Here is a 288358-nt window from a genome sequence, read left to right as displayed (position 1 = left end):
GCAGTCAGTGATAAAGTGGCGGTAATACCGCCAACAGGCTGGTGGTAACTACTGCCAAATTATGACCATGGTGGTGATATCTCCGATAGACAGCCAATGTACCACACCGATCGCCAGGGCGGAAACAACAGGCACCACGTCGGTAGCCACCCACAGCCAGGCGGAAGACAAAGGACCGCCCACCATATTAAGACACATCACTCTGCCACCTTTTCCGGGGCAGTATCAACGCCAACAAAAGGCCGCGGTAAACAGAACACAAAAGTCAAAGGACTCACCATTGGAGACACAGGGAAGAACCACGCCGCCATGGAACCAGAACTGCATGTCTTTCCGATGATCTTCTACATCATGCTCCACCTGGAACACCAACACCAGCGAAGACGACGACGGTGAGTACAGACAGCTAGCACACAAGGGAGGGTGGGAGGAAAACGAGAGTGACACACACACGCACAATACACACCCGACACACACCATACACATAACCAGATGCACAAGAAAAACAATTTATTCCCCGATAATCAACAGAATAATGCAAGGACAACAGGAATTGACTAAAGTGAACGTAATCAGCTCAACAAAAAAATCAATGTCGATGTGGCAATGCAACAGATATGTACAAATGTACAAAAAAGGGGCACTGCCCAATCCATAGTTCATAGGGCCCACATGGCCACATGGCAAAGTCTAAGCCCCAACTTGAATCCTGCCCCAAGACAGAGAGAACACTGCAGGGACATCAGTTGGCAAATAGGCAGGCACCTCAGGGGGAGTTGGGCACCTCAGCCGGATGCGCAAAGAAGACCACTGGTTCTGGAGGGGGCAGCATGCCCTGTGCTTGGTCCTGGGGCGCGCAAGACCACAGTCTCTGGAGTGGGTGTCTTCCTCACTGGTTCTGGAGGGGGCAGCATGCCCTGTGTTTGGTCCTGGGGAGTGCAAGGCCACAGTCTCTGCAGTGAGTGTTTTTCCCACTGGTTCTGGAGGGGCCAACATGCCCTGTGCATGGTCCTGCGGAGTGCAAGGCCACAGTCTCTGGAGTGGGTGTCTTCCCCACTGGTTCTGGAGGGGGCAACATGCCCTCTGCTTGGTCCTGGGGAGTGCAAGGCCATTGTCTATCAGGTGGGTGACTTCCCCACTGGTTCTGAAGAGGGCAACATGCCCTGTGCTTGGTCCTGGGGAGTGCAAGGCCACAGTCTCTGGAGTGGGTGTCTTCCCCACTGGTTCAGGAGGGGGCAACATGCCCTGTGCTTGGTCCTCGGGAGTACAAGGCCACAGTCTCTCGGGTGGGCGTACTCCCCACTGGTTCTGGAGGGGGCAACATGCCCTTTGCTTGGTCCTCGGGAGTGCAAGGCCACAGTCTCTCAGGTGGGTGACTTTCCCACCGGTTCTGGAGGGGGCAACATGCCCTGTGCTTGGTCCTGGGGAATGCAAGGCCACAGTCTCTGGAGTGGGTGACTTTCCCACTGGTTCTGGAGGGAGCAACATGCCCTGTGCTTGGTCCTGGGGAGTGCAAGGCCACAGTCTCTAGAGTGGGTGACTTTCCCACTGGTTCTGGAGGGAGCAACATGCCCTGTGCTTGGTCCTGGAGAGTGCAAGGCCACAGTCTCTAGAGTGGGTGTCTTTCCCACTGGTTCTGGAGGGGGCAACATGCCCTGTGCTTGGTCCTGGGGAGTCAAAGGCCACAGTCTCTCAGGTGGGTGAATATCCCATGACAAAGTCCAAGCCCCCACTTGAATCCTGCCCCAAGACAGAGAGAACACTGCAGGGACATCAGTTGGCAAATAGGCAGGCACCTCAGGGGGAGTTGGGCACCTCAGCCGGATGTGGAAACAAGACCACTGGTTCTGGAGGGGGCAGCATGCCCTGTGCTTGGTCTTGGGGAGGGCAAGGCACAGTCTCTGGAGTGGGTGTCTTCCCCACTTGTTCTGGAGGGGGCAACATGCCCTGTGCTTGGTCCTGGGGAGTCAAAGGCCACAGTCTCTCAGGTGGGTGAATATCCCACTGGTTCTGGAGGGGGCAGGCCGCACAGTAGCCCATGAAAGCTGGACTATATGGCGTCCACCGGCGGTGACGGCTACACTGTGGTGGTGAATGTGGGAGGCTCCTGCTCAGCCCCTGCACTCTCCGATGGTTGCACTATGGTGGTGGTTGTGGGAGGCTCCTGCTCAGCCCCTGCACTCTCTGATGGCTGCACTGTGGTGGTGGTTGTGGGAGGCTCCTGCTCAGCCCCTGCACTCCCCGATGGCTGCGCTGTGGTGGTGGTTGTGGGAGGCTCCTGCACCCTCTGATGGCTGCACAACCATGGCTGGAGGTGGGGGCCCTGGGACAGCTGGTGGTGGTGACAGTGTTTGGCTGCCAGCTTCCGCTGGGGTACAGTGCCTCCTCTCCTCCCGCTCGTGGGTTGGGGATCCATTACCCTTCCTGGCACTGGTAGATGGGCTCTTCCCCCCTCCGCCTGCTGGTGCATGTTCCTTCCCCTTCTTAGCAGCTGGTGCAGGCTCCTTACCCTTCTTGGCAGCTGCTGCAGGCTCCTTCCCCTTCTTAGCAGCTGCTGCAGGCTCCTTCCCCTTCAGTACTGTTGGCCTGGAATCCTTTCCACCACAAGTAGGTGGTGCAAACACTTGGACATGGACTGTTTGGCTGAGGTTCTTGGCTGGGTCCTTTCTACCCTGGCCATACGTGCAGGACAGGGGGGGGGAGAGGTCGGGAAGAGGTCAAACATGGAAAGGAAAAGCTTTTAGAGACGTTGGGATTGGAAGAGGGAGGAGTAATGGGAGTGAAGAATGAGGGAGTGGTTGTTGGAGGTGGTTGCTGGATTTGGGTGCAGGTGCATGGGCTGTATGCTGTTGTGAGATGGATGGCTGTTGGGTGTCTGAGTGCTTGCGTTTGTGTAGTCTAGGAGGGGGAGACAGACACGGTTGGAGAGGACACAGGGGACGTGTGCATGGATGTTGTGGAGGTGTCTGCCAGTGAGGTGTGTGTTCTGCTTGGTGTGGTGATGATGCTGGTAGTGGATGATGATGTAGTGCATGCAGGTGTGAGCATGGACGAAACTGGGTGGGAGGTGGAGGAGGGGGGAGGCAGTGGAAATAGTGGATGCTGTTGTGTCTGCAAATGAATGGTGTTTGTGTAAGTGCCTGTGGGATGAAGTGTGGTGCTTGTGTTTGCCTGTGACACTCTTGGGTGTTGACTTGTGTGCATGCTCCTCTGGCTGTGTGCTTGGGATGGGTTGAGGTTGAGGAGAATGGGACAGGGAAGTGGAAGATGGAGGGAGGGGGACGGTAGAAACACGGACAATGGCTGCCATAAGAGAGTAGGCCAGAGCCTCAATCGATCTCTGATGGGCCACCAATCCACCGTGAATGCCCTCCAGGAATGCATTAGATTGCTGCATCTGGGCTGCCAGCCCCTGGATGGCATTCACAATGGTTGATTGCCCTACAGAGATGGATCTCAGGAGGTCAATAGCCTCCTCACTCAGGGCAGCAGGGCTCACTGGGGCAGGGCCTGAGGTGCCTGGGGCAAAGGAGATGCACACGGGCAACTCGCTGAGGGGCTACTGGGAGGGCGGTGCTGGTAGGGGGTGGCGGCTGTACCTGCAGCTGGGGTGGTCACAGAGGTGCCTGCCACCTCTACGGAGCTCCCATTGGAGGAGGTATCAGAGTCTGTATTGTCCCTTCCAGTCTCTGCCATGGTGCTCCCCTCGTCCTCCGTCCCACTGGTGCCCTCGGCATCAGTGGACTCTGCCTCCAGGGTCCTGTGGGATGCAGCTCCCTCTGTCACCAGTGCTTCTGCTTCCCTGCAGATGATGCTAATGCACATAAGGACAGGATGACAAAACAAGAAAGGGGGGGAGGAGACAAAGGATACACAGGGTCAATGACTGCACCAAACCCACAGCTGGTGTACACAGCACCATCACACACAGGGAACAGGCCTAGGCACTATGCATTGCACTACCAGTGAATTGGCTACTCAACAAGGAATGAAGAGGGGTACACACCATCAACTGCAGCCCACCTGGGACCCATGCAGCCCTGACCAGTAGTGAATGCTAACAAGCTAGGTAAGCAGTATTTCCCCTTCAGACCCTTAGCCACCAGAGGACCTACGCTGCTATGTCTGGCCTGGCCTAGGGGCACCCACTAACAGACAACCACCACCCGTATACCACCCCTGCAGCCATGAGCATCAATGATGGCCACTGTACTCACCCCCTTGTGGCTGCTGTGATGCCCTCAAGTGCCCATCCAACTCAGGATAAGCCACCGCCAGTATGCGGGCCATCAGTGGGGTCAGGGTCCAACGGTCACCCCTTCCTCGTTAGGAGGCCATCCCCAGCTGGGCCTCCACGGGCTTCCTTGCCCAGCATCTCAGGTCCCCCCACCGTTTGCGACAGTGGGTGCTCTGCCTGCCATAGACCCCCAGGGTCTGCAGCTCCTTGGCGATGGCACACCATATACCCTTCTTTTGATGGGCACTGACCTGCAGAGGAAATGCAGACAGGAGAACACCATTAGACAAACAGTCCAGCCAGTAACACAAATGGCCCACTATACCCGTTTCCATCACCATTGGCACACACAAAGCCCAGCACACAACGTTTACCCCGCCAAGTGGACATCCTCCCTCTCCCCTTACACAATGCCTTCATACACAACTCCATGCATTCATGCCACATGCATCATGTCCAAAGTGTATTCACCTGTTGGCCTGGAGGCCATGCAGCAGTCCGTACTGGGGTAGGACCCCATCCACCAGTCACTCCAACTCCTCATAAGTGAAGGCTGGGGCCCTTCCCTGGTCACACGGGCCATGGTAGGTTCCAGACACAGGTCACAACAGCACATGCAGTATAGGTCCTCTCCTATGGAAGGTCAGAAAACAAGTGAGGAATCAGTTAGAAAATGGCGGTCAAGTCCGCGGCGGTGCATACCGTCACCGCCAGAGTAGATCACCATTGGACACTGTACCCCATAGGGCCCAATTATAACCAACGAGGAGTTGCATGGTGTTTCAGGACCGCCTACCACCAAGGCACACAACGTCAGTGGCATTACCTCACTTCCACCTGTCCCTCCACACAGGACAGGCAGACGACATTTCAGGGGAGGGAACAGGCCTAAGGATTATTGCTGCGTCACAGGATAAATAGGCACATACTTGACAAATTACACTGTCCCATAACAAGTTTGCAGATTTCGGACTGCTGTTGTAGCTCCATTGTTCAGTTTGTGACAGCCTCCTCACTCTTTTGTCCCTTAGATACCTGCCACTGCAGATGAATAGGAGATGGAGACATACCCCTGTGTACAGACCACTGGTGGACTTGGCTTCACTGGAGGACAGACACATTATCCTCACCTATAGACTGGACAAGGCCACAATCACAGAGCTGTGTGCCCAATTGGAGCCTGACCTGATATCTGCTATCCGTCACTCCACTGGGATCCCCCCTCTTGTGCAAGTGCTATCAGTTCTCCATTTCCTGGCAAGTGGTTCTTTCCAAGTGACAGCAGGAATGTCACAGCTAATGTTCTCAATAGTGCTGACAAGAGTGTTGTCTGCCCTGATAAAACACATGTGCAGCTACATTGCATTCCCCCAGGTTGAAGATTTGGCCACTGTGAAGGCCGGATTCTATGCAATGGGACATATCCCCAATATAATTAATGTGATTGACAGAACACATATTGCATTTGTTCCAACCCCCTCCCCCACCAGAATGAACATGTGTTCAGGAATCGTAAGATTTTCCACTCCATGAATGTGCAGATGGTGTGCTTGGCGGACCAGTAGATCTCCCAAGTCAATGTATCGAATCCTGTGTAGGTGCATGATGCCTTTGTCCTGAGAATAACAGCATCCCAAATGTGATGTCCCAACTACAGATGCACAGGGTGTGGCTAATAGGTGAGCCCTGGTTCCCACCCAGTATATGTTGGTGTATGCCTATGGTGTTGGCCATGTAGGATAGTGTGTGGCTAAATGTTGTCCCTCAATATTTGCAGGTGACTCTGGTTACCCAAACCTATAATGGCTGCTGATCCCTGTGAGGAATGCCAGGACGGCGACAGAAGAATGTTATAATGAGGCACATGGGCAAACCAGAAGGATCATTAAAAGGACCTTTGGCCTCCTGAGGGCCAGATTTGGGTGCCTCCATCTGACAGGTGGATCCCTGTGCAACTCACCCAAGAAGGTCTGCCAGATAGTAGCGGCATGCTGCATGTTGCACAACCTGGCCCTCAGACGCCATGTACCTTTTCTGCAGGAGGAGGAGACTAAAATGCCCCTGTGGCATCAGGGGACCCTGTGGACAGTGAGGATGAGGAGGCAGAGGATGAGGATGTGGACAACAGAACATCTGTGATCCGTCAGTACTTCCAATGACACACAGGTGAGACAGTGCAACTTTACATTTCAAGTCTTTGGTTGTATTCTGTGTGACATTGGCATGCTGGCATTTCCCACTTCTTTGCCTACTTACTGTTCCCTCTGGTCATTCATTTTGCAGATGTTGGTGATTTGACAAGTACTCCTGGTTTGATCACAACAGCCAGCTACAGGTCATTAATTCTATGCTCATTCTATGTACAGTTCATTTGCAATGGTTGTAGCTGTTTCAATCAATACATATTTGAAATACATGACATACTCAAAGTTGTTTTTTAACAAAGGGTGTTTATTGTGGTGCTAATATATACAGGGGAAAGTGCAATCTTGGCAAGTGTCTCTGGCTTTTGTCTGGATTGCAGGGAACGTTTGCGAGGTGGTTCACCTTCTGCAGGGGGAGAGATGCTGGTGGTCTGTTGGTCCTGTGGCAGAACCTCCTGGCCACTAGTGGTAGCGGAAGTGGATGGCTGTTCAGATGACTGGCTAGTGGCAGGGACCCACCGGTGTGACACTGCCTCCCTCATAATGTTGGCTATGTCTGCCTGCTATGGAAATAAGGGTGTTGTTGTTCCTCTCTGATCCCCTGATACTGTCCCTCCTGCAGCTGCCTGTTCTCCTGCACGTTGTCTAGGATCTGGCCCATCATGTCCTGGGAATGTTGATAGGGTCCCAGGATCTCGGAGAGCGCCTCCTGGAGAGTCGGTTCCCTTCTCCTGTCCTCCACCTGGCGAACAGCAGTCCTCCCAGTGTCCCTGTTGGCCTGTGCCTCTGTCCCCTGAACCGTGTGCCCAATGCCACTAACCCCAGGTCCCTGATTGTCTTGTGTGTGAGGTGTGGATTGGGGTCCCTGTACAGATGGGCACACTGCTAATTGACGTGTCCTGGGGCCAGAGGTTTGGGGATGCTGGCTGGGTGCTGTGACAAAGGTTTGGGGATGCTGGCTGGGTGCTGTGATGTTGATTCCTGATGGGGGACGCACTGTGGTGGTCTGTAACTGGGATTGGGTGACCGGCTGTCCAGAGGTCCCTGATGGGCCAGGTACATCGTCCAGATCCTGAAGACCAGAGTTACTGTCATCACTGTGGGCCTCTTCTGTTGGGGGACTGGATAGTGATGACACCTCCTCTCCAGTAACATTGGCAGGGGTACCTGTGGGGATGTAAATGATGTATTATGCTTCATGTGTAGGACATATTGTACATCCTTGGCTTTCCCTCTATGGTTAGCGTTTCCCTGCTAGCTTTTTCTTGTGTATGTTGGTGTATGGTGGGATTGTTAGTTTTCTCTATGCTGTGCATGCTTTAGTGATGAGTGTTCATGCAGGGAGGGGTGTCCATGCATTGGTACAGCATGCAGGGCTTGTCATTGGGATTAGTGCGATGTGATGGTGTGGTGTGTGGGATGGAGTAGAGAGATGGGAGTGAGGGTGAGTGTATGTGATGGAATGCAGGTATTGGGGGTGATAATTGTTGAAAGTTGACTTACCAGAGTCCAGTCCTCCTCCAGTTTGGGCCAGGCCCTCAGGATGCAGTATTGCCAAGACTTGTCCTCCCATGCTGTGAGCTGTGGGGGAGGAGGCGGGGGTCCACCGCCAGTCCTCTGTATAGCGAGCTGGTGTCTTGCTGCTGTGGAACGTACCTTCCCCCGTAGGTTGTTCCACCTCTTCCTGATGTTGTCGCTTGTTCTGGTGTGCTGTCCGATGGCGTTGACCCTGTCCACGATTCTCCGCCATAGCTCCATCTTCCTAGATATTGATATTTGCTGCACCTGTGCTCCAAATAGCTGTGGCTCCCCCCTGATGATTTCCTCCATCATGACCCTTAACTCCTCTTCAGTGAAACAAGGGTGCCTTTGTGGTGCCATGGGTGTTGTGTGATGTGTGTTGGTGAGGGTGTGTTGGGTAATGTGAATGGGGTGTGTGATGTGGAGTGCGGGAGGAGTGTATGGGTGTGAGTGGTGTGTGGCTGTAGTTGTGGCAGTGGTCTTGGTGTCAGTCTCGAGGCAATGGTTTGTATTCGTAAGGGGTTGTGGGTAATGTGGGTGTGTGCTTTATAGTGGTGTGGGTGTCAGGTGTGTGTTGTTTAAATTGGCTAATGTGGTTTTGTTTTGTATGTGGGTGTCTATTGTGAGCGCGGCGTTATGTACCACCAATGGTTTACCGCAGTTCAATGTCCGCCATGGTGATTCATGGGTCATAATGTGAGGGGCGTTGTTCTGTTGGCGTAACGGTGTGGGTTTTGGGACCGACACTTTATCACTGACCTTTGGTCTGGCGGATTTGTGTATGTGGCTGTATTCTGTCAGATTGGTGTGTGTTTGTCATAATATGGTGAACGGATATCCACCACTGCGGCAGTAAGTTGGAAGCCGTCAGGGTGGGGGTAAGCGGGAGTTAACGCCAGTGTCATAATGAGGGCCATAGTGTCAATGTACTCACAAACCAGTTTAAAATAAGTATCTGAAGAAAGATCTCTTCTACATGCATCTATGTGTAACACCTCTTCACTAAGGGATAATACCTACTGTTATCTAGGGCAGGTGAAGATGTTTCAACTTTGGATTTGCCTTCTACTGTATTTAGTGCAGGTGAATATAGCCCAACCAATAAAATGACTAAAATTATAACTTCAACTGTTAATCATGCCTATCAATATATTTCTGTGTCTGTTTGTGTTTTTGGTTTCCATGAATTTTCTGCAACCAGACAACTGGATGGAATACAGCAGCAGCAGAATTTTCTCTACTGGGTTCCACCTGTGCAAACGGCAAAACAAAGTCCGATAAATGTGATCTTTTTACTTATAGACCTTCATGAGACTTTCCTAGCCCTATTCTGTGTTCTTCTAAATGGTATACCTCGGGCCTTGGTAATCTTCTTAATTCCCTATCAAATTTCAACTAAAGTCTCTAGTATGTACACAGTTCAGAAATCATAATAATAACAAAATGAACTAAAACTTTCAGTGGCACCGTAACTTCAATACACAGTCCAGCCACAAAGTTCAGTTCAAGGAGGCTCAAGTCTATTTGCACTGATAACAGTCTAAAATCTCACTATTTCTGGCATTAGCAGAAAACTATGTCCATTCAGGTGAGGAGTATCTGCAACAGGATACCCTTACTCTTTTTGATCTCCTCAGCACAGGTCCTTCATCTTCACTGTCACTCAGTCCAGAATCTTCGGTATCCTCTGAAATAGTTTGAGGCACACGTCCTTCAGGCAGACTCAGTATTACTACAGTTCTTTTCCCTACAGCCATCTGTTGACACACAACACATCTGTGACACAATCCTTCAGCCATCAGTCTAAACCTAGGGTTAAACCAAGTCTGCTGAAAAAAACAGACCATAGTATGCCTTGCTGCATGGGCAGAACCATTAAAATGCCTAACCATAGGCGGTAACAGACTATCTGGTAACACAGGTCTTCGATCCGCTTGCCTCACTACATGGAAGGGACCATAAAAATGCCTAACCATAGGAGATAACAGGCTATCTGCCAACACAGGTCTTCCATCTCCTGAAATCCAAATGTCATCATTCCTGTTAACACAACCTATCTGCTCTGCCTCTGGCACTTATTCCTGCATTCTACTAACTTCTTCCCAAGAATCAGCTGTAATTAGGTTGTAATTGGTGTCATCTGTTGATTCATTACAGTATTCTCCATTGAAAGGACAAGCTCTATCAGCACAAATCTTAGCAACCCCGTCTGCATATCTGTTGCCCGCTGTCACAAATTCATCTCTGTTGATGTGTGCAGGGCCATTCACAACATCAATCTGCATAGCCAATTTCAAGGCTGCAAGCAAGTTATGGACACACTCTCCATTCCTGATGTGAGATCCAGAGGAGGTCGCTGTGACCATAGCTGTCCAAAGTCATAGACCACACCAAGCTGCACTGACTATCAGTGAAATCGTCACTCTTTGCTGCTCAGAAACACAGCATGCTCTAATAAGAGCAACTAGTTTAGCCACTTGTGCGGAGAGAACTCCACAAAGCCAGGAAGCTTCAACTATGCCTGAGACTGGACAAACAGCATAGGCAGCCCTCTGAATTCCTTCATGGTCTCTCAAACACGACTCATGCACAAACAATATGTAATCAGACTCAGGTAGTGGTTCATCTTGAATGGCTGGTCTTGGCTTGGTACATAGTTCAGTGACATCTAGACAGTCATGCTCAACGAATACCTCAGCTTCATGAAGGGGTAACAGTGTAGCAGGATTAATAGTGGTACAACGCGTGACTGTCACATTCCAGGCACCCAAGATCACTTGTTCATAACTTGTTGACCTTGTATTTGTCAAATGTTGGGTGCAAGTACTTGTCAACAACAATTCAACTGGATGGGGTACAAACAAAGTGATGGGATGAACAATCACAATATTCTCACTCTTCTCAGTGCTGACACCTGTCACGGTCACAGATTTAAGACATCCGGGAAGCCCTGCTGCTACTGCGTCAAGTGTAGAAGAAAAGCAGCCAACAGGCCTCCTTATATTATTGTGCAATTGTGTAAGAACTGAGGGAGCACAGCTTTCCCTTTCACTGCAAAAGAGATCAAAAGACTTGTAATCAGGCATTCCCAGTGCCGTGGCACTTTTAAATATTCTACAAGACCAAGAACAAAAGTGAGGGTTTTAATTTCAAAACCATGGCAGACGCATAAAAAACAAAAAGAATTCTGAAGGGCATGTACAGAATCACAGTGCTCACTGAGACTCTTCCGAAAAAAATCCACTGAGCACATACACGTCAACAGAATCAATTTAGGTACTGTGGGGACAATGCTAGAATCACCTTTTTAGGATTTTCTGTATTTCTCACACTACCTCGTTATACATTTTAAATATGAGATGTGTTTGTAAACAGCTTCCTGTCTCGCTAAAACTAAACAATCTACTCCGTGTCTTTAAATTAAAAAACATTTTTAATTAAATTCCTACCAATGTACTGCTGATTCAAAATTAAGATAACAATTGAGAGCATAGATGGTCTGAGGAAACAGATGTGGAAATGAGATGCTAAGCTTGATAAGTGATCGGACTCAACTATGTTTAGCCCTTTAAAATGTACTATGCTATAAATGATAAATTTATACTTTACAACACATGCTTTTGAAACAGCTGTTTTATACCTGCATTGACCACTAAATGATCACTTCAGTGTGCTACATAGGAAAGTCTTTAAATTCAATAGCTCCTTCTCTAACAAAATGGTGTTCAGGTGGACTCAGTCATTTCTTCATGAATATAGGAATGTTAGCACTTTAGTTGTTCATTTGGTGAAGCTACAGCAGAACAATAGACAGTCAACTGAGTGCTTCTGCAGTTAAAGTACTAATTTCACTCATCATGTCATGCTGTTCTGTAACATGGACAAAGATTATATTTGAGAAAACACTTACCTCTTGAAGAAAGTTCATTACATTTCTACAGGCTCAGAATGTTTCTCAGAGGGAAATCACCTCAGAACTCAACAAAATGCTATACTACTACTATGGCACCACCAGTAAATGGTGTATATTTTGATTAAAATATGTTATCACCCTTTCTAGAGGCTATTTTCTGTGATCCTCAAAAACAGCAATTTACTACTGATATAGCAGCAATTGTAGTATTGTCCCTCATGTCACATTGATCATCTAAGAGTGACAATCTAGGCATTTTACATCAAATATTACAGTGATATTATCAGTGTTGTAATCAAAAATGTCATGAGTGCTATAATTTGTGGGGTTACTAGCAGAGCATAGCAAGTTACCTTAGGGCATGAGTTATAGTTACTTCAGATAACACCAACAGGTGAATTTCTATGGTTTTGTATGTTTAAAATGTGAGTCTAACTATAATGTTCATGTAACCTTTGGTTATTTCAGTGAATTTCTTTTGTTTTTTAATTCTTTTTCCTAAATAACGCCCCTGTAACCTTCGGGTTTTTTTCAGTGCATTTCTATGTTGTTTTTTTACATATAGTAATTTTCAATACTATGGGCCTGATTACAACTTTGGAGGAAGGTGTTAATCCGTCCCAAAAGAGACGGATATACCACCAGCCGTATTGGGATATTAGAGTTTCAAAAATATAGATATCTTGGGATGGGGATCCTCGTGCTGATAGCTGATTAGCTGCAAACACTTCAACAAGGAAGTGCTGGCAGCCATCTTGGGACTAGGCATCAGCCCAGTCCCACATAAAAAAGATAAAAAAAGAAAAGGGGCCAGTGTAGGATCACCCTGAACCCTGGTTTAGGGGTCCCCCATCGATCCTGCCATAGCTAAAATGCATTTAAAAAAATAACTCTCAGGGAAATCTCCGGATGGATCCACTGATTTTTCTGAGAATGTTTTTTTTTTAATTGCTGTCTCCTGTCCTTTTTCTTTTGTTTGCCCCCAGGTGGGCCAGGACACGGGGGCATTGCGGGGTGACAAAAGGAAGGCCCCCCCTCCTTGGGCTTTTCAAGGTCCCGGAAACTGCCCCTCCGTTGGGCACATAAAAATAAGTGTGCCGGGGGGGGCTTGTAGCCCCCATTCACCAGGGACCACCACCGGCCCAGATCAAATAAGCAATGTTTAATGGGGGGTGTTCCTCCGGCCTCCCCCACAGGCCTGGGGACCGCCACCTCCCCGGAGCAAAATGCGAAATGAATGCAGGGGGCCCACATGCCTCCCTCCCCCACAGTGCCGGGACCTGCCACCTCCCTGGGGCAATTTATTCAAATTAAGGGAGAGACACACCTCACCCTCCCAACAGCCCCAGGGACTGCCACCTCCCCAGGGGTGAAAAAAAATAATGAAGGGGGTCTGTCATGGACCCCGTCCCCGGGGACCACTGACTCCCTTGTGTAAATGAAAGGTTGTGGTGCCAATAATGGCCCTGAGGACCGCCACCCCCCAGGGTTGGCTTCTACTATGTCCCATGGTGCCCACCCCAGGACATAGCTGTTGCTCTGACTTGGCAGGAGCTTTTACAGCTCCCACCAAGTCAGAGCAAACACTCCAATTCCAGCGGGCAAGAGCTGCCAAAGTGCTCTTGTCCGCTTGAAGCGGAGGTTTCAGATGGAACAATTGCTCTCATACACAGGGAACTGCATGTTTAGCAGCTCCCTGTGTGCAAGAGCAATGCCAGCTCCTGCAGGAGGTAGGGAGCCTGCTAGGACCACGGGGCCTTGAGGCTACCCCCATTGTGCCATTTCATAGTGGGTGCCCAGGAGGTGAGGGGGGGCTCCCAGGAGATATAGCTGGGCCCCAGGTGATGGGGCCCCTGAGGCCAAAATCAGCCCAGGGATGGGGGCTGCATGGCCCCCCTCACCTATTCAATGAAGACTGGGCCCCAGAGAATGGGGTCCTCAGGGCCGGGATTGACCCAGAGAGATGGGGCCGCGCAGCCCCGTTCCTCCATTTGCTTATGACTGGGCCCCAGGGATGGGGGTCCCCAAGGCCAAAAATTGGCCCAGGGAGGGGGGGGCATGCATCCCCCTCCTCTAGAGTCCTTGATGCTGAGGAATATAAGGACATCTCCACAAAACAAAGAAGCACTTAAGTCATAAATGTAAGAGATGGAACAATTACTCTCATACACAGGGAGCTGCATGTTTAGCAGCTCCCTGTGTGCAAGAGCAATGCCAGCTCCTACAGGAGGCGGGGAGCATGCTAGGACCGCTGGGGCATTGAGGCTACCCCCATATTCCCATTTCACAGTGGGTGCCCTTGGGGGGGGCTCCCAGGAGACATGGCCGTGCCCCAGGGGATGGGGTCCCCGTTGTCAAAATCAGCACAGGGAAGTGGGCTGTGTGGCCCACCTCACCTATTCAATGAAGACTGGGCCCCAGGGGATGGGGTCCTCAGGGCTGAGATAGACCCAGAGAGAGGGGGCTGCGCAGCCCCCTCCTCCATTTGTTTATGACTGGGCCCCAGGAATAGGGGTCCCCAAGGCTGAAATTGGCCCAGGGAGGGGGGGCACACATCCCTCCTCCCCTAGAGTCCTTGATGCTGAAGAATATAAGGACATCTCTACAAAACAAAGAAGCACTTAAGTCATATAGGTAGGAGGAAAGACCCTGGTTGGTGGAGATGTACGTCTTTGTGGTCTTGTTGGCATCTCTATTAGGAGGGTTCATGTTATCACAGAATTCCACAGAGAAACACAGCAGGAACAATCATGTTGCCAAAACACACACAAAGTCACTGGTGACATTTGCTTGTGCTCCATTACTCAGCTGTAGTGTAGTATACATACAGGACAATTACCCAAGGAGGCACCTAGGTAGATGTTTTTGTGCAGAGCCGTGGACTCTTGTTGGATAAAAGGGCAGGGGAGGTTCCTTTGTAGCCCAGTCACTCACACAGCTACAGACACACCCACACAAACACCCACATCCACTCACAGACACACTCAGACAATTAGGCCCATATTTATACTTTTTTAGCACCGCATTTGCGTCATTTTTTTACGCAAAAGTGGTGCAAACTTACAAAATACAATTGTATTTTGTAAGTTTGTGCTGCTTTTGCGTCAAAAAGCGGTGCAAATGCGGCGCTCAAAAAGTATAAATGTGGGCCTTAATCTGACACTTATGCACACACTCACAGACCCACTCAGAGACTCAAGAACCCACTCACAGACCCATTCAGACACTCATGCACCCACTCACAGATAAATTCAGACATTTATGCACCCACTCACAGCCCCTCTCAGACATTCATTCACCCACTCACAAACCCACTCAGACTCATGCACCCGGTCACAGACCCACTCAGAGATTCATGCAGTTACTTGCAGAAGCACTCAGAGGCTCATGTACCCACTCAGAGACCTACTTAGTCACTCTTGCACCCACTCACAGACCCACACAAAGACTCACACACTCACGAACCCACTTAGACATTCATGCACCCACTCCCAGACCCACTCAGATATTTATGTAACCTCTCACAGACCCACCCAGACTCTCACACACACACATTCACAGACCCACACAGGCACTCACTCACCCTCTCACAGAGACACTCTCACATTTAGAAATACCCTCTCACACCCAGACACTCTCACAGAGTCTCACACTGACATATACCCTCTCACACTTACTCTCACACCCAGACTGACACTCTCACACCCTGAGACACCCTCTCACACCTATTCTCACGCCCAGAGAGACAGGCCCTGTGACCAATTCCCTCTCCACACGGCGAAGGCCATGCATGGCTTGGGTGGTACCTGCGGTTATAGTGAGGACCATGTTTCCATAGAAAAAGGCCACAGTCATTTTTTTTAAACGCGAGCTAACAGCATTCCCTAACGCCAACCATGCACCATATTTGTAAAATGATGCACGATGGTGCTAAAGAATGGCTAGCGTCTAAAAAAAAAGGTGCTAGCCGGTTATGCAGGGCATTTGGGGAGATGGCGCTAGTGGGTCAAAAATGATGCTAGACTGATTAGCAGCAAAATACCTGCCTCTAGTCAGCCTAGCATCATTTATTGACACACAAGCAGCCAAAAAATTACTCCTGTCTAAGTATAAACAGGAGTTATTGCCACTACCCCAATGCCCACCACAGGGGGGCAGTGGCCCCAGGGCAAGCCCAAAATACCCAGTGCCAGCCATGGGTTCTCCATGTAAGGCACACCACACACATACACATACACTTACCTGAAACTTAAATGGGATTGGCTCCCTCCTCCTGCAGTCTCCCTGTGGTGTGGGTGGTGGTGATACTGGGGGTTGGGGTGGGCATCTTTGTGCCCATACCATGGGGTTTCCCCATGGAAATGGGCCTACCTGCACATTAACGCAATAATGGCACTAAGGGCAAAGAAGCACTTTAGAAATTGCAGTGAATTCAAGGCATTGCTGTGAATTTGTTGTTAAAAACATTTTAAAAAGCAAGCGCAGTCTCCTGTGTTCGTTTTTTTAAAGCCCCCAAGTGTGCCAGGTCCTGGTAGCATATAAAAAATAAGGAAGGGGGTGGGCAGGCCCCCCTCCTGGGACTCTTACTGCCCCAAGGGCCACCACCTCCCTGAGACTTATCATTTCTAAAATGCAGCAATGGGCTTTGTGGCCCCCCCACAGCCCGGGGACAACCACCTCCCCAGGACTTCAATGGAATATAATGTGGGTCACCTTGTGGCCCCCTGCAGCCCTGGGGACTGCCACCTCCCTGGGCTTTAATGAAATCTAGTGAGGGGGGCCGTGTGGCCCCACTTCACTGGGGCTTTAGTGAAAGAGAATTTGAAGGGGCCGCACACACACCCGCAGTCCGTGAGACCACTATGTCCCCGGGGCTCATTTTAAATCTAATACGGGGTGCTGTGTGGCATCCCCTCAGCCCCGGGGACTGCCACCTCCCTGGGGCCTTAATGAAATTGAATGCAGGGGGGTCTGGCCTCCCCACCAGTCCTGGGCACCGGCACTGCCACCTCCCCAGGGCTTCAATGACATCTAATGCAGGGGGGCCACGTGCCCCCCACTGCAGCCCCGTGACCACCATCTCCCCAGGTCATATCTTCTAAATCTAGTGCGGGGGTGCTGCCCGGCACTCCCGCATCCCTGGGGACTGTCATCTCCCGAGGCTGGTTTTGAAAAAGATACAAGTCTGTTGTAGATCACCCGGCCCTGGGGAGCACCACCTCCCCGGGACTATTTACATTGGAGGGGGGCCGCACAGCCCCATCAAGGAGTCACTGATGGCCTCGAGGACTGCCACCCCACAGGGCCGGCTCCTGCTACGTCCTGGGGTGACCACCCTCCTGCACACAGCTGTTTGCTCTGATTTGGAGGGAGCTTTGATAGCTTCCACCAAGTCAGAGCAAATACTTCGCTTTCTGCAAGTGAGAGCTATCACTGCTCTCACTTGCAGAAAGTGAAGTTTTCATCTGTTTCCCTGCACGCAAATATGCGTGTAGGACAAGAGTTTCAAACATTGCTCTTGCAAGCAGTGAGCTGTTATTCAAAGCAGCTCTCTGCTTTTGGGAGCAGTGCCGGCTCCCACAGGACGTGGGGAGTAGGCCAGGACCTTGGGGACCTTTAGGCTCCCCCCGCAATCCTGTCACTCTCTCTCTCTTTTCCATCTCATAACAGGATAGAAGAGAGAGAGATATTGTCATTGCAGTGGTCTTTCCATGCAATGACTTCAAAGCATCAAACTAGCAAGAAATTTGGTACGAATGTTATGGTTATGTTTGAAAGCAGAGCGGAACAGAGTCACTTCTGGCCTAATATCCAAGGTCTTGTGCTGTCACTCAGTAGGCTGAAGCTTCAAATCTTAGTATCACTTGGCAGTGTGTTAGTGTATTCACTAGTGTTTTGTCTGTTAAACCTTCCTAGTGAGGGAACATTTACGTTTCTTTCCTAACACGTGTGGGTTGAATGTCAGGTAATTTTGGAAGCAGCAGGGGTAGGAGTCATCTGTGGTTTAATGGTTAAGGTCACAGACCCTCACACTGAAAGGTGATCTCACTTGTTTCAAATGACAAATACAGTTTTCTTTTGAAGTTGTCCTGATATACCTCGCTGTATGTATATCATTCATTTCATCACAGCCTAAAGCACTGTTTCTCTCTCTCTCTCTGTCTCTCAGGGTTGGGTGGCTAAGGGGGTTGTCCAGAGGACCTGGCCACAGTAGCAGACAGACTCCGACTGAAGGGCCATATCCCGCAGCAGCACAGGAATGTGATGGCCACGCGGGTAGCCGGCAGGGACGGCCAGGGGTGGGCTCGCTGCACTGCCTCACAAGGAGGGACTCACCTGGTGGGACTGGACACCCCCCCTGGCAGTGGTCTATACCAACAGCAGCAACACGGCTCTCCCCAGCACAGCGAAAGAGCTGCTCATAAATATTCACGCTCCAGCGAGGAGGGCCCCATGATGCCCTGTGGGCCTGGCCCCAATTTCACCACAAAAGCTGCCCGTTTTGAGCCTGTGGTGGCCCCAGGGAGATGTGGTCACAATCAACATGTCACCAAAGGATGGGGGCTACCGGAGGAGGGCAACCTCCCCCCAAGGAGTTGCCCAACATCCTCACCCTAGGTTAGGTGGGACTTGAACATGATAACCCCACCTAAAGGCTCCTATGTGTTTTGAACCAACTCCCAGCTAGAGCTTTTGTTTCAGCATGGTGGGATTGCGCCCGCTATGGGTGAAAATCACAGCTGCAGTCCTTGTGGCCTGACTAGTGATAACAAGATTGTTATAATGGTGAACACTCTCTAGGGGTGAAAGGCTGTAATTACAGGTGTTTTTTTACAGTAATGAAGTCTCTTAGGGACTATCGCTAAAATGATAGCATGGTATGCCAAATGTGTTTTAAAAATATACAGACATCCTCTAGGGGTGAAGGATGGTGTTACATCATGATTAACAACCATGTGATGTCCTTTAGAGACTGTGCCAACTGTGCATAATTTTTATGTTGAATAATTCAATGTGGATTATGATAAACCTTGGTTCGCACGCTTTAGGGGTGTGGGTAGACTGCGTAGATCATACTGAGGGTATTTCTAGGAATGGCAACCACTCCAGCCTGTTTAGACATGTTCCTTGTTAACGCTTATTTGCGTAATGAGTCTGACAGCCACCAGTGATCAAAGTAGATGTACTTTATTGCCAGTATCAGGTGCTCTCACTACCAAGTTTCAGTCAAATATTCATTAGCCTACAAGTGAATGTTCTGCCATGTAGGTTGTTGGTTTATATCTCCCCATGGGAGAGACAAAAATGATTACACAATGTCATCAAAAAGTAATCCCATCAGCTTGTGTATATTGTAAATTGGTGCATAGTATTGAGTAGTGTATGGGTAATAAATGTATTTTTACTTTATCAAAAGAAAAAGCACAGACTGGACAATCATTTATTAGGTGGTAGTCTTGTGTGCTTGTGACATTGATTACAAGCCCACACCACCTCCCTTGACTAAGCTTTGGACTGCCCTGCAACGCTACCCTATGAGAGTCAAGTGCTACAGTGGGGTGTTTGGTTTCCTGTGGCGGTCGAGTGTGGACCCATTACTTGTGCAGGCCACACAACTAATGACCCACCCTCCCACTATATAAGATATATATATATATATATATATATATAGATAGATATAAAGTGCTTTCCATTGAAAAGCAGCAGACTAAAAAAGTATGTTTTAATTTCCAAGGGACATATAAAGGTCAAACGCAGCGTGAAACATCTGTAAAAAGATCAGATGCTGATATGAGTCTGCTCAGCAAAGCCCAGTCCAATACCAGCCCTCTAAGAGTACACACTGCTCTCCTTCAGACATCGGTTTCTCAGAGTGTAAGAACAAGACGTCTGGCCTGGCGGGGGATGTAGGGACTACCACACCGCTCATAAAACAGTCCACATCACATGCAACAGCACGACTAATAAACCTTTGAGAAACTCAACTTTCCTTCTCTTGAATGTTTGGAAAGGGAAAAAACAAGGAGCATGTTATGCTAGGCAGCTGCCCACTGTGAAGGTTATGGGTGTATAAAGGAGGGAGATGAAGGAAATGAATTTACTGGCAGAAAACATAGCATGAATAAGTAGAGCAAATAAAAACTGAACCACAACTTCCTGGCTTGAGAAAAAGGTTTTTTCTTGATTCTTAGATTTTTCACATACCGGGCATTTCTGAAACACTATCAATCTAAAGGCGAACCAGTATACTAAAACATTTATAGTACACTTAACAGTGAAGGTTTTCAGAACATTTGATTTTTTTCTAATTTGACTTTACACGTAGTGTGTTTATTTTAATCTTTATTAGGTAGACTGGAACCATTATTGAGCAAGGCATCTAGCACAAGCAAGGCTATAGTGGTGCCAGTGGCAGGAAAATGAGCAAGTCATTGTGGCAAAGGTAGGAACATTCACCTCAAACAAGAAATACCAGCCCGACTCTGGCCCACGAACATTACATACTGTGAAAGGTACATCAGTACCGTCGAGAGCATAACCCAGTTAGCCATGAAAGAGAGATCACCTTCCTTACCTAGTCCTAGGCTAAAAGCAGCCTGTGCTGCTTCAAAAGGGATTAGTATTAGCATAGGACTCTGCCTATTAGGCCCCACTTTAAAGGGAGTTTAAGGTCCAGGAAGCCTCACAGTGCATGGCCTTGTCACAGCTGCCCGCAGCCAAGGACCGATTTTTGACAATTTCCCTGTTTATAGGTACGTTTTCTGCCAGAGTGCACTTGTTTTCACACCCTTTCCCCTAAATGCAAGTGCAGGGGAATGTCAAGAGGCAACAAAGTTGTAGTCTACCTCAGCTTTCCCTTCTCATAGAAAGCATCATAGGGATCTCAGCTACTCCTCCTTGCGGTCCTGCACTCTCCTTCACCTGTGTCGAGGAGACACCTCTTCTGTGGATGATATTTTCCAGTATCTCATCATCCTTCCTGACTACAGCATTTGGGCATCACAACTGTCTAGCATCTTCCGAAGTAGGCCAGGAAAAAGGCTAATGAACCACCAAAAGGGAAATGTGTATCTTTGGATTGCTTCCACCTTTAAGCTACAATAAACAATGTTTTCTCTCTAAGCATTTTCTGTAGTCTATCATTAGGGTCACAACTTCCTTCCAGATCACTGTGAACATGGTTTCCAGTCCGGAACTTTCTAAAGCATTCTCGGTGTTGCGGTCTTGCTTGGCTTCCATTCAACTAATTAGACTAACACAACTGGAATATATGATTTGTAGGTGAAAAGCCGTGGAATGCAGAAAGAGTTATAAATGACATGAAGTGAGTAGGGCTCCCTGAGATTAATTATTCTGTCAGATGGAAAAATCTTGGCAGGCTGATGACTGAGATCTTCTACATTTTATACGTGAATTCCGTGATCCATTACAAATAAAGCCTCTTAGGCCTCTAAAGGATGCGTATGCCGGGACTCCGTGAAAAAAGGCAGAAGGGACATTCAAAAGGGTGTAAATTGGCATGTAGATGTTTAAGACAGCAAGAAACCACATAGCATATTCTGCATATCCACTTTTCAAGTACTTTGACGTCTTCCTTAAAGCTCCACAGAGGGACTTATTTAAAGTTTCGTAGACGGGATGCTACATCACAAACGAGGCAAATGCCCCATCTGCTTTATTACAAGTGCATTATAGCCTATCGCACTTGTAATACTGTGTACGGGAACTGCCACATTTTGACAGATTATTCAGTGTGTTAAACTCTAAATCAGGTCAGAGGGTTTTAGGTTGTTTGGAGCTGATCCAGCTATGATGCACTATCAAGGGTTCCATTTAGATGCAGCCCTGACTTCAATACAGAGGCACTCTGATCTGAGGTGACTAAAGTTGTAAATTACAAAATTAGGTATACTGAAAAAATGTAGTGACCAAGTTCCCATAGGAAGGACACATGGTAACTTAGCTGGGGGATTTGCAGACAAAGTCATTTGTGGGCAAGAAGTATTTTATGGTATTTAAAGACTGACAGAAGCCACCTTATCTGATTTCCATCCACCTCACTTGCAACATTTTGGCCCAAGACATTTATGTCTACTGAGTCGAGGAAGATGACGGATAATAGGTTTAGACTCTGCAAGCACTGGACGTATTCATCAGCAACGGGCTACAGCCTACAGCATCTTCTCTTTGCATTCTTGCCTACGCTGCAAGTCCATGATACCAGTGAAGAACTGCTGATGATTAGTAGCCATATGTCAATGATCACTGGGGTCTAGGCTTTGCCTGTCTTGTGGACAGGATGCAATGATACTGACTTGCCTCCTAATAGGTCGAGAAGGTTCTGTAATGCTTTTCTCTTGCATATTAATAGTGGGGGTTCTAGTAAAATCAGGAGAGAGCGTGTTCACGCTGTGTCAGGAATCCCTTATTGGGCTAGGGAAGAGATTTCCTTTGTAACTTCTATGGTCCGTGAGCAGAGAATGGGAGCCCTCACCTCTCAAGAAGCCTTTCCAGTGTGGGATCTATCCATCCATTCCGAATCTTGGTTTAGAAGTAAGCGGTTAGGTATTTAGCTTCATGAACTTCTACGATACAGAAAAATAAATGTTTCTCTTTGACGACAATTCCACCGTTTGCAAGTTAAAATATTCATTCCCTCAGAAGGCACCTGAACATTTAGCAATAAAAGCACGGACTCTAAAGAGCATAATTACTCGGACGGAAGTCAGGCCTATAATTTTAGCTCTTATGCAGCTTTATATTCAAATGTTTCAGCAATTGGAAAAAATAGTCCAAGCTTAAGCAAGTGACACAACTTTATAAACATCTGGGCAGTTTGCAGAGAGAGCGCAATAGTATGCGATGCTATATGTAATCAGCAGAGTTAATTAGTGTGAATGGAATCACATATGTCAACATATAATGTAGTATTTTACGTTCATAGCTGTCTTAGTGTAAAACAATGTAAAGCTCCTACCGATGATATCTGTCAAGGAATTCACAATGGGAAAGTGTTTCTGTTGTAGTCGTCATAGAGTTCAAAAAGGAAAAAAATGGTCTTTTTATACTTGTCACAGAGTCCTCAAGGTCAAACCCTTCCTTCTTATATTTGTCCGAGAGTTTGCAATGTAAACCCCCATTCCTATTGCATTTGTCAAAGAGTTCAAACCAAACTCGTAAGGTAATCACGCAGTGCAGTCCAAGGGTGACTCAGGGAGTTGTGAGTTAGGAACCTCTGTTCTGAGCAACAAACAACAATAACTCCATGTCCAACCAGTGCTTTAATGCACACACAACAAAGTACGGGACACATAATTACACAAATCTATAAGATTTCTGGGAGAATTAAGAAATTTGAATCCTTCTGAAAGGACATCCCAGGTAACCATGGTGCATATCCCCTACGCTAAAGAAATATTACAGGAAGCAATTAACACTGCAAATTTAGTCTGTTCCCATTATGTTTGATACACAGGGAGACGATGTGCACACAAGCAGGCCCTAACCCTAAAACCAATAAAACACCTACCTGGGCAAAATGCAATGCATAAGATTTTTTACAATCAACAGCGTTAAGCCTACAGACATTGTCAAGTCATTCACAATGTAAAATCAGATGCTTACTCCCTTTGTCACAAAATTTAACAATAAATAAGCAATCCGATTTTCTTTACCATGAACACAAATGTACATGAACATGTGGTATTTGCCTAGAGAAACTCATAAAATGGCTTAGGAAAACCCAAAGTATATTTTGTCATGAGCCTGAAATCTCTGTTTGGAGACATCAACCATCTTCTGGAGCCTAACCAAAAAAAGGGACATATGCATTTAACCCTTTACTATTGCATTTGTCAGAGAGTTTCGAATGTGAAAACTATTTCTCTAATATTTGCAATAGAGTTCCCCATGTAAAGCACTTTCTGCTTCATGTGCAAGGGTCACAATATAACACTCATTCCTATTTGTCAGAGCTGACAACATATAATCCCTTCTTACTACATGTGTCACAGTTCACAATATGAAGTTGGTTCCTAATATTTATCTGAAAGTTCTCAATATAAAAATGAAGTTTATATTTTATTGAAATATCTGGTTCAAGAGATCTCGGGGCAGTTGGAGGTTAGTGGGCTCCAAATATCTCAGTTGGTGCATTTCTTAGATAGAATCCTAGGACCTCCATGCCTTAGTTCCACAAATTATGGATCAAGTACCCCTTGATTACTTGATTCTCAGAGTATTGGGTTCAGGCAATCCAAGGGTGACCTGGGCTAGAAAGTCAGCAGTGCATAAAAAATAACAGCTTTATCAATGACTCGCCAATCCTTCTCTAAAAGGTAAAGTACTGTCATGAAAATGCAACTAAATACCATGCATACAAATTATACATATTTACAAGATTTCAGGTGGACTTACAAATCGAACCCCTCCCAAAGTGGTCCTGGATAATCACAGGATGCAAATCACACATCACAGAAATTATCACTAGGTGCAACAAACCAGGTAAATCCATTATGTTCCAGTTTTCTGTGTGTTATCACATGGTAATGTGAGCAACAAAAAACTTTACCTTAAAAAACAGAATGCCACAAACGGACCTATTACCACACAAGGCTTTTCACACTCAACAGGGTGAGGCCCACAAGCTTTGTCAAAGCAATTAAAATATAATATGAGAGGCGCACTGCCTTTATCACCACATGTAAAAATCAATAAAGAAAGTCTATTGGCTTTAACATGAACATAAACCTGCATATGTGGTTTCTGCAGACGGAGATCCATCTAACAGTGTTAGCCAACCCAAGGAATACATTGATGTAAACATAAGGTCATCTACTATAGACAATAGGCAATTACTGTGGTGCGACCTGAAAAGGGATATATATGCACTGAACTCCTTCCTACTGAATTTGTGAGAGAATTCACAAAATAATACCCTTGCTACTGCGTCTGTCAGAAAGTTGATAATTTAGATACATTTCTATGCCATTTGGCAAGGAGTTTACAATATAAAGCCCCATTCTATTGCATTTCCCAGAGGGATCACAACGTAAAGTCCTGCTTATGGTATTTGGCAAAGAGTTCACAATGTAAACATCCTTCCTTTTGTGTTTGTCACACAGTTCACAATGTAAAGTTACTTCATATGGTGCTTGGCAAGGAGGTTAATACAAAATCCACTGCTATAATATTTGTCATAGAGCTTGAATGTGAGATCACTTCCTACTGTAATAGTCAAATGGTTGTTCCGTGCAATATCCCTCCACACTGTCTTTGATCTGGGGTCTGTGTTAACAATGTCCCAGTGTGTCTGGGGCCAGGCCTGGGCAAGGCAGGATCTTGTGAACAACAGAGACTTTCCTTTGAAGTATGCCTACTTCAAAGGCAGAAAGAGGTATAAGTAGTGGACCCAAAACCCCAGACTTTTAGAATCTTTCTGGATCAAGAGGAACGTCTGCCAAGAAGAGCTGAAGAGCTGGAGGAAGAGTGCAGTCCCTTTGCTTCTATTGCTTTGCTGGGTTGGCCTGCAGTTGCTGCATCTGTTTTAAAAGAGAGCAAAGGGTGAACTTTGCTATGTATCCTGCTTGAGAAAGTTCTCCAAGGGCTTGGAGTAGAGCTTGCCTCCAGTTGGAAGTCTAAGGGACACCAAAGACTTCAGTTTCATTTGCCTAAAGCACTGGGAACTGTGTGTTTTGTGTTGTTCAGGAAGAAAACCACTGCAACGCCATAACGATGCCACTGGCCTGCACCGTGACCTGCTGATGCAGCTCACAGGCACAACGCTCCACTTCACACCGCAACCCTGGTCTCACTGATGCCACCATCTGATGCCGCCACTGAGCCGCTGCTTGCACCATGGCCTGTGGGCCCTGTACTCTGGCATCGCCTTACTCACACCGCAGCCCAAGCATCCCAGACAATGATGCTCCTGCTGACACCGGAGCCACTGCCTGCACCGTGGCCTGTGGACACCGCTTGTGAGGAACACGAAGCACTAATCCGACCCGACACCAGCCCGGGCCACCGACGCCAGTATCATCGTCTCCAGTGACGTCAACAGACGTCTCTGTCTGCACCGCGACCCGTGGACGCCGCACGGAGCCAGTCCCGTGCCTCTCCACCGACTTGGGCGTACCGACAACAGCGCTTCAGCAGTGATGACGGCGCTACCAGCACCGTGACTTGTGGGCACCGCACGTCGTCCCACTTCGCCCCCATGCCATCCACACCAGATCTCCTGACTTCATCAGCCTGGAGTTCGATCTGCAACATGTGTGACTTCAAGGGCCCGATGACCCCCGCACTGACCTCCGGAACCAACGCCTGCGATGCCACTCTCCGGACCTGAGTGCGAGGATCACGATGCCCTGAATTTCCAAGGTACTGTTTGCAGGTCTTCCCAACACAATAGCTGGCCCGCGATGCCGCTGCCTGCCTGGATTTGTTGTTCATGACGCTGAGATAGCACCAGATGGAGCTATCGACTTCAAGGAATGGTATTTTTATGTTAATTCTTGCAAGTTTCATATCTTTAGTATTGTATGTTGGATTTTCATTGTATCTGGTCTTGTCTTATATAGATAAATATTCGCTATTTTTCTAAAACTGGTGTGGTCTCCTTTTGTAGTGTTTTCACTGTATTTCTGTGTGTTATGTGCAAATGCTTTACACATTGCTTCTGAGATAAGCTTGACTGCTCATGACATGCTACAAAGGTAGTGAGCAGGGGTTATCTGAGCGGGTACCTCCCTTATCCTGACTAGAGTGAGGCTCCCTACTTGGCAGGGTGGAAACCGACTGCCAACTAGAGACCCAATTTCAAACAGTATCAGTGTCTGCGAATGCAGGGGCCTGTGGCAAGATCTGCCATATCTCATGTACTGTGGATGATATCTTTGCATATTTTATGTATTTTCCAGTACCAAGTTCAAATGTCTCCATGGCTTCTTGTCTAGTAAGAAATCATAATTCAGGGAAGAGATCTCCCAGGTTGTTGCAGCTACCTCTCAATCATCATTCCACTGACATGGCCTTGGCCATTTTCAAGAATAGCTGCAGCAACCACAGTGGCATACCTGGGGCCTATGGGGCATGTCTGATAACCCTCTTCACTACCCATTCCCAAAGTCGGCATACTTGTTGCACCACATATGGATTATCGGTTCGCATCCCCACCCACTCATTAATAATGCTGGGAGCCGTTCCAAATCATAGGAGCCCTTCAGCAGTCTCTTTTCTCAGTTATTATTAGGGTCAAGCCACTGTATGGCCTCTTGTAAGTGGGCCGCCATATGGCGCAATTCTATGTTGGGCAGCTCTACTTGTCGGCCCCCCCTCCGCTGCTTAATTGTGTTGAACCCAATTTGTCTGAGCTTATCTGCCAAAATAAGCTCCACTATAAGCCTATCTATTTCTTTGAAGTAGTGTGGTGGAATTTCAAATAGCGAGTTCTGCAGTCCATGTAGGCATTGCAGAAGCAACACCATGTAACCAGAGCCACTCTTCCCATCAATGACGTCAGGAGGGTTTTCCTGAACCCAACCGCCGACCAAGGCACTTCCACCACCAGTCCAATATTAAGATTTGAAAAAGTCCCGGTTCTTGTAGGCTATCTTCATTTTTAAATATCTTACAGAGGCTATCTCTCATGGCGTGTCTGTCGCCAGCAGCAAATCCTGTGGGACAGAGGTTAGCATCCTGAGAGGGAAGAACTTAGGGCCATATTTATAATTTTTTACGCAAATCAGCGCGAGCGCTGATTTACATCAAAAAGTTTACTGCTGGCTAACGCCATTTCAAAGCACCAGCCGGGTGCCTTATTTATGGAATGACGATAGCCGGCGCTGCGGCCTGGTTAGCGTCAAAATAAATTACTCTAACCGGGCAGCGGAGGCGTAGGGAAGAATAGGGGTTGAGCGTCAAAGAATGGTGCAAGTCTGGTTAGAGTCAAAAATATTGACTCAAACCTGACTAGCGTCATTTTTTGACGCACAACCCCCATGGAAATGACTCATTCTTAGTAAAGACAGGAGTCCTGCCCCCCTGCCCAATGACATGTAGGGGGGCCCAAGTTAGGCCCCCCATGCCACTTTAGAAAATAAATAAAAAATACTTACCTATACTTACCATAGATGGGTCCCCCATCCATGGGTGTCCTCCAGGGGTGGGCGAGGGTTGCAGGGGGGTGTCCCTGGGGGAAGGGAAGGGCACATGTGGACTGCTTCCATGGTCTCTCATCATGGAAATGAGCACACAGGCCCCTTAATGCCTGTCCTGACCCAGGCATTAAAAAACGACTCTAGACAGGGTTAGAGCCATTTTTAAGGCCTTTCCCCTCCCGTACGTCATTTTTGCACAGGAGTATAAATAAGGCGCAAAGGCCTTCGAGATCTTTTTTGCCCTGGAATGCCTACCTTGCATCTCATTAATGCAAGGTAGGTTTCCACGGTAAAAAAATGACTCAAAACATTTGGCGCTACAGGGGTCTAGCACCAAAGTATAACTATGGAGCTAGGTTTGCGCCGGATTTGCACAAAAAAAATTATGCAAAGCCGGCGCAAACAGAGTATAAATATGCCCCTTAGACTTGGTGCTATTGACCAGAAGTCCTGAGATTTCCCTGAACTCCTGCATCGTCCATAATAAAAAGAGCACTACGCATTCTGGGTGACGCAGACAAACCAGGGCATCATCAGCATAGAGGGACACTACATGTTGCGTCTCCCCCACCTTAATACACCACAGCTCCAGCACACGCCAGAGCACACACGGAATCAGCTTCATGGTGAATGCAAACAACAACGGCAAAATGTGGCATCCCTGTCATGTACCTCTCTGGAGGGCAAATGTCTCCACTAATGTTCCCACAGTCCAGACCCTTGACCGTGAATCTGTATAATAGAGTTGCACCCATTGGCTGTATCAGGCACCCCTGCCCACCTTGCCAAGACCCCCGCCACAGGAAGGGGCCAGTGCCCAATGTTCTCTCTCAATGGTGAAAAATGTGGACAGCCGTTTGGAGTGCATTGTATTAACAATACGGTCCTCCAAGACAAGCTCAGCAGATTCTACCTCTGCCCACTCCGGGAACCTCACAAAGCTTAAATTATTTCTTTGTGACCTTCCCTCTGCATCTTCTGCTCTGTCTTCTAAGTGGGATGTTGTTTTGCGCAGCATTAACACTGTCTCTTTGAGCTCACGCACCTCCTGTTATAATTCAGCTGCTGTTCCTTCAGTCAAGGCCACCTGTCTGCTACTTTACGGCGGTCGGCCCTCAAACGTTGACATCAATCGCCACAGAGTCTATTTTTCTTACCAGTGTGGGGAACCATGTATCACTGACAACAAGTCTGCCATAGTAAGAGCCCCATCTGCAATCTCTCTGCCTGTTCCCCCTTTGCCCTCCGCCATCTCCTTGGAATGGAGATCGGGTGTAGTTTACAATCTTATTCATTTTGGGTGTTTTAGCACTTTTGTCTTTACTAATTGTGACTTTCCAATCAAACAGCTGGTGCCCTGATAGGACCCCAATATGTCCAGATGGGCCACCAGTTTCAGGACACTGCGCACAGCATGTCACCCCACTCTGCACTGTCTGACAGGACAGTCCACCGGCCTCCAGGGAGAGGGAGTGCCCCTAGCAGTCACACCCCCACAGGGCCTCAGGGACTAATGGTCGCCAGCACAGGGCCTCTACCTCTGGCCTCCTTCTTCCTCTTAGCAGGACCATTCTAGGCCAAAAACAAAGGGTGCCTACCTGCTTACGGTTCTTCTGGGGCCAAATGCTTCGCTCAATCCTCCTGCCTGATGCACAGAGCAACTCAAATGTACCCTTGGGTTCCGCAGCCCATTAGATCCCCCTTTGCCTTCAGCACTGCTCTCTGGCTGCTGTCCCCTCCTAGTTTCCAGCCAATCCACACTGCCAGGCAGGCCCTGTACCTCACCTGGGGAATAACTGCTGTAGCTGGCCACAAGATGAAATGAGCAGCACTGCCTCCACTAACTCGATTAAGCCATTAAAATGAACGCTGTGGCTCCCCCTCGCTGCTGTTCTCACTGTCTTAGGTGTAGGGGGTATTGCAGTTCTTCTTCAGAAGGGGCCTACTTGGTCACCACGCCTCTAATTCTTAAGTGGCCCAGCTGATGCCTGGCCTTACACCTCCAACTCCCCGGGAACCCCAGCAGCCTCATCTTATGTCCAGACACTTGAAAATGCATCCGGTCCTGGTACTCACCACCACCAGTGGGGTCCCTTGTGGGGTTTCAGCATGGTCTCTGGTATGCAGCCTCTTCAGAAGGTCTCGACCCAACCACAACACCCCATGGGCTGCCCCACATCAGCCTCCCACAGCGGCCCAGGAGTCCGACTGGCAGCAACAGTCCACGATCAGTGCTCCCTTCTTTCTACTGGCTGCCCAATTCACCTGGGTAGTACTTCTTGTCATCCGAGGAGTGTGCATTGAGTCTTTTTTGGCTCAGAGTACTTCCGATGCATCAGGATGGCCTCAGGATTCAGTTTCGGCAGCCAAAGCTCCGAGAGGAGCGTCTTAGCAGCCATCTTGTCTGGCTATGACCTCTCTTGCCACATGTAGTCAAAATGACAAAGGAGTGCAAAATTACAGTTGGTGTAACAATATACACCTCCCCTTTAGATGACCAAACAAGGATTATCACTGTGCAAACCTTTTCCCTCAGGGTTTATCAGAGGAGGATCCAACACCAAAAACTTTGCCTGTGGGAACCCATGTCAGATAGTAACTTTCTGCAGACTTTAACAAAGTATAATAACAATACACTGTTTGAGGCTTATTGGCTTTAACATGCTTTTTACAATAAAATTATCCAGGCTTGCTGATTTTATCACAACTCTTCATGACAAACAAGTTAGACCTACGGCAGCTCCTATAGAATTTCCTACGAAACCAGTCAGGCCTACAGCCTTGATCACTGAGTTCTCTCAGGCTTACTGTAATATGCATATTCTGTGCAATACAAGCAATCTTTTTCAGCGGAAGTATCACAAAACGTATGTCAAACAAATCATATATGGAGGAAGATACAAATGTGGGTGAGGCCAAAGCCCCTCATTATTGCCTTAAATGCTTTTTTTCTGTTCATCACATAAGGAATAGCAACAGCCATGGTGTTAAGCCAGGCCTAAACAATTTTTCATAGGCAAATTGATGAAGAACCCATCTGTTTGCCCATATTTCCTGCAGCGATAAAATAAATTGCATTATTTCATGGTTAGTTCTGCATAATTCATTCCTATAAGCTACCTGGGACAGCCTGGAGTTGGAACGTAAGCACTCAAGAACTGCTTCTGCGAAATGACGGTTACATTTACAAACTGCTACTAGCACACAGTGTTGGGGCTAATGCACATCAACTTCTTTCGTGCTGTGGGAAGGCCTCGGTGCCTCTTTGACACTGTGACATCACAAGTCACTTGTAATAACTTAATACAAGTAACTGAGTGCATCATTTTCATAATGCTGGTGCCTTCTGAGGTCAGATAAAAATAAACTAAAATACTTTACAAGGGGATTACAGTCTCCCATATATTATAGAATTCATATTTCATGGAAATATTTTTGGGAGTATTATCTGTGGCTCACCATCAATGCTTTCAATACTTTAAATCGGAGGTGCTTTTGTTAGGGTTGAGCATGCAAAGTGCTCTGTCCTGGTGTAATCTCTCTATGTGCTTTTAACCACGCCCATCAGTTTGGTTGGTTTGTGTGCTTGCCTTTTAAAATTCACTTGATTTCATTAGTGAAAGACATGCATACGTCATGCCTTTTCCAGTGAAAAAACAACACAAGAAACCCCACACCAATTGTGAAAATAGAGGATTTTTTTGTAAATAAATCAAAACATAAACAACAAAAATCCAATCAGTAGAACCAGAGATATACCATTTTAACGATTTAAAGATTTTAGTGAATATAGCGCCAAAAAGCACAAAGCGCCAACTGTGGTATCTGGTCGTGCTGGACTGGGACAAAGTCACAAGTTCAGGCTAACCACGATGGAGCGCGGGATGGCTACAGGGACCCACTAAGGCCTACTGAATACAGTACCTTGTTCCTGGTTACAAAGAGATGCAAAGCCCCGTGCAGATGATACATTGAGCAGCAGAGGGGATGTGAAGTCCGGGCAAGGAGATGCGTGGCGCAGCAGCAGTACCAGGGATCTGCGAAGTGCAAGGCAGTGTCCTTGTATGAAGATGAGTTGCAAAGCAGCGGTTCCGATGGGCTGCATTGGACAACGAGAAGCCCTTGCTTTAGGAAAGTCAGTGCAGCAGGTGATGCATCAGTTCTGTGGGAGATGCATCAGTTCTGCTGGATCCACAGATGGGCTGGCAGAGCACCTGGATGCCCACTTCCGAGAGTCCACGACTGAGTAGCACCACTTGGGAGAGCAGGGCTCACAGATGGCAGAGTCCAAGTGCTGAGTTCAGGTTTTTTTTTTTTTAATCCTGTTAGGACCCTTGGAGTCACTCTGTGGTCCTGGGTTTAGAGACATAGTTCCAGTCCTTTTTACCCAGGCAAGAGGGCAGCAGGGCTGCAGTCCAGCAGAGTGCAGTCCTTTTAGCAGGGCGGCACTCCTTTCAGCAGCACAACAGTCATGCTTGCTGGCAGTGGCCACTGGTCCTAAAGTGTACTGAAGAGGTGGGTCTAAGGGTCCAGTATTTATACCTGGTGCCCACTTTGAAGTAGAGGAAGCTTCTAGAGCTTTCCACCCCACTGTGGTATCCCCTTTCCCCGCTGTCCTGGCCCCAGCTGTCTGGGTTCACAAAAGACTAGTGACAAACCCTTTGTGAGAGTGCTCAGGCAGAGCCTTTGTGTTGTGCAAGTGTGGTAGGGGACGTTCCTTCCCCTTGTTAACTCAGAGTGGCCCATCCTGCCAACACCTATATTCCCTTTGTCTCACTGTCCGTAAGCAATACACAAAGACAAACTGCCAGCTACACCTAGTCATGTGACCCAGAATCAGGTTGCAGGCACCAAATGGTTCGGACAAGAAAATGCCAACTTTCTAAAAGTGTCATTTTCCGAATTGTGATTAAAAATTGACATTAAAGAGGGATTTTAATTACAATTACTTAGACATCAAAGTCAGACTGTCCACTTGCTCCCAAATGGAGGTTACAGCTGATTAAATGTAATAAGATAACTCCAGTGTTATCCTATGAGAGAGATGTGAGTTTTTCAGCAGTGAAAAAAAGAATTTAGGAGTTTTTCTCTACCAGGACATGTAAAACTTACAAGTACATGTCCTACGTCTTAAATACACGGCACCCTGACTTTGGGTTGTCCAGGGCCTCCCCTAGTGGTGACTTACATGTATTAAAGAAGGTTTGGTCCTGGAAAAATGTTTATATTGCCAGGACGAAGAGGCATTTTAAAGCTGCTCACACAGACTGCAGTGGCAGGCCTGAGACATTTTTCTGGGGCTACTTACATGGGTGTCACAATCAGTGCTGCAGGCCCACTAGTAGCATTTAATTTACAGGCCTCTGCACATATGGAGCCACCATGCTAGGAACTTAGAAGTAAATTAAATAGGATAATTGAGTGTAAGCCATTTCTACTATGTTTTGAAGAGACAGCTCAAGCACTTTAGCACTGGTTGGCAGTGGTAAAGTGTGTACAGTACTAAGGCCAGCAAAAACAAAGTCAGCAAAACAGAAAGAGTGAAGATAAAAAGAGAACCACACCAAGGATGTCATGTCAAACAATGTGGTGCACTTAGAACCTTGAAACAATGAACTTCATACAAAACAAGCATTTGCAATGGAACGGGTCTCACGTTTGCTCGCGTTAGAGCTATTAGCGTTGCAAACTCCTAACAGGACTTTTCTTGCCACATAAACTAATATTGAAAAAGTAAAATAGTTTCACATATGCAAGCCTATGGTCGCAATGAGTTTGAAGGAAACATAGAAAAGGAAACAGAAGTTCGCTCGCAGTGAAACTTATTGGCAAAAGTGCAATTATCCATGTAACCAACAAAAGTGCAATAACAGGGTTGATGTCATGCAAAGCACTCGACTTCTGTGCAGCGAGATTGCGCTGTGCAGGAAGTGAAAAGATAAGGTAGTCCAGAAACCAGCTGAAAACACTGAGCCTCGTATCTTTTCAGTAGTTTACCGGTGCATTCGAGGAGGGAAGGCATGACGTATGCATGCCTTTCACAAATGCAATCAATCGATTTTTAAAAGGCAAGCTCATGAACTAATGAAAGTGACAGGCGTAACATGGGCGTGGTTAGAAGCCCACATAGGTATTACAACATGGTCCAGAGCACTTGCACGCACTCAACCCTAAAAAGTATAAGCTGACTACACACAAAAACAGATAGGTCTGAAACCTACATAGTGAATTGCACAGAAAAACAGCTAAACTGCTGGATAACTCATCTCTCTTGAGTGGGAGTAGCACAACTTTCAGTGGAGTAAGCGCATGGTGTTCTAGAGATTGGATAACTCTCCACATTGAAACAGCCTTCATCTGAAGCAAAGCCAAGTTAAAGAAACAGAAGAACTCGAAAAAGACGTACTATGAAATGTCAATAATAATATTGATATGGCTTTGATAGAGCATAGAGAATAGACAGTACCATGGCAGACCTACAATTTCCAAAAATATTCAACCTTGTTTTTAGGCATGAGCAACACAGGGGTAAGAAAAAGAGGAAGAGGCCTTTTGAACCCACCCAGAAATGGAGCAGGAATCCTCAAACATACTGCACATGACACCACAGAATATCACACTATGAAATATTTCTTCTCACACTCTAGGAGACATTGATGTATCCCTAACCAGTAACGGTCATTGCTCTTTGCCCCAGAGATTTTATTTACACAAAAAGGGAAATCTTACAATTGCTCAGACAGGTTAAATGTAAAACATTTTTTCTTGTAAATACAGTGACCACTATAGACAGTACCACTGGTTTGAGCATTCAAGGCTAAGTTATATGCCAATTCCACATTGCGCCAGAGATTCTAATATTTGACAATGTAATTTTGAAAGATCTCGAAAAAAATACCAAAAGGAAGGCACATACCAAACCCACCTTCACCAAGGAAGAGTCTGAAATCACCGATTCAGTATCCACTAATTAACCTCTCACAATAGTGCCAGGTGATAAAGGCGGGGAGATAGTATTGAGGAATGCTAAAGTTTATAAAGATGAAGAGATGAGACAACTTAATCCTAATCTCGTAGAACATTATAGGAGGCTATAATTAGATTTGAGTAATGAAAAGAAGGAACACAATACAAAAAACGACCAAAGACGGTTAGGAGAATGGATAGATTTCTCTTTAAGACTTTGAATTTTTAAACAAAAAGGTGTGCAGGTCTCCAGCCCAATTCATACATTCATACTATCTACAGTTCACAAGAACTCCAAGAGGCCTCCGTGAAAACCTAAACTATTTGATAGTGGTTCATCATTCAAATGCCTATCTTTTTCTGGCAACAATTTGCAAAAATCACCATTTCTTTTGTAAGGGATTCTATGTATTTCATCAACTTAGTGTAAAATGTGCTACTTAATCCCTTAACTGACTGTGGGGTCACTTACAGCGCAGTATTCTTGTACACCATCATATCGCAGGGGAAATACCCTCAACAAAAACACTGAAAAGATCCCAAATTATTTCAGTCAGATTAGCAGAAATTTCTCTCTGAAGGAGATCACATTAGACTGTGCATTCCACCCCCCCCGGAAAGCAAATCTATGACTGTCTTCTTATTTCGAAGTAAAATTCATTTACAGTGATTCAGTCCCCATCAAGAATGCATCTCTGCTTGCGCTAAGGTGCACAGATAGCATATTTGCGATTTGGAGAGGTCCTGAATCCAGATTGCAGATATTCATGGGCTGGCTCAACAACGAATCCCAAGACTTGAGTTTCACTATGTGTAGAAGACAGGAACATATTCACTTCTAGACTTATCAGTAATCATCGAGGATTGCATGGCAAGTTTATACAACAAGCCTACAGACGCTACACTCTTCTACAGTGTCAAAGGTTTCAATCCTACACACTAAAGAAAAACCTTTAGTTTTTTTAGCATTAAAAGAAACTGTTGCAGAATACAAGATTATATTGAAAATGGGCAAAAACGTTTTCCCAAACTTCTAGAAAGGAACCGTCCCAAAATAAGTCGGACAGGTCCTCAGCATGGCGCGGTAAAGTCCAAAGAAGACTTTTAACATCAGAAAAATGGTCGAAACGTATCCTCTCTCTTCATCTAGGATTGAATGCAGCAGGTGAAATGCTTAATTTGAATGGCATTTGATGACTCATTATCACGCCTTTGTCACTAATCAGCCTCACATGCTCCATAGTCTATGAACTATAAGATGTTTAAGTCCCATTAGCACACGTTCACTGCATATGAGTTAACCTACACAGTGTTGATTTGTAGAATATGATGGATGTTCTCACGACTGACCATTTGAAACTGTCCTGTCTATTAAATGAACTTATTATCATAATTTAATCGTTCTATGTCATCTGCATTCCAGATATCGTTATTTTATTATTGTGCATGGCATTCCATAACATTATAGCAACCTTCTGTTAGAACATTAATTTGTAAACACAATGCACGGAAAGCCGAGTTCTTGTTATTCTGCTCACATGGGTTCATCTTTCTCACCTAGTCGTTGCGGTTTGCACACCTCCAGGCATTTTTGATCATACATGCACTTGGCTCTTCTACTTCAATGGGACGTCTTAAAAGAAGATACTCAATCAAGTACTGGAGTAACTTTATTATTACCAGTGACGCCATGCTCCAGGCACTAACTGCTGTTCTGGACCCCAGCACCAACATTCCACTCATCCCAATATTCTATCCCACATTATAGTAAAACCCAGCAGACACACATCCCCCTACAAAATAACCAATAACAATACTATAGAGATACTAGAGTAATACAAAAATGTATTTAAATTCAGACACCAAATTTGCATAAACTAAATCAATAACATGCAACAGCAAATATAATTTACAAAGAGCAGTTACACATGTAATGTTTGGGCAAATAAGAATTCTTCTAGCACAATGGTAACAAGCTTACAGTGCCATAACATTTAACTAGTCTATAAAATTACTCAAAAATACTATCATGATCAAACTAGTTCATTGTCCATTTATTACATAATCTTTAAACTTAGAAGGTAAAACATTAGCCTGTAGTGCTTTAGAACATTTCACTGGATCTGTCATCACTTCCCCTTCCTGGTCGTTACTTGTACCTAAATTCTTCTGCACATAATCAGTCAGGGCATCAGGAACAATGGCAATCATAATTTTGTTCTATTTCTTACAGTTCTCTAGCACCACAACATGATCTTTGACCTCTTTCACTTCGACTGGTGCCAATAACTTGGGATGGCCTTTAGTTACAAACTGGGGTTTCTCACCTCTCATCCTGTCCCCTTCTTTGACCGACACTGCTCTCCTCGAACCATCAACTGGACTGTATTCCCTTTGCCCCACACTTCTTATGCCCTCCACCCGCTCTAATTTACTCAAATCCGTCACTTTTCTACCCATCCACTCCTTATTCAAACTGGAACCCGCTATCTTCCTCCTTAGCAATGAAAAAGGTTACATTCCAGTACTTACTTTCTAATTGTCCAAAGCATGTTTTGAATAACTTCTCTCCAATCCATTCCGTTAACTAGTGCCAACTGTAACTAATATTCAATGGTTCGATTAAGTCAGCCCACTAATCCATTGCTACAAGGATAATAAAGAGAGGATGTGATGTGCTTGATTCAAGCTGAACTCAAAAGTTTCCTCATATCCCTAGATCCAACCAGGGTTCCACTTTCTTGCCACATTTAAAACATGACTCCCTGATAGCAGGACAATTCTTGCTATTACTTAATTGATTTTGCTCCGACAACGAAAACCAGTTTGTTAGCTCTTTCCCCAAATACATTTCTCATGCACACCAACACTCAGGGGTGACCAATTTTCAACATGTTCTTTCTCTCATGGTTTTCCAGGTTGCTTCACTAATAATTTCACTAGCATTTATATTTATCTCGTTGACACAGTATTCAGAATATTATCTCTTTGACACAGTATTCAGAATGTTCAGTACTTCTGGCAAATGTTAGCGCTTTCTCTAAATCTGGGTCTTCAGTAGATAACAATTTCCCCTGAATTTTACTGCTATTGGCTTTTCAATAAGCTGATCATGTCTGATTTTGTCTTTAAATACCTGGTAATTACAGGTCATTGCAAGTGTTCGCTATGCTGCCACAAAGTCATCGATTGGTTCACCGAGAAGTTACAAATGTTGTAAGAACTTGAGTCTTTCCAAAACTGTGTTATTCTTTGGGGTAAACCTTTTGACCAAGGTTTTCATCACAGAAAGATACTCATCGACCCTTTCATTAGCACCATCATCCCCATCGCCAACCTCTGTATGTATTTTCACAACCTCTAAGGGAAGAGTTTTTAACACATTTCTGCCCTCGGGCCTTACGTTATGGATTAATAGTTATATGAGATTATTTAAAGTGAAAGTGTCACAGTCATTGGCCTCTAATATGACTCAAAGTCCCCCCCTCCATTGTTCCCAACAACGAAGAGGGGTATAAGACGATGCTAGAAATGCAGCCACTTTGACTATGGTTAACCGAAAAATTACTGTAGAGATCAATGTGGGTGAGTTGCTACCTCCAAAAAAACTGGTGTGTCTATCACTGTTAATGCAGGCACATATGCAAAATTCTAAATAGGGGTGGTTGTTGCCGGACTATGTAGATACTTAATAAACTTCGTACAATAATTGTGGTGTGCCTATCACCGTCAATGCAGGCACAATAATAAGCACAAAGGGTCATTTAGTATTTTTATCTGTTGTATACTCTCTCCTTTGTCTTCTAGTAAATGCAAAAGAAATGGTTGTTCACAAATTTCTCCAGTTAAAAAAACTGCCAAACTTCAATGAACATGTAACACACCACAACCTGGCTGCCAAGCGCAACATCAGTTCTAAGAATTATGTGTGCTAGCTCTCCACCTGCCAGAAACAGACATCTGCCAGAGACTTGCCACTGCACACGGCATACCGTGATGTGGGAATTGAACCGACTGCCCAGCAATGCTGAACACACCCAGGGAAACAGGCCAACTGGCGAGCATGCTGAATGGACTCAACCCTGCACAGAAAATTCAGGAGTATCCTAGCTGGATCGGCCGAAGTGGGGTCCGGCTGCTGCGGCCACTGCTATCCTGGAACTCTGCACCAACATTCTACTAATTCCAAGATTTTTTCCCACATAATAGTAAAACCCATCAAAGTCCAAATAGCTACTCTAATTTTCCTCAAACCTAGGCCCGGCCCTATCCTTTCTGGGATGGACCCCAAGTACCCACACTGCCACACCCCCAACGCCTCGACATCAGCATGTACAACCAGCACGCTTGGCTGTAGCTATCCTCACCCACAGCATATTTCCAACTTACTGCAGAACCTTTTGAGGACCTCCTTGATTTTAATTCCACAAACCAGTGGGTGCAGTTACTTGCTCTCACCAGTCCCAAAGAGAACCCTTTCCTATATATGGCGGTCTTCTGCTTTCCACAGATCCTGGCCTGGACTGCTTTGACCAACTCCCCAGACACCTGCGGAGCTGTTAGCTTCAATTTGTTTGTGTGTGAGGACCACCACATAAGGAATTTGTTTACCCTTTATGGAAAAGCCAGCCTCTTCTGTATAACAGGTAAGTGCTCCACACAGAAATCTATTTTCTTGCTACTTTTTGAGTAATGATGGGCCTTATTTTCAAAACTATTCTGCTGTTGCAAAGGCCCTGATCCGTAAAATCTATGTTGTGGCTTTAGACAGCACAAGGATTGTAATGGCCAAAGGACGTCATCGTCTCTGACGTACTGATTTGCTCTACACATTCTAGTCACACAATTTGTTGATGGTACAGTATAAATCAAATAGAGTGCTGTAGTAATGAATTTCTGTATGGATAATTATACACCTGTAACTGTAACACCGCTACCAACCCATTCTGACCATTCTTTGGCTTTGACATCTAAATTATTGTCAACAGTTATTACCAACAATACATGTAGGGTACAGATCAAATGCATAGAGGCTAATCTTCAAAAACTGATAAAGGGATGCATTAATGAAGTTGTCTTTAGGGCCTTTCCTTTTCAGAAGAAGCAATTCAGAGTCTTTCAATGTTCATAACTTAATTTCCTGTTTGATTTTTAAACAGGTTAGACTCTCCCTTTGCCGTACCTTGTAGAATTGTTGTAGCCCACTGGAAGGAGACAATTTTTATTTAGCCAGGTGTTCCCATTTACTGCTGGTATCAAATACATGCATTATGTTGTGTGATACTTTGCAAATAGATCACAACAGTTTTAACTTATATTTCTTTAAAAAAAAAAAAAAACTGAGGTTTTTACATTTAAACAAACATTGCCAAACCATTTCCACTTATCAGTAGTGCAGTAGGTTTTCCTAAGAAAAGCCCCAAAAAGTGCTTAAGCTTTAAAAGAACAACTTGAGGAACGTGAAGTCATGCCAGGGTTCTGTATTAAAAATAAATTCAGAGAATATAATTTTTGCCAGATTACAGCTCCATGCCAAGTGGTATTGATAGATTGTCCTAGTTGTAGACATGTTTACATACACAGTATTTCAACAGTATAAAGAATTCAGGTGACAAATGCTTGACATAATGCTAGTCCAGGTCACTGCTTCTTTCATTTTAATTGTTGCCCAAATTTGTTTTATTTTCTTCTATTACAGGCATTGCTAATTATGCGTATCTAGCACAATGGCAATACTTCTTAAAAAAATAATTAATTTTGCTTCCCCTTGCTAACAGTGAATTTGATATTTGTCCTGATAAGTTGACACTGTTATGATGTATGACTTCATATCAAAGGCTATTGGTGAAACAGAACAAGCCAGTTACAATGTGTAGGAAATCCACCTTTTCTGTGCGGTCTGCATGCTCATCTTAGATTTGTTATGGAACCTAATTTTGCTTGTTTTTTTAGTTCTGAAACACTGTGGAACTGTGCCTGAGTGTATTTGTATTTTATTTATCACGTGTTCAGTCAATTAAAACCATTACATGAACAGAAGAGGAAAAAAAAAAGAAAAAAGGAAAAAAAGGAAACCAAGGAATCATAAAATACAGTAATAAAATAGGTTTAAGTTAAAATGTTCAGCTGAATTACGGAGTACTACAAAGTTGCAGGCTGGCTGTGTGCACTTGTCTTGCTTGTTCAATCTCTTGAAGAAGGCGCCCTAATTTACCCAAGAATTTAGCCAGTCTGCAGCTGAGCTGCACGTCGTTCCCTTTAAAGCCTGCCAATATTGCGGGTCTCCACCTGCGCAGCCCCCTTTGAAGTCAAACTGGTCGTTGGAGCCTATTACAATCTGTGGTAGTGCTTTTGCGTAGGCATATCTGACGGATCACTGTTTCCGGAGACAGCCCACATAGGTGACAGGTGTCCGTCATATTGACTCTCGTTCACCTAAGGAGGTGGGCATATGTTGGAAGGCAGCCCATTCGGTATTTCATAAAGGCTGCTTTAATCCATGGTTGAACTGCTGCTCCCAGATAGAGTTGTGGGGTTAGAGAGCCATATGATGACAGAACCAGCCAGGCATGGCTTTGTTTTGATAAAGCTTCTTTATCCGGAAGATGTGAGAGAGACTTGACGCTTACTTTTGTTGCACGTTTCACAAGCTGGTGTGAGCTGAGTTGGGGTAGTTGATCTACCAGGCTCAATGTTTTCAAGGAGGACTCGAGGTAGAGATGGAAGCCGGAGGTTGGGTCCAAAGTCATTTCCACCCAGATAAGAGAGCTTAGGGAGCCTTCTCCTGCTCTTTATGGCTTAGAATGATAAATGCCTCTTTCCTTGCTAGAGACTGCCTAACCAGGCCAAATTCTAGGCGGACATGGGCGGTTGAAACATGATTTGGTAAGCTGAACAACCTCTTGAAAAGCTTGGTGATCATTTTGTCCAAGTGCTAGTCACCACGGCCTCTTAGAACTTCACTGCCATTTGTGATTGTTGGTATTAATTTGGCTTGGATGACCTTTAATAGTGGCAGATAAGTTGAAGAACCAGTTGCTTTTTTGACCCAGGTTGAACGCGAATGCAAGCGAGATGGATTTCCGAATAATGGACTCCAGATGGGGTTTGAAGGAGCCATTGCTGTCAAGAAGAACCGCCAGGTTTTTATATTTGCGCACTGTTTCAACCTTGTTCCTACCCAAGTACCTCTGATATTGCAGCCGCCCATTCATCTTAAAGGGCATGATTTTTTATTTACTCAAATTAATGAAGAGAGCATTTTTTCCAGAGAATTCAGCTGTTGCTTTAAGTAGCCTCTGCAGGCCTAGTCTAGTGTGACTGAAAAGGACATCAAGCTTGTCATAGCAGTTTGCCCCAGCCTTGGTGGATGCAAGTTCACCTTGTCCAGCTCTGCTGGTAAGTCAGACAAAAATAGATTAAAAAGAAGGGGTGCAAGTACACATCCCTGGCACAGCCCCTAAAGAGTGGGAATTTTCCTGGAGAGGTGCATCCTGCCACCCAATTTGACCCTCACCCAGGTATCTGTTTGGAGATGGACTATTGCTTTCAACAACTGGGAGGGAATGCCCCAACTTGCAAGTTTAAATCAGAGTTTCCCTCTTTTTACTCTATCAAATGCAGCTTTGTAGTCTATAAATGAAAGAAAGAGGGACTTCTTGGCACGTTGGCATTGGTCAAGTAATAGTGCGACGGCCATAATATTGGCATTCGTGCTCACCCCTTTTGAGAATCCAATTTTATTAAACAGGATCAGGTTATTGACATTAGCCCATGTTTCAACCTCCTCCAAGAGAATTCCTGCAAAGATTTTTTATTCAACATCGAGAAGTGCAATTAATCTGTAATTTGCTGGGTTGTTAGTCGCACCACTTTTGAAGATGGGGTGATGGTTGAGCCTCTCCCTGCTTGCGGGATGATATTGGTAGCAAGAATGCAATTGTACAGTGTCTCGAGATATTTTGCCCAACAATCTGGGTCCTCTTTGTTCAGGGCGGCAGGGATACCATTGGGTTCTGGTGCTCCCTCATTCCGGCACTTAATAATTCTCATCCTCGCTGTTTCTGAAAGAACTGAAAAGCAGCTGCATTGCTGTTTTGGAGAGTCAGTGGAGGTGCAGGCTGATGCTTTTGCCTGGGGGTGGGCTCCCTCACCTACGGGGCTCTTAGTTGAAAGGCCAAAATGGCATGAGAGATACGGATACCAGATGGGCTCAGAGATATTAATCATTGGGGGGGGGGGGTTGCAGAGCTTAGGCTGTTTATAAGCCTCTAAAATGGCGCATGCCGATTTGTCTTTCATGCTTGCAGTAGGTTTACTGCTAGCTGGGCTGCCTTGTCTCTTTGCTGTGTCCATAGGTGGCCTCTATAGGCCAGTCTGGAGGTAGATACCAGCGCTCTCCGGGCCTCATTTCTGGGTTCTTTCTGAAGACGGCAAAGGGCGGAATTTAAGTTCCGTTTAAGTGTCTTTGTATACATTCTGGGTGAAGGGCTTTGTAAGCTGTGGGATCTTGTTCCTTGAAACTGCTGCAGAAGCTCTACTACAAACTCATCCCAGGCTGTCTGTGGCATTTCCTCAGGGTCTGAGAGGTTCAATATAAGGGACCATATTCGCTTGGCTGTCTCTGCCAGGGCAGGAGCGGTCTTGGAGGACCACTTAATTCGCCTCCTGTTAGTTATATATGTGGCTCGCTGCAACGCGTCCGAAGGTTCATGATGTTCAATTGGGTGAGTAAAGTGCAGCTCTTGTGGTAAGTGGTCGCTCTCCCCTCTGATTGTTACCTGAAATTTCAAAATTCGTCCAAACAGGGGTAGGGATAAGATTGTATAGTCTGTTATTGATTGTGCCTTTTGATTAAAAAAATTTAATGAGAGGGGCTGATCCGTACTGTAGTGGCCGTTGACAGATCGGAGTCCCATTGCTTCAAGATCTTTTATGAGTTGTTTCCCTAGTTTGTCCCCTTTGCAAGTTCCATGTAGAACTTGGTCCGGTATCTGCCAGAGAAAGTTCTGCGCTGAAATGGCTTCGTCAGAAAGCTCAGATCCCAGCAGGTTCATGGTGAAATCACCGCTTAGGATCAGTTGGGGGCATGGAACGTTATTGACTAGTTCTTCAATATTCTCTTTCAGCAGACGTGCAGCTTCTAGTTTGTATGTTTTTCACAGTGAGATGTAGATGTTCATTAGGGCTAGATGGAGGGGCCTTGTGTCACAGTAAGAAGAACTGTCAACAGATTTCTGCACGTAACTGGGGACTTGTGGTGGTGCCCCTTCATTGTTGAACTGAGATATGTAATGCGTCCATCACTCAAGCGCCCAAAACGAGCCCTCCTTGTTTCCGGGACATGATAACTTACAAATCCTGCGATTGTAGGTGGTGATTCTGTCCAAGTCTCTTGCAAAATTATTATCTGGAATGATGTGAGATAGTTGAGTAGGCACTTATCCTTCAATTCGTCCAGTAGCCCATTAATATTCCAGGAACATATTGCAAAATTAGACCTGTCCTCTTCGTTGCTGGTATTTAACCTGTCCCATCATGATTGCCTTGATCATGTGCTCAGTGTGCTGGATAACCAGCTCCTGTCGTTAGAGAAGGATAATGCCCCAGAGCTGAGCTGGGTTGCTGTACTAGGCCGTGCCATGAGAGTTCCTTGAATTCCTTGAGGTCTTGTTGGAAGCACTGGGTGATGGTTGAGACCCTCTACCACCTTGTCGATTTAATAGAGGATGTGGATAAGCAGGGTGTATTGCGGGTGTTATATGTACCCCCCAGCTCCTGAGTGTAGTACCTACTCCAAGCACTTGCTCTGCTACCTCTACCGAGGTCCAGGTTACTTTGGTTACTGCATTCGTCTGGGGTGCCAAGGGTGGAATAAATGCCACTGAGACCATAGCCGCTGAGATAAGATTTGCGGTTTTGAGAAGCTATCCTAACAACCATAGAATGTTCCAGCAGTTCAGCAGGTCAAATGTGCCTCTTGATCTATATTCTGGGCGCAGCAAAGTTACTGTAGAGCTTGGATCACTGTTGCGCAGGATCAACGAAGGCTCGTAGGGGCTACTTGCGACTGGATCGTCATATGGCTAGTCCTACTTTGAGGTCTGGTAGCCTCAAAAGCTGTTTCCTATGTCGATATGAAGTCGCTTTCCTGCGCCCTCTCCCTGAGTATTTCTTGACTTACTAAGCTCTGGGACAGTAGGACCTGGCAAGAACATTTGTCAAAGTTTGCTGTAACAAGAAGGGGCGTATTTGATGAAGTGCATTTTTCGGTGCATTTGATGGTTCCCGGAGAGATAGTCCGGGACATGCCTTCTTTGGCAATGGTGTTAGTACTAGAATCACCAACGGAGGTGCCTCCTCGAATTGGCTTGGTGACTGTGAGGAGGCGGGTCGCCAGTTTGGGAACGCTAGATGACCCACCCTTAGTTTCCGATGAAGATGTATGTACTTTAATCTGAAGCCCTAAAGGAGTGTAGGACGATATTTTGGGAACTTCTGCCTGGCTACGGAAGAAGGAATTAATATTCTTCTTATTGTGTGCTCTTAGCCTGTGCTTACTCCCTTCCCGTTGGTATTTCTTCCGGAGATGGGGTGGCAAATGATTTTTAGCTTTGCTGGCAATTGTGGCAGGAGGAAGAGGGGCCCCAAGGCTGGGAGGAGGCCCCAAGTTTTGGCTCCCAGGGAGGATGCTCGGTGAGTCGAGGTTTTGTAAGGAAGTTCCAGGGAGCCATGCTGCATGATTGTTCACTGGTGTTCGATGTCCATGTGTGGGTTCCTGTAAATAAGACTTGGAAGGTTCCAAGGATGTATCCTGCAGACGCGTTATTGAAGGCTGCAGTGGGTTGTCACTCATGGGGTTAGAGGCGAGTCTGAGAGCAAGTGCTCTTTTCAAGTCCTCAAAGACGCTGCTTAAAGCTCCTGGTAAAGAGCTTAGTTTATCCAAGATTGAAGAGCATATACAGGGACAGGCGGGTAACCAGGAATCTGCAGAGTTCTGGGCTCTGACTATCAAATTATTGAGATCTGCAATTTTTGAATCAATTCCTGAAGTGAAGACTGCTAATGTATTTAGCAATTTAATTTGGGTGTCCATTTTTGTGTACTGAAGGTTTAAGGCTTCAGCAGTGAGCTGAAGGATGCCCTGTATGATGTTCAAGACTGTTGGTATGTCTGGGGCTGTGACAATCTCAAAAGGCATATCGGTCCCCAATTGGGGCCTAGTGTTAAAGCAAATCCCTGCAGATGAATGCGGGGTGGAGCAAGATTGACTCTGCCCCAATGCGCCATCTCCATCTCCGTATACTGCCACCATTGCCTCCCATTCCAGAGAGGTAAGTGATGACGGATTCAGCTGTAAGCAGTTTGCTGGTTTATCCCGGGGAGCAGAGCAGCCAAGGGGTAGGTCGAGGCAGGGTCCGTCCATTGGGTGCTTTGGGTGCTTTAATGAGTACTGGCCCAATTTTGGGTCTGCTTGCACTGTGCTGGGAAGACTGTCACAGGAACAGACTTTTGGTAGATAGGTCGGGCTTAAGCCTGGTGAGTCCAAAGGGCATGATTGAACTAAGCTTGTATGCTGGGATGGCTGCCTTAGTGGCAATGGCAGCAGACAGGGCAAGGACAAATGGTTAGGGTCCTCTAAGTTAAGTTTGTCTGTGCAGCCGTCGCAGGTGGCAATTTCATCTGTGGATGGAGACTCCATCCCAGTGCCATGCGATTGGACCTGAGCCACTGTAAAGGGTTTAGCCTTCATTTGTAAGAAGGATGACCCCCGAGGCAGGGAGACTGGTGGAGTAGATGGATGCTCAGCAGTTTTGTGGATTTTGGGGGTGCACACTGAGTTTGGAGCTAAATCAAGAGCTACTACTTGGCTGATAATATTTGTTTCCAAGGGAATGGTAAACTTGAAATACATAGATTTGCCACGTAGATAGATGAAGCTGGGTCCTTAAGAAGAAGACATTTTTTATCAATTTTAGGCCAGCACTTTTCAGCTGTAAGAATGTCTTGCACAGTCCTTGAGCTTCTTAAACTAATCCCGCCATGGGACGCTGTCTGGTCAACTGAGTTGATCAAGTTAAAGCTGCTGTTCTGTAGAGGTAGTAACTGATCAATTGTATCAGTAATGTCGGTGACACGGACCAGAGTCTCAGATGCGTCCGTCCTCCCTCTCCGGCTTGGCTTCTTTCTTCAGCTAGAGGTAGGGGGAGGCCTAGTTCTCCCGGAGTGCTTTTTGAAACTGCAACTCTCACGCTCTCTTGTTCGCCTTCTACACTCCTGCTGCACTCCTACTGCACTCTTGTTACACCTTTCGTCTTGACACAGGGTGATGACAGGTGGCAGCTTGGTTCTCAGCAACCTCTTTTTTCCTTAGCGTATGGCCTGAGGAGGGGTTCTGGATGATGATGCAGGATGATGGTGCAGGCCGTCAGCAGGGGGAAGGTGGCTAAAGAGGATGGGCTACGATTGGGTCTCACCGGGGTCTCACAGGCCGCACCCAGCACAGCTGGGCCGCTTCCATGGGAACCCTGTGGCGCATAGTCAACGGTGGCCTGCTCCGGCCACCGCGCTCGTAGACCTCCTTGCGATACAGCAGCTTTGTCCTAGGAATCTTCCAGGAGCAGAGCAGGACAAAGCGAAGAGACACATGATGAGGAGAGGAACTAGGACCGGCAGGGGCTAGTGGGGGCTAGCAAAGATCCGTAGGAGCATGAGGGGAGGGATGGGGTGGACCTGGGGGCAGTCGAAGCCAGCAGATGACAGCTGGACAATGGTGGCAGCATCAGTGAGGGGGGCAACTGGGTGGAGTGGGCGGGAGGGGTGGGGGGCCAGAACCAGGGCTGGGGAGTGCAGAGTCAACAGCAGAGATGAGGCAAGGAGGGAGAGAATGTAAGCTGCGCAAATGGCCCTGCGCTCACACTCACGGGCTCCTCGTCGCTCACCATGACTCCTCCGCCCAACCTCCCTGACCTCGACCCTCAACCCGATTCCAAACTCAACCCGACCATGCTAAACCCAACCCAACCGCCCCCGGTACCCTTGCAGCCCGCAGTCTCTCCACCTCGGCGTCCCCATGCCGCCTTCAGCTCCAGCCCAGCACTCACCGCCCTCGCCAGATCTCCACAGCTAGTCTCCACTGCCAACCGCCCAGACTCGCCTCCTCGAGAACACGCGGTTTCGGATTGAGCTGATCGTGCTCGACTGCTCTTGTCTGTTTGACACAGTGAGTGTGCTCTGTCATTAAAACATAGATTGCATTGTGTACTTACACCAGTGGCACATTTAACAAACATATATGGCTTCAGGACACATCAGTGGTTCTCAGTCTGGACTACAGTTTAAAAGCAATGCAGCAACACATAAAAGGAAATAGTGCATGTAGCATATAGAAACAAAACTATTTTTATATATATTGGCTTAGTCATTCCATATAAGCGCACTGTAACAGGTGTTTTATATATATATAAAATAGTGGCACACTACACATTGAGGATAGTATGCCATCACAGTGAATAATTGTCCAAAATCAGTTTTTTCTGTGTAGGTAAAGCTACATTTTCCAGGAACCAGGCCTAGACCTGACTACAATTAATATTTTATATCTCTTCCTTGGAGTATACCACACAAATGTGATGATTAAAAGACATTTTTCATCCAGTTCGAAAAATCTGCTTCCATTGTGAACAAACGTTTTGGATAACTTTTGTGGAAACTTAAATTTAAAGAAAGGTACTTTGTGCTGCCAGCAAACACTTGAGAATGCCTAATTCGATTTTCAGGAATTGCTGTCACTGATTCCTAAAGCTGCCACAGAGTTTTTGGCTCCATCTCTAGCAGGAGAGATCCAGTTCCAACACAGAGAAAAGGGAGTGAACTAAGAGTGGAAAGTAGGTGGGGCTTCCACAGAAAATGCTGCGAATTATCCAGTCACAGGCTAGTGCTTTGGGTGAGTCTTGCCATCACCACTTGAGACCATGGAAAGAAACTGTACAAAAGAAAGATCTGCCTAAAAGTAGGATGAAAGAAGACCCAATGCTCCTACTGGCACTGAGGTACACAAACTGCTCTGCAAGGGCCAAGTTGCTGACCTCCTGTTACCTACTACATGGACCCAAAAAAGCAGAAAAATTCCTGACTCCAAGAATGCCCTGCTTATAACATCGGACTGGACCTTGCAAGAGCTTTGGATAGAAAGAGACCTGTAGCTTAGAAGACTGGCTGAAAAGGAGAACCTTTTTCAGCACATTGAAAAAAGATGGTATAAGGTTTTTTCTCAACTCAGAAGCAGCAGGCTTGGTGCTTAGGCTTCTTTAGGAGGGTGTCACCTTATCAAGAAGAAAACCAAGGTTCTTCTGATAGATGGCTTTCAGACGCATTGAAAACTGGTTTAGTGGGACCTCACAGCAAAGGTGTTCAGCCTCGTGGAACTGGCTACAACTTCCAAAAGCTTGACTCATTGGTAGATTTAGAGAAGAAAAAGGAATAAAGGCCAGATTTAGTGTTTGGCAACTAGTAGTCTGTCAGGGTGGCTAGACTCTTGCAGAAGAACAGCGCTGCCAGCAGGATCCCCATGTTGTTTATTTAGGACACAAATCTGTAAACAATTACTTCTGACACATTATTTTCTATTCAAGAAAACAAAAAAGTGTTTCAAAAATAAATATATTAATTAATATAAACTGAAGAGATACCTCCTCTTATCAGAACAATTCACATTTTTGGCAAACACATTTTATAGAAAATAACTTTGAAAACAATACTCACGTGAAATACGTTTACAAAAATATTAACACAAACCAAAACCTATAGAAGTAATTGTGTGTCTGTAGAAGCTTCAGAAGAAACCGAGGGGTCAGAAAGTTGTGCTGTACATACAGAGAGCCTTTGAGGAGATACTGAAGGCACCTGCTGGGGTGATGATGTTGAAGTATTGGATCAGGTTGGTGAATGAGTGCTACAACTGTCTGCAGGTAATTCCATTTGTGCACTAGTTGCTTGTCTCATGAGACCCTCTTGAAATTACCATTTTGGGGCATCAATGTAACGTAGTGACCACAACTGCCCCCTCCAAACATGGTGACAGCTTCAGTCAATTAATGGATAAATATTCAATTGGTCCTTCGCTTAACCAGACCACTCTGAAGCTGCCTTTTTGCAGACCTCACAGCACATCCTATATGACTGCAGTGGCAAACAAAGGATCTTTGTTCTTGGTGCTGAATTCCCCCCAACTGCTTTTGGGATTCGGACCAGATTGTAAGTGTGTGCACAGTGTGTGGAGAATATGGTTGTGTGACTGTATCTGTATCGTTCCATAGCTTGATTCAATCACAGCCATTATGCAAGAAATGTGTTCTGGATTTTGCAGCACAGCGTTGATGCTGGTTGCCACAGATGGAATCTTCTCAGCTGCCTCTGGATTTTCGACATGCTCTGATAATGGGATTCACTTGCTCCTCCCATGGTTTGAACTTGAGATCTAGGGGTGGTCCTACTCATGTTGCCAGACTCTGCTGTCTGTGTTTGGAGAGCAAATCCTGAACACAACGCTTTAAACCCCGTGGACGTTATTTAGTCGTCTGCAGTCCTGGGATCCTGGTGGGATGAGATGGCATTGACTCTTGCTATTATTTGTTTCCATATCCTGCTTCTGGTATTGGCACTAGGTTTGTGTAGCAAATGTTCCATTAGTCCAGCCTCTAATTTTATCATCTTCTCTGCCAAGACTTGCAATTCAGACTCACTGAATGCTGATCGTCTAAGTTGCTCAGGAACCATGGAGATTAACAGAGACTGATGGCTGTTAGACCCCTGAAAATCCACAAAATGGCTGTCAAGACGTCTTTGGATTGTTGATGTGGTTATGAACGAAGATTACTCAGAAAGAAACTACTCCAAATCATAGGACAATTAATGAGGGTGCAATGTTGCTCCATCTATATTGGCACTTTTAAATGAAAAATGTCTTGATTTTATATGCTATTTCCTGTTGACACAGAATTTCTCCTTATTTACATGTTGACTGATTTTACAAATTAAAGAATAAAATGCCATTTGGTAATCTCACACCCGGTAAAATTGGGTGTGGCCAAAATCTTTTTCATGGGGCCCAGAAAATAATAACAATCACCCATCACGGAGGACTAAGGGACTCGTCCCATAATCCAGGTGCAAGGAAGAAAGAGCCAGCAAGGAAGGAAGCCTCTTTCCCACCGCAAGCCATGACGCTATAAAGTGCCTATTGTTTTCTCGCAGCTCAGGATACCTGCATTCGCTCATCATGGTCCACTGAGGGACTTGTTCTCCCATAATCCAGGTGCAAGGGAGCAGTGGCCAGCCAAGAGGGAATCCTCCCTCCCACAGTGAGCCATGACACTATAAAGTGCCTGTTGTTTCCCCATTGTGCGAGATGTCTTTATTCAACCATCACGGAGGACTGAGGGACTCATTGTCCCATAATCCAGGTGCAAGGCAGGAGGGGCCAGCAAGGAGGAAAGCCTTTCTCCTGTCATGAGCCATAACACTATAAAGCACCTGTTTCCCCGTGGTGTGGGACACCTGCATTCGCCCATCACTGAGGACTGAGGGACTCGTCCCATAATCCAGGTGCAAGGGAGGAGGTACCAGCAAGGAGAGAAGCCACTCTCTAGCCATCAGCCATGACACTATAAGGCACCTGTTGTTTCCCAGTTACCCACAATGCGCCTGGAAGAGTGCCCTAGCAATGACTGGGCCAAGAAAGGGCCCATTTGCGCCTGTCTGTTGCCAGACAAGGCTGGGCTTGGCCTGCTCTCTTTGGTTTGATTTTTGGGCTTATCCTCCATTCTCCTACAACATAGCACTTGGACTGTATTGCCTCCTGAATTAAGTGACCTGCCTTCCCTTGGAATATTCATGCTTTGATAAAGTTACCTTGGTCCCCCCGTTTCTGCATTTATCTTTGTGCCCAATTGTCACTAATGTACTCGTATTACAACCTCTCCTGTGTTTGGACACTATTAAGCAGTATAGGCAAAAGAAAGGTAGCATGTACTAAACCAGCGATGGCCACTAATCACATCACTATTGACTTTTCTTGCTAGCACAGCAGGAGTAATTTCAAAAGGAATAGATCTGGTGGAACAATGTTTGTCTTTGGGTCTTGCTGGTCCAGCTGGTCTCCCTGCAGTCATCAATGTGGTTGTGGGCCAGGCTTTGGACCAAGTAGATGTGGAAAGGCCTAGCCCCTTTACAGTTTCAGATATGTCTCCTTCTGGGGATTCTTCCTCCTGGTCGATTTAAGCTTTACCACTCCCAGCTCCCCATTCAGTAGTATGCTCACCTGCCACAAAGCATAAGCGGAAAAGTCGCAGGGTGGTTGAAGCTTCCTTCAGTCCTGGCCCTGTAAGCACCATAGACCCTCCCCTTTGTGATCCGTCATGGTTCCCTGTTCTGCACAAACTGATGGCTATTGTTAAAGACTTTCTCCCACTTATCTGAGAAAACCTGAATAAACTGGAGGCTAAAGCTGGGAAATTCCATCACCTTTGTCAGGACCAGCAGACATCTGTTTTAATGGACCCCTCATGTCCACCTACGTAAGCTGCTATGATTTCTATGTCCCACAGCCTGTTGTTGAGGGCCCATGTCCATCTATTCCCTCTACCACCCCAGTTATCATGGGAACTGGTCCTAGCACATCAGCGCCTCATAAGGATCCTTCTCAGGAGACCAAGGTACCTGGTCCTGCATTTTTGTTACAGATTATTAACCTCCAACCGGCTTGTTGCCCTTACACCGTGGTTCTGGAGGGTGTTCCTCCACTGTCAGATCATGACCAGAAGGCTACTAGACAGCTCTGTAACAAGGTGGGCCATTGGCTTACTAGCCATTCTAGATTCGACATTCAGGACCACAAGAACTTTCTTAGGACAATACAAGGGGACTGTTATAATTAAGTTTAGATATCCTGCCCTAGCAAAAAAGATCCTCTCATCAGGGCTTCACAGCCGAATTGAGCATAGGAACATTAACATTTTACCACTTGGCTTCCTTTATAGGCCTTTGCATCTGCCCTACAATTCTACTTTGTCCTTCGGTGTAACTGGCAACAGATCTCACATGATAAACGCATCATATGTAAGAACCAGTTCACACCTCTGGTGGATCGTAACAAGTTGGAATGACTGTCTGTCTATAGGAAGCCCAAAAAGGGAACGGGACTTGTGGTCATTTTACTCTAACTAGGTTTAGAGGGGTTGCTATTTATCATAAGCATGTTTCTCAAATTTATCCAACTCAAAAAGTGTGCAAACACAATTCCGAAGGACTTTTCTGAGGCAACCTGGAAACAATCGCTACTTTCACCCACACATGGACTTATTGAAGCCTCCCAGAAAGGTGTAGCCATGGGTAGGTGGCAGGAGTCAGGTGGGGCACTTTCTGGTGATATTTTCTCTTTTATTAGTTGGAATCTGGTGGGGCTCAAGGATAAAGTTGGTAATCCAGATTGAGTAACATTCATTGACAAATTTGATTGTGTAGCTGTGCAGGAGACATGGGCTATCTCTCCAATTGTGTGCAGGGGTTTCTCTTGTTATTCGATACCTGCAGAGGCTTACTCTCATGGGAAGACTTGGGGGGCCTTGCTATATGGGTTAAGTTAAATCTTAGGGTAGAAGTCTCAATTGTTGACACATCAAGCCACTCATTTCAGGCTCTGTTTATAAAGTATAGATACAGTGCTTTTTGTTTTTATCTATTACATTTTTATAACAAAGTTTTTCAAGTTTTTATTGTTGTTTGTTTGAGGGTTTATTTGATTGGGTCTTGAATTGTTAAAAATGGGATTCTCCCTGCAACTGAGGCTCTTGTTTTGTGGGGATTTTAAAGCCAAACTAGGGGATGAGTCTGTGGAGCTGGATCATGTGAGCTCAGATGCTGCCTGCGCTCCGAGGGACGCTAGGGCGGTTGAGCTGAGGAGATCCATTGCTACGCTGGACCTGCTTGACATTATGGACCACTTTCAGGGCACCAGGCCTGGCAAGCCAACATTCAGGGGTGGGGGGCGGTCGTCTGTTATAGACGATATCTTTGCCTCCAGGCAAATGGTGCAGTGGTGTTTAGGAGGGGAGGATATTGAAACCCAATAGGGTAAATTCATAATGCCCTTCAGATAGTTGGTGCCTTCCCTTCTGCTTAGGGAGAACCTTCCGCAGGCTTATGATCAAATTAATAATCACTCCAGGGGCGGTCTGCGGGTGATGTGGTACCTTAAAGATCGTAATGTCACCATAGGTATTTTACTCAAAAAGAAACTACCAGTCTTTCTTGGCTGTCTAAGTGTTGACCAAGAGGTATCTCTTGCAGAATGTTACCAGCTCCTATGTGCCACCATTAGGGATCACTTGGCGAGGCCAGTCATTTCTGTGCTGGAGCATTCTCGTTGGTTTGATACTAGCTTCTCAGTGGCTAATCGCCATCTGAGGAAGGCTCTGTCAGGGACATCTAGGGATGTTGAGGAGGTTAGGACGGCAGGGTTAGCTTATAAGCCTGCTCTTAAGGAGAGGAAGCATGCCTTTCTTAAATGGGATTGGAAAACTCTGGAGCTTGCGGCAGTTCGTAACAGTAGTAAGATATTCTGGGATACAGTTAATCGCCTTTGTCAGCGGGATACTCTTCCCAATCACCTTCTGATGGGTAATATCGTGGGGCAGGACTGGGTGAAGCATTTCACTTTGATTTATCATCCACCCATAGATAAAGAGTGTAAGGATAGGCTACAAGAACGTCTATCGCATTCCCTGCTTTTTAGGTCTCCTTTCAAAAAGTTAGGGATGCTCTTAAATACAGCCCAAGCGGTAAAGCTCCAGGCCCGATAGGGTCCCGTGGACTTATTTAAATGCAATCTTGATCTATGAGCCCCTCTTCTCACAATTGGTTTTAATAAGGTTTTGTGCACCCGGATTCCAGAGGCTTGGACCCTCTCTACTATAGTACCATTTTTTTAAAGGGGGACAATGGGTCCCTACCCCTTATAGGCCAATCTCCCCTATAGGCAGTTCTGCTAAGGTTTTGGGGAGGGTTGTATTCAATCACCTTTAGGCATGGGCGAATAAGAATAACGTTCTATCTCCATGTCAGAATTGGTTTCGCCCCGGGCTAGGTACAGCTGAGCAGTGCTTGAACTTACATCTGATTGTAGGTACACAATTGCTAGGCACTGTACCTGGCCTTCATGGATCTGTCGTCAGCTTTCAATTGGGTGATCAGAAACAAATTATGGCTGATGCTGTTTACCTTAGGGGAGGAGGTCTCTCGTGTCAACTATTTACATTCCTCACATGATAACCTGGGAGCTAGGGTGCGGTACAGAAAGGCAGGTGAACTCTCTGATGTTTTCCCTTTAGCGAGCGGGGTGTGCCAGAGGTGCGTTTTGGCATCCCTGCTATTTATCATTTATATCAATGACCTTTGTACCCTATTATCAAATTCTACCAGGGATGTTTCTAGGGTTGCCAACTACCCTGTCCCAGGATTATTAAATGCCAATGATGCAGTGTTACTGGCAAGAACACTCTTGTGCTCTGCACTCCAAGGTCCAATCCTTTGTAGCATTTATGGGCAGCCTTGACATGAAGACCAATTTCAAGAAATCCCATAATATGACTTGTGGGCTGGGTCGGAAATCTTTGTCCGTAAAACTACATGAGAAAAATCTGAGCTTGGTGCAAAATATTTGCTACCTTGAATTATTAGTGATGCCAACAATTCCTGGCAACCACAGGTGAATACAGCATGAGCAAAATTAGAGAGGGCGTCAGGGTCTCTACCTAACCTCTTCCGGAAGGGGGGTAGGTGTGCCAGCTCCCCATATTTAAATATTTACAGTCTGCAATGTGTTCCCAAGCCCACCTATGGGCCGGGGTGTGGGATTATAATCGTTTTCCCATACAAGTTGAGGAAAATAGGATCTGTAGGTGTAAGCTAACCCCCCCTTGCTATGTGTGAGTGTGTGGTCCAACAGTAAAGCCGCTTTTAACAGAGAGGTTATTCGTAATTACCATAATCAAGAAAGGGGCAATGTCCATTAAATTATTAGGGTTAAATTATGTTAATAAATCCTTAATTCACATCAGACTTCGAGATCTGTTTTATGCTCCAGACACCATCAATAAGTCTGACAAGGGGCAGGTTAAGCCCTGTTTTGAAGAGTTTGCTCTGTCTCATAGAATCGATGATACCTCTTGGCAGCACTCTGCGTGATTACTTAGCTACCTTATCAACAGGAGACCCTGCCCCTTATTTAATTTTGGAACCTACTCAATGGGAAAGGTTGCTTCTTTTCCGCTTCAGGTCAGGTACAGTGTGGAATTCATTGTGCTTTCTGGGGGGAGGTGGAGAAGGTGTGGGATTCAAATGCTCCCCGCCCCTGAGAGGGAACGGCAGTACAGTGTGTTGCGCTTTGTTTTCTTTTACAAATTTTATCATAAATGTTTACAACTTTGCCTCAAACAAATACTGAAGTGACTTGCCTTTGAAAAGTGTAGGAAGGCTGTTTTGTACCTACAGTTGTTAAGTAATCAGCAGGTCGGTTTTAGTGTCTTTTTTTTTTTTAAATGTCTATTCATAGCAGGAAATCTATGGAGGGGTAACCAACGACAATATTAACTTACTGTTTGAACATGCTTTTCTTAACCCTCTGTTTAGTACTATTTGTGTTTTTTTTAATGAACTCACTTGGAGATCGATTTCGTGATTTTAAACTTATAAGGCTGTTTGCTTATGTGATGGTTTTATTTATTTGTATTATCATTATTATTTTTCTCTTTTACATATTTTATTACAATGATGTTTGATTTGTTTGCATTTTGTACGTTTATGACATGGGTACTCACAAACCTTTTCCCAGGGGCCAAAATGTTTGGTCTGTTATGTGCCCGAGGGCCGCATCGATGCCAGCGGAATGGAGGTTGGGCAAGAGGGTTGGGAGTATTGGCAGTTAAATATCAGTAGGCGAAGCAAAGGATATACATCTAGTGGTTAAATTGAGCAATATGAAACTAGAAAACCTTGGATTAATGTTGGCTTCCCCAATTTTCCCACTTGTTTGAACCTAGGCAATTGCTTAGTTTCACTTCCCCTCCTTTTTCTTCATTATCACATATGAGTTAATTGAAATCAGGGTCTGCACCGTACAAAGTTTCTCCTGTGTTTAATTTAATAAACTATAATGTTGTTCATGTATGATAGGAACCCAGGCCACTCAAAAAGTGCACATAACATCTGACTTGCTTGTTTAATTTCCTATTGGCGTATTTGTCAAGGTAGGGGTAAAAATGAATGATTCAAAATTAATGTTTGAAAACTATCACATTTAAATGAATACTTCTCATTGCACTGATACAATAAATTATACTTAGTAGAAATGGACTGCATGTTAACTTAACACACTTTTTGAATTTTGAAGTGACTTATATTTTTACACTTTTGCTGCAAGATGTCTTTAAAAATGAACGTGCTTCTAAAGTGCAGCTGAGGACTTCCTGGTTGCATCCTTTCCTTAACACCAGTTAACATTAAAATAAATGATTGCCTCTCTATTTATGATCTTTATATAGTTAGAGCTGAATCGAGTGAACAACCCTGTACTCCTGTTGCCCAGGGGGCCACATGTAAAGGTCAAGGGGGCCGCATGCGGCCCCCGGGCCGTACTTTGAGTACCCATGGTTTATGATCTTTTGTTAAGGTCGAATGAAGGCTTATTGAATTGAATTGAATACTAACAATCAAGTGATTTTTCTGGGCCAAGGTACGCTTGTACCCGCAGGTAACTATAAAAATGGATGAGATTAAACCACACCCAATTTACTGCCCAACTCCTAATCAGGGCCTATACATAATAACAACGACAGGAGAACACCTATGATCTGGTCTGTTTGCTAAAGTACCTCTAGTTTCCGACAATAGTCATCTGAATGGAGTAACATTAAAAGTGACATTTTGTAAAACCAAATTTTATAATAAAAAAAATTAAAATAATGATTCAGTTTTCAGTGAACAATGTATGTCATATTTTACTAAACATATATGAAGTGTAGCCCAATCATCTCAGATTCATGCATGCAACATGTTTCTCCCTTTCTTTCCCCTTTCATCAACCACCTGCGTCAGGGAATTAATTGGTTATGTTGATTCCAAACCGAAGTGCTCGACTAGGTTACACAGATTTTCGATGCTTGTTCAGGAAGACCCTAATTGGTGTGCTGCTCTTTCCTTATATGTGCATCTGTTCATGCTTCTGTGCCATTCAGAAACTGGCGGGGTATTGTAGTCAGCCAGTAGCGATTAACACCTGTTTGAGGGCAGGAATCCCATTCCACCAACTTGCATAAAAGTACCATTTTTAATCACTTCAGTCACATTGTAATCAGAAATATTTACTTTACATTTCCAAGTTAAGAATTGTGTATAAATAGTTTTAGGGGAAGAGGTAAGTATGAAATAAGTGTAGGAAGCAAACCACAAGCCAGCAGTTTGCTGAAAGGGATCAGTGGGAAGTATGCAATCTCTGGAATATAAATATACAGGAAATGGTGTGTCAAATTCTTTTACTTATAAGGGCTTTCAATGGTATAGTCGCTTGTCAATATGTTTAACCCTCTTACAGAACAAATCCAAGAAATTCTGGAGAATACCTGGCACTGTGTCGTGTAACTAAGGGGCTGATTTTACGTTTTTGTGGAGAGGGAACTCTGTCACTACGACGACTTAGTACCCCTTTCCACCAAACTCACGGTCCACTAGCTAGATTTAGAAGTAGGAGGACCAAAAGGAACATACCGTGGGTCTGTCACTGACATACTGCTCCAATTGCCTGACAGTCTAAAGTCGTCGAGATTAGCCATCCCACGGCCTGCCTGCCTAATTTAGAGTGGGCGAGAAAATGGCTTTTATTGCTGTCCTTAACAAGACTGGGTTTGATCCTCTTCAGGCTCATGGCGGAGGGATACTTGCTAATAACTGGATTCCATTTATTCCATAAAGAAACCCTCACTGATGTACAGCTTGTAGAGGTACATAATATAGGAACAATATATCCGTGCATTCCTGAAGAAGCTTAACAGTTCCACACTTGGGAGCACTGGGATGCATTTGAGAATGCATAGTCCTCTATTTAAGACAGCATGGCCTACTAGACTAAAATAAATTGTATTTTTTTTTTAGTTTTTAAAGAAAAAGACAAAGTTGTACTGTATATGTCGGGCACAAATAAATATTGTTTGACTTTTCATTTTTATTATTGCAGGGTCTAATTGATTATTATATGTCTTTAAAAGTTTCAATTTCATTTCTTGTTTTGAGTCTATACAATGATAGTTAATAAACATATCTTCATGCTCAATTAATAATTAATTTGAGTAGGTATTTGTAGAGTAATATAGATCAAGGACTAATGGGGGTTTGTTTATGGGATACAGTTTTTTGCTATCTGTCACTGCCAGGTAAAACAAGAAATCCTTGCGCAGTCAAATGTTGTGTAAACGAACCTCTCAAATTTGCCCATTCCCAAAATCCACTGCAATACAAACTCAGAGTAAGGTTCAAACGTCAATTGAATACTATGGTATTCCTTTTACGAGGCAAACATTTAACAAACTCTTTACCAGATAGGGAGCTCCTGTCTAAATTAAGTGAGGAAGCCAACATTACAACAGATGTCTCTGCATTAGTAATAATTGGTAAAATGTCTGTAGCTCCTAAAAGTACTCACGTATCCCATCCCATAGTGGACAACATGATCCGTTTTTGGAAGCTCCCTAAAAAATATGATACAGAAGATTCTACTTGGCAATTAGGCGAGAGCTGGGTTGAATGAACTTAAGAGGTTGAGCGGAAGAAACAGACAGGCCGTGAACCACTCGTCTCCTACAACTTAACTGGAGCTAATGTGTAACAAGAAACGATCAAGTCCTGCTACAGACTGACAGGAATATATCCTTTAGTCTGGATTACTGGAACACCTTTTCTCTACTGAATGAACGCACACAAGACATTTCCCCTATACTTTTACAATGCCTTATTAAAATGTTAAATCATAGTTTCAGTCACGAATATATGAAATAGAGCAATTGCAGATATAAGAATTATGGCAAGTAAAATAAAGGCAATTCCTCTAAATACAATAAAAACTGGCAATATGTTAGAAGGCAATTTTAGATATATACAAATGTGATGGAAGAACTTCTCTTGTAGACCTAGCTAATGTTTACATTAGCACCAAAATGTTGCAAAAATAGCTTTCTAAATGGCACATACCTGCTCCTATTTTGCAGTTTTCCACTCCAGAGCCTCAACAAATTTCAACTATGTTTTGTCCGTGTTCTTAGGAAAACCAAATAGCAAGTGCCAGCATTCAGAAATGCAAATTCTGGAAAGGCTGAAGTCTGTCTTCTCCAGGGAAGCTTTTGCATAGCTTTTATATATTTGTCAGCACTATTACAAGAAATGTGAGTCCTCTGATGTAAGGTGCGACTAGAAACGTGTGAATGCTCCTGCATGCTCATATAAAGTTACTCTGTTTCCCTTAAATATTACACTGCATAAATATATGTCATGGGAGCTATTTAACACACCACTAACCAATAAGATATTGCTGTACTGTTAATACATATGAATAATAATGTAAATTATATATTGTAAACTATTATGTAAATGATAATGAGTACATGAAGAAAAGAAAGCTGTGAATGGGCTCAAAAGCAGAAATAAGACAAGGCATGCAACATATACACCAAGGTCGTTGGGCCCAATAAGGATCTAGTGGATTTCTGAAGTCACAATTTTAATATCAACCTCTAAAGGAGTGGGGTTGGAGGAAAATTATATTGGTGGCATAATGTCCACGACAGAGACAAAGAATTTCATTTTGAATACTCTGGGAGGAAATAATGCCCCATGCTCGTCTTGTTCTCACACGACGAAGAGGTCTACGTCTGAGACTCCTCAAATTTTATCAACTAATACCTGAAGCAGTTCCCACTCATGATTTGTGAAGAATAAGTGGTAAAGAATATTTGTTGTCATATGAACCTTACTCCTAGATGAGATCTCAACAGAATGAGTTATATATCAGTGACCCATTCATATAGGTCCATTGCTTCCAAGATATGCATATTTTAGCCGTCCCCAACTCCTGTTGAAGTACAACTTGGTTGTGATATTTTTTTATCAGAATCAAAAGCTACTTCCCTAAAAACTGTGGACGAAACACATACAGTGCAAGTCAGGCAACTCCCAATCCAAGAAAGCCGTTATACATTTTCTCCGGAGATGACCATAGAGGTTTGAATCTACGATGTCTAGAGTGACCTCCTCAGCCTTACATTGACGCATCTATTAGAAATATCAGCTATTGACCATAAGTCTCAACTGTTCTGTTAAAAGAATCCATCATAGTAGTGACTGGAGAAGGGTGAAGTCAGATCTAATCTCTTGGATTGCCATGGAGCAGATTCCGCTGCTCTCACAGCCTCCATCAGAGTAATCTCATCCACAGTTGTGCATGGAGAAGCAAAATAAGATGCAAGACATGAGGCACTGGAGTTGAAGAACCAATCTGGAAGTCTGTAGAGGGCTAGCTAAAAATGTGATAAGTGTTGTACATGCTGTTCACTATCACTGGAGGAAGAAAAGCTGCCAATAGCTGAATATACAATATTGACTATTGTAAGAAATTAGGTAACCAATAGAGGGGGTGAAACCTTACTCAAGCAGCAACCAAAATTACTGTCAGGGTAAATCACAAGCAAATCCCAAATTAACATATGCTTAACCCTCTGGTAACTTGGCACAAAAGCAGTAATGCTTAACATTGAGGCAATTAATTATTTGAAAACAAAATTACAACAAACCAATCAGTAGAACTGGAGATATGCAAATTTAAAGATGTAAGTGAAAATAGTGCTGAGAAGCACAACGCTGCAACTGTAGTTATCTTTTTGCACCGGAACGGTACAAAGTCAAAAGTTAATGTCTACCACGATGGAACGCAGGCTGGATACAGGGGCCAAGCTAAGCCCACTGAAGAATGTACCTAAAATTCAGCTTGCGGTCCTTTGCAATGTTTTGAGAGGATGCTTCGTGCAGTGGCAAATTCCAATGGGCTGCAGGGTGGTGATGTGAGGTCCTGCGTTGGGATGCGCCACACAGCTACAGTTCCAATGAGATCCAGGGCTGCAAGGTCCTGCATTGAGAGTGTCACACATCAGTGGTTCTGAGGTGCTGACATGTAAGGACCTGCATTGAGATGTCTTGCAGGAGCAGTTCTGTGGAGTTGCGGGCGTTGTGTGGTACTGTGTCAGGTCTGCGTGTACCACAGATGGGTTGGTAGAATAACTTCAGGCCCACTTCTAAGGGTCTATGACTATGGTAGCACCACTTGGGGGGGCAAAAATCACAACAGGCAAAGTCCAGGTGCTGGGCTAAAAGTGGTTAAAGCCTTTTCTGTCTTGGGGTACTGAGCGGGAGGCAAGCCAACTAGCCTGTGGAGTCACTCTAGTGGCCTTGGGTTCAAGATGCATGTCAGACCTTTTCACTCAGACAGAAGGGCAGCAGAGTAGCAGTCCTTACAGAGCAGCACAGCAGTCCTTCTGAGGTTTCCTCAGTCCCACAAATGTACTGAAGAGTTGTGTCTGGGGGTCCATTATTTATTCCTGATGCTATCTTTGGAGTAGGAGATGGTTCTGGAAGTTTCCACCCCTCAGATATGTTTGCAATTTCCTGCCCTCCGGCCCTGGCATACACTGTCTGGGGACACAAAAGACTAGTGTCAAACCCTTTGTGAGTGTGCTCAGGCGGAGGCTATGTGTTGTGGAAGTCTGGTAGGTGACAGCTCCACCCTGTATCAAGTCAGAGATTACCCATCCTGCCAGCACCTATTCCCCCTTGGTCTCACTGCGTGGGAGCAGTACACAAAGACCAACTGCCAGCTAGTCATGTGACCCAGGATACAGACTGTGGCACCATATGGTGGGAACAAGAAAATGAAAGCTTTCATCCCTATGGGCTGCTTAGGGCCTACCCTAATGGGGACTTATATGTATTCAAAAGAAAGGCATACATAAGCGTGGTTTACTTTTTAAATGGTTTATTTTGCCAGGTTGAAATGGCAGTTTAAAACTGCACACACAGGTTAAAATGGTGGGCCAGAGACATGTTTAAAAGGGCTACTTAAGTAGGTTGCCCAATAAGTGCTGCAAGCCCACTAGCAACATTTAAATTACAGGCCCTAGGTACATGTAGTACCACTTTACTAGGGACTTAGAAGTAAATTAAATATATCAATTGGGTGTAAACCAATTTTACCATGTTTAAAGAAGGCAAAATCACATCAGCACTGTTTAGTAGTGGTAAAGTGTGCAGAGTCCTAAAAGCCAACAAAACAGGTTCAGAAAACAGGAGGGTGTAGGCATAACGTTTGAGGATGACTGCAGAAAGAGACACGTGGAAAAACCATACAAATTATACCCTTTGGGTGGGGAAAAGGGAGGATTTTTTCTTGTTCACAGAACACCCATACCACGTAAAAGGGTGAACAAACTCTTGAAACGCAACTCTTGGCAAGGTACGTTCAGTAGCCAGCTGTCCATGTATGGGTGCACTCTATTCACCACGGGATGCTAAAGAGCCACCACCATCTTGGTAATAAATCTATTATTGTTATTATTTTTCATTATGGTGCTTCTTCATCAACATATTCAACTTGCTGCCAAATACAATAACGAAGAATAAAAATGTAGAAGAAAGGCGAACAGGTCAAAAATGCAGAAATGTATTAATTGCTCCTCAGAGACTAGATACAAAGGAATGTCTTGATGTGCAAGGGAAGGCTGTCCCAAACTTGAGAGCCAAGCTATGCCATATAAGGAGTTTGAGGTAGGAGACCGAACACAGAATTTGCAAATTATAGGGCAGACTCCTTGCAAGGTGGAGCTCAAAGAGATGATTTTTATTTTTATTTTTTTGTTCTGTAGTAGCCCCTATGTGTAGGCAGACAGTTTTAAAGAGACATTTTTGTTTCTTAAGATGGATTTTTCACAGTGACATGGTGAGCAATCTTAAACTGCAAACTAGCCAGACAGCAACGTTTTGTGTCCTCTGGGGTTGTCTCAGAAATGATACAGGGAGACCGAGATAATGTTTTTTTAAATATCAATCTTAAAGATTACACAGACTGAGGCTAACTGAGCAAGGAGATGCTAGGAAATCTAATAATTTTGCTCAGATGTCTCTTACATAAATAAAATGTTTCAAATCTTATATGAAGAAAATAACATGTAGCCTCAATCTGGGCTTGAAAAGAGTCAAACAGGACACAATGATTTAAGCTTGGCTGCAAACAATAATTCAGATTTGTTGGCATTAAGTTTGAGAATGTTCAATGTCATCCAGCTGTTGACTTCAGAAAGGCAGGTGGTCAATGTAGCTGTGGGTCAGGGAGCCTGATACTTGAGAGGTACAATCAGCTCAGTGTTGTCAGCATGAAAGTGGCAAGGCAGCCAAATGATTTAATCAGGTGGACCACAGGTGGAAAAAAGGGGAGTCCTGTGGACAGAACAGCTAAGCAGAAAGGGTGATGAGTAAAAAGGTGGAAGCGCTACCATGTGGGTTCATCCTTCCAGGAAGGAAGATAACAATAGGATTTTTGTAGCGTGGGAGCAGGCGGTGATGGCGTGTCCCCTAAAGCAGAAAGGAGTAGCTCAAGTTTACAGTCTGTAGAACTGTGGTGTATGGTTATCTTCTTCGCTTACCTCCTGAAACTTTGGCCCCAAAGATGCATTCAGTTTGGTGGTCTTCTGGATGTCAGTGTCATGATCTGTGGAACAGGATCACCTGCGTTCATTCTGGAAAGCAAACGCTGGCATTGCACTTCAAATGTTGCATCATAGGGCGAACAGATGATGCACTACACAAACGGCGCCTGTACTCACAAGGAGAAACATCATTACTCAAGAAAGCCACAGAAATCATATGGTATTAGAAAACCATGGCACCTTTAACATTCAGAACAGAGAGTGGGAAAACAAGCATAGCTCTGCGGGAAAGGTCAATCTGGTCAGAAGAACTCCAAAAGAAGAAAAAGTTGCCTGAGTGGTTAGCTTGAGTGTGGTAAGCAATTCAGATGATGAGGAAGTACTTTCCTTGGATCTGTTTAGCTTATTCTCATAACGTGATGAGAAGACCACATGTGCTTTTTTCTGTGTTTTAGTGACCCCTTTGTGGGGAGCTACTTCATGAATGATAACTTTTATGGACTTTAGAAGGACATCTGGATTTCCCTTCATGGACCCTTGAAGAGTTCAGACTGCACGTCACGACCAAAGGCTAGCATTATGCATTCATCCGCAGCCATTTAAAGCAACTTTTAACCATACTCAAAACTCTAGAATCAGAATCTTATGAGAAATCTATATAAACTCCATCCAGGCAGCCATCTTCCTCTTTTCATTGCTCTTGTGTCTCAGTTAAGTATCTGTAAGTGTATTCTATGCTTTGATATATATATATATATATATATATATATGGAAAATGTCACTTACCCAGTGTACATCTGTTCGTGACATTAGTCGCTGCAGATTCACATGCTGTGCACATCCCGCCATCTGGTGTTGGGCTCGGAGTGTTACAAGTTGTTTTTCTTCGAAGAAGTCTTTTCGAGTCACGAGATCGAGGGACTCCTCCCATTTCGGCTCCATTGCGCATGGGCGTCGACTCCATCTTAGATTGTTTTCCCCGCAGAGGGTGAGGTAGGAGTTGTGTATGCTAGTAATAGTGCCCATGCAATGGAGTGAATACGTATGTACATAATGTGGTTTAAAGTAATATATTTACAAATTTACAAATGTTCAAGATCAACTTCTAAACCGCTACAGGCGGGTGGGCGCATGTGAATCTGCAGCGACTAATGCCACGAACAGATGTACACTGGGTAAGTGACATTTTCCGTTGGATGGCATGTGTAGCTGCAGATACACATGCTGTGCATAGACTAGTAAGCAGTTATCTCCCCAAAAGCGGTGGTTCAGCCTGTAGGAGTTGAAGTTGTTTGAAACAATGTTCGTAGTACTGCTTGACCTACTGTGGCTTGTTGTGCCGTTAACACATCTACACAGTAGTGTTTGGTAAATGTATGAGGCGTAGACCATGTAGCTGCCTTACATATTTCGGTCATTGGAATATTTCCTAGAAAGGCCATGGTAGCACCTTTCTTTCTAGTTGAGCGTGCCTTTGGTGTAATAGGCAGTTCTCTTTTTGCTTTAAGATAACAGGTTTGAATGCACTTAACTATCCATCTACCAATGCCTTGTTTAGAAATTGGATTCCTGTATGAGGTTTTTGGAAAGCAATAAATAATTGTTTTGTTTTTCGAATTAGTTTTGTTCTGTCAATGTAGTACATTAACGCTCTTTTGATGTCTAATGTATGTAGTGCTCTTTCAGCTACAGAATCTGGCTGTGGGAAGAACACTGGTAATTCTACTGTTTGATTCAAGTGGAACGGTGATATGACTTTTGGTAAAAAATTTGGATTTGTCCGTAGAACTATTTTATGCTTGTGTATTTGAATAAATGGTTCTTGTATGGTAAATGCTTGAATCTCACTTACTCTTCTTAAAGATGTGATGGCAATTAAAAATGCAACTTTCCATGTTACGTATTGCATTTCACAAGAGTGCATGGGCTCAAAAGGTGGACCCATGAGTCGTGTTAAGACAATGTTGAGGTTCCATGAAGGAACTGGTGGTGTTCTTGGTGGTATAATTCTCTTTAGGCCTTCCATAAACGCTTTTATGACTGGTATCCTAAATAGTGAAGTTGAGTGCGTAATTTGCAGGTAAGCTGAAATTGTGGTAAGATGTATCTTAATGGAAGAAAAAGCTAGCTTTGACTTTTGCAAATGTAGTAAGTATCTTACGATGTCTTTGGCAGATGCGTGTAAGAGTTGAATTTGATTATTATGGCAGTAATAAACAAATCTTTTCCACTTATTTGCATAGCAATGTCTAGTGGTAGGTTTCCTAGCTTGTTTTATGACCTCCATACATTCCTGTGTAAGGTCTAAGGGGGTCATTCTAACATTGGCGGGCGGCGGAGGCCGCCCACCAATGTTCCCCCGTCAAAATACCGCTCCGCGGTCACAAGACCGCTGAGGGTATTTTGAGATTTGCCCTGGGCTGGCGGGCGGCCGCCAAAAGGCCGCCCGCCAGCCCAGGGCAAATCTACCTTCCCACGAGGACGCCGGCTCCGAATGGAGCTGGCGTAGTGGGAAGGTGCGACGGGTGCAGTTGCACCCGTCGCGTATTTCAGTGTCTGCTTTGCAGACACTGAAATACTTTGTGGGGCCCTCTTACGGGGGCCCCTGCAGTGCCCATGCCATTGGCATGGGCACTGCAGGGGCCCCCAGGGGCCCCGTGGCACCCCCTACCGCCATCCTGTTCCTGGCGGGAGACCCGCCAGGAACAGGATGGCGGTAGGGGGTGTCAGAATCCCCATGGCGGCGGAGCACGCTCCGCCGCCATGGAGGATTCACAAGGGCAGTGGTAAACCGGCGGGAGACCGCCGGTTTACCCTTTCTGGCCGCGGCTGAACCGCCGCGGTCAGAATGCCCTTGGGAGCACCGCCAGCCTGTTGGCGGTGCTCCCGTGGTCGGTGATCCTGGCGGTCACCGGCCGCCAGGGTCAGAATGACCCCCTAAGTGTCCGAACTCTAGGACTTCAGGAGCCAAATTGCTAGATTCAGCGATGCTGGATTTGGGTGTCTGATCTGTTGTTTGTGTTGCGTTAACAGATCTGGTCTGTTTGGTAGTTTGACATGAGGCACAACTGAGAGGTTAAGTAGTGTTGTGTACCAAGGTTGTCTTGCCCATGTTGGCGCTGTTAGTATGAGTCTGAGTTTGTTTTGACTCAACTTGTTTACCAGATATGGAAGGAGTGGGAGAGGGGGAAAAGCGTAAGCAAATATCCCTGACCAACTCATCCATAACGCATTGCCCTGAGACTGATTTTGTGGTTACCTGGATGCGAAGTTTCGGCATTTATCATTTTCCTTTGTTGCAAATAGATCTATTTGTGGTGTTCCCCAACTCTGGAAGTAAGTGTTTAATATTTGGGGGTGAATCGCCCATTCGTGGATCTGTTGGTGATCCCGAGAGAGATTGTCTGCTAACTGATTCTGAATTCCTGGAATAAATTGTGCTATTAGGCGAATATGGTTGTGAATCGCCCAATGCCATATTCTCTGTGCCAGGAGACACAGTTGTGATGAGTGTGTGCCTCCCTGTTTGTTTAAGTAATACATTGTTGTCATGTTGTCTGTTTTGACAAGAACGTGTTTGTGGGCTATTAGCGGTTGAAATGCTTTCAACGCTAGAAATACTGCCAATAGTTCTAAGTGATTTATGTGAAACTGCTTTTGCTGAGTGTCCCATTGTCCTTGGATGCTGTGTTGATTGAGGTGTGCTCCCCACCCTATCATGGAGGCATCTGTCATTATTACATATTGTGGCACTGGGTCTTGGAAAGGCCGCCCTTGGTTTAAATTTATACTGTTCCACCATTGAAGCGAGGTGTATGTTTGGCGGTCTACCAACACCAGATCTAGAAGTTGACCCTGTGACTGTGACCATTGTGATGCTAGGCACTGTTGTAAGGGCCGCATGTGCAACCTTGCGTTTGGGACAATGGCTATGCATGAGGACATCATGCCTAGGAGTTTCATCACCATTTTGACTTGTATTTTTTGTTTTGGATACATGGCCTGTATTACATTGTGAAATGCCTGAACCCTTTGTGGACTTGGAGTGGAAATCCCTTTTGCTGTGTTGATTGTCGCCCCTAAGTATTGCTGTGTTTGACACGGCAGAAGGTGTGACTTTGTGTAGTTGATTGAGAAACCTAGTTTGTGGAGGGTTTCTATGACATACTTTGTGTGTTGTGAACACCGTTCTAGCGTGTTGGTTTTGATTAACCAATCATCTAGGTACGGGAACACATGTATTTGCTGCCTTCTGATATGTGCAGCTACGACTGCCAGGCACTTTGTAAAAACTCTTGGCGCAGTTGTTATTCCGAATGGCAACACCTTGAATTGGTAATGTACCCCTTGGAATACAAACCTTAAGTACTTTCTGTGTGAAGGATGTATCGGTATATGGAAATATGCATCCTTTAGGTCTAGTGTTGTCATGTAGTCTTGTTGTTTGAGCAGTGGGATTACGTCCTGTAATGTCACCATGTGAAAGTGATCTGATTTGATGTAGGTATTTAATGTTCTGAGATCTAATATAGGTCTCAGACTCTTGTCTTTTTGGGGTATGAGAAAGTACAGAGAGTAAACTCCTGTTCCTTTCTGTTGGTTTGGTACTAATTCTATTGCTTCTTTCTGTAGCAATGCCTGAACTTCTAGTCCTAGAAGATCTATATGTTGTTTTGACATATTGTGTGTTTTCGGTGGGACGTTTGGAGGGAATTTGAGAAATTCTATGCAATAACCATGCTGGATAATTGCCAGTACCCAAGTGTCTGTTGTTATCTCCTCCCAATGTTTGTAAAATTTGCTTAGTCTCCCCCCACAGGTGTTATGTGTTGGGGATGTGTGACTTGGAAGTCACTGCTTGTTTTGAGGAGTTTTGGGGCTTTGAAACTTCCCTCTATTCTTTTGGAATTGTCCCCCTCTATATTGCCCCCAAAAACCTCCCCGCTGATATTGGCTTTGATAAGTGGGCCTTGCTTGTGAGGTTGTGACTTCTGTAGGTTGACCTCGAAACCCTCCCCTAAATTGTGTTTTGCGAAATGTGCCTCTGCTCTGTGGGGAGTAGAGTGCGCCCATGGCTTTTGCCGTATCAGTATCTTTTTTGAGTTTCTCAATAGCAGTGTCGACTTCCGGCCCAAACAACTGCTGTTCATTAAAGGGCATATTCAGCACGGCTTGTTGTATTTCCGGCTTGAATCCTGACGTACGCAACCATGCGTGTCTCCTTATCGTTATTGCAGTATTTACTGTCCTTGCAGCCGTATCTGCTGCATCCACTGCTGACCGTATCTGATTATTGGAGATACTTTGTCCTTCTTCCACCACTTGTTGTGCCCTTTTTTGGAACTCTTTGGGTAAGTGTTCTATGAATTGCTGCATTTCGTCCCAATGAGCTCTATCGTATCTTGCCAAAAGTGCTTGTGAGTTGGCAATGCGCCATTGGTTTGCTGCTTGTGCTGCAACCCTTTTACCCGCAGCATCGAATTTGCGACTCTCCTTGTCTGGAGGTGGTGCGTCTCCCGAGGTATGAGAGTTTGCTCTCTTGCGAGCTGCCCCGACAACCACAGAGTCTGGTGTTAATTGCTGCATAATATAAACAGGGTCTGTTGGCGGTGGCTTGTACTTCTTCTCCACCCTTGGAGTTATGGCTCTGCCTTTTACAGGATCCTGAAATATTTGTTTGGAATGCTTTAGCATTCCCGGAAGCATAGGTAAGCTTTGGTATTGGCAATGAGTGGAGGATAGTCTATTAAACAAAAAGTCATCCTCAATTGGTTCTGAATGCAAGGTGACGTTATGAAAAGCAGCTGCCCTTGAGACCACCTGCGTGTAGGATGTACTGTCTTCAGGTGGCGACGGCCTCGCAGGGTAACAGTCTGGGCTGTTATCTGATACAGGAGCATCATAAAGGTCCCATGCGTCGGGATCATCTTGACTCATTGCAGTATGAGTCGGGGATTGCATCAGTGGTGGAGTGGCTACCGGTGATGTGTGGCTTGATGGTGGTGGAGTTGTTTGTCTTGCCACCTTTGCCTGTGGCTGCTTGTCCTTTTCTTGAAAGGCAAGTCTTCTTTTCATCTTAATTGGGGGAAGAGTGCTTATCTTCCCCGTGTCTTTTTGAATGTGGAGCCTTCTTTGAGTGTAGTCTGGCTCTACTGATTCAAGTTCCTCTCCGAACTTATGTCCTTGCATCTGGGAGGACAATCCCTGTTCCTCTGTGTACGAACCTGTTTTCGGTTCCGAGGCTGGATGTTTCGGAATCCAAACCTTTTCGGTCGCCTTTTTGGGCTCCGAGGAAACCTTCTTTATTTTCGGCGTCGTGGTGTCTCGGTGCCAACCCATTTCAGTGCCACTGTCTCGGTGCCGAATCTGTTCGGAGCCGCTGTTTCGGGCCCGAGATTGCTGTGTGGCGGTATCTCGACCGGAGTCGGATGACTTCGCCACAACCATGCCCTTTTTCGGTGCCGATGATCGGTCGCCTATTTTTTGGGTTAAGCCATGGCCTGTTGGCGGTGGCGTCCCCTGGGCTTTTGTTGTCTTCTCAGGAGTTTTATGTTTCGACGTCTTACTCACGGTTTTCGGCGTTTTTTCTTGATCGAGCTCGTCCGAGTCCGATTCCTGGATGGAGAAGGTTTCTTCTTCCTCCTCGAAACACCCTTGTCCTGTTGGCGCCGACGCCATCTGCAGTCTTCTCGCTCTTCGGTCTCTTAATGTCTTCCTCGACCGAAACGCTCGACAGGCTTCACAGGTATCCTCCTTGTGCTCTGGAGACAGACACAAGTTACAGACCAGATGCTGATCTGTATACGGATACTTGTTATGACATTTTGGGCAGAAGCGGAATGGGGTCCGTTCCATCAGCCTTGAAGAGACACGTGGCCGGGCCGACCAGGCCCCGACGGGGAATCGAAAAAACCCCGAAGGGCCACCGGAGCTCTTCAAAAGTCGGTGTCGATCTGTTGTAACTAACCCGATACCGAACGCAAACAATACCGACGATTTTTCCGAGATTCTAACTAACTTTCCGACCTGAAACACAGAGCGAAAAGGAACACGTCCGAACCCGATGGCAGAAAAAAACCAATCTAAGATGGAGTCGACGCCCATGCGCAATGGAGCCGAAATGGGAGGAGTCCCTCGATCTCGTGACTCGAAAAGACTTCTTCAAAGAAAAACAACTTGTAACACTCCGAGCCCAACACCAGATGGCGGGATGTGCACAGCATGTGTATCTGCAGCTACACATGCCATCGAACATTATATATATATATAGATAGATAGATAGATAGATAGATAGATAGATAGATAGATAGATAGATAGATAGATATAGTAATTGTACTTTCAAGTTAAGATATAAGATATTTTGTTCCCTTTCCCAATTTATGGGATATGTTGTTAGAATATAGATGTTAACTTTGTTTAGGAAAAGTAATATTTAATAAATATAAAGCGCAATGAGATTCTCTCATCATGTAACTTGGAGGATTCATCTTCCCTTTCCTGAATGGCTTTATGGTTCCCATGGGAGGCAAGACAGAATGTCAAGCTGGCATGCAACTTACTCAAAGCAAGGAAAGCCATATAGATACTTAACCCCTTCGCTGCCAGGCCTTTTCCCCCTCCTGTGCCGAGCCTTTTTTGGCTATTTGGGGCAGTTCGCGCTTAGGCCCTCATAACTTTTTGTTCACATAAGCTACCCATGCCAAACTTGCATCCTTTTCTTTCAACATCCTAGTGATTCTAGAGGTACCCAGACTTTGTGGGTTCCCCTGAAGGAGACCAAGAAATTAGCCAAAGTACAGTGAAAACATTTTTTTTTCAAAAGATTTGAAAAAAGGCATGCAGAAGGCAGCTTGTGTTTTTTTCCCTGAAAATGGCATCAACAAAGGGTTGCAGTGGCAAGGTCACCATCTTCCCAGCTTTCAGGAACAGGCAGACTTGAATTGGAAAACCCCATTTTTCAATACAATTTTGACATTTTACTGGGACATACCCCATTTTTACTATTTTTTGTGCTTTCAGCCTCCTTCCAGTTAGTGACCAAAATGGGTAAGAAACCAATGCAGGATCCCAGGAAGCTAAACATTTCTGAAAAGTAGACACAATTCTGAATTCAGCAAGGGGTCATTTGTGTAGATCCTACAAGAGTTTCCTACAGAAAATAACAGCTGAAATAAAACACTATTGAAACTGAGGTGTAAAAAACAGCCATTTTTCTCCACGTTTTACTCTGTAACTTTTTCCTGCGATGTCAGATTTTTTAAAGCAATATACCGTTACATCAGCTGGACTCTTCTGGTTGCGGGGATATATAGGGCTTGTAGGTTCAGCAAGAACTCTAGGTACCCAGAGCCAATAAATGAGCTGTAACTTGCAATGGGTTTTTCTTCTATACCGGGTATACAGCAATTCATTTGCTGAAATATAAAGAGTGAAAAATAGGTATCAAGAAAACCTTTGTATTTCCAAAACGGCCACAAGATAAGGTGTTGAGAAGCAGTGGGTATTTCCACATCTCTGAATTCCGGGGGTGCCCATACTATCATGTGAATTACAGGGCATTTCTCAAATAGATGTCTTTTTTTACACACTGCCTTACGTTTGGAAGGAAAAAATGTATAGAAAGACAAGGGGCAATAACACTTGTTTTGCAATTCTGTGTTCCCCCATGTCTCCAGATACAAATGGTACCTCACTTGTGTGGGTAGGCTTAGCGCCCACGAAAGGAAATGGCTCAAAACACAACGTGGACACATCACATTTTTTCCATAGAAAACAGAGGTGTTTTTTGCAAAGTGCCTACCTGTGGATTTTGGCCTCTAGCGCAGTCGGCACCTGGGGAAACCTAGCAAACCAGCGCATTTTTGAAAACTAGACACCTAGGGGAATCCAGGATGGGGTGACTTGCGGGGATCTGACCAGGTTCTGTTACCCAGACTCCTTTGCAAACCTCAAAATGTGACAAAAAAAAAACACTTTTTCCTCTCATTTCGGTGACAGAAAGTTCTGGAATCTGAGAAGAGCCACAAATTTTCTTCCACCCAGCGTTCCCCCAAGTCTCCTGATAAAAATGGTAGCTCACTTGAGTGGGTAGGCCTAGCGCCCACGAAAGGAAATGGCCCAAAACACAACGTGGACACATCACATTTTGTCACAGAAAACAGAGGTGTTTTTTTTTACAAAGTGCCTACCTGTGGATTTTGGCCTCTAGCTCAGCCGGCACCTGGGGAAACTTAGCAAACCAGCGCATTTTTGAAAACTAGACTCCTAGGGGAATCCAAGATGGGGTGACTTGTGGGGCTCTGACCAGGTTCTGTTACCCAGAATCCTTTGCAAACCTCAATATTTGATCAAAAAAACACTTTTTCCTCTCATTTCGGTGACAGAAAGTTCTGGAATCTGAGAGGAGCCACAAATTTCCTCCCACCCAGCGTTCCCCCAAGTCTCCCGATAAAAGAGGTACCTCACTTGTGTGGGTAGGCCTAGCGCCCACGAAAGGAAATGCCCCAAAACACTATCTGGACACATCAAAATTATCAAATACAAAACTACCTGTTTTTGCAGGGGGGCACCTGCGTTTCTGGTCCTGGGCTTAGCAGCCTTCTAGAGAAACCTACCAAACCCAGACATTTCTGAAAACTAGACACCCGAGGGAGTCCAGTGAGGTGTGACTTGTGTGGATCCCCCAATGTTTTCTTACCCAGAATCCTCAGCAAACCTCATTTCATACCACCCAATGTTCCCCTCAGTCTCCCAGTAAAAATGATACCTCATTTGTGTAGGCGGGCCAAGTGCTTGTGAAAGGGAAGAGCTAAAAACATGTTGATATTGAGGGGGAACAAATGGGGTCCAAAAGGGCAGTTTGCAAAAAAACATTTTTAGGATCACAAGTGCAGCAGAATTTGTATTGGTATAGATGAGACAATGATGGGTGGTAGGAATTTTGAGGATTCCCGCAGATTCCGGAAGGTTCCATCACAAAAACGTGGGGAAAATGTGTGATTTCCAGCAAAGTTGGAGGTTTGCAGGGTATTGTGGGCACAAAAATAGTGCGGTGTATGTGAAACACACCACCCTGGAAACACCAAGATGTTTAGTTTTCAGATGTGTCTAGGTCTTGTGGATTTTTCTTCATGGCAGCGTCCCAAAGTCCATAAAGTGCAGCCCTCACCATTCCAAGTGGGACAATTTTGAGAGTGAGACAAGTTCTCATGGCCCAAATGAAAATCTAAAACCCAAAATAATCAAATGTCTTCTTGCTTGCTGTGGGATAAGATGTTTTAGAGTGCGGGGGAGAGCTGAAAGACTGTTACCCCCTTCAGTTGAGGTGGGGGCGTAATCAGGCCCATACCGGTTGGTAGCCACCACCCCAGAATTTGTTTTTTTTTTAAATTCGCTGCCATCTAGTAGACTTTCTGCCCCCCGGGGTGTGGATCAGGGATAATTGCCCCATCTGCCCACTGGTGGGCAGAAACACTTTGGCCCCATTTTTTTGGGGTGGGGATCTGGCCATACTCCTACCCTCCTAGTTTTGAAAAAAAAACTTCCCTAGCCTCTGGTGGGCTTTCTGCCCCCCCACCCCCTTGGGGACAGATGGACCTTCCAAAAATAGGCCCATCTGCCCCCAATGGGGGCAGATATGGCCAACAGTAATGTGCCACCATGGGGAGCGACCCTTACCCAAGGGGCTGCCCCACTAAAGAAAACACATGCGTACACACACACACCATTCCCTGGTGCCTAAGTGGTTTCTGCCACCATGGGGGCAGATTGGCCTAACAAAAATCAGCCGATCTTCCCCCAAGGGAGGCAGAAATGGTCTAAATAGAATCTGCTCCCCATCTAAAAAAAAAAACAACTAAAAAAAAACATACAAAAAAAAATTGCCCTGGCGCCTAGAGGTTTCTGCCCCCCCACCCGGGGGCAGAGCAGCCTAATAACAATAGGCTGATCTGCCCCCAGGGGGGGCAGAAATGGTCTAAAATAAATTTGCCCCCAACCCCTCCGGGGAGCGACCCTTGCCTACGGGGTCGCTCCCCTTGCATGACATTGGCGAAAAGAAAAAAAAAGCCCCGGTGCCTAGTTGTTTCTGCTCCCGGGGGAGGGAGAGAAGGCCTTAAAAAAAAAAAAAGCCCCCCCTGGGAGTGACCCTTGCCCAAGGGGTCGCTCCCTCATGCCAATTTCCTAAAAAAAAAAAATCCCTGGTGTCAAGTGGCCGTTTTAGCAGCCAGATTGCTTGCAATCCGGCTGCTAAGACGCTCAAAGAGACTTCAAAGGGAATGAAATTCCTTTCCTTCCATTTGAAGCCTCTCCGGCCTCCTCCATGTGATCGGAAGCATTTCTCTTCCGATCGCACTGGAAACTGAGCTTCCAGCGCTATGGGAGGACGCCTCTGTGATAGTCAGCGTGCGATCGCGCGCTGATGTCACGGGGGGTTGGAACCCCATAGGGGGAGCGCTAGCGCTCCCTCTGGGCTCTGTGCCCAGGACATAATGGTTACGTCCTGAGCACACGAGCACTGTGCCTCAGGACGTAACCATTACGTCCTGGGCACAGAAGAGGTTAACAGTTAAAGACATATCAGCAACATGAAATGGCAGGTTGAAAGCCCAAAGACTTTGGCGGAAATCTCAGAGGCTCTTGATCGCGCTTTGGTAATGGCATGGAAAAAAAAAAACTAATATCAGTAGCACACAGCACTTTTTCATGATGCTCAATATAATTTCCTGGGAAGCAACAAACCTTCTTCACCATCGTGACTACATGTTGCTACCAAATATGTCTGGATCCAATCTTCTGCCGGGGTAGAGGGTAAGGCAGAAATTCTAAAAGGAGAGATTATCCAACAGAAGTTACACTTGTAATTCTCTTGCATCTGCTACTTTACATTTGTGAGAAACATTAAGGCCCATAGTTATACTTTTTAGCACCACGTGTGTCAGTTTTTGATCCAAAAGCAAAGCAAACTTACAAAAATGACGCAAATGCGGCACTAAAAAGTATAAATATGGGCATAAGTATTTTTGTTTGCTCCGGGTGAAGTACATAATGAAGAGTGAAAACATAGGGATACACAATTACATGATAAATTATTATTTTACTCCATATGGGATGTGAAAATTGGAAGCTATGTACCACAAAGGCACATATGGAATATCTAATCTTATAAAACCCCAATGAGAATTAGCACATCGAGGTGATAAAAAGCTGCGAGTGAAAAATATTGAGGAAAAATTAAGCCCATTGGCAAATAAAAACATTTAATACAGGTTTTTCTCGAAACATCATGTCATTATTACATGAAATGACCATGAAAATCAACAAAGGCAGTCAGGAGAAGTCCTATTTATAAAAGTCAATTTGGTAATGTAATGTATAATAAGACTTCAGGATTAAAATAGCAAAGCCAACTTTAGATTTTATAATACTACAGCCCAGCTGTTCATTAATGAATATAAAGCCGAAATCATTAAAACCAGTGCTAAATTGAACTTCTTATTGGTGCTTACAAAAAATACAATTTTGTTGATGGCTGAAAGACATTTTATTTCATTTACAATCAATGTTTGCCATCGTTTACGTAGAAAAAATAAAAACACCACTAAGTCCAGCTAAATGGGTTGCATTAATACTAACTTCTAGCAAACAAGACAATGTATTCACATATCCAGTCCACAAATACAAATTATTAATCAATTTGCTAAAATTTTTTTTTTTTTTAAACATAAAAACACAGCGAGAGCGTCTTTAAAAAAAGGAAATGATAACACAAATAATTCATTTTAAATGACTTTTTAAACTGGATAGCAAACATCATATCTTCGTTTCAGGAAAAAGAGGGCTAAGGCAGTGATTGGAAATAGAGTGGTTTGTAAGGAGTTGAGCATTTATCATCTTCCCCCGCCTCTTCCTAAATGGCTGGCACCCCTTTCTCTGAATTAACAGTAAATACTAAATTACGGACAAGTTCATGCAACTGCTCTATACAAGCATAAGCATATGCAAAAACAAATCAGATTTGGAAAAATGTTTAGATACCAAGAATAAGGAAATCGCGTACAAAACCTATATCATGGACCTGATTAAAAACAGATGTTTGCAGATTTATGAACAAATCAGGTGTGCAACATTTACACTTTACAACAAGAAGAATGCAAATCCTGAGTTACAGAATCAGCATAGGTGGAATTATAAGGTCTTTAGGTACACTCACAACAGTGGACATGCCCCTGTATGCCTGAATTGCCACATTCACAAGTTTACCATTAGGGGTGGGGTTCTGATGGGGAGCGGGACACACAATGGTAAATCTTTAAACAATGACATAACCTTCGTAGCTTCGTTCAGACCCTGGAAAGTCACACAATTTGCTCCTGCCACAGGCAGAAGTAATTAGTTTGCCGATTCCCATTCTGGAAATATTCACTGTGAACAGGATGGGGAGTATTCACAGTAAAAACGTTTTTCATACTAGAATAATAAATAGAAGCAGAATTTCGCCAGGGTACTCTAGAATGCTACTCTGGGATATCTACACCTCCCATAGATTTCCAGAGATACTTCTGTGAATCCCTTAAAAGGCCCACATTTGCTTAAAAAGTAGGAGTAATTTGGTGGCAGAAATTCAATTCCTGACTTTTTACCACTGACCTTTACGAATCAGGATCGTATATACAGACTTAGGTCACATACTAACATACAAAGATCAAAATCACCTGGGACGCCTATAATTATCTTCTCTTTGTTTTTTTCATGCGTTTTTTCTACCTGGCCAAAATCTGACGAGATTTACTTTTCGCAAGCCAATTGGAATATGATCTCTCCAAAACTTGACTATCCCAGACCACTTTGATCTTGCTAGGTACCTGACAGAATGCAAATAGAGCCACTTTTTAGGTCATGCAGGCCATAGTCAAAGAGAAGAACTCCCAGAAAAACGTTAACTTGGTATAAGGTGGTAGCATCCCTCCTTTTGTTTGTTTAAACATCCCGTGACGTATCAGCGCCTTGCCAGCCATGGGAATACTTTCTACCAAGGCAGGAAAACGCTCGAAGCCCAGTCTATCTAGCCTAAACAGCATTAATTTCACACCATATAAACAAACCTATAGAGAACTGCGTTTTGACATTTTCTGCTACAGAAAACAGTACTGAGCCATATGAAGGAGACAGTGTATAAAGCGCCACGAAAACAATGACCCGGGTTCAAATAGCTGCATTGCATGATAGGCTACTTAGATGTACTAAAGCATTTCTACTGCGACCGACAGGGCCATAGATGGATTCTTCTTTTTTTATCTCTGCTGCCACCTCCAGGGGAATAGATGGAATATTCCTCTTTACAGCCACGTAGAACCAGGGCAATGGATGGATTCTTTATATCTACGGCCACATCCACAGCAACTGATGGATTCTTCTACAGCCACATCCAGAGCAATGGATGGATTCTTCTTTGTAGTTCAGAGGTTTTTGTGCTCTTTGGATTTTCCCAGTGATTGATTTCATACAGAAGTCATGTCACCTTCCTTCCCAGGCATCTTCTCGCTGTTTGGCCTCTAATCGTCTTTTTTCTGTCAAGCAAAATATGCACCATTATAATAACTGACATTACACATTATTAGGATTCACTCCAAACCAAAGAAGCTACCTAAATTCAACATAAATCACACACAATTAGCATTACCCATATTTTCAAACATTTCACACACTTTGACAGAAATTATCAGCAAACTAATGTCTCAGAATGTTCAATATCAGTTAGTACCATGTAGTTTGATGGGAGAAAAATTATTCAGCAGAAAATATAATTTAGGGTATAACTGATAGCACATTTCACCGTTTCTGCTGCTACACTGGACTCTACCGAATGCAATAAATACTCTGTCATGCCTCGGGGTAGTAAGCGCTATATAAATACAATTACAATTACCAGATGCTACACATTGATTTTAGTCTTATCAAGGTCCGCCAAGGCACCCCTGCTAAAGACAACAGTTGCAGCTGACAGAGGTGGAAGCACACGAACTCCGAAGGGATAGCAGGATATCTCGGGTACTGTTGAATTTTCTCCAAATACTTAGACTTCCACTCCAGACCAAAGGAAGCTTCAAACAGTTTTGACAACCTTTAGGAAAATGGATGGCTGAGTTGGCAAAGACGGATTTGAAATTATCTGCCTATCACTGCTTTGTTCCAGTGGTGAAAGAACAACTTTTTGAGCTATCCCTCCAAGCTTGACAAATACCAACAAGTATTGATAACTACACACTACTTGCAAACAGCTGGAGTTCAAATATCACTACCCCAAGATCTTGGAGTGCCCAACATGCTCTCAGTCTTGCAATAATTTAGACTCATCCCATTATCAACAGACAGAACTGTGGTTCATTTAGTGCGTTCTAAAGTCGCAGCTCTGAATGTCCAAACATCGCTGTGTAATATGCATACAACCATTCAGGAGCGATTTGCACCAAACTATTACGAGAAGGGCCTCTGATCAAAAAAGTATCCAGATTCGAACTGAAAATGTTAAAGATAATTGGAGCCAACCCACGTCCTTGCTTTCCACCAGTACAACTACTTGCTCCATCACCACAGTGCCACTTTTGGTCTCTTTTGACAATTTGGTTGGCCCTGCTTTTCCAATACTTGGAGCAGGTTTAATGGGCAGTGAAATATGAAGAAAGCGAGGCGATGCTGCTTCTTCAGCAATGGGGCTAAACATGCCCTTTTAAAAGCAGGACAGGTAACACACCAGAAGACTGGTATGTTAATGATGTGAGATAGCCTAGGGGTTGCTACCTCACACGTACTCTTAAGATGTGTAACCAGACAGAGGTCCAAAACAGAGCCAGATCTAAAAGTGCACTACAGACCTGCACGACAACTCAAGAAAGAGTGAAAAGCGCATTTAGGTAGTCAGTAGGGAATTTGTAGACGTAGAAGTAATGTCTGAATCCAAGGTACCTTCTGTGCCAGTCGTACTAAGAGAAAAACTCAAACGAATATAGCATTATAATAAACCTGAACAGAGAGCATCGCAAAGCTACAGCTCGTGATGTATAGACGTCCGAAGGGACCATGGTCAAGAGTTCTTTAACGAGGAAGAAGAGCTTGTTTCTAGAAAAACTATTGTAAATCTAGTATCCTAACACTCTGTGTGCTATTTTAATGTAGATTTTGAAGATTTGTAGTATAGAAATGAACAAGTTGTTGTCAATATTTTTAGAGCATTCTCCTAGAGGCTTTCAGCATGTTTACACACCCTCTTAGCTCTAACTGTCTAACAATAAGCTGAGAGTGGCTCGACTGTGATGAGAGATACAAGCGGCAGTTACTCAATTTAAGTCCTAAATTGAAATATTTCTAAATCTAATTTGCTCGAATAGGCAAATGCCTCGATGCAGTTGGCATAAAAGGACAATATATAATTCATGGAGACCGAGAGACAAAATGGGAATGGTGGCTATTTGTACCGAAGAAAAACCTGGGCACCGAAAAGGCCATGATTGTGTGGTACTTTGAAGCGAACCTTAGACACTCAATTTGTATATCACAAGACAAGTTACAAAATGCTCGGAAACAAGGTTTAAACACTTCGACACTTTCTTAGTTCAGAAACGCTGCATTCCCACAAGTCACAGAGTTGTGAGACATTTCAACTGGTTGCCCTTCATAACTAGGAGAAGGTTGTGCTGATTTCTTTAAGCACGCCCTCCAAAACCATCTCTCTACTACAGTGCAACATATCTCAATCTAAGGAAGAACCTGTATCATAATCCTTTGATAAAGTAAGAAGGCAACTCTTGCAAATTACTGGCTTGTGACCTCAAGAGTCAACAAGATAACCCAATTGCTAACCATTTTATAAATATTATGTTAAAATACACAACCGTTTATTTATTTATCTAGTATTTGATAGAGCGCATTTCGACCAGAGGTGTCACAGAACTATGAGGAGGAAATGAGACCATGATACTGCGATCCGTCTATGATTAGGCTTGAAATAGCCAGGTTTTCAAGTGTTTTCGAAATAGCTGAAGGGAAGGAATGCTCCTAATTTTCAAAAGGTAAAGTATTCCATAATTTGGCCGCCGCTGTTGAAAACGCTTGATCCCCCCATTTAATTTTCTTGGTCCTAAAGACATAAGCTAACTTCCGATCAGCTGAGCAGAGCATCCTCCCAGGTATGTACCACTTAATGTAAGGAAGAGGCTATGTATGGATTATCACACGGGAATCCTATGGCATTACATCCTTAGTCCCAGTCCTCAGTGGTTTTAGTAGGAGGCACAAGCACACAGTTCCACTGTTATGCAAGCTACATTCCCAGATGGCGTGAGAATTTATGCCCAGGTTTTATTACTTTTTAGACTGTATGGAATGAAACACTTTTGTTACAGGAATGCCACTAGCTTTCATTTATCCTTTAAAGTCCTATTAAATACTGAGGCCAGATTATTGGTCAGAGCACCTAGGAATAAACATGGGACTCATCATGCACAATAGTTATCCACGGCACCCATAGAGGTTTTCGTGATTGGATGTTTACTGTATAAGCCGACCTATCACAATCGACCCCGATATAGGTTTCAAATTTCAGGAGGCATTGTGCATTCATGAAATTAGCCTCTGTCAGCACTTGAGGTGCCTATGCTTCACTCTGAGAGGCTCCACGTCATCATCTGGTTTGAAGAACTTCTACCCGCCAGCTATTCAGGCAACCCCTGTCCATCTTCATTTCAGGAAACAACTCAGAACTATTTTTTTGCTTTCCAGTTCAAATGATGGCTTTATATTTTTGTGAAAATTGCTGTCTTCACCGTTCTTGTTAAGGACTTCGATCCCTTTGGAATGTTTTACATTTTACAAATGTGCAAGAAAAGTGAGACAGGGACCAAGGCAGACAAAACTTTATGTATGGTTTCAATTTAACTCCATGTGAAATTTAAACTCCGATCTTACATCATCCAGGCTCCAGAGATAGCCTAACTGAACTCGACGTAATCAAGGTAAATGAGTTCCAATTTGATTTTACGTTGAGATTCATCAGTGAGCGCCCAAGCAGCCTCTCTGGTCATGCTCAGTGACGTGAGCACTGTATACGGGACACACTGTAGGATACTGCTGCTTCATATGAAACCCTATGAGCTGGGAAACATTGACTTCGGATGTCATCAAATGTCTATTCTGCAATCCAGGCAGCACCAGAAAATGAGCCCTGGAGCGTACAGAATGGAACGGAGAAGCGGCCAGACTCGCATCACTATATGGGATGCTTCCCGCATGGCCCAGGCTGCGTCTCCTGCTTACCTACTACTATGTCCATGCCCACTGAATCATCGCCCCTATGTCAGCTCCACCATACTCTCTGTAAACACAGGGGAACAAAATTCACAAAATCGAACAACTGATGGAATTCATGGTAATATCAAGGGGCGCAGATGTGTGGCCAATGTCTTTAAAAATGTGCAGCGAAATTCAGGATTTGCCGACATTGCTTTCTCATTTCCACAGTCGGGATAACAGCCCTAACCCTCCGGAGGTGAGTCAGACTTACTCGCTTCCTCTATGTCATAACCGAGTGGAGTGATTTCCTTTTTCAGTCACTCAATTGTTATACCTCCTCTCTTGTGATGTGCCCAGGCTGTTGGCTACACCTATGCATCCATTCACAGAGCAGATCTGTATACAAAGATGAGCCCAAGTACCTGCCAAAACAAACCGTGCTTCAATCCAGAATCAAAGAAGCATTGGCAAGGCCAAGCGGCCTCGTTTTGCCATTGTTGAGCAAGTGATATTTGGATGCGACTGTTACCTCTGTATCGTAACAGGTGCTGTGGCTTCCGCCGGCTTTGGGCGCCTAAAAGCAGCACCAACAAAAATCCCCAGGCTTCCTTCACAAAATAAAGGTGAACGGGATAGTCAGTTTTTACTTTTTGAAAGACTGAATAATTCCATGCCACCGTCCAGGTTTGCAAAGGCCATGCAGTTAACCGCTCACATTAAAACAGTCCTGAAACCTGCACTCTGGAGAAGAAATACAGTTGCCTAAACGCTATTTTAAATATAATTGGAATGTTTTCAGAGCCCATGCTAGAACACGTGACGTCTAAAAATCCTGCAATACATCGCTTTCAGGTGGCCATTTTAAAGCTATGGGAAAGATGATGGGATGATTAAGCCCAGCCAGTTTCGAATTTACTAACTTTAAGTCACACTTAAGCCCATATTTACACTTTTTTAGCGCCGCATTTGCGCTGCTTTTTGACGCAAAATCGGCCAAACTTACAAAATACACCGCTTTTGCGTCAAAAACTGACGCAAATGCTGCGCTAAAAAAAGTATAAATATGGGCCTTAGAGTCATAGCAAGAAAGACGGAAAGATAAGTCAGTGGATTAAGTGCTCATACTGAAGAACATAACAGAAAGAGTTGCAGTCACAGGCCTGATAGAATGAAGTGGCTCCCTTGTAGGGACTGGTGGCAGAAATGTTTAGCCCGCTCTGCTTTAGAACACAAGGGAGTGTGTGGTACAAGTGGAACATACGCCTTCTTTTTTGTGCCATGCATTAGCAATAAGTGGCGCGTGAGTGCATCCTCCCTGCCAAGCTACTAATACCACACGCCCAAGAAGCGCCAGGAGCTTTGGCTGCAACAGCTAGTTCACTGTTGTCCTATGTTTAATGCACGGACATGCCCTCTTCTTTCAGAAGTAAAATAACCTCACACGCACAGTCGCTTGTGCTATTACTGCATGCAAATGAAGCAGTGACGTATATATTGCACTTGCCGCTACTAGACTCCTGCCACCTTGCAACACATCCTTTTCTAAACGCTGTAGAAGAATATAACCCAACTCAAGCCTTCTAACTACATCTAAATTAGCTAGTCTACACTGACAGCTGTGACTCAAACTGGCAGAATGGCTCTGTAGTTAACTGTCGACATTGAAATATTGAGAGTTCTGCAAGTCATAGGTCTGAACTGGGCTCCATTACATTGGGTAGTAGTACAAATGGAAAAAAAGTGTGTTAGCAAAAGCTACATCAAAACATATTTTTAAGATTACTATTCAGTTGCTTGGAAATTGGGTGATTTTTTTTCGAGTGTGCGCTTGGGCCTCGCATTATCAGAATAGAGATTAGATATCCTAGCAAGTTCAAACAGTGGCCAAAGGCAGTACGCCATACCAGCCACATTAGCTAACCAACATATCCAACATGATACAGTCACTTGCATGGAGAATCCGCCTCCGCAAGAGGACATACAAAGCCAAATTTGTAGATTACTTTCAATTGCATACAAGTCCTTTCTAAAAGTACAAGCACTCTGTTTCATCAAAGGACACAAGTAAAATTCCAAAGATTCTGCACACAGCATCTCTACCCAATAGGGACACTTGAAATTATGAACCCTTAAAATAAGCAAAGCAGAAAACATAGCTCCAGTAACTCACAATGTGGCAAATGGCATGAGGTGACGGGTGTAACATCCTGCAAATCAGGTGTGTGCGTGTGTAACATGCTTGTGCGACACATTACTTTTGCTAGCCATTTTTGCCGATCCTCCCTACTTAATGTATCTGCGAGCATGCATCTTCACGAGCTGTGTCATGATTTGGAACGGTGGGCGTTTTGAGTGTAAGTGGATCCTGGGTATGCTTTAATAACGAAATTTGTCATTGTAGGGTGGGCCAAAAGAACAAAAATACTATATGTTAGCTTAAGACCGGATTGAAAACTCAAAGATGAATTCAAAAATGTCAAAGAAATTGTTATAAGAAGTGGCACACTCGTTGTACCATTAGCTGTACCCATTTCCTTGAGGCATTAACTCCTTGCACTTGCCATGAGGGTCACACATGAACTAAGAAATGACTCAAACTATTTGTAGCCAGTCATGAAGGGGACTGTTGATATAAATAAACATATGTCTCATGTTTGTGTCAATGTTGACAAGATACTCAAAGAACGTACAAGCTCACTTACATCCATTAACTCGCCAGAAGGACCTTAGCAAAAATTAGGAGATAGGACAGGACCAAAGTGCCACCATTATCCGGGCTGTATGCAAAAGCACTGCAGGACTATTATAGTAAGTACAAATATTTCAAATTCTTAGAGAACCCCACGTCACACGAGACGCAGTAATTCTTCAAACAAATATTTTCAAAAGAAAGTTTAAAAAAACACGTTAGAGACAATTGCACTCAGTTTCCTGCAACATACACATTTCTTTCAAATCTGTGGTGGCATTCATAAGAAGCCATCACTTTACCATCCACAAAACAATGGGCAAGTAGAGCTTTCAAACCATTTAATAAAAGAAACCACTCAATTAGCACTTAATGGGAATCTGCCATTGAAAAATGCCCAGAGAACACAATTGTGGACGTATTGCACAATCACCACATACATAAATGGGAAAACCTCATTTGAAATGTTGAGGGGGGAGGATTCCCACAACTGATTTGCACCTACGTTATTTAAGGGGGAAAAGAGAGAGAGCTATTATTATAAAGCCTTTTGAGAAAGGTGGCCTCAACAGATCTGTTAAAAACAAACAAGATAACAACATTTTATCATTAGAAAAGAAAAGCAGTCGCCACAATCAACATATGTGTGGGTGATATTATCAGGATCAAGCACCTCTCCAAAAAACATAGCGATAGCAAGTTTCATCATTCCTTAAAGATGGGCAGAACATCTGGGGCCAGATGTAGCAAAACGCCAATTTGCGAGGTGCAAAGTGCGAGTCCATGCGACTCGCAATTTGCACCTCGCAAATTGGTATGCAGTACGGTGTCTCAGACACCGACTGCAACTCGCTATGGGGTCGCAATGACCCACCTCATGAATAATCATGAGGTGGGTCGCAAATTGCGGCCCCATAGCGAGTATAGGCACTCGCAAACATGGAGGCCTGCTGTAGTCAGCAGACCTCCATGTTCGTGACTGCTTTCAATAAAGCATTTTTTTTTTTTTTTTTTTTTTTTTTTTTTTTAGTGTAGCCCGTTTTCCTTAAAGTTCCTTTAGTTTAGGTTTTTTTTCAGGGCAGGCAGTGGTCCCTTGGACCACTACCTGCCCTGAAAAAAATGTTTTGGGTCCATTCACAAACTGGAAGGGGTCCCGTGGGGACCCCTTCCAATTTGCGAGTGGGTTACCATCCACTTGAAGTGGATGGTAACTGCGATACCCTTTGCGACCGCATATGCGGTCGCAAATGGTATTGCATTCCATTCCGAATCGCAAATAGGAAGGGAACACCCCTTCCTATTTGCGATTCTGAAATGCATATTGCGAGTCGGTACCGACTCGCAATATGCATTTCTGCATAGCAAAGAGGCATTTGCACCTAACAAACGGCGATTTTCGCCATTTGCGACGTGCAAATACTTTGCTACATCTGGCCCAATGTGCTGCATTTATGTTGGGAAATGGACAGTGGTGGAAAACCTCATGAACCGTAAAGGTGACATCGCACAATCCCACTTTGTTGCCCACTGCAAACCAGTATAGAGTATGTTGCCAGTCATCCCTTTGACTGGGTTTCCAGACAAGAACGGCAGCAAAACACAGTTTCCCATAGCTAGATGGGACTACAGCGGTTGCCACTGGCATGCCTGGTGATGTAGCGCCTAGTTTCTATGAGGCAGATAGATGGTCGTGCTACCTGCAATGCACAATTGCCTATAAGAGATTGCTTAAAGGACTACATTGACATTAAAAGGAGGAGAGGATGTATTATACTGCAATTCATTTCTATAAGGTGCCTGTGAGACAGATCCCTTTTTTCAGTCCTTTTCCTGACCCTTCTTTCTTAGTGTATATGTGCACCATCACAAGCTGTGTCATGATTCAGAACGCAAAGGTTGGGATGCGGTGATAACGGATTGAATTAATTCTATTATGGGAGCCTTACCGGAGAAATTAAATTATATTGGTCTCCTTCATAAGTGTCTTCCTATTTACCATAACAGTCTACACTGCTTTTTCCATACAACTCTCAGTCTGCAGCTCGACACAGCTGCACAATATCACTGTGAGAGTAAGGCACTGGAAAAGAACACAGAGGCCTTGGTGACCCTTCTTTCCATCACCATCAAAAAAAGACTTGAGCACACCCCCATCATAGATGAAAGTGAGAAACAAATTGGAACAATGTTTTTCTCGGAAACAAGTCAATGTATGCCATTTTTTAGTAACAAAGAACCAAGTTTGCTGTAAGAAGTGTTCCCAGCATGTGCCCAATATGTTTAGAATGATACTATTTTTATGTTGATAGTTTTATTTTTAACATCTATAGATATACGTATAAGTGTGTATATATATATATATATATATATATATGGAAAATGTCACTTACCCAGTGTACATCTGTTCGTGGCATGGGACGCTGCAGATTCACATGCTGTGCATATCCCGCCATCTAGTGTTGGGCTCGGAGTGTTACAAGTTGTTTTTCTTCGAAGAAGTCTTTTCGAGTCTCAAGATCGAGGGACTCCTCCCATTTCGGCTCCATTGTGCATGGGCGTCGACTCCATCTTGGATTGTTTTCCCCGCAGAGGGTGAGGTAGGAGTTGTGTATATAGTAATAATGCCCATGTATTGTCCCCGAAAGCTTCCTCTCTGATACTGGCTCTGGTTTGTGGGCCTGGTTTGTGAAGTTAAGGGTTCTGTTGTTTGAGCCCGAAACCCCCCTCTAAATTGTGTATTCCTAAAAGTGCCTCTGCTCTGTGGGGAGTAGAGCGCGCCCATGGCCTTGGCCGTATCTGTATCTTTTTTCAACTTCTCGATAGCAGTGTCCACTTCCGGCCCAAAAAACTGCTGTCCATTAAAGGGCATATTAAGCACAGCCTGTTGGATTTCGGGCTTGAATCCTGAGGTGCGCAGCCATGCATGTCTCCGAATTGTCACAGCTGTATTTACAGTTCTTGCAGCTGTGTCTGCTGCGTCCATTGCTGAACGTATCTGATTATTTGAAATACTTGATATCTCGGGGCCGGTATCTCGATGTCGAGTGTGGTCGGAACCAGGGTCTCGGTGTCGAGTATGTTCTGTGCCGGTGTCTCGTCCGGAGTCGGATGACTTCGACACGTGTGTGCCCTTTTTCGGTGCAGATGGACGGTCACCGATTTTACGGGTTAAGCCATGGCCTGCCGGCGGTGGCGTCCCCTGGGCCTTCATGATTTTTGTGTGAGTTTTGGCCGGGTCTGTTTTACTCACTGTTTTCGGCGTCTGCTCTGTTTCGGGCTCGTCCGAGTCAGCAATGGAGAAAGTCTCTTCTTCCTCGATGTCGTGGTGTCCTGACGGCGCCGACGCCATTTGAAGCCTTCGTGCTCTCCGGTCCCGTAGCGTTTTCTTCGACCGAAATGCCCGACAGTCCTCGCAAGTATCCTCTTTCTGTTCGGGGGACAAACACAAATTACAGACCAGGTGTTGATCTGTGTATGGATACTTGTTATGGCATTCGGGGCAGAAGCGGAATGGGGTCCGTTCCATGAGCCTAGAAGATGCACGCGGTCAGGCCGACCAGGCCCCGTCGGGGGTAGAAGCCCCAAAGGGCTACCAGAGCTGTTCTTGAAATCGGTGTTGATCTGCATTAACTAACCCGATACCGAACGCAAACAATACCATCGAATTTTCCGAGATTTAACTAACTTTCCGAACCAAAACACAGAGCGAAGAGGAACACGTCCGAACCCGATGGCGGAAAGAAAACAATCTAAGATGGATTTGACGCCCATGCGCAATGGAGCCGAAATGGGAGGAGTCCCTCGATCTCGTGACTCGAAAAGACTTCTTCGAAGAAAAACAACTCGCAACACTCCGAGCCCCACACTAGATGGCGGGATATGCACAGCATGTGTATCTGCAGCTACACATGCCATTGAACATATATATATATATATATATATATATACATATATATATATTCACACACACACACACACACAGTTCTTTGTTGTATACATGTAATATAGTTTTAATTAAAAAAGTAAACGCTTACTTAGTCAATTGTCAAGAGCGAGAGTTCTTTCTTTAATTGAAATGTGCCACTGCATTAAGATGTGAACAGTATTACTGAAACGGCCGCCAGAACATACTAACCAATGGCAGCTTTTTCTTTCAATTCTGCTTTATTGAGATTTTATAGCAAGGTAAAGAAATCTTCATTATGCCACATACAGAACCATTGTCTACCACTGGGTAGATATAAACGGAATCTTACAATGTGCATTAAAGGTTGCAGTCTTAAACATTTTATCCAAATACTTTTAGTTCAAGGGGAAAATGCATTGAGAATCTAAAAAGAAGTCGAATTTAAGAAGGGCAATACTGTACACATTACCAACCGCAGAGGACATGAGGGGAATAGTGGATTTCATTTATACGTATAGGGTAGAACACAAGAACCTTAACCAATGGCAGCATTTGTTTTATCCATTGCTATGAACATTACAGGAGGAACAAGGCATAGTTCTGACACTAGAAAGGCCGGGCATAAAGCGGACACTGATTGGGCAGTGAATAAAGAGATGTGAGATCGAGAAGAAGATAATGATAATAATAATAATAATAATATTAATAATAAAAGAAGCCCAAACATTTTATCGCCATGAGAGGGGAGTTTGGACCAAGACAGAAAATAGACTGGGGCAATAAAATTGAAGGTGGCTCCCCATTAGTGGATCTGATGGCAACAAAAAAAAGTGGGAACTATCCTGTCAAGTCAGATCATACAAAAACAAGCATTAGCAATGCCAATCAGTCCGGCATATGAATGCACTGTCAAGCCAAACCTTAACATCCATGTAGGGTAATAAGTGACTACCTCCCATCTGTGCTGCTGCCAGAGAAAAACATCATAAATTATCTAGTTATCTAAGACACTTTATCAGCATTACAATGCAGTGTGTGCCCCTGAAAGTTCAATCTCAGGCAACTGGATAAATAAACAAGATGACCACAGTTGTGGCGAGAGCAAGCACTTTTTTGTGGAAACACACAACTTATGCCCCTTCAAAATATGTTCCTCATAGTGATGCTTACATAACTCTCTGGTGACAGCTGTGCTGTCAAGCCAGACCATGAAAACAGCCCATAAACTAATATATTAAGACCAGCCATTCGGGCACTGCCACATTGCCGTACCTGTCAATCCAAGCCTGACCTCAAGCACGGGGGGAGAGAGATACTTATAATAAATAAAATAAAAAAACATGGATGGCAGGAGCCGTGCAAGGATTCGCAGCACAGCCAATGAAGAGCATAACGTGTATGCATAAGTCTGATAGCGAGACCGCAAAAAAAACACAAAAAAACGCCACTGTGTTCTTAAGCAGTGCTTTAAATGGGCCGGTACTTTTTTATTTTGAGAGGGAGAGTACCTGCACCTCTCAAGAAAAACTTAATACTTTTCATTGGAGAGTAGCGGCACTTGACAGAAACAAGCAGGTAGTCTAGTCACTTTTATTTTTCCATTTTCAGCACTGTTCTTTGGCAAATGTTCACTCACTGTGAGAAACCGACCCAACCTGCAGCGAAGACAATGTAACTTAAAATTATCCATAAAGTCAAAATATATGCAAATTTGTTTTTCCTCCTTCCCAATGAAAAAAACAAGACAAAGGTTCAGAAAACAAACGCATCAGACAAGGCGAAGGAGCGGCACTTAAAGACTAACACAAAGGGGAAGGGGCATCACGAAGCACAGTTTGAGTGCTGTTTCTAAACTTTGTCAAAGTTACTCAACGCACAATATTCTAAAAAATAACCAAATAAGATTGTGCTGTAGCATTTTTCGTAAATCTATGCACTACTGAAAAATATGACAAAATGTTACTTTTATGCCACTTTGTTGTTTGCGCGCCATCTTGTGGCAATACAAGTGCAAAACAACCACAACACCAACCTGCAATTGTGTTTAGTTCTAAACATATTAAAACATCATTTCTGCGCCTAATCCACAGTAAAAAAAAAAGGTGGTCGAAGTGGACAGGATCGGAGGAGCACGACGTGACCGACCACTTTCTAATTTAAGTAACACAGTTCCCCGACTTTTTGAGAAAGGAGAACCGCCCGAGATTGTTAATTCCGAGAGCTGAAATTCATCAACGGGCGTGTAAGGCAGGGAGACTCCTGTGCTTTGAAACCAAGGGAGGGACAGACAGGTAAACAAGCCTTCTTGCCAGGGTGCCTGCTTGCTTGACAGAAACTCTACTGGCTTTAATAGATCTAATCATTTGAAGATTCCTGATGACAGTTTATTGCAAGGGAGCTACCAGCTGAGCTGTGATGTGTGTGCTTTTAACGGACAATTACCCCCAAAAATGCACCATGTACAGTCTGGATGTTACTAAACTCCATATTTTAGAAGCATTTATCTTAAAACTTTTTGCCTTTTGCTGAGCTTATCTTATAATGTGTCTAATGTATGTTTAAAATAATGATTTACATATTCCCAGTCAGTGGCAGCCAGTAATTTTTGGAGGGAAGGGGGTGGACGGGACCCACATGCACACTCACTTACACTCTTTCATTCGCACACTTGCGCGCACACACACACATCCATTCACTACACTCATTACCCAATATTTAAAAATACATGCATGCACCAAACATTCATAATTCTTTTTTTTTTTTTTCTTAAAAAGCACACACACACACTTGCAGTTCAGTTTCGGAGGTCCAGGAGGGTTGGGACTGCCACCTTCCCTCATTGGTTGATCTTAGGCCAGCCAGTGAGGGAAGGCAGCAGTCCTAGGCCTCGGACCTTCAAGGAGGGTTGGGACTAGACTGCTGCCTTCCCTCATTGGCTGACCTAGGTCAGCCAATGAGGGAAGGCAGCAGTCCCAATCTCGTCACAGAGTGGGATCAGACTGTTAGCCCTACTTCACTCTGTGACTAGGTGTCACTGATTGGCACTCGCCCTTGGTGCTTCCGGGCTCAAAACTGAAGCACTGAGGTCGGAGGCAATGAGTGATACTACCACTCACCAAGGGGGAGGGTCTCAAGGACCTTTGCTGCACTAAGGAGGTCACATCCACAGGAGCTGTGACCTCCTCAGCCCAGCAAAGTTCAGCTCAGGCAGGCAGGAGTCTGCACAAATAGCGCATGCCTAGCTCCTGGCTGCCTGTCCTGAAAACGAAGTGTCTTCTAGTTTGACCTTTGTCTGGCAGGCTGACCTTTGCTCAGCTTGAAAAACACACACACACTCTTCTTGAGGGGCAAAAGGCGAGGGGGCGTGGCCCCTCAGTCCCAAAGGATGGGCCGCAACTGTTCCCAGTGATTGAGCACAAGTCCAAACTAAATGGTGGAAAGAAAATCTAACAATGGAGTTGCTGACCAGGCGTTTTATTGTCAAGAGGAAGAGTCAGAGTACCTTGTGATTCGAAAGACATCGTAGAAGAAAAACAACTTGCATACATCTGGGCCAAGTATGAGTATGCACAGCATGTAAATTTAAGTACAGTCACACATGCCACGAACAGTGGGTTACCAAAGGCAAGTAACTAATTCTTGTGATGGATACTTCTAACCACATATTCCTCACCTTCGAATCATTACCAGAGCAGTACCTCCCCAGGTGGAGGGTCTGTCAAGTGGACTCAGACCATAAAGTCATATAGGACTGAGAGGGTGAAATGTCCTTCTCACTGGATTTGGCAAAGGCAGTAGTGCTTCATGAAAGTATATACCAACGACCAAGTCGCAGCCTGGCAGATTTTGAAGGACAAGCACTTTGTGTGCCAATGCATGCTAAGGAGCCTTAGCCCTGGTGGAATGGGCTCTCGGACATTATGGAGGCTCCTTCTTGGCCAGTACGCAACAAATCTTAATGTAGAGGACTAGCTACTTTAACAGGGTCCTCTTTGGCACAGTCTTCCCCTTCATTGCCACTGAGAAAGTTTAAAAAAGCTGATCACCTACAGGGTGTTCCTTGGAACAATCAATAGAAAATCTTAAAGCCCTATTGTGTTTCAGCTGATGAAGAATCTTCTCGTCTTTCGAAAGCAAGGAGGGGAAAAGACTATAGGCAGGAAGATAGGCTGCCTAAAGGGGAAAGGAGTCAACTTTAGGCAAGAAAGCCACCCATGTTCTGTTTGCCTGGAAGAAAGGTTGGATAGGCCAATTGCACGAACAGTGCCAGAAGCTCACTCACGCTAAAAGCTGAAGTAATCGCAATGAGGAAGAGTCTTCAAGTCAAGAGACCCAGCAAGCAGTCATGCTTTGGCTCGAAGAGCCTTGCTCATAAGTAACATTAAGACCAAATTAAGGTCTCACTGCAGCATCATAAATGTTTTGGGAGGAAACGTGCATCAAACCTTTTCTAAAGTTCACAACATCACAACAGGTGTGGTTGGTCTGGTAAACTTAAAAAAGCCCAAAAGCACCAAAAAAATAACAGTTTAATCATGCCCACTAAAAATCTTTGGTGGCAAAAGACAAGTGAACATCAGATAGATTGCTTTTACCTGGTCACAAACTCTTCCCAGCGTTTGGCATAAATGGACTTCGTGTAAGAGCATCTAATTGCTAGCATAACACAAATGAGTTCAAGCAGCAGATCAAAAGCAGTCAACTGCCGCAAGCTCAGTCTCTATGCAAGGAGGTGAAGATTAAATAGTCAGGTGGAGGACCCTGCCCTGGGACAGGAATTCCTCATGAGGAGGCAGCTCGGCTGGAGCACAGATGCTCATGCTCAGAAGTTCCAGGTATTGCACTCTCCTGACCCAATCTGGAGCCACCAAGACTATCTGGAGCGGGTCTTTGCTGACCTTTTCAGAACTCAGGGAAGGAAAAGCAGGGGCAGGAAGCATACCGGAGTCCTTTGTTTCATTTGAGCTGGACCGCAGCTCCTAAGGGGCGCGCTTGCGGAAATCACACAACGCAGAACATTGACAGTGCATACTCAGTGGAAAAAAGATTTAGCCAGCGTACTCTCCACAGTCAGAAGATACCCTGTCCTGCCTAAGGAAGTAGGCCCCATTTGTGATCACAGATGACGTCTGCTTAGCTTGTCCGCTACGGCATTTGAAAATCCTGCCAGGTAGTTTGTGAACAGGGATATACCCTGACACTCTAATCAACTCAGGAAGCTTGTTTGCAATACCACATGGCAGTGGTGTTGCCTGTGAGAACCTACACAAGCCTCCCTGGATGGGCAGCAGGGAGGCTTCACAGCTAGATGTATGGGCTACAACTCCAACATGGAGTCTCCCTGATGGACTCCCCAACCCAGAAGTGACACGACTGTCACCACCGCTGCTCCTGGTGGGGTAAGGACCTGCCCCTGGACCAACTGCATTTGAACAACCACAACTGAAAATCATGAGTCATCTCTCTCGTAACTGGGGTGGCATCCTAGATTTCCTCTGTGTTGGGCCCACACAAACTTTAGATTCCATTGCAGAGCTTGTATGCGCTATCTGATGTAGTCTACAAGAAAGATGCAGGATGCTAAGAGGCCAAGAAGCCCAAAGCTGTTCTCATCAATACCGCACCAAGGCTGTTAACAGTGGGACCACTGCCCAAATGTCCTGGACTTGCTGTGGTGAAGGGAATGCCTTGAACTGCGCTGTATCCAGGATGGCTCCAATGAATCGCACCCTCTGCAAAGCAGTCAGGTGTGTCTTTGGCTCATTGATTGTAAACACAAATGATAGAGAGATACATAGTCGGAGGTGGCGAAAACATCTAGCCAGCCTGCTCTCCAGTCAGAAGATGCCCTGTCCTGCCTCAGGTAGTAGACTGCATTTGTGATCCCCAGACGTCACCTGTTTAGCTTGTACGCTCCCACATCTGAGGATCCTATCAGGTAGTTTGTGATCAGGGAAATACCTTGACATTCCAAACAACCCCAGAAGCTTGTCTGCAATACCACATGGCAGTGGTGTTGGCTGTGAGAACCTACCTAAGCTTCCTTTGATGGACGGAAGGGAGGCCTTCACAGCTAGGCCTATGGGCTGCAGCTCCAACATATTGTCTGGTGTAGTCGACAAGAAAGATGCGGGATGCCAGGAGGCCAAGAAACCCAAAGCTGTTCTCATCAAAATCCAGCACAGAGGCTGACAACAGTGGGGTCACAGCCCAAATGTCCTGGACATGCTGTGGTGGAGGGAAGACCTTGAACTGTACTGTATCCAGGAAGGTTCTAATGAATCAAACCCTCTGCAAAGCAGTCAGGTGCTTATTTGGCTCACTGATTGTAAACCCTAATGATATAGATATGTTTGTTGTTGTCTGGAGGTGGCCTATAATGGATGTTACTTACCTTTGGTAATGGTTTAAGTGGTAGAGACTATCTATAGCTGCAGATGTCTTATCTTACAATTATCCCCAGGCGTCAGAGTACATCCAGAAGATTTTGTGTGTGCAGAGCAGCTCCATGCCCTCTGCCCACCAGCCTGTGCTTTCCTGATTGGCTCTCTAGCTCCCAAGCAACACTGAGCCCTCCTATCACACTACCCAGGCCCTTTAAGTTTGTGGAGGGAACCCCAAAACAGCTACCTCCATTTTTTAGCCCATCCCTAAATAGCATAGTGAGTGTAAGGACAAAGAAGGTGGACAAAAACTTGTGCTATGTATTCGTGAAACTTGAAAACTTATTTTTTCTCCACCCGTGACTGTTTTAATTGAACTCTTTGTTGCTGTGCAATTTGTACATTAAAAACTGCAGATTTTTTCTACCTGTGAGTGTTTAAACTCTCTCAGTTTTCCCGTGTACTGTGGCAAGGTTTTAAAAAGGCAAACTAAATCGCAAAGGCTAAGCAGAGTGTGTCTGAGAGCTGCTTAATCTGCTTTATGGTTTAAACTTTGTTTGGGAAGTGTATGTAGCACTCGTTTTTGGCTAGAAAAGGTTTTTTGCCCAAGTGTGCAAAAATCTATGTCTGGAGTGGCTTGAAATTTGGGCCTTACCTGCAAGGGAAAGTGTGGATTGAGCCTGACTGTATCCAAGGAGATTCAGATTTATAGAGCAGCTCCCTTTCCCACCAGCCTATACTTAAGGTCACATGCCCTTCACATAAGTTTCTTACTGGTTATTGCATCTGTGCTCTGATTGGTTCCTAGGTCTACGGTTTCTACTGAAAATGGGGTTTAGGATCAGAGTTCTGATAGACTGATAGGTCTGGGGTTCAGATTGCTTTCTAGGGCTAGGGTTTCTATTGGAGTTGGGGCTTAGGGTTTAGCTTTGGATTAGTTACTAGGGCTAGGGCTATTATTTGTTGAAAGCGCAAGGTTTCCCATTGTTCCTAGGGTTTAGGTCTAGGGTTCTGATTGGTTAGGGCTAGGGCCGGGGTTCCAATTGGCCAACAGGGCTATTTAAGCCCAGGGTTTAGGGCGTCTCAGCCCAAGTGCTGAGGCTAAGGACAGAAAGAACAAGGGCAGTTGCTGGTTATGGCCTGATCGGGTCAGGCCTGGGGCCAGAAATGCTGCCTTTTTTGCCTTTCACCAGCAACAATCTTAAGCCATTAACATCTACACACATAGTAACACTGTCTCAGCAAATGCACACTATTGTAGTACCACAAACAAACCCTATACATATCTGAATGTCTCAACAACCACTAAAAACCCTCCAACCCACAACTATACACCCTTCTACTCCAACTATCACACAATGACACCTTCATTCCCACACAAAACACCATTCAGCCCTATACCACTAACAAATCCATACATCACCAACACAACACAAATCCGCATGAAACTTTGAACCATCAAGACACACACTCCCTGTTCAAACAAAACATCAGCCCTGTCCTCTACGTGCTCCTAACAGACCCTATTCTGTCACCACCAAACCTATCCTCAACCTTCCATCATATCATCCACTTACACCTTTCCCCTCATTTTACCAAAAACACAAAACCTAATAATCCTTACACTCCACCACAAATATAACCTCTTACAGCGATCAAATCTAAAACAAACACCAATAACTCTTGTCCATCCCCTCTCACACACCACATACACTCTTTTCCAAAACACATCACCACCGCATTTACCTTTCAACTTTCATTCACCAACAGAACTTCTCATACAAATTCTTCTCTGAAAACCACAACATCAATATCTCATCTCACTACTCCCCAAAAACAAAACATAATGCACACACCAGCACATCAAGATCTCACAAACACATTCATAATACTTTCCGTCACAAATTAGAAACATACACCCACTCCCCCCCTCATGACTACAGAAATAATACACATCCTAAACCATCTTTGGTTCCAATTTTTCATCTCCACCAACACATACCACAAATATGCAACACAACTCTCATTCACCCGCCTCTCATTGATTGCAAAATTTAGAGCCTTAAAATATGACCCACATGCTCCACCACCACTCCTAACCCATACATCTTTCCCCCTAAATGGGCACAAACAAATTAAATAACATGCTAGCCTTCACAACTTCACATCTCCATTTCTATTACATAACAAAGCTACTCTACAAAAACAACACAGCTTACCATTCCACTTCCAACTACCATCGCCACCACCAACACACGCAGACCCAACAAAATGCCTTCTAAGTCTGATGGATGAGAATACGATATAGAAAAACACTACTACTGCAAAGTTATACAGTTAATACCAGCACTAATGACACACCTGTTACAAGTTCAAAATATGCTGCTCAGTCTTCTAGAAAACAAAGCCACACCACCACTAAAACACAATCTCTAAATTGCCTACTAATAAATGCTCAATCACTCTCTAAAAACAAACACCACATCTATGACCTGCTCACTGACACCCAACATTACTTATTCTTTATGACTGAATCATAGTTGGGAGATGACATAGCTCCAGTGTTGCATGAAGCCATTTCTTCGGGTTATCAAACTATCACACAAAACCATAAGGCCAAAAGAGGAGGTGGGGGCAGCTGTTATATTCAAGCAAATGATATATCTCACCAAAACTGATGACATTTCCATACAAGCTGTGTGTGCTGTTGACATGTTGTCCAGATAGGGAAAGACATGTAAATGTTGCCTTCTGAGTTATGCTGCAACCACTGCGAGGCATTTGGTGAATACCCTTGGTGCTGTTGTAACTCCAAAGGGTAGCACTTTGAACTGGTAATGCTCTCTCGCGGTCTATCACAAATCTTAGAAATTTGCAATGTGCTGGATGTATGAGAATGTGGAAGTAAGCATCTTTTAGATCTAATGTGGTCATGTAGTCTTGTTGTAGCAAGGGCATGATGTCATGAAGAGTGACCATGTGGAAATGCTCTGACAGGATGTATTGATTGAGAGGTCTGAGATCCAGTACCATCCTTTTTTTGTATAAGAAAGTATAGAGATTATACTCCTGTCCCATATTAATAACAGAGATATGTACTATCTCTATTGCATCCTTGTGTAGAAGTGATTGCACCTCTTGTTTTAATAAATTTAGGTGTTCCAGAGAAAGCCTGTGTGAGCGAGGGGGGGTGAAGGTTTGTGGAGTAGAGATGAGCTCTAGTCAATAACCATTTTGGATAATTGACAGGACCTATTGATCTGATGTAATGTTGTGCCATTGTTGGAAGAAATTTTACAGCCCTCCTCCCACAGGAGATGTATACTGTGTGGGGACGTGCAAAATGTCACTGTTTATTTGAGGTGAGGGACCTCTTGTGGGGGTGGATTCTCCTCTACCTCTAAAGTTATTACCCTTGTAGGATCCTCTGAAAGACCCTCTGGTGTAATATTGTTGTCCCTGCTTTTGTTGAGATGTAGAGGGCTCTGATGTTGATGATTTAAAACCACCTCTGAACTGAGACTTGCAAAAAGTACCCCGAGCAGGTGTAGTATAAAGGGCACCCATAGCCTTAGCTGTCTCAGAGTCTTTTTTCAATTTTTCTATGGTGGTAACCACATATGGGCCAAATAAGTGCTGTTTGTCAAACAGCATATTGAGTACGGTCTGTTGTATCTCAAGTTTGAACCCTGAAGTTAACAACCATGCAGGCCTTCTGATGACTACACTAGTGCTAATACACCTTGCTGCGGTGTCGGCTGCATCTAATTCGGTTGCTGGAGATAGCTTGGCCCCCTGTAACTATCTGCTGTGCCCTTTTTTGGTGTTTGGGTGGAAGGTACTGTAGGGACTCCTCCCCCTCATCCCAATGAGCTCTATTGCCTGAGAGTTGGCAATTCTCTAGTGATTAGCAGCTTGAGTTGCCACTCTTTTTCCTGCAGCATCAAACTTGTGGCTCTCTTTATTTGGGGGAGGAGCATCCCCGGTGGACTGACGATTTGCCCTTTTTCTTGCCGCACTAACAACAATAGTCAGGTGGCAATTGTTGTGTGTTAAAGAGCCGATCTGAAGGTGCTGATTTGTATTTTTTGTCGACCCTTGGTGTAATAATCCAAGCCTTGACTGGCTCCTTACAAATGCCATCTGCATGTTTAAGCATGCCTGGGAGCATTGGTAGGCATTGATACTCCTTGTGCGTAGAGGATAGTGTGTTAAAAAAAAAAAACATTCTGTAAGGGATCTGAGTGCAACTGTACATTGTGATATGCAGCTGCCATAGCAATTACCTGATTATAGGCAGTGGTGTCTTCAGGTGGAGATGGCCTAATGGGGTATAAATCGGGATCATTGGATGGAATAGGGTCTGGGTTATACAAATCGCATGGGTCTACATTGTAATGGGTGATTCAACTGATCCCCATGTGAAGCAGGGGATTGTAGAGACAATTGTGTAGGTAAAGGTGATGGAGTATCAGGGGTGGAGAAGCAGGAAGCAAAGGAGAATGTGGTGGTGAAGGTTAATATGCTGCCTTTGGTTTCTCCTTGTGCTTGAATACTTTTGCAGGTGGAGGCCCAGTTTCTAAAGTTTCGTGGAAAGTTAATTTCCTTTTAGTTGTAGGAGGAGGAAAAGCAATAATCCTTCTAGTATCTTTATGGATTTTGATTTTGCGCTGCTTATCATTATCAAGTTTGGACCTTATTTCTGAAGACTCCTCTGTAGTTGGAGCATATTTCCTTCCCACAGGTTTTAGCTCCTAAAGTTTGGAGACGGAATGTTTTAATTGGGCCGAGAATGACGGCTCCGAAATGGATGGTAGTTTTTTCAGCTCCGAAATGTATGATGGTTGTTTCGGCTCCGAGGTGTAAGATGGATGTTTCGGCTCTGAGGAGAAGTCTCCACTCTTCGACTGGATCCCAAATCAAGTGTGGAACGCTGTTTGGTCGACGCTGAATGCACTTTGGTCTTTTCGGTGCTGAACCAGAGGGTTGGTCATCGGAATTAACTTTTCAGGTCCGACCATGGCCGGCAGGCAGTGGTGGACCCAAGACCAGTGCTGATGACTTTTTTGATGATTTTTGGTGATGGGAAGAGGCCGTTGTACTCACGTACTGTGCCGCTCGAATCGATTGGCTGTCCCCATTGGAGTCTTGGTCGGATTCAGAATCTGCAATGGAAACTGCTGTCTGAGCTTGTTCTTCTCCAAAAATGTCAGGCGTTTGTTCGGACAACTTCTAAGCCATCTCTAACCGACGCGCTCTTCGATCCTGCAGAGTCTTCCTGGAACTGAAGGACTGACATGCTTCACAGCTTTCTTCCTTGTGATCGGGAGAGATGCAGAGGTTGCACACAGAGTGTTGGTCGGTGTATGGGAGCTTGGTGTGACACCAAGGGCAAAAGCGAAACGGAGTCCGATCCATCAGCCTGACATTATTCGACGATCACGAGTTGAAGTAGGCCCGAGAAGGGCACGGTCGCCCAAAAGGGTGTTTTAATCGACCCCAACGATCCAATCGGATCGAATAACAGTGAGAAAATGTGATTGAAAATTATACCAACGTTTAGAGAAAGAAGAGAGAAGTTCAGATAGTACTGAACTGAGATCTACTGGAGTGAGAGGAAACACGTTCTAACCAGACAGCGGAAAGAAACAATCTAACAAGGACTCAATGTCCATGTGCACTATTACCGAGAAGGGGAGTCACTCGATCAAAATTATTTGAAGAAAAAAACTTAAAACACTGCGAGCCCAACACTAGATGGCGAACTTATGCAAAGAATGTGTACCTGCAGCTACACATGCCATCGAACATATATATGTATATAAAATTCTATGCTTAACTGTTTATAGTTCATTGCATAGTTTTCACATAAATTGCCAGATTAGATGCTTATGAGTCTCAGTTTTATTGATCACAGTATGTAAAAAGTATCATAACTATTCTATTAAAGCACTTTAATACTGAAATACTGAAGAAAAGATAACTTAAAAAACAACTGAGCTATACAAAATACACAGATAAATTAGCTTCAAGTACAGCAACACTTGAACGTCTGAGTTTATATAATACAAATTTAAATCTCTATATATTATCTTCCTTATACTTTTATAACCTTTGCCTGTAGTCATGTATCAATATATTCATTAATTTATTCCTACTGTAGAAGAGAGAAAAAATCTTTCACTCTCTACAATGCACTACTCTGCCTCGCCCTATACCTCTCTCAATATCCTTTACCTCCATTCTCAGACTCATCTCCAACCTCATTCTACCACTTTGATATCCAAAATGTCCCTTTCTAGACTCTTCCATCCTCTGTCCCTCTTGCCTCACCGCAAACCTCACTTTACTACTATGATCTCTTTAACAACTCTTTTAAAATTCTTCAATCAAGTATCCCTCATTTGACTCATCCCAAACCTCCTTTTAATATGATCTCCCTAATCCCTTTCTACAGACTCTTCCCTCCTCCATCTCTCCTTTTTACTCATCCCAAACCTCAACTTACTACTATGATCTCCTAAATAACACTTTCTAAATACTTCCCACTTCTATTCCTCGATTACCCGATTCAATCCGACGAACAGACTTGCATGTCCATCACTCAAATTAATTCATATTTCCCTATACTAATCCACTGCTAATTCTTTTGGGTTCTGGAGTAGTGTGCTACTTGCTGAAATGCGCTTTGAGGCCTCATCAGGGGTAGTAAGTGCTGTATAATTACATTTACCCCTGCAGGCCAGTAGGTGACGTCAATCAGCTCTACATGCACCATCAGTGTCATCTGCACCAGAAGTAACATCTGCACCACCTATATAGGTGCCACTCAGGCGTGTGAGCGTCAGTTTCTTTTCACAACTTACCACGTCAGAAGCGCAAAGCTATGAAGAAAACTGACCACTGGTGTGGAAAGCTAGGGCCCTGAAAGAGAATAGCCCTGTCCCTAGAAATCTGTTTGCCGAGCAGGGAGGATGGGTGGGTCGATAAGGAATCTGCAGGTAGATATAGTCACTACTAGATAAGGTATTGTGGAAGGTAAGCAACTTGTTAATCTGATAGTGATTTCTAGCTGCAGATTCCTAACCTTAGAATAGATACCTAAGCAATACCATCCACAGAGGTGCCTCTGCAGACCAATTTCAAAAGGAAATTACTGCAGGACTGAAAGGGCAAAGTGCTCATTCCTACGGACCTACTGTCCAGACAATAGTGCTTTGTGAACATGGGCAAAGAGGCCCACGCTGTTGCCTGGCAGGTAAACAGGACCACATTTCCATGTGCTAACATAGTGGTTTCAGCCTTAGCTCTGGTAGAATGAGCACGCAAAACATTAGGAGGTTGTTTTTTGGCCAAAGCATAGTACATCTTAAAGCAGAGTATGACCCATCTGGAGATGGCCTGCTACTGCACAGGCCGCCCTTTCTTTGCTCCAGCATACCTCACGAAGAGTTGGTTATCCACCCGGAACTCTTTAGTTAGATCAAGGTAGACCGACAACGCTCTTTTTGGGTCCAGAAGGTGGAGGTGCCCCTCTTCTTTAGAGGGATGTGGAGGAGTATAAAAAGTAGGGCAATTGATGGATTGGCCACTATGAAATGGAGTGACCACTTTTGAAACAAAGGACGCTTTTGTGCGAAACACCAATTTGTCAGGATAGACGGTGAGGTAAGGAGGCTTCGATGACCAGGCCTGAAAGCTCACTCACTCGTAGGGCAGATGCAACTGCCACAAAGACGGCTGTTTTAATTGTAAGGAGCCGAAGGGGACAGTTATGGATAGGCTCGAAGGAAGCACTCATCAAGAATGTTAATAGAAGATTAAGGTCCCACTGTGGTATGATAAATGGCAAAGGAGGAAAGAGATGTATAAGACCTTTGAGAAATCTCTGTACAATAGGGGACTTGAAGAGGGATGGCTGGTCAGGCAACCACAAAACAGAAGAAATAGCAGAGTCTCAAGAGTGTCTAGTGTATAGCCCTTCTGGGCATGATAAAGTGTGAAAAGGAGAATCTGTGAAAGTAGGGTTGAAAGGGAATCAACTTGTTGTTCTGCACACCATGCCACTAATGTTTTCATATCTGCAGGAGTACACCGTCTTGGTGAAGGGCCGTCTGGCTGCCAAGATTACAAACTTTGGGAAGAAGGTCAAAAGCTGGCAACTGCCGCCGTTCAATCTTCACACAAGAGGGCGGAGTCTGGACAGGTTCATGTGGAGAACCCTCCCCTGCTGCTGCGACAGAAGATCCTCCCAAAGGGGCAGGCTGATCGGAGGATTGATGGCCATGCTCAGTAGCTCGAGATACAAGACTTTCTGTGCCTAGTCCGAAGCCAGACTTTCCGTGCCCAGTCCGAAGCCACAAGAATAACTTGGACACGTCGTTCTTGATCTTCTTGTGAATTCTGGGCAGAAGTGGTATGGGCGTAAGGGTGTGCAAGAGCTCCACTCAAGACTAAAAGCATCTATGAGTGAAAGCCACCTTGGAAACTCCAGCGCGCAGAACTGCTGACATTGCGTGTTCTCAGCGACAGCAAACAGATCTAACCACTGCTCTTCCCACTGCTGAAAGTGGCCTTGCACCACCTCCGGATGGAGACGCCATTTGTGATCCTGAAGGCATCTTCGACTGAGTTTGCCCGTCCTAGCATTCAGAGAACCTGCTAGGTGTTGAACCACCAGGGACATGTCCTGATGTTCTAGCCATGTACAGAGACGAAGAGCATCTTGACAAGGGGCCACAACCCCGCCCTGCCCTGTTTGTTGTGGTACCACATGGCGTTGGTTTTGTCTGTGAACACCTGCACAGGTTTCAATGTCAGCCAGTTCGCTCAGAGCTCCAACAAGTTGAGTCTGGATTTTGCCAGAGACCAGAGTTCTCCGATCGCCACCTCTCACAGATAGCCGCCCCATCCAGGAGTGACACATCTGAGATTCCTATGATGCTGTGCCCACTTGAACTTTAGGTCCCACTGCTGAGCCTGCTTATGCCAATGCACATGTGTTACTAGCAGGAGGCCATAAGTCCCAACAGCCTCGGAGTCTATTTAGCTGAAATCCAGGATAGAGACGGAAACATTGAAATCATAGTCTGAATATTCTGGACTCATCACTTGGGCGGATAATCCCAAAACAGCACTGTATCTAGAACAGCCCAGATGAAACAGAGTGTCTGAGAGGGAGTCAGGTGTGACTTCGGAACGTTTATAGTGAACCCCAGCCAATGCAGAAGGTCCGCCAAAGTCTGGAGGTGGGAGGCGACAGACTAGGGTGAGCCCCCCCCTTCAACAGCCAGTCATCGAGATAGGAGAAGACTGACACTCATGATCTCCACAGGTGAGCTGCAGCCACCACCATCACCCTGGTGTACACTTAAAGGGCACTGCTAAGTCCAAAATTGAACACGGCAAACTGAAAATGCGCATGACCCACCTTGAACAGCAGGTAACGTCTGTAAGCAGACAGGAAAGGGATGTGGATATATGCTTCCAGCAAGTCCAACGTTATCATTTAGTCTCCTAGATCCATGGCAGACATGACCTGAGCTAATGTGAGCAATTTGAACTTCTCCTTCTTGAGGAAGTAGTTGAGGGGCCGCAGGTCAGACCTGGAGTTACAGCAGGTCTTATGAAAGGGCCATGATTTCTTCTTATGTTCCCTGCCATACAACTTCTCTCCTCAAGCCTGGATTGGCGTCAGGGGCATTAGGGTGCACTCATCACATGACTGAGTCGTGTACCCAGATCGAACTCCAGAGACACACCTCGTGCAGATCCGCAGTGAATGGCATCTGTTTCTTACAGTCATGGCATGGTTAGAGGACAACAAATTTGGAAGAGGAGCTCTGAATCTATGTCAGAAAGTGCAGAAAGGTCAGAATTGAAAACAGTGCACAGAGGTGGCACTTACATGTGCCTGGAATTAGTCACTTCTGGGGCAGTATGGAGCCAGCACGGAGCAGTCCTGCGCAGAAGAATTGATGGAAAAAGCTTCTAGATCGGAGTTGAAGAATCTGTGGTTAGAAGTATCCACCAAAATATTGGTTGCACTTATCTATTAGGGGTTTTAAGGAGGAGCATAGGGTACTACTGCTCAACTTTATATTCAGTGGTTTCAATTCATCATGAACATCTTGAAACTCTGATACTCTGAGAAGGCTGCTATCGACATGGATCAACATGTCGTGTACATCTCGTACTGTTTAGTGAAAGAGCAAAATCATATCAATCACTGGAGATACCTGTTGAATGTGGGCTAATTGTTATCTATTCCACTTTGTGCTTGGGAATCTTCTTCCTTCGTTTCAGATCATATAAAAGCATTAAATTCTACACCTAAAAAAACCCCAGTACGAAAGGTTCTGTCCACAATATACTACTACTTTTTCACTTTAAATCTTTCTGGAGAGGTAGTAGAAGTATTGGAGAAGAGGAGAGAGGACGACCAACTTTATTTTGGCCTCCTGGTACATTTAAACCGAGTATAGCTTTTATATTATTTATTCACAAAGTATTTTATTAAGTGTACACAAGAGAATTACACTTTTTTATTCAAAGGACATGTTACTTACCTTAGGTAACACCTTATCTGGTACAGACAATATCTAGTTGCAGATTCTTTACCTTAGAACTTCCCCCAGGCGTCACTCTGGGTCTGGAGATTTTTCTTGAGCAGTACCCCTACACACCGTTAGGCAGCGTCGATCGGCTCTGTGTCCGTCATCAGCAACAGATATGTCATCGTGGGTCATATATAGGCGCCACCCCAACGCGCTGACATCAGTTTCTTTTCACGACTTTCTATGCTAGTAGCGCTGAGCCCTAAAGAAACTAACTGCTGGTGCATCAAAACTAAAGCCCTCAAAAGGGGAGTCCCTGTCCCAAGAAATCAGTTCGCAAAATGGGAAGGATGGGTGGGTCAGTAAGGAATCTGCAACTAGATCTACCAAATAAGGCATTACCAAAGGTAAGTAACTTGTCCATCTGATAGACATTTAGTTGCAGATTCCTTACCTTAGAATAGATACCCAATGTTAGAACTGGCAATCTTGGCGTGGTCTCCCCTAACTTTTTGCCTCTACTTCCCAGGTTGTTTCTGTGTGCTGGACTCTGTTTTTGCTCTTTTGCTTGTAGGGAGAGTCCAGGTGGCACCCCTAAAACACAAGATTGACACTATTCTGGCTTGGGAGCCTTCCCAAGACACAGACTGAGATGAGAGCCTTTTTAGGCCTCACAGGTTAATATAGAAGGTTTGTGAAGGGGTATGGCACCACTGTTGCTCCCGTAACAGAGTTAACCTCTAACAAGCAACCAAGGAAGGTGATCTGGACTGAGCCAGACAGCTTTTGATACCCTGGAGACAACTATGTGCATGGGGTCCGTGCTGAAGGCACCTGACTTTTCAAAGAAGTTTGTCATGTAGACTGATGCTTCAGAGTATGGTGTGGGAACAGTGTTGGCACAGCTAAACAAAGTGGGTCTACATCAACCTGTAGCCTTCATCAGTAGTAGGTTACTTCCCAGGATATGTAGGGGGAGTGCAACTGAGTGTGACGTTTTTGCTCTGGTCTGGGCGCTGAAGAAGCTAAGACCCTACTTGTGTGGGAATCCAAAACTGTTGAGGTGGTCCATTTCCCTACAGGGGAGGGACTTTAAGGTAGAACACCGCCATGGAACAGAACACGCCAAGGCTGATGGGCTGTCCAGATTCTTCCGCCTTAGTGATGAGACGTGCCACTGCAGTGTTTGTAGGTGGAGTTTTAAACTGCCAGTTTGACTTGGCAAGTGTACCCACAGGCCTAAACCTTCCCTTTTTATACATGCATGGCACCCCTAAGGTAGGCCCTAGGTAGCTCCATGGGCAGGGTGCAGTGTATGTTAAAGGTGGGACATGCACTGCTGTGTTTTACATGCCCTAACATTGAAATACTGCCAAATTCGGTTTTTAGTGTGCAAGGCCTATCTCTCTCATAGGTTAACATGGGGGCTGCCTTTAAAAATTATTAAAGTGCACATTCCTGTTGAGAGCAGATAGAAATGTGGAGTTTGGGGTCTCTGAACTCACAATTTAAAAATACATATTTTAGTGAAGGTGGTTTTTAGATTGTTAGTTTGAAAATGCCACTTTTAGAAAGTAGGCATTTTCTTGCTTAAAACATTCTGAGGCTCTGCCTGTTTGTGGATTACATGTCTGGGTCAGTTTGACAGTTGGGCTGTTTGTGCATCTCCTCTAGACAGGGACACAAAGGGTGCTGGGGTGTAGCCTTCATATCCTGATGAGCCATCTGTGCTAGAGTGGAGAGAGGAGTGGTCACTCACACCTGAAAGGGCTGTGCCAGCTCTCACACAATGTAGTCTCCAACTCCCTGGTATGTATCTGGGGACTGGCCTGGGCAAGGTAGGATCTTGTGAACAGAGGCTTTCCACTGAAGTTTGCCTACTTCGAAGGCAGAAAGGGGAATAAGAAGTGGACCCAAAACCCCAGACTTTACATCACTTCTGGAATCTAGAGGAACCTCAGCCGAGGAGAAAAGCTGAGGAGAAGTGTTGCCCCCTGCCTGAGACTGTGCTTTGTTGGGCTATCCTGCAGTTGCTGCTTCTGCCTGTGAAAGGGGAAAGAGTCTAGACTCTGTTGTGCATTCCTGCTTGGGAGGTACATCAAAGGGATTGGATTAGAGCTTGCTTCCTGTTTTGAAGCCTAAGGGACAGCAAAGGCTTCACCATCCAGTTTTGAGTCTACATGCTGTGAACTCTATCTTGCCAGAGGGTGGCATTCCAGTTCCTGGGCCCCTGGAAGTGAATTTCTGGTGAAATCCTGTGAAACCACGCCAGACGATGCCATGCGACTTGGCTAAGGACGCAGCTGCACGGAACCCGCGATGCTGCCTACGCCTGAAGCCGTGGACCTCGCAGAAGCGCGACGACCCAAACGACTCCACAGGCCTCACATCGCTGCAGCCGCTGATCCCGCACAGCTTTGCTGAGATCAGAGTGTCGTAGCACCAACGTTCGTGACACCCAACTCCTTTTGTGGTGCCTGTGACCCCATCACACGAGTGCGACCCCATGATGTCGCCCGTAGCATTGTGACTTTGCCGGACTTCGTCTCTGCCGGAGGTACCAAGGGACCGACACCTCGCAACCAACGCCGCCTTACCTCCACTGCTCTGCAGTAAGGACCCGGCATTGCTGCACGACGCCTCTGCTCCTCTGCCCCGTAGCACCGGAACCGGTGCTGCCTCAGATCCAGAGACACCTCGCTCCCCGACTCCGGCCTGTTTTCTACTTGTTTTACAAAGGTTCTTTACTTGGAGGTCCGTACGAGTTCGTAAATGGAGTCAGTGGTGTCGCATTGTGGGAACCAACTCCATCACGATGCCGCTTAACATCAAATTGCAGCATTTGTGTCTCTAGGCACTATTTTTGGGTTTTTAAGTGCTAAGATCATATTTTTTTTAATGTATTGTGGATTTTTATCATATTAGGTCTTGTTTATTTAGATAAAATATTTACTATTTTTCTAAATCTGTGTGGTTTCATTTTGTAGTGGTTGTAGGAAAGTACCATCTTGCCTGGCATGTTACCCCCATTTTTTATTTGTATGTATGTTTGTTTTTGCCTGTGTCAAAGGGATCCTGCTAGCCAGGACCCCAGTGCTCATAAGTTGTGCCCTGTACGTGTTCCCTGTGTGGTGCTTAACTGTATCACTGAGGCTCTGCTAACCAGAACCTCAGTGTTTATGCTCTCTCTGCTTTTAAAATTGTCACTTCAGGCTAGTGACTCATTTTACCAATTCTAATTGGCACACTGGAACACCCTTAAAATCCCCTAGTATATGGTACCTAGGTACCCAGGGTATTGGGGTTCCAGGAGATCCCTATGGGCTGCAGCATTTCTTTTGCCACCCACAGGGAGCTCAGACAATTCATGTCCATGTTATTTCACAGCCATTTTACACTGCACTTAAGTAACTTATAAGTCACCTATATGTCTAACGCTCACTTAGTGGAGGTTAGGTGCAAAGTTACTAAGTGTGAGGGCACCCTGGCACTAGCCAAGGTACCCCAACATTGTTCAGGGCAATGTCCCCGGACTTTGTGAGTGTGGGGACACCATTACACTTGTGAACTATATATAGGTAAATACCTATGTGTAACTTCACACTGGTAACTCCAAACATGGCCATGTAACATTTCTAAGATCATGGAATTGTCCCTTCAAGCCAAATGTGGTATTGGGGTGCCAATCCCACACATCCCTGGGGCTCCAGCATGGATCCAGGATACTGCCAAACTAGCTCTCGGGGGTTTTCTCTACAGCTACCATTGCTGCCAACCCTAAGACAGGTTTCTGCCCCCCTGGGGCCCGGGCAGCCTAGTACCAGGAAGGCAGAACAAAGGATTTCCTCTGAGAGAGGGTGTGACACCCTCTCCCTTTGGAAATAGGTGTTAAGGGCCTGAGAGAAGTAGCCTCTCCTGGCCTCTGGAACTGCTTTGAAGGGCACAGGTGGTGCCCTCCTTGCATAAACCAGTCTACACCGGTTCAGGGATCCCCCCCCCAGCCCCTGCTCTGGCGCGAAACTGGACAAAGGAAAGGGGAGTGACCACTTCACTATCCATCATCACCCCAGGGGTGGTGCCCAGAGCTCCTCCAGTGTGTCCCAGACCTCTGCCATCTTGAATGCAGAGGTGTGAGGGCACAATAAAGACCTCTGAGTGGCCAGTGCCAGCAGGTGACGTCAGAGACCCCTCCTGATAGGCTCTTACCTGGTTAGGTAGCCAATCCTCCTCTGAGGGCTATTTAGGGTCTCTCCTGTAGGTTTTTCTTCAGGTAACTAAGGCAAGAGCTCACCAGAGTTCCTCTGCACTTCTCTCTTCAACTTCTGCCAAGGATCGACCACTGAATGCTCCAGGACGCCTGCAAAACTGCAACAAAGTAGCAAGAAGGCTACCAGCAACATTGTAGCGCCTAATCCTGCCAGCTTTCTCGACTGTTTCATGGTGGTGCATGCTCTGAGGGCTGTCTGCCTTCATCCTGCACTGGAAACCAAGAAGAAATCTCCTGTGGGTTTGACAGACTCTTCCCCCTGCCAACGCAGGCACCAAATTTCTGCATCAACGGTCCTCTGTGTCCCCTCTCATCTTAACAAGCGTGGTCCCTGGAACACAGGAACTGGATCCAAGTGACCCCGACAGTCTAGTGATCCTTCTGTCCAGATTTGATGGAGGTAAGTCCTTGCCTCCCCACGCCAGACAGTAATCCTGTGTACTGCGTGATCTGCAGCTGCTAGGGCTTCTGTGCACTTTTGCAAGACTTCCTTGGTGCACAGCACAGCCCAGGTCCCAAGCACTCTGTCCTGCATTGCCCAACTCGCTGAGTTGACCTCCGGCTATGTGGGATCCTCTTTTGTTATGGTGAGATGACCGCCATGCTCAGATTTCCTGAACGCCTGTTCAGGTGCTTCTGCGAATGCTGCCTGCTTCTGCGTGTGCTCTCTGTGTTGCTGAGCGCCCCCTCGGTCTCCTCCTCCAAAGGGCAACCTCCTGGTCCTTCCTGGGCCCTGGCAGCACCCATAATCTTCAACTGTGTCTCTTGCAGCTAGCAAGGCTCGTTTGTGGTCTTTCTGCGTGGAAACAACTCTACATCCTCCAGGACACCGTGGGACCTCTTCTGACCAAAGGAGATGTTCCTAGCACCTTCCGTTGTTGTAGAATCTTTGGCTTCTTCCACCCGGAGGCAGCCCTTTTGCACCTTCATCCGGGGTTTAGTGGGCTCCTGCCCCCCCCCCCCCAGACACTTGAGGGACTCTTGGACTTGGTACCCTTCCTTTGCAGGTCCTCAGGTCAAGGAATCCGTCTTCAGTGCTTTGCAGTCAGTTGTTGCCTTTGCAGAATCCCCTATCTCGACTTTACTGTCTTTCTCGGGTAGTAGGGTAACTTTACTCCTTCTTTTCAGGGTCTTGGGGTGGGGTATCTTGGAAACCCTTAGTGTTTTCTTACACTCCCAGTGACCCTCTACACACTACACTAGGCCTGGGGTCCATTTGTGGTTCACATTCCACTTTTGGAGTATATGTGCCCCTAGGCCTATTGTCTCCTATTGCATTCTATTGTGCTCTACAGTGTTTGCACTACTTTTCTAAGTGTTTTACTTACCTGATTTTGGTTTGTGTGTATATTTTGTGTATTTCACTTACCTCCTAAGGGAGTATATCCTCGGAGATACTTTTGGCATATTGTCACTAAAATAAAGTACCTTTATTTTTAGTAAATTTGAGTATTGTGTTTCTTATGATATAGTGCTATATGATATAAGTGGTATAGTAGGAGCTTTGCATGTCTCCTCGTTCAGCTTAAGCTGCTCTGCTATAGCTACCTCTATCAGCCTAAGCTGCTAGAACACTACTAATCTACTAATAAGGGATAACTGGACCTGGCACAAGGTGTAAGTACCATCAGGTACCCACTATAAGCCAGGCCAGCCTCCTACAGTGGTTCACTGTATTACTGTGTGTGTTGGTAGAAATACATATTGTCTCTGAGTTAAGCCTGCCTTCTCATGCCAGGCTGCAAGGGGGTGAACGGGGGTTAACTGAGTGTGATTCTCCTTTACCCTGACTAGAGTGAGGGTCCTGGTTTAGACAGGGGGCAACCTGATTGCCAACCAAAGACCCCATTTCTAACACCCAAGCAATACCATCCCCAGAGAAGGGTCTGCAAACTAATATCATACTAGGAAGTCCTTCAGGATCAAATGGGCAAAGTGCCTGTCCCTACGGACCAGACTGTCCATGCAGTAGTGTTTGGTAAACGTGTGCAGAGATCCCACTTTGCCACCGCAGATTTAGCTCTGGCAGAATGAGCACACAAACCCTCAGGTGGTTGCCTCTAGCCAGTGCGCAGCACATTTTAAAGCAGAGTATGACTCATATGGAGAAACATTTGAGTAAGGTCTTTAAAGCACCTATTTGCAATAGGAGACTTGAACAAGGACGGCTGATCAGGTAACTTTGAAAAAGCAGACAAATAACATTTGAGAGTGCCCGTAGCAGAGCCCTGCTGGGCCAGAGAAAGGATAAACAACAGAACCTCAGAAAGAGGGGCAGAAAGGGGGACAACAGACTTGTCTGTGCACCATGCCACATAGCTCTTCCAACAACGGCTTTTACTGTTTTGGTGGCAGGACGCCTGGCTGCAAAGGTTAATGCACAGACTTCGGACAGAAGGTCAGAAGTTGTCAACTGCAGCCGCTCAGTTAAGGAAGAAGGCAAGAAGGTGGAGATTGGACAGGTTCAGGTGGAGAACCCTCCCCTGCTGCTGCAACAGAAGATCATCTCGAAGGGGCAGTCTGATCGAAGGAGGGATGGTCATGCTCAGTAGCTCAGAATACCAGAGTCTTCATGTCCAGTCCGGTGCCACAAGGATTACTTGGGCCTGGTCATTCTTGATAAATCTGTGCAGAATTGGTATGGGTGGAAAGGCATACAGGAGGCCTGAGTTCTACTTGAGATGAAGAGTCGCCAAGCAATTGCTGCCTTGAAAACGCAAACGCACAATACTGCTGACATTGCGCGTTCTCTGCGGAGGCAAACAGATCTAACTAAGGCTCTCCCCTCTGCTGAAAGAGACCTTGCGCCACCTCCGGGTGGACATGCCATTCATGATCGAATAAGCCCTGTCGGCTGAGTTGGTCTGCTCTGGCGTTCAGAGATCATGCCAGTTGTCGAACCACCAGGAAAATGCCCTGATGTTCCAGTCCCCGTCCTGAGGAGCAGAGCCTCTTGACAAAGGGTCCATGACCCCACCCCATCCTGCTTGTTGCAATACCACATGGCAGTGGTGTTGTCCGTGAACATCTGCACTACCTTCCCCTTGATAGAGGGGAAAAAAATGCCATCACTGCTAGTCTGATCGCATGGAGCTCCAACAGGTTGATGTGGAGTCTGGATTCTGCCAGAGACCAGACTTCCTCTTATTCCTACCTCTCCCAGATGGCTGACCCATCCCAGGAGTGACACGTCTGTCACTACTGTCAGATCTGGTTTGATTAAGGGAGAGGGATCTGCCTCTGACCCAATGGAGGTTTGTTAACCACCACTGCATATCTTGCGCAGTTCCCTCCAAGATCTGGAACATGTTGGAGAACTTCCCCCGATGCTGCCCCCACTGGAACTGAACTGAAAGTGCTTGTGGCCTACAGTGTACCATAAGTAATGTCTGTGGGTAGGCAGGACGGGAATATGGAAATAAGCGTCCTGCAATCCAATGCTACCATCCAGTTTCCTGGGTCCAAGGCAGATAAAACCCGAGTCTGAGTGAGCAATTTGAACTTTTCCTTCTTGAGGGAAGAGATTGGGGGGACCCTTAGATCTAGGATACGGCGTAGACCCTTGTCCTTTTTGGGAGCCAGAAAGTAGCAGGAATAGCAACCACGGCCTAATTCTGGCACAGAAACCATCTCTGGCTTCCTTGGCCAAGAGAACCTATAACTTCCTCTTGGAGAAGTGCTAAGTGATCTTCTGTCATCTGATCATAGGAGGGTGGCATGGGTGGAGGGGTAGTCTTGAAGGGGCGGGAGTAACCTCTTCAGACTATCTTTAAAACCCACCTGTCTGCCATGATGGATTGCCAGTGGAGGAGGTGATGGAAAATTCTGCTTCCAACTGGTTTCTGGTGGGGAAAAGTCAGACTAGGAAGGTTAGGAGGCAGCTGGGGGTGGTGGGGCTGAAGTGGGGAGCTTTTAGGAGGACTAGCCAGACCGCTGGCTCCGTGATCCACGAGGGCGGTGGATCCCACGTCCCCAGCCACACAGAGGTTGGGAAGCATGCGTGGCACGGTGGCTGAGTGTGGGAATAACGGCCCAAAAGGCATGCAGTGTTCACAGGCCGCAATGCCAGGCATGCGGAAGAAAACATCTTCTTCCCAAATGTGACCATCCTCTTGTGTTCCTTATCTGGGGGTGCCAAAGGGAAAGTTCCATGGGAGGTAGAGGCTTAGATGACCAAGCTCGCAGGAGTGGGGTGTTGCGTAAGGAAACTTGGGCCACCTGGAGCAGAGCGATGGCGGCGGGCAGTTGTTCTGTTAACAGAAGCCCCTGTGCTGGGTTTGGACTAGGTACCCAGTAGGACATCTGTAAGGGCTTCAATGAAGGAGAGCAGGGGTTCAGAGGATGAAGCTCCAGGTTGAAGAACGTCTATCAAAAGGTTAATCCAGACTGCCACTGAAGGCAACTCAACATCCAAGACCTCAGCTGCTCTTCGCACCACCACAGAATAGGACGCTCCATCCTCTGTAGCCATAGTACAGGAAGAAAGCATGCCAGTATCTGGTACGGTTTTAAGGCTTTTGGCTTAACCCAAGTCCATATGCTAGTCCACAGAGTCTTGGAGCTGGTATTCCAAAGGGTCCAGCGACCTCTCCCGTTCTTCACATTAATCTAGCCCATAGGAAAAAGGCTCAGGATCCGACCTAGGAGGCACCGCTCCCGTCAGCGATGAAATAGACATTGTTAAAAGGACATCTAGCTCTGTGTCGGAGTCGGCAATGAGGATGAGAACTGCGTCACCTGGGGGCATGGGTGGCACCTAGAGCAGCATGTCAGGACTGGCGTCGGGGGAAGGACGAGAGGGTATGGCCGTCCCAGACCCAAGGATGGATCCACTGGTGGTGCCCCTCGGAGCCAAGGTCGACGCTGCCGCCGTGGAATTTGAAGGGCCTTTTCCAACTCTGCAGGCCCTGAAAGCGCTCCACCGGTGTCAGACTGCCCAAAAATGAGGAGCATGGTTTCATAAAACTCTTAACTGGTCAGGGGTTGCATCGGCTCCCGAAAACTCAGGGAGGAGCGCAATAGGCCCAGACGCAGGCTCTGCAGACAGAGGACTAGAACTACAACACTCCCGCTCCCTTGTCAGCCGATGGACAAGGTAAAATTGAAGAACACTTCACTTTCTTCGACTTCTTCTTGGTCATCGACTTACTCGACTAGCACTCCAAGTCTTTTTCCTTTGGAAAGGACTTGGAGTGGGATGACGACAATGGAGGACTTCACAACCTCTCCAGGGACCTCGACTTGTGCAGAGTCGAGCATCAGGTTGCCATTAGCTTCAGGGACCTTCCTCAAAGCCTTTGGATTCATGGCCTGACACTTGGAGCATGACTTAAGGTCATGGTCGTGCTCCCAATACACAAAAAGCACATTGTGCAGTTCCGTCTCAGACATCGTCGAATGACAGGATCTGCAGCGCTTGATTACGTCTTCCTAGACGGCACACCAAGAGTTAACAACTCAAAAAACTTCAACAAAAAGTTGAAAAAAGGCCAGTCTAAAAATGACCGAAGGGTACCGCTCTTCAGATTGGCGCTGCCTGGTGCAGAAAGAAAAGAACGGACATCAGCGTGTCACCTACATAGGACCAGCGACATCATATCTGGCACAGACGGCGCCAACGTGGAGCCAATTGACAACACCTAATGGCACGCAGGGCTACGGCTCATGAAAAATCTGCAGATCCAAGCTGACATCTAGGGAAAATTCTAAGGTAAGACATCTGCAACAGGGTGTCTATCAGATCAACATTTCAATAACATGAATACATACACATTCTCATTGATTATAAGTGTGGGTGCGTACCTTGTTTTCTAGATTATTTGGGTAGCTCCTACTTTCATTGAAAATTAGATATGGAATAACTTGCAACAGGTTTCTTATTAAAATGGTTTTGGTGCTTAAAATACTTGAACAGCATGCGGAGTTGAACTTGAGAAATGTATGCACAGTGAAAGTTTAAATGCATACAGTCTCAAATGCAAAGGCTGTTCTCTTTTCTTCACATAGTTGTTATGCTTGGTACTCAAGAGTAATGTGCATGCTGGATGAAATGAACTGTGTTCTGCTTGAATCCATCAATCACACAAGATGCTGCAACATAGTTGCAACTGCTTTTAGCACTCCAGGGGCAACATTATGTAAAGGGCCCCCGGTCCTGGTTTGCTCTGCCACACACCTTTAGCTAGGTGTGCTGGCACACATGGGGAGAGGATGCTATACTACAGATATTAAGGAAAGGCGAGGGCCTTTATGCAACAGCCACTTCGCCTTTCACTGTGCAAGCATTAGCCAACTGCTTTATGTTGGATAGAGTTTTCACTACAGGCAGGTGCGATAAGTGACCGCACTCACCTAAAGGAGATGTCTGGGGTAGGGGGGTCCATAGGCCACCATTTTAGAGGGTGCACTGACTGTGCACCACCTCTTGAAGGTGCAGAGTTAGCGCCTTCTGGCACTCTATTCCATTCTGAGCCCACATCAATATTATGGTGCAGAGGCAAACAATCTGTCTCATTTTGCGTGGGGCTACACCCCAGTAGAAATGAGTAACACCCCCTCTTCCAATGGCACTACATGTGTGCCAGCGCAATCTGTGTTACAGAACGGACTGCGTAAAAATCTGTAGACACTTCTGTAATACTAAAATGCCGTCCTCGAAAGGCCAAAGAAATCAGGGCATATAATATCTTGCCTTCGGATTTCCCATCTCGACTCTCACCAACAAGTTGTCACCTTTAATTGAATGATGGTTAGTAAGGTTTCAGACATGTACCCACCAACAGAAAATTAACACGTGGGGTGGTTTTTAAATCACTACTGAGGACTTGCTTTGACAAGCAGTGCTGTGGAGAAAGGTAAATTTACCTCTCACAAGTTCTCGATGAGTGCTTTGGTTCCTGGAATTACCGTCAAGATCTACGTTTTCTCTGCCTCAGTTAATACAAATATAAAAAACAAAATTGCAGCATTTGGACATTTCAATTTTTTTGTCATTTTGTTCTTGCTGTTTTAACACTAGGGTGTGCCTTGATCAGCTACAGCTCACAACCTATGCCGGTCGCTACCTCAGCCCCTGCAGATATTCATCAACTACTTGCTTATATCTGGCTCCCACTGGGAGCAAGGTGAAGTAAGTAGTAACAGAGGCAAGGAACACAGCTGGTGCGCACACAGATGAAGGAAGGGCATAAGTAAGACTGGCCACTTCCACAGCAACAAGGAGGAGAAGGAGGAGGGCACAATGCATGAACAGTGAAACTTAAAGGATGACTAGTTTCAGACATAGCTGACGGTATTACACACAGGCACTATTAACTCCTGGCAGTGGAGATAGCTGTCCTCTGTTCATTTACAAAGGCTGAACTTCCTGGCAGGAAATGAAAATGTCACTTACCCAGTGTACATCTGTTCGTGGCATCAGTCGCAGTAGATTCGCATGTTTTGCAATAGCTCGCCATCTGGTGTTGGGCCGGAGTGTTACAAGTTGTTTTTCTTCGAAGAAGTCTTTCGAGTCAAGGGACCGAGTGACTCCTCCTTTTGTCTCCATTGCGCATGGGCGTCGACTCCATCTTCGATTGTTTTTCCCCGCAGAGGGTGAGGTAGGAGTTGAATTGTAGTAATAGTGCCCATGCAATGGAGTGACTAAGTATGCACCTATTTAAGGTTGAGATGATACATATATAAATAGTTGAAGGTAACTTCCAAACTGCTACAGGCTCCCGGGGAGGCGGGTGGGCACATGCGAATCTACTGCGACTGATGCCACGAACAGATGTACACTGGGTAAGTGACATTTTCAGTTCGATGGCATCTGTCGCTGTAGATACGCATGTTTTGCATAGACTAGTAAGCAGTTATCTCCCCAAAAGCGGTGGATCAGCCTGTAGGAGTGGAAGTAGTCTGAAATAATGTTCTTAATACGGCTTGACCTACTGTGGCTTGTTGTGCGGATAACACGTCTACACAGTAGTGCTTGGTGAATGTGTGAGGCGTAGACCATGTGGCTGCCTTACATATTTCTTGCATTGGGATGTTTCCTAGAAAGGCCATGGTAGCACCTTTCTTTCTGGTTGAGTGTGCCCTTGGTGTAATGGGCAGCTGTCGTTTAGCTTTAAGGTAGCAGATTTGGATGCATTTAACTATCCATCTGGCTATACCTTGTTTTGATATTGGGTTTCCTGCATGAGGTTTTTGAAATGCAATAAACAGTTGTTTAGTCTTTCTGATGTTTTTTGTTCTGTCAATGTAATACATCAATGCTCTTTTGACATCTAATGTATGTAGTGCCCTTTCAGCTACGGTATCTGGCTGTGGAAAGAACACTGGAAGTTCCACTGTTTGATTTAGATGGAACGGTGAAATAACCTTTGGCAAAAATTTAGGATTGGTCCTTAGGACAACCTTATTCTTGTGTAGTTGTATAAAAGGTTCCTGTATTGTAAACGCCTGAATCTCGCTTACTCTTCTTAGGGAAGTAATGGCGATGAGAAATGCCACCTTCCAGGTTAGGAACTGTATTTCGCAGGAGTGCATGGGTTCAAAAGGTGGACCCATAAGTCTAGTTAGGACAACATTTAGGTTCCATGAAGGAACAGGTGGTGTTCTTGGTGGTATAATTCTCCTAAGGCCCTCCATGAATGCTTTAATGACTGGTATCTTATATAGGGAAGTTGAATAGGTAGTCTGCAGGTATGCAAATATTGCTGCAAGGTGTATTTTAATGGAAGAGAAAGCCAGGTTAGATTTTTGTAAGTGAAGCAAGTAACCCACTACATGTTCTGGAGTTGTGTGTAATGGTTGTATTTGATTAATATGGCAGTAGCAAACAAACCTCTTCCATTTACTTGCATAGCAGTGCCTGGTGGATGGCCTTCTGGCTTGTTTTATGACTTCCATACATTCTTGGGTAAGTTGTAAGTGCCCGAATTCTAGGATTTCAGGAGCCAGATTGCTAGATTCAGCGATGCTGGATCTGGGTGTCTGATCTTTTGGTTGTGCTGTGTCAACAGATCTGGCCTGTTGGGCAATTTGATGCAGGGTACTACTGATAGGTCTAGCAGCGTTGTGTACCAGGGTTGCCTTGCCCAAGTTGGTGCTATTAATATGAGTTTGAGTTTGTTCTGACTGAGTTTGTTTACCAGGTAAGGAAGGAGAGGGAGAGGAGGAAAAGCGTAAGCAAATATCCCTGACCAGTTCATCCATAGGGCATTGCCTTGGGACTGTTTGTGTGGGTATCTGGATGCGAAGTTTTGGCATTTTGCGTTCTCCTTTGTCGCAAACAAGTCTATCTGAGGTGTTCCCCAGAGTTTGAAATAAGTGTTCAGAATTTGGGGGTGAATTTCCCATTCGTGGACCTGTTGGTGATCTCGAGAGAGATTGTCTGCGAGTTGATTTTGGATCCCTGGTATAAATTGTGCTATTAGGCGAATTTGGTTGTGAATTGCCCAACGCCAAATCTTTTGTGCTAGCAGGCTTAACTGCGTGGAGTGCGTCCCCCCTTGCTTGTTTAGATAATACATTGTTGTCATGTTGTCTGTTTTGACGAGAATGTATTTGTGAACTATTATTGGTTGGAAAGCTTTTAGTGCTTGAAAAACTGCTAGAAGTTCTAGGTGATTTATATGCAGTTTTGTTTGATGTACGTTCCATTGTCCTTGTATGCTGTGTTGATCGAGGTGTGCTCCCCACCCTGTCATGGAAGCATCTGTTGTTATTACGTATTGTGGCACTGGGTCTTGGAAAGGCCGCCCTTTGTTTAAATTTATGTTGTTCCACCACAGAAGCGAGAGGTAAGTTTGGCGGTCTATTAACACCAGATCTAGAAGGTGACCCTGTGCTTGTGACCATTGTGATGCTAGGCACTGTTGTAAGGGCCTCATGTGCAGTCTTGCGTTTGGGACAATGGCTATGCATGAAGACATCATGCCTAGGAGTTGTAGTACCATCTTTGCTTGTATCCTTTGTGTTGGATACATGCGTTGTATGATGGTGTTGAAATTTCGAATTCTTTGTGGACTTGGAGTGGCTACTCCTTTTGATGTGTCTATTATGGCTCCCAGGTATTGTTGTACCTTGCGCGGCAGAATTTTGGATTTTGTGAAATTGACGGTGAACCCTAGTTTGAAGAGGGTTTGTATGATATGATTTGTGTGATTTGAGCACTCTATTAACGAATGGGCCTTGATTAGCCAGTCGTCTAGATATGGGAACACATGTATTTGCTGCCTTCTTATGTGTGCAGCGACTACCGCTAGACATTTGGTAAAGACTCTTGGTGCGGTTGTTAATCCGAAAGGCAGTACCTTGAATTGGTAATGTATTCCCTTGAATACAAACCTTAGGTATTTCCTGTGCGATGGGTGTATTTGTATATGGAAATAAGCATCCTTGAGGTCTAAAGTTGCCATGTAGTCGTGTAGTTTTAGCAATGGCAATACTTCTTGTAGTGTGACCATGTGAAAGTGGTCTGATTTGATGAAAGTGTTCACTACTCTGAGGTCTAGGATTGGTCTCAGCGTTTTGTCCTTCTTTGGTATCAGAAAGTACAGTGAGTAAACTCCTGTGTTTATTTGTGTGTTTGGCACTAATTCGATTGCATTCTTTTGCAATAGTGCCTGCACTTCTATCTCCAGGAGATTGGAATGGTGTGTTGTCAAATTTTGTGCTTTTGGTGGTATGTTTGGAGGGAATTGTAGAAATTCTATGCAATAACCATGTTGGATAATTGCTAGAACCCAAGTGTCTGTAGTGATTTCCTCCCATGCTTTGTAATAATGACTTATTCTTCCCCCCACTGGTGTTGTGTGGAGGGGGTGAGTGACATGTGAGTCACTGTTTAGTAGTAGGGGTTTTGGGGCTCTGAAATCTTCCTCTATTTCTAGGGAATTGCCCTCCTCTATATTGTCCCCGAAAACCTCCTCTATACTGTCCCTGGTAACTGGACGGTGTTGCTTGTGAGGTGCTGGCTTGTGTGCTCTGACCCCGAAACCCCCCTCGAAAGGGTGTTTTACGGAATGTGCTGTAATTCCCTCTGCTCTGCGGGGAGTAGAGTGCGCCCATGGCTTTGGCAGTGTCCGTATCTTTTTTGAGTTTCTCAATCGCTGTGTCCACTTCTGGACCGAACAGTTCTTTTTCGTTAAAAGGCATATTGAGAACTGCTTGTTGAATCTCTGGTTTAAATCCAGACGTTCGGAGCCATGCATGCCTTCTGATAGTTACAGATGTACTAATTGTCCGTGCAGCTGTATCTGCAGCGTCCATGGAGGAGCGGATCTGGTTGTTGGAAATGGTCTGTCCCTCCTCAACCACTTGTTTTGCCCTATTTTGTAAGTCCTTGGGCAGATGTTCAATGAGATGTTGCATCTCGTCCCAGTGGGCTCTGTCATAGCGCGCAAGTAGTGCCTGGGAGTTCGCGATGCGCCACTGGTTTGCAGCTTGTGCTGCGACTCTCTTACCAGCTGCATCGAACTTGCGGCTTTCTTTATCTGGGGGTGGTGCATCTCCAGATGTGTGAGAGTTGGCCCTTTTCCTAGCTGCTCCTACAACGACAGAGTCTGGTGGCAGCTGTGTAGTGATGAAAACCGGGTCTGTAGGAGGCGCCTTATACTTTTTTTCCACCCTTGGTGTGATTGCCCTACTTTTGACCGGCTCCTTAAAGATTTCTTTTGCGTGCCGGAGCATACCAGGGAGCATAGGCAGGCTTTGGTATGAGCTGTGGGTGGAGGAGAGTGTGTTGAATAAAAAATCATCCTCGACCTGTTCTGAGTGGAGGCTTACGTTGTGAAATTGTGCTGCTCTAGCCACCACTTGAGAATACGCAGTGCTGTCCTCTGATGGAGATGGCTTTGTAGGGTATGCCTCCGGACTGTTATCTGACACTGGGGCGTCGTATAGGTCCCATGCGTCTTGATCTTGGTCACCCTGGCTTATGGTGGTGTGAGCTGGGGAGTGTGATGGAGTTCGTGCTGGTGAGACGTTAATCACGGGCGGAGGAGAGGGTGGTGGGGTAACTCTTTTCACCACTTTTGGTTGTGGTGTCTGTTCAGTTTGGAACTCCAACCTTCTCTTTCTTCTAATGGGGGGAAGGGTGCTTATTTTTCCTGTCCCCTGCTGTATGAAAATACGCTTTTGCGTATGGTCCACATCAGTTGATTGTAGCTCTTCCTCAAACCTATGCTTTTGCATTTGTGAGGTTAGCGAGTGCTCTTCTGTATAAGAGCCTGAAGCTGGGTCGCTTGCAGTTTGTTTCGGCACCGAAACCCTGTCTGCGTGTTTTTTCGGCTCCGAGGTGACTTTTTTCTTTTTCGGGGCCGAAACCTCTCGGCGTCGATCTTCTTCGGTGCCGCTGTCTCGGCGTCGAGCCGTGTCCACACCGGCATCTCGGTGTCGAGGCTTGTCTCCAGCACTTTCTCGGTCCCGAGAAGGCTGCGTGCCGGTGTCTCGACCGGAGTCGGACGATCTCGGCACTGTTTGGGCCTTTTTCGGTGCCGACGGTCGGTCACCGAATTTATGGGTGGAGCCATGGCCTGATGGCAGTGGCGTCCCCTGGGCCTTGTAAATCTTCCTCTGTGTGGTTTTCGACGTCTTACTCACGGTTTGTGTATCGTCGAATCCTTCGGAGTCCGATTCTTGGATCGAGAAGGTACCTTCCTCTTCCTGTTCCTCGAACTCTCGGTGGGCTGTCGGCGCGGACGCCATCTGAAGTCTTCTGGCTCGACGGTCTCGGAGTGTCTTTCGGAACGCACGACAGGCCTCGCAGGTGTCTTCACTGTGCTCAGGTGACAGGCACAGGTTACAGACCAAGTGTTGGTCTGTATAGGGGTATTTATTGTGGCATTTGGGGCAGAAACGGAACGGGGTCCGTTCCATCGGCGTTCTTCAGCACGCGATCGGGCCGACCAGGCCCCGACGGGGGATCGAAAAACTACCCCCGAAGGGCACCGGAGCTCTTCGATCTTCGATGCGGTGTTGAATCTAAGTACGCCGATCCCGAACGCAACAATACCGACGAAAATCTTCCGAAATTAGCTAACTTTCCGTTCCGAAACTCGGAGCGACAGGAACACGTCCGAACCCGATGGCGGAAAAAAAACAATCGAAGATGGAGTCGACGCCCATGCGCAATGGAGACAAAAGGAGGAGTCACTCGGTCCCGTGACTCGAAAGACTTCTTCGAAGAAAAACAACTTGTAACACTCCGGCCCAACACCAGATGGCGAGCTATTGCAAAACATGCGTATCTACAGCGACAGATGCCATCGAACAAAGCTATTTCACTTAAGGTACATCAGTAAAGCGCTTGTCCATGTGCTAGCCTCTGCACAAGCTGGCACAGTGCTGTCCTTGTATGCTTCAATGAGCTTGAGTACAGCTACTAATATCAAGGTTCTAATATCCCATACAAAAGGGGCAACCACTGCATATGGAATAAACAGGCATCATATGCCAGGGGTTCATCCCTCACAGGGCAAGAACGCCTACATGACATGGCAGAATGCAGCCATGATTTTAAGGGTGCTACTGTCAAAGGCCAGAGATGCATCACAATGTGCGTTTCTGCCACCAGTAATATATGGGTGCCCTTTACAGCCTTCAGCTGACAGGCAATCTTAACTTATTGGGTTCAGTTCTGATGTTCCGAGAACGGCAAGGGTGTTCTGTCATGCTCCAGCAGGAATCCCAGTGGCATGGAGAAAAGGGCAATTTTGTCTGCTCAATGGAATGCGCAAAATGAGGCAGGAGAACCTTACACATGCTCCTGCTGCAGCCAAATGCTTGAAGAAAAGATGGCTTTGGGACTACTCATTTTTATCATGGTGGTAGCGAGATGAGACAGCCTATGGGTTGAAAGTTCTCAGCCAGATGACCCTCCTTAACTATAAGAGGCTGTTGATGGATAAGGGGTTGGACAAGTTGTGAAAACTCATTCAGATAGCATACAAAACCGTTAAAAAGTTACTGCTTGTTTTTAAACACATTAGCTGCTAAATGGAGGAGGGACTATTCAAGGAAGCTAAAGAGAGTATAAGAGAAGTTGTACACTCTAGCAAACCACAAATGACACCCTGCTCCTTGTTGATACGTTCAATTGCTAGTATTTTGCTATCTATAGCAAGCTTCCAGTTAGACGTAAAAAGGTAGACACTGACTACTTTCAAAAGTAAATTGTTTTTCGAGTTTAACTGGCCTATTCGTCCTTCTGCCTTCAATACTATTCCCAATTTATCATAATTGAAATCCATTCTGGATGAATTATATTTGATATCTTCTAATATCTCCGTCACAGTGCCATTAATGGGATGAGAAAGAAGATACCATGTTTACTTCTTCATATATACAGCCACACTGAACTCCTATCCTAAGAAGGAAATAACCATATGTCTTTTACTTCCATACTCAGAATTGCTGTGCATTGTATTAAAACTACAAACTCATTGATGTTTGCACAGGAAATTGTCTGTTGAGCCAAGCAAGCAGTTAGACATGAGGGAGAGGTGAAGTACTTCCACAGTCTGCGTTGTTGGTTTATAGTCATTGGTGTTATCTTAAAGTGGACTAACCCTCTAAGTCATAACAGCTACAAGATCATGCTTCCTCAACGTGTTCTAAAAATGTTAGGTCTTCATTCAAATGGTGATTGGTGCAGAAGCCTGTCTCAGGGACTTACCCACAGCACTAGCAGTCTTGATGCCCAGGAAAATGCACAGGGCAATGGGGAGCAGATCAAGTCTGTGGCCAACATTTTGAAGAAAAGGGACAGCACCTTTGGCATTCGTAGATTATTTTCATTCCCAGAGAAGAAAAGGAGTAAATTATACTGTTCTTAATTACTTTCAGTCACTGGGACCTTGATAGGTCCAGAAGCTGTTTCTCTAAGCTGCTAATGCATGCCTGTCACCCTAGATGTTTATTTTAAACTGAGTTGTTTAAAGTTCCTTCTACTGAAAAACATTTAGGAATTGTTTACAAAATGTTTTGCAAATTATTTTACTTTTGGGGTCAAGGTTGAAACACAGAGGGCAAAATATACACCCAAACCATTATGCAACTTTTCATTTATAAAACTGTGTCACATTGTGTTGGGCCTGGCCCTTTTTGGCGGGTTATCCCTATTTTTTTTCCTTTCTTCTCCTGTTTTTCTGTCCCCCTTTTTTTGGCTTTAGGACTCTGGACACTTTACCACTACTGTTCAGTGCTAAAGCGCATGTGCTCTTGCTTTTAAACTTGGCATAATTGGCATACACTTGGTTGCCACATTTAATTTGCCTACAAGTCACTTGTACAGTGGTATCCCCTGTACCCAGGGCCTGTATATTAAATGCTACTAGTAGGCCTACAACGCAGCGTGCACCACCCACAGAAGTAGCCTTTTAAACCAGTCTCAAGTCTGCCACTGCAGGGCCTGTATGTGCAGTTTACTGCCATGTTGACTTAGCATTTAAAGTTTTTCGGAGCGATGTACTCGTGCTCCGTTTTTCCTACATTAAATAAGCCAGGACGAGAGGGGTTCTTTATACATCATTACGTTGCATGGATCCACTTATACGGGGTCAGCGTTTGGAATACTTTATTGTGTCAACAAAGTTGGCTTGTGCTATACCAGATTTAGCCTTGAAAAAGTCACGGGGAGTATTCACTCCTATGACGAAACACGTGTTGGCTGTCTCTGTCTTTCATTAAAGATGAATTCTTCACTTCAAGGACTCCATCGAATCTCTATTTATATATATGTTTCATGTGAATTGGATTATTGAAATTTTGAATATGAACATTAGTAATTATTGACTATATAGATAGAAATGTATTTACGTGTGCCTTAGTCTCTGTGCTAGTAATGTGTTGTGTCTGTGTTGACACATTTAGGAGGTAGGGGAAGATCCTCCTGGGCTGAGAGCACCGTACTTCAATTAATAATATTTTATTTTTACTCAAGAGGGGATTGTTGGGAGCGCTATTTTTCCCTTAAACGTTTCTTCCCATTTGCATATTATTTAGCATTTAAAGTTACTTGCCAAGTTTGAAACTCCCCTTTTACTCAAATAGGACATCCCCTAAGGTAGCCCTTGGGGCAGGGTGCTGTGTAGATAAAAGGTAGGTCATGTGCCTTCATTGTGTGGCAAGTCTAGGTAGGGACAAACAGCCTATTTGATTTCTCACTGCTCTGAGGCCTACTCTTCTAATAGGCTAGCATTAGGAATTTCTTTTAAGGTACTTAAGTGGTAATTTCTGATCCGTGAGGAGTAGTGTGGGCATGTTTGGTATGTTTACAATGGTAGTGAGAAATCCTGCTTATTGATGCAGGTGGCGTTTCCATTTCTCTTGTAGAAATGCCACTTTTAGAAGGTTGACATTCACTGTGCTTACGCCTCTTGTGCTTTGCAGACTGACTTCAATCCACGTCTAGGGTACAGTGACAGCTGGACTTTGTTCATACTTTCCAGACAGCCATCACACAGGGAAGGTTGGGGTCTAACAGGATTACATCTGCATACTAAATGGTCTTCCTGGGCTCGGGGAGAGGGAAGTGGGCGCACTTACATTTGTATAGGCTGTATCTCTCTATCACACAAAGGCTTGTTTCCCCCCTACTGATGTCTGGAGCCAGGACAGGTTGAAAGGGGGTGTTGTGCACTTCTAAGGTTCTTTTGAATTTCCCCCAGATCAAAACAACTTTGAGTATAAGTACAGGGGCTGTGACCCTATGATTTAGAGAACTTTTGAAACCGGGACTGAACCTCTGTCTGAAGGATGGCTGGACAGGACAAAGGATTCATATGGACTGCTCTTCTGTTATTGCCCTGCTATGTGCTGCTGCTGGGGAGCATAAATGACTCCTTAGATGGCTTTTCTGCTTGTTGCCCTGCTGCCAGCAGCACCCTGACTTTGGATTCCCTTAGGCACAGTGAAGAAGTGAGGAGGAACTACCACCTCCTCCCTTTTACCTGCCTAGATGTGCTGGCCTGCTTATCTGCTGTCCACTGCGTGTGCACACCAGTGCGTGGTGAGCATTTTCGCTACACTTCTGACGACTGCATGGTGAGCGCTTCACTGTGGTCCTTACTGCCTGATGCCCCATATGTATGTAGATGCAGCAGCACGGGATGAGCACTTTCTCTCATACTGAAAGCGTGTACCCCAGCACTTGGCAACTCATTGATAGCAATGTGGGTCTCTATCAGCGCCTGGTGCGTGTTTCACCTTCCTGGCGTTTTGGTTTATAAGTGCTCTAAGCTGCCATGTGGTGAGCGTTAGTTGTCATGACCCCCTTGTAACCTGCACCAAAGCGCGTGGAGCGCATTCCAGATATCAGCATGGCGACGGCTTAGGACCTCTCCCCCCTGATCAGCGCGGCAGCACATGTGCCAGAGCAACCAGAAGGGCGTCATAAGCCGGCCCATTGAGGGATGGAGCCAGTCGCCAGATTACGCTGGGCACGCACTCCTTCGTTGGTGGTTAAAGATCGTCAACAGAGGCTGCATGGTAGCTATAGAAGTTGCCACAAGCACAGCCTCATCTACCTTTCAACATGCGGGCAAGCTTCACTTACAGCAGGCTCCTAAGGGTCTTGGACACACCGTGGCATCAGCCATTGTTTTAGAAAGCTGCATTTAGCCACAGCGGCTCAGCATGTTCGCGGGCATCCACACTTCATTGTTTTGCACAAGGGGACCCAGGATGTTTGGGCCATACCTAGGGGTGCTTGACTAGTATCAGGTGACAGTGTGAAGCTTACCGTTCAATATTGCAATCCTTGCCGTATTTAACAATCTTTAAGGACAGGTAGCGTATTATGTTTAAGAGGCGCCCAGGTGCGCTGATCCCTAGGGTCTTGCAGGGATTCATTCGCCTACACGGGCTTACTGTTGCTGATGGGTTTATGCTGATTTTTTGTGATTACGGTGCTTATGACGACCTTTAATGATTTATATGTTCTCATTCATTGTCTGCTGCATTTTATGCCCTCAGTGCATACTTTATTATGTTGTTTTATGCCTTGCATTATCAGGATAATGAGAAATATATGATGTGACTGCAAAATATGCACAGGAGTGGTGTTTTTATGAGCAACATGCAAGCCTTTATCTTATTCCACTCATTCCGATGTTTGACCATTGTCCACAAAGTAATCACTGATTTATGTTGTTTTGGTCTATGTTTTATGTACAATATGTGAATATTTTTATATACTCCTGTGTGGACTCTCTTTTGTGGTGTATTTATTGTGTCATTGGTATGAGTGCGTTTCACAAATGCTTTACACATGATGTCTGGAATAAGTCTGACTGCTCTGTGCCAACCTACCAGGGGGTGAGCACAACTTATTTTAAGTGTGTACCTGACTAGAGTGGTGGGTTCTGTCTTGCTTAGGTGCATACCCTAGCTAACCAGAAACCCAATTTCTAACACATTTCAAAAAGTAGGATATTGATTAATAACTGTACATGCTTAGGAGTTTATGTGTTCATATTCTTAAAGTAAACGTTATGAAATGCAAATGTTAAGCTGAAAAGCCTTGTCAAATCATGACCTGGCCACCCCACGCCCCATATAAAGTTAACTTAGCTCTTGCCTCACCTCTTGCTTCTTTGAGTTTCTGTCGTTCTGCTTCACGCTCAACTTTGGTCTGCTTGCTTCGGACTCCCAGGGCACTGATCACCATTCTTCTTGCCATAGCTGCCGAGGTCTCTGGGCGCTCTTTAGTGGGCTGTAGAAAATCTATCAAGAGCAAAGGCAAGGGCAGAATGTTAGATACAGGTTAATAGGTTTTTTAAGAGGTGGATTTTTGGAAAGCAGAATTCCTGATCACTGTTCATTAAATGTCAGATTAAAACTTAAGTCCCAGGGGATTCTCTCAACATTTCCAAAAAAATGCAACTGCCATTACTCACCTTTTTGTGTTCACAAAATAAGCATACAAATATGAGCAATATAAAACCAGTGAACAAGCCATGGCTCATATTCGGCATGGTGGATGCATTGCTGGCTGATCTAGACTTCAAGATGTCAGCCACATCGCCAGTTTACACCACACTGCCAGTCCACACCTGTTTAGCATGTGGGTTTCATGGCCTTGAGGGCTTGGCTCCAAACAATGGTTAATCTTACATATAGCAAAACGGGAACAGCCAAGAGTCAACATTCTGGGTTTTGCTGGTTGGTAGTGTTTAGAAATTCTAAGTGAAATGCATGAGTTTTTGGTTCTAGATCACACAACACGATCATAAATTGGGCACACCTGGAAATGAAGTGACTTGGATTGGTAGGGAGGCTAAGGAACTCTTGTTTTGGAAGCAGAAAGTAACATTTTCTGCTTTAGGAATAATTTCAAGTCGGAGGTCCAATTTTATAAAATGCCAGTGTAATGACAAATACACAAGTGTACAACATATTTATCTTAAAAGATAATATGAAGAAACGCACCTCCCTCTATAAGAGGCATTATGCCAATAAGATTTTAAACCAAGTTCATCTTTCACCTCATTTATACATCCATCATATGCCTTACATATAAAGTGCATTCAACAATTTTAAATCTCTTTTCGTGTTAAATCAATATCAATTTCTCAGGAAGGTTCCATGAGGTAATAGTTTACCTGGTTATAGCAAATTGAATCCCGCACACTTGCCCCCCATGGATTCTTCACTATTTGACTACCCAGTTTTGGAATTTTATTGTGAGTGAGCCTAACTACTTGAGTCTCACTCACCATTAATTTTATGGAAAAGGACACATTGATAACTGCTGTTTTCCCCGTTTAAAGATAAGGCCGCTGCTGCAGTGCTAGGGTAAGAGGCTCTGTGCCAGTTACACAGGAACATGTGAGCACACGCATGTGCACACGTGTGCAGGCTGAGCATGGGGGTGAGACTACCATCTAGTTCAGCTGAGTATCTGTCACAGAGGGGATGTTCAGGGAATGGTGCTGACCTGGTGCAGACCTTATAGCACGAGTGGGCATTCATAGTTGTGGCCTGTAGTGCTTTACTGAAAGACTGTGTGCCTTATCATATTATACCTTATGGGAGAAATCTGAGCGGCTAGTATGATTGCTGTAACAAAAGGATGGATATTTGCCAAATTCCTGTATGTATATGCCAATGCCACATGCATCCCTCTTGTAAACTTCTTTGTCAGAATTGGTATCGGCATTTGTGATAACTACAAAGAAACAAGATGCTTTGACGACCGATAACTGAAGTAGGTTTGATCAACCTGATCTAAGAACTACCCAATAGCTCATCAGCAGCAGGCAGTTCACTGATTAAAGATAAAAAAAAGTCATACATACAAGATTACAAACAAGAGACTGGTATTCATCTCTAATTGATAGAAGGCATTAGTATGCTCCTTAATGCTTAGAAAAACCATACATAACACCAAGTGGGCAGTACACCAAATGCTTGGTACACGACATTTAAAGTACTAGATATAATTTGTTTCGTCATGATGCAACGTTCGGTAATGCATCGCTGATGCATCAACTTGGCCTACTTCAATAGATAGAGGAAGCAGGTGGAAAACACTAAATGGACTTTCTCAAGATGTGAAATTTCTCAACTCAGAGGTAGTCAGGAACAAAATAGCAAGTTAAATACTGAACAGGATGTGTTATGCCAAACTCCGAACTATATTTTGGAACAACTGGAATCCATAACATAAGAGAACCTGTTGGTCTTGCACCCTGCAACAGGTGCTGGCTGTAGGAAACTAATTTCCAAAATGTAGCCTAATGTAGTAGGGTTCCTACTCTTTGCCTCAAACGGCACATGCTAGATTGTCAGTGAAATTATCCTATGAATTAATAGCTGAGCAAAACGTATGTACATGTACACCTGGACAATTGCTGCCCTTGAATGCCAGACACCAGCTAATACCATATAAAAGCCTAAAGACATGCTGCAAGTATTCCACCTGCCAGACGGGGATGCATATCCGGAAAGTGTTTCGAAAATTAACGTCAAAATCAAGTATTTGGCTTAATTACATGGAAAATAGTCACTATTACTCAAGCAAGCTTCCACTGCTTCAAAAAAGTTACAGGTTTTATAAAATGCGTATTGCAAGAGATTGTAAACAACTGTTCCGCTAACCTTTGCATAACAGATAAGAAAAAGGATGTGTTTACCGAAGACGGTTTGGATCAGTTTATCCATTACAAGAAATGCCCTGCCACATGAGATGAATTCAAAGACTATCTTGCAACAATAGAAACAAATACCATTTTAGGGCAAACCACGCCCTGAAACATTTCCCAAGAGCCTGTTTTTATTATTTACAGCTTGATATAAATTCTGTAATTGCAGATTCCTGCAGTTGTATGGATGTCTCAGTTGACTACACTATCTCGTATGGACTTCCAAGAAAGCCATGTTATAACAAAGAAGAAAGAATGAAAAACAGCAAAACATGGAAGATAGAGATGTAGGACCTAAACAATTCAAACATGCTAAAACTTATTAGCCAGGAATGTTAAAAAAGCAACACACAGCTCTTCAAGAGATCACAGTTAAAGCACCGAAAAATGTCCTCAAATCTCCCCTAATCGAAAACTGATGAAACTAAGCACTGTTCAAAGTAACCAATCCGCTTCTGTGGTCCAGGCAGGAATAGGCAGCGAATAAAAGTCTATATTCCATCGGTTTAAATGTAAGTCATCCATCCCAAACAAAAAATGCCTCTTAGCCCAGCGCACCACAGAACACTACATACTGTTGAATAATTAAGATATGTTGCTAGTTAATACAGTATTAGATGTCAAAGACACACACGTACTCGCAAATGAACGCACACAGAAATACAAGTGGACATACATGCACACATCAAAGCATACACACTTGCAAACCCCTCACACCTCCTCTGAACATTTCAGCGATGCTAGTTATCACTGCTGAAGCATTCCCCGTAACCTTCTTCAGGATACGATAGGGCGCTGCAACCCTAAACCCATGACTGCTACTTGCCAGGCGAAGCGAAGTCTAGGTAAGTGCAGATACTAGGTAGCCATCGTGGTGAGGCAAAGATCAACTCCTAAAAAATAGACCATAGAAACTGGACTCGGGGAATGCAGAGAGGGCTGAGGCAAAAGACCTACAGAGCCAGAAAAAAAGAGTGCATGGGTCATACAAAAACCGTGAGCTGCCACTGAGTCAATTCCCATTTTAGAACCTCTCCTGCCACTGTCATTCACAGGGACTCAGAAACAGATAAACCAGAAAGTACCAAAAATAGGGCAAGAGGCAACACAGTGTTCTACAGGCGTTCGGTCTTAGGAGCAGGGCACCAAGAATGCTGAACAAATACTTTGAAAGAAGAACGATTTAGACTTTGAACAAATGACTGACCAAGTACTCAACGGGAGGATTCGCAATTATACAAAAGAGACACTCTACCAAAAACCTATTCTTGGATATGGTGCTACATGTCTAATGGGTATACGTCGAAAAAACAGATCTTACTAGTGCGTTAAGGTAGCTGCAACGGCTGACGTACATTTTAGATGCAAAATTTGGGTACGCACTCCAACTTGTGAAAGACGCAAAGATCACATAAAGTTGCTCTTGTCCATCCTTACAATTTAACTCCTATTGAAAGGCATCAAAGGAATACAGTTTCAGAGATATACATGTTTCTTGAACCGATGTTCAAGAATAAATTTATTTAAATATTTTAAACTGTGTGATGCAGCTAAGAACCACAACTGTATTCCTATATGACCAAGGTGCAGCATAACTCATTAAGGGTCTGGGAATAAAAATAGCACATCACAATGCTTTTAAAGTTATTCTTCTAAAAGTGAATGCAAACCTAACTCTAAACTTACCAGCACATGTTCTGGCTTTGGTCTTGGCAGATCTGGTTCCTTGTGACAGTGGACGGACCTTGACCATAGGATGAATGCTGCATAGAGCATCACGAGCTGGAGGGCACAAATATAACAATTATCTGGATTACAACTTATGCGAACTTTGCATAATAAGAAATCACAAGAAACCAATTTCTTATCCCACAGGTTATGTTATACTTATTTAACTGTACTTAATAAAATAATATTCTTAGTTTGACAGAGCTAATAAACAGACATAATTAAATTCCTGGCAGAATGTTTGTACGATAATGATCAGGAAATCAGAAAAAGATGCAAAACTGTTTACATTCCACCGTTTAATAAAGCACTTTTGATCACAAAAACAATATAGAATCCTTGCTTTACAGATATTCGTGTAAAGGAGGAACTGCCATCATATTGATAACTAATACTGACCAATTTTAATATAAGTTTTGTTCTTTACTCCTCATAGAAAACGGATAATGATCATTGGTTTCAAGCTGTCCCAAACATCCCCATTTTCAACCTTCTAGTTTTGGCAGGTAATGGATGTGTAGAAAAAAACACGTCTTATGCTTGTGTTTTTAATATAGCATGCACTCCAAAACTCGAATGATTTAGCATTTTCCGAAATAGACATGGCAAATGGCCAGAGGGCTCATGGTTACAATTAACCCGCAGTCAATGAAGCAGCTACACCATTTACATGATATTGATCACAGTGGCTTCCCCTGTCTTTGGCAAAGCATTTTCTTGATCAGGGATTTCATAGATAGCTTACTGGCGAAATCAATCCCTACTCGCAGTGAGAGGAAAGAGACATTGAGGCTGGACATTTCTATGCTTTCTCATGGGTGACTGTGATACAATTTTCTTGATCAGGCTTTTCATGTGTTAGTTCATTTGTGTGATCGTGTTCTTTTTGTGGTGGCAACCACTTGCTAGAAGAGGTGTGTTTTGTTTAGCTCCAAAAAGCTTGAAGCTGGATGCCTTACGGAGATCCATGTGCCGTTCGATTTGGTTTTGGAAGTGCATAGTGAGTTGCTTCTGGCAGTGTGGAGTGGTCAGGTAGGGGATTTGGCAACAGATTATTTTAACTATTTATATGTGAGACATAATGGCCCGATTCACAAACTTCTTTCTGTAGTATGCAAAGCAGTACTACAGTAGTACAACTTGCATAGAACAAAATTCAAATCACAAACCTCAGAGACCTTGGCCTTTCCTATCTTTTCTTGCAGAGAGCACTGCCAAGGAGGTGGTGATATTTGCAAACATAGGTATACGTTTCGGTAGAACATGTGGGAAGAACAAGAGAGGGTGGAAATGGATAATACTTACTTCTAAGGAAAGGTTAAGGGAGGGACATGCTAACATGAACACACACCCACAAAAGAGTACGACCATTGCTATTCACAAACTAGAATGTTAAATTTACTACAGCTCTAAAGGGGTGTCAAAACATATGCAAATTTATCCTAGCCTTGGAGTAAGCTCCACACTAGTCCAATCACAGACACAGCAGCACACTCCAATGGCCGCACAGAAAAGAAATGACAAAAATCAGGGCCAAAAACTGAAGCAAGGGTATACATAATACGACAAAATTAAGGCAACAAAGGCACTGCAACACGTCCTTCACTTAGATGTGTCTCCTTATACATGGCTCGAATAGGAGCTGTCTTCAAAGGGAAAAAAGACCTATGTCTTGGATTTGGATAACCAGAGACTATCCTATATATAAACCACAATCCTGTAAATGGCATATTTTTAAGGCTTGACCAGACCCTCATCTGGGAAATCATGGATTTCGCTTCAGTAAGCCAAGAAGAAGCCCAAATTTGATATCTTTCACCCTGCGTTTCATGATCCCACTGCTTCCATTCTTGCCTTATGCTAAAAAAAAAAAAAAAAAGCACATAGAACACCCTTCTGTACAGGCACAGACATGGAGAGACCTGGACAGCCCTAGGAGCTGATGCTCAGTCAAACTCTGCTTGTTTTATTAGCCAAAATTATCGTAATGTGATGCCTTTTCTTGGAATAATGCGGCTATCAGATGGTGCTCTGTGGAATAAAGTCATTTACCACTTGTGCCCCATGCCCAAAAAACAACTTGCAACTGGGGCATACAAAAATGGGATGATAGCAAGCTAACTTAGAACAAAACACATCTTTCATTATCTGAATAAGGAACATAAATCGCAACAGAGAACATTACTACCTGCTACAGGACTGGAGAAAATTCCAAGAGCGTGTGTATCATCAACCCATTTAATGTCAAATCCTCTCTTCCTGCAACAAAATAAATACAGCTGTTTCCAATTGCAAATGAAATTCTGAGTACAGATAACACTGCTGCAGAAACACCATGCCATTGCATTTTGTTTAGTAGACGAAATTAAATCAGCAATAGTGTTGACATTATTAACATGTAATTGTGTCATGGTCTAAACAGAGGCCCACTTATGTCTATCTTTATCTAGACCCTGTTACCTACATATATATATACATATTAGCATGTCCTTGTCAAAGTAATTAAACCATGTGTGTAGGGAATTTAACTGGTTCAATGATTTGCAGGGGAGCACAATTAACAGCAAGACAGAATGTCACCAGTTAAAAGAGTTCGTCATCTCAACATTTTTACAGTCAGAGTGGCTGTGGCCCTTTAAAAGGGGCCTCAGACAGGGTACATATTCGATGGTCCTGCAAAGGTAGTCAACTTACATCTAAAAGGATCGAATCAGAAATATCATCTGAGTAGACCTGGGAAAGAACTGAACAGACAATCTCACTACAATTGTGCCGAAAACTGGTGCACGTGTAGGTATAATGTGTTTTTATTTTATTTAGATCCTGAGGAAAGTAATCCACAAATGAAGAGTGCTGCATCGAGATTGCCTGGTGTCTGGTCCAACTTATTCTTGACTTTACAATAATGAGACAATCGAGATGTTTTCTGGAGATCTTTGAGATGGTAGGCATTTAATTTCTGACGGTTACATCGCACAGATTGCAGAAAATCCGCCTTTTTGTTGGTCCCTGGATTTTGATTATCATATGTTTGCTTTTAAAGAGCTTATATAGTGGCGTTTGGACCTCTGAGCAGGTATCGACTGCTAAACAGCCCCTAACTGTATATGCAACGGCGCTGGTTGTGTATAAGACAAAAACCACAAATGAACTGCAACAAGGTTTTTCCATTGCACACTTGGGCAAAACCAAGCACATGGGCCGAAAAGCAGCTGACCCACAGTGAGCCAGGTCTCGGTGCAGAATTGTGAAATTAACCCATTTTGGGCATTAGCGTACTAATCTGTATCTTACATCAGTCGTTTCTCAGTGTCTGGTAAAAGTAAGGCCTAGATGCATGATGTTCGCATTTAAAAACATGAAAGTTGTTGCCACTTGAATGAGTAGGGGAATAATATAAGCCATAGTGCTATGTTACTAGCTAGGCTGCAGCACTTTTCACATCAGTAAGTCTGTGCAGTTTTCAAAAGCCTAAATTGTAATTGCTTCTTAGAAAAATAAATTAACCACATTAACACATAATTACTGAAAATAAAAAATATTAATCAATATGGGCTTTATAAACAATGCCACAAGAATGTTCATTGACTATTCCTGCCTCTCAGTAACCATTTTAATTATGGCTACTCCTAATTCCAGTATCAGGCTGGATTCCCTGAATGCCACCAGTAATTAGTTTCAATCATGCACTGCTTCAACTGGGGAAAGTTGTGAAGTGGTGTGTAATGGCTGCAGATCTGAGGTTTCCCAGAACAAAAGGACACCTTAAATCAACCACTACCCTGTTTGATAGCCGTCTGAACAAATCAGAATATGACTTAAAAACACTTTGCAGAATGAATCACTGCCTTTTGACCTGCTGTCCAAAGGATGCAGTACTTTGGCCCTCATTATGCCATTGGCGGCAAATCCCACTTACCGCCATGCCGACTGCCGCCAACATAACGCCGCGGATAACCGCCAACCATATTATGACACACACATACCAATCCGTCACGATACAGCCACACACACAAGTCCGCCAGCCCAAAGGTCAGTGATAAACTGGCGGTAGCAAAACCAACACCGTTACGCCAACAGAACTACGCCCATCATATTATAACCCACTAATCACTACACACATACAAAACTACAGTACATTGGTCAATTCAAACTACACACACCTGACACCCATACACACACCACACTTGCGGTGGACCCCCATCTCCTCCCCCACAACTTACAACATGGGAGGGGCAAGTCTTGGCAATCATGCATCCTGAGTGCCTGGCACGAGTAGGAGGAGGACTGTACTCTGGTAGGTCAAATCTCTAATACTATCACCCCCCCCCCTTTCCTGCATGCCATCACAAACCCCCACCCCTTTCCCTCACTCCCATCACTCCACCACCTCCCACATACCCCACCATCACAACCCACTCATCCCAATACCAAGCCCTGCATGCAACACCAATGCACGGACACCCTGACAGACCTGCATGGACACCTATCACCACACTGGAGAGAATCACCTAGCCGACCAAATAACTCACACAAAGATAAATCTGCCAGGGCAACAACAACCATAGGGCACAACACACCCATGCACAATATTTCACACGCAGAAACAACACTGCAATTACATCCCGCAGGTATCCCAGCCAATGTCACTGGAGAAGCAGTGCCAGCAACATCCAGTCCCCCCTCTCCCACACCCACCAGAGGAGGCCCACAGTGATGACAGAAGCTCTGGTCGCCTGGATCTGGATGACCAACCTGGCCCATCAGGAATCTCCGGACAGTCGGTTACCCAGGCACAGTCTCACACTACCACATAGCCTCCCACTCAGGAAACGCCACCACAGCACCCACCCAGCTGGCCCATGCCACTTTCTCCAGGTCACGTCAATCAGCAGTGTGTCCACCACTACAGGGACCCCAGGCCACCCCACAAACACAGGACGATCAGGGACCTGGGGTCAGTGGGCACACGGTTCAGGGGACAGAGGCACAGGACAACAGGGAAGCTGGGAGGACTGCTGTGCGACCGGGGGAGGACTAGCCCAGGGAACCGACTCTCCAGGAAGCACTCACCACGATCCTGGGAGCATATCAACATTCCCAGGATACGATGGGCCAGATCCTGGACAAGTTGCAGGAGAACATGTGGCTGCAGGTGGGACAGTACCTGGGGATCAGGGGGGACTTGAAGGACATCAACCCCCACCCTGGTCTCCATTGCAGGGGTGCTGGTAGATATGGCCAACACTATGAGGGAGGCAGTGGCACACCACAGGGCCCCCGACACTAGCAAAACCGATGAACAGTCCTCCACCTCTACTCCGCTAGTGGACAGGAGGCCCCACCACAGGACCAACGGGCCACCAGCACCCCTCCCCCTGCAGAAGGAGAACCACCCAGCAAACATTCCCTGCGATCCAGGCAGAAGCCAGAGACTATTGCCAAGACCCCCGCCAGGAAATAAGACTCTCCTGATTGTCACCCTTGTGTCCCACTCTGTCACCCTGTCCACCTTGAACTGCCATTGCTCCCCTTCCTATGCCCCCTTAGACAATGCACCTGTGATACAAATAGACTGGACTCTATCCTGGACTTTCCTTCATCATCACCCCAGCCCATTCCACTACCCCCTCTACTTCTTAGCACTTAAATAAACACCCTTTGAAAAAAAACAAGTATGGAGTATGTCAAATGATTTAAGTATGTATTAGTTTATCACGGTTTAAACATTGCAATTTAACTGTACAGTAATGTATACATAGGAAAGACCTGTAGTTGGCATCAGTCAACACACCAGGAGCGATAGTGGGGCACCAATGTCTGCAAATAGAGATGCCAAAGGGTACAGTGAGTGGCCATAGAAGTGGGAGAAAACTGCCTGCCAGTCACAATCTCAAACACAAAACTTTCAATTAAATGTGAAATTACACTGTCTTACCTGTGTGTCATTGGAAGTATTGACGGATAATTGTACTTCTGTAGTCCTCATCCTCTGCCTCCTCATCTTCACTGTCCACAGGGTTCACTGCTGCCACACAGCCATCTCTAGCCTTCTCCTCCTGCAGAAAAGTCACCTGGCGATGTAAGGCAAGGTTGTGCAACATACAGCATGCCACGATGATCTGGCAAACCTTCTTGGGTGAGTAGCACAGGGATCCACCTGTTAGATGGAGGCAACGAAACCTGGCCTTCAGGAGGCCAAAGGTCCTCTCTATAATTCTTCTAGTTCACCCATGTGCCTCATTGTAAGATTGCTCTGCCCTTGTACTGGTTTCTCACAGGGGTCAGTAGCCATGAGAGGCTGGGGTAACCAGAGTCACCTGCAAATATTGAGGGACAAATGTTAGCCACACACTAACCCTTAGGGCCCACACCATACCCATACACCAACATATACTGGGTGGGAACCAGGGCTCACCTATTAGCCACCCCCTGTGCCTCTGGAGTTGAGCCATCACATTTGGGATGCTGCTATTCCTCAGGATAAAGGCATCATGCACAGACCCAGGATACTTTGTATTGATGTGGGAGATGTACTGGTCCGCCAGGAACACCAATTTGCACATTCATGGTGTGAAAGCTTTTTCGATTTCTGAACACCTGTTCATTTTGCTTGTGGGGTGGGGGGGGGGGGGGGGTGGAAGGGGACAAATGCAATATGTGTTCCATCAATAGCCCCAATAATGTTATATATGGATATGTACCATTGCTCAGAAATCAGCTTTCACTGTGGCCAAATCCTCCACCTAGGGGAAAACAATATAGCTGCACATGAGTTTAATCAGGGGAGACAACACTCTGGTCAGCACTATTGAGAACATTGGCTGAGACATTCCTGCTGCCAAGCCCACTGTCACTTGGAAGGAGCCGCTTGCCAGGAAAAGGAACACTTGCACAAGAGAGGGGATCCCGGTGTGACAGTTAGCAGAGATTAGTTCAGGCACCAATTGGGCACACAGCTCCGTGATTATGGCCCTGTCAAGTCTATAGGTGAGGATAATGTGCCTGTCCTCCTTTGTTGTTAAGTCCACCAGGGGTCTGTATTCGGGAGGATGTTTCCATCTCCTATTCATCAGCAGCGGTTGCAAACTATGGGGTGAAATAGTGAGCAGCTGGTCATTATCTCCTAATTCCAACCACAACAGTTCAATGCATGTTGTGATTGTAACAGTATTTTGTTGGAGATGTCCAACTAATGGTGCATTTGTGTACTGTGATGCAGTTAGGATCCATGGCCTGCCCCCATGCCCAGAAATGGCGTCCGCCTGTCCTGTATGGAGGGACAGGTGGAAATGAAGTAGTTCCGCTGACGTTGTGCGCTGTTGCGGGAGACGGTCCAGAACCGCCGTGCAACTCCTCATTGGTTAACATTGGGCCCTATGGGGTACAGTGGCCAATGGTAATGTACACCTGCGGTGACTGTATGCACCGCCGCGGACGTCACTGCGGTTTTCGATCTAATTCCTCACTTGCTACCTGACCTTCAGCAGGAGAGGACCTACACTGCATGTGCTGATGTGACCTGTGTCTGGAACTGACCATGGCTCGTGTGACTGGGGAAAGGGCCCCTGCCTTCACCCCAGCAGAGTTGGAGCGACTGGTGGATGGGGTCCTTCCACAGTACAGAATGCTGTATGGGCCTCCAGACCAACAGGTGAGTACAACGTGAGTACGATGCATGGTGCGTGAATGCACTGAGTGCTGTGTGTGATGGCCTCATGTAGGGGGTGGGTGGTCGATTGACCCTGGGCAGCGTGCAGCATATATGGTCGGCCATGTCTGTGCTAATGGGGATGGGAAGGGGCATGGTGGGCCATGGGTGTAACAGGCAGGATGGTCGGACTAATACCTTTTCCTGTGTCTATTTCTCTGCAGGTCTGCGCCCATCAAAAGAGGGTATATGGCATGCCATCGCCACGGACATGCGGACCCTGGGGGTCTATGGCAGGCGGAGCACCCACTGTCGGAAACGGTGGGAGGACCTGAGACGATGGGCATGGAAGACTGCGAGGCCCAGCTGGGGATGGCTTCCCAACGAGGAAGGGGTGCCCGTCAAACCCTGACCCCCCCCCCCGATGGCCCGCATACTGGTGGTGGCCTATCCGGAGCTGGATGGGCGCTTGGGGGCATCTCAGCAGCCTTAAGGGGGTGAGTACAGTGCCCCAATATACAACTTGCGCCTGGTGGGGGGTGGGGGCCCTGTGGGTGCCCCTAGGCCAGGCCTGGCATTGCAGGGTAGGTCCCATGTTGGGCAGGGTTCTGATGTGAAAGTACTCCAACCAAGCTAGCAGGCAGGCACTACTGGGCAGGGGCCTATGGGTCTCAGGTATGCTGCAATAGGCATTAGGTGTCCCTATTCATGGCCTGGTGACTAGCATTGTGACTAGTAGTGCATTGCCTAGTGTGTAGGGCTGTTCCCTGTGTGTTAGTGTGTCGTGTACGCCAACGGTGGTTTTGTTGGTGCCATTGGCCAAGTGTATCCTTTATGTCTCCCCCCTTTTTTTGTCTGGTCACCCTGTCCTTATGTGCATTAGCATCATCTGGCAGAGGAGCAGAGGCACCGCGACGGATGGAGCTGCATCCCACACGACCCAAGAGGCAGAATCCACTGACGGTAAGGGCACCAGTGGGACAGAAGGCGAGGAGAGCACCACGGCGGAGACAGGAGGGGACAGTTCGGACATGGATACCTCCTCTGATGGGAACTCCCTGGTGGTGGCGGACACTTCTGTACCCACCCCAGCTACAGCCACCACCCCCGTACCAGCACCACCCTCCTAGCAGCCCCTCAGCGAGTTTCCCGTGCCCGCTCACCCAGGAGGGTGGGCAGCTCCTTCACCCTAGGCACCTCAGGCCCTGCCCCAGTTAGCCCTGCTGCCCTGAGTGAGGAGGCTATTGACCTCCTGCGATCCATCTCTGTTGGGCAGTCAACCATTGTGAATGCTATCCAGGGGCTGGCAGCCCAAACGCAACAGATAAATGCATTCCTGGAGGGCATTCACACTGGCTTGGCGACCCAACAAACATCAATTCAGGCTCTGGCCTCCTCTCTGATGGCAGCCATTGTCCCTGTTTCCAGCCTCCCCCTCCAACTTCCTCTTCCCAATCACAATCCCATTCCCCTCAACCCCAACCAAGCACACAGTCAGACCAGCATGCACCCAGGTCAACACGCCTAGTGGACATGGCAAACACAAACACAAGCACCACATTTCACCCCACAGGCACTCACACAAATACCATCCAGAAGCAGACATACCAACATCCACTGCCTCCACTGTGGCCCCCTCCTCCTCGTTGTCCACCTCCCTCCCAGTTTCGTCTTCACTCACTCACACCTGCATGCACTACATCCTCATACACTACACCCACCACATGCACACCTAACAGCAAACGCCCCTCATTGGCAGTCACCACCCCCACTTCCATGCACACGTCCCCGTGTCCTCTCCCACTGTGTCTGTGTCCCCTCCTCCCAAAGTACATAAACGCAAGCACTCAGACACCCCACAGCTATCCACCTCACCACAGCATCCAGCCCATGCACCTGCACCCAAACAGAGCAGACAGACACCTCCTACCACCACTCCTCTTCCTCCACTCCCAAACCATCTCCCTCTTCCCACCCCAATGTCCCTAAGAAGCTTTCCTCTCCACCACTGACCTCTTCCCTACCCCTCCCTCTCCCGTACCTCACGTCAGGCCTTGGCGGTCAAAACCCACCACCTCAGCCACCCAGTCCACGGGCACAGAAGTGTCCCCAACTACTCCAGGTGGGAAAGGATCCCGGCCACCAGCCAGGCAGACGGACATGGTGCCAGCCCCAAGTGCGTCGAGGAAGGGAAAGGAGTCAGCCCCAGCTGCAGGACGAAAGGGCAAGGAGGCAGCCCCAGCTGCAGGACGGAAGGGCAAGGAGGCAGCACCAGCTGCAGGACGGAAGGGCAAGGAGGCAGCACCAGCTGCAGGACGGAAGGGCAAGGAGGCAGCACCAGCTGCAGGACGGAAGGGCAAGGAGGCAGCACCAGCTTCCAGAAGGAGGGGCAAGGGGCTTGCAACAGCAGGCAGTAGAGACAAGGGGCCAGGTGCAGGGACTCAGTCAGAGCCTCCACCACCAACCATGGTGGGCAGCCGTCCGAGGCTGAAGGGGAAGGGTTGGAGCCTCCCCCACCACTTCCAGCACCGCCACCTGCCCCGCCACCAGCACCACTGCCAGCAGCACCAGCCCCAGTGGGCAGCCATCCAAGGCTGCAGGGGAAGGGCTGGAGCCACCCCCCAACACTGTCAACACTGCCACCTGCACCACCATCAGCACCACTGCCAGCAGCAGCAGCCCCAGTGGGCAGCCGTCTGAAGCTGCAAGGGAAGGGCTGGAGCCTCCCCCACCACTGCCAGCTTCACCAGCAGCACCACCACTACCACCACTGAGCAGCCGTCACCACCGGCGGACAGTGTGGATGAGGCTCACTGGGCACAATGTCCCCTCCAGAACAAGTGGAAGAAGCCATTTACTCACCCCATCCTCCACAGGATGAAGCTCCTCCAGTGGGCAAGTCACCCACTCCAGAGACAGTGGTCTATCACTCCCTAGGACAGAGCAATGGGCATGTTGCCCCCTCCAGAGCATGTGGGCAAGTCACCCACTTGAGAGACTGTGGCCTTGCACTCCCCAGGACCAAGCACAGGGCATGTTGCCCGCTCCAGAGCATGTGGGCAAGTCACCCACTTGAGAGACTGTAGCCTTGCACTCCCCAGGACCAAGCACAGGGCATGTTGCCCCCTCCAGAGCCAGTGGGCAAGTCACCCATTTGAGAGACTGTGGCCTTGCACTCCCCAGGATCAAGCACAGGGCATGTTGCCCCCTCCAGGACCAGTGGCTTGTATCATCTTCTGGCTGAGGTGCCCCCCCATTACCCGTCCCCCTGGCTATTTTCGACCTGATGCCCCTGCAGTGTTCTCTCGGTGTTGTTGCAGGAGTGAGGTGGGGCCTTGGACTATGTGATGTGGCGCTGTGGCCCACGGACATTGAGGTCTGGGCAGTGTCACTGCATTTGTAAATATGTATATACTTGTTGATTTGGATGCACGTATTTATAGTATTTTATCTTATTACTCTCACTTTAATCAATGCATTTTGCCCTTGCATTATTCCTGAGGGGCATGGGGTGAATATGTAATGTTACTGCATCTGCTTGTGTGTATGGTGTTGGGGGTGGCAGTGTTGCATGTGTGTGTCACTCTCTTTTTCCTCCCCCCTCACCTGTGTGCTAGGCAGCAGTATTCACTGTGGTTGTCTTCGCCAGCCTTGGCGTTCGTAGTGGAGCAGAAGGTAGAAGAGCGTGGGGAACACATGCAATTCGGGCTCCATGGTGGCGAGGTTCTTACTTGAGTGTCCAGAGGGGAGTCGTTTCCCTCCTGTGCAGTGTTTTTGCCAGGCTTTTGATGTCGTTGGTACCGCCCTGGAAAAGTTGGCAGATAGGTGTGTCATAATACAGTGGGCAGAACATTGTCTTCCATCTCTGTAGGCGGTTACAGATTTCGCCTGGCGGTCGGTGTGTTAAAGTGGCTGTCTGTCTGAGTGGTTTCCGCTGTGGTCATAATTTCATATTTATTACCGCCGGCCTGTTGGCGGTATTACCGCTGCTTTATCACCGACCGCCAGGGTTGAAATGAGGGCCTTTATGTTTTGGTAACTGGCCACCATACTGGAACCTCCCAAGTGGAACCTCTGATGGTGCGGTGTCTCACAGACACACAGCTGGCCAATTGCCTGGGCGGCACAAGATGGGAGCAGTGCTTAATTTGAATTGGTGGTTTCCAGTGGGGGGCACCGGCACTTGTCTTTGAAGGGCGTCACTTTTTTTAATTTGCATTAGGCATTTACTGCGAGCAAAAGACAAGTGGGAAATACGGAGGAAGAGAAAAACGGAAAAGCGTCACAAAGGGAGAAAGCAGAAAGGTGCAAGAGTCAGCTGAAGGGCACAGAATGGCTGTTAATAGGTTAAAGAGGTCCGATATGGCTTTAGGATTACCCTGCCTCAGTATTCGGTGCTAGCACATTTAAATGCAGCAACCATGTCTTTTAGGGGAGAGCTTTGGACAGCGGCACGTTTTCATATGGCTGGGTATCGCAGAGACCTCCTACCACCAAACACCAGACCCCCTCGCGCAAGCTTAAATTAAAACCTTATAGAATGCGCTTTGCTTTGTGATTAGAGGTCGTAAACCCCCGGGCGTATTTTTATTGACAAAATATTGTTAATCATAATCCAAATTATACGCAGTAACCACAATCATTTTCACAAAGCATTTACAGAGTTCAAGGGATGCATAGCCTTAACAGAGTACGCTAATACATCCACATTCCTGTCACTGACTAAAACAGTTTGTTCCTGCGTACCCAATGATGGTGGCTGTGAATGAGATTGTGACTGTTTTCCTATTACCCTAAACCCTGCCCCTCCTTACGCTAAGAATCCCAGGGGTAGGATCTCCATCAAGGTGTTCTCATACCTTCCAAACTGGATTGCTGTGGAGGGGGCTCGGCTGCCCGCTAGGATACCTACCTCTGGCGCACCTGCAACCTCAGACTCCACCCCCTCAAAGGCCAGTGCTCGCTCCAGACCTTCTGCGCATGCGCTGGTGGCTGGCCCCAAGGGGCCACATGCCAGCGACCGCTCGCAACCCCCCTGGTCCCCTGTATGTCATCCACACTTCCCAGCCAGCACCCCTTTGAGGTTCCAATTGGCTTGTCAACCAATTTTGTAATAAAAAAGGTACCCGTTTATATTCCCAGTCATGATCTCACCCCACCCACCATCATACCCCCAAATACGACAAACTAACAAACTATAACTGTCCATTCACCACAAGTCAAGTCACCTAATAAACCAAATCAAATTGTTAGCATGTAGACCACAATTGAACATTTAGAGCATTTGAATATAACTGTAAGAAAAATAACTAATTCAGTAGAGACTGACGCCCAACAATGAAGGGAGGCGGGTGGGTAATTCTTGTTGTGGCCACTGGGACCCCCGGGCCAGTTGGCCTTATAAGGCCGGCCACATGACATATTTGTACGTGACCCCGGAAGCACAAACAGTGCTTCTGGGGCCGCGGGCCCCTTTTCAGCCAAACAGCTGTGTTTTTATTGATGGGCAGGGGCCGGGGACCCTGCCGCTCCCCAACCCCCACCCCAATGTCCCGGCCTAGTGCCGTCACCATAAGCGGGGCCCCCCTGATTGGGGTGGCCCCCGTGCATTTACAAATTATTCACTGGATGGGAGTGCCTACAAAACAGGATGTAGTGGACTGTGGAAGGATTGAGAGGGAAGAGATACAGAGATTCTTAAACAAGTGTACTCTTCACCATCTTGGAAGGCTGGGAATACACTTGTGAGACTGAGTTTATGGTAAGACATACACTCACACAGTTCAGAGAAAGAATAGTGGACTGTGTGTGAATTTTGCAATAATGGGGCATTAGGTCAATCAGTACAGAGCAGCCTTAAATTATACTGTTCTCTTTACTCTTACATCAGAGTGCTGTTTGGAGATTAGAAGGTGCATCAGGTAGCAGGTCGGATTGGTTCTGAACTGACGCTCACTCTCTCAGTGCTGGCATTGGTTTTGAACTAAGGCTCACTGTTTCTCAGTACTGACAGCCACCAACTGAAAAGTTCTATATAATTTATTTATGCATTTTCTTTATAGCACGGACATTACCCAAATGTGTTAGGGCGCTTTACAATAAAACGGGTTTCATTACATGAGGTACAATTTTTACAACAGTTGCAAGTTATGATCATTACAAAAGGCACGAAGTAGTGGGTAGATACCCACGGACAGTTGTTTGTTTCGATTGTTACAAAGGAAGGGAGTTACATGTTTTAGAGGATGTAGGTGGTATAGGTAGGGGCAACAAGGTTATGTCAATTGAGGCAGAGGAAGTGAAGTAATCTCACTCTCTGGAATGTACATTACCATAGGAGAGGTGGGCTAAGGGGGAAACTGGCCAAAGTGTCTTTGAGGGAGAAGGCTTTCAGCTCCATTTTGAAGATCGGCAATGAGGTGGTGGTGCGCAGCATCTAGGGTGGGGAGATCCATATTCTGGTCTTGCTGCTTGAGAAAGACTGTGCCATGAGTTATTCCTTTTAAATGTTGGAGGCTTTAGCAACAAAGTTTCAGCATTTTGCAATGGTCTGGGGACTCCCATTAGCTTCAGTTTGTTTGCCAGGTAGCTAGATGTGCATGTATATATCTTAATGTGCACACCATATCTCGCCATTTTCTTGTCTGGAAAAAAACCTCTGGCATCTACCAGCTCACTAAATCTCTCAATGTAACACTTTTTATTTCTTTTTTCTCAGAGTTTGTGCCAGGATATCAAAAGAAAATAGTGTGCCCCATGAGTTTTATAAACAAATACAAAGCTCCTACTAACCTGCTTCTGGGGGCGGATCATCCTCTGATTTCACCTGAGGGCTGAGAAGAGAGGGTGCCAAGCACTCTTGTGATCATTCTAGCAGACCTCTTCAATGAAACCACTCTGTCTATTTCGACATCCGCTCCTACCCTGCACTCGCTGCTCCAGGTACAGCTCTGGGAGCTAACCATGGAGGTGCCTACCTACCTCACTTCGCCTCTTCCTTCTCATGGATGTGGTATCTTAACTGAGACCTGGATCCTACAAGGTCTTTCTGGTGTGGTGCAAAAGGCAAAAAATCAGCATGCCATGCACTTTTGATCGTGATGGCCAGAAGCAAAAACGACGGCAGTTTAAAACGTAATGGGCCTTGTGTAAGAAGACACCGACTCAATTGTGAGCCCCTTTTTTGTTTTTATAAAAGTGAATTAAACTAGAGCAAGTGCCACTGAAAGGCAGCTTTATTTGGAGGATCATAACTAGATCTACAATTCTTTCTCACAAGTACTTAATTTTTTCACATTTGATTAAACAATTTATTTTCCTGCTTCCCAGGGAAGACCTTTCACTATTTCATGTGAAACTGTGTATTCTAAACCAGCAACGAGAAATGGCTAGCCATACACTGTAGTAATACGTCTTAGAGAAAAGTCTTCCATAACTGAAACCACCATCCTGAAAATCTGATTGAAGAGGGCAGTCAGAAGGATTTTGGTGAAAAAAGATTCTGTGTACATTCTATTCATTATGCAATTCTGGTCAGAAGGTTCCTAACTCTCAAGGACAGAAAAGGTTTCCCTGTTATACTCCCAAACAGAAGGCTGGGTATGGTATGGCAGTGATACCATGTCTGCAAAACAGTATTCCGAGTTTAATGAATTACCAACACACATCCATGTTTCTTCAGCAGTGGTTATTGGTCACAGATTCAAATTAATTTTCATTATCCCGGATATAAAGCTGGGAATTTGTATTTTATGGCTCACTTTTTTTTAGTCAACTGAGATAGTGGATACACAGGACAATAATGAATCACACAAACGCTGCAAATGACAATGGCTCAGACAATCACTTTAGATTATGTGACACATTCGGAAACAGTGAAGAGCCAGTTTTACGAGCATGTTTGGAGAGTCCAAGCTCACCATTAAAAGACGGCAGAGATTTCCATGCTGATGCTTAACAAATATATTTGGGAGTCTAGTGGCTAAACAGAGCTAATGGTTGTCATCTTCCCTCTCACTGTGTGCAGTATCATTAGTGATACCAAATAACAAAAGTTATTCTAAGAGCAGATCATGCAAGATACAAAGTATGTTGCTACAGCCATGTTCAACAATCCTTTTTAAGCAGCAAGGACAGGCTCCAGTTTGAGGCAGCATACTTTTACATTCTTAAAAATGGGGTGCGATTGTGCATGAGTCCACTAGAGACACAATGTAGAATACATGGCATCATATGCAATTTTTTATGTTTAAAATGGCCCGAGGAAGGCTGAGATAAGCAGAGTTACTCTAAAAGGAGAATTTGGATCACCTAAATGCACCTTTTTACATGGTCCCAACATTCTCATACTTCATTCCTATAATGCAACGGGACACTTGTTTCAAGAATCCCACGCAAATAGTTTTAGTAAATCAAAAAAGCTCGTGTCCAAATTAGTATTTTTAGAATATGCAATCTTTTGAAAAGCCAGTTTTAAAGTCAGTACATTGTAGCTACGTTCAGCTGTTGCAGAATTAGATTTTAACGTTTCCGAAGAATGTATTCGAGTGTAAATAATGAAATGGGAAGCTACTGTGATTCGCACAGTATTTGATGGCACTGTTAAATTCTACCTTCCCAGCCTCGAGTGACATTATACTATGAACCAATAAAAAACAAAGAAAGACGAATTAGCGAGATAGGCGAAAAAACTCAGAAACAGATCTGTATTACTGTTGCAGAGTGCCCCTGAAGCAGGGCAAACACTTAATTGTCACGGGTAAAGACTATAAAATACTTCAGAATTGAACAGAACAGCTAGTGGCCCGAGAAAGAAATAGAATACAAGAAAAAAAAAACTAAGGTACAATAAAGAGGGCCTTGGGGACGTCTGCAGAGAAGAAGAAAACTGCTGAAAGAGGTTTTAGAATGTACTTGGTACCCATTACAGTTCAGGAAAACATATGCTTCTGAGATTTATGTGATCATCACTGCAGATCACGTTGGTGCTGAGGACATTTTGTCTTGCAGTTTGGCAGAGGTCGCTGACTAGATTCATGGCAGCTGGCTGACAACGAGCCCAGACAAGGCTGAATTACTGACAGGAGGCAAAAGAAAATGCCAGGTACACCTTCGCAGCAACACTAACTCAAACACTTTTGGGAGTCTGGTCCTTGACTGGGAAACCACTAAATGCATTGAAGAGTCCTCTATAACCAGGTCGACGAAATGGCGAAGTGTAGATTTATCTACAGTTTTGTTCCCCTTGCCTACACCCGAGTTATTCTACACATGCCTTTTAAAAGACCTTGATTTCAGCCTTTTAAGCGAACGGTATTTTCCGACAATTTCAGGTCATCGAAAAATAGTCTGCCTAGCAAATAAAAACAGGACCCTTGCCATCACCTGCGTCACACTTCACAACCTGCGGCCACATGGACAACAGCATCCTTTTAAAAAGCTAAGACATTTTGTTATGCATCTTCTGGTATTGTGAAACGTAGCCTACAGCTAGCTCTCTAGTCATTAGGCTAGCTTGGTGCACTGAAAACTCACCATTAAAGATCTTCTAGGTTTATCCACCAGTGTAAATCAATAACCATGGACATACTCAAGAATCATTGCTAACACAATGTAAGGAAGACACTGGCTAACAGCAAAGAAGAGGCAGTATAGTAAAACGGCAGGCCAAGGATCAGCTATCCACAAATAAGCGAGTGAAAGACCTTGAAGGTTTCTTTTGAGTAGCTTAGCTGAGCTTTAAAGGTGAGGTGCAAAGGGAATAGTGAAAATACTAACTAATGTCCAGGCAAAATGTATTCCGAAAATAATATGAAACAATTAACGACTAAACTACAGAAGGCTAAACAGAAACAGATGGGATAAAAATAAGGTAAACTTCCTAAAATGAAATAAGGAAGGGGGGGGCTTGTAACCAAAAGCGTATTATAGAAAACGACTACATTACATGATAACAGAAATACAGGATACATGTATCTGTATGGTGCCTGTTAGTCTGTTGCCTCGTTCGCACTTTCAGCTCGTGGGTATCAATACCCCTATTGTTTCTATAGCTGTAAGTACAGAGCTCCGAAAACAGGTATCATACACAAGTGCCAGCATCATAGGAAGTATTCCCTTATCCTTTTTCGTTTGTGTGTGCTCTCCAGTTCCCCTTTAAAAAAAGAAGCTAATTGAGCTGAGCTGTGTGACCTATACACGCCTGCCAACTTCAACAAAAATCTCAGAGCGAGGAGGGGGCGGGGCTTTGGCGGGGCGTGGCCTCACGCAGGGGATCACCTAAGAAGCATTTTTGCCCCCACTCTAGCTTCAACCTCCCTCGTCTTTAAAAAATAAAAAAATTAAAACTTCCAGAGGCTGTTGCTAATGTCCTGGGGTGTTTTCACACCCATTAATGGAAATAAGCAGTTACAAGCGGTTTACAGTGGTTTTCAGCCAATTTTTTCCTGGCACTGTGTGATATCGGCTCCTCACCGGCAGTGCTTAATTTTATTTAATTGCAGTGGCCACAAGTTTCATAGGAGAGCTTTGGGCACCGGCACGTTTTTATTTACAAATGAAGCACTGCTCACTGGGTGACCGTGTGATGGTAGCCAATATCGTGTGTCACATGGTGGCTCCATGTGAGTTGGCAGGTCTGCCGATGGTAAAGGGTGACCAGGTGTGCGTTAATAATCAGAAAAACCCTACAAAGTGTATCACCTACCATATTCTTATGTCCTGATTCTTTCTTATTTTTTAACAGTGGGTATGTAGAGTTCACAATAACTGAGCGACAGTATGAGGCAGCCTAGGCAAACAGGTTGTGAAGGATTTATAAGCTCAGTTTTATATCACTCGAAGAAGACGTTTTGAATGTACTGTGGAAGCACAATGTGTGTAGGGTAACCTACCTGTCTGATTTATTTCTGACAAATATATGTTGGAAGAATGCTACTGGCGAAGCCTTAGCCCTGGTGGAGTGTGCCGCGACACATTATGGAGGTTGTCCATCTGGCAATGGTGTTTTTAGCAGCCTGCCGGCATCATTCCCCAAACATTCACAAAAAATTGATAAAAGTGGCTTCCTGGTAAGCAGTCCAACAATGCGGGCACTACGATTGGGGAGTCGTGAGGAGGCTGGCAAAGATTCCACCCACCTCGTCCGTGCTGCAGGACGGTTAGCTGCTTGGTCTGGGGGGCAACTGGGGAGAACAGAGATCTGGGCAACGAGGCTTGGAGAAAAGACGAAGGTATATTCCCCCCTATAACCACCCCTGACATGCTGATACTATCTCCTCATATCACCCCCACAAACCAGGGATCACAGGAAGGACTTGGCATGATGAGAGGCATCCAGAGCCCAACTAGGCCATACTAGTACTTCCTCTCATGCTGGGGGTGCAGGCTGGGGTCCTCTACTTGAGGTTCAGGCTGTCTCTACACGCTGAGGGATGGCCTCTGCCTTCCACATGTGATAACTTGTGAAGCCGCAAGACTGGACTTACTTCTCCAGAATAGAACTTATGTTGGCACACTAGACTGGGTGTACAGCAGGTCTTGGATTGTCGACTTGTATCAGCTGACTGGAATGCTGACTACCCTCAGGCACTGACAACTGGCCTATGCTGTCCGCATTTATGACCTGGACTTGCTACAAGACTGCTCATGCCTCCCCAGAACAAATAATCAACGCTCATTAAGAAGTGGGAACAGCAGGCCTCAGATTGCAGAGCCATACTAGCTGTTGCACTCACATCAATTGATCCACACTGACCCAAGGCAGAGCACTGTTAATCCCAGAGATGGGGCGTTGTGGGACTGGCAGGGCCCCCCCATTTCGGTGCCATCACAAACAGCACCATCCTCTGCTGGCACAGGAATCCTGCAACCCCATGGCACCCACAACACCGCTGCAAACTATGCCCTAAACCTATGCCAACCAAGCTAGACAAGATCCTCACAGCTATTGTGAAAACCAGACTAGTTCTTAGAGACAGAGTGGACGTAGTGGCAGTGGAACTGGGCCTTTTGTGTGAAAACCAAAGCAAGCTCTCAGAGTCAAACAAGCAGAATTGGCCATACAAGACCTTCAGCCCCAGGCTAAAGATCTTGACGAATGAGTCAGAACTCATTAATAACGTTTGCTTCCTAGACAGTAACGTTGAGGAAGTTGAAAGAAGATCACTTTGCAATAACCTTCACATTGAAGGCTTCCTAGAAGACGCAGAGGGTCTAGACCCCACAAACTTTGTTGAGAACTGTTTATCCACCTATGTAGCACCCACAGGCCTCACTCCTCATTTTACTGTTGAACGCGCCCACGAGTATCCACCCTGTTTCCCCACATGACACCCCTCCAAAGGCCGATGGTGGCCAAATTAGTGAACTACGGGGATAAAGATATGAGCATGCAGGCTGCCAAGCACATGGGCTGTGTTACTTATGAGAACTGATTGATACTCCTCTTTTAAGACTACACCATCACAGTCCAGCATAAATGTGCCTCTTTTATGGGGGTGAAATGCAAACTGCAAGACACCGGCTTTAAAAACTCCCTAGTATTCCTGGCGAAATGCAAAGTAATTGCAAACCAAAGGTCGTACTTCTTAACAGAGCCCGCCCACACCTGGGATTGGGTAGAATGGCGGCAACATAACTCACCAGAGACTGAACCGGTCACCCCACACAAACAGCCAAGAGCCCCTCGGACTGGACGAGGCTCACATCATAGACTTCTCACACTCTAAGCTGGCTCTGGTCCTCCAATGCCAGCAAAGCCAACTTGTTGAGGAACCTGGTGCGATTCGCTGTGTATACCTCTGGGATGATGGTTTTTGTGGTAAGGACTCAGTGACCACCGTCCAGTATGGCCTCTTTTGTGCCTCTGCCCATTACACCCAAAACGGCAGAGGACATCATATAAATTTATGGCATGACACAGGATCTCATTAACCGCCTTAAAGAGGGCAACAAATGATACGGATGAACTGGTACACTCTCCCTGAACTATCATTGCATCCAGTCAAAGCGAACAGCGTGCGCAGGTCTTGCGCCTCATGTGCACAGCAATTACCGCTGCCAGAGGCCCTGGAGAGGAGTCCTCATTGACCACCTTTCCTGCATCAGACCCTAACCACACCTACTTTACCTGTAAATGGGGGTTGGTGAGGGAGCATGTCCCACCAGCTCCTACCTGGAGGCTACAGTCCACAGCGCTCAATGACCAAGCATTACACTAAATGACATTTGAAACTATCACAAACTGCGTACTGAAAATAGCAACATAGTCACCACGCACTTAGTGGTCTTGGGGCCCCCAAAATGGTGGGAAGAAGACAGTACACTCACATGACCATAGGAGCGATAGGTGTACACTACATGTAGAGACCTCTCTGAGTGGCTTGGAACTGACTGTAATGAGGTATGACTCTGCCTGCAATTGACTGGTGGAGGCGAGGGACCATAATGCTTGAGTCACTGTGGTGTATCAACTGCAAGGCGAACCAAGCCAAGATGCATGCAGAGGGAGACAAGCCGGGCCACTTGCTGGTGTCGCTGCTTTAGCGCCAATCAGCCACTACGAAAGTAACAGTTACCTGCACTTTTGCTTATGCCATGGTAGCCTTTAAGGATGAAATACATAGAGCATTCTGCACACACTACCAAACACTGTACAGCCCCATGTCTGGCGGCAAACTAAAAATCAAGGAATTTCTTCCAACTGTTAAGCTGCAAGCAGTGTCAGCGGAGCAGCGGAATATCCCTCATCTCAGAACAGGATTTCCGAGGCTTCTATGCACAACTCCCCCACATAGAAGACCGCGGGGCTTGATGGCCTACCTACTGAGTTCTATAAAACACATGAGTCCTTACTAATACCAAAGCAGACCGAACTATATACCTCTGCTCTTAACATTCATGTGGGAGGCGCTGTTGGTTTCCCTCCAGAAACCGGGAAAGGATCCCCTTGAAGTCACCTCTTACAGGCCTCTATCTATGCTGGAAAGCGACTACAAGATACTCAGTAAAATACTGGCAGCAAGGCTGATGAAACTTATGCCAAAACTAGTCCACTCTGAAATGGATTCATACCAGGCAGATCCACAACCCTCAAAGGCTGCATAAACCCCTTAAGGAAGCCCTGCGTTAATGTCCCTATTCTGCCTGACTTGTCTCAGACCTTGAGAAGGCATTCAATACATTAGACTGGGAATACATGTTTGCGGTACAGAAAATGATTGGCCTTGGCAACAGGATGCTGCTTGTGACCAAACTTCTCTACACAGCAAGAACGGCCAGAGTAAAACAGGACAACTGATCTCGGACTCATTTTAGATTAGTCACGGCATATGCTAAGATTGCAACTTCTGACCATTACTTTTCGTGCAGGCTATGGATCCACTTGCACAGTGTTGCTATCAATCCAGAAGAACCTGGGGCATGGCTATTAATGGCAAAACACATGTTGTCTATCTTTAGGCTGATGATGTCCACATAGACATTAGAGACATCCGGACCAGCATAGAAGACATAGCATACATAGAAGACATAGCACACTTTGGCACTTTTAAAGCAGCCTCAAGCTTGAGGGGTAACTGGTCCAAGTCATGCCTGTTCCAATTGCACCCTGAATGCCCAGTACACAACATAACAGTTGACACCGACAAGATTACATAGGAAGCTCTCCCTTTTCGATACCTGGGCATCAACATTTAGCACACCACTTGTGACCTGATAGATTACAACCTCAATCGCATTGACAGCTGTTTACTGGGTCTTTATTAGCATCGAAGGGCAGGAGGAGCGGTCAACCGTTTCATTGACCAGGCCTAATATTAGCCAGGTGCACAATCACCATAAGATTGAAAGCCCCATCACTACAGAGTGCATCACATTGGCAAAACATTGTGATCCACTAGGCCACAGCGGAGTCCTTGGCATTACGCAGAGAAGAGATATGGTCCTGCGGAAGTGTCACATTGCAGCTGCCTTGTATGTCTTACTGCTCACATTTCAAAACGAATCAGATTAGGACACCATGCCACCATAGGCAAACACATGAGTAACATCACACCCACCGTGTGGACATATCCCTTCCCCACCATCCCTCCCCCTGCCTTTGAACACCTTACCACACCTGCCCCCACCATAAGTACATAATTGCAACAGAGTAGTGACCCCGCACACCCCAGCATGCTGCCCACAGACACCACTATACTATGCTCACCAAGATTCTTGAATAGGAACCAGGCTCAGAGTTCTAGTTGATGTTATGGTTTTAATTGCAAAATATTATACCCAAATGCTATCTACAGGCTGTATTTTCATGCAAAACGATTCAAGTACAATATGCTTTTGTATCTATGGCATTGTCAAAGATAAAACCTCAACAAAGAGGTTAGGGGAGAAAAACGAATAATCGGACTCTGAAATACAGGCAGACTCAGTCTCCAAGTTTTGAAGAGTGCCCATAATAATGTCAAATTGAGACATCTTCCCTGCAGATAGTCATCATTGACATGCCTTTAGACCTAAGACTCATTGTTTTGCACTAAGGATAAATATTTCACAGAATGTTTTGACAGGTTGCTGACCTCATTGGAAGTCCACATGTTTTTGGTTAACAGAGAAAGGGCCAGATGTATCAAAGGGTTTTACCCATTCTCTGTCTATGGAAAAATGTTTTAGTACATCTGGCCCAAAGATCCTTATGTTAGGAAGTATAGGTAAGGGGAGAACTGGGAGGCGGGGTACAGTAGTTAATAGTATACAGCGCAGTCAAGGCTTAGTACAGCCAGTAGAGTTAGATCCATCAGGAATGGAGGCTATAGTTATAAGGTCACATAAAGACATTAAGGTTGTTTTGTGAAATGTTAATGGCCTTAACAACAAAATTAAATGAGGGGCTATCTCGAAACAAGCTGTATATCCGATTTTCCTGCAGGGCACACAATAGAATTTTGTAGGCCAATAGGTTTTAACAGTGTGAGTCATGATGGCTCTACAAAGGGCTCCAGGGGCTTGGCAATTTTAATACACAGATCCTTTTCACTGATGTGACAGAAGTCCAGCATTATGATCTGGGGCGTAATGTAGCAGGCTAAGGTACGTGGAAGGGCATCTTTTGGCCATTTGTGAGCATATATGTCCCGCCTACAATTACTGACAGCATTTTCCTGGCTTTAGTAAACTTGATCATAGATTTCCCCATGAAAACGTTGGTGGTGGGTGGGGGCAACAACTCCATCATGGAGCCAGGGATAGCTACCAAAGGTGTAGGGGTCACTCTGCGACAGACTACCCTGCAGAGTTGGGCAGTTAATTCCTCAGCTGAGTGATGCCTGGCACGTTCTCAGACTCTGGAGCAAGACTTCACTTACAATTTTGGGGCACACAGCTGTTACTCTAGGTTGGATTATGCTTTTATCCCAGCAGTGGATTTGATTGAGATTTTTAGCTACCAAATATTTTCCATATGGCTTTCAGATCACTCCCCAGAAGAGATTATTTTCAAGGGGGCCCGGCGAGGATTACAAGGACAATGGCAATTGAACTCCTAGTGGTTGCCGGATGGCCGATTTGTTGGCAAACTGAGATGACATTCAGGAATATTTTAATTTGAAAAGACCCTCTGTCTTCCCTTCTATAATAGTATGGGAAGCCTTGAAAGCTACAATCTGTGGTAACATAACCTTCTATACAACAGGACAATGTAGGGACAGGCATAACTAAATTGAAGATCTTGAGGCCTTGAGCGAAGATTTAAATAATCAGTATGGTGCTGATGTAGATGGGAAGACCTTTAGATGATTAGAGGTTGCACTAACGACCCTTAGAGAGAAAGTGCTTGAAGCAGCCGAACGTAGACTAACAGAATTACAAGATAGACTTTATGAACAGGGAGTCAAGACATTTAATATAGTAGCTCACAAACCATGACACTGAACTACAGATAGTAGCAGAGATCAGAGATTCAAGTGTGGGTTCGGTCACTAATGCACAAGACATTGCTGAGGCCTTTGCAAGTTATTATGAAACATTGTATAGGCCAGCTCCTATCTCAAAAGCTTCTAAGAAACACTATGAAAGGTTCTGAAAGGGAAAGGGCTTTTTGCCAACGTATGCGGCCACTGTTATTAAGGCCACCAAAATGCTATGTTTCCAGAGTTGGCACTCAATGCCACAAGAGTTCTGAAGGGTTTGCATATCAACATGGTAAGAACTGAGAACAGACCCCAACGTAGAGTGGGACACCCAAGGAAAGGGATCACATGCAGTCAGATGTTTGAGAGTTTCAGTGGCCATCACAAAATTCTCCCTTGGCCTTTTCCTGTACGCTCTCATGGCTGTGAGGTGGTTACTCTCAAAGTGAGGTGACACGAAAAGTACATCTGATCATTCACTGAGCGCCTAGGCAGGTTTTTATTCTTTGCTACAGCCCAGTGGCTTAAACTTAGCAATTTGTCCTTACACTGAGTTTTAGTGGAGGACTTGGCCTACTGCCAAATTCACCAGGGTCTCTGATGAGATAAAAGGCTAGCTTGTTCAGGAGCCTAATCCTGAAGCTGAATGATGAAATGAAGAGATATAACCTGCCTTCTTCCCCCATGGACAGGAGGTATAATCTCTGGGAGGAAGATTATGCAACAGTTTTGAGAAGCAGGCTTGTTTAGGCAATACTGGAGTGATCACAATGACAGAGAACCCTAGGCTCTGCCTAATCTTCTGGAAAACTTGTGGTTTCAACGGAGCTGTACATGGCATACAACACAATGCCCATACAATAATCCAAGGCCAGCCAGGAGGAAACAAACCTCCCCAGCAATTCAAGAGACAAAGTAACTGCAACTGGTGTTGAAGTTAGTTGTAAAAGTGTCTATGGGCGAACGTCCTCAGGTCTCCAAGTTGGGCAGTGCATTGATAACTTACTGCAGACTTTTCTATGTGTGGCTAAATCGTTGATGCTTGCGCAGACTTCCCACTATGTTATTACAACATAGGAGACTAGAATGAATATATGTTCAGTGTCCATAGCAACAGAGACAGTTTGAGAACCAAAAGAGCTGCACAGATTGGATGCCCCCTTGTTTTCTGTCACAGACGGTGGCAGTGGTGTTATCCGTTTGATCTTCAATAATCTAGGTTTCACCACAGTAGAAATATTTTCAGATATGAACAAGATTACCTTCAGATCGATCAGGATGCATCAGATTTTTTCCACTAGGTATTGCTGGAGGGTTCCTTGCAAACAACCCCCCACCCCACTTTGAACAGGTGATAATGACTGCAAGCAGCAGGGGGGCAATCCACCAGGAACATACACTCATCATTCCAGGGTTGAAACCAAGACTGGATGGATCAGTATGGTGTTTCACTGGTCACCCAATAACTGGTGCTAGCACTCTGCCAGATGAAACTGCATGGAATCGGCTTGCATGCGATACTAGTCCAATTTAGGATGGCTCTAGTTCACAGAAGCACTGAATACACTAAGCTATCACAGTTTGTTGGTAATTAAGAGATCTGCTGTTTGGAAGACTGTTAATACCTTTTGTGAAGGAGAGGAGGCCATGTCATGTGTTAGTCCAGAATCATCTCTATTAACTGGATCCTCTAGAAAGGAGCACAGGAAGATTTGTGGTACATAACTCAGAAAGCAAGCCTGACCAAATCCTCTCTGTAAGTGCTTTAAATCCCTCTGTATCCTTCTTGTACACTGCTATACCTCTACCAATAGACCTACTTCTGATACTGAACAGTATTCCCTGTGCTCAGAATCTTGGTGAAGAAGCTCCACTGAGATCTCACAACAACTGAAATATACTAGTAGTAGTGGTTTTTCACTATGAATCAGAAGTACTTCCTGTTTACTCCCTGGATGGGTACATAGAAGTAGATGCCCTGGAGGTGCTCTAAGCATGGACAGTCATTGATATGAGCAGGTGCTAGCAAAAGCCAGACTCAAGCTTTTGAGAAGAGGAGGGGAATAGGTTTATTTAACAGATTTATATAGTGCAGGAGCACCAAAAGGTATAATGTGCTTTATTCGCTTAAAAAAACAGAGACATGAAGGTCATACTCTGAAAATGAAATGTAAAAAGGAAGAGGATGAATGGGGAAAAGAATACAGGGCAGGGAGAAAACTAACTAGAAAGGAAGGAACAATGTGGAGGAGAGGAGAGCAACAGATTACCAAATGAAAGAGGAAAGAGAAAGTGAAGGAATGGCCTGGAAGAGAGGAGAGGAAGGGAAAGGAAGGAAAGAATGAAGGGACAGGTTAGGGAGTGTAAAGGAGTGTAAAGGAGAGGGGGGGGGGAGGAGAGAAAAGGATAATGTGGCGTAAGGGAAAATGTGGCAAAACAAAGTTGAAGAGGAGTAGGAGAGGAGAGCACTAAAGAGTGGTGAACAGAAAGGGTTTGAGAAAGGAGCAAGAGTGGGAACAGGGAGGGGAGATGTGAAGGAGAGAAGGCTGTGGAGAAAGGCCAGGAATGGAGAGAGTCAGCAGAGAGGAAGCGGTGGGGAATAGAAGAAGAAGAGGGGAGAATAGGAGATAAGACTGCAAACTGGCAAAGTAAAGGGTGTAGGATGGAAAGGGTGGGGGAGTCATTGGGTTACAGGCAGTCTGAAGACAGGATTCTTTAGAAGACAGCTAATGGCCCGAACTGTGGTTTTGTTCTTATTTCCGCAGAAAGGGAGTTCGAAAGGAGACAGCTGCAGATCCAGAGAAAGATTGAAGCAGGACATTAGAGGTTTTGTAATTGCTAATTTCCAGAAAAAGGTTGTTTTTACTCCTGAGGTCTCTCATGTTGCTGGATACCTTGAGGAGATTAAACAGGTAAGCAGAATAGTTAAGAATGGACTGCTTTATAAGCTTGACATCCTAGCATACATTTGATTCTAGCCAATGTAGCCCAACTAGGATCAGGGTGATGTGGACAAACTCCTTGATGAAGAGTTCAGTTTAGAAGTAGCATGCAAGACATATCTGAGAAGCATAAAGGCAAATTGGAAGAAACACTCATAAGAACAGCTTCACTGAAGTCGAGACGTGACAGAATTGGTGTGTGACCTGCAATTTTTTAGAAGAGTAGGTGGCCAAAGTGGCTTTATTTTTTTCAACCTGAAGGTTACATTTTGCCATTTTGGTGTTTTTGTTTACGTGGGGTATGAAAGATCAGGAAGTGTCCAGGATAAAAAATAAAAAAAAGGAAATGTATAAATCAAAAGAGTTGAAGTCAGAATGGAGCCTTGCATGACCTCACATGGCAACAGGGGCCAGCAGAGAAACTCTGTATTCCACCTTTGCATTTTGGTAAGGTCTAGAAAGAAAGGAAGCAAATTACTTGACAAATGCATCTTAAATTCAAAACAGCGTTTGAGGAGGAAAAGCATTAATTTGTGATCAATTGTCTCTTTCTGACATGCTCCACTGCTCCTAAATGAAAAGGTCACTCTACCCCCTCTATTAGTTCTTTAGATGCTGACTGAGGCAGAGGCAGTTTGGATGGAGTAGACTAACAAGTTACTTACCTTCGGTAACGCCTTTTTTGGTGGATACACTAGCTACCTGTGGATTCCTCACTTAATGAATTCTCCCAATGTGCCATTCGATGGAAGTTTTCTTCCTAGCTCTGCACGTCGACGAAGACGTCACTATTGCCAGACTCCCAAGCGACTCGGTCTGACGTCATCGTGGCAATAAGAGGACCTCGCCGGCGTGCTGACGTCAGTTTTCACCATTTTTTACGTGCCTTTGAGGCGAACAGGTGATCACCTGACATCACATACTTGACATGACTACATCAATCAAATATAATACACAACATTTAATAAAATATAAACAGCATATTATACAAATATATATATATATATATATATATATATATACACATACATATATCACACATATATGTATTTATACATGTATATATACAATCAAACATATATACACATACTTACATACATACACCCTAGGAATTATTGGTAAGACCAACCAGGCAACGGGGAGGCAGGTGGGTCCGTGAGGAATCCACAGGTAGCTAGTGTATCCACCAGAAAAGGCATTGCCGAAGGTAAGTAACTTGTTCTTCTGATGGATACAACTACCTGTGGATTTCTCACCTAATGAATAGAGTCCCAAAGCAGTACCGCACTCGGTGGTGGATGCCTGAAATCCTGCAACACGGACCGTGCAAAATGGCCATCCCTCCTAACCTCCGAGTCCATGCAATAATGCTTTGCAAAAGTGTGGAGGGAAGCCCAAGCTGCGGCCTTACATATTTCAGCCACAGGAACACCTCTAACCAAGGCCGAAGAGGCCGACTTAGCCCTGGTGGAATGGACTCTAATTCCAACAGGAGGAACCTTTTTTGCCAAGGAATAACATACTTTTACGCAAAGAATGGCCCACCTGGACAGTGTTCTTTTGCGGACAGCTTTGCCTTTCCTCTTCCCCACGTAGCCGACGAAGAGCTGATCGTCCACCCAGAACTCTCACGATGTAGAAACTTAAAGCTCTCCTCGGGTCAAGCCGATGCAGTCTCTACTCCTCTCTTGATGGATGCGGAGGAGGGTAGAAAGACAAGAGCGTTATAGACTGTCCCAAATGAAAGGGTGTAACATCCTTTGGTAGGAAAGCCGCCTTGGTCCTCAACACCACCTTCTCCAAATGAAAAGAATTAAAAGGGGGTTTAACGCTAAGCGCTTGAAGTTCACTCACTCGCCTAGCCGACGTGATGGCTATGAGAAAAACAGTCTTTAATACTCAAAACCGTAATGGACATGAATGTAAACGTTCAAACAGCGAACCCATCAGGAATGTGAGGATCAAATTCAAATCCCACTGAGGTATAATAAATGGAGTGGAGGAAACCTATTGGTAAGACCCCTTAAGAACCTTATAACTCTAGGGGACTTAAATAAAGAGGGTTGATCAGGAAGGCACAGAAAGGCCGAGAGTGCCAACAGATAGCTCATAACAGTCGCACCTGCACAACCCCTCTGCGCCAAGGACAACGCAAACAATAAAATGTCCGACAAATGGGCCCGTAAAGGATCAATTTGCTTCTCTCCACACCAACCAACAAATGTTGGCCATCTGCCAGCATGGATAGATTTGGTGGAGTGTCGCCTGGCCGATAAAATAACGTCCACCACTTCTGGCGGGAGAGAAAAGGAACTCAGATTGCCCGTTCAATCTCCAGGCATGAAGGTGCAGGCTCTGGAGGTGGGGGTGTAGAACCTGTGACTGCAAGAGGAGGTCTGCCCTGTGAGGGAGACAGAGCGGAAGGCACAGTGTGAGTTGGTGAAGGTCTGTGTACCACACCCTTCTTGGCCAATCCGGAGCTATTAAGATGACTTGGGCCCGGTCTTGGCGAATCTTCCTCAGAACCCGAGGAATCAAGGGTATGGGGGGGAAAACGCATAAAGCAACTGGCCGTACCAGGACATCTGAAACGCATACCCCAACGCTCCTTGCACCGGATACTGGAGGCTGCAGAACGACGGACAGTGCGTGTTCTCCCGAGTGGCAAAGAGGTCTACCTGAGGGAATCCCCACATCCGGAAGATGTGAAGGATCAGGTCTGGATGGAGAAGCCACTCGTGATCGGCCGATAAGTGCCGACTGAGACTGTCCGCGTGTACGTTCAGAACTCCGGCCAGATGGTTTGCTACTACGCAAATCTGATGGTCCTGTGCCCAGGACCAGAGCCGCAGTGCCCCTCTGCAAAGAAGGTACGACCTTAATCCTCCCTGCTTGCTGATGTACCACATCGCGGTAGTGTTGTCCGTCAAGACCTGAACTGACTGACTGCAAAGGGAAGGGAGGAAGGCCTTGAGAGCCAAACGTATCGCCCGCAATTCTATCAGACTGATATGAAACATCTGTTCCACTGGAGACCAATGACCTTTGACCACCAGGTCCCCCCAGATGAGCTCCCCACCCTAGAGTGGAGGCATCCGTTATAACCGTGGCCACTGGTGATGGTAGCAAAAACGGCCTTCCTTGGGAAAGGTTGCCGTCTGCAGCCCACCATTGTAGATCCGCTGCAGTGTCTCTGGAGATCTTTATCGACTCCTCGAGATCCCCTCTGTACTGAAACCACTGCCTGGGGAGGCACCACTGAAGAGCCCTCATGTGCCAGCGTGCATGAGTACTCAACAGAATGCATGAAGCGAACAGACCGAGCAGACAAAGGACCTTGAGGACTGGAACAACCGCTCCACTTTGAAACATTGGAATCAATGCCTGAATGTCCTGAATCCGCTGAAGCGGAGGATAGGCCTGATTCAATGATGTGTCCAGTACTGCCCCTATGAACAGGAGGCATTGAGAGGGCTCCAGGTGAGATTTGGGCACGTTTACCGAAAACCCCAGATCGAACAACAACTGAGTTGTCATCAGCAGGTGATGCAGCACGAGCTCTGGAGACTTGGCTTTGATCAACCAATCGTCCAGGTAAGGGAATACCGATATTCCCTTTCTCCTGAGATTTGCTGCAACCACCGCCATCACCTTCATGAAGACTCGCGGTGTGGAAGTAAGTCCAAATGGAAGGACCACAAACTGGTAGTGTTGCGACCCCACCACAAACCATAGATACTTCCTGTGCGACTTCAGAATAGGGATATGAAAGTAAGCATCCTGTAAGTCGACAGACACCACCCAATCCTCTTTGCTCAACGCCAAAAGCACCTGTGCTAGAGTCAACATTTTGAATTTTTCCCGTTTGAGAAACCAATTCAAAACCCTCAGGTCTAGGATAGGTCTCAACCGACCATCCTTCTTGGGGATCAGGAAATATCTTGAATAACAACCCTGACCCCTTTCCTGCTCTGGAACCAACTCCACTGACCCTTCGAGACCAGGACTAGAACTTCCTGCTGGTCTTCTGTGCAAAAGGATGGATGGGGAGGGATGGGGGAGGGGGAAACTCCAGAAAAGGAAGGGCATAACCTTTCCCCACAATATTGAGGACCCAGGAGTCCAATGTGATCAACTCTCACATGCAGAGAAAATGAACAACCTTCCCCCTACAGGAGAAGCATGAGATGCAATGGACGGAAGACTAAGGCTGCTTGCCCTGTTGCATCCCCCCGGTGAAAGAGGAAGAGGCAGGGTGCTGCTGGGTGGCCCCTCTTTTTCTAACTCTACCCCGCCCTCTATAGGATCTAAGGGAAGACTAGAAGGTTGTTGGCCTGCCGGTTGGGGTCGCCCCCAAAAGGAAGTTCCTTGTCCAAACCCCCCTGAATCTTCTAAAAGACCTGAATAGGGTGGTCGTGGAAGACTGCAGGCATAGGGACTTTGCGGTATACCTGCTCTCCCTAAAGCGCTCTAAGGCAGAGTCGGCTTTGGAACCAAAAAACTTGTCCCCCATCAAATGGCAAGTCCAACAGGGTCGTCTGTAAATCTGTGGAAAATCCAGAAAACCTCAACCATGCATGTCTCCTGGTGACAACGGATGTGCCCATTGCCCTGGCCAACGTATCCAGCCCCGACTGAATAACTTGAGTTGCTGCTGCTTGCGCATCAGATAGGAGACCCCGAATATCCTGAAGCAAATCAGGTAGCACAACCTTGCCCGCGTCCATCAGGGCATGAATATGCCTGCCCAAAACACAAGCGGCATTTGCAGACTTAAGGGCCATACTACACGAAGAAAAAGTCTTCTTGGCAGACTGCTCCATTCTTTTCGACTCCCTGTCCAATGAGCCCCAGGGAAGGAACCAGGAGCCGAACGCGAGGAGCACGAGGCCTGAACCACCAGACTCTCCGGAGTTGGATGCAGAGAGAGGAATCCTGGGTCCCCAGGAGCCACTCTATATCTTCACGCCACTGATCTGCTTACAGCAGTCGAAGATACAGGTTTCCTCCAGACTTCCAGGATTGGTTCTGTGAGAGCCTCGTTGAACAGAAGGAGTGGCTCTGCAGCAGCTGAAGCAGAATGCAAGAATTCCGTCAGAATGTTCATCTTTACCGAAGCTTCCGGTAGCGGAAGGTCCAGAAAGTCTGCTGCCTTCCTTACCACTGTATAGAACGAGGCAGCCTCCTCAGTAAATTCCCCAGGAGAGGCTCAATCCCACTCAGGAGAAGTATCGGGACCACTAGCAGAGTCCAAACCCTGAAAGTCACCCAGGGGCTCAGCAATCTCTCCTTCCTCCAGGAGCTGCCTTCGATGCTCTTGCTCCTCCAAAAGCCTCAGAGCCTTTCTTCTTCAGTGCAGCCTGGCCTCTAACCTCGGCGTCGACATAGAATTGGCGACGTCGACGACCTCTGCTTAGGCAGCCCAGGAGACACACCCCAGTCTCCGGATCCATCCGACGCCAGATCCATCGGCGCCATGGATAAACGGGCTTCTCTTCCGGCGTCGACTGGATTCGTGGCGAAGTCATCGGCGCAACCGGATCAACAGAAGCCACCAGCGTCGAAGGTGTCCTTGGCGACGCCAACGGCGCTGGACCAGCACCCTCTGCCCGACAGAAGGGCATGAACGGCGTCGGCTTGTATGGAGCCGGAACGCCCAATCCAAAAGCAAGGGACCTGAAGGACCAGCCGGTGCACCACCAGGGGCCATGGAGCTAAAGATATTAAACATAGCATTCAAGAATGCTGCCGGATCCGCTCCTGGAGCCGGGAATGCTGGATACTCCTGCAGCGTCAGCGCTGGATCAGGCACCTCTGACTGCACTGCAGGCGAGAAGCAAGGACTCTGGTGAGGCTTGACCACCTCGAGACCGACGGCACTGGAGAAGCCTGAGGGCTCCCAGACTGAGGAGTCACAGTCAGACTGACATCCCACGTCGCACGCAGCTGAGTAGATGGTGACCTGGACCGGGATCGGTCTCTCTCAGAACGGGGCCGGGAATCATGTGGACGCCGTCTCTTACGCGACCTAGAGGACTTCTCTGAAGATGACCTCCGATGCCTATGCTTCTCTTTCTGGGCCAAAAACAGCTCGGCCTCGCTCCTTGAGCACCTTCAGGTTCATTTTTTGACACAAACCATACTCCTCCACGTCGTGCTTAGAACTCAAACACCACAGGGAGTCAATATTCGGGTCTATTACCGACATGCAACCCCCGCACTCCCTACAAGGCTTGAATCTGGGTTTACGAGGTGGAGACATTTTAACAAAGTAACACCTTTGAGAAACAGTAGCTCCCCAAGAGCCACGAGAAAAACCGTTATGCTTCGAAGGCACAGAATAAAAGGGAACTGACGTCAGCACGCTGGCGAGGTCCTCTTATTGCCACAATGACATCAGACGGAGTCATGTGGGAGTCGGGCAATACTGACGTCCTCGTCGACGTGCAGAGCTGGGAAGAAAATTTCCATTGAATGCTGGTGCATTGGGAGAATTCATTAGGTGAGGGATCCACAGGTAGTTGTATCGATCAGAAAGAGCACATGAGAGCATAGGTATTCTTCACTAGTAAGATGACCCCTGCATTAGTGATTATTTGGCTTGCATCGCAGAAACGGATGAAAACCCCTCCCCCAGGAGTGGAATTGGCCTCCAGAAATTGTGCCAGTGAGAGTCCGATCAGTTTTCAGGGAAGCCACTAACTTTCAAGCATTGGCTGAAGGTGGCGAGTTGGTTCTTCCTCCATCTGAAGTGACTCCTCTACGACTGTTTGTTTCCTAGGGAAGAGGAGGCTGCAGCATCCGTTTTTTTAAGTGAAAAAATGTGTGTGTCTTAAAAAAAAAAAATAGAACACCTTCACCAACTAGTATAATGAAGGAGGTTTCTTCAGTACTGCTTGGATACCACTCTGCAATTTCGACATAACTGTACCCACCTGGAAGACCTCGGAGCATGTCCAACAAAATCCTTCCATTGAAGGGAAGGTCAGTTATTTTTACCTGTGCTTTCAGGTACATGTCACAGGGCTTGTGGGGACTGCCAGCGCACAGCAAAACTAAAGCTCATGATTATGGTGGCAGTGTCAATGAGGCCCTCGGCCATCTGTAATTTCTGTTAGGTGGCATCCATGAATGAGTGGACTATGAATTTGTACTCCTTCTGAACATAGTTCAGGAGAAAGGAGATGTATCCATTGAACCAGTGTCAGAGATCTGACATGACCAAGGTGACACATGGCGATATAGCAAACTCAAAGAAAGAAAGAAACTGACCTCATGATGGTGTGGCCATTCACTTTTTCCTTAGGAGTACATGATGAATGGGTGCTTTTTCTTGTCACATGTATTTAGACCGCTGGCCTTCTTTTCCATGCAGGGGAACATCACTTTCTCTTTGATGCAAAAAACAATCACCACCACAGTCGGCGACAGTGGATTTCAAGACACAGAAATAACTTTCCTTGGGTGTCTGAGATGGCAGACACAAAGAAAGTTTCCCTTTTAATCTCTGAAGCCTCCATGAGAAACTATGACTTTAAGGCCAAACTAAGTATGGCTCTTATTGGGGAGCTATTGTTGCCACCAATGCTTAGTTGTTTTAATTCACCAGGGGCCTTAATTGATAGAGCATCTGTTGTGATGGGACTGTCTCTTTCAAAGTATTAACTTGCGTTTCTCTGCCCTAGCTGTCCAACTGTGTGTATCTGGTATCCTGGTTTTAGATTTAGCCCTAGCATCCCTGGAGGGATGCACCAAAGGTTCACTTACTGGCTGACAGAGGACTAGCATGTGCTTTATATGCAGAGTGTGAGTGAGTTTGAACCTTGAGTGTGAGTGTGTGTCCGTGTGTAAACGCTAGAGTAATCGAGGCTTTGTGTGGGTCTGGCCTTTAAACAGGATAGCAGTGGTGATCTTCCCAGATTCTGGAAGAGTATTACAGAAATTCCTGAAGCCGGAGGTAGGAGAACTAGATACTGAAGTGAGGGGAGTGGAGACACATCTCCTTTAGAAACTTAATTTAGGAATTTTGCTAGCAAGGGCCTACTGATTAGTTTTTTGGAATACTGCTACTTGCTAGATAGCAGGAAGGATGGGCAGAACTGCAGACTCTAGTGGTTAGGAAACCTTTAGTTGAGACCTTTCCTGATTGTTCCTTTAGTTGGCTGATGACAGCCAGAAACCTCACACATCTGTGTACTTCTGTTGTTGGTGCTCCAAGCTGGAGACTAACCTGCTGTGATAAGCATCACTTTACACAAGGGCTGTATTTGGAGAGCAGGTTAGAAAGGACACTTGAAGGAACTATGCCAAATAGTCCTATAGTTGCTGGTGGTGGATACATCTTCTGCCTAGTTTAAACAATAGTACTTTATTATCTCATTTGCTGTTCCATTTCAAAGTCCCATATAGCCAAGAAAGGAAGCTTTCCCCAGGGTTCTCAGTGGAATGTTGTGTAACCAAAGCTGATGTTAATCTGACAGCCAGCTTCCCTGAAGTGAAGTACCATCACCTGAGTGTGGATCTCACGCTGTGCACCTGGTATGAAGTACCTGGAAGCCTGACTGCTGAGCAAGGGAGCCTGCTAACCCTAAAGAAGGAGTATCTGTTCAGGAGGAGAGAGGTGCATTGTGTTCCAGGTACGGCTCAGAACGCAGAACAGGAGACTAAGGGGAGCAATTAGAGGACCCCAGTGTCTGTGGGCCTGCAGTCTCTCTGTGCTGGTTCCTGGCAGGAACCACAATGATCAGGACCACAACATCTGATGCTCAGCTGAGTTGTGACTGCATATCAAACTGATCGCCCTCTGTGTGCCTGAAACTGCCCAAAAGTGATTGCCCTGTGGCCAAAACTGTCCAGAGTGATAGGCATGGGAGTGGCTGTGATAAGTGGATGCAACTGCTTGACCATGCAGGGCTACATAGGTTGATACTGTGACCAGATGGAACAGGCTGTGTCTGAGGCCTTCGCTAAAGACCAGTGGTTAGATTGGGATCATGGGACCATGATAATAAAGGATTACTGCCTCCGCTTCTGTCGGGTGCACTGCAGAGGTTAGAGGACGAAGGAGGACTCCTATACAATGCTTCCTGCTAGTGCCCATCTCTCTGGTGAGAGGGTGTAAAAGCACTGGATCAAGGTAGGTGGTTTGGGGGCACAGAGGCACATCACTGCACCAAGAACACCACACTGCATTTTATTATAATGTGTAATATTGCATTCTAATGGTTCTAGTATGCATTAAAGTATATCTTTCTTGAAAAGATAAGGACTGGGCTGGACATTCATTTAGAGTCTTGTTTTGTGATTGTTATACTTAGAATTCGAGCATCCTTCACAACACCTTCCTGAGAAACCCTTCTCTGCACAGCATTATAATGACTGACAGTCAAGTACTAAAGAGGATACATTTCGCACAGTTAACACTACAGGAAGGACCTGGAAACTCAGATGCAAATGACCTAAACTCCCATGTTGAGGCCCAGTAATACCTGCTTGTTCCATGGTCCTCCAAATAGGGTTGAACAGTATCCCCAGCCTTGGCCTTGATAGGATGACTATACCTTATTGTACATTGGCAACTGTTTCTCCCATGGGAACCTAGGTATACAGTATGTAGTGTTATTGGGGACGTTGTCCCCTAGTTGCAGAGTTTCTACCTAGAATCCTGTACCAGTGGATAAGTTATCATTTCTTTCCCTTGTTGGTGCTACCTGGGGTTCCCCCCGAGTAAGTACCTTATCATTCTATATAATGTTTTGGTGTCACACACCAATTGAGTTTCACCACACCCTTGTGTCTATTTCGTGGCAGCTATAGCTTTTTGTCATCATTAGAGGATTTCCCCTTATCGGCATATCCTGATGAGACCCCATATCTAGTCACAAGGGTCGAAACGCCATTGACATTATATGTACAAACAAACCAAATAAGCCGTATTATAAAGCAGACTGAGGCACATAAAGCCTAAGGACTAATAATTCATGGTTGTTTGGTATCTGGAACAAGCACCTTTATTTGTTGTCATTTAAATCTAACTTAATATTTGTTTCTTGGTGGTTCTGTTCACTTGGGGCACACTGCACTGCATGGGTGGGCTTGGTGTATATGACACTTGTATAAAATAATATTCACTTTTTTAATTTGGGTGACAGTTTATTTTTAAACTGTTTGCATTAATTGCGGTCAGTAACTGTTTCTGATTATCCATAAAGATGACTAGTGATGCCAATGAGAACCATTGTTACTAGAATGTCTTGATAGGATTGCAGCGCCTGAATGGATGCAGTCCCTTGTGATCACTGATGCCCTCTCCAGAACAATGTTTGTATCAAAGTTCTGTTCCCCATATGATGTCCCTTGTCAAAAGGAAAGCTGAGAAATGATTCCATTTTCAAGGCATCCATTTCTGATCACCCAGATGGAAAGGCAAACACTGAGGTTGGTGGACCAGCAGCTGGACTAGGACTGGTGGTGAGAACTGGTACAGAACGATGGGGGCACTCAGAGGGTCCTCTGGTATTGGGAGCTGCACCAGAGCCTTTGGAAACTGCCCCAGAGATGGATGAAATTGAAACAAATATACAGGAGTTGCACCTCAACTTATGACTTGCAGGCCATCGGCCTCACCAGCATCCATATTTGTATACAGAGCACTCTGAAAGGAGTCTGATGTCTTTGAAGTACAGAAGAGAAGAAAACTTGCAGTCAGAATCCCGGGAGCTGCAAAGAATTTGGTAATTATTGATCCAGCGCCTTCTACGTTGAAGAGTCATTTGTTCCAAAATATATATTTCAGAGAGACAAGCTGTAGGAAATAATGTCAACTTTTGCTTCTGCAGGACTTCAACTGGCAGAGAAGGTGGCAATGGGCACATGCTCAGTGTGTTGTGCCTCCGCTGTCAGGATATCCTCTCAACAAGGCTGTAGTTGGTGAGTGTGTAGAAAGGCTATCAGAGTAAGAGTGTTGTCTATTAATGCTTCCATTTCTTTTTTGTGCTTCTTGGTGTTTTATTGGGAGTTACTTTGTGTCCGACCACAGGGTGGGGGGTTGTGTCCTGTGCTTTTCCTTCACAGAGACCCTTCGCTAACTGAGGATGTGCAAGTTTGCATATTAAAATCCACATGCATAGCATTGAGTTGCCTGTCAATGGAAAACACTGCGGTAGGAAATTGGCCCTTACTCATGAAGGACAATGGAACCACAGATTACCATCTCCTCCTGTTACTTTAATCACAATTTCCTCCTTGTGGATGACAGAGCACAGCAAGATGTATGAGAGCTAAGAAATCGGGGTAGCTATAAAACATTTAACAAACAATGGTAGCAGCGAACCTTTTACTGCTTAACTTACTCTCACCCTGATCTGCATTACTTTTCTTGCAATTATCAGGCAGTAGCACAGACAGCAAACAACCTAGGTGTACTTCTCACAGATTCAATGCCAGCTTCACTTACAGGTTATAAGAAATTGAAGGCTGTGCAATAAGCTAGATGGAAAGAGAAGTGTGGATTGTTTGCTGTCAAGTTCAAGGCTTGTTATGAGTGACTTCAACAACCGAGAACATTTGGGGGTAAAAGACCACTGAGGTTATTAAGATGTATTAAAAATAAATAAAAATACTCACTGGTATGTTGAAAAAGCTAGAAGCAAGTCCTCAGTCTTGAATTCTGAAGGGAAATCATAGATTTCAATTACATGGGAAAGTTCTGAATCATCCAGATCCAGTTCTGTGGGCTGATGACTGTAATAATTATATCGAGGATCCTGGGAGCTTTGCTCATTTTCTTTATTGCCTGCTAACTAGAAAAGAATAAAGAAGTCAGATAAACTCTTCTCTTTCAATTTTATTGTTAATTTACAAATTCAAAATGATATTTTTTGCCATTTTAAATCCTGAGCAATATGTGGGAAGGTTTCTCTCATGCAGTAACCATTGAAATGGCAGCACCCTTGTTCACCAGTACCCTTGGGGATCTCGAATGTACGGCCATTCCTTGCCTGTTATACCCCAGATAAAATTAAGCAGTGCCAAAAAAATTTAACAGGTGCATCAAAACATGTAGTCATTCCAATGCATGAAAATAGAGTTACGAGATGAAACACCAGGATGTTTGGAAGCCTAGACGAAAAAACTACCTGCCATCTTAAATTCACTGCAAGCAGTCTTCAAAGGCTGCTGCTGGCGGATGTATGAGATTACAATTAATGCATTAACCATGCATTCCTTACCATGCAATGCTTTTACTATGCATATGCCTTCACCACACATGCCCTTACAACGAAAGATTAAGTATATATCAAGTAGAGTGTGTGTGTGTGTGTGTGTGTGTGTGTGTATTTCCCTATATCTTTTTTGCCAGTTGACAAGCCTTCACTAAATTTTCCTAAAAAATACGATGCTCACTCGTGTCAGTTGATGTCTGGAAAGTTTGTTCGGTGAACCGTCGAGCGGAGTCCTAGAAAAAGGGGGTCTCAAAACGTGTTTTCTCCATGTTAATTTCCACAGGGATTTTTAACAGGAATTGGGGCCAAACCACTGGACGGATTTACACCAAATTAGGCAGATAGCTAGCTCTAGGTACAGAAAGTTACCTTTTTATGATTTGGTGTAAAATCGTTCAGTAGTTTTGAGAAATTAAAGAAAAAACAAATTGGAATATATTTATATATAGGGACGCAAAGGCTCACAAAACCTCCTGATCTCCTGCAGAGATCTGACTGGCTACCAACACTTCAACAAGGAAGTGTTGGCAGCCATCTGGGGACTCGGCTTCGGCCAAGTCCCAGAAAAAAAGGTAAATTAAGAAAAGGGGCCAGTGTAGGAAAACCCTGAACGCTTAGCTCTGGTGCTGGGGTTCCTGAGAGACTCCCACAGGCCCAGGCATTTTTTCAAAAAAAGTTTTGCTTAACATTTGCGACGGGATTGTGAATCCTCTGCAAAAATTAAAAAGAAAAAGTTTGTTTTACTAAAGCCCCTGGGTGGGCCAGGTCCCAGGGCCATGTGAAAAATAAAAGAGGGAGTTAACGGGGCCCCCATCCTAGGGCATTATTATCCCACTGGAACCACTACCACCCCAGGACCTATAAATACAATGAATGGGGACCTGTCCATGCCCTGGGGACTGCCACCTCCCTGGGGCTTAATTTACATACAAAGAATGAATATGGGGTGGTGCACCCCCCTCCACAGCCCCAGGGATAGCCACCTCCACAGAGCTAACCGATGAATGAATGCGGGGGTGGGGTTGTGTGGCCTCTTCGCTCCCCCTAGGACCGCCACCTTCCAGGGATAAAAAAATTCATGAATATGGGTGGTGCGCATGCCCCCCCCCCCCCCCCATCCGCAGCCTCGGGTACCCTACCTCCCCAGGGTAAAGAACTAATTAAAGCGAGGGCCACATCACCCCCCCCCCCACCTCCCACAGCCCTGGGGACCACCACCTAATGGGGGTTATTCATTTAAATTAAGGGGGGGGGGGGGGGGGGGACATGCGCCTTCTTCCCAGGGCTGAATTTAAAAAATGAAGGAGGGTCCATCACCGACCCTCAGGGGCCACCACCTTCCTGGGGCTGCTTAACATTGAAGGGGGGGGGGGGATCGCAAAGAACCCCTTGAGGAGCCAATAATGGCCCTGCAGACAGCAATCCCCCTGGGCCAGTTCCTGCTGCTAGGTCCTGGGTTGCCCCCCCACTCCCGGGGACATAGCTGTATGCTGTGGCTTGGCAGGAGCTTTGACAGCTCCCACCAAGTCAAAGCAAACATTCAGCTAGCAGTAAGTAAGAGCTGTCAAACAGCTCTCACTTGCTGGGAGCGGAGGTTTCCTCTGTGATGCGGGCAGGGAAACAGAGGAAACAATTACTCTCACAGACAGGGACCTGCATCTTTAGCAGCTCCCCGTCTGTGACAGCAATGCCGACTGGTACCGTGGGGGCCTTCAGCCTCCCCCACTGTCCCATTGCACAATGTTCGCCTTGGGGAGGCACCCAGGTGACATGGTGGGCCCCAGGGGATTGGGTCCCTGGGCTAAAATCGGTCAGGGGAGAGGAATAGCACACACCCCCACCCCCCAAAAAAAATATTTTTTTTAAGGCCAGGCTCCAGGGGATGGTGTCCCTGGAGCTGAGAAGGGCCAGGGAAGGGGGGCCGCGCATCCCCCGCCCATTGAATTGTAGTGGGCCCTGGGGAATGGGGTCCTTGGGCCCAAAATTGGTTGGGAGGCCAAGCAGCCCCACTCCCACACTCTGGTCATTCATCCAATGAGATAGCACTAACTAATCAGTAGAAAGTGCTTCCTCTTACACCCACTCTCCCACCCACATAGACCCTCTCACACCCAGACAGACACTCTCACAGCCACTCACACCCAGAGACACCCTCTCAGACCTAGTCTAACACCCAGAGAGATATGCCTGCGTCAAAGTCCCACCGCACACAGCCAAAGGTCGTGCGCAGTAGGGGACTGGGTGGTTAGGGCGGTTGGACGCAGGAACTGGCCGCAGGCCAAGCCCTGAGGCCAACCCCTGCTCCAGCCGAAGGTCCTGTGTGGCGAGGTGTTGGGTGGTTATAGGGGGTTGGTGGTTAACCCCCACAGCGCATCACCCGAGGCCGGGCGCAGGGGTGGTTGGATTAATGTGTAGTAATGAAAATTACATTACGTAAAAAAAAAAATTAAAAACTTGGAAATTCACTGAAAAAAACAAAGGTTACAGGAACATTCTAGTTAGGAAATAGAAATTTTCTAAAAACTTAGAAATTCACTTAGAAAACCAAAGGTTACAGGGACGTTATAGTTAGGTTCTAAATTTACTTGCACAAAACCAGACAAATTCAGCAGTTATAATTACAGTTATTTCAAGTAGCTATAACTCATGGCCTAAGGTAACTATAACTTGCACCCTCACCATACACTAATTAACCCACATATTGCAACAATTGTGACATCTTTAATAACATCTTTGATAATATCACTGTAATATTAGCTTTAAAATGTTTGAGGTAAAAACTGTGCATTGCAGGTGTACAAGTTACAGTTACTTTAGGCCACGAGTAACTAAAATGTGCTTAAAATCAGCTGCTGTGGCTTTGCACCTGCTACAGGAGCCTGAGGTTCTGGGGAATAGCCTTACCAATTCGTGCAGGAGATAGGTAAGCTCTATGTAGCATATAAAATTGCATGAGTTTCAGCCTGGCATTGCGGGAAAACTTCTGCTGGTAATCTAGGATCTGTAGTCCTCTCTTTGTGATGCAGGGTCGTGCCAAACGTGGCCTCCCAAATATCCTGTGTCGTTTGTAAGGAAACCTGTATGTGAGTAATCAGGGCTTTGTAAATCCAAGTAATTAGCTTACAGCTGTTGCCCAAGTTGTGTAGGGAGTTAATCAATCTATATATGGTTGGTTTCATGCCTACTGTTGACCACGTCTTCTTAGGGGCATGCTGTATTAAACCCTAAATGAGGAACTGACCCTCGTGGATGATGAGGTCAGGAAATAAGAGAACCTGGCCACCCCAAAATAGGTCACAGAGCTTGATGCCAGAAGTGTAATTCACGACCATCTAGATGCCCCACTGGTTTGGGTAGGCCCAGGAGAGATATCATTGGAGCATAAGAGCAAAGGTTCTGGTGATAAATAAACCTCCAGCCAGGCATCAAAAGCACCAACACATCCGCAAGGCCAATGGATGGTCCAATGTCACAAGTTTCAGTGAGGGACAGTCATGCTAACCAGCGGGTTAGCCACTAGAGCTGGGCTGCCAGATGATATTGAAAATTCGGAGCGCCGAGCTCACCCTGCTCAACTGGGAGGCACAACTTAGACATGGCAAAGCGACGTTGGATCTTGTACCAGAGGAATTTGCCAGGGAGTTTGTCCAAATCTCAGAAGAATTTCCAAAGGCAAGGCAGCACTACCATTCTGGTCACCACAATGCGTCCCATTACAGACAATGGAAATTACTTAGCAAAAAGGAACCTGAGCACGGAGGGACATAACCATCTGTCCAGTTTCCAGCTAATAGGTCCAAGGCAGGGTGGAAAAGAAGGACACCTAGGTAGCAAAAAGAAACACCTTCCCATCGAACCGATCCCTCTCCCAGATTTGTCAAGGGTGGCAGAGGGATTGAGCAAGAAAAGACCGGGGAGAGGGAGCAACCTTGCATAGAACACCTATGCACTGAGAAAAGAGTGGAAGCCTGTCCCAGAATTGTGAGATCCATATATAAGTATCCAGATCAGCTGTATGGTGCAAGCCCAAAGCGACCCAACTAGACAGACTTTCCCAGTTCAGCTATCAAATGCTTTATGCAAGTCTAATGCAAGATCATATGCCATGGGCCATTAGCCCTGCATTACGTCCATAATTCCACAGTCGCTGGCTGTTTAGAGAAGTATTACTACCCAAAACAAATACGTTTTGGTCAGCATTTATCAATTGTGGGAGCACCTGTTGTAAGCAGGTGGCTAGAATTATTCTGAGGATTTTGTAATCATAATAGCTATAGGACTATAAGAAGCATGATCTGTTGAATTATGCTGTGGCTTTAATATCGAGGTCAAAGTATCCTCCTAAAGGATGGTAGGGAGACAACCCATCCCTAGGGCCACATCGTACATCCCAACTAACTAGGGTGCTAGAGAGCTTGCAAAAGGTTTATATAAACTTGGCCAGGAGATCATCCGTGCCTGGTGTCTTACACACGGCCAGTTCAATAATTGCCCCTTTTATATCTTGAACTGTAATGGTGGTGCTGATCTCCTCACAATCAATTGCAGATAGTCGAGGAAAAGGGATTGCTTCGAGGAACTCCGCCATCACGGATGTGGTGGTAAGTGGTTCTGAGTCATAAAAAGCTCGGAAATAATTTTAAAACATCTGTAAGAAGGTCTGCTGAGAGTACGGAAGGATCCCATCCGCATTCTACAGTGCAGTCTCCCGGGTTTGCTTTGATTCACTATTAAGCAGACAAGCTAGTCGGGCCAGATTGGTCCCCCTCCGAGTGTGTGTGGGTCAAGCAGCCTGAATAATCTAGGCAGTGCAAGGGTCACCTCCTCTTCGTGCAGATGAATCATGGAGTCTAGCAGTGTTGGGTCATCGACCCCACATCTGTCCATGGCTATGTCTGCCCTTTATGGACTTGCTTCCAAGACAGGAATACAAAAGGTCCAAAAAATGCATCATTAAGAAAAGGAAAATGATTGTTAGACAATGTAAAGTTTTACACTACATTCTTTGGCTCAAGAAGTCTTACTTTCCATTCATCTCTCCCATCATCTTTAAAAATGACAAACTCAGTTTAAATAAAGAGAAAATAAATAACAATTTCTCTGCCTCACTTGCTCAAGGAGCCAGGGAGAAGAAAGTCACTAGTGGAGACAATCATCAGGACAGATCTACCTAGCAGGAAGCTTTCCCATAATACTGAGCACTGTCATCCTTACATGGTGTGCCACTGGTGAAATCAGATGCAGGCAACACTGAAAAGGAGAGGGCACTTGTCTAACACGTTCCCTGCCAGGCCGAGACTGACGTGAGTTTCCCAAACAGGTTACAACCTGTGAAAAGTAGTATCTCGGGTGGGTAATGGTGTTTTAACAGATTTTGCATCCCATATCAACCCAGAATACTAAAAAGTGTTGTTGACTGTGCTATTAACTCTGGTCTTTTCTAACATGAACTACATTGATTGGTGTACAATAAAGGACATACCTTTTTCAGAAGCTGAGGATCCAAACAGTCTCCAAAGTCATTAAATAAAGAATCCCAGCTGTCGTCTGCATCGGCTTCTAGTGCAAAGCTTTGACTAGAGCATGGGGCAGCAGGCTCTGTGCATCCATCCAGGTAAGTGGCATTGCACGGTTTTAAAACGTCCTCTTTGGTTTCCAGATTTAATTCATCACAATTGATTGCTGAATCGGGTGTGCTGAAAACGTTTTCTGTACATATATTTGTTTTATCCATGATACCTTTTATATGTTCATCATTGTTCTCTATTACACCATCTACACCTAGTGCACCAGTGACTGTGATTGCATCTTGTCCCTGAGTTTTGTTGGCAACTCTCTCTTGCACACCGTCTAACTCACTACTTGCGGTTTTACTAGCACTACTTGGCACGGTGTCCATGACAATACTCTCACTTTCTGAGGCCTCGACAAAAAAATCACCAACTTGTGGTGACAAGCATTCAGTAGATGTGCTATGATGGTTTGACATACTTTCAACGGCACTGTCCATAGCTTTTGTCTCATTTCTATTGCCCTCATTGATTTTCTCTTCAAAATTGACATTTAACAGACTAAAAGTCTGTTCCTTAATCCCAGATACTCTGTCAGTTAGTTGCATCGTGCCAGGTGAGACCAAGGAAGGCTGCTCAAATGAGATACTGTCTATACCTTCTACTATTTGAGACATACTGTCTACAATCTCTTGTGTGTGCGTCCGTGGTAAATGTATTAAAGTGCCTATTCCATTAGAGGATAAAAGTCCTTCTTGATCCGTATCAGTCATCTCTTTAGTCATCATTCTCTGTCCACAGCTTGTTTTATCAGTGGTCTCATCCTCACATCTAGTCATTCGGTTTTCCACAAATTTGTTACATACGTCCTCCCTTACACACATTAAGCCGCTATTGTCATTGACAGATAAAAGGTTCATCAAATTAACTGGGGTCCTATCTACATGCTCAAAAAACCCATCATGCTTACTATCAACCTCTGTCAAATTGTCTACTCTTTCAATTATTTCTCTGGACAGCTGGCTTGTACTTACCACTTCCTGTGCTGGGACGCTGACTGAGATGCTACTATAAAGTCCTAATCCCTCACTGACTCCAACATTAGCTTCAGGCACAAAACTATCTGTTTCTGCAGTCATCAAATAATGATGCCCAGAGGTGCAATCTAAATCTGAATCACAGTAGTTAGAACTAACTACATTGACTGATGGATCGATAACAGTAGCCATACATGCAACTGTGTTTAGAGAGCTAACCATGTCACGGACAGGGACATCCAAGGATTGGCCTACTTTCGGCTTCGATCCGGTAGACTCTTGAGGAGCAGTATTGTGGTGTTCTTTGACAGAGACCAGCTCAGACTGCAAAGTCTGATATCCATACATTGGTTGGTAGTTCGATTTTTCAGGAAGCTCCTCTTTTGGTTCAGACTCGTTGCTTACATGAATCGTGGTCAGGATGCCTTGTGTGGATATACTGCTGTCATGAGAAGGGCAGCACATGTCAGCAAGACTGCCGTCTATTGATAATGCCCCTTCCTGCCCTACTGATGTATGAAGTGGCTTGTCAAAGCCTAGAGGTAATGGTTCTTCAGTGTCTCTGATTTCTAGTTGAATGCTCATTTGGCTCTTGTTATATTGTTCACTTTTCTGTTTCTTTGCTTTGGCTTCCAGCTTTTTCCCATCCTTTACTCTTCGTCGATGAGCTGCCAGATGTGTTGTCTGCTTTTGTAAATTTGAAGCGACTGGGTTGGTTATGGCGTCACTCCTTTGGGAAGCGTTTTGTTTGCCTCTTTGGTTTTTCATTTCATCTGTAGAACTTTCACTGGTGAGGTGATCATCTTTCGATCTTTGGGAAGCAGCTTCTCGCCGAGCTTTTGGCACATAAAGAGCCATATCAGGGCGCCTTGCTCGTAATCTGTTTTTCTCCACATCTTGCTCCATTATTAACGTTGTTATCTGAACACTAGTAAACAGAGACACAAACACAAGCACATATCAGTGTTCAGCATTACTGAAATGTAATACAAATGAGGAACGTCCTCTATCAAGGCAGGTTAGGACGAAAAATAAGGAACGGATAAGAAAATGTGACAGCACACAATATATTAATAATCAGCCAAGACTAAAACACTTTAACTTGTCCCTATGTCCTGGCACCCACCAGAAGCAAAAGCTGAACTCGGACTTTTCTGATTGATTGTAATGCCACGACGTTAAACTCACTGTGGTCCGATGATGTATACGACAGCCTTATGAAGAAACAAAATCAAGGCAAACAAAATCAAGGCGAACAAAATGTCTTTGTTCTGACTTAATAAGGGTCATTGGCCCACAGATCTCTCTAAGAGGAAAGTCGTGCTCGCGGTTGCATATGGGAAAGCGTCTGTGCAGCAAAATAAACTAGTCAGGTTCAAACCAAGAACAATATTAGAACTGAGCTGCGCAAATTAAAGGTGTGGAGCAGTGTGCACTGGAAGAGAAGTGTCTAAAGGAGACCCTTACCAGCACTGTAACAGATCGACTACATTTTGCAAACAAAGCAGTTTAAAAAAGTAGATAAGCAGATGTAATAAAACGGGCTTCTGCTGCCAATAACTACGCAACCAACGCGCGACTCCTAGAAGAGTCGCTGACTGAAAAGTGACTTTATATATTGTGCAAAGAAAAAAAAACAGCGCTGGCGCCCAATGCTGAGTGGACATTTCACACAAGTCAATTAACTAATGTTACGCGTAGCAGATCATTTGGAAGGGGGCAGGGGGAGAGCGCTCAAGCAGTTGATAGGACGTTATTGCAGGGCACATGGAGGTCAATTCACTAAAATGATAGGGGTGGAAAAATTACATCACACAAGAACTCGTTGACCCAATGAGATCACAGGAAACAACATCAAATGATCTTTCACGTTGAACTGTCCTAGATAGTTATGTCAAATGGCCTTAATCCTGATGACATCAAAATAACTGACATTAATTAAGAGCATTTTAAGCGCACATTTATATAATGACAACAGTTACTAACATAGATAAATGTCCAATGTATATACCAAATACGTTCTAAAAGGTTGCTGACATGGTACACCATTACGCATAACTCTTTTTCGTGCGTGAAAAATGATGTGTTGGTTGGAAGGGAAAAATATATAATACCACAATAACATAAAACAGCGGGAAGTCAAATTAATGATACCACAAACTGTCATGATTTAATAGCTTCCCTAGAGTATACCCCAAGCATATTTGTCAGTGTGGACCATATATTGAACTTGAACTAAGTTACTGACAAATTATTCCTCAGCATTGTATACATTTTTCCTAGCGTCACTTCTAAGGCAGTAGCTGTCACTGAAGTAAGACGTGGGTTTTTTATTCAAACATATCACTTTGCCTATGTTCGCAAATATGAAAATAGACAAAATCTTGTTTCAAAATGTATTTTTTTTTTTGCTGAAATCTTTATTTTATTCACGAGATTACACTGAATTGTTGTACGTAGTTGTATTTTCTGATCTAAGTTTATTGCCCGGTGTCACAATCTCAGCTGCAGAAAGTAAACAGTGTACATCACAGCACTGTTTACCTTCTGTTCTTGGCATTGTCCTTGCAACTACCGAAAATGCGGGTCGCATGGGGCAAGCCAGGGGTCGCGCCTACGACCACTAAATGATGTCCATAGCAGGGCACGTCGAAATGATGAAAAAAATAGATGAATGTCTGAATTAATTCACTTAGAATCTTAGTACGTGACTTATGCCATGAACTTCATATTAAATGATTGATAGGTTTAAAAAGGAGGCGACATTAATTGTAAAAAAAAAAAAACTCAGTTGCACTAACATCTTGCATAGTCGAAATTGTATTATATGATAGTCTCAAAGTCGTACAGCATATTATTTTGCTTTTTCATTTTTTATAGCCTTTATCTTCGAGGGCACGAGAAATATTCTTTCATTAAATGTCAGAGCTAAAATGGAAAAAATAGTTTACTGCTTATTTTTCTACAGTACAATGAATACCCAAAATACTAATGCAGTGCTTTGCAGTATTTCAAACGAACAAATACATACCAAATGTATTATTATATAATGATAAAACGAAACTTTTACTTTTTTTTTTTAAAGTCTACACGTTTAAATACTAGTGAAATAAAATTACATAAAGGTTGCCCTTTCCCTGAAAGACAGGAGATTTAACTTTGGAAGTAGTTACAGGAAAAATGCTTTCAGGTTAATAATTCCTTTAACTTAATGTTTCAGAGATTAGTCTCTCTCGATTGCTAGGGCTCTATAACCATCTGAAACTTAATTTTTTCACTTTCCGCCAAATAAAGATGAATTTAATTTACAAAGTTTTTAAGCCAAGCTAGGAAACGTAATTGTCATCTTGGCCTCCAGCCGCAGTCACCTGAGAGTTGGAGTCCAGACGGTTATGGTCTACCTGGGAAGAACATGCAGCACTGCTAAGAAAGAAGCAAGGCAACTTATAAGGAGGTTTCCGGTACAGAGAGAAGCAATAGTGCTTCTAAGTGAGCACAAGCAACGTATGTGGTCTCTGGGCTCCGCGTTTGACTGACCTAATGTGACAAATGTGCTCGAATGAACCCGAAGATCACCCGGGACCGTGAGGCCAAACTGTACGTCACCAAGCACCTCAAGAAAGCAAGGAAGGCCAAGTCTCACACCAAAGTCGAGAATTCAGATGTGTTTTCGTTCCCAAGAGAGATTGTCGCCTTATTCCAGGCCTTCAAGTAAGTAAAAAAAAGAAAACAAGCCGGAGAAACACGGCTTGTCCTCTTCCCACCACTGTCACGAATGTTAGAGTACCTCTAAGTCTCGGTCCACCACTTTAGAACCAGTATCAGCAGCAGTCCTGATCCAGCTTGACTTCCGTGCCATCAGCAATATTCTAACAAATTAAAGCTGTGTATCAATAAGAAACAGCAATTCTAATTCACACATGCTGGCTGAAAACCATTGGCTTAGTACAAGAAATTTGTTTTCGTGGATCTAAGTTTAAACATGGTTCAACTACACCCAAGCAATTTTTAAGATGTCTGCCCCTCCTGATGGAGGATCCCATTTGTTATATTCTGGTGTAACTTACGTAATGTTGAACTCAGATGTCCATGTGTACAACTGAAGATCCCTTCAGTGGCATATTCAGACTGAACGTCGTAAGTAACAGTATTTCAAGCATACAGCACTTTGCAGGGGCACAGGAGCAAGGCCATATGGCACTAAACTAATTTAACGGCAAGAGCTAGCTAAGCAAAGTGGAATATCAGACAAACACCCTCATCTGAAACACAATATATTCTCTTTAGTGATATTAGTGACAACAATGGGCAACTATGTTGAAAGCGCTGGAATCAAATAGAACAACCCTACAGGCACATTCCTTATCCAAAATGTAGAACGTGCACACTAGCAAGGCTGCCATTTCAATGCTAATACAGGGATAGCACCTAATTATGAAAGACTGAAAGGCCCTTTGATCCAGAAGAAAAAGTATGTGACCAATCACAAGGTAAGAGTTATCATATGAAGGAGGAGAGTCTCCTTTTTCCAGTGGTACCTCGCCCCCAGTGGATCCCTGCTTCAGGATATCTGCAGGAGGGTAAATAGTTCACCAAAAAGCACAATTTGGAAAGGGGATGGGAGCATCGGACTTTCTGCCTCCCTGTGGGGCTGATTGGGCTTCGGGAGGGCAAAAAGCCCACTTGACCACAGGGTGCTTCATTACTATAAAACAATGGAAAGGGGACAGTCCTGGCATTGGATTGCCCCCCTCACCCAAAAAGCCCTAACAAAGTTTCTGTCCACTACTCTGGTGGGGGGGCAGAGAGCCCACTCTTCCAGTGTTAGATTTATACCTTTAAGAAAAGGAATGGGGTGTGAGCAACCTGTCCTGCTGTAAGGCTGGCACACCACAGCTAAATCACACTCAAATCTCATCCCCTTAGGACCTGCACCAGAAACACAAAGAGAAAATCTGGTTTCACTTGGATATTGTTTTGACATATGGGTCAGCAGAGAAGGGGAAAGCCCCCTGATTCTGCCTCCTGATGTGCTATGAAGATTACCTGGTGCCCGGGGGTAGCAATCCAGGCCAAGAAGGGCCCACGCCCTACACCATTCATTTTTAGACATCCGGAGGCTGTGACCCAGTGTCAGGGTGGGCATGTCCCACACGCCGTTTTGCACATTTTATCCCTGATGCTCTGGTGGGCTTTCTGCTCTCCCCCCTTCTCCTATTCCACTTGATAGGAATATAGGACATAAGGCCCCAATCTGCCCATTAAGGGTTCCTTAAAGCCCACCAGATGACTATCAAATTGTGATAAGAGGAAAGTGGTGAGACACTGAGCCATCCTGGCATCAATCCCCACCCTGGAAATAGGGAGTCGAAGTTGCGTGCATTTACCCATTCTCTGCCAGATGTAAAAAATGCATCAAAGAAATCCTACTTTCCTCTTACTTGCCATGGGGAAGCAAAATCTAGACCAAGTGTCAGCAGTCACTGAGGGAACCATACCGACCCAGGACATTTCTGAAACCTACCTCCACAGGGATATACAGGGTGGTGTGGCAGAAATATTGGCACTTCTAAACAATGGCCAAACTCTCACCATCCTGTGTTCTCACACTTCTCCCGATACAAACACGTGCCCTGATGTGTGGGTGGCCTAACACACAACTTAGGAGTGAACCAAAACTGTAACTATTTGAAGACCACATTGAATTCACATGGTCCAAGTTTTGACTGACAAGCGTTACAGGCAACAGGCCCACCAACACAAATGAGGTACTGTTTTTAAGCAGAAGTAGTGTGGGGATTGCTCAATAGCACACCTACTGTCAATTTCCACAAATTCCAGAACATTCTCTCACAAAAACCGGGGAAAATAAAGTGATTTTCCTAAAGTCGGACTTTTGGAGGGCATCCTGGATAAGAAAAAGTAGTGGGAGTCGCACAACACAAAACAACCCAACCCATGTCTGCCCGGGCGTGTAATTTTCTGAAATATCTGGTGTATACAGGTTTCCCTCAGTCCAGCCATTCCTGATTGCCAGTACCACAGCTATCTACATCCACAGAAAATTTGAAAGTCCAAGGAATTATATTTATTTCATGGAAAAATCTTGGATGTATCCACGTTGCTTTTGGAGCCTTTCCTACCTAGGGTTACAGGCTCACATACACTATTAGAAGAAGTGTAGCAAGGTTAGGTGGTAGGACTTCTGAAGATCCCCAAAGATTTCATACATTTTCTTCACGGCAATATGAGTAAATTCTGTGATTTTAGCCAAAAATTGATGTTTATAAGGCATTCTGGGTAAGAAAAATTAGTGTGATCTGTAAAAGACATCACTCCTGTAAGGCTGGTAACTTTACCTGGGTGCAGGACATACCTTGGTCCAAATACCACAGCTAACCACATTCCCAGAAAGACTCACACACCAAAGAAAAATCTAGAGTTATCCATATTGCATTTTGGGGTCTCCCTGTTGCAGGTGATATGCCAACTCACACAAGCAGGGTACATTTTTTTTAATTGAGATTCAAGAGAACACAGGCTATTAGAACACTGGGCATTTCTGGCTTCCAAATATAAGTTGGAGTTCAAGAAAGAATACATTTTACATTCATATAATATTTTTGGTGGCCCCCAAATTTAGATGTGCATGGATAACTACTACTTCTAAATCCAGATTCTTGGGAACATTTAAAAAACAAATAGCTCTCCTTCATACCCATTTTTAATTCACAATCTTTTACGTTATGAATTGATGCATGGTCAGTACACAATGAACAATCTTCCTAACCTGCAGCTCAATTGATGGTTGTGGGTATCTCCTGTTAAGGACTCCCAGCAAACACTATCCAGTGGTTCCCAACCTTTTGACTTCTGTGACCCCCGCTTTATCAGTGACCCCCAGTGAATCAGTATTGAAATCCAGGGACCCCCCCACTGAGTTATTACTGAAAGCTGGGACCCAATCTGTTAGGATTACTTAATTTGCTAACCAGTCGGGGACACCCGGAGGAGGCTTTGCGGACCCCCAGAGGTCCCCTGACCACAGGTTGGGAACCACTGATTATATAACATGTTGTGATATACATAATTTGAGATTAACTAGCTGGGCAAAAAATTAAACACAAAAAAGGTGGCATGTATTTTTTCCTACTTTTTTTCATTAATTTTAACAATTACTTTCTTTGGCAATGCCATGAGTGATCTACACCAATGACACCTAGCTGGATTCAGAATTTTGCCTACGTACCAACAATGTATAGCTTGTCGGGTTCACCCAAAGGTTTCACACTCTCTCCCACAAACTGCAAGTAGGTAGAAACCACAAGAACAGAAATAATGACTACCATTATTTTTAATAAACTGTGATAAAAAATGATTTTTCAACAACTCTGCATTGCTGCTGGAAGGTGGGGAGAGGGTGATTCTGAGCACAGCAAAACTTTTATTCATTCAATGCTAAGAAAAAAACACCTCTTCTTTATACCATTCATATTTCCACTTATCCAAAAAAAGCCCAGATGCTGCCACATTTTAGCTATTTCCTCAGTCCCATCCAGAGGAATCCACAAAACATGGTCAATTTTAGAATACCCAACATGCGGGGAAAAATGTATGTAAGTTTGCCTTGAATATTTGTTATGGGAAATAAAGATGTGAATGCTTAAGCACAAACTGCTTCCGATATCAAACAAGCATTGGCAAAGCCAATAGATTTCACCTATGCAAATTATATTGGCTTTATTATATATATATTTTTTTTACAAGTTGCACAGCATCCACGCTTTCCCCGCCCCCCCCCTTTAGGCCAGGTTGCACAGCAGCCCATTCTGCTGTGCAACACATGAAGAAACTGCATGTGGCATGGGAAGGGGGGTGAGAAACACATTGGGGAGTGGCAAGGTGGTTTGGGTGAAACAATGATGAGATGAAGCTTGGCGGGGGATGTCACAAACAACAGTGAGCAGGAGTAGGGCTGAGACATGACAAACAACAGCAAGTGGGGGGTGAAAAACGATGGAGGGTGAAAAACAATGAAGGGCGGAGGGTGGTGAGGTAAACAGAACTGGGAGGGTGAAGGAGAGGAACTGTAAAAAAACATGAACTCAACAAGAGTGCATGTCAAATAGTAACAAATGAGTACTTGCAGGAGCCTGCAACCAGCGGAAGGACACTGGCCACCTACAGGAAGCTGTACATGGTCCATGCTCCATGACAGGGACACAGAAAAAGTCCTGTAGGGAGCCGGAGGAGAATAGGGGGTGCTGACTAATATGAAGCAAAGAAACAAGAGCGATGTGAGGGTCAAACAATGGTAAGAAAAGGTAAGTGATAAGCGGTGCTTTTAAGATTTTTCTTTTTTCTTTACAATAAATTTTGCAAGTGCAGCGCAAGTGAAACTCAATAAATGACTCGAAGTGTCCACGACTCAAAGTTTCCGCTCAAGGCTTCTGTCTGAGTCCTGGTTCTCTGGGTGATATGTTCATAAAGGGTTTCGTAGAGTGGGTGTGGAGTGTCAACTATCAGAGCTATGTACATTTTTTACTGCACATTTTAGTGTGTCATCTTTTGTATTTTTTGTCTTTGCTATGTCAGTGAAAGTGGCTGGTGTTATCCCAGTCAGGCTTCGATACCCTGAAACCACATGGAGAGAGCATCTGTAGAATCATGAAAGCCAAAAAACAAAAAATGCCAATGTAATAAAGAAATCATCCTAGCAATGCAAAAGAGTCTATCAATAATTGCATATTTATCTGACATCAACTCTTCAACCAACCTTCTGTGCAAAACGTGCTTTCTAAAAACTCAATCACACTCTCAGAATTCACCTTCCCTGTCATTCTAAATTAGGACCATTTGGAGAAATAATCAGTAAACACAATGGGAAAAGCTTTCTTATGAAGAGAACAAAATTGACCTAAAATAGCTATGCCCAACTTCCCCCACTGCCCTGAATCAAATTCAGTGGTAAACATTCCGTTACACCGGCTTTAGCTGCTTTATCACTGTTGAAACAAAGTCTCCAATTCCTCACACACTCATCTGCCATCCTGTCAATGCCTGGACACCAGTAAAATTCACGAATAAGTCTCTTGGTTGCTAACATCCCAATACGTCCTTCATGACCCATAAATAAAAAATATTTTCTCAATCCTATAGGTGGCACAACTTTGCATCCTCGAAACAAAAACCATCGCACATCAATTAATCCTTCACTTTGAAAATTACAGCTACCTCTCCACTCAATTTCTGCTCTTCAGGCGAGCCTTTGGAAATGTATTCATAAACCAACTTCATTTCAACATCACTTTCGATGTGACTCGCCCACATATCATTAGAGGTCACACCAGGTCCATTTTCCACATCATGCCACTCACTGATACAACCCACAGTATACGCCACTTCACAAGTTGCCACCACTTCCTCTCCTCTTCACCCAGCTTCTCTTACATTGGCGACCATGACAAAAAAATAAAATCAGCATGCACGCTGACTCCCTGGACATGTTCAACTTTCAATTGATGTTTGACTGCCAAATGAGCTAGTCTAGCAGTCAAACAACACCTTCCATCACCAGGATAACTACTTAGAGAAGTGGTTTATGAACAGTTCTCAAAACAAACCACATACCCCATAAAATTAATTTGAAATGATCAGCAGTTCAAGTTCATGCCAACAACTCTTTCTCAATCACAGAACAGTTTTTTCTCAGACTCTCTAAATACACCTTGAACATAAAACACTACTCATTCTTTGGATTTTCCTCTTTGCAACAGGGGTGCACCTAGACCACATCCACTCCCATCTACTGCAACAATGCACTCTTTGCCTAATTCGAATGATTTAAGAAATAGAGAATTAACCAACTCACGGTTAAGGTCAACAAAGTAATTTTCTTGTTCCACCCTCCATACCAATTCATTTTTCTTTCTTAGTAAACGTCACAAAGGTTCAACTTTGGCAGCGTCTAATTATCTGTAAATTTCTAATAGAATTCCGTCAAATCCAGGAATGATAGCAACCATTCCCTTCTTCCAGTACAGGGGCATTTACCACTGCCTGCACATGATTTTGCTTTGGTTGTATTTCATTTTTGGTAATACAATGTCCCAAATACTCCACTTCCTCACATTTTAATTTACATTTCGACTATTTAAGAGTTAAACATTTCTGTACCAAATGATGAAGTACTTTCCTCAAATTGGATAAACGTTCTTCCACATTTTTGTCACATAGTAAAATGTCGTCCTGTAATGCAATGGCCCCATCAATGCTTTCTAGCGTTTCTTTTATTGAACGCTGGAAGACAGGGACTGCACTGGTCAATCTAAAAGGCATTCTGCAAATTTGGAACAAGCCTTCTGGTGTTACAAATGCTACAATAAATACAAATGTTAGGTGTTGTGATTCCTTATCCAACTCAATCTGGCAGTAGGCACTAGCAAGATCTAAAGTGGAATAACCTGAAGCTCCAGCCAATATAGAAAATAATTCACACACTTATTAATGGATGCCTATCTATCCATATCTCATTGTTTAGGCCTCTAAGATCCACACAAAACCTAAGCTCACCTGAATGTTTCAAAGAAATCACAACTGGTGAAACCCAAGGTTACGACTCAAATACATTGAATAACCTGGCTGTTGCATAAATCTTTTAACATCTTTCAATTGTGCCCTGTAAGTAAGAGGTACATTCCAAACGTTATGTCTGGCTAGGACAGCATCATCCAGCAAGTCCCCTTTTGCTTAAATCACTAATTTCCCAGCGTGTCACAAAACACCTCTGGAGAATCACTTTTCAATGTTTTTTACAAGTTGTTCATCATTCACCCCTCTTACTGCATTAACCAGTGATACAGCATTAGGGTCTAACTTAATAGCCAATTCTTTTTGATGAGGTTACCCCAAAATAGGATCACCTTTAGCAGCAACATAGATCTTGCCATGGGCCACTTTATCAAAGAACTGAATGTTAGCCCAAAATTAATTTAACAGTTCAATGTGGTGGTTGTGCAACCACCTTGACGTACATCAGGAGGTAATAATTTCTCATCCAGTTTGCTTCCCATAAGGACTTACTTACTATGATATGCCAAGCACAGAAATCCACTATGACTTCCACATTCTTACCATTAATCTCAATCATACATTTGGGAAAACCACTGACACCACCAGCTCTAGCAGACCGCACAGCATTAGAAATTAAGCCATCATCACCATCATTATACTCATCCACCAAGCAATTAACATTGGTTTCAGAGTTACTTCTGCAAACTCTTCCAAAATGTCATTCTTCTGGCAATGATCACAAGATTTCTCAATTGCATGGCATTCCTTAAAATTAATAAGGTGATAACTACTGTCGCTCCTATAGAAATTAATTGAAACTTTTTTGTTAGGCACATCTTTTTCTTCCCCACATTAATTCCAGCACCAGATTCTAAAGTGTTCCAATCCCCACCAACATTCCTGCTACTGCCTTTGATCTCTTGCACAAACTTCTCAAATGGATCAATACTATTGGAAATACTCAAAGTAGCATCATGCTAGTTCCTACCCAAAATCTCTTCTGCACTTTTTCACTCTTAGTTTTCATCATGACCTGATCTCTAAAAGTCTGGTCATATATAATTGTTTCAAATAAAAAAATATGCCAGGGCTCTAAAAGTCGGCACATACTCCTCAATGCCGTCACCCCCTATTTGTGCTCTCGAGAGGAATTTAAACCTTTGCATAACAGTATTGAGTTTTCCCCATATCTAAAACAAAGTTGGTTCAAAGCATACTGAAACACAATATGTCCTGGAGATTTCAACAGAGGTAATGACTTGAAGTCTTTGAGACTAACACTTCCCAAAGTATGTTTGAAGTGAGTGAGTTTCGTTTGGAGTGGGCAATCATCCCCTTAAAAGACATCTACATAAGCCAGGAATACAGGATACCAGAGTTCCCAATCCATTGGTGTTTCTGCTTTAGATTGCAGGAATGAAGGTGCTGGTGCAATACTCGCTATTTTTAAAAAGAATTAGAATGTACCCAAAGTAATCAAAACAAAAAGAGCTAGCAAAATAAATTTGTATCCATGATTCAATAAGACCATATGTCACAATAAATACTTTCACAATGTATACAGGTGCCTACAATGTCTGCGGTCTATTAATACCTATTCTTGACCACAAATAATAATAATTAGATATGCTGCTTTGTCCTGTGATGCCTGAATATTACTAGGCCTGGGCGGAAAACTCAACTCACTGAGTTTTTGGAATTCAGACATTTAGCGCTATGTGAAGTAGCACGGAGTTCCAGAATTCGGTGCTATCCAGCACGAAGAGGAGTTTTTATTTTTATTTTTTTTGGTCGCGTGTGCAAAATTTGTTTTATTGCTGGTGAGTGCCACAATACTCTTGGACCGTAAGCGAGCACAAGACTTCATGCCGACTTGCTCGGCTTCCGACTGCGACGGCTGCAAAATTAGCACAGCTCACGAATGCACCTCAAGTAGATTTTCTACTTGAGATACATCTAAATCTAGTTAAACAGAGGTTTCCAAGTGGATTTCCTTCTCCAATGGACCCTTCAAATTGCTTTTTAGGGTGAGAAGCCTTTTTTTCCCTTAACAGGAAAGAAGTGCCCCAGAGACTCCATCTTCCTGTCCCTGCCTAGCAGGCTCCTAGCAGTGCTTTGTCCATCTCCTAGTCACTTTTTACTTCAATTTCGAGGTGGAAGGATTGCTCTATTTGTCTCCTGGTTATAATACGATTAGATTTAAGGACTTTGTTTTTGTGATATCACACTTGTGTTACAACTACTATTGTATAAGGGTGTTGTTTCTTTGCTGGGTAATGCACCAGTATTTCTTTGCACTTTAAATTGATCTTTAAATGTTATAGTTGTGGGTGGCTTGGAGTTTAAGTAGGGGCCTAGGTATTTATTTAGCATTTCAAAATATTTTCATCTTTTGTAAAGAAAAATTGTTGCGCAGCTTGGTACCTTTTCTCCACGTTACATTTGCAATGTTCAATTTATTTTACTACGTGCCCTACGCTTCCAATGGGCCTCCTAGCCAGAGAGGCCCAGTACTAATAGTCATCAGTGCTTGAAATAAACATTTCTGTGGTATATAGTTTTAAAACTTAATTTAAGGCAGGGATGGAATTGGATTAAGTAAAAAATGTTGGCTATTATTTTCATGTCATTTTTTTTTAAAAAACGGTATATGTTGCGGGGTAATACTGATGGCATAGGAGGATGTGTGTTGTAAAATTGTCATAGCTCTGTTAATTTTAGTGTTTTGCATTGCTGAATTAATGTTAGTGTTTTCTTTAGTGTTACCATCATGCCTCCTATTTCTGGCCTGTGTGTTTGTCATCGGCAACCATTTGTCTTTGTTCTCCATGCCATGTGGCCAGGGGCTAATTTGTGTAGTTTATGTCCATAGCCCTGAATGTGTTCTTTGTTCAAAATACCTCCTTCCTCTCCGCTGTTGTTTGACTATGTGTCTGGCAGCCATTGTGTGCATCCAGCAGTGTGCCTTTGTCATGGGCTTGCATGTGTTCTTGATTCTCCATGCCTCCTTGCTCTCTGCTGTTTGACCATGTGGCTGGCGGAAATTTTGTTCATCCAGCAGTGTGTTTTTGCCATAGCCTTGCATGTGTTCTTTGTTCTCCATGCCTCCGTGCTCTCTGCTGTTGTATGACCATGTGGCTGGCAGCCATTTTGTGCATCCAGCCAGTGTGCCTTTGCCGTAGACTTTCATAGATGGATGTCATACCCGTTTAATAATATGCCTGTGGATCATTGTGTACACTAAGAACATGCTTTGGATTAATAGAGCTTAATTTATTACATGATTTGTTTGGCATTTTCTTTGCAACTCCTTGCCTCCAATAAACGTATTTCTTCTTATCATACAAACATCTGCAATTATTGTTTTTTTATTAAATCTTTTATTTTAATTGTATTAAGGTAATGTTTTACTTTAATTTATTTAAATGTTTTATATTAATTTTCTTATTTGACATATTTATAATTTATTTTGTTGTCGTTTTAATTTCATTTTTATTTTAGATTTTTATTTCTTTAGATTTTTGTTATTTTTTAGATGGACCTAATTTTTTTTGCATTTTGCCTTAATCCATCCATCCACCATTGGTGCACAGCCATGCTACAGCTTCAGTTTCTTTAGAAACATCCTCTAAAGCTTGGCTGCGGGTGCACTACAGACACATCAGCAGCATAATTTTGTTTTTTTTAAAACAAATTATTCCATTTCCGCTGGACCACCTTACTGCCATAGTTTTTTTCAGGAATATTCCATTTTCCCATGCACCTCTCTGACAAATGCAGGAGCCTCCTTTAAAATAGATGGAGATATAGCAAGGAGCTACATCTGTATGTTGCGTTGTCTGATTAGTAACGACAACTTATGGCATGGTGGTGTGGGTTGACCCTACAAAGTTTAGATAAATTGTTATTTATTACATAAGTAACCATCCACACTAATGTTGCACTTGTCTGTATTATTTCAACCTGCAACAATGCCACGTTTCACTAACTACATGTTTTTTTTGCCTGATTGCTTTTAGGTGCACACGGAAAAGAAGCAGCATCACTCGTAGTACTGCCAAAGGGAATCCTCTACAGTGATTTCAGTCTTCCAATCCCTTCCGCTTGTGCAGCTCAGTGTCACTGCCAACTGAGCGCTTTAAGATGGCCCCAAAGAAAGCTGCTCCAAAGAAAGTGGTCAGCAGGGGTGGCTCCTTCACAATGGTGAAGGAGCATTGTCCCCCTGGCTAAGCCAGGAGCTGAAAAATAAAACAATATTTCTTTCTCATTTTACCTTTCAGCTGGTGGCTCAGCAGGGAGGGGTGGGGTTGGTCCACGGGAAGGGGGGAAAGAGGACGGGAAGGAGGAGAAAGTGCACCTAAGTGCGTATGAGTGTTGGTCCGGCCGGCCCCAAAGTCCAACGAAACTCCACAACGAAAGTCCAAAGAAAAAGTCCAAAGTGAAAAATAAAATCTGTTTCTAACTCTCCTTACCACCCTCTCCACCCACAAGTGTCCCAACCACCAAAATAAATAAATGAAAAAGCGTCATAAAAGGGCATTCTCCACCCGGGTCCATGGATCATCAAGGATCACCTCAATATGTGCCACCTGGCGGTCCAGGCATGCAAAGTGTTACAGGACGCTGCGCTGGAAATTGAGGTCCGAGTGTGGGCATCAGTGGAGGGACACGGACGTTTTGATATCACCTTACGGCTGCACTGACTGTGCTGTTGGGAGGCCCTGGCGGCTGGATGAAGGATGCATGTTGACAGCTGCCTGGGCTTCGTTTTCCTCCTGAAGAGCCACCAACTGCTAATATTCAGTATGGATAGCCTCCAACCTCTGCAGCCGGAGCTGGGCTAATATCTCCTGGTGAGTAGGAGGATGTCCAAAAGGAGAAGCTATAGTAAAGCAGAAAAAGGAAAATGACAAATTAGAAACAGTGCTCTGTGCAAACCTTTTAAAAAGTAGAGTGACACAGCAGCAGTAAATAGCTGGTTCCCCGGGGCCACTGTAATCTGTTGTGGCTGACTGCGAGTCATAGGGCTATTTTGTTTTTTACCCGCACACGCATCACTGTAGTTAAATAATGTCAAAAGGGTCACATTTGAACTGCCATGAATCAGTTATGGAAGCCATGAAATAGTTATCACTTGTACATGAAGTCTGTGAGCCTGGGACAGAACTTTGGAAAGAATACAGGGCTGAAGTACTAGAAGGTGACAGAGTGGGCACTGGATGGAAGGAAAATAAACCTTTTTTCAATTTGGCAATGCATTGACAACTTTGTAACTGCTGCATTAACTGAAGCAGATGCACATTGCACAGACAACACTGTTGTACTACCATATTGATCTTAAGTGCAGTTACATCGTAGTAGCATGGGTGACTAATGGGAAGGGGAGTATGATGATGGGTGGGAGGATAAATATCTGCTTTGATTAACAACTACAGTGAGTTAAGGGAGTAGACAAAAAATACCCTCCCACACACTTTGAACCAAAGCTTTGATAACCATGCAAACCAAGAAAAGTAGGTGAACAGATAAGTCCCTTTAGACTTCCCTTATTTCTTGATCCAAGCAATTATCCATTCATCTTTTCACTCATCTAGTCACCCTTTGGTACACTACCATTTAAGCTATACACTCTTGTCCAGTCTTTCACCATTCCAATCCAGCCATCTATATATCCACCCATCCATCCCTGTACTTACCTATCCATTATCCACCCTTTGAACCACCCTTTCACCTACCATTTACCAGAGCATTGTTTGTTACCATCCACCCATCCCCACCAGACCGTCCTTCTACCCATCCACCCTTCACCCACAAAGGCATCCTTTTACCCCTTTCATCCATCCTTTCACCCACCCATGCAACTCCTACCACTCATCCATACATCATTTCCTTTCACCCAACCACACATTCTTTCATTCATATACCATTTTACCCGTTCTTTCTTTTACTCATCCGTCCTTCTTTCACTTTTCCTTCAAGACATCATTTGTGGCATCTGGTCATTATGAGCTTTTGGCTGCTGATTTGCAGATAGAAGAGGTCATTAAGAACTCAACCCCACTGTAGCTGTAGCTGTAAAACCAAGGGGTTCACAAGCAATGCCCTTGCAGTGTGTATACTAGTAATTGTCAATGAGCAAGAGCAATATGACTTACCAATTCCTATCACTGCTGCTGCCGCTTCTTCCCCTCCGGCCACTGCCGTGTTCAGGACACTGCTGCTGCCACTGGTCCCTGCACTGGGGGTTGGTGCAGCTGAACAATGTTACACATTTTAGATTTCAATAAAATACAACAATAGTTCACTGTAGTTCTATCTTTTTCTACCATTCAATTGAATTTTGTGGGTTATGTTAGAGAACCCAGGTAGTCAACTCAACCACAAACGTTTCATAATGGAGTGGCAGAGCTAAGTCACTGAAGCACACAAAAAGCGTGGAATATTTTGATCAATCCAGGAGGACCTATGGTGAGGTCTTGGTTGGCAAATGCAATGGGCATAAGCAAGGCAAAGAAAACCTTCAATAACATACGTAGAAAAGATGACTTGGGCATGTAATCGTGTAGGTAAGGTTCTTGTCCTAAAAAGCTGTCCTCTTAAAGTACCAGTTTACAAAAGGGGAGAAGGGAAAGCTAAGCTTAATAACAAAGCAGAGGAAAGCTACATACTAGTATAGACAAGAGGAAGTCAGCAACATGAAAAATAGATAAATGCAGGGATAAAAATAAGGAAGGAAAACAAGTACAAAAAAGGTAGACAGGCACAGTAAAAAAGAAAAGAAAAAGTATTTGAAATGAGGAGAGGTGAAAGTTAGGAAAATAATAATAATAACAATAATAATATAACAGGAAGACTTACTGGGACCAACAGATCTGACAGCTTCCACACTGGTGGTGGCACTGGCACCCTTGTCTCCTGGAACCACCTCGGACGTTGTCCTCTTCTTCCTCTTGGGTGCCAATGAAGAAGTAAAGAAGATTAAAAAAAAAAATATAGATTAGTGCAACAGTTATTCTCCCAAAACATATTTTGACAGGCAGAGGCAAACCCAGTAACACTGTACTTTTCAAAATTGGAGTGCCTAGTATTGATTTAACTTGACCTCTTAATTTCCTAATTCCTAAACATAAAACCTACTACAAATTTCTTAAACCTAAACTACATTTACTGCTACATACCACTACCAATGTATTCATATTGCAGCAAATGAGGTTTGCTTCTCAACCACCTCTGACGGGGCAACTCAGCCTCCATTTTTTTTCAATGCACAGATGCATACTATGATACTACACATCACTGGGAGATTGTGATTGGGAGGGGCTGCATAAGCTACATAAAGAAAAGCACAGAGAAGGGAATGCTAACTCACTGATATTACTTATTACTACAACCGCTATCTTGTTCTTGGAGGAGTCTCAGTCTGCGTGGCTTCTTAAAAAAAAAATCAGCCCAAAAGGGCAATGACAAGCACAATTAGGAACCTCTGACTGAGCACTTGGCTAGCTCAAACTGGATCACAAAATACTTGTTGTCACGTAGAAGTAAATTACCTCTGAGAGTCAGCAGTGCTATTAGAAAAATATTAGTATTGTGGAATTGTTCTGCTTTACTTCAGACCGAGAGGGAACAAAGTGAAAGGAATGCAAAGAATGCAACACTCGTCTGAGCAATGAATTTATTAAGGCACTTCCCATGTTACACGAAGATAATAATGTGAGCCCTTAATAAGAATGCAGCAACACACGTGCAACTTTTAAAATAATCACAGCAGTGGAATAATAATCAAAGAAAATGCAATACACCGACAATGAATCTAATACATATATAGTGAATACATATTCATGCATGCACACAGCAAAGCTAGATATAAGAATTTAAAATGCATCACCAAGGGGCTTGAATCCTACATCATCCTTTGTCAGCCAACTTAAAGTTGGGAACCCGTGACACCTGAGACAAAATAGAACAACCCCAAAAGGGATTTACTCTACGCAATGTGTCCACCCTGAGAGACAAGTTCCTTCTTCCTCAGTGTCAAGCTTGCCCACCTTTTATACTTTAAACAAGCTTAAGAGGAAGGCTCTAGAAACTCCCCCTCCCATTGAGTAAGCTGTGAAATTCAAGCACTGGCCGTACCAGGTCAGTGTTGAAAAAAAAAGATAGATACTGGCCAGATCTCACAGTGAATTTCCAAGACCGAGCTGTACCCTGCTCTATCATAAACATTCTCAGCCTGGTGCATCCTTATCTATATTGCCTCCCCCATGTTATGTTCCCTTCCCTAGTGAGAAAAAGTGTAAACGTGTTAACAAGCTGTGCATAGAAAAATGCGACTGCGTTTGAAGCTAAGCACAGCACAAAATGGAGTCAGTGGTCAAGATGGAGCCGGTGGTTAAATACAGATAGCATTACAGGAACACACACTATAAATACATAACTATTGACTCACCGAGCTCTGACACCTCAATGCCCAGCAGGTTTAGCAGTTCCTGCTCATGGTCCAGGATGTCTGCTCAGTGATGTGTTAACTGCGCCTGGGTGCATTGGATCACAGTGTGCAGGCGCACCAATCTGTGCACCCTCCCCCACAGTCGACGCTCCTGAAGGGTGTTACGACTCCCAGGCCAGCTGCCAGCATGGAGGGTAGGTGGCGCTGCCCAAAAAAGACAAGTGCTGCCACCTCACCTAGGTAAAAATGGGTCAGGGCTGCACCTCCTTGGCAGCGCTGATGTCCACAAGGTAAGCAACTAGTAGCTGCACCGACGCCTCCACTCCCTCTGCTGCCCTATTCAAAAAGTCATAAAAAACATGACAGAAACATGACATACACAAACACAAAGACACACACTGATGAAATGAAGGATATTGAGGGGTGGGTAATGTAGAAAATGGTAGAATTGCTTAGATTTAGATAGGACTCAAAGTTAAGCCCAGAGAAAAAAAATGGCTGCGACCATGCGAACCGAGTGATGCCATTCATGCGATATTTTCACATTTGGAATGTGAAAAACTAAGTGCAAATAGGTCCGCCAAGCAATTAAGCCCGCTCGGGGAATTCGATGGGAGCTCACAGAGTTTTTTAACCACTTCATGGAACTCTGCGAGCTCGACCCACCCCTACACGGTACATGCATGAACTACAATTCCCATGTGTAAATGTTTAAAAAGGTGTGCAAATAATCATAGCGTCCGCACCTCTGCATGTAATTTGTCCAGATATTCTGTTACAAATCACCTGTGATGCGACCTCTGAAGATGACACTGGTATGTCTGTCACCGATGACAGGCAATCAGCGATGTCACATTGCTCCGTTTTCCCGTCATGATACTTTTGAACATCACTACATCACTTGCATAATGCAACAAAATTATTATTAGTATTATTTTCTCGGCACTAACCTAATCCACTAACTGATGCTAAACCAATAATGAACTACTCCTGTATTCATAAAGTATCTCTTTTCTTGCTATCTTTCCCATTCTCCCCATTCACAGATAGTTTTTCACGTGCCTGTGAAAGTAGGCCAAGTAGACCTCTCTAAGCACTTTATCTCATTGCTTTTTGAAGTTTTAATCTATATTTGTCTAACTGCAGTTACCATTTTCTTTTATTCCTCGATTTGTGTTCTCAATATGGACTCTACGTTCTGTGATTTAACTCATACATAACCCTTCCTTGGAGAGTTAGTTGTCCGACCCGCTAAGGTATTTTTTCGTGCCCCAATACTTGAGCTAACTGTTTACGATTGCGTTTTCCTGGTAATGCCCGAGAAGCATAATCAGTCCGCCGTTTTGCTTTGCATTCTAGAACTTGCTGGCTATTTAACCCATTATAAGATCGGGACCACAAATCCTAAAATGCTAAGTCTGGACTAGAACTAATACAAACACGTATAGATCGAGGCCATGAATGAAACTGCTTTCGTGTTACATATACAGAACGACATAGCATTTTAGGCAGCCCTGTGCTTGGTACCATGGCTCAGGCAAAGTATAAGCCACACGACTCCTCCAGAAAATACTGTTGTCACTCCTACACCAAGCAGGATTGAACTATTTTCAGAGTGGGGCTGGTGGTTGCTGAATTCATGATTATAAACTGGAAAATGAATGCCAGCATTTACTGCCCTCAGGTACAGCGAGGTGACTGTAACACCCGCGGACCTCTGGTTCGAGCTCTACCGAGCAGGGCGAACGTGGTCTGGCTATACCGCGCTCCCGACTCCTTGTTCCCGAGCGCACGCACACAACATGAGAAAAAACAGACAGTCATGCCGTACACCACAGTGCTAGACACTTAGTCGTAAATTGTCGGAGGTAGTGCACGGAATCATCCCTTTCACACATACTGGGGTTAGGGTGACCACCTGGCATTGAGGCAAATTCTGGACAGGACTGTTAAAAATTCAGGACAAAGGGTCAAAATTCAGGACAAAAATTCAGGACAAAGGGTCAAAATTCAGGACAAAAATTCAAGAACAAACGTCAGTTTTACAGACACGCGCAAGAGAGGCCATGCCTCACTATGTTGTTGGTGCATTTATTTACTCTTTTTTAACATAGCACTATTTATTCACTGTGGACCTTTTGTGTTTGCCTCCTGGTATGCTACATTCAGGTGTCACATTACGTCCTTGTTCAGTAGTAAATTAATGCCCTTCAGTACTGCGGCAAGGCAATCACCCCTACCCAAATCTACCCGATCTTTCCTGAAGAGAAAGTAACAGCAAAATTTTGATTATGTTTCTGAACATTTTAAAACCCCTGGAAACCAGTTTGGGACACATTAAGGTAATTAACCTTATGCTAGTTTAAACAAATTGAACAAAAACATCTAGCTTACCCCAACCGCCCATGAACTTTCAACCTAATTTTTTTTAAAGAGGCAGGGCAGATGGTGTGGGCGACAGTCTCACACCTAATGTCATGATGTGATGTACCCATAACTTGTCTGTAGTCTCACTGCACTAGAGTGTATGAATGGAACTCTACATTTGTCTCAGAAATGGGAGCCCGGACTACCAATCAAAGATAATCAAAGAGGAGGATGAAACTGAGATCAAATGGGAGATCCACTGCAAGTAATTCAAAGGGTTGTTGCTAAGAACTGGATAAATAAAGAAGAGAAGAACAAGGTGGGACAATTCCTAAAATCAGACAAGATGGGTCCACCAAGACTATTTGAAGGTATTGAGTACCTGGGGAGTTGTCTCTGCACACAGGAGCGAAACAGAAGGGGCACTGTCAAGTGGTTGAACAAGCAACACCCATCCACCTTGGCAAACTCTTCTGGTGCAATGGTCCGCTGTTAGTGCTTTTGAAGGGTGAGCAGGGGCCAGACCCCTTGCAAGGTTGTGCAAGGCAATTGCCCGCTTTGTCCATGTCTTTATATGGTTTTGAAATTGAGCAAAAGCCAAACTAGAGATCTGGGTTATTCCTAAGTGTCAAGTACACATAGAATCTTCAAAATATTTGGGATGTAAATTGCACAAACAAAATTTAGAAATTGTAAAAATGTATTTAGTGTTTCTTCAACATATGGCACTGTTTTCGCCTTCATATACAATTAGATCTCAGATTGAACTGGGAACCAGTTACCTTTTGATACCTAGTGATTAATATCTACCATTCTTACACTGATTTCCAGGATGAAAATCTCGGCAGAGCGAACGGTCCCTCCAAGCCCAGTTTGCTTTTTGGTCTTCTCTTCTGCTTTCTGTAAAGGCCACGTGGCACTAGTGAAGATGGTGTGCTACCCCAATGATAGTATTATTTTGCAAACCTTCCCCTGCTCGTCCTTCATTCCTTCTTCAGATAGGCCACACATCTGATTTGGTCACTGCGGCGCCATCGGGAGCTCTTTCCACTCAAAAGCTAACTGTGACTGCGGGTGGATTAGGTTTTCCGGGCTGAGAATGCTATTATTCAGCTGCACAGGTCCAATGGGTGGCTCACTGGCTTTCTGCCCACCTCCCTGCATGAGATGGGGTTTACCAGTAAAGACTTTTAAGGAAGGCTTAATGCACTGCTCATTGTTTCCTACTGACCATTCTATGGATCACCATCCGGGGTTGTCATGCACAGCTTTCTCTTGCCTTGCCAGAACCTGTAAACTGACACGAAGAAGCCCCATGCTCCTGCACTACCTTTGCTAAGCCTTCCCACTCGCACAGGATGGCTGTGCTCAGAGCAACTCCATCAGTGGCCTGTTGCAGGTGTCTTAAAATTGGGGACTTTGTTTCAGAACAGTGAGCTACTAAATTTCCAAACCCTTGTGGCAGACTACCATCTTGACCCTGTCACCAGGCAGGTCGCTCCCCCCATCTGCCACGCAGCCCCCTGTGGGTTGAACCTCCGTTGCCACTTTTGCCGCCTGACTACTCGCTCCCTTTTTTCTATTCCCCTGGGCTTGTGCTTCTGTGCCACTTGTTTTTTCCATTCTGTGCCCCTGTGTTTTGCTTCTGTACCCCTGTGCTCTGCTGTCCCTCTCCCGCCGTCTTTTCCCGCTGTTTTTTCCCCGGGTTTTCCCCTGGGTTTTTCCCCGGGTTTTTCCCTTGCTGCTGAGCCCCTGCTGCCCCGCCCCCTTCACTCCCATTGGCCGCCCCGCTCCCACCTCCCAGCTGCTCCTCCCTCCCTCTGCCCTCATATGGAGGTTGCGAAGCGGGCGCGCCGCTGGCGCGCCGAAGGCGCGCCTAAGGCAAGCCCGTCTGCGCCCGTCCACGCCTGGACCGCACCCAGCACCAGCACCAGAACCCCTGGAACCCGCACCCCCCGCAACGCCAGACTGCACTACGACGCAAGCACCCTCCACGCACTCAACACCAGACGAGACCACCCCTGCTACCGGGCCACCCCGAAACGCACCCAGGGGCCTTTCACCTGCCGGAACTGCAGATTCTCCAGCATCCAACCCTCCACACCACCAGCCAGAGAACCCAACCACCTCCGCTGCATCCTCCTCAACACCCGCTCTGCTCGCAAGCACGCCATCGAACTTTGGGACCTCCTAGACTCCACTGCCCCCGACGTTGCCTTCCTGACGGAGACCTGGCTGAACGCCACCTCAGCACCAGACATTGCCATAGCCATCCCACAGGGCTACAAGATCTCCCGCAGAGACCGCACCAACAGAGTGGGAGGAGGAATCGCCATCATCCACAAAGACTCCATCAAAATCTCAACGAACACCGATGACACCCTCACCACCGCCGAGCACATGCATTTCCAGATCCACACCGACCCCAACACCACCCTCAGAGGAACTCTCATCTACAGACCTCCCGGACCCCGCCCACAGTTCAGTGACACCATCGCTGACCTCATCAGCACCCACGCCCTCGCTTCCACGGACTACATCCTCCTCGGGGACCTGAACTTCCACCTCGAGAACAACAACGACACCAACTCCACCGCCCTGATCGACAACCTCGCCAACCTCGGACTCAAACAGCTAGTAACGACACCCACTCACGCCGCTGGACACACGCTTGACCCCATCTTCTCCGCAAGCCCCCACGTCTCCTTCAACCACACCACCGAACTACACTGGACCGACCACAGATGCGTCCACTTCACCTTCAGAAAACACACCACCGCACCCAACAGCTACCACGCCGCTGCTGGGGCAAGGTCACCGGGGACCAACTGACTACCGCCCTCGCCCTGAGACCACCCACCAACCCCACCGACCCAGACACTGCCGCGACCAACCTCACACAGTGGATCAACAACTGCGCCAACACCCTCGCCCCTCTCAAGACCTTTACAACCAACAACACCAACAAGAAAGCCACCTGGTTCACAGAGGACCTCCGTATCTCCAAGCACACCTGTCGGAAGCTGGAGAAGAAATGGCTCCACGACCGAACACCAGACAACCACACAGCCCTCAAAAGTGCCACCCGCAGACATCACCAACTCATCAGGACCGCCAAGAAGACCGCCTTCAAGGACCGCCTAGACAACAACGCACACAACACCAAAGAGCTCTTCAGCATCGTGAAAGAACTCTCCAACCCCAGCTCCATCACCAACGACATCCCGCCATCTCAAGACCTGTGCGACTCCCTGGCCACCTTCCTCCACCGCAAGATCACCGACATCCACGGCAGCTTCAACCCCGACCCCCCCTCACCCACCACCGAGTCCACCACCCCTGCGACTACCACTCGCATCAGTCGCCTGACCGCCTGGTCCAGCGTCAGCGACAAAGACACCATCAAAACCATGAACTCCATCCACTCCGGATCCCCATCGGACCCCTGCCCTCACCACGTCTTCAACAAAGCCAGCGCAGCCATCGCGCCCCACCTCCGGAAAACAATCAACTGTTCCTTCGAGACAGCAACCTTCCCAGAAAGCTGGAAGCACGCTGAGATCAACGACCTTCTGAAGAAGCCCAAGGCGGACCCCAAGGACCTCAAGAACTTCCGTCCCATCTCCCTGCTCCCTTTCCCGGCAAAAGTGACCGAGAAGATTGTCAACAAACAGCTGACCCGCTACCTCGAAGTCAACAACATCCTGGACCCGTCCCAATCTGGTTTTCGCAGTAACCACAGCACCGAGACCGCCCTCATCGCCGCCACTGACTACATCCGGACCCTGATGGACAAAGGAGAAACAGCTGCCCTCATCCTCCTGGACCTATCAGCAGCCTTTGACACGGTCTGCCACCGCACCCTATCAGCACGCCTCCATGACGCCAGTATCCAAGAGAAGGCCCTGGCCTGGACCACATCCTTCCTCTCCGGCAGAACCCAGAGCGTCCGCCTCCCACCCTTCTGCTACAAAACCACTGAGATCATCTGCGGCGTCCCACAGGGATCCTCCCTCAGCCCGACACTGTTCAATATCTACATGGCCCCCCCTCGCCCACGTCACTCGACAACACAACCTCAACATCATCTCCTACGCCGACGACACCCAGCTGATTATATCCCTCACCGAAGATCCCGACACCGCCAAAGCTAACCTCCACCGAGGAATGAAGGCCATAGCCGACTGGATGAAGGACAGCAGACTGAAGCTGAACTCAGACAAGACGGAGGCCCTCATTCTCGGACCCACCCCATCAGCCTGGGACGACTCTTGGTGGCCCACGTCACTAGGCACAGCCCCGGAACCCACGGACCACGCACGCAACCTGGGGGTCATCCTCGACTCCACTCTCTCCATGACCAGGCAAGTCAACGCCATCTCTGTGTCCTGCTTCAACACCCTCCGTATGCTCCGCAGGATCTTCAAATGGATCCCCCTTGACACAAGAAAAACGGTTACCCAGGCCCTCATCACCAACAGACTCGACTACGGGAACGCCCTCTACTCAGGAACTACAAACAAGCTCCTGAGACGACTCCAACTCATCCAGAACGCCTCGGCCCGACTCATCCTCGATGTCCCCTGCCGCAGCCACATCACACTCCACCTAAGAGGCCTGCACTGGCTCCCCATCAACAAAAGGATCACCTTCAAGCTCCTGATCCACGCACACAAAGCACTGCACAACACCGGACCCACCTACCTCAACAACCGACTCAGCTTCCACACCCCCACCCGAAGCCTCCGCTCAGCCAACCTCGCCCTCGCCACAGTCCCCCGCATCCGAAAAACCACAGCCGGCGGCAGATCCTTCTCCTACCTCGCCGCCAAGACCTGGAACACTCTCCCCACCATCCTACGACAGACCCAGGACCTGCTGGCCTTCAGAAGACTCCTCAAGACCTGGCTCTTCGACCAGTAGCACCCCCCCCCTCCCCAGCGCCTTGAGACCCTTGCGGGTATGTAGCACGCTTTACAAATGCAGTGATTGATTGATTGATTGATCTTCACCCCGGTCAACTCCTTACTTACAACCACCTTAAATAATCATTAAATGCCCTAGTTCATGTCTGCCACCTAGCACTAACCCTACAAGAGGTGTGCCAGAAGCTCTGTACCATAGGAAATGGTGGCAAACTGATAGAATGGGTGTACAGACCTATCCTGCAACATGGAAACCACTCCAGGTCTTCTCGTCATACTACCTGGGTGATTGATGTAGCCAAACCTCTGCAAGATATGGACTAAAATACTGGACTTTCCCCACAAAGTACCCCACAGCTGTTACTTTAAGTAAACTCATAGTGCTTCCTTGTGAATGCATTCTGCCCATTGCTTGCCATTGACCTTGTGGTTTGTAACTCACAATTTGTTGCTTTCAATTTGCTGGCTTTATTTGTTTTAGGCTATGCAGCTTGAATTTGTCCCTTCCCTTGCCAAAACCTTATTTACAGTATCCTGCTGAGTGCTCCCTTTCTGTAAACAGGCCTGTAAATCTTGTTCTTATCTTATCATATTTGCTGTGCATTCAAAGAACAAAGTCAAATGTCAGGCTCTGTCTTCGGTGGGAACTTAGTGTTTATTTTCCTTTCTCTGACTTCAAAGTGAGAGGATTTATGCGACAATCTTGCTGGATACTGGGATTATGAAAGAGTTTTTTCTATCACATGACAACATTTAAATAAACTTCAGAAAATATCAGAATTAGAAGTACAAATCAAGCACATTTTTGTTAATTATGAACTGTGCTGGAAACAAATACCTTTACATGATTAAAACAAATCATTGCATTAGGTGATGCAATTTCCACACATCATCATCTGTGCACAGTATAGTTTGATTTGAAAAACTGTAAATCTGTGCAAATGTAATGGTCATTTCAATCAAAAATGTGTTGTCTGTAATGGCAGTGTGTTAGCATATCATCCATACTGCACTCCACTCTGCTCTGCACCACTACACGCCACTGCACCCTAGTCTGTATCACTCTACTTTACTCCACTACATGCCCCTGCACTCTTCTCCATTCGGAACCACTCCACATTATGCCACTGCACTCTATGCTACTTCACACTATGCCTCTCTACTCTCCTCTGTACCACTCTACTCTATGCCACTGCACTTTATGCCTCTCTACACCACTGCGCTCTGCTCGTCTGCACGCCATACCACTCCAGTCTAGGCAACACCAATCTAATCCGCACAACTCCACTCTCTGCCTCTCTGCAACACTGCACTGTACGCCACTGCACTCGAAGCTAATACACTCTATGCTAATGCACTTTACTCTGTAACACTCAACTCTATGCCCCTGCACTCTACATCAGTACACTGTACATCACTCTAATCTACTCTGCACCCCTGCACTCTATGCCACGGCACTCTACACTACTTTACGCCATCACACTCTATGCCACTTTATGCAACTCTACTATAACCTGCACCACTCCACTCTAAGCCACCTCACTCTACTGTGAAATAATCTACTTTATGCCACTGCACTCTGTGCCACTGCATTTTATTCCACTGCACTCTCCCTGCACCTCTCCACTCTATGCAACTGCACTCTACTCTGAAACAATCTATTTTACGCCACTGTACTCTATACCACTCTGACCACTGCACTCTAGTTCAATGCACTCTACACCACTGCACGCTGACACTCTGCAACACTGCACTGGCCGCCACTATATTCTACACCACTCTGCTCTGTACTACTGCCTTCTGCACCAATATACTCTATTCCACTGCATTCTATGCCACTCTACTCTGCCCAATGCCACTATATGCAACTGCACTCTACACCAGTGCACTCTAAACAACTGCACTGTATGCCACTGCCCTTTACTCTATGCCACTGTTCTCTGTACCACTCTACACCACTACACTGACACTCTACTCTGCAACTCTGCACTCTACACCACTCTACTCTATGCCACTGCACTCTAGGCACTATACTCTACTCTACACCACTCTACAATACTCCACTCTGCACCACTGCACTCTGTGCCACATGAGTCTACTCTGCACTCTATGACACTGCACCACTCTGCATTACTGCACTCTGCTACTCTATTGTATGCCACTCTACTCCACTGCACTCTATGTAACTCTACCCCATGCCACTCTATTCCACTGCACTCTGCGCCAATGCACTCTAAACAACTGCACTGTACGCCACTGCCCTCTACTCTGTACCACTGTACTCTATTCCACTGCATTCTATGCCACTCTACTCTGCCCAATGCCACTATATGCAACTGCACTCTACACCAGTGCACTCTAAACAACTGCACTGTATGCTAATGCCCTTTACTCTGAACCACTGTACTCTATGCCACTGTTCTCTGTACCACTCTACACCACTACACTGACATTCTACTCTGCAACTCTGCACTCTACACCACTCTACTCTATGGCACTGCACTCTAGGCACTATACTCTACTCTGCACCACTCTACAATACTCCACTCTGCACCACTCTACACCACTGCACTCTGTGCCACATGAGTCTACTCTGCACTCTATGACACTGACCACTCTGCATTACTGCACTCTGCTACTCTATTGTATGCCACTCTACTCCACTGCACTCTATGTAACTCTACCCCATGCAACACTCTATGCCACTGCACTCTGCGCCAATGCACTCTAAACAACTGCACTGTACGCCACTGCCCTCTATTCTGTACCACTGTACTCTACGCCACTGCTCTCTGTGCCACTCTACTCCACTCTACATCACAGCACTGACACTCTACTCTGCAGCGTTGCACTCTCCACCACTGTACTATACACCGATGTACTATGTACTACTGCATTCTATGCCACTGCACTCTATGCCACTCTACTCTGCATCACTCCACTCTACAGCACTTTGCGCTACTCTGCACCACTCTACACTACGCCACTGCACTCCCTGCAACATGAGTCTACCCTGCAACATGAGTCTACTCTGCAATCTATGCCACTGCACCACTCTACGCTACTGCTCTCTCTGTCACTCTAATGCATGCAACTCTACTCCACTGCATTCTATGCCACTCTACTCTGTCCCACGCCACACCATGCCACTGCACTCTAAACCACTGCACTCTACGCTAACACACTCTAAACAACTGCACTCTACCCCACTGCACTGTACTTTGCACCACTGGGCTCTACGCCACTGTTCCAATGCTACTCTATTCCACACCACACCACTATGCCACTAACTTTAAGCCATGCTGAACAGCAGCTACTCTGGTGTATAACATGGCTAACGGCTAAAACACATTAACAAAGCCAATAACTCTTTCGTAGATGAGACCTATTGCTTTGCCAATGTTTGTTAGTACTATGAGGTACCGAAGTACCTGAAAGAACTGTGAAAAATACAATTACATCATAATAAAGGCTGCTACAAAATGCGCAATTACATTTTGGTTAAATAAAAAAAAAAGTGCTTCTGAAATACAGATGTGAATAATATACAGTTTATACCTAATACTAAAAAAATGTATAACACTCCATTAAAACCACACACTCCACTGCTCACCTTGGAACACCATTACAACACCTCTCTAAAAGTAATGTCTTTGCCATCAGAAAACTTCAAGTGACTCCTTTTAGTAAAGTCAATGCAGGTTTTCAAGCCCTTTTGTATTTACAGATTTACGAGTTGGGCACATTTACATGTCTTTAGGGAAGGAGACTCCCTGGCAATAAGGTCTGATTCTTATCGGTCTGCCCCTCCCTCAGAGCACAGGAGACCCCCTGCCTTCCAGTCCAGCTGGGGAAACTGATCTGCCCATAATTTCGCCCGGCTAAAATTACGGACAAATGCCGTCCGTTAAAGCTTTCATCACGGACAGCAGGGCGAAATTAGGGACAGTCCGTGAAATTTACGGAAGGGTGGTCACCCTACCGGGGTGCACATACGGTTGAGAGCAACCAAGGCTTTTGTTTCTGTTTACCCGCATTCCCCTCGACTTCCTCAGAATGAGACATAGGACAGAAGGAAGTTGGACTGTGTGAAAAGAGGACAAATGGGGCGAGTCGGGGGAGCAGGGGGTGGGGGGCGTTTCAATTGAATGTGCCTAATGTACCGGAGATTTGTGCGGATGCCTCGGAAATGAGAGGCTTGGATCCCTTCCTAGAATATTGATCCAAAGGCAGTTTATGCATCCTGACATTCATAACTGCAGCAGCCTGGTGATGCTGCAGATTAATGGGCCCAGGGGCCTTTCATCCGTCACTTCACATTAATTACTGAAGAGGTGTTTTTCCAGTGATTTACCTGACAGCAGGCACTGATGAATCCCCCCTGACACCGCCTCTTGTCCCCCCAATTTGAGAGACTAGAAATTAATCAAGGTGGCGCCTCCATCCCGCCGGACAATGTCCAGGCTAGCGAGGGAGTGGACCCCAAGTCATCAGTCTCCATAAGCAGACAGTGAAAGCATACTTACAACTGCATGGGGTGTGAAGATAGCGAGACTTGAGTTTGCGCCAAAAATTATTAACAATAAACCTTGAAAACTGGACGTAGGAAAAAGATAGGCGGCAATGTGTTAAGAGATACGGTTTCAATGTCTGATTTTAATAAAGCTAAGCTATTTTTATTCTTTTGCGTTTACATACATAACAGTCACCTTTCAATGAAAACGTGTGATTTTTTTTATAAACTGGCATGGAGCCCTCTCTTACTGATGACAGTCTCCCTAGTGAGAAAAAAAACACAGTTTCCCCGAAATGCTGTGTATGATCTACTTTATTCACGGTTCCATTTTAAGCTTCTGGTCAACTATATATTTTTTTAATAATACATGTATATGTATAATATAATGAATAAGATGAAGGGGACCTTAAACTATCAAATCTGAGCACTGCTGTGTGCCCCTTAGCTCCCTGTAAAATGCAGACAAACGGCAAGGTGACTTCAAAATCACTTTATGGTATTTATATACTTGTGAAACATTTTATTAAAATGTTAAAACGTTAATCAAGCCTATTTGATTTTACTAAAATGATATATTACCCGTAGTAAGGACCAAATTTGTATAGAAAAGTGTTTTTTGTTTTCCTAATAACTTTGACGCTGTTTGATAAATCTTCACTAAATTTTTCAAAAAAATACGATGCTCACTTTAGCTGCTGTCTAGAAAGTTGATGCTAGGTTCTGCTGCTGTATGGAAAGTTTTGGTGTGATCCGTCGAGCGGGGGGCCGTGAAAAAAGCGGGGAATCCCAAAATGCTTTTCCCCCCCCATGTATTTTTCCATAGGGATTTAAAAAAAGGAAAAGCGGCCAAACCACGGATCGGATTTACACCAAATTTGACAGAGAGGTAGCTCTTGGTCCAGAAAGCACTCTTTTTGTTATTTAGTGTAAATCCGTTCAGTAGTTTTTGAGAAAAGAAAGAAAAAACAAGTTTGTGTACATAGGAAGGTGAAGGCTCCGCAAACCCTCCCGATCTCGTGCAGAGATCTGATTGGCTGCTTACACTTCAACTAGACATGTTGTCCGGCATCTTGGGACTTAGCTAAAGCCGAGTTCCAGAAAAAAAGGCAAACAATAAGAAAAAGGGCAGGCCAGGGACACTGACATCTTAGCTTTGGTGCTGGGGTCCCAGAGGGCCCCACCCTTCCCCAACCAAGGGCAAAAAAGCATTAAAAAAAAAAACAGTTCTGCTGCAAATTTGCAGCAAAAATTTAAGGGAAAAAAAAAAAGAAACCACAAGTGCAGCTCCAGCGCTTGTTTTTATATAGCCCCTGGGTGGGCGAGGTCCAGGGGAATGTAAAAAATAAGGAGGGGGGGATGAACAGGGCCCCCTTCCTAGAGTTTACTGAAGCCCTGGGGACCGCCACCTCCACGGGGCTTATATTACAGTGAATGCGGAGGGGCCGCACGTGCCTCAGAGACCATCACCTCTCCAAAGCAAAATGCTTCAATTGAAATGAGGGGGTCCTGTGGAGCCCCTGTTCCCTGGGGATCACCACCTCCCTTGAGCTGTTTTGGTTACATGCGCCTCCCAGGGTCAAACATTTAATTGAATGCAGGGGAGCCGCAAGGCCCCCCGCAGCCCTGTGTACGGCCACCTCCCCGGGGCTAATATGGAATAATGTGCATGCTCCTCGCAGCCCCGGGGACCGCCAGCTTCCTGGGGCTGAATTTAAAGAAGATAGGGGCTACATTGCGGACCCCTACCATGCGGAACACCACCTCCCTAGGGCAAATTGTAATTTTGGAGGGGGGGCGCTGGCTCCCCTCAAGAAGCCGTAGACGGCCCTGGGGGCTGCCACCTCCCCAGGGCTACTGATGGGAATTAAATGGAGGGGGGGTAAATCGCACTTCCCCACCGTCGCCCCGGGGACCGGAACCTTACTGGGGCTGAATTTAAAAAAGATGGGGGTATGTTGCGGGCCCTGAGGAACACCTCTACCCCTGGTCAAATTGTAATTTTGGAGGGGTCCAGCGGACCCCCTCAAGGAGCCATAGATGGCCCAGGGACCGCCACCCCCCCAGGGCCGGCTCCTGCTATATCCCAGATTGTCCACCTCTGGAGACAGCTGTTTGCTTTGACTTGGTGGGAGCTTTGACAACCCCTACCATGTCAGAGCAAACACTCCGGTTCCAGCAAGTGAGAGCTGTCAAACAGCCCTCACTTGTTGAAAGCGGAGGTTTCCAACAGAGAAAGCTATTGGTCTCACAGAGAGGGAGATGCATCTTTAGCAGCTCCCTCTCTGTGACAGCAATGTCAGCTCCCGCAGGAGGTGGTGAGCCAGCTGGGGCCTTCAGGCTCCCCATGGTCCCACTGTACACCAGGTGCCATGTGGGGCATCCAGGACAGATGGCAGAGCCCCAGGGGATGGAGTCCTCAGGCCAAAGTCTGCCGGTAGAGTGGGGCCATGTGCCCCCCTCCTCAATTTAATGAAGGCCAGGCCCGAGGGATATTTTCCCCGGGCCGAGATCGGACTGGGGAGGGGGCGCAAGTTATAGTTACCTTAGACCACAAGTTATAGTTACTTGAAATCACTGTAACTAAAACTGCAGAGTTTCTCTGGTTTAGTGCGAATAAATTCAGAACCCAACTATAAAATCCCTGTAACCTTTGTTCTTTTAAGTGAAAATATATATATGTATTATATATATTGTGTGAAGATTCGTCAAACGGCAATACATTTAATGGCAAAACAAAAAAAACTTTTCCTAAAGAACCTAGGTTCCAACTAAACTACCTACTGGAGGTCGCACATATTAAAAACTAATATGACTGTTGGTTCAACTGCTGTCTTAAAAGTTTCAGAGTGATTCTTGAAGCGGGGTCCCAAAACACATTCTCATATGTTTTCATCGTGCATTTTTCCATAGGGTCTTTAGACACGACTGTAGCTCGAATCACTGAACGGAACTACACTAAATTTGGCAGGAAGCTAGATCTTGGTGCGCAGATCATGCTTTTTGTGATATGGTGTAAATCCGTTAGTAGAATTTACACCAAAAAAGCAAAAGTGTAACCCTGTACCGTAAGCTAGCTTTCTGCCAAATTTGGTGTAATTCCATCCAGTGGTTCGGGCTATAGTCATGTTCAAAGATCCTATGGGAATTAACATTTTTTTTTACCAACCCACCCCTCTTTTTCTCGGCCCCCGCTTGACGGATCACCCTAAAGATTCGTCAAACAATACCAGAGATATGGACAAGCCAAAAACGCTTTTTCTTAGGAAGCCTGGTCCTAACTATAACTACCTAGTGGCGACCAGTAGTAGTAGTAGGGGATTACTTATACACACACACACACACACACTTATACACACACACACACACACACACTCTCTTCCTCAATAAGGCAACTGGCACTCCATGAATGTGCAAAATAAGGTTTAATACGACCAAACAGGAACGCGTTTCGGCGTCTGTTTGGTCGTATTAAACCTTATTTTGCACATTCATGGAGTGTCGGTTGCCTTATTGAGGAATAAGGTTCTTGTTTGTATGTTAGACGCGGTGGCGCGCGTCGTATCCAGGCACCATTGGCGGTCAGGAGCGGCAAGGGAATTGCCAAATTTGTGTATATATATATATATATATATTTTTTTTTTTAGAAGCTTTTATAATCCATTGGTCTGTTGTGTCATTTTTCTCCACACACTAAAGCATACAGCATGTACCAGTAAAAACAGCTCACTTCAGCAATTGGATAGCTTCACTGTGACTGAGGACAGTCTGCTCTTTCTCAAGGAGCATGTCTCATACCAAGTAGTTTACTTCAGTGCCAGGTACAACTATCGGAAAGCATGCTTTTTGAGAAAAAAAGATTTGTGCTTTAAGTCCTTTTTTAAAATTATTTTATTTTACGTAACAGTGAGAGGTCCTGGCAGCTTCCTTAACAATACAGTTTAACCCATTGGCGCCATGGACGAGCTGGCCTCATCCATGGCTGAGACCAGCTCATCCTGCACCCGGGCCCACGGGGTGTGCGCTAGCACTTCCCCTGTGGACCACCCAGCCACACACCCCCACTTCCTCTGCTTCCCCTGGCCCCTCCCTCGGCGATCTGATGACATTGGTGCCGACGTCATCAGATGCTGTCAGGGACACGCTGGAAGCCATTTGCTTCTAGAGCGTCTTGGAGAGAGGACACAAACAGGTAAGTCCTTCTGCTGGGAGGCCCGCAATCGTGGAGCAGGAGTCCATCCACTAGACACCAGGGATGTTCTTTTCTTTATTTTGGGGAGCAACCCCTTAGGCAAGGGTCGTTCCCCGGGGGGGGGGGGCATTAATCGATCCATGTTTTGGCCCTCCCTGGGACTAGATCTGCCATTTTTTCGGCCGATCTGCCCCCTTGGGGTTTCCAAACCTACTAGACACAAGGGATTCATAAAAATGTATGTTTAGGGCAGGGACCCCTTGGGCAAGGGTCACTGCCCGGGGGGGGGGGCAATATATTTTTCAATGTTTTGCCCCCACCCTGGGGCTAGATTGGCCATTTTCGAAGCGATCTGCCCCCCGGGGAGTGGGTTGAAACCCACTAGGCAGCAGGGATTGTTCTGTGTGGTTTTTGTTTAGTGGGTGGACCCCTTGGTCAAGGGTCCCCCTTCCAAAGGGGACACATGGCTGTTGGCCATTTCTGCCCCCCATGGGGGCAGATCGGCCTATTATTCTTTAGTGAACACCGCACCGGCACAAATTTTCAACCACCCAATGTTCTCATTAGTCTGCCGATAAAAACTGTACCTCACTTGTGTGGGTGCCTCAGGTGCCTGCTTTGAGGACCCACACACATGAGGTATCATTTTACTTGGGAGACTGAGGGGAATGCTGGGTGGTAGGAAATTTGTGCTGGGGCTGTAATTCTACAAAGAAAAGTGAGGAAAATTTGTTTTATCAGCTAAATTTGAGGTTTGCTGAGAATTCTGGGTAAGAAAACACTGGGGGATCCACACAAGTCAGATCTCCCCTGACTCCCTCTGGTGTCTAGGTTTTAGAATTGTCTGGGTTTGGTAGGTTTCCCTAGATGGCTGCTGAACCAAAAACACAGGTGCCCTACCCTTGCAAATACAGGTAATTTTGATGTGTCCACATTGTGTTTTGGGGCATTTGCTGCCGCGGGCACTAGACCTACCCACACAAGTGAGGTAAGATTTTTTTCTGGAGACATGGGGGAATGCTGGGTGGAAGGAAGTTTGTGGCTCCCCTCAGATTCCAGAACTTTGCAGCACTGAAATTTGAGGAAAAGGTGTTTTTTTGCCAAATGTTGAGGTTAACAAAGGATTCTGAGTGCCAGAACCTGGGGAGTGACCCATAAGTCATCCCATTTTGGATTCCCCCGAGTGTCTAGTTTAAAAAAAATATATAGGTTTGCTAGGTTTCCCTAGGTGCCGGCTGAGCTAGAGGCCAAAATCAACAGCTAGGCACTTTCCATATAACACATCAGATTGCAATGTAAAAATGTGACGTGTCCATGTTTTGTTTTGGGGCGTTTCCTACGGCGGGGGCACTAGGCCCACCCACACAAGTGAGGTACCATTTTTATCGGGAGACTTGGCAGAACACAGAATAGAAGAACAAGTGTTATTGCCCCTTGTCTTTCTCTACATTTCTTCCTCCCAAATGTAAGGCAGTGTGTAAGAAAGACATGCATTTGAGAAATGCCCTGTAATTCACATGCTAGTGTGGGGACCCATGAATTCATAGATGTGCAAATAACCACTGCTTTCCAACACCTTATCTTGTGCAGATTTTGGAAATACAAAGATTTCCTTGATACCTATTTTTGACTGTTTATATTTTACCAAATGAATTGCTGTGTACCCAGTATACAATGAAAACCAATTGGAAGGTGCATCTTATTTATTGTCTCTGGGAACCTAGGGTTCTTGATGAACTTACAAGCCCTATATATCCTCACAACCAGAAGAGTCCAGCAGACGTAACAGGATATTGCTTTTAAAAATCTGACATAGCAGGAAAAAGTTACAGAGTAAAACGTGAACAGAAATGGCTGTTTTTTTAACCTCAATTTCAATATTAATTTTATTTCAGCTGTTATTTTCTGTAGGAAAACCTTGCAGGATCTACACAAATGACCCTTGCTGAATTCAGAATTTTGTCTACGTTTCAAAAAATGTTCAGCTGGCCGGGATCCACTACTGGTTTCCCACCCATTTCTGTCACTAACTGGAAGGAGGCTGAAAGCACACACAAAAAAAAAAAAAAAAAAAGGTAAAAATGGGGTTCCAGGAAAATGCCAAAATTGTGTTGAAAATGTGTTTTTCTGATTCAAGCCTGCCTGTTCCTGGAAGCTGGGAAGATGGTGATTTTAGTACTGCAAACCCTTTGTTGATACCATAATGCAGAAGAAAAAAAAAAAAAACACATGCCTGCAGCCCTTTTTTCCCCATTTTCCCCCTAAAAAATGAAAATGCTTTGCTGTATTTTGGCTAATTTCTTGGTCTCCTCCAGGGGAACCCAGAAACTATAGGTACCTTTAGAATCCCTAGGATGTTGGAAAAAAAGGACACAAATTTGGCGTTGATAGCTTGTGTGAACAAATAGTTAGGAGGGCCTAAGAGCAAACTACCCCTAATAGCCAAAAAAAAAAGGCTCCGCACAGGAGGATGGGGGGGGAGGCTTTGCAGCGAAAGGGTTAACAAAACCCTCGAGAAGACAAAACAAACAATGACAACAAGAACAAAGCCAAAAGGCTGGTTGTTAACAACAGACCAATCAGTTTGGCCAATGTTTGGTTTAAATGTGTTTAGTGATTTATAAAGTAACCCATGCAGCCTACTATGTGAATTATCTATCTCTGAAATAAAATACACAGGATCTAAAACATAATATCTACAACAATACTATTGTTGAATATTCAGGGTGGGGGTTATGTAGAAGGGGTTGTAAACTGTTTATTCTTTTGGTACACACTCTGTCCTGGTTACCAATCATATCCTCCAACACCAACTTGAAAGAGGCTTCGTGTAAGGCTGTCCTGGTTCTTTCTCCTGTGGTGTTACAGTTCTTGAAGTGTTGGCCTTTGCCCTCTTGCACAGTTTAGAACAAAGAACACATTTTTTCCTTTATTTTCCGAACGTATCCTACGTTTTCAATTAAGTCAGAAGAATTGGTTAGTACAGCAAAGACCTCTTTACAAGGCAGACCGGACTTTGGGGTGGGCTTGATTTGCAGAGATTTCATCACGAAGTATCGGTAATTTCCACAAATTACACATAATATGCAAATTAAACATTGCTGGTTATCTTTTCTCTACTGGTGTATACCTTGCACAGAATGGATTTGGGAGATACTGAAAGGAAACTGGTTGAAAGAGGAAATGTCTTCTACAAGAAAAAAAAGTCCCTCTGCAAGAAATGTTCTACTCTAACCGTCTCCCCACAGACAAACACAATAAGACTTCCGCTACACGAAATTGCAGACAATTTGTACACTTCCTTTAACGTGAAATTCAAGAATTATGCGAGATTACAGCACAATACCAAACATTTTACATTGGCCTAGGCTGGAATTCTCTACCAGTGACATATTGCGTTCAGTATCCACTAAAAACTTGTTACCTGAAATCCTCCTATTTTAGGTTTCAAAATCTAGGAGGCATGCAATAAAAGAGGAAGAAAGCAATGGGGAAAAACTTGACGGACAGTCTAATGATGCAGAAGTGTACAGGGAATATTGGCCCCGTACGAGGGCACATCATATTTTAAGCCATTTACATATGTAGGATGCTATGCCTGCAACAGATTTTTTCAAGCCAGTTCTCTGTGGCATCTTCTAGTGTAAGGCAAAGAGACAAGGGACGAGATGCTATAGAAATCTTCTTGTTCTTTAAAACATTCACAAATCAGAACTATGATAATAGCTTCTCTTTGTGAGTGCTCAAATTATTTTAGGGTATGGATTCTAGTAAGACTTTGATTTTGCCAATTTTCTGCAAATCTACATACAGTAATTGGAAATGGACAGTAAGCAGAAGCTCAATTTTTACAATGCCCTTTGACCCTGTGCACACCCACAAGTGTAAATGTTTAAGACTATTCACCAACTCTCCACCATTGCAAAGGCATATACTTGAAGGACAGCTTTTGGGACTATGTTTATAATTCAGGCCCCTCATTTATTTTCAAATTCCCCTTGATGGTTTTACATGGATTCCCCACTTTTTATATACTTTTAAAAAAATGATCACGCAAGTACATTTTACTAAATGATGCCTTATAGAAATTGCATTTACAGGTCCACAACAGCTCAGCAAAAGTTTTTTGAAGCTGCTAATTTTATAGTTGCACATTTTATTTTGAAAGTAAACAACATGCAATCTTCACTTTCGAGCTTCTACAGTCATATTAAGGGAGTATTGTAAACAGCCTCAAATTATTACATTTCGCAAATGTGTGCGGGGTTTTCTACTAGACCTACTGTCCGTAATGGAATGTAAGCTCACAGCATTTCTGCAGAGCACCCACCCTAATAGTAAAGGCATTGAATTAATGAAAGTATGAAGAACTTCGACATATGAATAACATTTTTGCCTTAGTAGCAGACTATTCTCTTCTACAGTTCCATAATAAAGTATGTAAACTAGTAGCCAAAAGATTTTGTGGTGCTTCGGCCTACTTATCCAGTGGACAAAAAAACCATGAAAACTTGCAGTCCTTGACACTAAACTATGGCCCATATTTATACCTTTTTAGCGCCGCATTTGCATCATTTTTTTTACGCAAACTTGCAAAATACAATTGTATTTTGTACGTTTGTGCCGTTTTTGAGTAAAAAAGCGGCACAAATGCGGTGCTGAAAAAGTATAAATATGGGCCTATATGTCCTGGACATGGAGAAAAAGGGAATTCCACACTTAAATCAGGCAACGTTTCAAAGGTTATAAAGATATCTTCCAGTTTAATTTATACTTTTTGGACTAGAACTGTCTGTAATACACCTCTACTCTCTCAAGAGGGGATGGGTCTCTCCTTTACACATCTGTAGCAGGGTGCTGTGTCCCTGGTTCAGAAGGAAGCACTTGTTGAATAAACTTACTTAAGGGCATGCATGCAGAGTCTGAAAAGGGTAAAGTCAGAACCATCCAGCTCCAGCACCCTGCTTTTTGTAAGTGGGGCAACACTGCGTCAGGTGGTGCTGCATAAACAACAACTTTGCCGCTGGTCTGCCTTGGTGGCTTCTTTACACCTCTCCTCTCACCTGCGGAGTAATACAAGGAGCAGCTCCACACTGATGATCAGCGATCCTAAGCCAGATTGGAAAAGGCAGCAAACCTTCTTCGCACACTTTGTGACTCAAAGTAGCAGTGTGGCCTTGAACGTTTGGCTACAAAGCATACCTTCTCGCTCCAGGTCACATCAACACTATCTGTTTTTTCAATCCTGTAAAGGAAGCAGACAGAGTTCATGCCACCTATTTTTGGGGAGGCAGCCACGTTTCTGGTCTCTCGTTCAGTCTGCACAGAAGTACAGGGCTTCTTCAAGTAAAAGGGTAACTTTAATGTGGGTGGCATAACCAGCATACATTCAAACAATATAGCAGGTTGAGTCCACCACCACCTGCCAGGGGTCACACCAAGTTTTACAAGGGGAGGAGGACCACGCAGCCCTCCTCCAGATGCCATTTTCGACCCCAGGGACCACCACCTTCCCGGTGCAGGCTGTGCAATTAAAATCAAGTGGGGGGGGGAGGGCTCATTGTTCCACTCCTGTTGCCAGTAATGGCCCTGGGGACCATCAACCCCCAGAATCAAAGGCAGAGGCATGAGTTATAGTTACCTTAGGGCACAAGTTAGAGTTGCTTCAGTTAACTAACTATAACAGGTGGATTTCTAAGGTTTTGTGCTTGTAAATTCGGAAACTAACTATAACGTCCCTCTAATCTTTTTTTTTTTTTTTTTTTTTTTTGTGAATATATAGATTAGTGGGGGTCGCCATTGTAAGGTTATAGTTAGGTCAGATGTTCCATAGGAAAAACATGTTTTTTGTGTTGCTAACTACGTTGGCACCATTTGCCAAATCTCCAAGAAACTTTCTAAAAAGGTGCTAATTTCTGACTGCTTTGTGCATGGAACGTTTCAGGTTGATCTGTCAAGTGGGGGCAGAGAAATAAGAGGTCCCAAAACGCAAAATTCTCATCCATTTTCCATAGACTTCTTCAAGAAGGGATACAGCAAATGCTAAATGTAATTACCAAACCAGATCTTGGTAGGCAGATTTAGCTTTTGTGATTCTGTGTAAATGCATTAAGTAGTTTTTGAGACAGTTGCGTCAGAGGGACTTTTGCAAGAGTTCCTCAAACGCAATTAAAAAAAATAGAGGTTTATGACTGGCCCAAGAATATTTTTCGTTGGGACTATTCGCTCTCACAGGAGTCAGACTCCAGCAGGAGCAAGTGCTCTGACTTTCTGCCAGCAACATGAGAACAAGCATTTGCATTGCAATGGGTCTCACGTTTGCTCTAGTTAGAGCTATTAGCAGTGTATCCTAACTGGAGTTTTCTTGCCACATACATTGAAAATGGAAAGTAAAACAGTTGATATAAGTACGCTGATTCAAAGCCCCACGGCTGCCATGAGCATCAGCGCAAAGGAGAGACACAAATGGAAAAAGAAGTTCACCTGTAGTCAAACTTATCGTCAAAAGTGCAATTATCCATGTAACAGGGTAGGTGGCGTGCGCGCTCGACCTAAAAGTGTTGCTGGCAGCCCATACAGGACTCGGGGACTTAGGCCCTCATTCTGACCCTGGCGGTCGGTGATAAAGCGGCGGCCAAGCCGCCAACAGGCCGGCGGTCTAAAATATGCAATTCTGACCCTGGCGGGAACCGCCAACACAGCCCGCCAACTTAACACTCCGACCGCCACAGCGGTACAACAAACAGCGCGGCGGTTCCCGCCAACAGCCCGGCGGCAGACAATGTACCGCCCACCCTATTACGACCCACCAATCTGCCACCTTTTCCGGGGCGGGAGCACCGCCGATAAGAACACGGCGGAAACAGACTACGAACGGGAAAACGCTCACCTCTACGCACTCCACGCGAGATTCCGGCAGTATGGAGCCAGAGTTGCAGGTCATCCCCGCACTCCTATTCCTGCTCATATACCAGGAGCACGCCCGGCGGCGCGGAAGACATCGGTGAGTACTGCACCTACGACACAGGGGAGGGAAAAGATTACCGGCACACACCCACCCACCCACACCCACTACAACACACACATCAATGCATTCCCACAGATCACTGTCACAACCCACAAACCACCCCCCTCCGAAATAATGCAAAGACCAAAAGAAGAGATCATAAACGGGCAGATATATTGAAATATGGACACCAGTAATCCCAATAAATAAATAAACTATGTACAAAATATATACAGCTACTAAATGTAGTCCAACCACTGTCTGTGGATCACAGGGGTCCTGTGCAAAGGGGCAAGGCCCAGTCCCACAACAAGAACTCCACGGAGAGAACACTGCAGGGGCATCAGAAAGAAAATAGGACAGGCACCTCAGGGGGAAGGGAAGGGGGGGCACCTCAGCCACTTGAGTACACGACGCCAGATCCACGAGGGGACTCCATGACCACTGGCCCATCCTGGGGAGAGCAAAGCCACAGTCCAAACAGTCCACACAGTGGGTGGCCTGCCCACTGGGCCATCCTGGGGAGAGCAAAGCCACAGTCCAAACAGGCCATACAGTGGGTGGCCTGCCCACTGGGCCATCCTGGGGAGAGCAAAGCCACAGTCCAAACAGTCCATACAGTGGGTGGCCTGCCCACTGGCCCATCCTGGGGAGAGAAAAGCCACAGTCCATACAGTCCATACAGTGGGTGGCCTGCCCACTGGGCCATCCTGGGGAGAGCAAAGCCACAGTCCATACAGTCCATACAGTGGGTGGCCTGCCCACTGGGCCATCCTGGGGAGAGCAAAGCCACAGTCCATACAGTCCATACAGTGGGTGGCCTGCCCACTGGGCCATCCTGGGGAGAGCAAAGCCACAGTCCATACAGTCCATACAGTGGGTGGCCTGCCCACTGGGCCATCCTGGGGAGAGCAAAGCCACAGTCCATACAGTCCATACAGTGGGTGGCCTGCCCACTGGGCCATCCTGGGGAGAGCAAAGCCACAGTCCATACAGTCCATACAGTGGGTGGCCTGCCCACTGGGCCATCCTGGGGAGAGCAAAGCCACAGTCCATACAGTCCATAACAGACCCCACTGCCACTGGAGGAGGCAAGTTGGCCAGAGGACATCCTGCAGCCCTGCCCGAGATAGAAGAACGAGTTACTTACCTTCGGTAACGACTTTTCTGGTGGATACATTAGCTACCTGTGGATTCCTCACCTCATGAATACTCCCATGGCGCCAGCATTCTACGGAAATCTTCTTACTAGTCTCTGCACGTCGACGAGGACGTCACTGTCTCGCACGCGACGCCGTCTGACGTCATACAGGCAATAAGAGGTCCTCGACGACGTGCGGACGTCAGTACCAATCATTTTTTACGTGCATGAGAACAACCAGGCAATGCAATGAAAGAACAAAGCAACATCCATTATAATGTAAAAATACACCACATTGTATGAATAACTGTAAATCTTTTTATGTACATATATATATATATATATATATAAAACTCTCTCTTTTAAAATATATACACACACCAAGTATATACATAAAGATATATAGACATATACCTACATATATATAAATATATTATATATATACATCTATTGCACCCTCAAAGACCAAGAGGAGCACACTCAAGGATTACTTGGCAAGACCATAAAGGCAACGGGGAGGCGGGTGGGACCGTGAGGAATCCACAGGTAGCTAATGTATCCACCAGAAAAGTCGTTACCGAAGGTAAGTAACTCGTTCTTCTGATGGATACAACTACCTGTGGATTCCTCACCTCATGAATAGAGTCCCAAAGCAGTACCACGCCCGGCGGTGGGTGCCTAAATGGTCAAACCAAGAAATCCTGCAGCACTGACCGTGCAAAATGGCCGTCCCTTCTAACCTCAGAATCTAAACAGTAATGTTTTGCAAAAGTGTGAAGGGACGACCAAGTTGCGGCCTTGCAGATGTCGACCACAGGAACACCTCTGGCTAAGGCCGAAGTGGCCGACTTAGCTCTGGTGGAATGAGCTCTAATGCCCTCAGGAGGATCCTTCTTTGCCAAAGAGTAACATATTTTAATGCAAAGAACAACCCACCTGGATAGTGTTCTCTTGTGGACTGCCTTTCCTCTCCTCTTGCCCACGTATCCAATAAACAGCTGATCCTCCAGCCTGAAATCCTTTGTTCTATCGATAAAGAAGCTCAACGCTCTCTTTGGGTCCAGACGGTGCAGTCTTTCTTCCTCTTTGGAAGGATGAGGCGGAGGATAGAACGTGGACAAAGTAATTGCCTGAGCCAAATGGAAGGGTGAAACAACCTTCGGGAGGAAAGCAGCCTTGGTCCTCAACACCACCTTATCCCCATAAAAAGTTGTATAAGGGGGTTTTACTGATAAGGCCTGCAACTCACTCACTCTCCTTGCTGATGTTATAGCTATCAGGAAGACTGTTTTTAAAACCAAATACCTCAAGGGGCAAGAATGCATAGGTTCAAAAGGGGACCCCATAAGGAAAGTCAGGACTAAGGACAAATCCCATTGCGGCATAACGAATGGCTTTGGAGGATATTGATTTAAAAGACCTTTCAAGAATCTGATAACAATAGGGGATTTAAATAAAGATGGTTGGTCTGGAAGACATATGAAGGCTGACAAGGCCGATAAATAACCTTTAATGGTAGCCACTGCACAGCCTTTCTGCGCCAGAGATAGAGCAAAAGACAAAACGTCCGATAGATGAGCATGTAAAGGATCAATCTGCCTCTCTCCACACCACGCAACAAATTTAGACCACCTATTAGCGTAGATAGATTTAGTGGAGTGTCGCCTGGCCGCTAATATAACATCCACTACCTCAGGCGGGAGAGAGAAGGAACTCAGGTTGCCCCGTTCAATCTCCAGGCATGTAGGTGCAGACTCTGGAGGTTGGGGTGTAGAACCTGCCCCTGCGACTGTGAGAGGAGGTCTGCCCTGAAAGGGAGACGGAGCGGCGGGCACGTTGAGAGTTGGAGAAGGTCGGAGTACCACACCCTCCTTGGCCAATCCGGAGCTATTAAGATTACTAGAGCCCGGTCTTGGCGAATCTTCCTCAATACTCGAGGAATCAAGGGTATGGGAGGAAACGCGTAAAGCAACTGGCCGCACCAGGTCATTTGAAACGCGTCCCCCAACGCTTCCTGCATCGGATACTGAAGGCTGCAGAACAACGGACAATGCGCGTTCTCTCGAGTGGCGAACAGATCTACCCGAGGAAACCCCCACTTGTGGAAGATTAAACGGACTTGATCTGGATGGAGACGCCACTCGTGGTCTGCCGAGAAGTGGCGACTGAGACTGTCCGCACGCACGTTCAAGACTCCGGCCAGATGGTTTGCTATCAAGCAAATCCGATGGTCCTTTGCCCAGGACCATAGTCGAAGAGCTTCTCTGCAGAGAAGGTACGACCCCACTCCTCCCTGCTTGTTTATGTACCACATCGTGGTAGTATTGTCCGTTAGGACCTGTACCGACTGACCACGAAGGGAAGGGAGGAAGGCCTTGAGAGCCAGACGTACAGCCCGTAACTCTAACAGATTGATGTGAAAAATCTGTTCCTCTGGAGACCAAAGACCTTTGATCTCCAGATCCCCCAGATGAGCTCCCCACCCTAGAGTGGAAGCATCCGTTATGACTGTGGCCACTGGTGGCGACTGCTGGAACGGCTTTCCTTGTGAAAGATTGTTGCTTGCAATCCACCACTTCAAATCCACAGCAGCATCTCTGGAGATCTTGACAGTACCCTCTAGATCCCCTCTGTGTTGAGACCACTGCCTTCGGAGGCACCACTGAAGAGCCCTCATGTGCCAGCGAGCATGCATGACCAACAGAATGCAGGAGGCAAAAAGACCGAGCAGACGAAGGACCTTGAGGACTGGAACTACCGCTCCATTTCGAAACATTGGAACCAAATCCTGAATATCTTGAATCCGCTGAGGCGGAGGAAAGGCCCGACCCAATGTTGTATCCAGTACTGCCCCTATGAACAGGAGGCGCTGAGAGGGCTCCAGGTGAGATTTGGGCTCGTTCACCGAAAAGCCCAGGTCGAACAACAACTGGGTTGTTGACTGCAGATGACGCAACACAAGCTCCGGGGACTTGGCTTTGATCAACCAATCGTCCAAGTAAGGGAATACTGCTATCCCCTTCCTTCTGAGCTCTGCCGCAACCACCGACATCACCTTCGTGAAGACTCGAGGTGCTGAAGTAAGACCAAACGGAAGGACCGCAAACTGGTAGTGTTGCGATCCCACCACAAACCGGAGATACTTCCTGTGTGACTTGAGTATCGGGATATGAAAGTAAGCATCCTGCAAGTCGACAGACACCATCCAGTCTTCCATGTTCAACGCCAAAAGCACCTGTGCTAGGGTCAGCATCTTGAACTTTTCCTGCTTGAGGAACCAATTCAAGATCCTCAGGTCCAGAATTGGTCTCAAACGACCATCCTTCTTGGGAATCAGGAAATACCTTGAGTAAACTCCTTGACCCCTTTCCTGCTCCGGGACCAACTCCACCGCGCCCTTTAAAAGGAGGACTTCTACCTCCTGTTCTAGCAACAGGAGGTGTTCTTGTGAACAATACGAAGGGCGGGGCGGGATGAGGGGCGGAAACTCCCGAAAGGGAAGGGTGTAGCCTTTTCCCACAACACTGAGAACCCAAGTGTCCGACGTAACAGTCTCCCATTTGGTGAGAAAATGCTGTAATCTTCCCCCTACAGGAGAGGAGTGAGTGGGAAATGGTGGAAGCCTAAGGCTGCTTCCCCTGCTGCACCCCGCCAGAGGATGAGGAAGAGGCAGAGTGCTGCTGAGAGGCTCCCCTGGTGCGGACCCTACCCCTCCCCCTAAAAGATCTATAGGGGTGGGAAGAGGCAGGTTGCTGATATCTTCCCCGAAAGGAAGAGGAGGAAGAGCCACGCCCAAATCCACGAAACCTCCTGAAGAATCTGGAAGAGGCCGTGGAAGAAGGAGCTTGGAGTCCCAACGACTTAGCCGTGGCCCTGCTCTCCTTAAAACGTTCCAAGGCCGAATCAGCCTTAGCCCCAAACAGTTTGTCCCCATCAAACGGGAGATCCAACAATGTGGACTGTACATCTGCCGAAAAGCCCGAGTTACGGAGCCAGGCCTGTCTCCTTTCCACCACAGTTGTGCCCATTGCTCTGGCTACCGAGTCGGTGGTATCCAGTCCCGTCTGGATAATTTGGGTCGCAGCAGCCTGGGCATCAGAGACAAGATCCAAAAGACCCTGGGGAAGCTCTGTAAACGAAGAGGAGATGTCATCCATCAGAGCATGAATATACCTCCCCAGGATACAGGTCGCATTAGTGGCCTTTAACGCCAGACTGCAGGACGAAAAAATCTTCTTCGACTGCGCCTCTAGCTTTTTTGAGTCTCTGTCCCCAGGCACCGTCGGGAAAGAACCAGGCGCTGACTTGGACGAACAGGAGGCCTGCACTACCAAGCTCTCCGGCGTAGGGTGCCTAGATAGGAAACCAGGATCAGTTGGAGCCGTCCGATACCTCCTGGCCACGGCTCTGTGAACTGCTGGGGAAGATGCCGGCCTCTTCCACACCTCTAAAACCGGATCCAGCAGAGCGTCATTAAAAGGTAACAGAGGCTCCGCCGCGGCTGAGGCCGGATGCAACACCTCCGTCAAAAGGTTTTGTTTTGCCTCCACCACCGGCAAAGGCAGGTCCAAAAAACTAGCTGCCTTCCGTACCACTGTATGAAAGGAAGCAGCTTCCTCAGTATATTCCCCCGGGGACGAAAGGTCCCACTCAGGGGAAGTGTCCAGCCCACTGGCCGACTCCAGTCCACGCAGCCCATCACCCGAGTCCTCTAGCTCTCCTTCCTCTAGGGCTCGTTGGTACTCCTGCTCTTCTAGTACCCGGAGAGCACGTCTCCTCGAATGAAGTCGTTGTTCAATACGCGGAGTCGACAATGCCTCCGCCGAAGTCGAAGATCGGCGCCGATCTTCAGAAGCCACCGACGCCGCGTCCGGCGCCACATGTAACTTCGGCGCCGACGAAAGAGCAGCTGAAGCAGATGGACCCACCGGAGTCACAGGCCGAAATCCCGACGTCGACGGGATGGAAATCCCCGGGGCCAATCCTTCTGAAGCCACCGGAGCGGCCACCGGCGCCGACACTGGCGCCGAGCCCACGTTCCCAAACGGGAGAAAGGGCATAAAGGGTGCCGGCCGAAGAGGCGCAGGATCACCCAAAGAAAAGGCCAAAGGCCCAGCCGGAGCACCCCCTGGAGCCATCTGTTGGAAGATGGCATACATCGCATTCAAGAATGCGGAACTATCGGCTCCAGGGGTGGGAAAAGCCGGATACTGGGGTGCCTGTCTCGGAGGCGACCCCGACTCCGGCCTCGGCGTCTGCGCCGGAGAAAACACTTGAGGCTCCAATACCTCAATCACCGACGCCTGTCCAGGCGAAGTTGGTGACGCCGGAGAGGGCAACGGCGTCGAAGGATGCGGCGTCACCGTGGGGCTGACCTCCCATGTCTTTCGGCGCCGATCCGGAGACCTGGAACGAGCCTCCCTTGAATGACGCCGAGATTCTCTACGGCGCCGGGAGTCTCGATGACGCCGATGTTTTGGAGAAGACTTCTTGTGATGCTTCTCCTTTGACTTGGCCATAAACAGCTTCGCCTCACGTTCTTTAAGGGCCTTCGGATTCATGTGCTGACATGAATCACAAGTCGAGACGTCGTGGTCGGAGCTCAAACACCAAAGGCAATCGGAATGAGGATCCGTCACCGACATCTTGCCTCCACACTCACGACAAGGCTTAAATCCAGACTTTCTCTGCGACATTATTTCCACGGAGAAAGAGTACGCAGCAAGATATACACTGTAACCGCAAGAGTAACAGTTGCTCCCTCGAAGATAACCGTTTCGAATGCACGGAAAAAAGGGAACTGACGTCCGCACGTCGTCGAGGACCTCTTATTGCCTGTATGACGTCAGACGGCGTCGCGTGCGAGACAGTGACGTCCTCGTCGACGTGCAGAGACTAGTAAGAAGATTTCCGTAGAATGCTGGCGCCATGGGAGTATTCATGAGGTGAGGAATCCACAGGTAGTTGTATCCATCAGAAACTGCCCTGCCACGTCTGCCAAAGGGCCAGCGGTTCTTGCCCTGAAGGGCCCAGTTCAGCGGTTCTTGAGACGGCGGGGCCCAGTTCAGCGCTCCTTGCCTTGAAGGGCCCAGTTCAGCGCTCCTTGCCTTGAAGGGCCCAGTTCAGCGGTTCTTGAGACGGCGGGGCCCAGTTCAGCGCTCCTTGCCTTGAAGGGCCCAGTTCAGCGCTCCTTGCCTTGTAGGGCCCAGTTCAGCGGTCCTTGCCCTGAAGGGCCCAGTTCAGCGGTTCTTGAGACGGCGGGGCCCAGCGGAGCGGTGCGTGAGACGGCGGGGCCCAGTTCAGCGCTCCTTGCCTTGAAGGGCCCAGTTCAGCGGTTCTTGAGACGGCGGGGCCCAGCGGAGCGGTGCGTGAGACGGCGGGGCCCAGTTCAGCGCTCCTTGCCTTGAAGGGCCCAGTTCAGCGGTTCTTGAGACGGCGGGGCCCAGCGGAGCGGTGCGTGAGACGGCGGGGCCCAGTTCAGCGCTCCTTGCCTTGAAGGGCCCAGTTCAGCGGTTCTTGAGACGGCGGGGCCCAGCGGAGCGGTGCGTGAGACGGCGGGGCCCAGTTCAGCGCTCCTTGCCTTGAAGGGCCCAGTTCAGCGGTTCTTGAGACGGCGGGGCCCAGCGGAGCGGTGCGTGAGACGGCGGGGCCCAGTTCAGCGGTTCTTGAGACGGCGGGGCCCAGTTCAGCGGTTCTTGCCCTGAAGGGCCCAGTTCAGCGGTTCTTGAGACGGCGGGGCCCAGTTCAGCGCTCCTTGCCTTGAAGGGCCCAGTTCAGCGGTTCTTGAGACGGCGGGGCCCAGTTCAGCGCTCCTTGCCCTGAAGGGCCCAGTTCAGCGGTTCTTGAGACGGCGGGGCCCAGTTCAGCGCTCCTTGCCTTGAAGGGCCCAGTTCAGCGGTTCTTGAGACGGCGGGGCCCAGTTCAGCGCTCCTTGCCCTGAAGGGCCCAGTTCAGCGGTTCTTGAGACGGCGGGGCCCAGCGGAGCGGTGCGTGAGACGGCGGGGCCCAGTTCAGCGCTCCTTGCCTTGAAGGGCCCAGTTCAGCGGTTCTTGAGACGGCGGGGCCCAGCGGAGCGGTGCGTGAGACGGCGGGGCCCAGTTCAGCGCTCCTTGCCTTGAAGGGCCCAGTTCAGCGGTTCTTGAGACGGCGGGGCCCAGCGGAGCGGTGCGTGAGACGGCGGGGCCCAGTTCAGCGGTTCTTGAGACGGCGGGGCCCAGTTCAGCGGTTCTTGCCCTGAAGGGCCCAGTTCAGCGGTTCTTGAGACGGCGGGGCCCAGTTCAGCGGTTCTTGCCCTGAAGGGCCCAGTTCAGCGGTTCTTGAGACGGCGGGGCCCAGTTCAGCGCTCCTTGCCCTGAAGGGCCCAGTTCAGCGGTTCTTGAGACGGCGGGGCCCAGTTCAGCGGTGCGTGAGACGGCGGGGCCCAGTTCAGCAGTTCTTGAGACGGCGGGGCCCAGTTCAGCGGTCCTTGCCCTGAAGGGCCCAGTTCAGCGGTTCTTGAGACGGCGGACGGTCTATGGCCAACTGCTAATTGCCTGGTGGTGCCCTCCTGGGCAGCGGGGATGGTGCTCCTTCACTGCCCACCTGGGCTGTGGGTGGTGGGGCCCTCCTGGCCAGCTGGGCTGGGTCCTCCCTGGGCAGCGGCTATGGGGGTGGTGGGCTCTCCCGGGGCAGCTGTGCCGGTTCCTCCCGGGGCAGCGGCTATGGGGGTTGTGGGCTCCTCCTGGGCAGCAGGCCTGCTGCCTGACCTCTCCGACTTGCTGCCCTTGCCCTCCTTAGTCGTGGGCCTGTGGCCCTTTCCTCCCTTTGGAGCTGTGGCTGGTGACTGTCTCTGGGTGGTGTCCGGGGGGGATGTAGAAGGCGGGCTCCTGCGGCGACCCTTCCGCCTTCTGCTCCTCTTCCCAGGGGGTGGGCTGGCTGTCCCCTTGCTGCTGGGCGAAGATCCAGACATGCGGGCTGGCGGGCTCCAATACCCCTGCACCCTTGTCAAGGGGGCTGCAGGGCTGGTGGTGGCTGAGGTGCTCTTCTTACTCAGACGAGAAGGAGGGGGGGGCTCAGGGTCAGGAAAGAAGTTAGTAGTGGCGAGGAAGAGCTTCTTGGGACAATGGAGAGTGGTAGGTACAGTGGGAATGGGAGTGGAGGGAGAGGATGTGGTTGTAGGTGAGTCACGTTTGCTGTCTTTGGGTGCAGGTGCAGGAGGGATAGGCTGTCGTGAGGTGGATGGCTGTTGGGTGGGTGGGTGGCTGCGTTTGTGTGGTGTGGAAGAGGGGGTGACAGACACAGTGGGAGAGGACACAGGGGACGTGTAAATGGCAGTGGGGGTGGTGACTGCACGTGTGCGGACTGGAGTGGAGGGTGTGCTGGTGATGGAAACACTGGCTGATGGTGAGGTGAATGGAGGTGTGAGTGTAGACGTCACAGGGAGGGAGGAGGGAGACGAGGAGGTGGGGGTCACAGAGGTGGTAGTGACTGTTGGCATGTCTGCATCGGAATGTTGCGTGTGTGAATGTCTGCGTGATCTGTGGTGCTTATGTTTGGATGAGCTTCTCTTGGGTGTTGAGGTGTGTGCAGGCTGGTCTGATGGTGTGGGTGGGACAGGCAGAGGAACAGGAGACTGGGAGGAGGGAGTTAGTAGAGGCAGGCAGGAGACAGGGACAATGGCTGCCGTCAGTGCTGAGGCCAGAGCCTGGAACGATCGCTGATGGGCAGCCTGACCCGAATGAATGCCCTCCAGGTACGCATTGCTGCGATGAACCTCCCTCTCCACCCCCTGGATGGCATTCAAAAGGGTAGTCTGCCCAACAATGAGCGTTCGGAGGAGGTCAATGACCTCCTCACTGAGGGCAGCGGGGGTAACAGGGGCAGGGCCTGAGGTGCCTGGGGCGAAGGAGATGCCCGGCTTCCTGGCAGAGCGGGCACGGGGCGAACGCTGAGGGGCTGCTGGGAGGGCGGAGATGGTGCGCTGGGTGGCGGCTGTACCTGTAATGGCGGGGGGCACGGATGGTGCCACCCCCGCAAGGGAGCCCCCTTCCGAGGACGTGTCCGTGTCGCTGCAGGGTCCAGTCGTCCCCGTCGTGGAGCTCCCCTCGCCCTCCGTCTCACTGGTCCAGTCTGACTCTGTGGCATGGCCCTCCTGGGCCATGTGAGATGCAGCTCCCTCCTGCCCCGATGCCACTTCTCCTCCGCCTGATGATGCTGATGCACACAAGCACAGAAAGACAAACAAAAAGGGGGGGGGGAGAGAGAAATAAAGGGATATTGAGTACATGGATCTCCGGTACAGTTAGCGGACATGACAGACACAGATGCCCCCTGCACTAAGTTGCGCACTTGGGGTACGCTACGCATTCCGTGGAACATGCCCTACATGCCTAGAGTTGACAACTGCACCCATGGATGACACGGCCCAGGGATGGCTGTACTGACAAACTACTGAGGGTGGTGGCTGGGGACACAGGGGCTTACGGGGGTGCCCAGCCTACAGATATCGCCCTGGCCTAGGGGGACCCCCAGCCCTCCTCCCCCACCCAGACACCTCCACTGCGCGACAACAGAGTAGATAATGCTTGTACTCACCCCCTTGTGTCTGCTGTGCTGCCCTCACGCGCCCATCCAATTCAGGGTAGGCCACCGCCAGGATCCGGAACATCAGGGGGCTCAGTTGACGGCAGGCACCCCGCCTACGTTGGGAGGCCATCCCCAGCAGAGACTCGGCGGTCTTCTTGGTCCCGCGGCGGATGTCCTCCCACCTCTTGCGGCAGTGGGTGCCCCGTCGATGGTGGACCCCCAGGGCCCGGACTTCCTTGGCGATGGCACGCCAAATCCCGATCTTCTCATAGGCGCGGACCTATGTGACACGTACAGGGAGGGAGAAATACCACGTTCAAGTTTCTCAGCATTTTCCTTTCCAGTGGCCCAACGCCCCCCATCCCCGCCAGGCCCCCCGCCATGCCCCCCGCCATGCCCAACATGCCCCCCATCCCCGCCAGGCCCCCCGCCATGCCCCCCGCCAGGCCCAACATGCCCCCCATCCCCGCCAGGCCCCCCGCCAGGCCCAACATGCCCCCCATCCCCGCCAGGCCCCCCGCCATGCCCCCCCGCCAGGCCCAACATGCCCCCCATCCCCGCCAGGCCCCCCGCCAGGCCCAACATGCCCCCCATCCCCGCCAGGCCCCCCGCCATGCCCCCCTGCCAGGCCCAACATGCCCCCCATCCCCGCCAGGCCCCCCGCCATGCCCCCCGCCATGCCCAACATGCCCCCCATCCCCGCCAGGCCCCCCGCCATGCCCCCCGCCAGGCCCAACATGCCCCCCATCCCCGCCATGCCCAACATGCCCCCCATCCCCGCCAGGCCCCCCGCCATGCCCCCCGCCAGGCCCAACATGCCCCCCATCCCCGCCAGGCCCCCGCCAGGCCCCCAAGCCAGCCAGTGGCCCCAAATCCATATTGAATTAAACTCACTTGTTGGTCTGGAGGACCGTAGAGTAGCGCATACTGGGGGAGGACCCCATCCACAAGTTTCTCCAACTCCTCTCCAGTGAAGGCAGGGGCCCTTTCCCCAGGCGCAGCAGCCATTGTCCCTTCCAGACCGAGGTCACAGCAACACTTGCAGTATAGGTCCTCTCCTGTGAAAGTTCAAGTCGCAAGTGGATAAGTAGATAGAAAATGGCGGTCACGTCCGCGGCGGTGCGTACCGCGGCGGTGCGTCCCGCCACCGCCGGTGCCCTTCGCCATTGGCTCCTGAAACCCATAGGCTTCAATGTTAACCAATGCGGCTTCGTGCCGCGGTCTTCGCCCGCCGCCCGCCGCGGTGTGCCACGCCAGCGCATTGACCTCACATCCCATTGTCACACTTCACAGGTCAGGCAGCCGCCATTTCCAGGGCCCACATGGCTCAATTTCAACTGCGTCACACAGGCCTAGGCCTTGCATAGCCACTCAGACACGCCATTCACTGCATAGAGAATCGTATACTGTGCTAGCTGTGAGTACGTACCTGTGGGTTGCTTGACTGTGTGCTCCATGTCCGTCCGCTGGGTTGGGCGAGGAGACGGATGAATCCTCCCGTGTACCGACCGCTGGTGGACCTGTCGACAATGGAAGAACGCCACATTATCCTGACCTACCGTCTTAACCGTGCCACTATCCATGAACTGTGTGCCCAGCTGGAGCCCGACCTGATGTCCCCCATCCGCCAACCCACAGGGATTCCCCCTCTGGTGCAGGTCATGTCAGTACTCCATTTCTTGGCAAGTGGGTCATTTCAGACAACCGTGGGAATTGCTTCTGGGATGTCTCAGCCCATGTTTTCGAAGGTGTTATCCAGAGTGTTGTCTGCCCTGATGAAATCCGTGAGGAACTACATCATTTTCCCTGAGGTGGGCGAATTGGCTACAGTGAAGGGTGATTTCTACGCCCTTGGACATATTCCCAACGTAATTGGTGCCATTGATGGGACCCATGTGGCTTTGGTTCCCCCAAGAGACAGGGAGCAGGTGTACAGGAACAGAAAAAATTACCATTCAATGAACATCCAGGTGGTGTGTTTGGCTGACCAGTACATCTCGCATGTAAATGCCAAATTCCCAGGGTCAGTGCATGACGCCTACATCCTGAGGAATAGCAGCATCCCTTACGTGATGGAACAGCTACAGAGACACCGTGTATGGCTAGTGGGGGACTCTGGGTACCCCAACCTGTCGTGGCTACTGACCCCAGTAAGGAATCCCCGGACCAGGGCAGAGGAACGGTACAATGAGGCCTATGGGCGTACTAGGAGGGTGATCGAACGCACCTTTGGCCTCCTAAAGGCCAGGTTTCGCTGCCTGCATATGACAGGTGGATCCCTAATGTACTCACCTAAGAAGGTGTGTCACATCATCGTGGCCTGCTGCATGCTTCACAACCTGGCTTTGCGCCGCCAGGTGCCTTTCCTGCAGGAGGATGGTCGAGACGGTGGTGTTGTGGCAGCGGTGGAACCTGAGGAGAGTGACGAGGAGGAAGACGACGGGGCTGAAACAGACAACAGGGACAGAATCATTGAACAGTACTTCCAATAGGACACAGGTAACATTTCAAAGATAATTTAGTAAATGTTAACTACTCTCCAGCATCTCTGCTGCCTGTCTATTTGCCCCAGTGTATGATGACTGAGTTTTGGCTTTTCCCTCCCTATTTCAGATCTGGGGTCCCCACTACGAGTCCTGTGCTTCGTTTCCCCATGGACTACAGCTTTGTGGCAGCTGTTTGTTGACTTCACCATGTACAAGGACATATTTGCACTGTCATGTCAATTACAATCTATTGAAATCACAGCCAGACTCCAGATATTTTGGTGCAAAATAGGTGTTTATTTAAGTGCTCAAAATGGGATGGGTGGTTTCAAGTGGGTGGGGGCTATGGTGAAGGAATGTCCATGGCAGAGTCCAGAGTAACAGTCACACAGGTGCATTGTCCAGAGGCCTGTGGAGAGATGGAGCATGGGCAGTTCAAGGATGGACAGGGTGACTATGTGGGACAGTGGGATGACATCAGGTGGTATCCATTGCTGGCGGGGGTCTTGACATCCTACTCTGTCTTCTTGCGAGATCTCAGGGCCCTCTTGCGGGGTGGTTCTTCTCCTGCAGGAGGTGGGGGTCTGGTGGGCTGCTGCTGTGCGGGGGCCTCCTGTCCACTAGCGCCGGCGGAGGTGGTTGGCTGTTCTTGGTCCAGGCTAGTGGCAGGGGCCCTTGGGTGTTGTTCAGTGTCCGCCCTGTTGTTGACGAGGTCCTGCAGCAGCCCTACCATGGTTACCAGGGTGGTGTTGATGGCTCTGATGTCCTCCCTGTACCCCCGATAGTGTTCCTCCTGCAGCGCCTGGATCTCCTGGAACCGGGCCAGTACCGTCGCCATCGTCTCCTGGGAGCGGTTGTATGCTCCCATGATGGTGGTGAGGACCTCGTGGAGAGTGGGTTCCCTGGGCCTCTCCTCCCCCCCCTGTCGCACAGCTGCCCTCCGAGTTCCCCTGTTTCCCTGGGCCTCTGCCCCCTGGCCGGTGTGCCCACTACCACTGCCCCCAGGTCCCTGTTGTTGGGGTGGTGGGTTATCCTGGGTGCCCTGTAGTGGTAGACACACCGCAGATTGACGCGCCCTGGAGACAGAGGCATGGGCCCGCTGGGTGGGAGCTGTGCTGGTGTTCCCAGAGGGGTTTGGGTCTGTAGTGGCCTGGGCCTATGTGAGGGGAACCGACTGTCCAGAGGTCCCCGATGGTCCCCGATGGTCCGGGCTGGTCATCGGTGTCCAGGTCGACAGAGCTGCTGTCATCGCTGACGGCCTCTTGGGTGGGGGGTGTGGAGAATTCTGGCCCCTCCGCCGCGGTGTGTTGACGGTCGGGTCCTGCAGGGGTATAGAGGTATGGTTATAGTTTCAATGTGTGGCATATGGGTGTATCTGTGGGTTCTCGTGTCCCCAAGTGCTGGCATTCGTGTGTGGGGGCTTTGGTGAGGGTGGCTTGTGGGGGGGATGTGTATATGCATTGGGCATGCTTTGGTGATGGGTGTCCATGCTTAGTGGACGCATGCAGGCCTAGGTTTTGGGATGTGTGGGTTGTGATGGTGAGACATTGGCGGGGAATAGGTGTGCTGGGGGTGAGGATGGTGGTGGGGGTGAGGATGGTGGTGGGGGTGAGGGTGGGGGTGACGATGGGGGTGGGGGTGAGGGTGGGGTTCGAGGATGGGGGTGAGGTTTGGGGTCTGATTTGGCATGCAGGTGGGGGGGAAGCAGCATTGAAGCTTCAACTTACCAGTATCCATTCCTCCGCCGACTCCTGCGAGGCCGTCAGGATGCAGGATGTTCAAGACTTCCTCCTCCCATGATGTGAATTGTGGGGGTTGAGGTGGGGGTCCTCCGCCAGTCTTCTGCACGGCGATGTTGTGCCTGGATACCATGGAACGCACCTTCCCCCGTAGGTCGTTCCATCGCTTCCTGATGTCTTCCCGATTTCTGGGGTGCTGTCCCACTGCGTTCACCCTGTCGACAATCCTCTGCCATAGCTCCGTCCTCCGGGCAATGCTGGTGTATTGTATCTGTGTGCCGATCAGCTGGGGCTCTACCCGAACGATTTCCTCCACCATGACCCTGAGTTCTTCGTCTGTGAAGCGGGGTTGTCTTTGGGGTGCCATGGGGTGGTGTGTATGATGTGTGGGGTGGAGTATGTGTATTTAAGTGAGTTGAGTGTGGTGGTGTGTGTTGTTTTGTGTGTGGATAGTGTGTGGGTGATGGTGTTGAGTGGCTGTGGCTGTTATTTTTTGGATGCTGGTGTCTCGCTCTTGCCTTCTTGACGAATTTTTTAGCGTAGGGGTTTGTGGGTGATGTGGGTGTGTGTTTTATATTGTATTGTGTGTGTGGGAGTGGTGTGTGTATGTGTATCAGGTGTGTGGGATTCAAATCGTCCAATGTGGCTGAGTTTTGTTCGTTTGTGTGTATTCTGACCGCGGCGGTGTGTCCCGCCAATGGAATACCGCGTTTGAATGACCGCCGCGTGGATTCGTGGGTCGTAATGGGATGGGCGTATTTCTGTTGGCGTGACGGTGGAGGTTTGGTCACCTCCACCTTTCCGCCGACCGCTGGTCTGGCGGTCTGTTGTGGCGGTCGGATTTTCGGAGGTTTGCCTTCTGCGGGTCAGAATGACCGTGGCGGGTTTCCGCGACCGCGGCGGGATTATGGAGGATTTCTGACCGGCGGTAGGCGCCTTTTACCGCCGAGGTCAGAATGACCCCCTTAGTCTCCTGTCTTGAACATGTTAAAACAAAAACTAAGGGGGAAAGATAGGGATACCCTGACACCCTAAGCCCCATGAGAGGGACCCAGAGGGACCCACCCCACCAATATGGGACCCGAAAAAAAAAAGAAAACAAAAAGGGAAATCAGGGCTGCTTCGCTTTATTAATAAAGAGGGGGCACGCAGCGCAGCTCCCCATGCCTTTCCTGGCCCAGAGAAGCTCACCCACTGGCCGAAATTACTGTAGATGGAGAACGCACAGGCCTCCTACCCCAGTCATCACAGCCCCTGAGGAGCCCACTCCAGGGGCAGTAAGATTGAATATGGAGAGGGGACCACCCTCCCCGTCCCAGGCCTATAAAGGCCCCAGGGAGCCCACATCGGGTCCCTAAACTAATTAAAAGGGAAGGGGCCATCATTAATCCCCAGGGCCGGCTCACTATCTATATCCCAGGGAGTACATCCCCAGGACATACCAGCTTCTCTGCCTGTGTCAGTGCCTCTGTCAATCTGTGTTTGCTCCAGCTTGGCTGGAGTATTTGTGAATCTCTTGCCATGTAGGAGCAAACACAAAGTCTGCCCCTCATGGTCAAGAGCTTAAAGTGCTTCAGCCAGCTGGGTGCAGACTTTTGATCTGTTTCCCTGCCCGCACTGATGTGGGCAGAGAAGTAGATCAAAAAATGGCGCCTGCCCAGAGGGAGCAGCATAAGTAGCTGCTCCCTGCGAGCAGGAGCAATGTTGGCTCCTGCTGAATAGGGGAGCTGGCTGGGCCACGGGGGCCTTGGGGCTCCACCCCGTGGCCCCCAATGAATGTATGGTGGGTGCCCTGGTTAGGCACCAACCTTTAATAATGTGGACCCCAGTGGATGGGAGTGCCAGGGGCTAATAATAGCTCAGGGAGGGTGGCCGTGTGGCCCCCTTCCCCTTTATTTTAAGGAATGACCCTGGGGGATGAGGTCCTCAGGGCCTACAAGGCTTGGGAAGGGGGGAGGGAGAGTAAAAAAAAAAAAATGAAAAAAAAAAAAAAACATGGCCCCTTCCTTTTAATAATAAAAAAAAAAAGGCCCAGAGAGATAGTGTCCCCAGGGCCTCAAAAAGCTCAAGGCCCCCCTCCCCTTTAAATAAAAATAGTTGTAAGGGCTCCTTTATGGAAAGGGTGGGGCTAAAGAATAAATAATGGTTTAATAGCTAATTGTATCAGTAGGTACATGGAGGTTTCTTTTCGTGACAAGCAACAATCCCCGAGCCTCTGACAGTAGATTCCACAGCTTAAGGTTAAAAAAATATATATATATATATATATATATATATATATATATATATATATATATATATATATCTTTGTACATCTCATTGTACAGGAGTTAATCTTCAAAGACAGTAAACATCACCCAGCATCTGACTAGTCCAGAATGTCGACAATCTTGACAGACCAACGTGTGGTGGTTAAAAGGTTCTCTCTGAATCCATCACAGAACCATGCCTTCTTGTTGAATTGGTCAGTCTTTTGTTATAATAGTGTAAACTATTTATCTGTCTAATTAATAGTCTGCAAAACCCTCCACAATTCTAATACAAAAGCCATTATCTCTGACCTTGGGAAGCATGCAATGTTTAATCTATTATTATATTTATTTGCAAACATGCAATATGCAAAAAAAAATGGCAAAATATAAAAATAAAGAAATATCCCAGCAGCCAGGCACACCAGAAATAACAGTGATGTGCATTTATTTTCATGCGAATATGTTCATGTGACCAGGCAAAATCCAGTCACTCACTGGGCGAGCGAGCCACTGGATGAAATGGACTGCCCAAGGCTGTATACTGTGGTGGACGGAAACAAATAACACCTGAAGAAATCAATGGATGAAGATGGATGCATATAGCCGATCAAAAGCCTGTGCATGTATGTATATACTTATGTATTTGTTTATTTTTTTTTGTATAATATAAGGTTGGTGATCAAAATAATCTCTCAGCCAATCCTTAAAGAAGTCCTGCCCTAATAAAATTTAAAAAAAGCTTAAAAAGAGGGTTAGAGCCAACCTACTATTTACTACTACTTACCATTGGTTGACTAACACATCGCTCGTTTCCTTTCTTCTTATTGGCCTTATAGTCCTCCTCCTCCTTTCTTTCCTTGGCATCTGAACATATTTTACTTTCTGGCATGCACGCTAGAAGATGGCTATGTGTCCTTTCATCCTTTGGACTCTTCATTTGTTGGCTAGAAGCTGTAATGCTTCACCACCCTTCTTGAAAAGTAGTTGCTTCACTATAAGCAATTTCCTTCCAGCTTTATTGGCCCCAAGGATTCTCAGCTGATCTTGTAGGCATGTCATTCCTCTCAAATTTTATTGTGGTCATTCGCGTTTTCCTTTTCTATTTCTAGCTCTGTCATTACTTATGTTCACTTAAGTATTAGTCCCTATGCAGTTTTTCCACCACAGAGGTGGGCTTCCCCCTGAAGGTCACTTTGAAAGCATCCCAGCGGTTGCTGAGGGATGGTTCTTGTGCGTACTCTTCTCTGAAGCAATCTTTTATGTCCTCGGAGAGCTTTTTTTTGTTGGCCTCATCTCTTGTAAGATACAGCTGGTATTTCCAAGCCTGTCTCTTTCTTTAGCAGAGGGGTGGTCTTTAGCTACAACAGCCACACAACTATGGTCTGAAAATGTGCTTCTGGTAATTTCTGCCTTGAGTACTCAGCTTAGTACGCCTTTGGAAATACCTGCAAGCCCTGGTTAAGGTCTCTCCAGAAGTCCAGAAGCCCCTGGTCTTCAATTGTTGCTTTTACATGTTTAGCTATGGGATTAACTGAGTGAATGGATCAAAGGTCTGTCAATCTCTGTGGTTCAGGCTCTACTAAAAAGCGCCTTCCACAACAACTCCCTCCATCACTCCTGAAGTTCCTACCAATGATGAGACTATGTTCGCAAGGAACTGCTCGTTTGGAACTAGGGCCATTAATACTGATTGGCATGTAAGGCATATTTTGGATTGTTACATGAGTTTTGAGATATCTGCGCTCCAAGTCTTGGAGAATGTCCAATAACTGTACATCAAAGTCTATTTTTTTTTAGTTTTCACAAGGGAACACATTTGTATTGGGTGAACCTTATTTCTTAGTCTAAATTGGTCCCTGCATAGCAGGTGAGTTTTGTAAAGGAATATAATGTCTACATCTTAGTGTCTGAGGTATTTTCAAACTAAGCATTGCTTAGCATAGGAATTACGTACCCCTCATATTTACATTTATAAGCATGAATGGGACACAAGATTCATAGGTAGGATTGTTATCGTGACCTTAACGTTGTGTTTGTGGGGTGTGGCCAAGCAACATGGCCATCAGGATGCGCTCCTAGTGAGCTCCCGCTACCGGCAAAATCCTCCAGGGATCCTGGGGTACCCAAGACTGTGGGGACCCCCCTCCTGTAGTGGGACACCGTAAGGAGGGCTCGGGCGCGGCGGGGTCCCACTTTGGGAGCCCGCGGAGATCGCGCGCCTCTCTTGGGCCGCACAGGAGACGATGGCAGGGCCCACGGAGCTTGCGGTGGGCGGCCGCATCGGTGGCGCAGCTGGTTCGGGGGGCTCGCAGTGACAGCAGCCCCTGTCCTATGTGAAGGATCCTCTGGGCTGTGGGCAGGTGGTGGCTTTTGTTGGTGCTCCGACTGAGTCAGTGGGGCCCCGGAGGACGGCGCAAGGGCCTTTCGAGCATGTAGGCGGTGAGATAGGGCCTCCTTTGGACTGTGCATATCGGCTGCTGGGCCTATTGTCGGGTGTGGCCCTGGAGGGCGGACGGCTCCTCCTGTGCTGCTGACCCAGTTGGGCCTGTTGGATACGCGGCCCCTAGCCCGCTGTGATGGTCACCCAGGTTAGGAGGTGAGCTGCGGCGTCCTGTGAGGGAGCCGGGGCGGCCGGCTGGAACACAGGGGATCGCGCTGGGGCCTACAGGACTGCGGTGGCTGGTTGGTGCGCACCGGGGCGGGTGTGTGCGGTGGTGGCCCCTGGACCTACAATTTTTTTTCTTCTTAATTTTTTTGCTCCTTTTGGCTCCTACCTGTGACAGCTTTGAGAGAGGTCCTCTGCTAATGGGGATGTCTGCGGCAACTGCACTGGCCACCTGGTGAGACAGTGTTGGACAGTGGTGCCTGACAGTGTGGAGAGCAGCGGACACTGTTTCTGTGGCACTTTGAGTCCCAAGACCATCTTGGTGTCTACCTGCTACAACTGGGACTGAGTCCTAGCCCTGGTCTGGGTGTGGGACGGAATGGGGTGGCATAAGCAGACAGATACATCACAGGGTAACACCATGGAGCAGTATACTACTACAGTGCCCCTCCCGTAGAGCACACCCAGATCTGAGGTGAGTGGAGATGATAGGAGGGTGGCAACGAATCCCAAGGAACCTTCACGCGCTGAGCTGCTTTTGGCCATCCAGGGCTCTGGGGTGGCACTGGAGGAAAAGATAGAGACTGTGGAAGTCAATCTGCTTCGGGCAGACCTCTGGAAGATATCCAACAAGGTCAAGGTGGTGAAGGGTTCTATTGTGGAGCTATAAACAGAGGTGGGGGCTCCGCGGAAACAAATGGTGCAGGCCAACTCCACGGTTGGACGGCTGGGGGTGAGGTTGGAGGACGCGGAGGGAGGTCCCAGTGGAACAATGTCAGGTTGCTGGGCTTCCCGGAGCGTGCTGAGGGGTCAGATATGGAATCATTGGTTGAGAGCTGGATCAGAGATGTGCTGCAGCCAACTGGGCTATCTAAGGGTTTTGTGGTGGCCCGCGTGCACATAGGGCCCTTGTTGCACCCCCTCGGCCAGGAGCGTCTCCCAGGGCTATTATTGCCCGCCTTCTGAACTATAAGGATCGTGACTGTGTGTTGCGGGCTGCACACGAGTCTGATAAGGTATTATACGAGAACTGCAAGATATCCATTTATCCCGAATACACAAATAAGGTGCAGAGTTCTCGTAAGGGCTTCATGGAGGTCAAGGCAAAACTTCAAGCCATGAACATTAGATATATGCTTCTGTATCCGGTGCGCTTAAAGGTTCTCTCAGATGGGAGCTCACACTTTTTTGACCGTCCAGAGGAGGTGTGACGATGGTTGGAGATGTGGGACAAGGTGGCCCCGTGGCAGAAGGAGGGAACTGAAGTCGTCACTCTTTGGGCCTCTGGAGCGGAGAGTCTGGATTGGAGGTCACGTGACGCTGGGCGGCTGGTGGATGCAGGGACTAGCGGGTCAGCTGGGGACTCTCGTCACAGAGTTGAGATACAGCAGGTTGGAACAATGGCGGTGGTGTCTACTGATCTAGCTAGGGGTATGGTCATGGGGTGGGGGCTATGAGCTGGGGGGGATCCTGCATCAGTCTATGATCTTCATAATTCAGGGTACCAGCGTGCCTCTTATCTTCCTCCTTTTTGCCGGGTTGGTGACACCGAAGACAGTATTTCTCTGCTGTAGATCTGCAGAGCTATCTGGTTCAGGTCCTGATGGGGTCTCACTTAAGGATTAAACTACATTGGCCCTCAGGGGTGCCGCTGACACGTAGGGAACTCAGGCTGGTGTGGTACTCGGTTCATTTGTGCATTGATGCCGGATGGGGGAGGGTGGTGGTCACTCCACAATTGTGGCAGGACTTTAGACATGGCAAGTTGGGGTTTAGGCTGTTGTCCTGGCAGCGTTTACGGAATGGACTTACAGTATGGTCTGTTATGGTTGTTTTACTGTATTTCCAGGGTGGGGAGTGTGGGAGGGGTTTGATGGGGCAAGTTTGTAAATTTTTAAGGTTTATTCAACAGTGCGGGTATCAGGGCAGGATGCGTAATATGTCTTTTTCTTGTCTTATCACGGGGGTGGTACACGGGGGAGGTGTTCAGAGGGGAGGGGGGACAACACTGTATCACTATGGGTCGTCATATTAATATGCTGACACGGAATGTCAGGGGGTTGAAGAGCTACACCAAACGCTATAGGGTACACTATTTCCTTAGGAGCCATAAGGTTCATATTGCCTGTCTTCAGGAAACACACATGACTGATGAGGAAGCACACAAATGTTTTCATCCTCCTTCTATTCCTATGCACGGGGTGTGTCTGTGTGGGTGGCTCTGGGGGTTCCCTTTACCCATGTTTACAGTGAAGTAGATGTCAAGGGCCGATATGTTCTGGTAGAGGGCATGCTGGATGGCTCACCCATGGTTATCCTTAACACACATGCCCCTAACACGGATGATCACTCATTCAACACCAGAATACTTGACATTTTGGGCAGGGGATTACAATTGTGTGTTGCATGGGGATCTGGACCGTCTTCCGCCGAAGTTGGGAACTAATCCCCTGATGGTGAAATCGCTCATGGAAGTGATGACACACTTAGGGCTATGGGATAGTTGGAGGGAACTGCACCCTAAGGGCAAGGAATACACTTGCCACTCCAGAACACATAATACTCATACCAGACTGGACAGGTTTCTGCTGAGTGGTCTCAGTGGCCCGCAAGTGCTGGATGTCACGCATATGGGTAGGTTCTTGTCTGATTATGCACCAGTGCGGTTACAGTTGCTTTGAGGTGCAGCGGCCACCTGTACAGCGCGTGGTTGGTGGATGCATGTGGATATACTTATTGATGCGGGGTGTCGGGAAAGGGTGGTAGAGGCCATAAAACAGTATATGGAATTGAATTGGAACATGACTTTGTCTAGGGGCCTGGAGTGAGAGGCTATGAAGGCAGTCATAAGGGGAGAGTGCATGGGCATTGTATAGGCGGTACGCAGACAGCTGGAGCAGGATCTTACAGAACTGGAGGTGAAATTGGGGGAATTGCAGGAGCAGTCACCGGATGCAAGAACGGCTGAGCGTGAGGCGCTCAGGTTATACAAGGGAGGTTAATGGTTGTTGGGATACGGTAAGCCAGATAACACTCAGAGTGTATGGGCAGCAACTGCATCAGGAGGGAGATAAATCTGGCAAGCTTCTGGCGTGGATTCTGAAACAGGAGGTGTAGGCACCTCCGATTTTGCATATCAGGAATGCTGAGGGTGAAACGCTCACCAGGCGTACAGACGTTCTACGGGAATTACATGCGCACCTCCGAAGGGTGTCCAGGGCTGGTGCTGTACTATCTGAGGAAGGCGTGGTGGGGTTTCTGAAGCAGATGCGGCTTCCGCGCTTGGGTCTGGAGAGTAGGGATGCTCTTCAGACTGCGATTACGGTAGAGGAGGTGAGTGAGGCAGTTGCTACAATGACGAAGTCCAAATCCCCTGGTAGTGATGGTTTTCCTGTTGAGTTGTATCAAATATTTTCCTTGTTGCTAAGGGAGAAGCTCCTAGAGGTCTTTGAGGAAGCTCGAGTGCATGGTATGTTGCCAGACACCACGCGTCAGGGTATTGTATGTTTGGTACAGTGGGGTATTCCGGTGGGAAGGTCCACACATGTAATTTCCCTGAATGCCGATGATGCATTGGTTTATGTACGGGATCACCGCATTTCGGTGCCGATGCTACTGCAGAGGCTGGATGTTTTTGGGGCTGCCTCCGGTCTTAAGATCAACAGGAAGAAGTTGCTCCTGTTCCCCTTGGGGTCCCTCAGTGGGGTTTCACAGGCTGGGCTGCCTGAAGCGGGACTATGATGGGAGGTGGAGAGTTTCCGGTACTTGGGTATATGGGTCACCAACTCTGTGGCTGCGCATGATAAGCACAATGTTGGGCGAATAGTGGCGAGCCTGGAATACTCGGTCTCTCTCAGTGATGGGTAGAGCTGCGGTGGCAAAGATGGTGTTTTTGCCATTGCGTTTATACTTGGTACGCAACTCTTTGTATCCATTGGCTGCACGGCTCTTTCATTGTTTGGACAGTCTGCTGATTTCTCTAATGTGGGCCGGTCGACAAAGCAGGGTGGCACGGTCTGTGCTGCAGGGGAACATTAAGGGGGGGTGGGTTGTCGATTCCTAACATCAGCTATTACTATTATGCAGCACATTTGCAATATGCTGCCAAGTGGATGATGGATGCTGATAACTGGGAGAAGAGTGTGTATGCTGGTATGTGCGATGGGCGGTCATTGGTGCATATACTGATGTCGGGGGTAGATCTGAACAAGCTGGGATCTGGGAGCAGGTGGTTAAACATGTACTCAGGTGAGCCCCTTTTGATAGGGAACTGAACATATGGGATTTGGCCCCATTTCGGGATATGGAGAGGCTAATGTCGGCAGAGACCTGGAGGATGTGAGGTGGCTGGGGATCTTTATACCAATGGTGAGTTTCTATCCTTTACTGACACCCAGGATCTGTTTGATCTGGGCCCTGGGCAATTTTTGCAATACGTGAAAATCGAGAGTGTGGCACGTGAGATCTGGAGTGGTTTTCCGGTCGCTCCTAGGGCATCTACACTGCTGAACAGTCTAATTAACTAGGGTGAGGGGACACACTTGATTACACAGTTTTATAAAGCCCTGCAGGAGGATCAACCAGGTGTAATAAGTGTGGGATGTAGGGCATGGGAATCAGACCTGGGGGAACCCATAGCGAATGCTGATTGGGATTTGGCTTTGTCTTTGGTGTGTATGGTGTCGTGTAACCACAGGTTCAAGTTGTTGCATTTTAACTTTGTACACAGAACGTATCTCACACCCTGTCGACTAAACAGGATCGACCCGACTCGTAGAGCGTGCTGTCCTAGGTGTGGTGCGTTTGGTGCCTCCTTCCTACACCTGGCCTAGACTCGAGGGACAGTATATGAGCAGGAAGTGGTAGCAGTGATTGAGGAGGTCAAAGGATTGGGGTTAGAGGCAACACCGATGACCTTTATCTTGGGAGTGGTGCGGAAGCCGCGAGGTAGTGGTATTCCATGTGAACTAGCACAGCTGTCGTTGGTACTGGCCAAGCGTAGAGCAGCAATTGGTTGGATCAGCGCCCGGAACCCGATGATCTCCAGCTGGCTACGGGATTTACTAGAGTGTGGGCGGCAGAGGAGCAGTATATGCGCTCGACATGAAGAGATGAGAGGGCACTCACTGATGCGGCAGCTTGGGGTACATTATTGGAACAGTTTATTGGCGAGGAGGACATAAACCCTATAAGCAGCAAGGAGGATGAGGGGGGTGGGGACACACATCTCGCCCTCTGAATAGGTGGCGACCAATTGTGGTTTCTATATGCTCCTATATGCATAAGTTGTTTAAAGCATGGTCTAACAAGGCTATGGGTTGGGAAGGCGGGATGGAGGATAAGATCTGTACAGTGCTTATGACTCTCTCTTGACTTGAACTCTGGTGCATATGCCCTCTGGTACTCTTATGTAATGAAGGTGTATTGTCTTGCTGTAACCTGCAATGAACTATATCTTTCTGTTGGTTTGCACTTTTCAAAACGTAATAAAAACAGTTAAAAATGTTTTTTGTTTTTGTAGCAGTGTGTTAGGTGCCATAGGAAATAACTATAGGTCGCCTTGATAAACATATTCAAAACACCGAAGACGACAATGTTCACCACTTTCACATTAAGGGTATAGTCTATATAGTCTACCCAACCAACCGTGGAAACTTCAGTGTCAGTAGGTGTGAAGAATCTCAGTGACATGCTTGTGTATTACCTTTTGTATCATTTTCATAGGACACTCCTGTCCCCCCAGTGCAGCTCTTCTTGCTATTTACGAGTGTTCCTGGTTTTGCAAATTTGCAGAGGTGTTCTTGCTTCTTGTGTCTTCCCCCATCGCTCTCAGTCTGAAATCCAATATGGATCTGCCATCTCCCAAGTTCTTTATCAGGTTTTCTGTTCCTTTCCAAGAAAACTCCAGTCCTTCAGGGAAGTTAACCTGTATCCAATTTGTTGCCTGTGCAGCTCCATTGTGATTTCTTTTTAGCCCTGTCTTTTTTACAGTGTGGCGGCTGAGAGATCCTGGATCAATGCTAACTCACTGCCACAGTAGACAATTATTTTTATTTTGAACGCTGCAGCCATAATTTTCTCCTTCTGAGGATAGTTGGATAGTCTGATCACTGTGTCGTTAGGTCTGTCTTGATCTTCTGTTGGCTTTCAGCCACTCTGTCTCCTTCAAGTCCTGTACAGAATTTACCACCTCTTTAAGGATGTAAAAGGTCTTAAGGCTCAGAACAGGTCTGAAATGCAATCAGATATGTTGTCCATTTCATTCCCATCCTTCAAGTTTCTAATGCAGATGTTTTCTCTTTGCAACCTGTTTTTTTTAAGTCCTCACATTCTGCCAATAGCCATTTGGTCTGCATTTCCATATGACTGATATTTGTGGTGATCATTTGTTCTGATTCGTTGTGTTCTGAACGTATGACTATTTGGCCCAATCTTTGCCACATGCTTTGAAGATCTACTTTGATCTCTGACACATCTTTCTAAATCCCAGCACTCAGCTTTGTAAGGCCATCTTGGAGGGCTGAACCCAAGTCCATCTTTGTTCCTGCCAGGCATGCTTGACAGCCCTCTTTTTAAGAGGGAAACTTGTTGCCATGGGGTCTGGGTTTGGTTTGTCTCTTTTTTCACGGACTGGGGCGTTATAAATGAATTCTGCATTTGAGCTGAGGCGTTTCTCCTTATGCAGATGGTGGCATGCGCAAAACTATTGGACAGTGCTGGAGGGACCCCTTTCGACTCCTGGACAAGCAGAGTTTCTGCAGTGCGGCCTCTGATTACTTATACATTCATGCAAACATATCTTTGTCCCCGCTCATATGTTATCAAGCTGACCTTGCCCTTCTCACAGATTATATATTTGCCGAATTTGTAAAATTGGAGCTGGTATTTCCCTTGCTGCCCAAACAAATCCTGAAGTCAATCATATAAAGACATCGAAAGGGCTGTTATTTAGTCATGTGCCACTTTCCTGCCACACTTTGGGTTGTGAATGGTCCATTATACACACACTTATTTTGGCGTGGGGCTAACATCAATGATGACTTGCCAGTTCAGGGCACTGGGTGTCTAACTTGTGTTCCTCAGCTTCAGCATACTCCACGCTATGTTATATACTGGGGCTGGATCATCTTCTGTGCCTCCAGTTATGTGGGCACCGCTCTGGGCTCTTATTTCCATTCACATAGGGAGGCCATCCCAACCACATCTTCAGGTCCTCCACTACGCGATTTTCTGTCTGTGCTGCAGTGTTGGGCGCCCAGCCGGGCTGGCATGATTGAGGCCGTACAGGAGGGCCACAATCCTACTGTCTCCTTCCTCCTGTTTCGGCGCTTGCACTCTGAGCCCCAGCAACACTGCTACTCCTGATGTGCCCCAGCACTTCCTCAATCCTCTAGGGTCTTGCTGGCACAAACCAAGTCCCAGAACAGCACCTCGGCTTCATACAAGGCTCTGAAGGGCAGAGCATCTCCGGGTCCTTATTACTCAAATACCATCTTAACCAGAAGTGATGTATTTTTTTTAAATCAGCGTGGTTGACTAATGGCTCCCTTCATGAGTAAAATTTAGAACCTATGCAAACAAAAACAATCCTTTGTGGACTAGAAGACTTTGAGTCTCAATGAGAAGCTCATACAGTCGTAATACTTATTAAAAGTCTTGGAACTAGTGGGTTTAGATGCTATGCAAAGGCTGCAGAGCCCTGGATAATGCCTTGTGTCCAAAGTAAAAGCTTTGTGCCCTAAGTATACCCTTCATAATTAGAGCCTAGCAGAGCTACTGAAAGGATAGCAAGATTCGGCTTAGATGAAGTTAAAAAATAATAAAAAATAACGGAATACTGCTATTATTTCCCCCCAAGGAAAAAAAACAATAGCTTATTATTTTGACACTTCCTGGAAAACATCCTGGGAACTGGAAAGAGGGATATGAACATACCATTTCCGTTGTAAGGAACTTTTGACAAACGTACTGCGCTCCTCCTAGTAACGTCATCCCACAGACACAGAAAACAGCAGTGCTATTCGATTTGCGATGGCGGAACACACATGTGATGGTGTTTTGCTTCACTAATGACCGATCTGAAACATTCATGCACTGACTAAAGTCCCGGGAATGTGCTTCTTAGTCTAAAGAAGACATTTAATATCACTTCGCGAAGTTCGTAAAGGAGATTAGCATGCTGAAAGCACACGTTCAAAAATGGTCACAGCAAATTAAATTAAAACATGTACAAATGATTCTCCACTGCAATATACTCAGCAAATATATGTGTTTATATGTAAATATGTATGTATATATATATATATATATATATATATATATATATATATATACACACACACACACACACACACATATGCACACATATGCACACATGTGAAAAGAAAAGAATGCCAAGGCCAGACTGTCGGAATTCTTTTCTTTTCACATGTTGTAACATGATCTCCGTCCCCGTTTATCTGAGGCCTGAAAAAATATGCATCACCATGAGGCACATCTGCTTCATCTCCCTCCTATCAGCATCAGATCACCAGATTCCAGAATCGATTGTGGAAAGAGAGAGATCAATTATCCTCACTTGCAGGGTGACACACCTCAGTGTCCTGAGCATGTCTGATTTAAATCACTCTCTGGTCAATCTGGTCTCAGCCTCTTATACTTTGAACAAACAAGAGAGGAGAGTTCTAGAAACTCCCTCTCACTGCTTAAGTTTATCATTCACAAAATGCTGGTTCCTTTAGGTCAGCTTTGAAAAGAACATGTCGGGACGTGGCCAAAATCCCAAGGTGCCCTCAATCAAAACAAAACTGTTCCCTGCAGTCCTAGTACATTCTTATCAGCCTAAGCCCTTGGTGGGAAAAGAACACGCAAACATGCACAATAAAAACATGAGCACATTGTATGACGTGGAAAATACTTGCAGCTTTTAACGTAAAATGAAGCTGGTGGTCACTAATGTGACTGTATGCTGCTAGGCTATGTGCAACGTGGAGTCAGTGGTCAAAACACAAATATCATTACAGATGGTTGGTTCTGAATAGTTCTTTTTTTATTTATTGAATGTCTATATCACACCCATGAGACATTAGACAGTAGTCAGAACTCAAACATAATGAACATAGTGCTGCTTTTCGAATACGTACAGTAGTTAAAATATGTTGTTGCTATTTTGTGAAATTAAATTAACCAGATAGTATGATGTGCTTATTGTGTGCTAAACTACTTGAATACCAGCATAAAGGCAAGATAATGGATCAAAAGACATGTTTCTATTTAGACTTAACTCCAGTTTGCTTCCTTACAAAGTATTTAATTAGAAAAATCTTAAAGTAAAGTAGAATGTTGTTTTTTTACCCTTGTGTAAGACAACAGCATAATGTTGTTTGCTGACCCATCAATTACATATAAAACAAGTATTTGCAATGCAATGGGTCTCGCATTTGCTCGAGTTAGTTAGAGCTATTAGCGTTGTAAACGCCTAACCGGGCTTTCTTGCCACATAAATTGAAAACGAAAAATAATACAGTTTCACATAACTGAGCTGATTCAAAAGCACCACGATATCAGCAGTTTCCAAGGCGGTAACTAAACCGCCCCAAAGAGGGACAAACAAAGCATTTATGAACAAAAATAAATGATTTTGAAGGGCAAGCCCATGAACAAGTGTTAGTGATGGGCGTGCAGTTGGCGTGGTTAAAAGCCCAGATACATACCAACACATCGGGAAAAAATGCACTTGTATACGATCTGCTAAGTCTGTATAGACACCATATTAGTCCATTGAGACTTCCTTAGACAATGTACTTCCTTTGACATTCATCTAGTAGCCAAGAATACTTTTGGCAAGCATACTTTTAGGAAGGTATGCCTGATCACGAAAAAAGCAAATAGAAAAATTTGAGAAAGAAAGAGAGTGATAAAGAGGGAAAGAGAGAAAGAGAGAGAGAGAGACAGGCGAGGACAGAAGTGAAGTTGATAGGTAACAAGAATCAGTAGTGGTTGGCTTATAGTTTCAGGATCTCAGATAGAAAACAGAGATCCTCTAAAATCTACTAAATAATGCCAGCATTTAGATGTACTATACAATACTGTGGTGATTGACTGCCACAACAAAATCTCTGTCACAGAAATTATTTTGCCACACATCAGCATGAGGTGAGTTGAGCTTATTTTCACTTAGTGGATAAAACGCTCGAGTCTGTGAAATAACATTTTTGATTGACAGGATTTCTTTCAAGACAAAACCATCATATAAAATCGCTAACGTGCGAAAAAAATACTTGCAAAAAAAATGTCAGCATTAAGTAGCATTTTATCCATTCTCGCTCAATATTGTTACTCGGGATCAAGACATGTAGGGAGTGTCCGTTTCATATAAATGAGCTAAAAAACTGCTAGTTCCACACAATGTTTTTTTATGGTTATAAAAGATTAGTTTGTTAGCTGTGCAATTGCTAGGAGTGTGTAACGCAAATTCAAAGTATGGTCCCTCCACGCCCAGGAAGCTCCCTCCGTAGATGGGTAGGAGAGACTGTCGGGCGATGTCAGGATATGAGTGGAAGCTGGAAGTCTGTTCACGACAGAGGAATGCTTGCACTTGAGCCTGCCTCAGGGTATTGCCAACGTCATCTCCATGAGAAATCCATGCAACTCTGCTTAACCTAGCACCACAAGAGAGCTAAAAGTAAGAGCTCACCAAATTAAACCTTTAACAAGTAACCCCTCGCTTTTTCAAAGACATTCCTATAACAATCATTATTACCACATTATGGACTTCTGGTCTGCTGCCAAAAAAACTCAGTAATGCGGAAAGATGAATAAAAGGTTTCATGGCAGAACTGTCTATTGAATGAGAAGACGTTTGTTCCTGCTCTTTGCCACTGAATGTCCACCCATAAGGAAAAGGCACTTGCGATATCGCCAATGTGTAAGTTTGAGAGCATCAAGGTTTGCACAGGCAGGCATGGAGATGCATGGGAGGCCAGGTTGCTCCAATACAGACATGCTTTTTGGGAGTTTGCTTAGGGCTAACAAACTACTAGTGTGGATTCCAGATATTCTTCTAGTGCTACTCACTCCACCGCCACTGGTCTAAAGCATGGCTTTGCACTTGGCTGCTCAGCAAGAATAGTTTCGAAACTTGACAAAGACTGCTGACCCGTTTATGTTTTTCGCTGATAACAGGTTCACAGGCCATTATAAGGCTTTGAGGGAAACAACAAGTTGGAAATAAAGAGTGCACATTAGCATTTTAGCAGAATAGCATTATGCCAAGAGAGAATCTTAATGCAGGAAGCACTTTTCACTCACAAGATAATTAATGGGTAGAATTGTTAACTACAGGAAGTTTATTTCTAGTTCGTTCATGACAGTCAAGAAGACAAAGTAGACTGTCACACAGTGCCTTTTCATCACCCTTTGATGCATCACATTTCTAATCAGTCCAATACAACACGCATTACTTGTGGTGATGTTTTTAGTTAACACAGACCAAATGTGTGAATTTACACAACTGATATGAAAGCAGCTGGTAGAAAATCAAGAATGCTTAAACAACCATTAAAAACCTAAATTGTGCATGGTTACACCCTGGAACAAATGTTCTCAATTGTGTCCATAATTTTAATATCATTTTAAGTTACAGGTCCACTGGAGTGGGAGTTGTAGAGGGACTTGGCACAGCTAAGTATAGTTCCAAGGAAGTATGATGATGATACCACAGCAGCTGTCTGTACAGAATATTTACTGAATAATCGTTGGCCGATGGATTTATTGAACTAATTAACACAGCCATAATGAAGTTGCACAGCCCAGACTGGAATTGATTTGTCAGTGAAAGACAGTGGTCACAAATTCACCATGTCTTCATTTTCCCTTCTGGTTTGAAAATGATGTACACGTGATACCGTTTTTGAGTACGGTAAAACAGGGCACAATAAATAATATCCCTGTCTTGCATATGAAACCTCAGCTCTCTACCATAGGATTTAAAAAAACATTTTTAAACACTAAAGAACGGGCACGCAAACAACTCACAAAGAAAGAAACATGACGATTAGAGTGCCCATGTAAAAACAATAGTTTTATTTTCTCTTAATAAAACCTGTATACTTTGAAAGTCCCATTTAAAAACTAAAACAGGATTAAAAATATGTAATGCAGCATTTTTATCCGCTCGTTTTATTTGTGCTCACTCACTTCATGCTTACTCCTTTAAGCGAGAAAGAATGTAACAAAATTTTTGCATGTAGCATTACACATAGGACAACCATGAGGAGCATGCTGCCTTACATATAGTTCATCCAGAACTGTCGCTTGAAGGAAATGTAGCACAGAGGTGGTTAGTCTCTCATTTCATTTACAGTGTTTCCCTTCAACTATTTTTTCGTAGAAATAATTTTTCTATGCCATTTTTCATAGCATCACATCACATTTTCTACCTTGAGCGAAGCTTTATTTATTTATTTTTAAAATAAAATCAAGGAGGTGTTACAATCCATAGGGCTTTCCCTTCAATTTGTCTGTGTCTTACCCTTTTCGCAGGAAAAACATCAAAATGGGATATGTTTGGGGACGTGATGTATATTTCCCTCTGTTTTCTCATTGGGAAATGTTTCTGACAAAAAGATTTTGGAGGAAAACAGGACTATATGGCAAGGCTCTCGGAGAAATATTATTTGCATTTTGATTGGTTCTTGCAGCAGTTTGAAGGATTTGTGAAGTTGAGAGTCAAAGAAGGAGCTACACTATGAGTTTTCCCATGATTTTGTGTTGTTTTCTATACAAAGAGTGGTATACGATGTAAAGAGGATGCTATCCATATCAATCGGAGACTCTGCTTTCTCAGAAACAAGTGTATTAACTATGCGTGCCATAGAAGCTGGGACATCAAAAGGGTCACTATATTACGTGGAACCTCTGTGGCAGACTCGATTGTATCACTGTGTCTCTTATTTGACAGTTTATCGAGTTAAATAAATACTCAGTGACAATACCTGGTATGGCTTGCACATCAAATGGTTAAATACTGGCAAAGCCAACACAGCTTTATCTTTCCAACACCCTGAAGTGTAAACACGAAATAGCGATCTACTTCCTTAGAGGCAATTAACTTTAGAAAAGGCCCTAACAGTACACTTAATTTCACATGATACCTTAGGCACTATCAATTCACGATACAAATTGGAAAACAATTGGTACCAACAGCCTCATACAATTGTTGGTCAATTATGATACCAAGATGTCAGTCATCCATAAAGACGTTGAAAAACCATGCAATTCATGAGATCCTGGACCACAATCTTCAGAATGCATGCTCCCAGAGCACATACTCAGAACAGGACGGTGACCTGGCAGTTTCTCCAAGTTATGAAGGGTTAATATTGACACTAGTTTTAGAAATTCTTCTTGCCGACAAAACTCCTGAAAGTAGTAAGCAATGCTCAAGAGTGGTCTATGCCCATAATTAACAAATGAGGGTCGCGTTATGGAAAAGGACTATTTGAGGGACCATTTATAACACTCTGAGAGGTGTGATTTATTTCCTTAAAAACATTTAACTCTGAAAGTGTCTGTGTCAGTTTGTTTTCCCTAGCTTGACACCCTAAATACAACCTATAAGAAGGGAGGCTATGGGATCGTCTTCATTACACAAGGTGGCGTTCTGATAAAAGTTGACAGCAAAACTGAACGCTGGTTTTCAGAGTAATAAAGAAGAGGGCAGGGACATTTTCAGTAGACTACACAAAAAACGAAAACCATTCGGTGTCCCTTTTATTTTCTAACTATTGCTAATTCTACGGGATTGCAGAGGGATCAGATAGTTTTTTGTTTTTCTTCTGCTAGTCATTTCAAAATCAACCTATTTGATTTGAGATTCAGGGCATTAAAAAACAATTATAATAAAAAAATTCAAATATGCCACCTGTGTGTCGCCATGCCTGCACATCCATGTGTAGGCATAGTGGGCATCTAGGAATACTGCTTACCATTAGGCAAGCATTTGCAATGCAATGGGTCTTGCGTCTACTCGAGTTAGAGCTACTGACGTTGTAAATTCCTAACTGGACATTTCTTGCCACATAAATTGAAAATGAAAAGTAAAACAGTTGGCATAAGTAAGCCGATTCAAAGCGCCACTGCTGCCATAAGCATGATCGCGAAGGAGACGCACAAAAAGAAAAAGAAGTCCGTTCACAGTAAAACATATTGGCAAACGTGCAATTATCCATGTAACAGGGTTGATGTTCAAGGCGGTAACAAAACCACCCCAAGGAGTGACAAATGTAAACCATGTGCCAATGATAACAAAGGATTTTTGAAATGCAAACCCACAAATAAGTGAAAGTGATGGGCGGGCGGTGGGCGTGGTTAAAAGTCCACAATAATTACAACAGGTCAAAGTACTTGCGCGCTCAACCTAAACAAACATTCCAAGCTGGCATGCAGCTATCTGCAATTTTTATTTTTTATTTATTTTTTTACTTTTTGTCTACGGCTGATTATTTACTGTTGAAAGATGGTCAACGGCCATGCTTGAACAGTAAATTAATAAAAGCTAAGCAAAGTCAAAGCAAAAAACCATGGGCAATATTGCTGCCTTTGGAACTACATAATAGATCAACTGGTCTTGTCATTGCTTGCTTTCAGCAGGATTTTTGCCTAGGTTCTCCAATTACAGACTGAGGCTCATATTTATACTTTTTTTGTGCCGCATTTGCGTAATTTTTTTACGCAAACGCGGTGTAAACGTACAAAATACAATTATATTTTGTAAGTTTGCGCCACTCTTGCATCAAAAAAAGGACGCAAATGCGGCGCAAAAAAGGTATAAATGCAGGCCTAAGTGCTCGTCTTGGCTAGAACTCGGCGCTCCTTTCAATCAATCGATCAATCAATTTGTAAAGCGTGCTACATACCTGTGAGGGTTTCAAGGCGCGAGGGGGGGGAGGGGAAGGTGCTGCTACTGCTCGAAGAGCCAAGTCTTGAGGAGTTTTCTGAAGGAAAGAAGGTCTTGGGTCTGTCATAGACCCGGCGGGAGGGTGTTCCAGGTCTTGGCGGCGAGGTACGAGAATGATCTGCCACCAGAAGATTTGCGTCGGATGCGGGAGATGGAGGCGAGGGCGAGGTTAGTGGAGCGGAGATGCCGAGTGGGGATGTCCTTTGACATTCTTTCTCTTCCAACGGGGGGGCGACCCCAGAGTTTAAAGACCACTAATGTAGATAAATACTTGTAACAACTTGATATGGGTAACTGGCTCAGGGGTAGATCATACCCCTATAACCGTCATTAAATGCTGGTGGTGCACAAAAATGAACATTTGGGTATAATAAGGAAAGATATGATCAGCAATAAAAAGAGGTTCTGTTGCCACTTTTCAAACAACTCTTGCGGTAACCCGTGAAATAAAATGTAGTGTTCTTGAGGGAAAAATTATAAAAGTGGAACGATATTAAAAATAGTGCTGACGAAAATAGCAAAATAGTAAAAGTTAGACATTCAAAATTACAAAGAAATGGGGTCCCAAACGTGTGCAAAGATCTAGCTAATTTGTTTGGAGGCTAACTAACTGTATCCGGGATCAAAATTCCAGCCTTTCACCACACAATGTGGATTAAGTCTTTATTGTCACTTAGAGAATCATTAATTATTTTTACATTTAAAATTAAGCATGTGAAGAACATCAGCTATCTATCTACTATTAAAAATCCTGTCTAGTGTAAGATATAAATGAATTAAGAGGACATTTTCCCAACTGGGACGCAAGGGCCTCAGAGAGACTAAAAAAAATATCTGTCTGTGTTTTGAATTCATAAAATGTGTTGATGTCATGTAGTTGATCTGAAAGAGTTAGAGACAAAAAGAACAGATAACAGTGATGAATGCCACACAACCACACAACAGGGCCAACTACAGAAGACATATGAAGCTATAAATACAAGTTCTTCAGTAAGTTACTCCTACCAGGCATTACATTTAACTGGTATCCTTCACTGAGTAAAGATCACCTCCAGCAAGCTGTCTAGCGAGGGGAAACTGAAACAAAAAATCTGCACTTCTGTCGTCCTTCTTTGAACTCTTACTGTGTACAAACACTGGCAAATCCACTAGGTCTAGGCCATGAAACCTACTGTATTTGCAAATTAATTTTCACACCTTAGATAGGCACCACAAATCTATGGCGGAAAACTTAAAATGTGTTTGGAAAACACTGCCATGGGTGAGCAATCATCATCCACAGTGGCCATCTTTAGATGCATTTTGGTTTATTGTACAAATATCATTAAAACATGGCCACAGGGGATGAGTCCTCAATCTGCAGCAGCCATCTTTGATTGGGATTTGTTCAATTAAAAATATATATATATATATATATATTCACCGATGTGTACCATGCTTGTGTGGACGGCCATTATGAAATTGTTGGAATCAAGATCATCTCCCAGGGACAGAACAGCAGATGCCCAAATAATAAAAGAAAAAAAGCACAAAAAAAGGGGGACGCTGAGGCAAGATGATGATGGGTGGCTGGCAGGAGAGTGGGAAGGGAAAAGGCGATGGGCAGAGAAAGGGGAACAGACAAAAAGAATAAGAGGAAGTAGTCCCTTACACGAACAGCAAGTCCGGTGTCAGTAGTTGAAGGATACATTATCCAATCAAAACACTAGGAGAGCAAAATGCTTTAGTGCATGACAAACCTAAAAATAGAGCGGTAAGCCATGGAATCAAGAGAAAGGAAAGGGAACAGAAAAAAAGCTACCTACTTGTGAGCAAGGGGTTGACCTGAAGCCCACTCGTGGAATATCATATGTAATGGAAACAACAGGTCTTACCAAGACACAGCTTAAGCTGTCTTTAGCTCACACCTAAAAAGGCAATAGTTGAGACAGAAAGATCAGCCTGCTGATAAAGCTGACTGGTAGCTGAAGTGAAGGTGGATGGTAAATATAGTTCAGCAGGACCACAGGACGCCATTGGTTTTAGCAAGGCCTCTCACTGGAGCACATCAGTCTCCAGGTGGCTACAGTCAAGCTAGGCAAAGTGAAGAGCACCAGCTCTAGCTGAAATTCAGACCAGAATGCAGCAGTGAATACGTTTGGGGAAGGACATCTGTTAACTGTTCTCAAGCAATTAGACAGATCTTACCAAGCATAACACAGTACAGAACGATTTTGAGTTCGGAGGTGTGCAGTATATGACGTAGCAGCAAAATAGATGGGGGAGCTTTCTTGAAGGAAGGTTATTAAGTGAATCACTCTCCCATTCTGAAACACAGTGAAAGACCAAGTGATTAGGAAGTGAGGAGAAAGGCACAAAGAAATAACCATCTTTCAATGGTAGTTAAATAAATAAAATCTATTACAGAAAAAACAGGGCATTCTTTTCACTTAAAACCGAACTCCCTTCATATCTCATTGTAGAGTATATTTTCTATTCTCTCAGTCGCTCAACCATTCCCACCCATAATTTAAGATTGGGCAATACTAGAAAGAGCTGGCTAATGTCGGAATGTCAGAAATTGCTTGGAATGTATATGAATGTATATGCACAGAATGTACACTATCTCAAACACCAAAGCACAGTTTTCATTTCGAAGAGCAAACAACTAAGATTAAGCAAGTTCAGCTGGAGAAAATGACAGTGCAAAAAAGCAAGGAGGTGAATCTGAGATCCCACCAGAACCTCAGCCATGCTCAAGGCATAACCATGCAGTACCACCGAAAGGTGCAAAGGGCCTACTTCTAAACGGCTGTTCACCAGTTTGCAGCCCTTCAAAATCATGACCCATAACTGCATATGGACGAACTGATAAATATATTATGTTATTTAGTTGGAGTCTATGAATCTCGTATTAGCCAAGAACGAGCATCCTCCTCTTTTCTTTCCCCCACCATTCACTGTGGAATCAGACTAAAGGTAGTTTTGAAAGGACCAACGAGTCGCTTAACAGAATCATGTAAGGAATAGCACACCCTACGCTCCTCTAACCTTGACACATTTGAAAAAGAAACAAGTGGCAAATATGATGTGAACATTCTCTCAAAATGTACAAAGTCTTGCTGAAACAGAAGTAACATGCACACATGAAAAATCTGTTTGCCACATCGATCCTTAGTTAGAGCAGGGGGAACACTGGGGTATGCACCTGCTGAAAAAGGCCCAGATAGTATCACTTACATAACAAATAAGGAAGAAACTAAATGAGCACTGCCCCTTAAACATTAAAGCAGTTCACTATAAACACTTTATGGGTACAACCATTTGAAACATCAGGCACCAAATACGGAGTCCAAATGTGTGAACAATTTAAAATTAATAAAATTAAGCAGATAAGCTAGTGACTCATTAGCATACTCTCTTAGCAGAGGGAATTGGAGCAGTCATAAAAGATATGACCAGAAGGAAGATATTAGAAGAAGAGAGTCTCCCATGGGTTTTACAAAATACATGGCCCATCCCTCATCCCTCACTGATAAGATAAAGAAATTCAAGAGAATAGCACATTGTGGCTGTAATTCAAACAGGCTTTGATCAAGCTCTAGCTTCAAATGCATTCTGCACATCAATGAAGACAGAGAGCCAATAACTTAAGTCTCAACTAACGTGCTTTGAAACGTAATGACTCAAACAATACACAAATCACAGATAGGCTATGTAATGAGTAGATCAGCATACGTATGAGGTATGTTTCTTTTATCTTGGAATATTGTGGGGATTAGAAATAAATTGTATAATGAGGAATGGTTGGTTCTTATTAAGAGCTATGACGGAATTTGCCTTCCCGAAACATGGGCATTTGAAAATACTGAATTCAGCGGCCTCTAGTCTTATTGTACAAGTGCGACCCCATCTATAGCTGGTACAAGAAATGGCAGTCTAGCAATTTTTTGTGTCAAATTCTTTTAAGAATATGGAAATTAGATTATTAGACTCAGGGGTCCATTACCAATTTTAAGTGTCTCTTTGCCTAACCATTTTAAAAGTACTTTAACTGGGTTTTTTTTCAGCCCAACTAACCTATATTATTGAAGAGCTGGGGGAGCCGATTATCAAATATGTAGATAAGGGAGCTTATCTTACCTCTATAATATGGGCAGGTAATTTCAATATCGCCAAATGTCCCTATGATGGGGACCGCCTTTGAGGTCCTACCGTTTCCAGGAGGGTGACCTGGGGCATTTTTCACATACCACTTCTAGGGAACTTTTAAATCAACTGATCTTTTCTTGTGATAAAAATTTTACCTCAGATATTCAGGGTAGGGGGACTGAATCTCAGGACTCGCCAACCTTTTCGGCAAGAGGAAAAGGTTCCACAATTGATTTTGTTTAACTATCAAAAGATATGATTCAGTATGTCCTAGATTATGATGTTAGCTTTTAGTGATAATACTGTCTCAGTAAAAAAAAAATTTAAAAATCATACGATTGGGATTGTTCAGCTGCAAAAGCTTCGGCACCACTTACCTATTCAGTAAATAAGGGGGATTGCATCCAATGGGATTCCACAGACCCTAGAATTTTTTTTGAGGACTTGATTACCAATTATCCAAATGAGATTTAGGGTTGTTTTTTTGGAGTTCGATGACCCATCAAGCATTTTGAGAAATTTTGAGAGGCTCTGTAGCGTGATAGCCAATGGCCTAATTTTAAACAGAGCCATGAGAGAGCATATGGGCCACCACTTGTTTTCTAGTGAACGTACAGCAGCTTTGAAAGAACTAGCTACAAATACTACTCTGCCAAATGTTAATCACATTAGACTTCCAAGATTCAACTATAATGAAGACCTTAAGCAGAGGAAAAATGAAGTTAGGTCAAAAGCATGGGCAGATTTTATCAAGCTGCAAGACTAAAGGACTGAAGATTATTTTGGAGTGTTGTAAATCACCTACTCTTTGCGGATAATCCCCTGATTGGAATATCGTGACATATTATCGAACAAGAGTGGATTGGCCATTATTCAGCAGTATTTAATTCAGAAAATAAGGAGCAACAAGACGTTTTTGAGAGCGGGCACTATATAGAGGATGGGTCACAAATTTTGTAGACCTAGCCTCAGTCACAAACGCAATTATGTGTGCTAAAAGTGGTAAGGCCCCAGGGCCAGACAGGGTTCCAGTTGATCTGTATAAATCTAATTTGGAGTTCTGATCCCCCCTGGTTACCAATATATTGTAAGCCGCAGTGATGGCCGGACCGGTCACCTCTTGGAGAGAGAGTCTATTATTGTCCCCATATTCAAAGAAAGGCAGCTGGAACTTGCCTGAATGTTACCGCCCAATATTCTTAATTGACTGAACAGAGAAAATCTTAGGCTCCATCATTTTAGGTAAACTAGAATCCTGGGCAGAGGAGACCTCCTTCTTTAGTCCGTTGTAGTTTGGTTTTCATCCTGGTCTAGGAACTATGGAACAAGCTTTGAATCTCCAACTCATTATCGGAAAATATGCGAAGGCCAGAAAAGGTGCTTTGTATATGGCTTTTATGGACCTTTCCTGTGCCTTTGACATGGTTTATAGGGCACTTTTGTGGGACATGATGAAACTTGCAGGAATCAAAACTCTCTTATTATATCTCATTATGCAACTCCACCAGGATTTTGTTACTAGATTGTACTATTCAACCGTGGAAGATTACATAGACCCAGTAACAGTGGCTAGGGATGTCAGACAGGGCTGTATTTTAGCACCTTTTCTTTTCTTATTTTATATACATTTTTTAGACGTAGCCCTGAGTAGGTGTATTGAAGATTTCCCCAAAACTAGAGATCAATTAGTACACGTTCTGCTGTATGCAGACAATGCAGTCCTACTGGCACGTACAGCAAATGGGCTTCAATTACTTTTGGATGGTCTTAATGATTTTATGCAAAATCTTAAGCTAAAGGTAAACTAACAAATATCCTTCTTAATGTCATGCAGCCCAAAAAATTCTTGAAACAAAAACATTTTATATGGGGGGGTGAATAATAGAGAAAATATCAAAGTTTAACTATTTAGGCATTTCATTCGATGCATGGGGGCATTGGGATAGACTTTTAACTCAAAGGGCACAAAAAACGGGGCTGGTGGGAGAGGCCACATTCAGGTTTTCAAAACGTTTCAGGCAAAAGCCGGTGACAGACCTGCTCCAAATTTATAACAGCAAATGTGTGGCAGTTGGCACTTATGGTGCAGAGGTCTGGGGTTATGCCCCAAGAAATTGCAGACTGTGGTAAACAGCTTTTTAAGTAGACTTGTGGCAGTTCCCAGAGCTACCGCAAGCTTTATTGTCCATACAGAGTTATATATGGGCTATATTGAAGATCACATTAAATTGGCACCCCTACTCCTATGGCTTAAAATATGGAAAAGCCCACAAGCTAGTTTTTCTAGGAAAGTGCTGTCTGATTGTTTATGTGAAGATAATATGGAGTTGATTCCCTGGTTGGCCTATTTAAATACTACCTTTTGCTGCTAAGCCATTCCATGCCATGAGCACCCCATTTAACTGCTCTAACGTTTTAGAAAATACTTTACATAGTGGCATTTTAACTCCAAGATACATTGTTAAAACCACAACCACCCCTCTGGGTAACACGTGGGTCCTCTTTTACAGAACATCTGCTACAAAATATTTTTGTTACTGGTAACCAACAATATGCAACCCATTAATATTTTGCCAGCAGCCGCTATGAAACTCATCTGTACAGATTGTAAAATTCTAGGAACTTCTAAAACAGAACGGATGTAAGAATCAATTTAGTAATTACCTAAAGAAAGCCCACATCGACCACTCTGGGACACATGGAACAAACACAGCATAACAACCATGAGACTTGTTAGAATTTGGCAGACAGGGTACTCAGTCAAAGTGCGACAGATATTCCATCCACTGCATTACAGGTGGTATAAGCTATAATGAGCCGCCACATTTGTGACAGAGTAGCCTATCTGCAAAACTGTAAATAAGGCCCACGTCCATCACATTCCTGGAGGCTATGCATTGTTTCGACCTATCATCAAAAGTGAGGATGAATTACTGAAACTGAACCCAGCATTTACCTTTGCCATGCATTTTATCATGAGCAGCAGCCCCTTCATTCCTTTGGGTCCCTGGTGTAAGCCCTGCAGTAATACAGGGAGTGCAGAATTATTAGGCAAGTTGTACTTTTGAGGATTAATTTTATTATTGAAAAACAACCATGTTCTCAATGAACCCAAAAAACACATTAATATCAAAGCTGAATATTTTTGGAAGTAGTTTTTAGTTTGTTTTTAGTTTTAGCTATGTTAGGGGGATATCTGTGTGTGCAGGTGACTATTACTGTGCATAATTATTAGGCAACTTAACAAAAAACAAATATATACCCATTTCAATTATTTATTATTACCAGTGAAACCAATATAACATCTCAACATTCACAAATATACATTTCTGACATTCAAAAACAAAACAAAAACAAATCAGTGACCAATATAGCCACCTTTCTTTGCAAGGACACTCAAAAGCCTGCCATCCATGGATTCTGTCAGTGTTTTGATCTGTTCACCATCAACATTGCGTGCAGCAGCAACCACAGCCTCCCAGACACTGTTCAGAGAGGTGTACTGTTTTCCCTCCTTGTAAATCTCACATTTCATGATGGACCACAGGTTCTCAATGGGGTTCAGATCAGGTGAACAAGGAGGCCATGTCATTAGATTTCCTTATTGTATACCCTTTCTTGCCAGCCACGCTGTGGAGTACTTGGACGCGTGTGATGGAGCATTGTCCTGCATGAAAATCATGTTTTTCTTGAAGGATGCAGACTTCTTCCTGTACCACTGCTTGAAGAAGGTGTCTTCCAGGAACTGGCAGTAGGACTGGGAGTTGAGCTTGACTCCATCCTCAACCCGAAAAGGCCCCACAAGCTCATCTTTGATGATACCAGCCCAAACCAGTACTCCACCTCCACCTTGCTGGCGTCTGAGTCGGACTGGAGCTCTCTGCCCTTTACCAATCCAGCCACGGGCCCATCCATCTGGCCCATCAAGACTCACTCTCATTTCATCAGTCCATAAAACCTAAGAAAAATAAGTTTTGAGATATTTCTTGGCCCAGTCTTGACGTTTCAGCTTGTGTGTCTTGTTCAGCGGTGGTCGTCTTTCAGCCTTTCTTACCTTGGCCATGTCTCTGAGTATTGCACACCTTGTGCTTTTGGGCACTCCAGTGATGTTGCAGCTCTGAAATATGGCCAAACTGGTGGCAAGTGGCATCGTGGCAGCTGCACGCTTGACTTTTCTCAGTTCATGGGCAGTTATTTTGCGCCTTGGTTTTTCCACACGCTTCTTGCGACCCTGTTGACTATTTTGAATGAAACGCTTGATTGTTCGATGATCACGCTTCAGAAGCTTTGCAATTTTAAGAGTGCTGCATCCCTCTGCAAGATATCTCACTATTTTTTACTTTTCTGAGCCTGTCAAGTCCTTCTTTTGACCCATTTTGCCAAAGGAAAGGAAGTTCCTAATAATTATGCACACCTGATATAGGGTGTTGATGTCATTAGACCACACCCCTTCTCATTACAGAGATGCACATCACCTAATATGCTTAATTGGTAGTAGGCTTTCGAGCCTATACAGCTTGGAGTAAGACAACATGCATAAAGAGGATGATGTGGTCAAAATACTCATTTGCCTAATAATTCTGCACTCCCTGTATACCTTAACACATTGACATTTTTTGTTTGCTCCAAATAGAACAGATTTTCAACTGGAAAAAGCAGTCCCCCATACTACTGAATATATGGGTGTGTCAAACTTTTTCACACCAGCGTTTATCACTTATTGCTAAATGTGTTAGCACTAAATGAAATGTGCAAAATATGTGTGAAAATTCATTAAAAATGTTTATTAATTTAAAGTTAAAACATAGTGAATATTCACTGCATTTCAAACAGCCATTTGTGTTCATAAGTAACAATTTGTATGCTCCTTTTTGAAACCTGAGTGCAGAAAAATAATTGTGAATCTGATCAATGGTTACATCTCCTCCCCGTGTAAGCTCAGAAAAAGAGAAGCAGAGGCTGGTCGCGTTTGCCCAGACCTATGAGTAATCTGTATATCATTGCGAACGAAGCACTAATTGCACACAGCTGTCAGTATTCAGGGTGGAAACTGGTTTAGAAAAATATTAACACATAGCTTTGTGAACTCTGGGTAGCAATAAGTGATGAAAAATAGTGACTGACCTGTGTATAATAATGATGCAACAGGCAATAAGGGATATCACCCCTGAGTTATGTGTCCAACCAGGACCAAAAGCGTCTTCTTTACTTGCATTAAGGCCCATGAAACGTATGCTATATCACTGCATCTCATCACCTGAGTTTATTCAAGGTGGCCAGCCAGATAGTGACAGGTAGAGGTGGACTAGCAAACAAACTTGTAGGGAGAGCTGAGCACGAGCTGAACCAAGGATCTGGCTTTCCTCTAAAAGCCCATGTACGATACAAGCCATGAAAATACTTGGCATGTAAATCATGCAAAAAAACATCATACAACATATAAGGTGTATTTAAAATGTTTAAAAGTGTATTTCTTTAACACACTGAAGTTTTCTACCTTAGTACATGAGATTAATAACTGCATTGAGATTATTTATTAAAAATTTGAGTTTTTAAACAAGAACTAAGAAACATCCCTGTACCGGCCTTGATAACAATACCATTATTGGCCTAAAAGGCAAGTTAATTGTCATGTGTATCCTATATGTGGCTTGGATTCTTATTATAGATGGAACAACATTATTAATGTTTAAGTCATACACTCTGAACTCATATTTAAAGGTGCTCTCATATGTGATAATGAACACAAAGGAGGCTCTGTGAAATAAAGTATTCGTCTAGAATCACACAACTTGGTCAAGAAGAGAAGTCTGGATTGATCTCAGATTTTATGTTTCACACTGTAAAATTCACCCACTAGATTAATACCTCTTTTTGGCATCAGGTGTTAATCCTTTTCAGGGCCCAAAAAATCCACTCTGCTTTGGCAAGTCTTTTTTGATCAGGTGGAGCTATTTTTAATACTTACTAGTTGACACTGAACAGTTGGTCTGTTCAGTTGAAAAGTGGAAGGGAAATAAAAGATGACTTTAAATCTTGTTCTTATGTCACATTTGCTCTGTGTTCATAAACAGAGGTCAAAAGTCAGTTTTTCTTACAATTATTTTTCCTTCTGACTGCAGAGTTACAGGACTTTGTAAGGTGAACTGTGTGACCTGCTGCTTAGAATGTAAAATAAAAGGATATAGGGTGTCAGGTTTTTCCTAACACACATTTAAATGACTAAGTTAACTATGCAAATTATTCAAAATATATTTCAGGCGTGGTGAAAGCCCTTTTTTATATTTCGGTGTGATGCAAAAAAATATTTTAATAGGATGAAAACAAATCGGAATTTTTTATTTGTTGATGGGCAAAGGATATGTTTTCGGAAACCCAATTTTCAAAGATTGTTAATACACTATATAGTTTTGTCAGTGGAGCTGCAAGCTAATGGAGAGGTTTTTAGACATTTCTTGGAAAGTTACTGTGTGTTGATGACAATATGTTACCACATGATGGTTTAGTAGTAGATTTATTAAAATTGTTTAAACTGAGAAACACTCCTGCCCTGATGGCAAAGTTGTTAGTAAAGTAAAAGAAGTCCTACGTTATGTGGGCTAGACGTCATGGGTATGTGGGCTAGATTCTTGTGATGCATGCAGCAAACTTTAGTCTACTTAATAAAACAAAAGATGTTTCTTTGTACTGCAGAAATGCTGAGCTCACATATTTGAAGGTGCAATCAAAACTGAGAATGAAGAAAAAGGTGAATCTGTAAACTATTTGCCTAGGATCCCACAATTTGAGACCTGTTTACGGGTCAAGTACATTAGAGTTAGGTCGAGTAGATTATTTAAGTTACTCGACCTGCAGGTCTAGTAACGTTTTTATGATTTTTCGAGCCCTGCTTTTCCTTAAATCTTGGAGGATAAGATTAGATGGTGAGTGCCAACTAGAATACACAATTTACTTTTAGCAGTTTTACAAAGCACGAATAGGGTTGCCACCTTTAGCAGAGAAAAATAATGATCCTCTGTTCACATTTTAAGATTCTACAAAGGACCAAACATTATTATTTAGTAAAAGATTATATGAAACTGTGTGCATTCATTTTAAAGATGGCATTTCTGTCTTTTTTTACATTAATTATCAGTTACGGGTCATTAACACAGCTATATAACACATTTAAAGTGTTTTCTTCTTCCACATACTGTTTAAAGTATGCAGTGATAAGGGGAAAAAAGACTGACTTTAAGTGATTTTCCAAATGTTTGTACCAGCCAGTAGATTAGGGCGAGCCGCTGAAAGCTAGAGCCAGGGTTGAGGCTGAAGCCTGGCTCTTGCTCAGCTTCATAATCACATGTGAAAGCACTATCAAACAAGGGGCGGCTTGGTAAGGAGAGCTGGCAGATGGCATTGAGTGACGGGCAAGTGTTTGAAGGCCACTTTTTGGTCTGCTTTTTGAAGCAATGAGGTGGAGGTCTATCTCTGTCCTTTGACCATCTCTAGCGGCGGCCCGCTGGGGATTGATCAGTCTCACTTGGCGCCTGCAGCAAGGGTCAGATGGGCCTCTGTCACCGCCTTCACTCCCATCTCAGATGTCAGTGTATTTCACCAGCCACCTGCCGGGCCATCCCATTATCACGTAGGGCCGGCTTGGGCCAGCCCTACATGACCACACTGTTATTTGCTGATTGAAAAGGGGGCAGCCTCCCTGGAAGCTAGGAGCAGCGGTGGTGGGCTGCTTTCAGCATTTTCACCTCCTGTTGGGAGTGCCATTATCCTTTCCTTGGCCCTCTTCCATGCCAGACCAACACACTGAGGGCACAGTGGGAGCTCAGAGAGAGTGAAAGAGTGCTTGAGCAACAAGCTGTGCTGGTGAGGGACACCTAAGCTGGCAGCCAACAAGAAGCCAGCCACAGAACCTCTCTCTGCAATCCCACATCTCTCCAGAAGTTGCATAACACCTTGAGCAATGTTATTTAGTCTCTCTATTACAGCCAGCTTCTAATTGTGCCAGTGAGGATGCAGGTATTTGGTTGAAGCAGAATTTTAGGTAGACTGCACTCATAATCCTTGCTCCTAATTTGGGCAGGCTGCCAGCGCCTCTTTGGCTCTTGTCTCACACCTCACACATTCTACAAACATTAAGGCCCATATTTATACTTTTTGACGCAAACCGTAAAAAAAATTACAGCTGGCTAACGGCATTCCTACGCGCCAGGCGGGTGCCTTATTTAAGGACTGACGTTAGCCGGCGCTGCAGGCTGGTCAGAGTTAAAAAAAAAAAAAAAAGAAGACTAACCAGGCAGCGCAGGCGTAGGGAAAAATGGGGATTGACATAAAAAAATGGTGCAAGTCAGGTTAGAGTAAAAAATCATGGCTCTAACCGGACTTGCGCCATTTTGTGACGCACAAACCCCATTGAAATGACTCCTGTCTTAGCAAAGACAGGAGTCATGCCCCCTTGGCCAATGGCCATGCCCAGGGGACTTCTGTCCCCTGGGCATGGTCACTGGGCACAGTAGCATGTAGGGGGCCCAAGTTAGGCCCCCTATGCCACTTTAAAATAATAAAAAAATTATACTTACCTGTACTTATCTGGGATGGGTCCCCCCATCCACTGGTGTCCTCCAGGGGTGGGTGAGGGTGGCAGGGGGTGTTCCTGGGGGCAGGGAAGGGCACCTGCGAACTGCTCCCATGGTCAGAGACCATGGACATGAGCCCACAGGCCCCTTAACGCCTGACCTCACCCAGGCGTTAAAAAACGGCGCACATCAGGCTGTGCGCCATTTTTTTATGCCCGCCCTCTCCTGTGCGTCAAAGTGACGCTGGAGTATAAATAAGGCGCAAAGGCATCAAAGTCATTTTTGGGACGGGAACGCCTACCTTGCATGTCATTAACACAAGGCGGTTTCCAGCATCCAAAAAATTACGCACACTGAGGAATTTTGATGTTCGCGGGGTCGGGCGTCATAGTATAAATATGGTGTTAGGTTTACGCTGAATTTGCGTCAAAACTTTTGACGCAAATTCGGCGCAAACAGAGTATAAATATGCCCCTTAGATCCCAAGAGTTGATGTGAACTGCAATAGTACACTGCATTATCAGGTTTTCTCCTAATGGTACTCTGGGCTAGCTGCACCTTTCAAGGGACTACTGTTGCTCTTTTGTGACACAGAGGGTTGCAGTGATGTTCTGAACGCGCACTACTGTCACACGCATGGGAATGGGGGGGGGGGTGAACTGTTCTAAGTTCATGTTTAAAAACTATCACTTTCAATAAGTACTCCTCAAAGCAGTGCTAAAATGTGACATACTAATGTCAAAGCTTCCATGTGTTAAAGCAATACACTGTTTTGAACGCTGAAGAGACTTTATCATATTTTAAGTGATATTGGTTCTATCATTTACCTAGTAAATATTTGAACTTTGCCCAAAGACATAAAAGTGCGTTCTCAACAGGCAGACTACGTTACGTGTTTTTTTTTTTTTTCAGCACAGGAAGCATTGCTGGGAACCCAAGAACGCTGAGCCGAGGGAAGCATTCAAAACTTAGTTGCATCAGTAAAAGCTCGGTTTGTTTTGGGTTACAGGTTCCAAAGGACCTCGAACTGAGCATCGGGCTGGAGCATTCAGAGGCTCGCCCACCTCTAGTGATAGTGAGCAGTCCCTTGACCAGTGGCAATAGGCGCAGAAAGACAGGGAAAGGGGAGTGTGCGCTTAGTCTCTTAAATGGAGCAAAATTCTTGACGTTTAGCCTGTCAATAACAACAAAAGATGGTGACACGTAACGGGTAAGTTAAACGTAAAAATAGCAAAAGGGGCAACTGCTGCAGAGCTGTGCGTGCTCACGGCAATAAGAGCAGATTAAACATGACACTGAGCGGTGAGTCTGCATTCTGAAAATACGAGCATCGAAATAGTGACACCAAACTGTATATCGTAAATCCAATAGGAGCAGAAACGGGTGACTGGAAATGTGCGTGCCCAATCCTTACACTGGGGCACAACCTAACTAGTGACAATGCTCGTGCTCGGTTTGACGACTGATGTAGAGGATTCTAAACGTAGTCTGGAAATAGCGTCGAGAGCTAGACACACGCACCCGTGTGCATTCGGTCCTAGAATCATGAAGAGCGTAGCAGAGCTGTGAATGCTCATAGAAATAGGAGGGGAAAGTCATGTTCTGTTGCTTGAGGACTAGCGAGAGAAGGCTCTGCCCAGCATCAATAAGTGGGATATCTAGACAGAGTAATGAGGAAAGGAACCTACTTGAGTTTTATTCAGCAGTTCCCGTGCACTCAGGTGACTCGACGCTTCCTCTAAAGATTTTAGCTTTAGAAGAGCCGCTCTCAGACAATGCCTGACATTTGGATGAGAAATAACTCCTTCCTATTAGAGGAAAGATCCCTAGCGACGACGTAAGACGTATGGACTACGTCACTTCCTAGTTTTCTGCGTGATGCGTAAACTTTACATCCGCCGCTCAAAAAGGAAGTGCTTGTGGCTTGGTTGAAGGTTTAGTTAGTTAGGGAGGGAGAACAGGCGTCCTGGATTTGCCGAGACACTCTCGGTTTTTCACCAGCTGTCCTGGTCGTTTTGGAAAATGTTTGCTCATGTCACGGTTTTCAGAGAGGGTAGCAGAAAACAGTGCGATGCACTTTTTTAGGCGTTTTAAAGTTGTGCTATTTAGCAGCTGTTATAAGTAATCAATTTTACTACCAGGTATGATGCTAGTTTTAAAAATTGCATTTTATTTTTCTTACTGCCTCTTCTGTCTTCCTATGTTGATATTAGCTGTCATTCTGCGCCACTCCAATTATGTAAAATTGTAGTCCTATTTTTGAAAAACATTCCGGATCTTTAGAATATTGGGTTCTGAAAATCTGGTCACCCAATGTTTGGTGTCTCTTATAGAATTTTCCTGTTCCCTTTTACTTAACTCCTGTGATTACTGCTTTTTCCAAATGCCCAGTTGGCTGTTTGCTACATTCTATGTTGCACAACGAAATATATATTATGTTTGTGTACTCAGCTTTCCAATAGTGCTTCGCTGCGGAGAGGATGTGGCGTTACTTCAGATTTTCCAAGGCAGGGGTGAGAAGGAAATCATGATTTTATTAAAGACACAGAGGCTAATATTATGCATATCCTTTTTATTGCCATACACAGCAGCAACAAATGGAATCTTTTAACTGTAGAATTAGAACTTTAAAACATTCTACCACTCCATAAATGCCTTATACTAGCAGCCATTTTCCTTCTTTGTTGCTGCTAACGCACCAGATAAGTATATCCCGAGAGGTTCAGTTTTTTATAGAATGATAGAAAATCTGGTTGAATAGGTTATAAATGGTTAAACTAAACTTGAGATATGTGTAATTAATAGGATCTAATTGTATGGCTAGGAATATGATTAAGTCTTCGTTTACAAATATTTTAAGAATTAGAATTTTAAAGGGTAAAATCTTTATGGGTAGATAACAAATGTAATATATCAGTAAGCATGTTTATGTTAAATTTAGGAAGTGGAGCGCAGCGTATTAAGAAGATTTCAAACTGCGCGTTGGTAAGGAATCGGAGTGCTCAAGTGTAGCAATTGTTTAAATGTTGTTCGTTCTCAAGCTGGGTTATGTGCAGAATTAACAGGCATTAGTGGCGTGCAAAGTTATCTGTATGGTACACCACATCTAAGTGCTGTGTTTAGCAGCATTTATTTAGAGATTAAAGATCAGAATACAGTTTGCTTAATAAGCGTTTAATGTCCATTTTTCACAGTTCTGTTATGTTTTGGATGTTGAATAAGAACTGTCTATGCATGGGTGAATGAGACGCGCTTGCGCCAGCAGTTGGTACCAGGTCGTGCATTGGGATTAAAATTATCTCGTGCCGCGCAGAGAGCGGCTCATGTTAGAGATCGTTGCACTTCAAGTTGAAGATTGGTTAATTGAAAGTGACTGTGTGTGACCTGCTAATAGTCTAGTAACAATGTTTAAAATACATTCAGTGTTTAAGTGATTTAATGAGGATTTGATTACCTTGGTAAACGCTCTGGGTGAAGGCAGTTTGGAAGAGGAAGTATTATGTTTTCTTGACTAGCTAGAGTTGTGGTATGAGTGTTACAAAGGAGGCGGCCATCTTGAATTGGTCTATATTGTGTTGTTTAAAGGAATATATTGGTCGGCCATATTTTTGGGCAATAATGTACAGTTTTTTTTCCCCATCAGAAAGTAGTTGAGGCTTATTACTGAAAGGGGGTACATGTGAGAAGGCGTGTTTTGATCGCTGGAGCTTGAGGTTTTATTCTGAGAAGTAGGAAATGGATAATATAATGGAGGTTAACTCTGGTGAAGAGGCTACTTTGGATGCAAAGGTGCTGCTGTGTGTGTGGCATTAAACAGGATATGCATAATATTGGCCTCTGTGCCTTCCCATAAAATTCATACTTGTCGAATTTGGAACTGGGGAGGCAGGCTTGAGTCTCTGCGTTAGCTGAACATAGTTTGATTCTGAGCAAATTACTTAATCTCCCCGTGCCCAAAAAAATGGGTGTGACCTTTGTGTAGCAGGCCATTTGGGGCGTGAAGTGGTGTATGCGCCTATAATTTGCATGCTCGAAGACGGTTTTTAAGCATTTTGGTGGTTGTATTCTAAATCAGACCATTTAAAAACGTACAACTCCACCGTAGATTGAGTGCGATTACTATTCTTTTTTGGAATGGAGTGCGGTTACTGTTCTTACGTTTTTGAGTTCTAACCGCTTTACATCTTTCTGGAGTAGGTCTTGATTGTTTACTGTTGCAACTTTTGAGAGGTATGCATAAATGAACAACTCTGTGGCCCTGTGGGTATGTTTTAGACAAGGCTTTACCACTCTATCTAAGTAGCCTGGAAATAAACACTGTAGTCTAAATCTGGACAGAGCCCACAACACAGTGACATTTCCCTGAGAAGGGTAGGTCTTCGGCATGCCATCTGAATCACTGCCATCCTAGCTCTGGACTCATTGGAAACATGGAACAATGAGTCATGATTTTTTAATCCTTGGCTCCCATTTGGCGAATTGTGTGCTTTTTGAACATATTCCTTTGCTCCTTTTTTTGTCAAGAGTTAGGAGCTTTTAGAATAAATGCGAAAGCTGCCAGTAAGCATGTGGCGAACTCCCTAGTCTCGTTGTATATTTACCAAAGTGCAATATGGCAGTAAATATGAAGGGCCCTTTCCTTGCTTTTGGCACCCCCCTCCAACCCCCAAGACAGTGATAGGTACTTCATTTATAGCTCATAAAGGGCTGAAAGCGTGAGTGTTTCTTGTCCGTTGAGTGTGTTACAAGTGCCAGTGGACCAAAAGGCTATATTGGTGTTCAGCGGTGCCTTCGTACAGGCCAGGAGAGAGGGAGCCACGATTGCAGGACAATTCTGGCAAATGTGGGTCGGTTGGCAACCCCACTTCTGTCACTCTCAAATGGAATTCTTCCTGTTCACTAAGGCATAGTGGTGTGGACCTTTCCAATGGTTTGTCTGTTTTAGCTCTTATTTAGTACATAGACATCTGTGCCCCGTATCTTCTTACCTTGGCATGAACAGACAAATGCAGCAGCTGAGCTTAAGCAGAAAAGGACACCATCATATTCAAGCCGCACCATCCCATATTACTTTGTTGCAAGCCAGTGGCTGCTCTATTCAAAATCCACACCTTTTATTTCATTCTAGGTATGTTGTGAGATGCACTAAATCATGGCCAATAAAAGTTAAGTGTCCATACTTGTATATGTAGAAGGCAATATTTATTCAGAAAATGAGTGCAGACCATGTTAGACTGGTGGCTACCCACGCCAGGAACTGAAGAGCATTTAGAAAGCTTAGCCAAGCTCCATGTTTTTCTGACTTATAGAACCACATTCGTTTTGCCAAAAATTGTTTTTAAGAGTTTGGAAATTCCTCATCCCATGCTTCACATCATATCTTGTTTTTTAAAAATTTCTTTGATAATAGATTAAACGTTTGTTTACTTCATGTTTTTGTACCCCAACCGGTTCCCCTCCAGTCAACCAGCTGGGAGAGAGTTGCATTCCAGATGTCTATCTTTGTGCGAAATAAAACACATTCTTTAGTCATCCTATACATGCACACAGGTCCATTGGCCCTTGGGCAATATAATGTGTATAATGCCGTGTTTAAATGTCTTATGGCCATTCTGGATAGGAAATCCCTCATCTCATTTGAGGTGACTTGCACCCCGCTATCAGTCACTAGTGTGCCGGGAATGACCTCCTCCCTAAAGGTGTCAGTCAAAAATTCTATCAGCTCTCTTGTGATGATAAAATGTACTACTTTAGTCGCAATTGAGTGAGAGTGGTAATCTACCAACACTAGCATGTACTTGCCAGCACACACAGAGGCCCTCATTACAAGTTTGACGGTCTCAGGACCACCATGTTGGTGGCGGCTGTCATACCTTCGACGGCCTGGCTGTGAAGACCTCCAAATTATGACCATGGCGGTGTTACCAACAGAACACAGCCAAACTACCGACAGTGCGGACAGGCCGCTGCGGACAGCAGTAGGCACCTTCAGACCAGTGGGGAGCATTTTTCCGCCAGACACTTGATGAGGCTGCACACCGCCAGTCTTTCTGCGGCGGTTGCACCGCCACCATAATACTGGCAGAAACCACCTTTATAAAAGGAAACACTCACCTTCTGGAACACATACCTGTGCCCCCATGGAGCCTGAACTCAAAGTCCTTCCACTCCTTCTGCTTGCACAATGAGTTCGGAACCAGTGACAGCGACAACTGTAAGTACACACACCTAGCACACACTGGAGGGAAAGGTATTAGTACACATGCACACACAACACACATCCTGGATGGCTTGCGACAGACACACACACACATACCAACACACACATCTACAGACACACACACATGCACACCCAAACTACACACACCATGGCCAACACACACACCCCAACCCGCAAACACACAGCACCACCACCACTGTCTAACACAGTCATACACAACACCACCGACTCACACAGCGACATCACAACCGTAACTACACAAACACTTCGTCAAGCACTCTCACTGCTCACTTCCACAGGACAACAGGTACATACAACACCACAATACCAATCAACACTATCACACTGCCATACAAACCATTTGTCACACCACACACGACACATAGGACATAGCCACCACCACACACACACGGACGCACACTCACAACAACGACACAAGAGCACACAACACCATCACAGATGCCAACACAAACTATACACAATTTGGCTACAAACATGCAGGGTACCAAACACAAACATCCTACAAACAAAACACAGCAGGACCACACACACACACACGCACGCACGCAACCCAGACACAACAGCTAGCACAACCAACACACACCTCACACAGACCAAAGCCCATGAACACTAACCAGCCATGTAGAGAGAAAAACAGGGCAAGTATGTCACAATAGATACGAACCACAGGTCGGGCCAGATGTATTCAAATATTAAAAGATTTTAAAAGAACATAGACAAATAAAAGGCCATTGACCAATCCATAGTCATAGGTGCCCAAGGCACAAATGGCACCACACTATGTCTCCCATCTTGACTCCTTACGCAAAATGACCTCCACAGGGTGGGACATCAAGGGGTCAGCCAGGCAACTCAGGGATTGGGGCAGGGGTCTTGGGGTTGGGAGAGGGGTCCTTGGGTCTGGGCTTGGAAGGGGCAGATCTCTTGGCAGGGGAGGGGCATGGGTACTAGCAGGGGTGGCAGGAGAGGGTTGGAGGTGGAAGGGCTGGACTTGGGCAGGGATTCAGAACGCTTGGGGGTCTCACGGGGTGGAAGAGGGGTAGGAAACAGGTAAAACTCAGCAAGGAAATGCTTTTTATACACACAGGGCAGTCATGGCAAAAGGGGTTGGGAGTGGTTATCAGATGTGTAGATGTGGATGTCTTGGGTGCAGGTGCGTGCATGGAATGCTTGTGGGTGGGGGTGGGCGTGTTGGTGTTTTGGGAGGTTGGTTGGTTGTAGGTGCGGCTGTGGTGACTGGTGTGGTGGCTTCAGGTGTGTCTGGTGTAGTGTCTGTGAGAGGGGGGTGGCGGGGGAGTCAGTGCAGGGAGTGGATGTTGGTGTGTCTGCAAGTGGGTGGCTTGTGTGCACGCCTGTGGTGGGTCTTGTGTTTGTCTGAGCTACTCTGGTCTGTTGAGGTGGATGCATGCCTGTGTGTACATGTGTGTTGGTGGATGGGCATGGGAGAGGGGTCTGGGATTGGGAAGAGGGATAGGAGACAAAGGGACACTGGCTGCCTTCAGAGTGGAGGCCAGAGCCTGAAAGGATCTCTGCAGGCCAGCCGTGGCCTCCAGGAACGCATTGCTCTGTTGGACCTGAGCTGCCAGTCCCTGGATGGCATTCACAATGGTCGACTGACCCATAGAGATTGACCTCAGGAGGTCAATAGCCTCCTAACTGAGGGCAGCAGGGCTGACTGGTGCAGGGGCAGAGGTGCCTGCAGCGAGGGAGACACCCACCCTCCTGGGAGAGCAGGCACGGGCAACTGGGTGAGGAGCTATAGGCAGGGCAGTGGCAGACAAAGATGGAGCTGGGGTGGTCCCAGATGGGTCCCCCACCACCAGGGAGTGTCCACTGGAGGAGGATTCCGAGGATGAGGTGTTCGATCTGGTCTCCCTGTGGCACTCCCCTCACCCTCCGTCCCTCGGTGTAGCTGGTGCCAGCTTCCTGGGTCCCGTGGGCTGTTGTTTCCCCACTCGCCTGTGCTCCTTCTCCTTCACCAGATGATGCTGAAGCACACAATGAGAGAGGAAGAAGAGATAGGGGGCACAATGGTTAACATATGCCTCCCATTTACACAGCTACACATGCACATCTGTCAGTACATCATAGCTAGGACATCACATTTGCCAGTATACATTACCTTCATCAAGTCATGCCAATGCACTACTACCCAACACCTGTCTGCCAACCCTCACACCTACAGCTATACCTAAGTAGGACTGCACTACTAGACTCATCCCCATGATGCCAACCTAAGCCCTTTAGCTGGCATTGCATACCCTGGATGCAGAAGCAATAATATGCCTGAATACACATCTTTGCCCTCAATACCCCTTTCACCCATTGGATGTGCAGCTGACTAGACTGAACACATCAGGCCTCTACAGGCACAACACATGATAATTCCATGTCCACTGTAACATGTCCATTTAAGCGACAACAACTCCACTCACAGACCACACAGCACCTACCTGTCATTTTACATGGCCGCCTACTCAGTATACTAATGCCACTATGGAGGAGAACTCAGATTTGGCCTATACTAGTCAGACACCCAAACAGTTCACATTTGACGTGTACAATGTGAATCTGTGGTATAGCCAAGTGAGTAGTCTGACCCTATCACAGAGCCAGAGGAGGTAACACACAACACATACATCAATACCCAGCATACTTCTAAGTGCATAAAAAATGGCCCATGTACCACATGTAAAGGATACAAACACATCCGCTGAGTGCACGGTTACAACAGATGTACCATAGGAACAATCATACCACTTCATGGACCACTTCCAATGCCACCACACATGCAGGTACACCAGTTGGACTACGCACCATGACAACTCCAGCCTCACACACACCATTACACAAATGACAAAACTTGTCACTGAGGCCAGACAACACACATCTCAGGGGTATATATTTGCATGCGGTAGTCACACATGAACAGACACCGCTGCCAGTACACCAAATACACATCCCACTACCACATAAGCAGCCTGAGAAGGCTGAATACAAAATTTCCTTCACATCAACGCGCCATGTGTCATGCAGTACCCAATCCACTCCTAATCTGCCATTACCCAATATGCAAGACCAAGCTGTAATAGTTGCAGGCCATCAGATGTGCCCCTCAACGATCCATGACGACATGATGTAGGTAGTCAGCAATGCAGCATAAGACTTGCTAGGGCTTTGTCCTACATGCCATGTAACCACCATGTTGCCAAATAAGGGATCTCCCAGGGCACTTACCACGCCCAGTAGCAACCCATAGTTTGGAAGGCCACATCCCCACAAGTATAAGTCCTAGGAATTCATTATCTGTGCTATCAGACCTCATCACTCCGACATATTACAGTATTCCTGGTTGGGTATCTACACATACCCTACAGTCAGCAGTTCACCTTTATATTTGCTTAGTCATCTATCATGCCAACACTCATGTCCTATGAAGAACAGTTCTGTGGTGGAACTATAATGGCAGCCCCACAAATTGTCAATACCATAACCAGTACATCATTAATATAATCCCAGTGAAATCAGGAGAGTGACGCAGTCACATATACAGGCTAGGCTACACAGATGGGATTTGTCTGATACCTCATAGCCACTAATGCAGTTGGCTGGAACTGCTCATACACAATGCATATGGTCATACAAACACATCCATTGGATGGGCAGGATGGAGTCTCACATGGTCACATGACATTCGTGCATCTCCACATTACAGACATGAAGAGGTATGGAAATGGAAGATGTACATCAACTGACAGTAAAGCATTGTAACACATCTACAATAATATACTCTGCCAAGGTGTCTAGTACCCATTTCCAATAGGTGATACACATGTAGCATGGACTTCAATGTCACTTTTCCTGCAGTGAGCCACCCAATCCCATTTAAGGCCAGTCAAGTGCCAGGATGCAGTCAGTGCTCACGCCCCTTGTGGCTGCTGTGCTACCCTCAACAGCCATCCACCTCAGGGTAGGCCACTGGCAAAATGCAGGCCATTATGGGGGTCGGGGTTCGACAGGCACCCCTGCCTTGTTGAGAGGACATCCCCATCTGGGCCTCTGCGGACGTCCGGGCCTAGCGTTTCAGGTGCTCCCACCGCTTGTGACAATGGGTACTCCGCCGGGCATGGACCCCAAGGGTCCACACTTGCTTGGCTATGGCACACCGGAACCCTTTCTTCTGATGGGCATTGACCTGCATGGGTGACACAGACATAGGCAGAAAGTTATGTACACTGGCACCATACCAACAGCAGTGGATTATTAACAACAGTCCCACCAAATGCCCACACATACCCATCTGCACGGTTCACATGTCTAAACACCATGTCCCCGTATACTGCCTGCCCGGAACATGTACGCCATTCGCCCTCACACACACACCCCAATCACACATGACCATGGCATTCCTCTTCCTCTGGTGCCCCATACAGCTGTCCATACAGGGGAAGGACCGGTTCCACCAGTTTTTCCAGCTGTTCTTGGGTGAAGGGTGGGGCCCTATCACCTGCAGGAAGTGGCATGATGTCTCCCAGAGACAGAACACAGCAGCTCAGCTTGTGGAGGTCTTGCTTGCAAGAGTATCAGGAGTCAAGTGAGCAAGGCTGCAGAAAATGGCGGTCATGGCCACAGCGTACAGGACTGGCGGTGATCGCCATTGGCTCCAGTCCCCCATAGGCAGCAATGTTACCCAATGAGAAGTTGCACGGTGGTTGCGACCGCCTACCGCCATGACGACAGACGCCGGCGGACTTAGGTCACTTCCATCTGTCCAGCGCTGCAGGACAGGCAGCTGCCATTTTATGCACATATCATGCCTTGTTGCATGGAAATTAACTGCACCATACACTTTTTTCACATGAATGCAGACAGGGCCTATGTTGTGACATCATGGTTTGGCTTATACATGTGACATGCATGACACAGTGGTCTAATATTGCTGGTCATCATCTGACATGCATGTCCAGATACTCGTCGGCTCAGAGGTGGTGTTACCATATGGGTAATTAGCATGACTACATACATGCTGAGCGCAGGACAGCTCAGTAACACATATGTAACCTGACACATGATGTATGTCGGAGACTATTGATCATGGGCAGCTGCGTGCAGCTAGGATGGAGTCCATGCCCAGTTTAGTATGTGTCAGCAGTGTGCTGCATGTCTGCAGTGTTAGGTGTGTGCGATTAAGATATGTTCTTCTACCATGTGGAGTGCATATCACATTGTTCATATTCTCCCTTCTATCCTAGATACCTTGTCATGAGGATATTGAGACATGCACCAGTGTACCTTCCGCTAGTGGACCTTGCAACCACGGAAGAGAGGAATATTATTCAGACCTATCGTCTGAATCGTCCAACCATCATGGAACTATGTACAGAGTTGGAGCCAGATCTATTGTCTGCCATATGTAATCCCTATGCCATCCCTCCCACAGTTCAAGTTCTGTCAGTGCTACACTTTCTTGCCACGGGCTCCTTTCAAAGTACAGTGGGCTTGGCAGCAGGGATGTACAGCCCATGTTCAGTCTTGTGCTGAAGGATGTACTGTGTGCTTTCTTGAAACACCTTGACAGCTACATCTGGTTCTCCCAAAAAGGGGACTTGGCCTATGAGAAGGATGACTTCTATGATATGGGACCCATCCCTCATGTGATAGGGGCTATAAATGGCACACATATAGCCTTGCCCCCCCCTTCCCCCCCCCCCCCCCCTAGCGCCAATGAATAGGTGTATAGGAACAGGAAAAACTACCACTCCATCAATGTGCAGGTGGTGTGTGTGTCAGACCAATACATCTCCCAAGTGACAGCCAAGTTTCCTGTATCTGTGCATAATTCCTACATTCTGAGAAACAGCAATGTCCCCCCGTGATGGCACGACTATATATATATATAGAGAGAGAGAGCTTGGCTCATTGGTATGTATGCATTCGAATGTGTGTCTCTTTTATGGCACCTGTCATCACATTATTCCCTGTGGCTGTACCTGTATTGTAACAGGTCCTACCTCTGTGGGCAAAGGTGACTCTGGCTATCCTAGCCTTCCCTGGCTGTTAACACAGTGAGGTACCCTGCCACTATCTACTCTATTTGTTGTGCCCTGTTTAGATGACTATCTACATATCTACATTGGACAAGACAACTGTGTACTACATATGTGCTTTGTGTGGTACCATGCCTACTATCCTGATGGTTGTCTCTATCATGTTCTTTTTGCAGGTTGGATACGTGGATATACTCTGGTGTTTGCCTGTACTAGTGACTCCCTTACATCTACCCTGGGATATACCTGTTGTACTGTGTCTTCTGCAGAGGATGCCTCCATCTGCAGTCCATTTCACTGCCTGTTGGATTAGGGGGTGTTTTGCTTTTCACTAATGACAGAGCTGACAAAAATCTCTGGAATTCACTTCTTAGTTTAAAGAAGATATTTATTATTTCACCAAGAGGTTCCTAAAAGGAGATCAGCATGTTGAAAGCACACGTTTAAAAATAGTCACAGCAATGAAAGAAAACTATACCAAAATGATTCTCCACTGCAATATACACAGCAAATATATGTATTTATTTTATAATGCAAAGCAAATAATGAATTAAAAATGCCTCACCGTAGGGCCTGCCAGGTTCTTCATCTTTCTCATGCCAGCAAGACTATGGCGGTCATTCTGACCGCGGCGGTCGCCGCCCGCCAAGCGGTGCCCGCCAAGCGGTTCCCGCCGAAAGACCGCACCACGGCGGTCATTCCGGTTTCCCGCTGGGCCGGCGGGCGACCGCCAGAAGACCGCCGGCCGGCCCAGCGGGACAGCCCCTTCAACAATGAAGCCGGCTCGGAATGGAGCCGGCGGAGTTGAAGGGGTGCGACGGGTACAGTGGCACCCGTCGCGATTTTCACTGTCTGCTAAGCAGACAGTGAAAATCTTTGTGGGGCCCTGTAAGGGGGCCCCTGCACCGCCCATGCCAGTGGCATGGGCAGTGCAGGGGCCCCACGGCACCCATTCCCGCCATCCTGGGTCTGGCGGTGGACACCGCCAGAAACAGGCTGGCGGGAAGGGGGTCGGAATCCCCATGGCGGTGCTGCAAGCAGCGCCGCCATGGCGGGTTCCCTGGGCCAGCAGGAAACCGCCGGGAAACCGCTGGCTCCCCTTTTCCGACCGCGGCTTTACCGCCGCGGTCAGAATGGCCCAGGAAGCACCGCCAGCCTGTTGGCGGTGCTTCCGCCGCACTCCGCCATGGCGGTCATGGACCGCCAAGGTCAGAATGACCCCCAATGACCCCGTTCGACTGCGAAAGAGAAAGAGATCTCTTCCCCCCACGGGAATGATATCAGGTATCTGACATCTAGAATCCTGATTGAGGCCACTGCCCCTCTCACTGTTGCACTGGGTCTTTTTATATCTTAAAAAACCAAAATGAGCTTTCTGGAAAACCCCCCTCATTTCGCAATTCAAACATGCTGGCTGGTTTAGGTCAGGGTTGAAAGAAACAGGGTGGAACTGGCCAGTTTCCCAAGGTGTCTCTCCCAAGCCTAAGCCATTCCCTGCTGTCCTTATCATGCTGACTGACTAACTCCTCCATATTATATACTTGCTCTTGGGTGATAATAAATCCTAGCTCTTCAAGACAGATTGCACAGTTACAATGTGGAAAAGTACGAGCAGCTTTAACATGGCAGTGTCTCATGCTACGATAAAGTCAATAGGCAGCTAAACTGAATACAAAATGTAGTCTGCAACTGGTGAACACTAGACAGCTAATTCAGGTGCAAAGTGGTGCAATACAAAGTCAGTGGTCAAAACACATATCTCACTACAGGGGGCCATACCCACATAATATTCTGCAGGCTATACATTTGTGTATGTACAAATAAAGACACACATGCAGTAGCTATGATGTATAGTGTTTATTGTGCGTTCAGTGGCAAACAGGTGTTGAGTTGGGTCATGGTAAATGGAATCCTTGGAGTAGGTGGCAGAGCCGTAGGTAGCACAGGTCCAGTGTCCATGGGCGATAGGAAAATTGAACATTGAACAGTCAACAGGGTGTCTCAGTGTCACACAAGGGAGAGTAATCAGGAGAAGGTCACCTCCTGGCAGTGGATTTTGCTTGGCATCTGCTGCAGCTGGATGTCTTGATGGACGTCCCCGTTTCTAGTAGGGGGTCCGGCTTTTGGTAATCAGCTACAGAGGTAGGGGTTCCTGAGGCGTGTATTTCCCCTGGCAGGTGCTCCATTCCACTAGCAGCCACAAATGTAGAAGGCTCTCATGTGATATGATGAGTGAAAGGGGCCTGCTGGTGGTTGGAGGTAGTGTTAATTTCCTTGAGCACCCCTGCAATGGAGGCCATGGTGGCATTGTGGCCCTCATTCCAACCCTGGCGGTCTCCGACCGCCAGGGCGGAGGGCAGCGGAAGCACCGCCAACAAGCTGGCGGTGCTTCCTGGGCTATTCTGACCGCGGTGGTAAAGCCACGGTCAGAAGAGGGGAACCGGCGGTTTCCCGCCGGTTTTCCCCTGGCCCAGGGAATCCTCCATGGCGGCGCTGCTTCCAGCGCCGCCATGGGGATTCCGACCCCCTTCCCGCCAGCCTGTTTCTGGCGGTTTTCACCGCCAGAACCAGGCTGGCGGGAACGGGTTGCAGGGGCCCCCTAACAGGGCCCCACAAAGATTTTCACTGTCTGCTTAGCAGACAGTGAAAATCGCGACGGGTGCCACTGCACCCGTCGCACCCCTGCAACTCCGCCGGCTCCATTCGGAGCCGGCTTCATTGTTTCAGGGGCTTTCCTGCTGGGCCGGCGGGCGCTCTTTTGGAGGGCGCCCGCTGGCCCAGCGGGAAAGTTGGAATGGCCGCCGCGGTCTTTTGACCGCGGGGCGGTCATTCGGCGGTGACCGCATGGTGGGCGGCGACCGCCGCGGTCAGAATGACCGCCTGTGTGTGTCTGCACACTGCTGCATGACCGCTTGGTGGTAGTCCCTCTGCAGCCTCTGGTTTTCCCCCAACATGGTTATGATCTGGAACATCCTGTCCTGGGATTGTTGATATGCACCCAGTACTTGGGAGATGGCTTCCTGATCAGATCACTCTCTTGGCTGCCCAGTCCTCTGGCCCACAGGTCCCCCGCCCCCATGTGCCTGTGCCCCTGGCACAGTGTGCCCACTCCCAGAGTCAGCAGGACCTTCATTGTCTTGGGTGTGAGGGGGTGATTCTGGTCCCTGTACTGTGGGGCACACAATTAATTTAATAGTCCTTGGGGCACATTTTTGTGGACAAAGGGTTGGCTGAGATGTTGGTGCCATAGAGTGGAAGGGTTTGATGTGGGCAGGGTAAGGCATGGAGTGGTAAACTGACCAGGAGTCCCAGAAGGGCCAGGTAGGTCGTCACTGTCCAGACATCCAGCGGCATTGTCCTCAATGGGGTCTTCATCCTGAGGAGGGCTGGCTGTCTTTGGTATCCTTTCCATGGCAGCCGTGGCAGGGGTACCTGTAGATGTAGTGAGAGAGGGTTAAATGGTAGAGGTATGATTGGTTGTCTGTTTGTCTGATGCATATAGTGGCTTGACTTGATTCCCAGCAATGACAATGACAAGTGCAGCAGTACTCATACAGTTTGTGGATTGTGATATGTGTACCATGCTCCTTGTGGTTGTTGTGTATCAGGCTTGGTAACTTTAGCTCAGTGGGTGGGTTCTGTTCCCGCGTGATGGTTCACATGACAGTTGTGGCCTGTTAGATGTGGCCGTTCTGGCTTGCTAGATGTGAGTGGGAATGGCTGTACATTGCATCATGGTGTCCAGGTGGGGGGAGGGTATGTGTGTATGCAAGGTAGCTCGTCCTGTCTGTGCATGTTGCGCATGGAGTGTACCGTCTTAGTTTCATGCCCATGCTCAGTCCGTTTCAGGGATGTTGATCTGGATATGTGTCCCTTAGGTTTGGTGACAGTGCTGTATCTGTGTTTGGCATTGTCTTGTGCCATTGCATTGCTGTCATTGCCATGTAGTGGTCCTCAGTCGAAGCATCCAGTTGTTGTAGGTAGTGGAATAATCATGCATGCAAAAGATGTGATGTGAAGTGCACATTGCAGGTTTTGATGTAGATGGGCTAGTGCATTGTGGGAGTCGTAGTGATAGAAATTGGCTGTGCTATCCGTGCACTTGGCAGGGAGTGTGTGGGCATTGGGGCAGGGTGGTGGTGTGGCATGCAGGAGAGGGGCATTAGGTGATCAGCTCAGAGGTGTAGTGGGAGATGGGGTGAATTGGGGAGTGTTTGGGTGGTGAGGAAGCATTCTGGAAAGGTCGAATTAGTGCAAGGGTAGTGGTAGTTACTCACCAGAGTCCAGTCCTCCAGATATTCCAGTCAGGCCCTCAGGATGCAGGGTGTCCAAGACCTTCTCCTCCCACGATGTGAGCTCTGGGGGAGGATGTGGGGGGCGACCACCAGTCTTCTGCACAGATATCTGGTGTTGTGAAGCCATGGAATGCACCTTCCCCATGTGGTCATTCCACCTCTTCCTGATGTCCTCTTGTGTGCGTGGATGGTTGCCCACTGAGTTGACCCTGTCGACTATTCTCTGCCATAACTCAATTTTCCTGGCTATGGAGGTTTGCTGCACTTGTGCTCCTATGATTTGTGGCTCTACCCTGATGATTTCATTGACCATAACCCTTAACTCATCGTCACTAAAATGTGGGTGCTTTTGGTGTGACATGGTGATTGTGTTGTAGGTGGGTGTTGTATGTGTAGAGTGCAGTGTAAGTTGCTTGGTGGGATGGGTGTGTTTGGTTGTGAGTGCTGGTAGTTTGTGGTGTTTGTGTGTAGTTGTGATGTGTGTGTATAGTGTTCTTTGTGCAGTTGTGTGGTGAGTTTGAAGTATAAATGTGCCTATGGTATATGAGAGCTAAGTAATGAGATTGTGGCTTCTCGGTGTATGTGGTAGTTGTTTTTGTCGCAAAGGATTGTGGGTTGTGTGTGGGTGTGTTATATAGTGCAGTAACTAGGTGTACCTGGTGTGTGTATATGTGTCAGGTGTGGGGTATTCAGACTGTCAAGTGTGGTGTTGTGTTCTGACAGGAGTGGGTTCTGAGCACGGCGGATCGGACCGCCAAAGGTTTTCCACCATGGAATAACCGCTGTGGTGATTTGCAGTTCATAATCTGGTGAGTGGAAGGTTGTCGGCGTGGCGTGGCGGTGCTGGCCTCATTCCTGCCCTACTGAATCCTGGCGGTGTTGGATTTGTGGCTGTTTTTTGGCAGTCTTCATAGTGTGAGTCGTAATACGGCAGTCGGATTACCTCCAACATGGTGGTCTTTTAGCGGCCGCCACTGCAGTGGTCTTGCAAATAGGCCACCAAACTCGTAATGAGGCCCATAGTGTCTGAAAGGTCCTACTATGTCTAGGGCTAGTTTCTCTCAAGGTTTACTAGGGACCTCTACTGGGGACAGTGGAGCCATCCTAGTGCTTTTAGTTTTATCACTCATGGCGCAACTTATACAATCTATTACTATGCTCTTCAGAGTAGAATCCATACCCCGAAACCAATAATTTTCCTTTGTCTTGTGCTTGGTGATGTTTCTGCCGAGGTATCCTTCATGAACTAGATCAGCAAGTCTACCCAGTAGTCCTTGAGTGGTACCAATTGGTCCCTTCTCTTTAGTAGATTGTGTTCTATACTCAGTGTCTCACTTCCCAGAAACCCTTGATCCTATCCCACAGTTTACTGGGTTTAGCTGGCTAACACTGAACTATTTTCTGCTTTACAAGTGTCAAAATCTTATCATCCCTTGTACATTTCTCCCATTCATCTTTTCCAGAGATAGTGATTCAAAATGTTGGTTTTTCAACATTGTATGTACAATGGTGCTAGAAGGTACCAACATGTTAGCAATAAAAATAATGGCCACCAAGCTGCACCACTCGTCATGCTCATTATTGCAATGAATGTTGATTGACGATTTTCCGAATGGCATAGCTCAAAAACCATGTATAATGGTGTTAGACAGCACATACATCTTATCCAAGAGGAGTAACGGTCAGCATGTTGTCTCATACTCATTCAGGCAGTTAGAAATGGAGTCATCCGTTTGCATTCTCATATTTCAGGATTGTGCAGACATTCCATCCAGGTGAATATGGTGTACTTTCTTGATCAAATTTACATCCTGAGTGGCATGTTTATGTGAATTGTAATGTTCACTAGTGGCGCTCCAGTTGTTTCACTTCAAATTTTGCTACAATGCTGCAAAATTCTTGCCTTCACTTTTTGCATGGTTTGAAACACACACGAGAGAAAGGGGGTGGGGGGGAGCAGTTTTCAAGGGCACAAGATTGCAGGCTCTAAACGTATGCTGTTACATTTAGTTTAATATTTAGGGTACCTGTTTTTCTTTGTGTTGAAACCATTTTGACTCAATGCATAAATTGCATGCCCTGCATTTACCACATTCATCATGTCCAAGTGCAGGAGGATGATTCCACTGTAAGTGGATCGTTAGTTGCTCCTTTATGGGTAGCATAGATCTAATTACTCAACTCCTAATATTTTTTCTCTCTTAAAGGCAAAGAGGGCTTTCTCACTCACATCCAGCTCATCCGTTCACAAATTCCATTGCCTCTTAATCACCTTTTTAATGAAATTGTTCCTGGTGCAGAATGTAGTTACACATACTATTCGGTTCTCATTTTTCTTATGTTACATTAGGAT

The 288358-nt window shown here is 45.8% G+C and overlaps 1 protein-coding gene across 13 annotated transcripts; it reads right to left on the bottom strand.

The window, feature by feature from the left end:
• Positions 1 to 76970: 76970 nt before the first annotated feature.
• Positions 76971 to 271256, bottom strand: R3HCC1L (R3H domain and coiled-coil containing 1 like). 13 transcript variants are annotated; one of them, XM_069239644.1, is made up of 11 exons: positions 271111 to 271243; positions 197382 to 197472; positions 196679 to 196777; positions 195098 to 195405; positions 178887 to 180879; positions 172806 to 172981; positions 135872 to 135942; positions 133642 to 133737; positions 129395 to 129535; positions 86214 to 86282; positions 76971 to 79301 (listed from the first exon to the last, which is right to left on the bottom strand). In XM_069239644.1, the coding sequence occupies exons 5-10, from the start codon at positions 180855 to 180857 to the stop codon at positions 86215 to 86217; spliced, it is 2523 nt and encodes an 840-aa protein (XP_069095745.1). In that variant the 5' UTR covers positions 180858 to 180879; positions 195098 to 195405; positions 196679 to 196777; positions 197382 to 197472; positions 271111 to 271243; the 3' UTR covers positions 76971 to 79301; position 86214. The 13 variants fall into 13 exon arrangements, 10 of the variants coding, with proteins under 10 accessions (XP_069095745.1, XP_069095746.1, XP_069095743.1 ...); XM_069239645.1 differs by having other exon boundaries at positions 195211 to 195405; XM_069239642.1 differs by having other exon boundaries at positions 195216 to 195405.
• Between the last annotated feature and the right edge of the window lie 17102 nt (positions 271257 to 288358).

This window comes from Pleurodeles waltl, chromosome 6, assembly GCF_031143425.1.
Source record: "Pleurodeles waltl isolate 20211129_DDA chromosome 6, aPleWal1.hap1.20221129, whole genome shotgun sequence".
Lineage (NCBI taxonomy): Eukaryota > Metazoa > Chordata > Amphibia > Caudata > Salamandridae > Pleurodeles > Pleurodeles waltl.
The sequence above is the reverse complement of the archived record's forward strand: the minus strand, read 5'-3'. Positions and strand labels throughout refer to the sequence as shown.

Excerpts from the sequence above, each read along its gene's own strand:
- R3HCC1L (XM_069239642.1), bottom strand. The coding sequence starts at position 195,268 with ATGCATCCTTCATCCAGCCGCCAGGGCCTCCCAACAGCACAGTCAGTG. Across the intron at positions 129,536-133,641 it reads CAAAGCCAGAACATGTGCTG|ATTTTCTACAGCCCACTAAA; the intron begins GTAAGTTTAGAG and ends TGCTCTTGATAG. Across the intron at positions 86,283-129,394 it reads GAAACTCAAAGAAGCAAGAG|ATCTGTTGAGGCCACCTTTC; the intron begins GTGAGGCAAGAG and ends TGTTTTTAACAG.